Source organism: Hemibagrus wyckioides, linkage group LG02, assembly GCF_019097595.1.
Source record: "Hemibagrus wyckioides isolate EC202008001 linkage group LG02, SWU_Hwy_1.0, whole genome shotgun sequence".
Lineage (NCBI taxonomy): Eukaryota > Metazoa > Chordata > Actinopteri > Siluriformes > Bagridae > Hemibagrus > Hemibagrus wyckioides.
Genome location: NC_080711.1, coordinates 20,672,354 through 20,911,625, shown reverse-complemented (window position 1 = coordinate 20,911,625; position 239,272 = coordinate 20,672,354). Strand labels below are relative to the sequence as shown.

Sequence of the window (239,272 nt, the reverse complement as noted above, 5' to 3'; positions counted from 1 at the left end):
TTAAGCATTTAAATTGATAAAAACCTTTCAGTTCAGAGTCCAGATCTTTAACTAATTGATATGCAGTAACTAATTATTAAGGAACTCAGTGTTTTTAGGGCAGGATGGCCTACAATTCCTCTTCATCATGAAAATCACAACAAGAACGTTATTAGTCAAGGTTATTACTGATTAAATAAGATACCTACTGCATTGTGTGTTAGTGATAGGTTACAGTTAGACTATTTGAAATGCACATTTTCCTGGGTAAAGTTCCTGTTCATAGTTTCTAATCTCTTACCCCAGCTGTAAGTATCAGAGCCTAACATACAAATACACTCCAAAACCCACATGAAAATCAAGAATTGAACTTTTCTGCATTGCTAAACAAATCAACCCAAAATATCTCCACTATGCAAATGGACAATGGGTTTTAAACCCTACTGACATCCTTGTTAAATAAATTGTGAAAATTAAAATCCTAATTCATATATACTGTAGCATCTATGTATGTTTCTTGAAGTTGAATAATCTTGCAGATTATTATAACCTCAAATGTGTGTGTGTGTGTGTGTGTGAGAGAGAAATTGTCAGATTATGCCCTCTGCTGACTATGTGGTTAATTGCAAATAATTAAATGAATATAGCAAACTAATCCGAGTCTGAGAAATCAGACACATAGATCAGGATTTACTGACATATTTTACCATGTAAATCACCAAGCTATGATGCCAAAGTGGTGCAAATTCAGCGTTCTATATATCCACGAATGAACAATGACTATTAATAAATAGATGCGTTCATCAGTTAATTGTAACGTACCATTTCAGTTTCATAGTTCTATGAGAAAGATAACATTGAGGTTGTGGATGAGGGGGTCCCACTGGGTGAAGGTATCACTGTCCAAACACACTCCATACACTCCTTCATTAATTCAATGAACACAATGTATTTTGTCACCCCACCCATGCCCATCTGAACACCTACCATGAAGGGATGCCATGATCTCATCTACTCCCACATGCCATGACCGGTATTATCATATAACTCCTGCAACATAAAGACCAATGGAATACCAGGCTTTTTTGTTTGAATAAGATTAATCACATTAAACCATATTAACATGTATAACACAGTACCAAACAGTGGGACTAATATCTTGTAATATAGAGTGACACAAATGTTTAGAATAAAAAAATCTTGTAAAATCTGGAGTAATAAAATTAAGTAAGACTGAGGGACAACATGAGATTGTACAATAGGTCCCCTACATACGAACATGTTCTGTTACGAGAGCTCGTTTGTAAGTCCAATTTGTTCATAAGTTCAAAAAACATTGTCTAGGTACAAGGATACTAACGCAATTGGCTATACAGAGTATATTACAAAAAAAGAACGAGCAAAAAAGAAAAGAACGAGCAATGTCTGAAAAGATCGAGCAATGTCTGCCATCTTTTCACCTCACTCCATTCTCTCTATTCTCTCTTTCACTTTTGTCTCCATCATTATTGCTTGCCGCTTCTTAGCAGTACCAGCTTCAATCCCGCTGCTTTTACGCTTGCTTCCGAACATCCTGGGATTGCAGAGGATGCACGCTGCATGTACGTGACAAAGTACTCCGAACATGTGATCTAACTTTCACGATTGAACATGCACGAATGCATGTTCGTATCTTCGAAAGTTTGTAACTTGAATGTTTGTATATAGGGGACTTACTGTATTATGACTTGAGGGAAATTACACAGTCGGATACAATGTAATGATGTGAAAACTTTATTTGACCTATCATTAAAAGCACCAATATAAAAGTACTTGCCATTCTCTGAGTTGAGGGTAAACGCATCTCTTCATCCCTGGAATTTTGAAAAATGAAAAGGACACAGAGCTGTGAATGACAATAAAACACAAAGAAAACATGTCTGAGAGAGTACACAGCAAACAGCTATGATATGCGGAAGTATAACTTACAATGTCAGGATGTTGTGGACTCCCTATGTTTGTGGCGTCATCAGAACTGTGGTGAAGATCAGGAGATGACGCCACGGGTAACAACTTTTGTAGCTGCTGTTGTGTGCATTTCCTGGATAAAAATGTTTATAAAGTAAAAAAAAAAAATTAAATTCTCAAACTTTGTTTCTTGTATCTTTGATTGCTTGTCTCAGTACCACACCTGTTGATATTTGCATTATTATAAAGCACTTTGCACCACACAACATAAAATTTAGCCAACTGCACAGGAAAGCTTACACCATCATTAAGTTGTGGCCTTTCATCGTCAGAACTGATGTGGTGATCTTGTGTGGATATGGCCCTCTTCTTTGAAAGGGAAGTCTTCAGGTTTTGTATCACCTGGCCCTTGGCTGCCTCTTTAATTCTGGCTTGCACTGCCTGCCAGAAAATGTGTACTGTGTAGTTTAAAAAAGAGAGAAAATATGGACAAGAATATATTCACAATGTGAAAGAAATCCTCATGCATTTTGGAGAGGCGTGCTTAGTGGGTGTGATTATGTCTTTGTCCCACGGAGAAAAACGCCTTACTCATACTGGACTCCAACTTCAGAGTACAAGAAAGCATTAACTTTCTGCTAGCTAACATTACCTGCATTTCCTAGCATGTAAGCATGTACAGTACCACACATATTGTACATAAAACATGTCTAAAACTGGACTGTCAAATTGAAAACATGGCGTTTGTCGAAATTATTCATATCCACTCACCACTCTGGCCTTTTTAGGCTCCACCATGTTGTTGGCTTGGTCTGTATTTTGTTTTTTCATGCGTGCGCCTCTGCTTTCCTCCTCGGTCCAAATATCTTTACCCAAAATATACAAATTCTTCTTTGTGAGGAGTTCTTTGAAAGAATCTAATATAAAAGGGCAAAACAACCTTTATGGGAACTTTTTATACAAATAAACAGATTGCTTATAAGTTAGCTAAAAAACACTAACCCCCAAATAGCAGGACTTTAGCTGGCACTGTCTTTTCTGGTTCTTTTCTGCTGGGCCATTTTATTTCATGCCAATTATCGTCGCTGTCAAGGTCTGGCTCGGATGTCACTTGGTTAATTTGTTGGTCAGAATAACCAACAATGTGCGACGTACTTTCCACCTTTACCGTTTTATTAAAGAGGTAAAAAATAGTGAACTGGAACGACATTTCGACCGCTAGCACCGCGCACCTACATTCAAGTGAAACGAGCAAACACGCGCGGTATAAATTTCGTCCCCAACTCTGATTGGCTGACAAGGAAAATCAGGAAACACTTCACCCAGCAATTCAAAAGTTTCAATTTAATTTAGAATCATGACAGCAGAAATTTTCAAGTCAAACGTCATCATGACATCAAAACGAAAACTGAAGAATCATTTGAATGATGATGATGATGATGATGATGATGATGATGATGACCCACAACCGACTCTTAACAACAAAATATAGAAGACTCCCGCAAAAACAGGTAAGATGACTGTCATCATGTGAATGTTATATATTATATGATTGATTTGTACAGGACTTATTACCAATTATTTTTATACAGGAGTAATTCTCTGATTATTGTCATGATTTCTTTTTATTGTTTGTTCTGTAAAGAAAATCAGGGAATGTTTGTTTAATTGCAAGGTTTGTTTTGTCCAAACAACCAACCAACAGTCAAAAACTCCAAAGAAGTTAAATAAAACAAACAAACAAATATATATATATATATATACAAATCTCATGTTTGAGAATAGATCCACAAAATATTTTACACATAAAGGTAATCTACTTAATTTCAGCTACTTGTGGGCAGGGGTGTGTTGGTGATGCGGGGTAGGGGGGATTAAGCAGGGAAGTTGTTTTGTTGTTGTTGTTAATGCTAGAAAAAGGCTTTAAACATTTTAAGATAGCCCTCTCATTTGATTGGCACAAGTTCTTATAATAAACTTCTTTTTTTCTGAGCTTGACACCCCTACTTTAGTGGCCCTAACTGTAGTGCCCTGACAGTCATAAGGCCACAAGTCTCCATAAAGGATTCTATTGAAAACTTTTAAAACATAAATTTCAAATTCAATAGTATGAGTCTTTATTTGTTTTCATCATATTGTCATAAAACCTGTTGGTTAAAAAACACATTTTTCTAATGGATAGATCATTGTTTTTCTGTTTTGTTTTTTAACAAGTTTTGACTGCAGTGTACAGTATCTGCAGAAACTGAGGCCCTGTCCACACGAACACGGGTATTTTTAAAACCGCAGCTTTTTTTATGCGGTTTGGCCGTTCATCCACATGCAAACGCAGCATCAGGTCACTGAAATCGAACATTTTTGAAAACTCCTGCCAGGGTGAAGTTTTTTAAAAACTCTGGTTTCAGTGTTATCGTGTAGACAGAGAAACCGGAGATTTTTGGCTTGTGACGTCAGTGTACGCGCCGTTGTTTCCTTTGTTTGATGTCAGATTGTGCGCCACTGTCTTCTTTGTTTACATGAAACAAGTCTGTGCAATGGCGGATGTAGCCAAAATATTGCTGCTGATAACTGCGCTAACAGGGCTTCTAACATGTATTCAGATACATGCCCAGTTTTTCCATTACCTTGCGGAACAGAGATGTCAGAACGCAATCCTACGCCGGTCACTGCTTATGACAACTCTCCCTCGACACCCATCTCGCCGCCATCGTCGCCGGTTTTGAACTCTAGTTGGTGGGAGAAGTTCGAGAATGAAATGGTCATTTCTGAAAAATGGCGAGAGAATTTTCGCATGTCAAGGACATCGCTGTTGTCTTTGAGTGAGCTGCTTCACCCACACATTGAAGAAAAGACAACTGTAATGAGATCACCTGTCAGCGTTGTAAAAAAAGTTAGCTGACATGGGGAGATTACGGAAGACGGCAAACGCCTTTGGATTGTCAAGACAGGTGGTGTCAAAAATAGTAAGGCAAGTGTGTGAAGCTATTACAGTCCATTTGGGCCCTGTCTATATACAATTACCTGTCACTGAGTCCAAAGTAGAGGAACTTGTAGCAGGCTTTCACCGAGCCCATGGCATCCCTCAGTGCATCAGTGCTGTGGATGGGACTCGTGGAAATAAGACAGCCATCCACAAATGCTATGGATTACTTGAACAGAAAGGGGAGATTCTCTCTTAACATTCAGGCTGCGTGTGACTACAAGTGTTCATTTTTTGATGTCATTGTGAAATGGCCGGGTAGTGTCCACGATGCCCTTATTTTTGCAAACTCCATACTCAACACACATTTGAAAAATGGCACAATCCCTTCCTCAAAAAAACAAATTCTAGAACATGAGGAACCCATTCCAGTTTTCCTTCTTGGGGACCCAGCATATCCTTTGCCTAGGCATATCCCTACCTGATGAAGGAGTATGCAAATGGGGGGAGCATTGTTCAGGAACAGTATTTTGGACTGTCCTTATGTCAAGCTAGAATGTTCATTAAATGTGCTTTTGGCATGACTGAAAGCACGGTTTGTGTTGGACAGGGAGATGGACATTAATCTAAATGACCTTCCCTTTGTCATCTGTGCCTGTTTTGTGCTCCATAACTATTGTGAGGCCACTAAGGAGATGATGGGCGAGAACATCAAGTCAATTCAGCATGACAAGGACAACCAGCCAGACACACAGACTTATTTCAGAGCCGACTGCATCACAGGAGAGGGGAAGAGGGTCAGGAGAGTGCTTACAGAATTCCGTGATCCATAAAATGACTTCTTTCTGTTGGCTGCTTATACCAGTCTTCTCTGCACTGTATGTGTGTGTTACATGCCAGTCAAACCTGAACATGTAAAAAAGTGTGTTAAGTTAAACGTTTTTTTTTTTTCCATTCCCACAGGTAATCATTGTTAACACAATTTTATTTAAAATGAAAGCTGTATGTGGTTGTCATGTTCTTGAGATTACAGCACTTATGGCACAGAGCATTAATCTTATGTTAAATAATAACATGGACATCTGTACAGTTTTTGAACTTTTTTTTTTTTATTGAATAAATTTTTGATATTGTTGGCACTGAAACAGCCACTGCACAAAATGTCATAACTTGCCTGAATACTGTTTCAGCACAATTTAACAAATGAACTTAATGAGCATTGTCAGCTCATTTTGGTGTCACCAACAACCACTTAAAATAAAATAAAGTAGCATAACCTGACCTCATAACCTAAAATTGAGGGTTAAATAAAGTAGGTGGCAAAATCATGTTGTTGGCGGGCCAAGACAGCAACTAAGAAACAAAATCAAAAACCCATGTAATGAGGAAGGCACTTGCAAATTACAAGATAGTACAAAATGAGCTGTCTTTACAGAAAAACTTTTTTGTACAACAAAATTTAAAAGGTTTGACAGCCCATTAAAGACTTCTTATATTCCAGTGCTAGCTGTTTTGTATATAGAATATCGGAGCTGCCTAACAGCTAACACAACACATTCAACAACTCAAGAACAGGTGGATTTCAGCAACAGTCTTTAAACACAAAGTTTTACTTAGTCATGACTCTAAAGTATATTAATAATAATAAAAAACAATAAATAAAAATGAATAAAATACAAACATGCAGCTCAAACCATAGCCTTCTAATGTTTTGTGGCAAGAATTTCAAATGTCATCCTGAAAAAGGGCTTGTGTGATGGAAAACTGCCCGTATCTCTGTACAGGTGAGGTAGAGCCAGGTGTATGTGGTGATAGACTTATAGTAGTGTTTGGTGGAAATGTGGAAGGTGTAGTGTTGGGTGGAAATGTGGCAGCTATAATGTTGAGTGGTGGTGAAGATGCATAGATGTGTCCATAAGGGCCCCTGGTTTGGTATGGTGGCACGTTGAATGGTTGTGGTAGTGGATGCATTATAACTTGTCTCAGTAGTGAAAATCCATCTGCAATTGACTCTCAAGACTAGTAGATAATTTCCTGAAATTTTCAGAAGCATGCCTCTCCGATGTCTCCATCATGTCCAAAATTCTCTTTTTCATCTGGATGTCTTCTTCGACTGCATACAGCAACTGTGTCTCAGCTGGAAGCTTTCTTTTAAGTCTGTCCTGTTTGTGTGCTTTGAGTTTTGCCTTGAAAAGAGTAGATTAAAATAATTTTTTCAAGCTAGCATACATAATGTTAAAACTACATAGGCAAGAATGACAATATACATTACAACGAATAAGTTAGCCACATAACTACATGTGTTGTGGTTCACAACAACACCATTGGTGGAATATAACCAAGTATATTTACTCAATTACTGTACTTAAAGGGAGAGTCCACCCAAAAAACACAATTCTGTCATCATTTACTCACCCTCATGTTGTTCCAAACCTGTATGAGTTTCTTTGTTCTGCTGAACACAAAAGAAGATATTTTAAGTAATGCTGGTAACCAGAGAGTTGACGGCACCCACTGACTTCCATTGTATTTTTTCCTTCTATGGGAAGTCAATGGGTGCCATCAGCTGTTAGGGGACCAACTTTTTCAAAATATCTTATTTTGTGTTCAACAGAACAAAGAAACTCGTACAGGTTTTGAGGGTGAGTAAATGATTTTGCATTTTTGGGTGAACTATCCTTTTAAGTACAGTTTTGAGGTAATTATATTTTGGGTATTTCCATTTTGTACTACTCTATTTTGAAGGCAAATATTGTACTTTTTACTCCAGTAAATTTATTTGATAACTCAGTTATTACTTTGCAGATTCAGAATATTAATACTCAACAGTATAAAAAGTAAGATGAGCCCTACCTCTACCAAATGTTTCACTAAAGAGATGAGCACATTAATACATCAATACTTAAAATCCAGTAAAAAAAAAAATCTGTTATTCTAAAAGGGGCCATTCTGCACTTTTACTTTTACTGATATTTATATTCTTCTACACAGTACTGGTAGGCATATAGAGTTAGTCTGCAGTTTACTTTTATAAACATATGCATTTGCTTAATGATCAACGATTAAACGCTAAAATACATGAAGTAGATCTCTTCTCTCCTTCACCACCGAGGGGGCCAAATTGCTGCCGTCAGACTCTTGAAGTTTATCAGACACAGAAGACATTTCCACAAACGACAAGTCAAGTGTAGATGAAGATGCAGAATCCGATCTGCAATGAGAAGCCGTAATAACATCTGTCGTTTCTATACCAGATGAAATGGTAGTCGTTGCTGGTGAACCACCCCTTATCAGCTCACATACTTCAAAGTAGAGTAGAACCACTCTGCCGTGACTGCTTTTCCGACCGGAGTCCACCGCTTGTCAGTATTTCCCCCGTATCACCTTTAGCTTGTTGGTGATGATGGCCCTGGTTATATCCTCTTTGCGATGAGGAAATTCTGTGGACGTCTCAGGAGGGTACTGCTCAAGGAAAAGAGCTAGGACGTCAGCATACTTGGACTGACAAGACTCCCAGTCCACATTTTCCTGTGTTTTGGTATTTTTATATTCAGTTGTGACGTTAAGAAATAATTTTACTTCATTATCAGTCCACACATATGATTCTCCCCTTCCTCGGTGTGCCATGTTGTTAGCCTAGCGGAACCGGTAATAACATTTTTCTCAGGCTTCTGATTGGCCAACATGGCTTTACGGTTGAGATTATATTGCCACCTGTTGGTTTGGCATGCTCTTGACAGTGCTTCAGACTGCGTTTTTGCGTTTTCATGTGGACAAGATTTTTTTTTAAAAATGAAGGAGGAAAAACTCTGTTTTTAAAAATACCCGTGTACATGTGGACTAGGCCTCAGTCTATGACCCGGCTCCACGAGTCCGCTGAGAATCAACTGAATCAGTCTATGACCCGGCTCCACGAGTCCGCTGAGAATCAGCTGAATCAGTCTATGACCCGGCTCCACGAGTCCGCTGAGAATCAGCTGAATCAGTCTATGACCCGGCTCCACGAGTCCACTGAGAATCAGCTGAATCAGTCTATGACCCGGCTCTGAGAGTCCACTAAGAATCAGCTGAATCAGTCTATGACCCGGCTCCACGAGTCCGCTGAGAATCAGCTGAATCAGTCTATGACCCGGCTCCACGAGTCCACTGAGAATCAGCTGAATCAGTCTATGACCCGGCTCTGCGAGTCTGCTTTTTCTCTGCTATGTTTAAGAACTGCAATAATGTTAATGTATAATATATAATGTTCTGTATTGTTTCATAAAAAAAAACCTTGGACTCATGAATCATGAGTTAATATGCAGAATCGGATCATTTAACTGGGGTGAGTCAGTCAGGTCCCATCTCAAAGAATTAAAATGATTCCTGCTGCTGTAAATGAACACAAACTGCTGGTATGTTGTTGGGCTGAATGTTTCAGTATAAATGGTTCAAATGCAGGATTTCATTTGCATGACACGCCCACTAGAGATATAAAAACATTCACAGAGGAACAGCTGAGATGAGAAAAAGCTTCCTGTAAGACTCTGGGTGTGTTTCATGCTGTCAGGTTCATCACTGCTCTTTACTCATTAGATCTCATGTCTTTTTAATCCATCACTGTGTATCACTGTAACTCAAGCTGAATGCGTATTAATGAGATGTTAAAAGATGATTTCATATACAGACTGCAGACACACAGGGAAATCAAACACCATTTTGTTCCTTTGACCTCCTTGGATCTGAAAATGTGGGTTTATCATGTGACTAGAGCAAGTATGTGTTTTTGTACTGATGTCTAAGGGGAAGTATCACTGTGTGTCACGGGCGCAGTAATAAACTGCAGTGTCTTCTGTCTTCATGCTGTTCATCTGCAGATACACCTGCTTCTTACTGTCGTCTCTGGAGATGGTGAAACGGCCCTTAAAAGTGCTGGAGTAATATATGTAACTACTACTACTGTAGATGCTTGCAACCCATTCCAGTCCTTTTCCAGGCGCCTGTCTGATCCAAGCCAGGTAATGGCTACTAATGTCTAATCCAGAGGCTGTGCAGGTCAGTTTATGAGACTGATCAGGTTTGATGATCACTGGATCAGACTCGATCAGTGTCTGACTGCAGGAATCTGCAAGAACATACAAACATTTATGTTCATGTTAAAAAAGCAAATATGAAAATCCTTAAAATGATGCTCTATATGAAATGAATAATTATACTAACATTGAATGAACATTGCTAAAGAAAAGTAACTCAAAACACTGCCTAGTCCCATCTCAAAGAATTAAAATGATTCCTGCTGCTGTAAATGAACACAAACTGCTGGTATGTTGTTGGGCTGAATGTTTCAGTATAAATGGTTCAAATACAGGATTTCATTTGCATGACACGCCCACTAGAGATATAAAAACATTCACAGAGGAACAGCTGAGATGAGAAAAAGCTTCCTGTAAGACTCTGGGTGTGTTTCATGCTGTTTCGTTCACACGAGAGAAAGCTGTCCTCTCTATGAATCAGAAATCAGTAACTTGGTCCTGTATTGAGAATAATTTCACCTTTATCTAAAATACAGCAGAAGCAGAAGATCTCAGTGACAGAATAAGTAAGGAATAAAACACATGGGGCATGATGTTGTATGAAAATAATCAAGGACAGGGTGCTGGGATACAGTAGCATGTGTGGACGTGTTTTGTTCTTCTAATACCTCTCTCTGTATCTTGTTGTTTATTGACTCAACATTATTGGAGGAATTATTGTATCAATTTGAACTCAGTTATATGAAGTAAAAACTGCTTTCAAACATGTGAAACAGATGGAATGTTAACTGGACATTCAGACATTTTTCATTTCAAACAGCAACATATTCTTCATAACAATGAACTGAGTAAACTTTTTATTAGTTTTTGTTAAATAATTAGCTGAGTGTTTAGACTGTAAGTGTTTGTAATGTGGGAATTAGTTACTTGGTAAAATGTTGTTTGTTATTTAATTTAAGAAGTGAATTGCACTGCAGCTTGTCGTGTCACTGTGTGGATTACGAGCGCAGTAATACACAGCTGTGTCTTCAGTCTGCATGTTCTGTCCCCCTAAGGTCACAGTGTTACTGGAAGTGTCTCAAGAAACCACAAACTTGTCTTTAAGTGAATCTTTCTTATTAACACTGCCATTATAATAAATGGTGTTGATCCATTCTAAAGCTTTTCCTGCAGGTTGTCGAATCCAAGCTGTTCCATAGTGGCTGCTGCTATCAGTGATAGAAGCTCCAGACACTTTACAGGTGATGGTTAAAGTCTCTCCTGGCTTTATAAGCAGTGAGTCTGGCTGGATGAGCTCAGTAGCACAGAACACATCTGTGAAAAGAGAAAAAGAAAAGGTTGACATGTCCAACTGAAAGGATCAGATGAAATAATAAAGCTTCAATCCAAACACTCACAGGGGGCGAGAGCCAGCAGCAGCAGTGGAGCTGAAGCTAACATGTTTGTGTTGAAGGAAGACTAATGAGCAGTTGAAAACTGATCTATTTCCAGTTCACTCAAATTCATCTGAATCTCTGCCGTAATACATGAAAATAATAATAATTAGATAAACAATCCTTTGTCATTATCAGTCATGTGTAAGCTGCACTCTAGAGAATTACATTAACACAGAAATGATTCTCATGTCAAATTTGACTCTGACATGGTGAAATATTGCAGTGTTTTCTGAACAGCATGAACTACATTTAACATTATAATCAAACCGTTCAATAGAACATGATGTTCATTCTGGTATAGTCTGCCCTCTAGAGGCTTTAACTGATGAATCCAGAGAGAAATAGCTGAGAAGATTCTAGATCAGGTGTTTTTAAATTCTGAAGAAGAATTGTAATCTCTAGTGAGCAGAAGGCAAAGCTGAAATCTAATATCTATCAACAACTCAACAGTGAAACTATTCTCTATACTTCATCTACTTTATTATTCAAAAGTTTAAAATGATCTTCTTCAAGAAATTGAATCAGGAATCAAACAGGTGACTTGTCTTCTGTAAATTGTACAACTGTACACTCAGTGTTCCTGAAATGACATTTGTTCTCTTGTGGACTCCTGAACACATAAAACCTGCAGATGCAGACAGAGAAATTTAACTGCAATTTATTTAGAGTCATGTAGAGAACCAGAAAATGAACATTGTTGATGCTGTTAAAGCCAAACTGCCAGTATAAAAGTACAGATATAATGGGTGATCAGAAATGGTATCACTTGGTCTTTAGAGAGTCTGAATGGTGGGTAAGATTTTCAACATTTCAAGAAAACATTAAAGTGTTTAATACACATTTATTTATTTCTGGATTGTAATATAATCAATTGTAAACAAAATCTAATTGAGCTTTTCAATAACCACAGAACATAATAGATAAATGATTACAGTACATGTGACTTGTTCAAAATAAACACTGTGTGAAAATGTGTGTCTGGTTTTAGTACAGCTGCTTCCTTAGATCCAGTCACTGTGGCTTCTCGAGCGCAGTAATAAACTGCAGTGTCCACTGTCCTCAGAGTCTTGACCTCTAAGTACTGTGTTGTACTTAGAGGTCAAGACTTGCTGAGACGTCTTTTGTAAAGGTGAGCTGGTTCTTCACAGTCTCTGTATATATTGGTTGATTTTTGCCAGCATCCATCTGGCCAAGCCATTCCAGAGCTTTCCCTGGTTGCATGTAGTACTCAGTCATATCAAAGCTGTGTATCTTACAAGAGATCTTCACAGTTTCTCCAGGTCTCTTTACCACAGCAGGAGACTGGTCCAGTCTGATCTCATCACTGCTGACACCTAGCAGATAAAACATAACAATCCAAGATGATCATCAACACAGACAAGATATTCTGAGGGTAGAAATATAAAGTAAAGGAGTCTCAGGTACCTTTGGTTATCATTATAACAAAGATGTAGTAGTGAGTGACCCTCTGCCCCATCATCAACCTCTTTGATTCAGTTGTGTGACACAAACTTCTGGTGAGCAAGAGGCTGATTTTTTTTTTTTTTTTTTTTATAATACAGGACAAATTTGCATAAAAAAACTTAATCTATTAGATTTCATAGTTTCATGAATCCTTCGTGAAAACAAGTGTGCTGCTGCCCCCTAAAGGTGATTTTTATATTCAGGAGTTTGTAGTAGAGATCCTGAAGAAAACTTGTACATTTCGTTTGATCTCTCATCAGATTCTGTTCTGCTGAATAGACTCTGTGTTTCCAAATTCAGGAATTAACTATTGACCTGTAGTGTTCTTGCAGCTGGCATAACAAATTGGAAGAATAAAAGCATGAATAGTACAGTATATAGACAACTAGTCATCAGAATCATTGTCCTGGAGCTGATTTGCCAAGACATTATAATGTAAATGTGATAAATAACATGGGAATTATTATTAATATTAATAACTACTAGAAGAGATTGGAATAAAGAAGAAGATCTCAAAGCTAAGTGTAAATAGATGTTGTTCTTTATAATAAATGTCTCTGCAGCTTCCTGCTGAGGGAATATTTACAGTTCATGAGGACGTGCTTGTGTAAGTTTTTGTACAGCTCTGGAGTCTGTTGTGTCAGTGTGAGTCTCGTGCACAGTAATAAACTGCCGTGTCTTCAGCTTTCAGACTCTTCACATCTAGGTACAGCATGTTTTTACTGGTGTCTTTATTGATGGAGAACTGGCCCTGCAGTGACAGAGTGAATATAGTGCCATAGTGCCAGTGTCAATACATTGACAATCCACTCCAGTCCTTGTCCTGGTTTCTGATAGATCCAGTTCATGTAGTTGCTTCCCACTGAGAATCCAGAGACAGTACAGGACAGAGTGACCGACTCTCCAGGTCTCTTCACCACAGAAGCAGAGATCAGGAACTGTCCATAAGAATCTAGAAGAGAAGAGTAGAACTAGGTAATGGTATCTTATAATGATTATAATTCTAGTAATTATCTTACATAAAAAAACTTACATGAAATGAGTAGTAATAAAATACACTGTCCTAAAATCATCCTTCTCTGAGTTCTGCTTCACCCAGATTTAAAGTGTATGGGAGTGTTATCTATCACAGAGCTCACTGGAAACTAGAGCAGCCAAGAACATGCTGTTTATACACAACTCTATTTGAATAGGGAGTGTCCATGACCACTATGGAGGTGTTCAATCCACAACCACATGCTGCTCACTGTATAGCTATCTGAATGATAAGGTAACTTTATAAATCCCTACAACAGAATGTTTCTCTATCAGAAATGGAACACAAGTCAAATAATTTTTGAAGATGCCTTACTTATCTAATGAACACATTAGGAAACATTCAAGAACCTGTTTTACTAAATGTAGCTATTTAATTTATATATCCTATAAATTCATAGGAATCATTGTGTGGTAGATTACAACAGTAAGAGGGTTTATCTAGAGGAGATTAAAAATCAGGAGAACAATCTCCTGAACATCAGCAAGACAAAGAAATTGATAGAGGACTACTAGTCCTGAGTGCCTGAGTCACTTATGATCAACGGGAGCCAAGTGGAGAGAGTGGACAGTTTCTGGTTCCTAGGTGTTCACATCACCCAGAACCTGACATCTCTACAGAGGGTGGTGCAATCAGCTGAGTGTACACTGAGCTCCCTCACTTGGAGTCTACAGCAAGTGGTGCTGGACCAAGGGCAGGAAGATAGTGAAAGACCTCAGCCATCCCAACAATGGTCTCTTTTCTCTCATGAGTTCAGGGAAACACTTCCACAGCTTCATCCTGCAGGTCATTCAGGCCCTCAACCAGGAGAACACCTAGAGCCTGGACTTTTCTAGACTTATGCCATAACATCCACTACCCCAGCTGGACTAAAGCACAATTGCACAATAGTAAAATTGCACTACATGCGCTTTACCAATAAATACAACATTCTATATTTATATTCATCATTCCATTCATACCACATCACTGTATTTTATACAAATCCAATCACTGTATTCAGATATTTCTGTACTTTTCTTTACTTTTCCACCATAGTTCCCCTCTATATTCCCTATATGCCCTATATTTTCTATTTTATTTTATTGTATCTCATTTGTATTATCTTTATTGTTTTACTCTAGTGATAGTTATATTAGTGTTAATTAATTTTTAAGGACAGTCCTAAAAAGCATTTCACTACATGTTGTATTGTATATGATTATGAGTGTGACAAAAAAAAAGTTTGAATGTGAAAATTGTAATTTGAATGGTTTATTCACTCAGACTGCCTTCTCATTGTCTTGTATTAATAATAAATTGCTGTTACTTACTTGGAGCTTTACATAAACAAACACAAGTGGAGAAACTCAGTGCCAGTAAGTAAGGAATAAAACACTGGGGAGATTTTGTTATAGAGAAATAATCAGCAATGAAGTTATTTCTTGTTATTTCAAACATTATTTCAGCTAGAAACACTCCTTCCCTCACCACTTGTCCTGCTACTGAGTAAAACTCCTCTGTCTTGAAGACTTACCCATACTGAAAATAAAGTCACAGCTTTAACCCTGACCCTGATACTGGAGACTTCTTCCAACAACTCGATATAAACATCTCTTTACAGAAAACGTCCTCATATCAACAAATGCTTTTGACACCACTGACCACACTATTCTACTTGATAAGGTAGAACATGTTGGTGTTAAAGGAACAGCCCTCTCAGGTCTTAATTGACTGACCGTTATCAGTTTGTAGATCTAATTGGTGACTTCTCTATGCATACCAAGGTTATGTTCTGTGTTCCACAAGGTTCTGTCTTAGGCCCACTGCTTCTGTCCTTATATATGCCACCCCTTGGTGCAATTATTCGTAAACATGGTATTAGCTTCCACTGTTATGCCGAAGACACATAGCTATATGTTTCAGCTAAGTCAGATGAGAGACACCAGCTCATTAAGATTGAAGAATGTGTAAAAGACATTAGACAGTGGATGCTTACTAACTTCCTCCTGCTTAAATCTGACAAGACAGAGGTCATTTACTTGGACCACATGCAGCTAGAAGTAAGCTTTCTGATTGCAGAGTAACAGTGGATGGTCTTTCTGTTTCATGTCCAGCAGTAAAAGATCTTGGTGTGATTATTGACTCTGGTCTTTCGTTTGAAGCTCATGTAGATAATATCACTAGGGTAGCCTTCTTTCATCTTAGAAATATTGCTAAGATAAGAAATATGTTGTCACTTCATGATGCAGAAAAACTAGTTCATGCTTTTGTTAGGTTGGATTATTGTAATGCCTTACTGTCTGGATGTTCCAGTAGTGCCCACTGATGCTGTGGATGGATCTGTGTGGACAGCCTGTGACCCAGGAGACAGCCGTGGACAGAGCCATTTGGGGACTTTAACACCATCACAGATCTCCCGTTACATCTGTCACCTTCTGATAGCAAGGAATTAGTGTCTATAATGAACTCAGAAACTACACTGACTTAATAGTTCCTCATAGGCCCATGGTTACAGTTGTAGATAGGACATTATTTACACTTACATTATTTACTGTCCAGTGTCACCCAAATGAGGATGGGTTCCCTTCTGAGTCTGGTTCCTCTCAAGGTTTCTTCCTCATTTCATCACAGGGAGTTTTTCCTTGCCATTGTCACCTCAGGCTTGCTTATTAGGGATAAATAGGGATAAAATAGTTTAATAATTTCATTTAATATTTCTTTTTTTTCTCCTTTCTGTTTCTCTATTTTTGTAAAGCTGCTTTGAGACAATGTTCATTGTAAAAAGCGCTATGCAAATAAATTGAATTGAAAAATTATCTTCTAATAACATTATAAATATTGAAACAGTTTACATCTAATACACTAAGAAAAGAGTTAAAATCTAATTTGTAATTTTAATTATTACCATTTATTTGAGATAACATTTGAAATAATAAATGAAGAAAAAAAAAATTATTACTAAATATCAACTAAGTAAACACTTGTATTATTTTTTGATAAATGCTGATCTAGTTGTTTAAGCTGAGTTTATGATAATGTGGGGATTAGTTACTGTGTAAAATGTAGTTGTGACGGTGGCTGATATTTCTCTATATGTAGCTGTAAGGTGAACATTTTGCATATTCATTTACCTATTGTTTTGCTGGTCTTCTACATGTTTTTATAACCACAGTGAAAAATGTTCTTTGGTGCTTAAGTTACTTTATATTTATTTAAAACTGAATAAGCAACTTAAATTTAGTATATAAATGACTTTCAACCTCTAAACTGTAACACCCAGAAGAACATTCTGGTTTGTTCAGAAACTGTCATTTTTTCTTCTGTGTGTTTAAAATAAACTGAAATTAATTAAAGAAATAATTCAGGTCACAAATCATCACTGATTCATTTAGTCAGGAGCTCATGCCAACAACTTGTCTGTTATTAAATCTTTGTGAATGATGGAATAATTTTAAGCATCTGCTTCTCTTTTTTTACTTATCCGTTTCAAATAAACCACATGGAGGAAAACCCTTTACCCAGTAGACATTGAGAGGAGTTCTCTAAAATGTTTTAGTCTTCAATGTTTCACATAAACCCATAATATGAAATGTTAACATTTTAAACTTGCAAAAGAAATTAAAGCATTCACTTAATCAATTAATCTGTAAAGCTCAAATCTAGCAGAGGTTTCACATCATCATGATAATGACTGAGGGACGAAGTAGGATAGAATGTATTTTTTTATTTTGTTTTCATAAAATGCTACATATCTGGTGTAAATATGGTAATATGTAGCACAAATCATCCTAAATTATGAAAAATCAATACGTGTCTGATAATGAGTGATAGTGAATGAGTCTCATACAGAATGCAGTTTGTGGATTCACTTTTTTCACTTTATTTGTTAAACTCTGCTGCCTCCTTCAGTTGTTTCAATTATTGCACCTCACACTGTGAGAACAGACTGTGTGTTAAACACAACACACTGCTGGAAACATGCTGTATTATTCCTGAATCCACTCAGTAAACACTGATTCAACTGTTGGTTAAAAATGTAAAATAAAGAATTAATAAAGGTTCAGAATGAACACTCTTTCAATAATGTTTTCTTTTTTTATTTGAAAATTACTTTGTGTGACTGTTTTAAAATGCTGAAAATGATCACAACTTCATTCCAGTGAAAGAAAGTGAAAGTGTGACTGAGATGATTTATTAGTTGCATTGAGAGGATGTGTGTAACATGTCTCATAAGGTTTTTGTAAGAGGAATCCACTATTCTGTCTCACTGTGTGTAACCAGCGCAGTAATACACAGCTGTGTCTTCAGTCTGCATGTTCTGTCCTCCAATTGTTATTGTGTTAGTAGAAGTGTCTCTGGAGATGCTGAACTTATTTTTCAGTTTGTCACTGTAAGCTGTATCCCCATCACTATCGATGTATCCAATCCACTCCAGAGCTTTTCCTGCAGGTTGTCGGATCCAAGCTGTATCATAGCTTTCAACTGAATATGAAACCTTGCAGTGGATGGAGAGACTCTGGCCTGGCTGGACTGTCATGGAAGCAGGCTGAGTCAGTTCCTCACCATGTACATCTGTGGAGGAAAACACATGGTGATATCTCACACAATATCTGCTGCACCTTTATTCTTCATCTAGTAAATGAATGAATTTGATAAAGCACTCACAAGAAGCAGCTGCCAGCAGGAGCAGTAGAGATGTAGAGAACATGGTGTGTGTTGTTTGTACTGGAGTCTTCTCTGTTCTCCAAAGTTTAACAGACACCATCACATCATATAAATAGAGTGAGATCCAGCTCTGATGCTTGGATTTGCTTATCTGCTGATGATGGGAGGAGAATGTATCTGAAATGTATTTAAATCATGAGGAGGAGATTCATCTGATGGAGGATATGTGGGTTTATAACAGGCGAAAAACTATTTTGTTTAAAAGTCTTTTTTATGAATTTAATAAACCCCAATTACAAAAAGATTTTATATTTGGAACTTTCTCTTTTAACCACAATGTTCATTTTTTTCAGTAATCTGAATGAATGTCACTTTTGTGCACAGTAATACACAGCTGTATCTCTGTCTGAAAGTTTTGCCCCTTTAAAAACACTGTGCTGCTGGAGACGTGTGCCAGACAGCAAAATAGGTCTGGCCCAAATCTGGCCCACACAGTGCACTTACACTCGGCCCACATACCACAAAGAATGATCACCCTTGGGTGGCCCATATCTGGTTTGCCACAGGTGGGCCACGCATGGGCCAGCACAAGGCCAGCACTGGGCCACACTGTTTGCTCAGAACAGGGACAGCACTGGGCCATACTGCTGACCCAGATTTGGCCCACAGAAAACATAATTGGGCCACATCTGGCATGCCATCATATAAAGAGTGCCATCATTGTCAGACCTGGTCTGCATCTGGTTGACATACCACTTGCCATGCCATCACTCAGCCAGCAGTGCCAGCTTAATGCCAGATCTGGCCCAGACCCTTTGCTATGTGTTATAACACACATATATATAAAACTTCATATCGAGGAAAACACTTTCTATGAAACATTTTTCACAAATATGCAAAAATCTGGTTAACTGCTTAATAAATATTGCAATCATTATACTCTATAAATAACAAGTACATCATTTTCCTGTGTATATCCCTTCACCTGTTAGATAGCAACACTTTTTTTAAACAAGTAAAGTAATAGTGAACATACTGAGAGCAGGCAAATTCAAAGTCCAATAAAAAGACATTCAGAAAACCTCAACATTCACAGCAAATCATTGAAAATCTCTGAATATAAATCATTTTAATTGTATGACAATTTAAAAAAATAAATCTTGTTTAATAAGGTCAATACAAATTAGGAAAAAAAACTCTGACTTTACTAAACTGAAAGGGTTTAATATTGAAATGTTTAACTATATACTGATTTATCATTTCCTAAAGTTATTTAAAAGTCAATCCCACTGGACAAGGAACAATGATTCAGTGGCCTGCAGGACAATAATATGGTCATGATCCAATCTGAATCATAACTCAGTTCTAATGAGATGTAGAGATGTCATGCTTTATTTAGTAGATTTAATCTGGTGTTGTCTGCTCACACTTCTGAGAAACACAGAAGGTAAAACATGGAGATAAGACACTAACAGTCTTCTAACAGTCTTCTGTACTGGGTGTTTTTTTAAAGCGTCTTTGTTGATCTGTCTCACTGTGAGTTACGAGTGCAGTAATACACAACAATCTCTTCAGTCTGAAAGATTTGTCCGTGTAAAGTCACAGTGTTGTTAGAGGCTTCAGTTGAGAAAGTGATCTTGTTTTTTAGTGAATTTATGCTGGCAGTATCACTTGAGCTGCAGTACCAGCCGATCCATTCCAGCAGTGGCGGGCTGTGCATTTCAGATCTAGGCCTTCACTGGTGTCCTTCCTGAATTAATCCACCTCTATACCATCATTATGACGCCACCATGGGCGTCACTAGGCCATTTTCTACTCAGCCCTCCTAAAATTCTGCGATTCTCCATAAACTCTACACAAATTGGTGATCTCCTCAGTCCCCTTTAAATTTCATATGAAAACAGCGGCAGACTTCAGCTCCTCCCCGTCTTTCAGCACGTTCTTCAATCCACAGACCGAGGATCAGAGGACAAGTGTGTGTGTGTGTGTGTGTCTGTGTAAGTGTGTGTGTGTATGTGTGTGTGTGTGTGTGTGTGAGTGTGTGATCAGGAAGACTCGTATTTGGCTTGTTCAGTACTCAAATGTTATACACATCTATGCCATACAGTGGAATTATGCAATAAGTTTACCATCCTACCCTGTTAGTCAAACCTTTATTTTATTTATTTATTCATTTATTTATTACTATTATACCCTCACTGGTTGCTGAGCCCCACTTAAATGAAAATTCTAGAATTGCAACTGGACACCACGGCAATAGATACTAATCAACCGTTAATTAAAAACAAAGTAAAAAAGAAATTAGTCTACAGTATTTCACACCTCACAAGGAACAGTCAATTTTATTACGGTTACTTTTCTCAAAAAAGACATTCTTGATGACGTACGCAGCAAACTGCAATCTCTGGAGAACGCAGCATCCAAAATGAGACACAGTGAATATAGAAACACTGTATATGGGCGGGTCGCTGCCTCTGACTACTCCAACTATCCAATCAAAGGACGGGAAATTCCTGACGTAATCGTATGCCTGCTAGATGGCCCCAGTGATGCTAACTCGAAATCTGATTGGTTAATGGAACAGTTTCATTGCCACTTATTTTAAGCTACGGGCGCCTGCACTATTAATTCTGAAGGCCTTAAGGCCAGGCAACACATGATGTCAGCCACTGGCTGAAATATGATTGGATAAATACTCTTATCATAAATATACACTACTGGAAGTAGCGCAACCGAGAGAAAAGCTATGAAATGTAGATAATAGACTACTGGGAATAATTTAATACACATTCATGGAAAAATATATTAAATATATTAAAATGCAAGTCAGTGATTCAGATCACAGCAGAGAAGGCCTTGCTGGCCCTGACGGTCCGACACTGCATTCCAGTGCATGTCCTGATTGTTGTATCCAGTTAGTACAGGAACTAGTGGCTGAGTATCCAGTGATCTTACAGGGGACTGAAAATGATTCTCCAGGCTTAACCAGCATGACTGCAGACTTTACCAGTTCAATACATTTAATACCTGTGAACAACAATCATGCAATTATTCAGGTGAAATCTATCAACAGGAAAAATGTACACAATGATCTGCATCTCTCCAAAATTCTCCACACACTTACCAGATGTAGCTGTTAACAGCAGGAGTAGAAGTGTAAAGAACATGGTTTGAGCAGAACCTGAACCCAGATCCTCACTTCTCCTGAAAACACCTCTAATCATTTATAAAGGGGTTTGATTTGTTGATTTGCATATAAGTGTTTAGGCTTTCAGAAGAGGCATTGCCTGCAAATGTAAAAACATACACATTCACAAAATATTAGTTACTTACTATTTATTTACTATGTAATTGATCAAGCTGTGTGGATGAAGCAGCCTGGTTTAATGAGACACTGATATAATGGAGCTGTAATGTCTTAGCTTCATAACAATGCTGTAGTTAGAGTTTATGACTTTGATGTAAATCCCAGGAGAACATGTTCTCATATTTATGACACACCTTCAGTCCTTTAAACCTCAAAATGTTGGGTAGATGTTGTGTGAATAAAGAAAAAACAACCATCACAGGCCTTAAATCTTAACAAAAAGTATAATGTTCAAATATTTCTAAAGTGTGTGCAGGTTAATTATACAGTATACAGTTCAAGAGGTTGAGTAAACTTTTTCAGGTGAATTGTCAGTAAAAATGGAACATAATTTGCACAACTGTTCAAATGTTTAGAATTTTTAAACATTTTTCCTTCTATTTTTGTATGTAATCATTTATTATTTCATTACGGAGGCTATTAAACGTAATGGAAAATAAAATGGATGTGTGTGCCGGTCTGGGAAAACTCATCAGATGCAGGTGAAGGACAATTTTGGAGGTAAAAAACTCCACAGTGTGAAGAAACCATGCATGAAAATGTGTGTAAGAAGCAAATTCAACAAACAGTCAGTCTGTCTGAAGATTTGTAAAACCTTGCTGTAAGTGTGATTTACTCACACACAGGTGAATGTCAGATATTGATAGCTGAAATGAACATGAGTGAAATGAACATGAGCCTAATCAATTCAATGTAATCAGAAACTGACTGTCGAATTGTTCATGAGGCTCCGGTGCTGTAGTCAGAACTGCTATCATTATTATATATTTTTTAATGAAGGAGAATGTTGGGAGCTAGCACTGTTTCAGTGTACTTGGAGTTTTTGTACAGGGATGTTGTTTATTTGTCTCACTGTGATATTCACGAGCGCAGTAATACACAGCTGTGTCTTCAGTCTGCATGTTCTGTCCTGTTAATGTCACTGTACTGCTGGACGTGTCTCTGGAAACCTGAAACCTGCTTTTCAGTTTCTCACCGTAGAAAGTGTTACCGCTACCACATATCTCTCCAATCCTCTCCAGAGTTTTTCCTGCAGGTTGTCGTATCCAGTGTGTACAGTAGCTGCTATCAGTTAATGAATATCCAGACACTTTACAGGTCAGAGTCAGTGACTGACCAGGAGTTAATACTGTGGATCCGGTCTGGATCAGCTCAACACAGTGAACACCTGTTAAAGAAAAGTTATTTTAATGATGTAAAAACAAAAAACTTTAAGGAACCAAAATTGTATTAAAAGTCAAATGTAAAAACACTTACAGTGTACGGCTGCCAGCAGCAGCAGCAGTAGGGATGTAGAGATCATGGTGTGTGTTGAAGCAGAAGAAGTAAAAGCTCTTGGTCTTCTTTGCTTAAATATATAACAGGGAAGGACATTTGCATAGAGACACTCCTTATCTTAGGGTCAGAATGGGATGGATTCCTCTACACGTGAAAATCTCCCCGTCTCATGAACGTCTCTAATCTGTGATTATAAATCTATAAAATTTGGAACATTAAGAGACTTTCTTAGGTCTCTGAATTTATGTGAAGAGAACGCACTCTTCATATGAGCATATTCACAGAGCCGGATTCACTGAAAATCCTCACAACCCCGTTCCTCTTAACCACTGGCATGACAGGCATGGCCCATTCACTGCATAACACTGGGGGGATGACCTCCAGCTCCAAGAGTTCATTCATAATACATGAAAATAATAATAATTATCAGTCATATGTATGCTGCAATGTAGATAATTACATTAACACAGAAATTATTCTCATGTCTACAAATTTCCTGGTTTCTGTGTTAAAATAACAGTGTGAATAACTGCTTCCATATTTGACTCTCACATGGTGAAATATTGCAGTGTTTTCTGAACAGTATGAACTACATTTAACATTATAATCAAACCGTTCAATAGAACATGATGTTCATTCTGGTATAGTCTGCCCTCTAGAGGCTTTAACTGATGAATCCAGAGAGAAATAGCTGAGAAGATTCTAGATCAGGTGTTTTTAAATTCTGAAGAAGAATTGTAATCTCTAGTGAGCAGAAGGCAAAGCTGAAATCTAATATCTATCAACAACTCAACAGGGAAACTATTCTCTATACTTCTTCTTCTTTATTATTCAAAAGTTTAAATTGATCTTCTTTGAGAAATTGAATCAGCAGCAGTGTTAGGTAAGTTACTTCGAAAAAGGTTATTAATTACTAATTACACCATCAATGCTGTATTTAAAATGTGTTTCTAATTACTCTGTCTGAAAAGTAATTTAATTACTCAATAAGTAATTTAACTCATTATTAATTACTTCCTAAAATCCCTATAAACCTTGACTGGTAGCCTGCAATCATTTTTTTAGCTCACCTTTGGACATTTTCTACACTCCTGATGTAAAATCAAGTTTTGCCTGCTTAACATTTGTACTGTCGATGAACATGGATCACTCAAAAGTGTTTGTCGATGCTGCCTTGTCAAGTGCTTCAGTAAATTACTCGTGGTATTGACAGGGGCCGATAGTTTTTTCACCAGGACATAGCTTACATTTCACGTTAATGTTCTTGTCTACCTGGGCCAAAAAAGAGAAGTAATTGGAATAGTTCCATTTGGAATAGTTCCAAAACAGCCACTTGCTCCTGCTACTAAGTAATGCATTACACCCAACAGTGATCAAGATCAGTGATCTTCATTAAATTGCCCCTAGGTGTGAATGAGTGTGTGAATTTGTAACATGTCCAGATTGTACGCTCAGTGTTCCTGGGATGGACTCTGGATCCAGCACTCTGACCCGAATAAAACACTTCCTAAAGATGAACAAGTGACTGAATACATTATAGTGATTATTGTCTTGTGATATTAAATGATTATATTTTTATTCCTAACAAATAGACCTCAGTCTGTAAGGTTGGAATCACATATCCTCAACCCTCATCCTGAACACCGGCATCCCACAAGGCTGCGTGCTGAGCCCACTGCTCTACTCCCTGTTTACCCATGACTGTGTTCCATGGCATAACTCCAACATGTTCATCAAATATGCAGATGATACCACAGTTATTGGCCAAATCAGCAACACTGAGGAATCGGCCTACAGGGAGGAGATCCAAAGCCTGTCAGCATGGTGTTCCATGAACAACCTCACCCTCAATGCCAAGAAGTCATTGTGGACTTCTGGACATCTAACAGAAGCAGACACTCCCCCATCTACATCAATGGGTCTGAAGTCTCCAGCTTTCAGTTCCTGGGCGTCCACATCTCTGAAGATCTGTCTTGGCATTTGAACACTTCAACTCTGGATAGGAAGGTGCAACAATGTCCTTACTTCCTGAGAAGATTAAAAAAAGTTCACCATTTCCCCCAAGATCCTGACTAATGTTTACCGCTGCATTATTGAGAGCATCTTGACAAGCTCCATCACAGTGTGGTATGGCAGCTCCACAGTGTATGAAAAGAAATCACTGCAAAGGGTTGTGAAAAGCGCCCAATGCATCATCGACACCCAACTACCACTGAGTCTCTTCACCACAGTAGATGTCTGCACAGAGCACACAAAATCATCAAAGACTCCTCCCACTCTAGTCACAAACTGTTCAACCTCCTCCTGTCCAGGAGGAGATGCAGGACCATCTGCACCAGAACCAGCAGGTCCAGATTTTTCCCCACAACCATAAATCTTCTGAACTCTACACTACACTGCTAGGACACTCATGTCTCACTACACTTCACCACGTTACAGTTCTGCTTCATGCTGTACATTTACATTTTCTCTGTATAATATAATTAAAATGTGGATATTGTTAATTCATAGATTACACCTAGTTTATCTATCTATCTATCTATCTATCTATCTATCTATCTATCTATCTATCTATCTATCTATCTATCTATCTATCTATCTATCTATCTATCTATCTATCTATCCACTGTTTATTATCTCTGTTGCTGTTGTACATACAATGTACATAATGCAGACTTTTGCACAAATATTTAATTACTCTTTTCTTAACACTTTATCTGCTGTAAATACAATTTGCACATACTTCTCTTTGCACATACTGACATCGACTTATTTACTGATGTACACTACCAGTCAAAAGTTTGGACACACCTTTTAATTCAATGTTTTTTGTTTAGTGACTTATTTTCTACATTCTAGAACAATACTGGAGATTTCAAAACTATGAAATGACTGGACTTAAGTAATCCATATGTAATGACAACAAAAAACAGTCAGTTGTTATTTTAAGACACGAAGGTCAGGTGTTCTGGAATAGTTCTTGCAGGAACAGTATTGTCAAGTGCATTTGCAAAACCCATCAAGCACCATGATGAAACTGGCTCACATGAAGACCATCCCAGTAAAGCAAGACCAAAACTGACCTCTGCTGCAGAGGAGAAGTTCATTTAGAGTTACCAGCCTCAGAAATCACCAATTAACAGCACCTCAGATTAGAGCCATTATGAAGGCTTTACAGAGCATCAGTAGCAGACATATCTCAATATCAGCTGTTCAAAGGACATTATTGTGGATTTCGGCCGCCTTCAGCATTGCTGCTGAGGGAATATTTACAGCTCATGAGGACGTGCTTGTGTAAGTTTTTGTACAGCTCTGGAGTCTGTTGTGTCAGTGTGAGTCTCGTGCACAGTAATAAACTGCCGTGTCTTCAGCTTTCAGACTCTTCACTTCTAGGTACAGCATGTTTTTACTGGTGTCTTTAGTGATGGAGAACTGGCCCTGCAGTGACTGAGCGAATCTAGTGCTAGTGCCACCTTCAATACGCCCGATCCACTCCAGTCCTTGTCCTGGTTTCTGACGGATCCAGTTCATGTAGTAGCTGCTCATTGAGAATCCAGAGACAGTACAGGACAGAGTGACCGACTCTCCAGGTCTCTTCACCACAGAAGCTGAGGAGGTCAGGGACTGTCCATAAGAATCTGGAAGAGAAGAGTAGAACTAGGTAATGTTATTTTATAATGATATAATGCTATTAGTCACAACAGAAAAAAACATAAACTTACATGAAATGAGTACCAGTAAAATACACTGTCCTAAAATCATCCTTCTCTGAGTTCTGCTTCACCCAGATTTAAAGTGTATGGGAGTGTTATCTATCACAGAGCTCACTGGAAACTAGAGCAGTCAAGAACATGCTGTTTATACACGACTCTATTTGAATAGGGAGTGTCCATGACCACTATGGAGGTGTTCAATCCACAACCACATGCTGCTCACTGTATAGATGAGTGGATGATTATAAGGTTCTGTGTAGAAAAGCAACAACTAAATGTTTCACTCTCGCTATTTATTAGAATCTGAGAAGCCACTGTATTTAAATGTAATTTAAATCATTTTTAATAATACTTTCTCTAAATGAAAGAAAAGACTAATGTATGTGTTTATACACCTTAACATCATACAAATTCACATTTTGAAACAGGCATTAATGTAATATTCCGGCATTTAATATACAATTAGACAACAGAATTTATTGATCAACACAGGGTACTAAGACACTTTATGTAATGATTGTGTGGTTGAGTTTGTACAGACTGCCCTCTAGAGGCACAAAATTCCTCTTTTCAAATGATCAATAACTAGAATGAGTTATTCATGAAAAAGATTATAATCACTATAAATGTCAATAAAAATCATCTCACTTGGAACAGAAAAAAAAATATTAGGAATTCAGAAGTGGAGCATTTTTATCAGTACAGTTTAAAAAAGAGAGAAAGCACTCAGATACAGTATCAGTGGTAAAAAATAGTAACTCTATTGGTTTAACTAATCAATCAATTTGGAAATCAATATTAGTTAAGATAACTTAAGGAAAAGTCAGAGATAATCAAAATATTTTGGTTCTTTGACCTCCATAAATCCACAGCTTCTGAAAATGTGGGTTTGTCATGTGACTATAGCAAGTGTTTTGTACTGATGTCTAAGGGGAAGTATCACTGTGTGTCACGGGCACAGTAATAAACTGCAGTGTCTTCTGTCCTCATGCTGTTCATCTGCAGATACACCTGCTTCTTACTGTTGTCTCTGGAGATGGTGAAGCGGCCCTGAACTGCACTGGAGTAATATATGTAACTACTACTGTAGATGCTTGCAACCCATTCCAGTCCTTTTCCAGGCGCCTGTCTGATCCAAGCCATGTAATAGTTACTAAAGTCAAATCCAGAGGCTGTGCAGGTCAGTTTATGAGACTGATCAGGTTTGATGATCACTGGATCAGACTGGATCAGTGTCTGACTGCAGGAATCTGCAAGAACACACAAAGTAAAAATAAAAGTATGAAAAATATATCAATATTTTTGCCTATATGAAATAAATAATACTAACATTGAATGAAGATTGCTAGAGTAAAGTAACTCAAAACACTGCCTAGTCCCATCTCAAAGAATTAAAATGATTCCTGCTGCTGTAAATGAACACAAACTGCTGGTATGTTGTTGGGCTGAATGTTTCAGCATAAATGGTTCAAATGCAGGATTTCATTTGCATGACACGCCCACTAGAGATATAAAAACATTCACAGAGGAACAGCTGAGATGAGAAAAAGCTTCCTGTAAGACTCTGGGTGTGTTTCATGCTGTCAGGTTCATCACTGCTCTTTACTCATTACATCTCAATCTTAAATCTTGTGAAATTTGTGTGAATGATGGAATAAAGCATCTACTTTTTATTTTTCTTTGTAATATTTTATTACACATTTTATTAAACATGATGGAAAATGAAAATTGATGCGTGTGCTTGTCTGTGAAAACGCATCATACAGTATGCAGGTGAAGCCAAATTTCGCCCCAGTGCTAATAAACCATAAATCGAAATGTTTCTATTAACTGTGTAATCTGGATTCGGATATGTTCCTGTAAAAATCGTGTGTAAGAAGGGAATTCAACAAACAGTCAGTCTGCCTGAAGATTTGTAAAACCTTGCTGTAAGTGTGATTTCCTCACAGAGTGAATGTCAGATATTGATAGCTGTGCATCAGAGTGAAATGAACATGAGCCTAATCAATTCAGTTTGTAATCAGATACCGACTGTCAAATTGCCCATGATGCTCTGGTGCTGCAATCAGAATTGTTATCATTATTAATTATCTTTTAATGAAGGAGAATGTTGGGAGCTAGCACTGTTTCAGTTTACTTGGAGTTTTTGTACAGGGATGTTGTTTATTTGTCTCACTGTGGTTCACGAGCGCAGTAATACACAGCTGTGTCTTCAGTCTGCATGTTCTGTCCTGTTAATGTCACTGTGCTGCTGGACGTGTCTCTGGAAACCTGAAACCTGCTTTTCAGTTTCTCACTGTAGTAAGTGTTACCATCACCACATATCTCTCCGATCCACTCCAGAGGTTTTCCTGCAGGTTGTCGTATCCAGCCTGTACAGTAGCTGCTATCAGTTAATGAATATCCAGACACTTTACAGGTCAGAGTCAGTGACTGACCAGGAGTTAATACTGTGGATCCGGTCTGGATCAGCTCAACACAGTGAACACCTGTTAAAGAAAACTTATTTTAATGATGGAAAAGTGAAAAGCTTTAAGGAATCAAAACTGTATTACATGTCAAATGTAAAAACACTTACAGTGTACGGCTGCCAGCAGCAGCAGCAGTAGGGATGTAGAGATCATGGTGTGTGTTGAAGCAGAAGAAGTAAAAGCTCTTGGTCTTTGTTGCTTAAATATATAACAGGGAAGGACATTTACATAAAGACACTCCTTATCTTAGGGTCAGAATGGGATGGATTCCTGTACACAGGAAATCCTCCTCATCTCATGACCATGTTTTATCTGTTATTATAAATCTATAAAATTTGGAACATTAAGAGACTTTTTCAGGTAAATTTATCTGAAGAGAATACACTCTTCATATCAGCATATTCAGTAAGGATTAAAACACTTGGAGGTTTGGTTTTATAGGAAAATAATCAAGGACCAGGTGTTGTGATGTCAGGAATCATAAAAGGTGGTGGATGTAGGTGACAATAATTAAGCATCGTGTAGTTCTACTCACTTTGGTTCAACAGTGTCATGGAGTTACTGCTACAAACCTGAAGATAATTATTTTTATATTGTAGATTATTATATTTTAGATGATTATTTTCCAATAAATAATGCCATTGATTTTGATCATTATTCCTCTTATACAGCAGCAGCCTGTTACTGTTACAATTTATTTATTAATTAAAGAAGAATATGGTGAACTCTGTGTTTGTTTATAGTTACAATTAATGTTGTGGAACTTTTGTGAAATGTATGTATTCAGTAATCACTGGATAAAAGTTGGCAATTTTTCTGTAAATGTTATTATTTCCCTCTTTGTTTCTCTGTAGGAATTTGACTTGAAAGAGTTTTCAATGTCTCACAGAAAGACATAAAAATGATGGAGTATCTAGCTCTGACTGAGGATATGAGACTATGTTATACTTATGACAACTTTAAAGAAACATAAAATGGTACAGTATATTTGTTAAGCTCTAGCGCCACCTGCAGATCTTGTGAAAATGCCCTGTATATTGAATGCACTTTTCTCTTTCACCACATCTGTGGGAGGATTTTGGACGGCTGATTAAGATGTTTGTACCACTGTGGTTTCTAGCACAGTAATACACAGCAGAGTCCTGTGTACTCAAACCAGTCAGCTGCAGATACACCATGTTTTTGGAGTTGTCTCTGGTAATTTCCAAACGTCCCTCAATGTGTTTGGCATATATAGTTTTACTGGCATCATACCAGATAGCCCCAATCCATTCCAGAGCTTTTCTAGCTTGTTGTCTGATCCAGTGCATGCCATAGCCACCAAAGTTAAACCCAGATCCTTTACAGGAAAGACTCAGAGTTTCTCCAGGTTTTTTTATTACTGAACCAGTGGGGATAGACTCAAGACTTTGACACTGAATACCTGCCACATAAACAAGAAAATATTAGTGTATAATAAACAGTGCAAAAGATATTTGAGATTCAGCATGAAAACTCACCATTGAGGCTGATAAGTAGCAGGAATAAGGGATCCATGAAGGGATCTTCATGGTGAGTGTTGATGAGACTCGATCGCTCCACTCAGCTCAGCTGCACATAAATACTGCATGGACACACAGCAATCTGGATTTGCATCATGATGTCATGATAGAAAACATGTGGGAGTCATGATGCTGTAACAGAGAGGAACAGCAACTAAACCTTGATCTAATCTGTCTAATCTGCTGATGTGATTATTTTCAGCCAAATATACTACATTATAATAAGTTCTTGTTAGTGATATGATTATTATAGTGTTTATCATGTGCAGTAATGTTAGAGATGGTATTTTGGTTTAAAATCTACACTACAATATTTATTTATTTATTTATTTATTTATTTATTTATTTTTGTGTGTGTTGTATAGTCAAGAGATATTGGGACAGTTCCTTGGGTATTGGCAAGTGGTTTATTTATTATTGTGTTATTCCTGTGTGGGCGGTGCCACGCCCTTTCCTAATGTGTTTTCCTGCTTTCTCACCTGTCCCTTGTTTTCCACTGATGTGCTGCTTTATATTCCTTTGTCCTTCTGTCATTATGTTTATATATGTGTTGACGTAGCGGTGTATGTGTGCTGTAAGGCCGGACACCGTGTTATTTAGGCTTTTATGTTATAGTCATGTTTTGTTGCGGTTATTTAATTTTCCATGTCATATTTATGTTTAATGTAGATGTATTTAGTTTTGTTAAATAAAAGCAGTGCACGTACTGGATCCCTGCGTTTGGGTCTGATCTGCTACTGTGGGTGACAGAGCTTATGGCAATGATTTGGGTTTGATCTCTGCCATCAGCCGATTCGTCCCCGTTCATTACATGTATCTTGTGGGCATTCTGTTATAATGAACACTGGATGAGGAGTTTTTGTACAGGGATGTTGTGCATTCGTCCCACTGTGTGTAACGAGCGCAGTAATACACAGCTGTGTCTTCAGTCTGCATGTTCTGTCCTCCAATTGTTATTGTGTTAGTAGAAGTGTCTCTGGAGATGCTGAACTTATTTTTCAGTTTGTCACTGTAAGCTGTATCCCCACCACTATGGATTATTCCAGTCCACTCCAGAGCTTTTCCTGCAGGTTGTCGGATCCAACCTGTAGTATAGCTCGTAACTAAATATGAACCTCTGCTGATGATGGGAGGAGAATGTTTCTGAAATGTATTTAAATCATGAGGAGGAGATTCATCTGATGGAGGATCTGTGGGTTTATAATGGAGCAGAAGCCTCTTCATCAAATGCTCTTATCTTTTTCCAAAGCAAATGTTAAAGTCTCAGTGAAGCCAAAAAGGAAAAAATATTAGATTTAGCATAATAATAATTATGTATGCTTGCGGATCTTTGGATTATGATGATTGATATGTGTAAGTTCTGAATTTAATCAGGTGATTATTTGTATAAAACTTGACAACTGATCTTGCTCATTCAACTCCCTAAGAATTTTCTGTGAAATCAGGTTTTCCAAAAAAAAAGAGAGAGTTATTCACACAACACAGGTTGCTAAGATGCTTTATGTAATTGAGTTTAATCTGAGTGTCATGATGCTGGATGCATTCAGTGATAGTCAATGTAATAGTAAATCTAGTGGTTAAACCAATCAGTTAACTATGAAATCATTGTTAATCTTAATGATTATGGCACTAAGCTCAATTTCCTAGCTTTGTAAACAACAGCTTCCATAGTTATCTGTCTGTGACATTGTGAATTTATGCAATATATATTACATATATTCAGGGAATTAAATATATTCCATCAGGATGAATGCCCAGACAATGTGAGCTTCTCATGTGACTATAGCAAGCTGTCTGTTCCAAAACATGTCATACCTACTAAAGTCAAATCCAGAGGCTGTGCAGGTCAGTTTATGAGACGGATCAGGTTTGATGGTCACAGGATCAGTGTCTGACTGCAGGAATCTGTAAAAGAATAGGGGACATTAACTTTAAAAAAAGACCAAAAGAAAAATGTTTTTTTTTTTTTTAAATAATGTAATAAATGATACTATGAGTGAAGATTGCTAGAGTAAAGTAACACAAAACACTGCCTAGTCCCATCTCAAAGAATTAAAATGATTCCTGCTGCTGTAAATGAACACAAACTGCTGGTATGTTGTGTGTGTGTGTATATATATACACTATATTGCCAAAAGTATTCGCTCACCCATCCAAATAATCAGAATCAGGTGTTCCAATCACTTCCATGGCCACAGGTGTATAAAATCAAGCACCTAGGCATGCAGACTGTTTTTACAAACATTTGTGAAAGAATGGGTCGCTCTCAGGAGCTCAGTGAATTCCAGCGTGGAACTGTGATAGGATGCCACCTGTGCAACAAATCCAGTCGTGAAATTTCCTCGCTCCTAAATATTCCACAGTCAACTCTCAGCTGTATTATAAGAACGTGGAAGTGTTTGGGAACGACAGCAACTCAGCCACGAAGTGGTAGGCCACGTAAACTGACGGAGCGGGGTCAGCGGATGCTGAGGCGCATAGTGCGAAGAGGTCGCCAACTTTCTGCAGAGTCAATCGCTACAGACCTCCAAACTTCATGTGGCCTTCAGATTAGCTCAAGACCAGTGCGCAGAGAGCTTCATGGAATGGGTTTCCATGGCCGAGCAGCTGCATCCAAGCCATACATCACCAAGTGCAATGCAAAGCGTCGGATGCAGTGGTGTAAAGCACGCCGCCACTGGACTCTAGAGCAGTGGAGACGCGTTCTCTGGAGTGACGAATCGCACTTCTCCATCTGGCAATCTGATGGACGAGTCTGGGTTTGGCGGTTGCCAGGAGAACGGTACTTGTCTGACTGCATTGTGCCAAGTGTAAAGTTTGGTGGAGGGGGGATTATGGTGTGGGGTTGTTTTTCAGGATCTGGGCTTGGCCCCTTAGTTCCAGTGAAAGGAACTCTGAATGCTTCAGCATACCAAGACATTTTGGACAATTCCATGCTCCCAACTTTGTGGGAACAGTTTGGAGCTGGCCCCTTCCTCTTCCAACATGACAGAGTCTGGTGTGGATGAACTTGACTGGCCTGCACAGAGTCCTGACCTCAACCCGATAGAACACCTTTGGGATGAATTAGAGCGGAGGCTGAGAGTCAGAAAAGTTCTACATTGATTTGCATTTTAATGAGTGAAGTAAGTATTTGATCCCCTATCAATCAGAAAGATTTCTGGCTCCCAGGTGTCTTTTATACAGGTAACGAGCTGAGATTACAGTAGGAGCACTCTCGGGGAGTGCTCTTAATCTCAGCTTGTTTACTGTATGAAAGACACCTGTCCACAGAAGGAAGCAATCAATCTGATTCCAAACTCTCCATCATGGCCAAGACCAAAGAGCTGTCCTACACAAGGCTGGAATGAGCTACAAGACCATCGCCAAGCAGCTTGGTGAGAAGGTGACAACAGTTGGTGGTGCGATTATTCCCAAATGGAAGAAACACAAAAGGACTGTCAATCTTCCTCGGTCTGGGGCTCCATGCAAGATCTCACCTCATGGAGTTTCAATGATCATGAGAACGGTGAGGAATCAGCCCAGAATTACGCTGGAGGATTTTATCAATGATCTCAAGGCAGCTGGGACCATAGTCACCAAGTAAACAATTGGTAACACACTACACCGTGAAAGACTGAAATCCTGTAGCGCCCGCAAGGTCCCACTGCTGAAGAAAGCACATGTACAGGCTCATCTGAAGTTTGCCAGTGAACAGCTGAATGATTCAGAGGAGAACTGGGTGAAAGTGTTGTGGTCAAATGAGACCAAAATCCAGCTCTTTGGCATCAACTCAACTCGCCGTGTTTGGAGGAGGAGGAATGCTGCCTATGACCCCAAGTACACCATCCCCAGGTGACAGGACAACTGCATCGCATCAAAGGGACAATGGACGGGGCCATGTACCGTTAAATCTTGGATGAGAACCTCCTTCCCTCAACCAGGGCATTGAAAATGGGTCGTGGATGGATATTCCAGCCTGACAATGACCCAGAACACACGGCCAAGGCAACAAAGTAGTGGCTCAAAAAGAAGCACATTAAGGTCCTGTAGTGGCCTAGCCAGTCTCCAGACCTTAATCCCATAGAAAATCTGTGGAGGGAGCTGAAGGGTCAGCCACAAAACCTTAATGACTTGGAGAGGATCTGCAAAGAGGAGTGGGCCCAAATTCCTTGAGATGTGAGATGTGTGTAAACCTGGTGGCCAACTACAAGAAATGTCTGACGTCTGTGATTGCCAACAAGGGTTTGCCACCAAGAACTAAGTCATGTTTTGCAAAGGGGTCAAATACTTATTTCACTCAATAAAATGTAAATCAATGTATAACTTTTTTTGAAATGTGTTTTTCTGGATTTTTTTGTTGTTATTCTGTCTCTCACTGTTCAGATAAACCATTAAAATTACAGACTGATCATTTCTTTGTCAGTGGGCAAACGTACAAAATCAGCAGGGGATCAAATAATTTTTTCCCTCACTGTACATATTGTCATGCTGATCTTTAACACATTTTAATATTGACAGTTAAAAATGTTCTTTGGTGTTTAAATTATTTTGTATTCATTTAAGACCGAATATTTAAGTAAAATGTTAGTGTATAGTATGTAAATGGCTTTCATCCTCTGATTTTGAAATGTTTCCATAGTTCTGACTCTGTTACACTGTGAAATATTTCTGTGTTTGAAAAAAATACATTGTGAAAAATTTGATACTGATTGAATCTCATTACACAGACTCCTGAAGGAGTGTAGGAAAGTCACACTGGTGTGTGTGTTGATATGTTTATTTTTAAGTGAATTAAGTAATCTAACATCAGTATAAATGTCCAGACAATGTTCACAACAATCCAGTCAGCAAAAGTCAGCAAGTGGTAACATAAGTCAGAGACACAGTAAACAGTTTCATTCTTTGACCTCCATGAATCTGAAAATGTGGGTTTGTCATGTGACTATAGCAAGTATGTGTTTTTGTACTGATGTCTAAGGGGAAGTATCACTGTGTGTCACGAGCGCAGTAATAAACTGCAGTGTCTTCTGTCCTCATGCTGTTCATCTGCAGATACACCTGCTTCTTACTGTCGTCTCTGGAGATGGTGAAGCGGCCCTGAACTGCACTGGAGTAATATATGTTACTACTATCGTAGATGCTTGCAACAAATTCCAGTCCTTTTCCAGGTGCCTGTCTGATCCAAGCCATCCAGTAGCCACTAATGTCTAATCCAGAAGCTGTGCAGGTCAGTTTATGAGACTGATCAGGTTTGATGATCACTGGATCAGACTCGGTCAGTGTCTGACTGCAGGAATCTGCAAGAACACACAAATATGTGTTTATGTTAAAAAAGCAAGTAAGAAAAATCCTTATGTTTCTCTATAATAAATAAATAATAATACTAACATTGAATGAAGATTGCTAGAGTAAAGTAACTCAGAACACTGCCTAGTCCCATCTCATAGAATTAAAATGATTCCTGCTGCTGTAAATGAACACAAACTGCTGGTATGTTGTTGGGCTGAATGTTTCAGTATAAATGGTTCAAATGCAGGATTTCATTTGCATGACACGCCCACTAGAGATATAAAAACATTCACAGAGGAACAGCTGAGATGAGAAAAAGCTTCCTGTAAGACTCTGGGTGTGTTTCATGCTGTCAGGTTCATCACTGCTCTTTACTCATTAGATCTCATGTCTTTTTAGTCCATCACTGTGTATCACTGTAACACCCAGAAGAACATTCTGGTTTGTTCAGAAACTGTCATTTTTCATCTCTGTGTCTAATAGAAACTGAATTTAATTAAAGAAATAATTGAGGTCACAAATCACTAACTCATTTAGTCAGGAGCTCATGCCAACAACCTGTCTGTTGTTAAATCGAAAAATAAATAAATAAATAAATAAATAAAAAAAATTGAATTTTGTGTGAATGATGGAATAAAGCATCTGCTTCTCTTTTTTTACGTATCCTTTTTGAATAAACCACAAGGAGCAAAACCCTTAATCCAGTAGACTTTGAGAGGATTTCTCTAATATGTTTTAGCCTTCAGTATTTCACATAAACCTATTATATGAAATGTAAATATTTCACACCTGCTAAAGAAATTAAAGCATTCCCTTAATTAATTAATCAGTAAAACTCAAACCTACCAGAGGTTTCACATCACCATGATAATGACTGAGGATAACATAGGATATATTTTTTCTTTTTTTTCTTTTTTTTATAAAATACTACATATCAGGTGTAAATTTGGTAATATTCAACACAAATATTTATAATGAGTGTTTGATATTTGATAATGAGTGATAGTCTCATACAGAATATAGTTTGTGTATTCACTTTTTTTAAACTTTATTTGTTGAGCTCTGCCGCCTCAGTTGTTTCAATTACTGCACCTCACACTGTGAGAACAGACTGTATTATTATTGAATCAACTCATTAAACACTGATTCCAACTTTTTGTTTATAATCCTGTAAAATGAAGGGATTAATAATAGTTCAGAATCAACATTCTTTCAGTAATGTTTTATTTTTTATTTAAAAATGTGTTTGTGCGACTGATTTAAAACACTACCAACGATTCTGACTTCATTCCAGTGGAAGAAAGTGAAAGTGTGACTGAGATGATTTATTAGTTGCATTGAGAGGATGTGTGTAACATGTCTCATAAGGTTTTTGTAAGAGGAATCCACTATTCTGTCTCACTGTGTGTAACCAGCGCAGTAATACACAGCTGTGTCTTCAGTCTGCATGTTCTGTCCTCCAATTGTTATTGTGTTAGTAGAAGTGTCTCTGGAGATGCTGAACTTATTTTTCAGTTTGTCACTGTAAGCTGTACCCCCACCAGTATAGATTATTCCAATCCACTCCAGAGCTTTTCCTGCAGGTTGTCGGATCCAAACTGTATCATCGCTCGTAACTGAATATGAAACCTTGCAGTGGATGGAGAGACTCTGGCCTGGCTGGACTGTCATGGAAGCAGGCTGAGTCAGTTCCTTTATTTATTTGTCACATATACATTACAGCACAGTGAAATTCTTTCTTCGCATATCCCATCCTTGGAGGTTGGGGTCAGAGCGCAGGGTCAGCCATGATATGGCGCCCCTGGAGCAGAGAGGGTTAAGGGCCTTGCTCAAGGGCCCAACAGTGGCAACTTGGCGGTGCTGGAACCCCTGATCTTCCGGTCAACGACCCAGAGCCTTAACCACTTGAGCCACCACTGGCCATGTACATCTGTGGAGGAAAACACATGGTGATATCTCTCACAATATCTGCTGCACCTTTATTCTTCATCTAGTAAATGAATGAATTTGATAAAGCACTCACAAGAAGCAGCTGCCAGCAGGAGCAGTAGAGATGTAGAGAACATGGTGTGTGTTGTTTGTACTGGAGTCTTCTCTGTTCTCCAAAGTTTAACAGACACCATCACATCATATAAATAGAGTGAGATCCAGCTCTGATGCTTGGATTTGCTTATCTGCTGATGATGGGAGGTGAATGTATCTGAAATGTATTTAAATCATGAGGAGGAGATTCATCTGATGGAGGATGTGTGGGTTTATAATGGAGCAGAAGCCTCTTCATCAAATGCTCTTATCTTTTTCCAAAGCAAATGTTAAAGTCTCAGTGAAGCCAAAAAGGAATAAATATTAGATTTAGCATAATAATAATGTACACTTGCAGATCTTGGGATTATGATGTGTGTAAGCTCTGAATTCAATCAGGTGATTATTTGTATAAAACTTGACAACTGATCTTGCTCATTAAACTCCCTAAGAATTTTCTGTGGAATCAGGTTTTCCAAAAAAAAAAACACAACACAGGTTGCTTTATGTAATTCAGTTTAATCTGAGTGTCATGATGCTGGATGCATTCAGAGCAGGATGTGAAAAGAGAGAATGCCTAAATGTACAGATAGAAACAGACTGAGATGTTTGAGTTTGTACACACTGCCCTCTAGTGGCAGAAAAGACATGTTTTAAATGATCCAGATCTAGAAAGTCATAGAGGAGAAAAAAAAGATGCTGTCAATAAAAAAGATCTCATGTAAAGCAGCAATAAAAATGAATGAAAAAGGAATTCAGAATTGCAGCATTTCTCTCAGCATGGTTTAAAAGATACAGTATCAGAGGTAGAATACTAAATCAATTAGTTTAACCAATCAGTTAATTGGGAAATCAATATTAGTCTCAATGAGCTCAATTCTCTAGATTTGTGAACACTGCTTCCACAGTTCTCAGTCTGTCACATCATGAATATATGCAAAATATATTACATATATTCAGGGAATTAAATAAATATTACATCAGGATAAATGTCCAGAAAATGTGGGTTTGTCATGTGACTATAGCAGGTATGTGTAAGGGGAAGAATCAGTGTGTGTCACGGGTGCAGTAATAAACTGCAGTGTCTTCTGTCCTCATGCTGTTCATCTGCAGATACACCTGCTTCTTACTGTAAGACTCTGGGTGTGTTTCATGCTGTCAGGTTCATCTCTGCTCTTTACTCATTAGATCTCATGTCTTTTTAGTTTTTTATCTGTGTGTCTAATAGAAACTGAATTTAATTAAAAAAGTAATTCAGGTCACAAATCACTAATTTATTTAGTCAGGAGCTAACAACTTGTCTGTTGTTAAATCTTGGGAATTTTGTGTGAATGATGAAATAAAGCATCTGCTTCTCTTTTTTACGTATCCTTTTTGAATAAACCAAAAGGAGCAAAACCCTTAATCCAGTAGACTTTGAGAGGATTTCTCTGTTTTAGCCTTCAGTATTTCACATAAACCTATTATATGAAATGTAAATATTTCACACCTGCTAAAGAAATTAAAGCATTCCCTTAATTAATTAATCTGTAAAACTCAAACCTACCAGAGGTTTCACATCATCATGATAATGACTGAGGGATAATGGAGGATAGAATGTATTTTTTATTCTGTTTTCATATCATACTACATATCAAGTGTAAATTTGGTAATATTCAACACAAATAACACACTGCTGGAAACATGCTGTATTATTCCTGAATCCACTCAGTAAACACTGATTCCAACTGTTGTTAAAATCCTGTAAAATGAAGGGATTAATAATAGTTTAGAATAAACTGATGTTTTATTTTTTATTTAATAAAGATTTTGTGTGACTGTGTTTTAAAACACTGCAAACTATTACGACTTTATTCCAGTGAAAGAAAGTGAAAGTGTGACTGAGATGATTTATTAGTTGCATTGAGAGGATGTGTGTAACATGTCTCATAAGGTTTTTGTAAGAGGAATCCACTATTCTGTCTCACTGTGTGTAACCAGCGCAGTAATACACAGCTGTGTCTTCAGTCTGCATGTTCTGTCCTCCAATTGTTATTGTGTTAGTAGAAGTGTCTCTGGAGATGCTGAACTTATTTTTCAGTTTGTCACTGTAATCTGTACCCCCACCAGTATAGATGAGTCCAATCCACTCCAGAGCTTTTCCTGCAGGTTGTCGGATCCAAACTGTATCATCGCTCGTAACTGAATATGAAACCTTGCAGTGGATGGAGAGACTCTGGCCTGGCTGGACTGTCATGGAAGCAGGCTGAGTCAGTTCCTCACCATGTACATCTGTGGAGGAAAACACATGGTGATATCTCACACAATATCTGCTGCACCTTTATTCTTCATCTAGTAAATGAATGAATTTGATAAAGCACTCACAAGAAGCAGCTGCCAGCAGGAGCAGTAGAGATGTAGAGAACATGGTGTGTGTTGTTTGTACTGGAGTCTTCTCTGTTCTCCAAAGTTTAACAGACACCATCACATCATATAAATAGAGTGAGATCCAGCTCTGATGCTTGGATTTGCTTATCTGCTGATGATGGGAGGAGAATGTATCTGAAATGTATTCAAATGTTGTCAAGTTGTCGAATCCAAGCTGTTCCATAGTGGAAAAGAATTTGGTTGTTTGTTATTATTATTAATGATATGGATGTTTTGTGATGTAATTAACAGTTCCTGTGATGGTCAGATTGAAAACTAATCTATTTCCAGTACACTTAAATTAATCTGAATTATTACATAAAATTAATAATAATTATATAAACAATCCTTTATGTCGTTATCAGTCATGTGTAAGCTGCACTCTAGAGAATTACATTAACACAGAAATGATGCTCATGTCATATTTGACTCTGACTTGGTGAAATATTGCAGTGTTTTCTGAACAGTATGAGCTACATTTAACATTATAATCAAACCGTTCAATAGAACATGATGTTCATTCTGGTATAGTCTGCCCTCTAGAGTCTTTAACTGATGAATCCAGAGAGAAATAGCTGAGAAGATTCTAGATCAGGTGTTTTTAAATTCTGAAGAAGAATTGTAATCTCTAGTGAGCAGAAGGCAAAGCTGAAATCTAATATCTATCAACAACTCAGTGAAACTATTCTCTATACTTCATCTACTTTATTATTCAAAAGTTTAAAATGAAGAAACTTTTCAAGAAATTAAATCAGGAATCAAACAGGTGACTTGTCTTCTCTAAATTGCCACTAGGTGTGATAGATAGATAGATAGATAGATAGATAGATAGATAGATAGATAGATAGATAGATAGATAGATAGATAGATAGATAGATAGATAGATAGATAGATAGATAGATAGATAGATAGATAGATAGATAGATAGATAGATAGAGCTAAGAACAAAAACTACAGCTATATAAGAAACATAAATGAAGCATATAAATCACAGTTTAAAAGGGCATGTGTAACATGTCCAGGCTGTACACTCAGTGTTCCTGAAATGGACTCTGGATCTAGCACTCTGACCCGAATAACACACTTCCTAAAAGATGAACAAGTGACTGAATACATTATCATGATTATTGTCTCATGATACTAAGCAATTACATTTTTATTTACAGTATATATATATATATATATATATATATATATATATATATATATATATATATATATTTACACCTCTAATTCCAGTAGTTTTGGTTCTCTATTTACTTGTGGACTCCTGACCACATAAAACCTGCAGATGCAGACAGAGAAATTTAGCTGCAATTTATTTAGAGTCATTTAGAGAACCAGAATATGAACATTGTTGAAGCCAAACTTACAGTATAAAAGTACAGATATAATGGGTGATCAGAAATGGCATCACTTAGGTCTTTAGAGAGTCTGAATGCTGCAGAACAAAAACACATCCTTTGCACATCCTTTTAACCAATAGACTCAGGTCTGTATTTTGGACATCCACAGGCTGGTTTTGGAGGAGCTGAGGATGAAAACGCTGTCACATTTTTACAGTTCATCAGTTCAGCTTAGTGGCTGTGTTTAATAACTGGAGTACATGCAAGCAAGAGTTGAGAGTTCTTGTAACTTAGTCATTTGCGTCACTTCACAAACAGAAATGTTCCAGTACAAAGGCTTGGATTAGTAATGACTTGGGTGTCTATTAGGAATTATTCATTATTATGTTAACAGAAACAATTCAATTGACACATAATTCTACACATAACTTCTGTGCAAAATCTCAGAAGTGAAGGAAGTTGCGACATTAATACAGTGCACACACACACACACGTTAGAAATGAACAGCTAATATATTTTAAATTTGTTGTATATAGTATTTTACCTGTACTACTTTTTACTGACCGAGAATTGCTTTATATTTGGATTTACAAGCATGGACAGTGACAAGGCCACACAAAAACAAAAGGTCGGGAAACATTTCACTGAAAAATGTCTGAAATATAAAATTACCAGAATGACAGCTGACATCTGAGGGTCAAGGCTGGTGCTCCGGAGCTGGATATTTATCTCAGTGACCTGAATAAAGCACAAAGATTAAAATTTGCTGTTTCAACCAAAAGCATCTAAAGAATACACTAAAAATAACAGAAATATAAAATTACCATGGCATCAGCTGACATCTGAGGGTCGTGTTCAGAGCAAAGGAGCTGGACGCTTGGATCAGTGACCTTAATACACACACACACACACACACACCAGTTAAAAATGAAAAACTAATACATTTGATATTGTAGTATATAATATATTAATCCTAGTCCTTTTTTCCTGACACATACCTCGGTGGTCTCGGCTTCCTCCACATCATCAACAACAGATCCTGGAAAACATTTGACACATTTAACCACATCAGTATGTCACGGAGATGACAAATTTCATCAGTGGAAACTGACATTCATGTAGGAAAGAAAATATTTCAAGAAGACACTCTCTCATCCCCTTCATGTCTTTAATCAGAGTGTTATATTAGTGATCAGTAAGGAGAAACGAGTCTTATTGAAGAGGAAGGGAAATAAAAAGGCGAGTTGGTGAGGGACTGACTCTTTACAGCTGCTACAATGATGCGCTAACAGGAACTCACTCATTACCACAACATTCACTCTAACTATTAACACATCAGAAGAAACAATGCCGAGACCAAGAAGAGAAATAAAACACTTCAACGAGAATAATAATAATAATAATAATAATAATAATAATAATAATAATAATCCCGGTGCTAACAGTAACTCCGCTTCATGTCAGGCTTCGTGACTCCGCCCTGTACTTGATTATTTTCATAAAACTTCAAGACTATTTCTAAAAGTCTAAAAGTCATGATGTTGTGCCTCGAAATGTTTTAATCCACACAATAATCACTTTTATACTTTAAAATGCTCTTGATATGAGCCATGTAGCATCGCCGGCTAATGTTAGCTCAGTCACGCGCCTTAGCTTTCGGCTAGCTCTGTTAGCTAAAGTACACAGGAGATTTGATCCTGTTTGTCCTCTGTACCGATTAAAGTCATTCATTTTCCACACACACACTCTCTCTGTAAGTTCTAAAGCGATTAGAAACACACAGACTGAGTAAAAAGTGAGCTTTTCTCACCGTGAGCAGCTTGAAGTTCAGCAGCTTGAAGATCGCTGCTCCTCTTCAGCCAGCGATACGCGCAGTATCCCGCGGAGGTGAGCGCGAGCATCCCGGCGGCGCAGGCCAGGCCCCGGCCTGTCCATCTACCTAGGAAGGGAAGATACTTACCTAAATCCATCATTTCTCTCCAAGAAAATCTGCTGTTTATCCTTGAAATATCTCCAGGTAATCCGCAGTGTCGCTGTCTCCGTCGTTTTCTTTTGAAATCTCTTTTAAAAGCCTTCTAGATGACGCAAGCACGCGCTCTGGACTTTTAAATGAAAACCACAAAAAGGGGCGGGACTTTCAAAAAACAACAACATGGCGCGTTATATTCTTAATATTTTATTTAAGCATTAATTAAGGTTATAATGCATGATGATTATGTTTCATTAAAATCTGATAATAAATGGTTAATAAATACACTTTCCTGTTATAACATCTTGTCATATTCACTTATATCAGGAGGCAGTAGAGGGCACCGCTTTGATTTGTATACAGACGCGTCAATTCCTCCGCCATATTGGAAAGGTCGATGTTCTCTTGGAAACCAGCGGAGGTTTTATATGCAGTATATGGTCGACCCTCATGAAATCATGCTGTAACTCGCTCTGTTTTTAGATTAGTTTTTCTCTTAACAGCTTGCTTTCAATTACAGCAGGATTTATCTGCTTAGTTATTTTAGCTGTCAGACTTCTCAGAGTCCTGAGCCCAACCACTAAGAACAACACCTAAACTCTAAACCTAAAACTATTTTAAATTCAGTTTGGAAGGCAATTTCTTTCAGTGGTAATTGGTTTAAAATAGGAAGTTAATCCTATACTGAAATTGATTTTTTATATATGTAGGCCAAAATGTTTGACGTTCAATTAACATCAAATCGATGCCATGTTTTAGACATGAAATTGATGTCATATTGACATCACATTGACATCAGTAATTCAGCTGTTTAAATAGCACGTATTTTCTAGCACTCATCTATTACTGGTGACTTTTCTCTTTAATCTCAGTAATTTAAATGTTAATGCTGTGTAATTTTTGTAATGTTTTGCCAGTTAATTAATTTATAGTAGTCCTAATTGTTCACAGTGAAAAAACATTTCCTGTCTGAATAACAATAACAGGCACCCCTACAAATTTGAAATTAATCTAATATTTATTTATTTATTTTATTTCCTGAAATTATTCCTTTTCGCATTGACAAACGCTTTCTCTGCTGTTTACCGCCACACCTGTAGATGGCGCTTTGCAATAGGGGAGGGGTGACGAGATCCAATCGAAGACTCCAGAATCAGTCCTAACAAACCCTTCACATTACCGTGAGCTTGTGTCATGGCTGCAGGCTCGTAGTCTCGCGCTGTGTTTTTTATCAGCTGAGTAAATGTGTTGACAATTCATAAAAATGTAGTACAAATTATGTTGGGCAACTTTTAACACTCAGAAGTAAACGTTTTAATGAAATATGACTCTGTGCAAGGACGATTGGTACTTTTTGTGTATGCTATTTTCCCGCCATTTTTATATCCTGTTAGTTTAAGCTGGCTGTGGGATGTGAATAGAGGAATTTTCCTTGTTAAGCTGATTTTGTAATGTCGAAGGGGTCATGTTAATTTTGGTGTAATTTTAATTTTATCTTTTGTGTTCGGACTAAGCATGTGTTGGCTGAAAAAATGTTTTCAGGTGTCTCGTTTGGTCAAGATTGGGGGTGCAAACCTTGAGGACTGTGAAAAATGTGATGAAAAGGTAAATGAAATTACCTTTGGGGAATTTACGTTGTGATCTGAAAAATGCCCCAAAGCAAATGAGAGAAACTTAATTTCTGTTGTTAATTCAGCTAAACAAATATTGGTTACTGATTTCACTTGGTTGTCTTTTTCCTGTCGGCAGAGTTCTTACAAACAGGTTGATGGCCATGATGAACATGGATGGGACAGGGCCAAAGAAAGCCTTTGGCAAAACACAGCTCTGCCAAGTTAAAATAGGTATTTATGTAGTACTTGATCACTTTTCTAATATGATTACAGGATGTATTGTCCAACAGCAGTCATTCTGCACAGTTTGCAGAATGTCAGCTCTGTTAGTTTACTGTTACCCATTTTTATTATTGGAATGGCAGTGGCTAATTGCATTGCATATTGTACTAGGCAGTTATGTGTATTTTTGTGTGTAATCGTTTTTTCTTGCGGCTCACCTGTTGACTTCATTTTGCTGGTGCAGCTCACTTGAAAAAATAGTGAGGAACACTCATCTAAGTGGTTTTTAGAGAGTTTTGATTGCTTTGTGGATTGCTAGTACGAGTGACGGTTGCTAAAAATGTTATAATTTATGCTATGTCTTAAAACAAGTGATACAAGTTGCTCTTTCTTTGTTTAGGTGCTGTACAGCAGTCAGACCCAGCATCATCAGAGGCTGATATAAAAAAAAACCATCAAGAACTATCTCCGATCTGCTCCTGACAGATATGGGGGTATGGGATGCCAAAAGGGCCGAACAGCAATTTATTTGATTTCAGATTCAGAATCTTAATTTATCCATAATTATCTATCATTCATATGTCCAAAGTATGTAGTAGTATAGCAACATAGTACAGTATAGAAACCTTCAGGGGATACAAAATCCAGATTATATTTGTATTGTATTTTGAATTGAAGCCTATTAAATAAAATATTTTTTATTTTACTTTTGTGTCATTATTTTGGTGTTCAAAATAAAACCTGAATATGTGGATGTCAAATTGACGTCAAGTTTTTGACGTCAATTTGATTTGCGTTTTTGACCTGTTTTTTGACACGATATTTTGGCGTCAAAATATCGCTGGGTATATCATCAACTTTTGGCAATATTGTGTATTTCAAACAACAAGAGTGAGCTCAGCTTCCCAAAAAGAAAGCTGCATGTTTAATGTAACTTAATTCCACAATATATTTTTTTAAATCTTCATTTAAATAGTTTAAAGTAGCTCCCAGAAGAGCTGGTAAACAATAGTCAAATCCCATTGCGCAATCATATTTCATATGCGACTGCACCTTTCATTTTCATTTTTGGCCTAGGATGATTTTTCTGTCGTTTTTGTATTCATGTCTGGCAACCGTTCAATCCAGCAAATGAGTAATAGCCAGAAATCAACTTGATCTTGTATTATAGGTTAAAAAATATGGATATTTTAAATGTCCAACCCACAGGAGAGAATATACATCTATAGTATACATTTATCTCAAATTTGAACATATTTCATATTGTCTTCAATAATGAGCAACGTGTTCAAGTCGAATACAATATATAAATAATAATAAACCTACAAATCTTGTTAAGTATGTTTACAAAACATCTTAAGAATCAGTGGGATAAGGTAGACTGGGGAATTTAGAGCATTACTAATTAATTCTTTTTTTTTTTTTTTTTTTACAAAACCCTTTTAGGATTTGCTTGAGAAAATCCTCATAATGATGTGAACTAGCACTTTTAAAATAAATATTTCTGCTGTTATAAATAAAACTAACTTGGCAGTATCAAGTAAAATGTACTTACCACTAAACATAACATTCATGAAGATATCAAGTAATACTTAATTATATTTAAGTCATAAATTCTGTTTAATTAAACTAATTAAGTGGTCAATTTTTTACAGACAGAAACATCACTTTCATCAAAATATGAAGTAAATTATATGCCTTATTATTATTGTTCCTAATATAATCATTTTCTCTCTGAACTTAATATACTTTTATGACAAATCACACACACACACACACACACACACACACACACTACAATTAAACTGTTTATTTTGTTAACATTAAACAGTAATTATTCCCTAGTTGCTACAAGATGAGACATGATTTGGAGTGTTCCAGTAGCGGAGAGTGTACTTTCAATGGTGAAAGCATTTAAGACAGCAACTTGAAAGCTTTGGGGACAGCTTAATCCCATCTATTTGGGCATAATTTAGGGCATAAATCAGCCACATAAGCAGCGTGCAAGCTTTAGCAGTACAGCCGCTTCCTGGAAACATCTCCTTACCTTCAAGAAGGATGAATACATCCACAGAATCCTCTCCGTCTGCACCATGGATCACCAGGATCTTGAGGATGTTCAGCTGTGATCCTGCACATGAATTTAAAAACAATTTGTATGCAGATTAAAGTAATAATTATAAAAATAATAATTAAAAATAGAGCTGCTGGACTCATTTGAAGTGATTTCAAACACAAAGTATGTGCTAAAAACAACCATCATTAATTATGATTATTATTAAACCGAGTCAAAGATGGTCTAGATGGATGGCTGGACCCCACAAATTGTGATTTTATTCACAATAGAACATAGAAAACAACACATTTTTGGAAAAATAAGGAAAAAATAAGGTACATTTGAATTTGATGGCTTTAACAAATCTCAAAAAAGTTGCGATAGAGCAACAAAAGGCAGGAAAAGTAAGTGTTACTATAGAAACATCTGGAGCATCTTTTTGCGGATGATTAGGTTAATTGCCAACGGGTCAGTAACATGATTGGGTATAAAAAGTGTATCTTAAAGAGACAAAGTCTCTCAGAAGTAAAGATGGGCAGGGTTTCACCAATCTGCAAAAAATCTGTGTCTGTAAATTGTGGAACAATGTCAGAATAACGCTCCTCAGTGTAAAAGTGTGAAGACTTATATATCATAGATATCATCAAAAGATTTGCAAAGGGACAAGGGTGAAACATTGGTATGGATTTAAAGGGTTAAGCCTATAATATGTTTCATTACATGATTAATATGTATTAGTTGGCAACAAGTTATTTATCCCTAACAGAGATTGCTGAAACTGCTAAATTGTGTTAAGAACTGTCGTAGTGAGTGATTGGATGGGTGAGGATGTCAGTTTTCAGGAACAGTAAAGTTGATGAAGAAAATAGAGTTTTCTTCTTTCTAATTGGACAGAGAGGTATGCATTCATTTTGCCCAAATCCAGCACAAAACCGTTCTGTTTTATTTGTAATGAGACAGTTGGAGTTGTGAAGAGTGGAAATGTCACACGCCACTACGAAACAAAACACAGACATTATGAAGGGCAATATCCACAAAATACAGAAGTAAGGACAGCAAAACTACGACAGCTAAAGTCTTCATATTAATCAACTAATAAGTTGCTTGTGAGAGCTTTGACACAGCAAGAGAGAGCTACAGAAGCATCTTTTTGAGTGGCCTGGGTACTTGGCAAAAATAAGATGCCATTCTCTGATGCAGAGATAGTTAAGGAGTGTTTAGTGGAGACAGCAGAGGCTTTGTTTGAGGGAAAGGAGATGTCAGAGAATTGAAAGAAAATTCCACTATCCAATGACACTTCAACCAGGACACAGAGAAAGAATGTTTAGATGTCATGGCAACTATTATGAAGCTTGTGAACTGCCTGAGAGCATCATCTGCCCTTCATCACCATCTTCTGTGGGCATTCCTGACTGAGGTGAGAACTAATGTAACTTTTTACTTATATTGTGTTTTTGTGTGAGTGGGTCAGTCGGGGATTATTATGTGGTGACCACACACAGACTGCACACATAAAAATTTCATTTATAGCTGAAGCACAATTTTACTCAATAGGAAAATAAGGCGTAAATTAATGCTCATTCAGGGAAATGCTGTATATGTCCCCACTGTAAACACCTGATTGATGATAGGTCACCCCTTATTTCACAAATGTCACAAACTAAGGAGTGTTGAGTGGACACATCAGAGGCTTTGTTTGAGGGAAAGGAGAGAGAGGAGATGTCAGAGAAATTATAGAAAATTCCACTATCCAAATCCAGAGGCTGTGCAGGTCAGTTTATGAGACTGATCTGGTTTGATGATCACTGGATCAGACTCGATCAGTGTCTGACTGCAGGAATCTGAAATAGAAGAATATAAAAAAATAGGTGTTAAGTTATATAAAAAATAATAATAAAAGAAGATATTTTTGATAAAAGTATGCAACAAATAATGAAATGTAAATAATAAAACTAACACTGAATGAAGATTGCTAGAGTAAAGTAACTGAATACTCTGCCTAGTCCCATCTCAAAGCAAGGAAAAAAAAGCTTCTGCTGTAAATGAACACAAACTGCTGGTATGATGTTGGGCTGAATGTTTCAGCATAAATGGTTCAAATGCAGGATTTTGTTTGCATGACACGCCCACTAGAGATTGTGAAAAAGGTTTCACACCAAAATAGCCATACAGAGAAAAAGCTTACTGTCATGTCATTAACTTCTATTTTTGTAGTATCTGCTACATGAACCTTCCTGATCCTACTTATTTTTCATTGCCAGATATTTAAATCCTCTATAAAACCACAAAAAGTGAATATAAATATAAAACATGTTTAAAACATATAAAAAAAGTGAGTATAATTGTAGAATTTAAATTAAATTCAATGAGTTAAATGAAACTGGAGAATGATTAGAGCTTTTTTAGAGAAAGGAAAAAGTGAATATGATAAAATAAACTATGAAAGGTTTCTTTACAAAGACTTTTTTGTTGAGATATTTCAGTGAAATTTGATTACTGTGTTATATATATATATATATATACACTATATTGCCAAAAGTATTCGCTCACCTGCCTTGACTCGCATATGAACTTAAGTGACATCCCATTCCTAATCCATAGGGTTCAATATGACGTCGGTCCACCCTTTGCAGCTATAACAGCTTCAACTCTTCTGGGAAGGCTGTCCACAAGGTTTAGGAGTGTGTTTATGGGAATTTTTGACCATTCTTCCAGAAGCACATTTGTGAGGTCACACACTGATGTTGGACGAGAAGGCCTGGTTCTCAGTCTCCGCTCTAATTCATCCCAAAGGTGTTCTATCGGGTTGAGGTCAGGACTCTGTGCAGGCCAGTCAAGTTCATCCACACCAGACTCTGTCATCCATGTCTTTATGGACCTTGTTTTGTGCACTGGTGCACAGTCATGTTGGAAGAGGAAGGGGCCAGCTCCAAACTGTTCCCACAAAGTTGGGAGCATGGAATTGTCCAAAATGTCTTGGTATGCTGAAGCATTCAGAGTTCCTTTCACTGGAACTAAGGGGCCAAGCCCAGCTCCTGAAAAACAACCCCACACCATAATCCCCCCTCCACCAAACTTTACACTTGGCACAATGCAGTCAGACAAGTACCGTTCTCCTGGCAACCGCCAAACCCAGACTCGTCCATCAGATTGCCAGATGGAGAAGTGCGATTCGTCACTCCAGAGAATGCGTCTCCACTGCTCTAGAGTCCAGTGGCGGCGTGCTTTACACCACTGCATCCGACGCTTTGCATTGCACTTGGTGATGTATGGCTTGGATGCAGCTGCTCGGCCATGGAAACCCATTCCATGAAGCTCTCTGCGCACTGTTCTTGAGCTAATCTGAAGGCCACATGAAGTTTGGAGGTCTGTAGCGATTGACTTTGCAGAAAGTTGGCGACCTCTTCGCACTATGCGATTCAGCATCCGCTGACCCCGCTCCGTCGGTTTACGTGGCCTACCACTTCGTGGCTGAGTTGCTGTCGTTCCCAAACACTTCCACGTTCTTATAATACAGCTGACAGTTGACTGTGGAATATTTAGGAGCGAGGAAATTTCACGACTGGATTTGTTGCACAGGTTGCATCCTATCACAGTTCCACGCTGGAATTCACTGAGCTCCTGAGAGCGACCCATTCTTTCACAAATGTTTGTAAAAACAGTCTGCATGCCTAGGTGCTTGATTTTATACACCTGTGGCCATGGAAGTGATTGGAACACCTGATTCTGATTATTTGGATGGGTGAGTGAATACTTTTGGCAATATAGTATATATATATATATATATATATATATATATATATATATATATATATATATATATATATATATATATAATTTATATTTTATTTTTTTTAAGTGTTTGATATAGCTTAACTAATAGCAGCTATTGTTACCAGGGTGCAGCTTCCTGCTGAGGGAATATTTACAGCTCATGAGGACGTGCTTGTGTAAGTTTTTGTTCTGCTCTGGAGTCTGTTGTGAGTCTCGTGCACAGTAATAAACTGCCGTGTCTTCAGCTTTCAGACTCTTCACTTCTAGGTACAGCATGTTTTTACTGGTGTCTTTGGTGATGGAGAACTGGCCCTGCAGTGACTGAGTAAATCCAGTGCTAGTGCCACCATCAATGTATCCGATCCACTCCAGTCCTTGTCCTGGTTTCTGACAGATCCAGTACATCCAGTAGCTGCTCATTGAGAATCCAGAGACAGTACAGGACAGAGTGACTGACTCTCCAGGTCTTTTCACCACAGAAGCAGAGGAGGTCAGGGACTGTCCATAAGAATCTGGAAGAGAAGAGTAGAACTAGGTAATGTTATTTTATAATGATATAATGCTATTAGTCACAACAGAAAAAAACATAAACTTACATGAAATCAGTATCAGTAAAATACACTGTCCTAAAATCATCCTTCTCTGAGTTCTGCTTCACCCAGATTTAAAGTGTATGGGAGTGTTATCTATCACAGAGCTCACTGGAAACTAGAGCAGCCAAGAACATGCTGTTTATACACGACTCTATTAGAAGCTTCATCATCAAATACTTTACTTTTCTTCTCAAAAAGTCAAAGTATCAGTGAAATAGGCAACAAGGAATAAATATTAAATACATCAAAATAATTGTTATGTATTCTTGAGGATCCTGGGATTATGAAAAGTGATATGTGTAAGATATAAATTAATCAAAAGTTTAATGAGGTGTTTATTTGTATAAAATAAGATAATCGATTGTCTCGCTTGTTTGACTTCATATGAATTTTCCACAGAAATCAGTGTTTCTATAACTAAGAACCTTATTTACTGATCAATACAAAACAAGTCAGTAAGAGACTTTATGTAATTGAGTTTAATCTGAGTGTCATGATGCTGGAGTCATAACAGAATGTGAAAAGAGAAATTGCCTAAATGTACAGATGGAAACACATTGAGATGGTTGAGTTTGTACAGACTGCCCTCTAGAGGCACAAAAGACCTCTTTCTAAATGATCCAGATCTAGAAAGAGTCATTTAGGAGAAAAAGATTATAATTTTCTTGCTGTCAATAAAAAAGGTCTCAAATGGAGCAACAATTAAAATGATTAAAGATGGTTTAAAAGAGAGAAAGCACTCAGATACAGTATCAGTGAAAAATAGTAAATCTAATGGTTTAACCAATCAGTTAATTGAGAAAACAATATTAATCTCAATTATTGAGACTGAGCTCAATTTCCTAGCTTTGTGAACAAGAGCTTTCATAATCATTGAGATTAATATTGTTTTCTCTGTGATAATGTGAATTTATGCATTATATTTTACATATATTCAGGGAATCAAAAAATTTTACATCAGGATTAATGTCCAGACAATGTGAGCTTCTCATGTGACTACAGCAAGTATGTGTTTTTGTACTGATGTCTAAGGGGAAGTATCACTGTGTGTCGGGCGCAGTAATAAACTGCAGTGTCTTCTGTCCTCATGCTGTTCATCTGCAGATACACCTGCTTCTTACTGTTGTCTCTGGAGATGGTGAAGCGGCCCTGAACTGCACTGGAGTAATATTTGCTATCACTATCATACTCGATAGTTGCAACAAATTCCAGTCCTTTTCCAGGCGCCTGTCTGATCCAAGCCATCCAGTAGCTACTAAAGTCTAATCCAGAGGCTGTGCAGGTCAGTTTATGAGACTGATCAGGTTTGATGATCACTGGATCAGACTGGATCAGTGTCTGACTGCAGGAATCTGTAAGAACATACAAAGTAAAAATAAAAGTATGAAAAATATATCAATATTTTTGTCTATATGAAATAAATAATACTAACATTGAATGAAGATTGCTAGAGTAAAGTAACTCAGAACACTGCCTAGTCCCATCTTAAAGAATTAAAATGATTCCTGATGCTGTAAATGAACACAAACTGCTGGTATGTTGTTGGGCTGAATGTTTCAGCATAAATGGTTCAAATACAGGATTTCATTTGCATGACACGCCCACTAGAGATATAAAAACATTCACAGAGGAACAGCTGAGATGAGAAAAAGCTTCCTGTAAGACTCTGGGTGTGTTTCATGCTGTCAGGTTCATCACTGCTCTTTACTCATTAGATCTCATGTCTTTTTAATCCATCACTGTGTATCACTGTAACTGAAGCTGAGTGTGTGATAATGAGCAGTTAAAGATGGTTTCATTCACACAGACTGCCCTCTCAAGGAGACAAACATTAGAAACTAGGTCCTTTATCTAAAATACAACAGAAGCAGAAGAGCTCAGTGACAGATTGAGTCAGGAATAAAACACATGGAGGCATGATATAGGAAACTAATCAATGACAGGGTGATGGGATACAGTAGCATGTGTGTACATGTTTTGTTCCTCTAATACCTCTCTCTGTGTCGTGTATTGAATCAAAATTATTGGAGGAATTATTGTGAGTATCATTTGAACTCAGTTATCTGAAGTAAAAACTGCTTTCAAAAATGTAAAACAGATGGAATGTTACCTGGATATTCAGATGCTTTTCATTTCAAACAGTAACATTTTCATAATAATTATGAACTGAGCAAATGTTTATAATAGTTTTTGTTAAATAATTATCTATATATCTAGGCTGAAGTGTTTGTAATTGGGGGATTAGTTAATCAGTAAAATGTAGTTGTTATTTAATTAGAAAAGTGAATTGTGATGAGGCTTTTGTGCAGCACTGCAGCTTGTTGTGAGGATGTGTGTAACATGTCTCATAAGGTTTTTGTAAGAGGAATCCACTATTCTGTCTCACTGTGAGTCACGAGCGCAGTAATACACAGCTGTGTCTTCAGTCTGCATGTTCTGTCCCCGTAAGGTCACAGTGTTACTGGAAGTGTCTCGAGAGATGACAAACTTGTCTTTAAGTGAACCTTTCTAATGAATATCTCCATTATAATAAATGCTGTTGATCCATTCTAAAGCTTTTCCTGCAGGTTGTCGAATCCAAGCTGTTCCATAGTGACTGCTGCTATCAGTGATAGAAGCTCCAGACACTTTACAGGTGATGGTTAAAGTCTCTCCTGGCTTTATAAGCAGTGAGTCTGGCTGGATGAGCTCAGTAGCACAGAACACATCTGTGAAAAGAGAAAAAGAAAAGGTTGACATGTCCAACTGAAAGGATCAGATGAAATAATAAAGCTTCAATCCAAACACTCACAGGGGGCGAGAGCCAGCAGCAGCAGTGGAGCTGAAGCTAACATGTTTGTGTTGAAGGAAGACTAATGAGAAGTGTTTCCTCTCTAGATCAGCACGCTGCTAATATTACAAGAGGAGATGCAGATTTGCATAAACATTCCAGAGAGGCTGTGTTGAGTGCAGCTCTGCAGCTGTTAATCACACTCACACCCTGTTTTAATCAATATCAATTTAATGTGGAAAATAATTCACCTGTTGAAAACTGCTCCATTTCCAGTTCCCTCAAATTCATATGAATCTCTGCCATAATACATGAAAATAAAAATAATTAGATAAACAATCCTTTATGTCATTATCAGTCATGTGTAGACTCTAGAGAATTACATTAACACAGAAATGATTCTGCAAATTTCCTGGTTTATGTTTTTGAGAACTTAATAATAATTGCTGTGAGTAACTGATTCTATATTTGACTCTGACATGGTGAAATACTGCAGTGTTTTCTAAACAGCATGAACTACATTTAACATTATAATCAAACCGTTCAATAGAACATGATGTTCATTCTGGTATAGTCTGCACTCTAGAGGCTTTAACTGATGAATCCAGAGAGAAATAGCTGAGAAGATTCTAGATCAGGTGTTTTTAAATTCTGAAGAAGAATTGTAATCTCTAGTGAGCAGAAGGCAAAGCTGAAATCTAATATCTATCAACAACTCAACAGTGAAACTATTCTCTATACTTCATCTTCTTTCTTATTCAAAAGTCTGAAATAATGTGCTTCAAGAAATTGAATCAGCAGGTGATTTGTCTTTTCTAAATGTGAAGGAGTGTGTGAATGTGTAACATGTCCAGGCTGTACACTCAGTTTTCCTGGGATGGACTCTGGAGCCGGCACTCGAATACAAAAAAAAAGATTATTGTAATATAATCAATTGTAAATAAAATATAATTTATCTTTTTAATAACCACAGAACATAATAGATAAATGATAACAGTACATGTGACTTGTTTAAAATAAACTCTGTGAAAATGTTTGTCTGGTTTTAGTACAGCTGCTTCCTCAGCTCCAGTCACTGTGGCTCTTCGGGCGCAGTAATAAACTGCAGTGTCCTCTGTCCTCAGACTCTTGGCCTCTAAGTACTGTGTACTTGCTGAGACGTCTTCTGTTAAGGTGAGCTGGTTCTTCACAGACTCTGCATATATTGCTTGATTATTGCCTGTATCCATCCGGCCAAGCCATTCCAGAGCTTTCCCTGGTTTCTGTCATATCCAGAGTATGTAGTTGCTTGTCATTGAATATCCACTTATCTTACAAGAGATCTTCACAGTTTCTCCAGGTCTCTTTACCACAGCAGGAGACTGGTCCAGTCTGATCTCATCACTGCTGACACCTAGCAGATAAAACATAACAATCAAAGATCATCATCAACACAGTCAAGATATTCTGAGGGTAGAAATATACAGTAAAGAAGTCTCAGGTACCTTTGGTTAACATTATAACAAAGATGTAGTATTGAGTGACCCTCAGCCCCATCATCAACTCTTTGATTCAGTCGTGTGACACAAACTGGAAAGCAACAGGCTGATTTTTTATATAACAGGATGAATTTGCATAAACATCCTTCAGTTGTTAGATTTCATAGTTTCATGCAGCCTTCTTGAAAACATGTGTGCTGCTGCCCCCTACAGATGATTTTTATATTTAGGAGTTTGTAGTAATGATGCTGCAGAAAACATGTACATTTCGTTTGATCTCTAATCAGATTATTTGCTTTTGAACAGACTTTATGTTTATAAATTTAGGAAATTATCCACTGACCTGAAGTGTACCTGCAGCTGGAATCACAAATACGAGGAATAAAAGTGTAACCCTCGTGCACAGTTATAATCTGGAAAATAATCTGGAAGATGTCCCCCTCTGAGTGGACACATTACAGGGTGGTTCTGAAGACTTCTCTAATTACCCATTATTACCAAATACTTACAAAACTTTACTAATCTATAAAAATAAAATAAAGAAACTTCTCCAGGCGTGGTTGAGAAGAAGCAACCGGCTTTACTGCAAAAAACAATAACACCGAAACTGGCACTCAAAATACACAGCTTCAGGCCTGATGTGGTCAAGTGCACACCCCCCGTACAAAAACCCCCTCTGTTTGTACTGGTATCTTTACCCCTCCTATTGCTACGCCTCCTATTTGTTTCATAAGTGTTTTGACGTAAGGAATTTTTTTCTGCTAATTAATATGCCCTATAATAACAACCCCTCCTTCCCTTTAGTGTTTATCTATACTGATGACCCTGTGGATACCAACTGCTGGCCTTTAAGTCAGGCCTAGGGCTGTTTATCATAGTTCGGCTTTAACAAGTGTTAGTATTTGCTAAAATTTAGGTATTACTAAATACACCATAGGAATGTATTTATTATTATTGTATCCTATACACTTGTGTACTTGTGCACTTGCTTTGTGAGGATCATTGTGGTTGCCTGGCATTTAATTAATTTCCCCAATTCTTAAGGGATGGTGCTATCCTTATTTACTTACTTGCTTAGTTTTGCTTATTGCCTAGTGGCTAACTTATTTGCTCTGTTTATAGTTTAGTTTTGTTTAGTTTAATTTAGGTTAGTTTGGTCTAGTTTTTAGTTTATTTCCCTCCCATAATTCATGCATATTTCACCTGTACCTCACATCTATGCTCGACTGCCATTCGGTGCTTTTGCCGTTTTTTCACTTGTTTTAGTTATTACCAGCCACTAGAATGGAAAAAAAAAATAGAATTTTTTATACACAGCTTACGGGCCTACATAAGCATCATATCTCTTTAGCTTCTCATCACTCTGTGATGTCCGCCTTTACCGTGCTTCTGCATTATGTTTGTATATTGTGTATGAATTTTGCTTCTAATTTTAACTCTGGTTGTTTTGCACCCTCATGCTGTCATATGAGTCTCATATCTTATTGTTTTCATATCTGTGGCCTGTTATGCCCTTCTTCTCTCCTATGCTCAAGGCATACTCTGTTCCTAGCTCCCTATATAGTTAGTGAGGACATATATACGCAGGCCATGTTGACTGACCTTTCTGACCTGCTTTCCTTTCTCGAATTTGCTAGAAACATGGACATTAGATGAGGTCATTATATATACTATTTTATACTTCTGGTAAACTTTTGTCATGGCTGATAACTCATAATTATATTCCTGAAGCACATATTAAGATAAGTGAGATTAATATATGTAAATCAAAATAAGTAAAGATTAAAATTAAAATTAACTTGATATTTCTTCTGATGGAAGAAATATACAGTAAAGAAGTCTCAGGTACCTTTGGTTAACATTATAACAAAGATGTAGTATTGAGAAATCATCAAGCTCTTTTATTCAGTCGTGTGAAATGAAGTTGGGGTGAGCAATAGGCTGATTATATATATATATATGGGTGAATTTACATGAACATCTTTCAGCTGTTAGATTCCATAGTTTCATGAATCCTTCTTGAAAACAAGTGTGCTGCTGATTTTCATATTTAGGAGTTTGTAGTAATGATGCTGCAGAAAACATGTACATATCACGTGATCTCTTGTCAGATTCTGTGCTGCTGAACAGACTCTGTGTTTCTAAATTCAGGAAATTAATCATTTACCTGTAGTGTTCCTGCAGCTGCTATCACAAAGGAGGAATAAAAGCATGAATAGTACAGTATATAGTCACAACTAGTCATCAGAATCATTGTCCTAGAGCTGATTTGCCTCAAGTCAAATAATAAAAGACATCATAATGTAAATGTGATACATAACATGGGGATTATTATGATTAATATTAATAACTGCTAAATTAGATTGGAATAAAGAAGATCTGAGTGCTGAGTGTGAATGGATGTTGTTCTGCATAATAAATGTCTCTGGGGTGCAGCTTCCTGCTGAGGGAATATTTACAGCTCATGAGGACGTGCTTGTGTAAGTTTTTGTACAGCTCTGGAGTCTGTTGTGTCAGTGTGAGTCTCGTGCACAGTAATAAACTGCCGTGTCTTCAGCTTTCAGACTCTTCACTTCTAGGTACAGCATGTTTTTACTGGTGTCTTTAGTGATGGAGAACTGGCCCTGCAGTGACTGAGCGAATATAGTGCTAGTGCCACCATCAATACGCCCGATCCACTCCAGTCCTTGTCCTGGTTTCTGACGGATCCAGTACATGTAGTAGCTGCTCACTGAGAATCCAGAGACAGTACAGGACAGAGTGACCGACTCTCCAGGTCTCTTCACCACAGAAGCAGAGGAGGTCAGGGACTGTCCATAAGAATCTGGAAGAGAAGAGTAGAACTAGGTAATGTTATTTTATAATGATATAATGCTATTAGTCACAACAGAAAAAAACATAAACTTACATGAAATGAGTATCAGTAAAATACACTGTCCTAAAATCATCCTTCTCTGAGTTCTGCTTCACCCAGATTTAAAGTGTATGGGAGTGTTATCTATCACAGAGCTCACTGGAAACTAGAGCAGTCAAGAACATGCTGTTTATACACGACTCTATTTGAATAGGGAGTGTCCATGACCACTATGGAGGTGTTCAATCCACAGCCACATGCTGCTCACTGTATAGATGAGTGGATGATTATAAGGTTCTGTGTAGAAAAGCAACAACTAAATGTTTCACTCTCACTATTTATTAGAATCGGAGAAGCCTGTAATTATCCACTTTACTTTAGATCATTTTTAATAATACTTTCTCTAAATGAAAGAAAAAACTAAAGTATGCAGAGAAATTTACATTTCGTATAAAGGTTTAATCAGGCATTTATTTGTATAAAATTAGACAATAGATCAACACAGGGTACTAAGACACTTTATGTAATGATTGTGTGGTTGAGTTTGTACAGACTGCCCTCTAGAGGCATAAAATTCCTCTTTTCAAATGATCAATAACTAGAATGAGTTATTTATGAGAAAAAGATTATAATCTTCTGGCTGTCAATAAAAAGCATCTTACTTGGAGCAACAAAAAAAAAAACAAAGTAGGAATTCAGAAGTGGAGCATTTTTATCAGTACAGTTTAAAATAGAGAAAGCACTCAGATACAGTATCAGTGGTAAAAATAGTAAATCTATTGGTTTAACAAATCAATCAATTTGGAAATCAATATTAGTTAAGATATATTAAGGAAATATTTAGAACAATCCAGTAAAAATCAGCAAGTGGTAACAGGTCAGTCAGAGAGAATGAAAATATTTTGGTTCTTTGACCTCCATGAATCCACAGCTTCTGAAAAAGTGGGTTTGTCATGTGACTATAGCAAGTATGTGTTTTTGTACTGATGTCTAAGGGGAAGTATCACTGTGTGTCACGGGCGCAGTAATAAACTGCAGTGTCTTCTGTCCTCATGCTGTTCATCTGCAGATACACCTGCTTCTTACTGTTGTCTCTGGAGATGGTGAAGCGGCCCTGAACAGTGCTGGAGTAACGTATGTCACTACTGCTACTTGAGATATATGCAACCCATTCCAGTCCTTTTCCAGGCGCCTGTCTGATCCACGACATATAGCTACCAAAGTCTAATCCAGAGGCTGTGCAGGTCAGTTTATGAGACTGATCAGGTTTGATGATCACTGGATCAGACTGGATCAGTGTCTGACTGCAGGAATCTGAAACAGAATAGGAGACATTAACATTAAAAAAAGAACGAAAGTAAAAGATTTTTTTTTTTTTAAATAATGTAATAAATAATACTAACATTGAATGAAGATAGCTAGAGTAAAGCAGCTCAAAACACTGCCTAGTCCCATCTCAAAGAATTAAAATGATTCCTGCTGCTGTAAATGAACACAAACTGCTGGTATGTTGTTGGGCTGAATGTTTCAGCATAAATGGTTCAAATACAGGATTTCATTTGCATGACACGCCCACTAGAGATATAAAAACATTCACAGAGGAACAGCTGAGATGAGAAAAAGCTTCCTGTAAGACTCTGGGTGTGTTTCATGCTGTCAGGTTCATCACTGCTCTTTACTCATTAGATCTCAATCTTAAATCTTGTGAATTTTGTGTGAATGATGGAATAAAGCATCTGCTTCTCTTTTTTTACGTATCCTTTTTGAATAAACCACAAGGAGCAAAACCCTTAATCCAGAGGATTTCTCTAATATGTTTTAGCCTTCAGTATTTCACATAAACCTATTATATGAAATGTAAATATTTCACACCTGCTAAAGAAATTAAAGCATTCCCTTAATGAATTAATCTGTAAAACTCAAACCTACCAGAGGTTTCACATCACCATGATAATGACTGAGGGATAATGTAGGATAGAATGTATTTTCTATTCTGTTTTTATATCATACTACATATCAAGTGTAAATTTGGTAATATTCAACACAAATATTCCTAAATTATGATAAATGAGATGTTTGATAATGAGTCTCATACAGAATACAGTTTGTGGATTCACTTTTTTCACTTTATTTGTTAAACTCTGCTGCCTCCTTCAGTTGTTTCAATTATTGCACCTCACACTGTGAGAACAGACTGTGTGTTAAACACAACACACTGCTGGAAACATGCTGTATTATTCCTGAATCCACTCATTAAACACTGATTCAACTGTTGGTTAAAAATCTTGTTAATCTTATTAAAGGATTAATAATTGTTCAGAATGAACACTCTTTCAGTAATGTTTTCTTTTTTATTTAATAAAGACTTTGTGTGACTGTGTTTTAAAACACTGCAAACTATTACGACTTTATTACAATAGAAGAAAGTGAAAGTGTGACTGAGATGATTTATTAGTTGCATTGAGAGGATGTGTGTAACATGTCTCATAAGGTTTTTGTAAGAGGAATCCACTATTCTGTCTCACTGTGTGTAACCAGCGCAGTAATACACAGCTGTGTCTTCAGTCTGCATGTTCTGTCCTCCAATTGTTATTGTGTTAGTAGAAGTGTCTCTGGAGATGCTGAACTTATTTTTCAGTTTGTCACTGTAATAAGTACTCCCACCATTACTGATGTATCCAATCCACTCCAGAGCTTTTCCTGCAGGTTGTCGGATCCAAGCTGTATGATAGCTCGTAACTGAATATGAAACCTTGCAGTGGATGGAGAGACTCTGGCCTGGCTGGACTGTCATGGAAGCAGGCTGAGTCAGTTCCTCACCATGTACATCTGTGGAGGAAAACACATGGTGATATCTCACACAATATCTGCTGCACCTTTATTCTTCATCTAGTAAATGAATGAATTTGATAAAGCACTCACAAGAAGCAGCTGCCAGCAGGAGCAGTAGAGATGTAGAGAACATGGTGTGTGTTGTTTGTACTGGAGTCTTCTCTGTTCTCCAAAGTTTAACAGACACCATCACATCATATAAATAGAGTGAGATCCAGCTCTGATGCTTGGATTTGCTTATCTGCTGATGATGGGAGGAGAATGTATCTGAAATGTATTTAAATGTTGTCGGGTTGTTGAATCCAAGCTGTTCCATAGTGGAAAAGAATTTGGTTGTTTGTTATTATTATTAATGATATGGATGTTTTGTGATGTAATTAACAGTTCCTGTGATGGTCAGATTGAAAACTGATGTATTTCCTGAACACTTAAATTAATCTGAATTATTACATGAAAATAATAATAATTAGATAAACAATCCTTTATGTCATTATCAGTCATGTGTAGGCTGCACTCTAGAGAATTACATTAACACAGAAATTATGTTCATGTCAAATTTGACTCTGACTTGGTGAAATATTGCAGTGTTTTCTGAACAGCATGAACTACATTTAACATTATAATCAAACCGTTCAATAGAACATGATGTTCATTCTGGTATAGTCTGCACTCTAGAGGCTTTAACTGATGAATCCAGAGAGAAATAGCTGAGAAGATTCTAGATCAGGTGTTTTTAAATTCTGAAGAAGAATTGTAATCTCTAGTGAGCAGAAGACAAAGCTGAAATCTAATATCTATCAACAACTCAACAGTGAAACTATTCTCTATACTTCTTCTTCTTTATTATTCAAAAGTTTAAAATGATCTTCTTCAAGAAATTGAATCAGGAATCAAACAGGTGACTCTAAAATGACCCTATGTGTGATTAGATAGATAGATAGATAGATAGATAGATAGATAGATAGATAGATAGATAGATAGATAGATAGATAGATAGATAGATAGATAGATAGATAGATAGATATTCAGCAGCAATAGAGACAGTAATATAAAGACAGGTTGTAGACTGCACACTGTATATCTTACATATAGTCAGTATACACAGGGTAATGTGATAACTGACCAGAAGTTACTAGCGCAATGCTAAGAACAAAAACTACAGCAATATAAGAAACATATAAATAAAGCATATAAATCACAGTTTAAAAGGGCATGTATAACATGTCCAGGCTGTATAAAAAAGACGTCTTACTTTCTTTATTGTTTAATAGGGCCCGATCCCTAAGACTTGAGAGAATAATTTTATAAAGTCAAAAATGTTCACCATTAATGTTTTGTGTGTGAATAAAATGTAAATAATGTGAGACTCAATTTCCTTTGTTAAACTAACTTTTATTTTAAACTAACTGCTGTACCAGAAAATGTAAAATAAATGACTTGTTGTACAGGACGTCTGTCAGACAGCAGCAACATTAATATGGAATTATATGAAAATGTTGATCATTACTTTAATAACTGTCTCTCATGCAAAAACAACCATCCTTAGTTAATGAACCAATTAAAATATTTACATTCCTGGTGCTAACTTTCTGTGCAGCACAAATACCTAAAGTAGATCATTTTTATGCCTCCAACACTGTATTATAGCAGGGTAGAAAGTAATGATCTGTAATCCTTACTTCTGTAATAAAAAAAAGGATGGAAAATTGATAACACAATAGATACACTACTTATCTGGTACACAGGATGCAAGATTGCACACAATCTAACAAACGTAAAAAAATATAAAGGACATTGTCCTCCATCTATCCATTCAATCCCATCTCTCCATGTATCCTAACTGTCCACCTCATCTGTCCTCTGATATGAAAACCACTGAGTTATGATCATATTGAGTCTAAAATTAAACTAGCATCCAGAGTCATACAATGCTGAGAGAAAATGTGTTGTTTAAAGTGAACTCGTTTTCATGGTACACAGAATCTTCATGAAAATCTGATTATTAATGAATGAATAACTGTTAATGAATGAATTTTGTTGAATACTTTTTCATTCCACATGGGAATGCTTAATATAAATGATCCAATTTGCTCAGATTTTTTTAAGGCATCTTCTGCAGGCACTGTTTTTCTAAAAACAAATGATTTTTCTATACCTTAACTAGAAAGCAGCCTAATGTCTTAGGCTGCCTTTCTGTTGTGTGTTGTGCTCTTGCCAAATTCAGAGTCAGATTCATGAATGGATTTAGTAAGGAATATAATTCTGTAAATCAGAGACTCATGTAAATAACGCAGTATCATGAATCTAAGCAGTGTTTCTGCCACTACTGTTTACTTCACATTCATTTAACATCATTTCACTTCAGTACAAAAAGATCAGTATTTGTGTTTGAAGATGGCGTCATGTACAAATCCACTGTTAAATATTAGGTTCTAGTATATAACACAGAGATGGAGTTAAACACCGTATTGCCATAGGGGACAGGAGGCTCTATATGAGATTGATTAAATTTTCATCATTTTGACTATGAACTCAATGTTTCTTTAATAGATTTTTGTTTTAATCTAAATAAAGTGTTAATTCCACAGTCAGTAGAAAACAAGTCTTTCTTTTCTAGGAGGAAAAAGTCTCAGATTGTTTCTAGTTACATTTCAACCCCAACATTCATCAGAAACATTCAGAAAAACTGGGAATGATCACAATGAAACCTCAAATATGAGCTAATAAATTATTAGGTTTTAATTAAAAATGCAATATAATAAATAGAACTACAATAAAAGATGTAAAGCTATGATAAAAGGTTATTAATAAAAAAGTATAATGAACAGTAAAGTCTATTAAAATACAACAAAATCTTAAATGTCTAATAAATAGTAAAATACAGAAAAATCTTAAACCTATAATAAAGATTAAAGTCTTAATGAGTAATGTATATAATAAAAAGTTAAACTAAAGATGGAGACGCTTATCGGAGCTGCAGATGTTGATGTGGTCCGTTGGTCAGAGAGCACTAACAGGTGTTGATGTTAGAGGTCAGTGATGTTGTGTCCAGCTGCTCAGGGAGAGAAGAAAAGCAAGACAGGTTTAAATCTGCAGAAAATAAAAGACAGTAATAAGTATTTACTTACCTGTGGAGATCTTGAGCAAGTGGAGAGAGAAAGAAAGGGAAAGAAAAGAGATGTGTTTAAAGTATGACCAGGACATTTATTACTTTATTCAAATTTTGGGGGTTGCTTAATCTTATAAATTAGTTACAAGTAATCTATCATCAAACAAAATGGAGAGCAAAAGCAGTTCTACAAATGAATGGGCAAAAGTGCAGAGTTTAATCTTAGTTTTATATTCTAATGACCACTGAATAGCCAACAATAGATTTCCTAAAATGTCCTGATCACTCTAAGTTGGCTGAGATAGAGAGGTGTGTGTGTGTGTGTTAGAGGAGTGTTGCTCAGACTCCCTCCATGGCCTTCAGCATCTCCTGGACATGCTCCTTCACGAGGCGTAACACAACAGTGGACATCCAAATGGCTAAATAAGAAAAAAACGGAACATTTATTCAACAATATATTTGTTTATATATACAGATTTGTTTATTTATTTCTTCCTTTCTTTATGTAAGTGAGGGTGAGAGTCTTCAACAGATCCACCTACACTCAGATCCTTCACTCAGGTCCACCAGATGTAAACCACTGATGGCTGAGGATTTCTTCAAACGTGGGCCGACATTCAGGTTCCGGGTCCAGACACCAATTGATCAGATTGTGGCAACCTGTGTGTGCAGCGATGAGATATTATAGATAGTGCTTTGACATTTCAGATATATATTAATATTATTAAAAAATCTATTAATCTTGTAATGCCAGTTTTACATCTTCAGCTGTTCTAAATGGTGATGCTTCTACATTTTCTCACCTTCAGACAGGCCGGGAGCGAAGTCCATCTTCCTGTAAACGATCTCATCCTCATTACAGAAGGGCAAGTGTCCACAGACAAGATGAAACAGGAGAACTCCCAGACCCCACATGGTGGCAGGATAACCCAAATACTCTCCATCACACACCCACTCAGGTGGAGAGAAACACCAAGTGCCTGAGCAAAAAAGAGAGAAGGAGCACCATCAGCACTGTTGCAAAAAAAACCCTTCAGTGGTCTCGGCTTCCTCCACATCATCAACAACAGATCCTGGAAAACATTTGACACATTTAACCACATCAGTATGTCACGGAGATGACAAATTTCATCAGTGGAAACTGACATTCATGTAGGAAAGAAAATATTTCAAGAAGACACTCTCTCATCCCCTTCATGTCTTTAATCAGAGTGTTATATTAGTGATCAGTAAGGAGAAACGAGTCTTATTGAAGAGGAAGGGAAATAAAAAGGCGAGTTGGTGAGGGACTGACTCTTTACAGCTGCTACAATGATGCGCTAACAGGAACTCACTCATTACCACAACATTCACTCTAACTATTAACACATCAGAAGAAACAATGCCGAGACCAAGAAGAGAAATAAAACACTTCAACGAGAATAATAATAATAATAATAATAATAATAATAATAATAATAATCCCGGTGCTAACAGTAACTCCGCTTCATGTCAGGCTTCGTGACTCCGCCCTGTACTTGATTATTTTCATAAAACTTCAAGACTATTTCTAAAAGTCTAAAAGTCATGATGTTGTGCCTCGAAATGTTTTAATCCACAAAATAATCACTTTTATACTTTAAAATGCTCTTGATATGAGCCATGTAGCATCGCCGGCTAATGTTAGCGCCTTAGCTTTCGACTAGCTCTGTTAGCTAAACTACACAGGAGATTTGATCCTGTTTGTCCTCTGTACCGATTAAAGTCATTCATTTTCCACACACACTCTCTTTGTAAGTTCTAAAGCGATTAGAAACACACAGACTGAGTAAAAAGTGAGCTTTTCTCACCGTGAGCAGCTTGAAGTTCAGCAGCTTGAAGATCGCTGCTCCTCTTCAGCCAGCGATACGCGCAGTATCCCGCGGAGGTGAGCGCGAGCATCCCGGCGGCGCAGGCCAGGCCCCGGCCTGTCCATCTACCTAGAAAGGGAAGATACTTACCTAAATCCATCATTTCTCTCCAAGAAAATCTGCTGTTTATCCTTGAAATATCTCCAGGTAATCCGCAGTGTCGCTGTCTCCGTCGTTTTCTTTTGAAATCTCTTTTAAAAGCCTTCTAGATGACGCAAGCACGCGCTCTGGACATTTAAATGAAAACCACAAAAAGGGGCGGGACTTTCAAAAAACATCAACATGGCGCGTTATATTCTTAATATTTTATATAAACATTAATTAAGGTTATAATGCATGATGATTATGTTTCAATTAAATCTGATAATAAATGGTTAATAAACACACTTCCTGTCATAACAGCTTGTCCTATTCACTTATATCAGGAGGCAGTAGAGGGCGCCGCTGTGATTTGTATACAGACACGTCAATTCCTCCGCCATGTTGGAAGGGTCGACGTTCTGTTGGAAACCAGTGGAGGTTTTATATGCAGTATATGGTCGACCCTCATGAAATCATGTTGTAACTCGCGCTGTTTTTAGTTTTTCTCTTAACAGCTTGGTTTTAATTACAACAGGATTTATCTCCTTAATTATTTTAGCTGTGAGATTTCTCAGAGGCCTGAGCCCAACCACTAAAAAACAACACCTAAAGACAATCATTTGAAGGGGTGTCCCAAAACTTTTGGCAATATTGTGTATTTCAAACAACAAGAGTGAGCTCAGCTTCCCAAAAAGATAGCTGCACGTTTAATGTAACTTAATTCCACATAGAAGAGCTGGTAAACAATAGTCAAATCCCATTGCACAATCATATTGCATATGCGACTGCACCTTTCATTTTCATTTTTGGCCTAGGATGATTTTTCTATTCATTTTTGTCGTTTTTGTATTCATGTGTGGCAACCGTTCAATCCAGCAAATGAGTAATAGCCAGAAATGAACTTGATCTTGTATTATAGGTTAAAAAATATGGATATTTTAAATGTCCAACCCACAGGAGAGAATATACATCTATAGTATACATTTATCTCAAATTTGAACATATTTCATATTGTCTTCAATAATGAGCAAAAGTGTTAAAGTCAAATACAATATATAAATAATAATAAACCTACAAATCATGTTAATTATGTTTATAAAACATCTTAAGAATCAGTGGGATAAGGTAGACTGGGAAATTTAGAGCATTACTAATTACTAATTACTAATCACAGTACCCTGTTCATACACTTAACAAAAACCTTTTAGGGTTTACTTGAAAAAATCCTCATAGCGATGTGCACTAGCACTTTTTAAGTAAATATTTCTGCTGGAATAACAAGTACAACTCACTTAGGAGTATAAAGTAAAATGTACTTACCACTAAACATAACCTTCATGAAGATATCAAGTATTGTAGATATGTAGATCTCTATAAATGGAGAAAATTGTCAGAGTTTAATTATCTTGGTTTAACGTTGGATTCAAAGCTTAGTTTCAAAAAGCATGTAAAGAAAATGGTGAGGACTATAAAATATAACTTGATAAATTTCAGACAAATTAGACAATGTCTTCCCACTGACGTAGCTACGACTCTCATGCATGCTACAAGTTTTTCTCATTTGTCATATTGTGCGACATGTTGGGGTCAAGCAGGAGAAACAGTTATTAAACCTTTAAGATCTCTTTATAAACAGACTTTAAAAACTTTGGACAAAAAGCCTAACCAGTATCACCACAGTAGGGTTTTGGAGAAATATAATTTTTTGAGTTTCGATAATTTTAAGCTTTTTACAAATTTGTGTATGGTATATAAAATTCTAAATGGTTTGGCCCCTCCCATACTTCGTGTTTTTGTGCACCTCCGCTCTGCAGATTTTTTAAGATCTACTAGATCTTTTCGGATGAAAATTAGCCTTTTGGCTAAATTCGGTGCATTAAATGGACACATTTATGTTTATAATTGTACATGGTCCCTTTTCAAATAAAAAAAATACTTAATTATATTTAATATAAATCATAATATATGATTCATAATATATCATAAATTATATTTAATTAAACTAATTAAGTAGTCAAATTTTTACAGACAGAAACATCACTTTCATCCACATATGAAGGAAATCTTAAATGTCTGTAGAATTTCCTGTTGTGAATTAAATAAGTAGATTTTATTATATTGTTTTCTGTTGGATATTTTTAAGTATTAATTTTCTTTTGATAAATGTCCAAATAAATATAATTATTCTTTTTTCTCTGAAATTAAACACACACACACACACACACAATACAATTACACTGTTTATTTTGTAAACATTAAACAGTAATAATTCATTAGTTTCTACATAGCTACCATCATCTGGTACAGTATTTAAGGTGTGTTCAATACCAGCTGATCATTATAAACTACAAAAATCTTGGGTGGGGCAAATGTACAGAGATCCAGAGGGACTGTGATTCTTATAAGAGAAAACACACCATTCTGTGTAAGTAATGTCCAAAAGATAGGGGGGGTGGGGCTGGGTGGGGGGTAGATTTGTAATAGCAACAGGTTCATTATATAATGTTCCCCTGATATTAGACAATATTTATGTCCCTAATAGGGACTATGTATTATTTTAAAAAAATTTCTTAACTAGTTTTTCCAATTTGACTTCACCTAAACTAATCCCAGGAGGGGATTTTAACTGTGTGCTCCACCCCACTATGGATCAGTCTTCAAAAACACCCTACATCACTTCTCAAAGTCTGGACTCTGGTGAATAAAAGTGTGGATTTCCTACTTTGATAAACGCATGTCAGACTTGTAAATCATCTGTTTAGTTTTTTAATGTCTTTTTAAAGATGTTCCAAAATGAAAGCGAAGGCAAGATATTAAAAGTTTTGTTTTTGACATTGTTGTCATGACATCTAGTGTGTGTATGACGTTTGACGTAATCGGGTGACACTTCACCACAGTGAGTGATTGGATGGGTGAGGATATCAGTTTCCAGGAAAAGAAAAGTTGGTGAAGAAAATAGAGTTTTCAAAGGTAATTGGACAGAGAGGTATGCATTCATTTTGCCCAAATCCAACACAAAACCGTTCTGTTTGATTTGTAATGAGACAGTTGGAGTTGTGAAGAGTGGAAATGTCACACGCCACTACGAAACAAAACACAGACATTATGAATTTTTATGCATATAATCATTTTCAATTGTAAATAAAATGTAGGAGAAAATGTTATTATATGCATTTGGAAGTATTAACAGTTGTCATCAAAATCTACTTTCAACAGACTTAAACCATTTACATTTACAGCATTTACAAGGTGTTTGTGTTCACTTTATGAATATTTCTGCAACACAAAAGATCTCGTATTTATTTCTTTGTTTGTTTGTTTATTTATTTATTTATTTATTTATTTATTTTTTCTCTTACCAGGTAAATGCTGCTTATGATGACTTACTCCTCCATAACAATGTCAGGTGGCTGAGTAAGGGAAGAGTCTTGGAGAGGTTAGGGTCATCAGGAAAGATTTGGACATGGATTTGTCAAAGCCAGCCTTTACTTGGATTTTCTGAGGAATGATGATAGCATAGAGCTTGTGGCCTTTTTAGTGGACATAACATCTCAGCTAAATGAACTGAATCAGAGGCTCCAGGGCAAAGGCAACATGTGTGATCTGATGGCAGCAGGACTCTCCTCTGAAAGGCGGCTGGAGATCTTTAAGAGTAACATCACATGGCCACATATCCACTTTCCAACTCTTCTCCAGCAGACTAATGGCAATCACCATCATCACCATCTTTCCTTTTTGGAGAAGCTAGCTGAAAATTTCAGGGAGCGCTTTGAGGGCTTCAGTGTAGGCAGACTAGTGCTGCTCTGCATTCCATCTCCATTCCTGGTCAAGAATGTTGAGGAGTTGTCAAAAGAAACAAGAGCATCTTCCCATGGGCAAGCATGGCATCTCTGCAGACTGAACTCTGGGTCGACCTATCAGTGCGAGTCTTCTCAGTAATGAATGTTGTGAAGAACTCATACTGCAGCAGCTTGACTAATTAACATTTAGGCCAGTGTCCCCGTCTAGCAACCACTCCTTTTGTGCCATGGTTTAGGCAGCTGATGGAAGACAGACAGAGCCTTTTCTCACATTAGACTGCTCTCTATTATGTTATTTTTAGCCTGCCTCTTGAACACTTTAAATTATTTGTTTTGCCATTTGTTATTAATGTATTTTGAATGCAAAAGTCACTTTTTTCAATAATAGTATTGATTTGTTATGCATGCTTGCTTTTTAAAACCAAGTTTTATGATAACCAGTTGTTAAAAGCTGAGTCTCCTGGGCCTGAACACCTCTCTCTGCAACTGGATCCTGGATTTCCTGACTGGGAGACCTCAGTCAGTCCGGATCGGGAGCAGTATCTCCAGCACCACCACACTGAACACTGGAGCTCCTCAGGGCTGTGTGCTCAGTCCATTGCTGTTCACTCTGCTGACTCACGACTGTGCAGCAATGCACAGCTCCAACCACATCGTCAAGTTCGCTGATGACACGACCGTGGTGGGTCTCATCAGCAAGAACGACAAGTCAGCATACAGAGAGGAGGTGCAACATCTAACAGCCTGGTGCAGAACCAACAACCTCTCCCTGAACGTCGACAAGACCAAAGAGATGGTTGTTGACTTCAGGAGAGCACAGAGTGACCATTCTCCGCTGTTCATCGACAGATCCTCTGTGAAGATCATCAAGAGCACCAAATTCCTTGGTGTCCATCTGGCGGAGAACTTCACCTGGTCACTCAACACCAGCTCCATCACCAAGAAAGCCCAGCAGCGCCTCTACTTCCTGAGGAGGCTGAGGAAAGCCCATCTCCCTTCCCCCATCCCGACTTTGTTCTACAGACGGACCATCGAGAGCGTCCTGAGCAGCTGCATCACTGCCTGGTTTGGGAACTGCACTGTCTCGGATCGCAAGACCCTTCAGCGGATAGTGAGGACAGCTGAAAAGATCATCAGAGTCTCTCTCCCCTCTATCATGGACATTTACACCGCACGCTGCATCCACAAAGCCAACAGCATCGTGAATGACCCCACACACCCCTCACACACACTCTTACACACCCCACACACCCCTCACACACACTCTTCACCCTCCTGCCATCTGGAAAGAGGTACCGGAGCATTTGGGCCCTCACAACCAGACTGTGTAACAGTTTCTTTCCTCAAGCCATCAGGCTCCTCAACACCCTGGACTGAACTGTCCTACACTCTCACACACACTCTCACTCAGGACTGAACTGTATATCAACTCTCTGTCTCTCTCACACACAGATACACACATACTCTCTCTTGACTGTGTGGACGCACACACACGCACACACACAATTTATATTGTTCACACTTATTGCACTACCTCAACCTGTCATCCGCTGCTATAGTTATATTTATGTTTATTTCTATTTGCACTACCTCAACCGCTGCTGTGTATTTTTGCACAATTTTTTTTGTACAATACTTTTTTTTTTCTTTTTTATTTCACTTCATCTTATCTTATTTCACTTACATTCCAGTACACGTTCTTTTCTTTCTTTTCGGCGCTAAGTGTCCTGTGTTCTTTTGTGTTGTCTTTCTTGTATTTATTGTCTTTTGTACTGTCTTGTCTATGCTCTGTTTGCACCTAGCTGCACACTGTGGACTTTACGTGGCTAATGACAATCTTCTGTCCTAGCTCTGTGGTGTTGTTTTTATGTTGAACTTTGTTGTTGTATGTTTATGTAGCACCAGGTCCTGGAGAAACGTTGTTTCATTTCACTATGTACTGCGTCAGCTATATGTGGTTGAAATGACAATAAAGCTTCTTGAATCTTGAATCTTCCAGAACTTGGACATTGATGAAAATTCATATTTGGACCTTCGAATGTCCCTGCCCTACAAAATAACTAAATCCGCCATGTCTATTAATACTTTTTTGAGACATATACATTTCCTGATCTCTGACGTTTCTTATATCCAAGCCATAAGCAGTTCTCTTTTTTTCCCCAGTGCATCGTTCATATCCACTTTGGGAGTCTTTAAAAGGCTATATTATGGGGGAAATAATCTCATTTTCATCGAGGGAGAGGGGAAAAAAAGAAACCATCAACTAAATGATCTTTTAATCAAATTAAACAATTAGACTTGAAATGTGCAATTAAGCCCTCACCTGACATTTTTAAGGAAAGAACAAAGCTACAGACAGAGAGTGATCTAATAACATCTGAACAGACAGAAAGACTTTTGCTCCAATCTCGCTCTAAATTATAGAAACTTTCGGACAAATGTGGGAAAATTCTTGCTCAACAAATAAGACAGTACTTAACTACAAATACTATAACATCTATTCGTAGGGATGATGGCAGGATCTCCAAGGATGAGTTGGAAATCATTTCGGTCTTTGAACAATTCTATACAGCCCTGCATTCGTCTGAAATTGATTATAACTGTTCTGAACTTGATTCTTTTTTTAATTCCATTAAAATGCCCCAAATTCCCTCTGAGGATAATGCAGAATTGGAGAGAATTCTTAACCCTTTCATGCACAACATTGATATAAACAGTGGCGGGCCGTGCATTTCAGACCTAGGCCTTCACTGGTGTCCTAACTGAATTAATCCACCTTCATAGCATCACTATAGATACTAATCAACTATTAAATAACAAAGTAAAAAAGAAATTAGTCTACAGTATTTCACACCTCACAAGGAATAGTCAATTTTATTAGGGTTACTTTTCTCAAAAAAGTCATTCTTGATGCCGTATGCAGCAAACTGCAATCTCCGGAGGACGCAGCATCTGAAATGAGACACAGTGAATATAGAAACACTGTATAACAGTGCGCTGTGTCACAGGCTCTTGTAGAGAACATGAATAAAATTACATTACATATAGCAAAAAAAACACATTAACACAATTCAGTCTCACAAGTTTCCTTTCACTGCAGCAAAAAAAAACAAAACCACAGTCCACCCCGGGGATCTGGAATGAAGGCAAACTGAAAACCCAGAAAAAAAGAAAACCCAAAAGCATAAATGGTTCCTGAAAAAGCTTACCAACTATTTTGAAGAATCAAAAGGATTTTCTTAAAATGTCCGCCTTGAAAATGCATTTGTAAGGATGTCCGTGACCAAATCGATTTCTTCTCCTCTGTCAGCCATTGTGAGATAAAATATATATATTTTATTTAGTTTATGTGGTTCGCCGCCTCTGACTACTCCAATTATCCAATCACAAGACATGAAATTGCTGACGTAATCGTATGCCTGCTAGATGACCCCGTGACGCCAACTCGAAATCTGATTGGTTAATGGAGCAGTTTCATTGCCACTCATTTTAATCTACGGGCGCCTGCACTATTGATTCTGAAGGCCTTAGAGCTGGGCAACACATGATGTCAGCCACTGGCTGAAATATGATTGGATAAATACTCTTATCATAAATATACACTACTGGAAGCAGCGCAACCAAGAGAAAAGCTATGAAATGTAGAGAATAGACTATTGGGAATAATTTAATACACATTCATGGAAAAATATATTAAATATATTAACATGCAAGTCAGTGATTCAGATCACTGCTGTTTGCTGGCCCTGACAGTCCGCCACTGGTATTGAGTGACCCTCAGCTCCATGATAAAGATCTTTGATTCAGTCATGTGACAAAAACATCTGGTGAGCAAGAGGCTGATTTTTTTATATAATAGGGTGAATTTGCATAAACATCCTTCAGCTGTTAGATTTCATAGTTTCAGGAGTCCTTCTTGAAAACAAGTGTGCTGCTGCCCCCTACAGATGATTTTTATATTTAGGAGTTTGTAGTAATGATGCTGCAGAAAACATGTACATTTCATGTGATCTCTTGTCAGGTTCTGTGCTGCTGAACAGACTCTGTGTTTCTAAATTCAGGAAATTAACCACTGACCTGTAGTGTTCCTGCAGCTGGTATCACAAATAGGAGGAATAAAAGCATGAATAGTACAGTATATAGTCACAACTAGTCATCAGAATCATTGTCCTAGAGCATTGTCCATGTAAATGTGATAGATTACAATGGGGATTATTTTTATTAATATTAATAACTGCTAAAAAAAAAGATTGGAATAGAGAGAAAGATCTGAGTGCTGAGTGTGAATGGATGTTTATAATAAATGTCTCTGGGGTGCAGCTTCCTGCTGAGGGAATATTTACAGCTCATGAGGACGTGCTTGTGTAAGTTTTTGTACAGCTCTGGAGTCTGTTGTGTCAGTGTGACTCTCGTGCACAGTAATAAACTGCCGTGTCTTCAGCTTTCAGACTCTTCACTTCTAGGTTCAGCATGTTTTTACTGGTGTATTTAGTGATGGAGAACTGGCCCTGCAGTGACTGAGCGAATGCAGTGCTAGTGCCACTGTCAATGTATCCGATCCACTCCAGTCCTTGTCCTGGTTTCAGACGGATCCAGTGCATGGTGTAGCTGCTCATTGAGAATCCAGAGACAGTACAGGACAGAGTGACCGACTCTCCAGGTCTCTTTACTACAGAAGCAGAGGAGGTCAGGGACTGTCCATAAGAATCTGGAAGAGAAGAGTAGAACTAGGTAATGTTATGTTATAATGATTAGAATACTAATAACCTTCATATGAAAAAACATAAACTTACATGAAATGAGTATCAATAAAATACACTGTCCTAAAATCATCCTTCTCTGAGTTCTGCTTCACCCAGATTTAAAGTGTATGGGAGTGTTATCTATCACAGAGCTCACTGGAAACTAGAGCAGCCAAGAACATGCTGTTTATACACGACTCTATTTGAATAGGGAGTGTCCATGACCACTATGGAGGTGTTCAATCCACAACCACACACTGCTCACTGTATAGGTCAACTATATTATATTTAAGTCTGAATTTTGTGGTATTTGGTGTAGAATGTAATCAGGGTTTCACAAGTGTTTAGAGATTTCAGATTGTTTAAATCATCAGTATAACATGTCATCCTCTCCCCTTAAAATCATCTTAAAATCAAATTTGAAATTTATAAAAACAGTTTGGTTTAAAACACACATTTTTTAGATGATTAATCAAACTACATGAAGATTTCTGTATCCAGAAAATTATAGCAAACAGGGTTTAGATGATGGCAAATGGGCTAGATTATGGCCGCCCTTTAACTGACCGCACTGTCGCTGCTCTGCATCAGTCAAGTTCTCGTGTTTTTCTGCATGTTTAGTTGCATAGTGGTAACTCAAACTGTAATTTATAAAAACAGCAATCTGTATTTCACAAACAAAGCATACAACTTTACATCTGACTTCAGTAAATAAATACTTAGAAGTCCATAACTTGTTACGTGAGCTGACATTTTTGAGGGCAAACAGCTAACTGTCATCTGTGAAGGTGTGTAGACACACATGTACATAAATTTTAAAAAAGTAATTGCCTTAAAAATAATAGCTATGCAATTGTATGGTAAAGGGGATCTTGGTGATAGCACCAGTGTTCAAGCAAATGAATCAGTGGTCAGAACCCTTGTATGCTGGTCGGGTCTGTGGGACCCGTTTTCATTATTTATCAAAAGAAAAATGATACGATTAATTATTTTTTCAAACTCAAACTCATTGGCCTTGGGTCATTTTCTGTGAAGAACATATATCAGAACACATTTTCAATGACCACACACTGTACACCCCCCCTACACATTTATATTATATACGGGATGTTTGGGTCCACTGGACCCGGGGCTAATAAATGTGTGGAAATTGGTCCTGTGTACGTACACTGTCCTCCTCCTGTCTGGGCCTGCTGTTTCTATGTGTGTGTGTGTGTGTGTGTGCCTAATGTCACAAGTGATGAGCAGCTGATGCCATTTTGGGGCTGTTGCCCCTTTTAGGCAGTATATACCATCTAAACCTGCAAAATATGGTGTAAAGATCTGGGCTGCCTGTGATGCCACTTCCTCATATGCTTGGGACTTCAACAAGTCTACACAGGGAAACCTGATGGAGAAGCCGCTGAGAAGAGTCAAGGAATGAGAGTTGTCCTGGACATGACTCAGTGGACACAACATCACATGCGACAATTTTTTACATTGCTCAAACTGGAACAGGAACTCCTAAAGAGGAAGCTGACCATGGTGGGAACGATACGAAAAAACAAGTCTGATCACCCATCACCAACTGCTGACAAAGACCAAGCCTGTCACCTGTACACGTCTGACACATCCCTGGTATCCTATGTTCCAACGAAAGGCAAGAATGTGGTACTCATAAGTGTGCTGCACAGGGATGGGAGAATCTGTGGCCAGGAGCATCAAAAACCAGAGATCATCATGGATTATAATGCCACAAAAGGTGGGGTGGACAACATGGGCAAGCTGGTGACTGCCTACAGCTGCAAACGGAGGACCCTATGCTGGCCACTGGTGATATTCTTTGACATATTGGACATCTCAGCGTACAACGGTTTTGGCAACCTGATGGCGCTGAACCCAGAGTGGAACCGATGGAAGCTCCAGAGGAGACGCCTCTTTTTTGAGGAACTGGGAAAGGCAATTTTGGTGAGAAAGGTGAGACCTCAAATCCAGAGAAGACAACATGTTCCAAGAACCCCAGCATCTGCAGCCATCATAAGGAGGATTCAGGAGAAGAATGCTGGTGCCCCATCCACCCAATCTACAGAACCACCATCAACAGAGCCTGAAGTGTGTGTGTGTGTGTGATGCTAACACACATGCCTTGCAATTGTGAGGTGTTAATGTTAGGTGTTCCTGATCTTTTCAGCGTTCTAGGGTGCAGCCAGCAAACAACAAAAAGAAGCGCTGTGAAGTGTGTGGACCCAAGATGGACAGAATAACACAATATGCATGCATCAAGTGCAAAAAGTGTATATGCAACACACACAGTAAAACTCTGCCCCTCATGTGTTGTATAGGATGGTATGAAAAGGCAATGTGTTCAATGGGGCTGATGTGTTGTCTAGACTGACATGGTTACTGTATTCAGCTAATGTTGTGTTAACTGACCTGAATGGGTTACAGTTCTAATGAACTTCAAATAAATAAGAATCAGTAGTTATGAAAAACCTTGCTTCATTTGTAAATTTGTTGAATTGTTTTGTCATATCCTGTTTATAATTGATATTTCTTTTTTTTAATTACATTTTATTAAAAAAACAAAATAAAAACAAGCAGCAATGTATTTCATTAATGTGATCTAACAAAGGGAAAGGGCAAATATTAACCATATATGTTGTTTATATTGCTTGTAATTGGGATAAAGTAAACATCTGTTGAGTATTTTAACATAAAATTGTGTGATTGTGTTAAATTAAAGACCCAAAAAAGTCCACCAGACCCACGAACATTGGCTGAGTAACAAAAATATGAACACCATACAAGGGTTAAGTCTTTTATAACCATGTCTTTATGATGGAGGTTGTTCTTCACTCTCAGTGTCCAACTCTGAAGTCATTTGAAGAAAAAATTAAGACTGTAAAGATATGTGAAGTTAATAAATTCACATACTTATTAAAATGTCCTTTGGTGCTTAAATTAGTTTGTGTTTAGTTAGTTGAGTGAAAATCTAAGTTAAATTTAGTAAATTTAGTAAAAGTAAATGCTGTTTAATTGTGAACTGGTGAGAAAATGTTTTTTCAGTCTTAGTGTTTTTTAGTACAAATAGATTATGAAAATATGAGCTCAGTGTATGATTACAGTACACATGTGTTTTTGTAGTGACACTTAAGGAAATGCATCAGTGTGGTCTCCGTGCACAGTAATACACAGCTGTGTCTTCAGTCTGCATGTTCTGTCCTCTCAGAGTCACCGTGCTGCTGGAGGCATCTTTAGAAATACTGAACTTGCTTTTTAGAGACTCTTTATGAATAATGCTTCCACCCCCCAAATGTAGTTTATCCATTCCAGAGTTTTCCCTGCAGGTTGTCGAATCCAACCTGTGGCGTAGCTGTCATCAGTAACTGAGTAACCGGATACTTTACAGCTGAGGGTTAAAGAATCTCCAGGCTTTAACATCACTGAGGTGTCCTGAGTGAGCTCTACTGCACATTCCACATCTGAAAAAAAGAGATGTCACAATTTCAGTAAAAATGTATGTACAGTAGGTTATAACTGCAGTAATTTACTAGCAGCTCTGAGTTCATTACTGAAGTGAAACTCACAGGATGAAGCTGCCAGCAGCAGCAGAACTGGAAGGAACATCTTTTATCTAAAAGCAGTGCTAAACTCTCCAGAGCCCACAGTGACCGTGGCTGATATTTCTCTATATGTAGCTGTAAGGGGAACATTTTGCATATTCATTTACATATTGTTATGATGGTGTTCTGCAGCTTTTAATAATCACAGTGAAAAATTTTCTTTGGTGCTTACGTTACTTTATATTTATTTAAAACTGGATAAGTAAAGTTAAATTCATGATGTAAATGACTTTTAAACTCTAAACTGTTTACATAGTTCTCACTCTGTCATAATGTGAAATATTTCTGTGTTTTAAACAGCATGTAGGGAAAATATTTATACTGACTGGATCTCATTACACAGACTCCTGAAGGATGCAGGAAAGCTACACTGTTGTGTGTGTTGCTTATATTTTTATTGCATGAATTCTGAATTGAAGTATGGAACTTTGCATCAGTGTAAATGTCCCGACAATGTTCACAACAATCTAAATTAATAGATTAACTCAGATACTTAGATACTCATTTAGATTAAACATTTAGATTGTTTGACCTCCATTAAAATGAAAAAGTGGGTTTGTCATGTAACTATAGCAAGTATGTGTTTTTGTACTGATGTCTAAGGGCAAGTATCACTGTGTGTCACGGGCACAGTAATAAACTGCAGTGTCTTCTGTCTTCATGCTGTTCATCTGCAGATACACCTGCTTCTTACTGTCATCTCTGGAGATGGTGAAGCGGCCCTGAACAGTGCTGGAGTAATATATGTAACTACTACTACTGTAGATGCTTGCAACCCATTCCAGTCCTTTTCCAGGCGCCTGTCTGATCCAAGCCAGGTAATAGCCACTAATGTCTAATCCAGAGGCTGTGCAGGTCAGTTTATGAGACTGATCAGGTTTGATGATCACTGGATCAGACTCGGTCAGTGTCTGACTGCAGGAATCTGCAAGAACATACAAACATTTGTGTTCATGTTAAAAAAGCAAATATGAAAAATCCTTAAAATGATTCTCTATATGAAATAAATAATAATACTAACAATGAATAAACATTGCTAGAGTAAAGTAACTCAGAACACTGCCTAGTCCCATCTCAAAGAATTAAAATGATTCCTGCTGCTGTAAATGAACACAAACTGCTGGTATGTTGTTGGGCTGAATGTTTCAGCATAAATGGTTCAAATGCAGGATTTCATTTGCATGACACGCCCACTAGAGATATAAAAACATTCACAGATGAACAGCCGAGACGAAGCTTACTGTATGTTTCACATTTTCAGGTCATTAACTGTTATTCTTGTGGTATTTTCTAGTGTGCCCTAACACTCCTGCTGCTTGTATTGAAGTATTATTGCACTATGCTAAGCATAAATACACAAACTTTCCTGATCCTGCTCATTTATCATTTATTTTCTAAATATTTTATAAAACCCCAAAAAGTGAGTATAACTGTAGAATTTATAAAATAAACTGAATATTGTTGTTAAATATAGATCACTTTTGCAGAGTCCCAAAAAAGCAATTATCTGTTATTTGAGTTAAATGAAGCTGGAGAATGATTAGAGTGTTTAAAGAGAGAGATGCTGAATGTGTTAAAATATACTGAGAAGGGCTTCTTTACAAAGACTGACATCTAGAGGCATAAAAACAAACAAGTAGAGAATTATAATTTAATAATAATTTATACTGTATCCTGGAATGAGGGTTTCGTTGAAAAAAAAAATGTAAATCTGATTTTACAGACATTGTATAATTTTAACAGAAATACAACACACCTGCTTAGCTAACAATAACTAAAAATGCTCTATGAAAAGAATTTATAACTAATTACAAACTTTGACAACAAATTATGATGAACATAAGATCATTGGCATTTTGGCTTCTCGATAAATGCAAACGAAATGCTACCAGATATCTAAATGTTATATTTTGATGTTAAATAAATTCCTGATTCTAATTATTGTATAATACACATGATGTTTAAGGTAAAAAAAAAACAGTCTACCTATTACATTAGGAAATATCACAGCTATATCCAGCAGCCCCTTCAACCTGTACACCAAAACAGGAAAAGAGCCATTTTGCGTGCGCTAACATTATATAAACTCTGTCCCTGACTACACCTCAATAAAGCCTGATGACCAAAGAGCAGATCCCACCAGTACAGCCTCAAGAGCAAACATGCTGCTTGTTTATTTCCTGGTGCTGTGCATATCTGCATCTTGTAAGTTCACACATTTGTTTAAAGCATCTATCGTTGTACTTTGTGTAATTGTTCTTGAGATTTTTTAGAGAAATTTGATTAATATGTACTTTTTACATTTTTTATTGCAGTTGATTTTGGCACAATCAATTTTGCTCAGCCAGGTCATGTGAATGTCCAGCCTGGACAGGCTTTGACCATTGTCATGCTACTGGGAAAAATATACAGTGGATTGGAGTCATTTGTAGCAGTGGAAGCACAGGGTACACAGAGTCACTGAAAGACAGGTTCAGCATCACACAGGACACCTCCAGTAACACGGTGACTCTCCATGGTCAGAATCTGCAGATGGAAGACACAGCTGTGTATTATTGTGTGCGCTACCATAACACAATGATACAGAAAACTGCAGTGCCTGTACAAAAACCTCCTCAGATCAGCCTGGTGCCTTTTATTATTGTCACAATGTTTACCTTCTGACCTCAACATTTATCTTCTTATTAAATGTCTTAGTCAGATCAATATACTGTAATTGCATAAGATAGAGTGTTTTTTTACATATACTTTTTATTAGTCTCCATATAATAAAAAAATTCAGGAAATATTGCTTGTTTCAGATGATCTTCTAAACACAGAGGCGAGTCATAGAGATCAGTATGAGTCTCATTGATAATGACATTGAGCTCTCTTTCTTAGTTTTGTGAACAACTACTTGCATAGGTCTCACACTTCAAAACAGTATGAAAGGAGAACTTCAATACTGACAGAAGCTCATTACAGACTTAAAGAATTTAATATCAATGTCAATTTCAAACCCATGTGTATTATGGTGCTGTGGTATTGTGTATATTCAGACATGAATTAAATAATCTTACAAAAGTATTGTATCACAGTCCAGACAATGTTCACAGCAGTCCAGTAAAAGTCAGCATGTAAGTCAAAGACACTGTAAACATTTGGCTTGTTGACTTCCATGAATCCACTGCTTTTGAAAATGTGGGTTTGTCATGTGACTAAAGCAAGTATGTGTTTTTGTCCTGATGTCTAAGGGCAAGTATCACTGTGGTACATGGTTACAAAAATAAACTGCAGTGTTTTCTGTCCTCTTGCTGTTTATCCTGAGATACACCTGCTTCTTACTGTTGTCTCTGGAGATGGTGAAGCATCCCAAAACTGGAATCCCTTTTGCAATCAATTCCAGTCCTTTTCCAGGTGCCTGTCTGATCCAAGACATCTAAGAGGCACCAAAGTCAAATCCAGAGGCTGTGGATTTGAGCCTTTAAACCTCAAAATGTTGGGTGGATGTGTGTGAGTAAAGAGAGAGCAACCATCACAGGCCTTAAAGCTATATTTAATTCATAAGGAAGAGATTCATCTGATGGAGGACATGTTGATCGTATGTGGAAAGTGGAAATAGTATTTATTATTTATATATTATTATTTTTATTAAATACTAAATTTATCTTTGAGGATTATTATCATAATGGAAGAATTGTACATCTCAAAAGTCATGTCAAAATGCTTTTACACATGATCACACTAATTCTAATTTGTTTAGGTGATTATTGTTAGCCAAAGACACTACAGTATATAGAGTTCAGGATAGTGATATGATTATATTAGTGTTTATGATGTGCAGCAATATTAGAGATAATATTGGTTTTAAATCAACATTACTGACAACATTACTAACTCTTTGATCTCATTTGTGGGATTATTGTTTTTATATTAAGACTTCTATAGATCAGTGTTGTGTCTTGTGGACATTCTGTTATAATGAACACTGGATGAGGAGTTTTTGTACAGGGATGTTGTTTATTTGTCTCACTGTGGTTCACGAGCGCAGTAATACACAGCTGTGTCTTCAGTCTGCATGTTCTGTCCTGTTAATGTCACTGTGCTGCTGGACGTGTCTCTGGAAACCTGAAACCTGCTTTTCAGTTTCTCACTGTAGTAAGTGCCACCGCTACCACATATATGTCCGATCCACTCCAGAGTTTTTCCTGCAGGTTGTCGTATCCAGCCTGTACAGTAGCTGCTATCAGTTAATGAATATCCAGACACTTTACAGGTCAGAGTCAGTGACTGACCAGGAGTTAATACTGTGGATCCGGTCTGGATCAGCTCAACACAGTGAACACCTGTTAAAGAAAAGTTATTTTAATGATGTAAAAGTGAAAAGCTTTAAGGAATCAAAACTGTATTACATGTCAAATGTAAAAACACTTACAGTGTACGGCTGCCAGCAGCAGCAGCAGTAGGGATGTAGAGATCATGGTGTGTGTTGAAGCAGAAGAAGTAAAAGCTGTTGGTCTTCGTTGCTTAAATATATAACAGGGAAGGACATTTGCATAGAGACACTCCTTATCTTAGGCTAAAAAGATTTTGAATTCTTTTATAGGAGAAAAGCTTTTCTTAAACATTTCTAATCTTTCTTATTTTAAATACCTAAAAGTATGGAAACCACATAATATAGTATAAATAAGATAACAGAAAGAAGGGATAAAAAAAGTTTGGTGTGTGCTGTTACAAGAAAATGATCAGTGACAGTGCCGTGATGTCAGAGCTCACACCTTGAAGTTATTATTTTTTTTCCTAATACAACCTAAATCAGCGTTTTTACTTTAATTATAATATCCCAGTTGTATTAAGTGCTGAACAATATGTTGTACATTTATTTTGTTCATAATTATATTCTATTATATTGTGAAATGTCTGTAAAACATTTAATTTCCCATTATCACTTATGTTATAGCAGCTATATACAGTTGCTTCTTCACTAGACTCTCTCTTTTCTCTTTCTTGAAGTTAATAAGACAATTTGTTATTGAGAATCCACAAATAGCAAAGCTCTCCACTTTGTTGTGCTTGAAAACTTGACTGATGTTTTTTTTTTATTTGATTACTGATTTGCAGTGGCGGGCCGTGCATCTCGCACCTAGGCCTTCACTGGTGTCCTTCCTGAATTAATCCACCTCTATACCATCATTATGACGCCACCATGGACATCGCTAGCCCATTTTAGGGGAGCTTTAGCCCCCCTAACATTTCTACTCAGCCCTCCTAAAATTCAGCGATTCTCCATAAACTGTACACAAATTCTTGATTGCCTCAGTCCCCTTTAAACTTCATATGAAACGGCGGCAGACCCGTCTTTCAGCTCGTTCCATTTGCAGACCGCGGCGTCGCAGAGCGAGGATCAGAGGACAAGTGTGTGTGTGTGTGAGTGTGTGTGTGTATGTGTGTGTGAGTGTGTGTGATCAGGCTTATTCAGTACTCAAATGTGATACACATCTATGCAATACAGTGGAATGCTGTATACTGGAATACTATTATACCCTACAGCCCCCCTTAAATGAAAATTCTAGAATCGCTCCTGGATGCCACAGCAATAGATACTAATGAACTGTTAAATAGCAAAGTAAAAAAGAAATTAGTCTACAGTATTTCACACCTCACAAGGAACAGTCAATTTTATTATGGTTACTTTTCTCAAAAAAGACATTCTTGATGCCTTAAGCAGCAAACTGCAATCTCCGGAGGACGCAGCATCCGAAATGAGACACAGTGAATATAGAAACAATGTATATGGGCGGGTCGCTGCCTCTGACTACTCCAATTATCCAATCAAAGGACGGGAAATTGCTGACGTAATCGTATGCCTGCTAGATGGCCCCAGTGACGCCAACTCAAAATCTGATTGGTTAACGTAACAATTTCATTGCCACTTATTTTAAGCTCCAGGCGCCTGCACTATTAATTCTGAAGGCCTTAAGGCAGATTTTCATTCTGGGAACACATGATGTCAGCCACTGGCTGAAATATGATTGGATAAATATTCTTATCATAAATATACACTACTGGAAGCAGCGCAACCAAGAGAAAAGCTCTGAAATGTAGAGAATAGACTATTGGGAATAATTTAATACACATTCATGGAAAAATATATTAAATATATTAAAATGCAAGTCAGTGATTCAGATCACTGCTGTTTAGGCCAGCAGAGAAGGACTTGCTGACCCTGACGGCCCACCACTGCTGATTTGTTTTCAGTAGTGTTGGATATGTTCAGTAATCAGTGACTGAAACTATTTATTTATCGTATTTTTTTCCATTTGTTGGTCCTCTGTGAGAATTTGACTATAAGAGATTCAGTGTTTGATGATATTTGTTAAATTGAAGTGTGTGATGCTTCAGGAGAGACAACACACAAGAGTGCTGCTTACTGTTTGATAGTTTGAATAGAGTTTTTCAATGTTAATATTGAAATTGTTTAAATTAAAGACACAATGAAAATTTTCTAAGGAAACTTGCAATGGAGAAGTAATTGCATCACTGCCTTGAAACCCACAAATGTGTGTGTGAGAGATATCTGAGATATCCCCAGATCAAGCCACATATCAAACCCCATAGTTTCATTATTGAGCTATTTGTAGAAATTCAGTTCTCTTCAGGTTTTAGTGGAAGACAAAAGTACAAAATGCATTTGATGTTAATGAAAGACTACTAAATGTTTGCATTCTGTCATAATTACTAAAAGTAATAAGAAATAAATGAATAATCTAAACATTTTTTATCTAATTTTTAATGATCATTTTTATTATCCTTCCATGAAAAAGCATTTATGCAACATTTATTATCTATATGAAATAAATGAGGAAATCATAAACCCTTATTTAAACAATGCTGCTCTGGAGATTCATTATTTAAATAGAAGAGATGGTTTGGTCTCTGAAACCTATTGGCCAGATGAAATGAATCAGCAGCAATGCTAGTGTTTTTGTACAGTGTTTCCTCACATTTCTGCTACAGTGCTCTTCGGGCACAGTAATACACAGCTGTGTCTTCTGCTGTCACCCCAGAGAGTTTCAGATACGCCATGCTGTTGGAATTATCTCTGGTGATTTCTGTTCTCCCTTCAAAAGATGTACTATATCCAGTTTTACTGCCATCAGTATAGATGTACCCCATCCACACCAGTGGTTTGTTTGCCTGCTGTCTGATCCAGTGCATTTGGTAGCTGCTAAAAGTGAATCCAGATCCTCTGCAGGAGAGACTCAGCGTGTCGCCAGGTTTCTTCTGCACTGTTGTTTGTAATGACTCAAGACTTTGACATTTCACACCTAGTAGAGTAAATAAAATATTAGATTAATCAATATTTAATACAGATACCTGCAAATAAACAACTTAATCAAAGGTTAATTAAGAAACTCACTAATGAGGCTGATTAGTAGCAGGAATAAAGAGAGTGGGATCTTCATTCATGGCGAGTGTTGATGAGACTCAATTGCTCCACTTGGCTCAGCTTCACATAAATACTGCAGTGACACTCAGCAATCTGGATTTGCATCATGATGCCAGAAACCATTGACGTTGATAAGCATTCTCTGTCAGAAGCTCATTGGAGCAGTTCCAGGGTCAGTGAGGTGGTAACTTTGGTACAGTGACTTGACTGAAAACTTCTGTGAGGTCAGTCTTGAAAGTGAAGTGTTGAAATCTTTACTTTGTTCTGGGTTTTAGGGCCTTCTACATGATTGGCTTGAGAAGAAAGAGACAGATAAGGTTTAAGCAGGCTGGGTTCTAAGACACAACCTCACCTTTTTTTCCAAGGAATAATGGGTTAGCCAGCCATGGGGAAGCTAAGACAATATTAATGGGGTTATTTGGTGAACTGGTGACCATGAATGACTGAGTTTCCATGTTTAATATATTCATGTGCATCTGAAGGAGATGGTGCATTGAGTTCCCTCCCCTCCTCTCAGTGGGGTGTCATGTTGCCTTGTTCCAGCCATTAATAGCCTGCATTTGTCTTTAGTTACTTATGAAGAGCCCCTAATCTGTTATACAGCCCTTGAAAAAAATAAGATACCACTGCCTTGAACCCTACTGAAAACCTCTGGAATGTCATCAAGAGGAAGATGGATGGTCATAAACCATCAAGCAAAGCTGAGCTGTTTGCTTTTTTGCAAAAAAGAGTGGTATAAAGTTCCCCAACAGCAATGTGAGAAACTGGTGGAGAGCATGGAGCCAAAACACATGCAAATCAGGGTTATTCCACCAAATACTGATTTCTTAATGTTATTTAGCCAAAGCATTAACACTTTTTTTTTTTTTTTTTACAAATTATTTGCATTTTGTTTTATTTGAGTTATTAAAGCTCTGCAAATACTGCATGAGTTATTTTGATATGTTGCCATTTCCTTTAAATATCCACTCTAAATAACAATAGTTATATTTTGAATTTAGGAGAAATATTGTCAGCAGTTCACAAAAAATGAAACAAACCTGTTCATCTTACCAATACATGAACCTGTAAGAAAAAAACATAAGAAACTGATTATTTTGTAGTGGTGTCTTTTTTCCAGAGCTGTAGGTCACTTTCAAAAGACTAAGCTGGAACAGGTAATAAGTATTAGTTCTAGGCAATTAAATAAAATAAAATAAAATGATGCAATTAAATAAAATAAATAAATGATATAAATATATGAATTTGTTTTTCATATTTCTTTTGTAAATCATTTTATGGTAGTTTCACTGTAAGAAACCACAGGCAGCAGGGCAGCTAAAAGAACAGGTGCATCCTGTTTGTATAACAATCATTAAACTGTAATGCAAATAATATTCATAAATGTATTTAAGTTTGTCAACCTTCTGGAATTATAAGGGCATCTGCATGAACTGTAAAATGTCTGATCTTCAATTAAAAAGCAAACAAATAACTACACTTGTTAAAGTCAGTACACTCTGTAAACAGCCAGCATAATCTCTCCACTGTGCAAATGGACAATGGGTTTTAAACACTACTGATGTCCTTGTAGTGGCCAGTCACCTGCAGCTTAATTCAATGTAATTAATGACTCTAGGACTCTTTTTAAGCATTTAAATTGATAAAAACCTTTCAGTTCAGAGTCCAGATCTTTAACTAATTGATATGCAGTAACTAATTATTAAGGAACTCAGTGTTTTTAGGGAAGGATGGCCTACAATTCCTCTTCATCATGAAAATCACAACAAGAACGTTATTAGTCAAGGTTATTACTGATTAAATAAGATACCTACTGCATTGTGTGTTAGTGATAGGTTACAGTTAGACTATTTGAAATGCACATTTTCCTGGGTAAAGTTCCTGTTCATAGTTTCTAATCTCTTACCCCAGCTGTAAGTATCAGAGCCTAACATACAAATACACTCCAAAACTGCTAAGCAAATCAACCCAAAATATCTCCACTATGCAAATGGACAATGGGTTTTAAACCCTACTGACATCCTTGTTAAATAAATTGTGAAAATTAAAATCCTAATTCATATATACTGTAGCATCTATGTATGTTTCTTGAAGTTGAATAATCTTGCAGATTATTATAACCTCAAATGTGTGTGTGTGTGTGTGTGTGAGAGAGAAATTGTCAGATTATGCCCTCCGCTGACTATGTGGTTAATTGCAAATAATTAAATGAATATAGCAAACTAATCCGAGTCTGAGAAATCAGACACATAGATCAGGATTTACTGACATATTTTACCATGTAAATCACCAAGCTATGATTACAAAGTGGTGCAAATTCAGCGTTCTATATATCCACGAATGAACAATGACTATTAATAAATAGATGCGTTCATCAGTTAATTGTAACGTACCATTTCAGTTTCATAGTTCTATGAGAAAGATAACATTGAGGTTGTGGATGAGGGGGTCCCACTGGGTGAAGGTATCAATGTCCAAACACACTCCATACACTCCTTCATTAATTCAATGAACACAATGTATTTTGTCACCCCACCCATGCCCATCTGAACACCTACCATGAAGGGATGCCATGATCTCATCTACTCCCACATGCCATGACCGGTATTATCATATAACTCCTGCAACACAAAGACCAATGGAATACCAGGCTTTTTTGTTTGAATAAGATTAATCACATTAAACCATATTAACATGTATAACACAGTACCAAACAGTGGGACTAATATCTTGTAATATAGAGTGACACAAATGTTTAGAATAAAAAAATCTTGTAAAATCTGGATGAATAAAATTAAGTAAGACTGAGGGACAACATGAGATTGTACAATTGTTCAATTGTTCAAGTTCTGTTCTTCCCTCAAAGTCTTGAGGGAAATTACACAGTCGGATACAATGTAATGATGTGAAAACTTTATTTGACCTATCATTAAAAGCACCAATATAAAAGTACTTGCCATTCTCTGAGTTGAGGGTAAACGCATCTCTTCATCCCTGGAATTTTGAAAAATGAAAAGGACACAGAGCTGTGAATGACAATAAAACACAAAGAAAACATGTCTGAGAGAGTACACAGCAAACAGCTATGATATGCGGAAGTATAACTTACAATGTCAGGATGTTGTGGACTCCCTATGTTTGTGGCGTCATCAGAACTGTGGTGAAGATCAGGAGATGATGCCACGGGTAACAACTTTTGTAGCTGCTGTTGTGTGCATTTCCTGGATAAAAATGTTTATAAAGTAAAAAAAAAAAATTAAATTCTCAAACTTTGTTTCTTGTATCTTTGATTGCTTGTCTCAGTATACCACACCTGTTGATATTTGCATTATTATAAAGCACTTTGCACCACACAACATAAAATTTAGCCAACTGCACAGGAAAGCTTACACCATCATTAAGTTGTGGCCTTTCATCGTCAGAACTGATGTGGTGATCTTGTGTGGATATGGCCCTCTTCTTTGAAAGGGAAGTCTTCAGGTTTTGTATCACCTGGCCCTTGGCTGCCTCTTTAATTCTGGCTTGCACTGCCTGCCAGAAAATGTGTACTGTGTAGTTTAAAAAAGAGAGAAAATATGGACAAGAATATATTCACAATGTGAAAGAAATCCTCATGCATTTTGGAGAGGCGTGCTTTTGTGAGAAAAAAAAAAAAAACTGTCTTTTCTGGTTCTTTTCTGCTGGGCCATTTTATTTCATGCCAATTATCGTCGCTGTCAAGGTCTGGCTCGGATGTCACTTGGTTAATTTGTTGGTCAGAATAACCAACAATGTGCGACGTACTTTCCACCTTTACCGTTTTATTAAAGAGGTAAAAAATAGCGAACTGGAACGACATTTCGACCGCTAGCACCGCGCACCTACATTCAAGTGAAACGAGCAAGCACGCGCGGTATAAATTTCGTCCCCAACTCTGATTGGCTGACAAGGAAAATCAGGAAACACTTCACCCAGCAATTCAAAAGTTTCAATTTAATTTAGAATCATGACAGCAGAAATTTTCAAGTCAAACGTCATCATGGCATCAAAACGAAAACTGAAGAATCATTTGAATGATGATGATGATGATGATGATGATGACCCACAACCGACTCTTAACAACAAAATATAGAAGACTCCCGCAAAAACAGGTAAGATGACTGTCATCATGTGAATGTTATATATTATATGATTGATTTGTACAGGACTTATTACCAATTATTTTTATACAGGAGTAATTCTCTGATTATTGTCATGATTTCTTTTTATTGTTTGTTCTGTAAAGAAAATCAGGGAATGTTTGTTTAATTGCAAGGTTTGTTTTGTCCAAACAACCAACCAACAGTCAAAAACTTCTCCAAAGAAGTTAAATAAAACAAACAAACAAATATCAAACAAATATATATATATATATATATATATATATATATATATATATATATATATATATATATATATATACAAATCTCATGTTTGAGAATAGATCCACAAAATATTTTACACATAAAGGTAATCTACTTAATTTCAGCTACTTGTGGGCAGGGGTGTGTTGGTGATGCGGGGTAGGGGGGATTAAGCAGGGAAGTTGTTTTGTTGTTGTTGTTAATGCTAGTAAAAGGCTTTAAACATTTTAAGATAGCCCTCTCATTTGATTGGCACAAGTTCTTATAATAAACTTCTTTTTTTCTGAGCTTGACACCCCTACTTTAGTGGCCCTAACTGTAGTGCCCTGACAGTCATAAGGCCACAAGTCTCCATAAAGGATTCTATTGAAAACTTTTAAAACATAAATTTCAAATTCAATAGTCTTTATTTGTTTTCATCATATTGTCATAAAACTTGTTGTTTAAAAAATACATTTTTCTAATGGATAGATCATTGTTTTTCTGTTTTGTTTTTTTTAACAAGTTTTGACTGCAGTGTACAGTATCTGCAGAAACTGAGGCCCTGTCCACACGAACACGGGTATTTTTAAAACCGCAGCTTTTTTTATGCGGTTTGGCCGTTCATCCACATGCAAACGCAGCATCAGGTCACTGAAATCGAACATTTTTGAAAACTCCTGCCAGGGTGAAGTTTTTTAAAAACTCCGGTTTCAGTGTTATCGTGTAGACAGAGAAACCGGAGATTTTTGGCTTGTGACGTCAGTGTACGCGCCGTTGTTTCCTTTGTTTGATGTCAGATTGTGCGCCACTGTCTTCTTTGTTTACATGAAACAAGTCTGTGCAATGGCGGATGTAGCCAAAATATTGCTGCTGATAACTGCGCTAACAGGGCTTCTAACATGTATTCAGATACATGCCCAGTTTTTCCATTACATTGCGGAACAGAGATGTCAGAACGCAATCCTACGCCGGTCACTGCTTATGACAACTCTCCCTCGACACCCATCTCGCCGCCATCGTCGCCGGTTTTGAACTCTAGTTGGTGGGAGAAGTTCGAGAATGAAATGGTCATTTCTGAAAAATGGCGAGAGAATTTTCGCATGTCAAGGACATCGCTGTTGTCTTTGAGTGAGCTGCTTCACCCACACATTGAAGAAAAGACAACTGTAATGAGATCACCTGTCAGCGTTGTAAAAAAAGTTAGCTGACATGGGGAGATTACGGAAGACGGCAAACGCCTTTGGATTGTCAAGACAGGTGGTGTCAAAAATAGTAAGGCAAGTGTGTGAAGCTATTACAGTCCATTTGGGCCCTGTCTATATACAATTACCTGTCACTGAGTCCAAAGTAGAGGAACTTGTAGCAGGCTTTCACCGAGCCCATGGCATCCGTCAGTGCACCGGTGCTGTGGATGGGACTCGTGGAAATAAGACAGCCATGTCTTATGCTATGGATTACTTGAACAGAAAGGGGAGATTCTCTCTTAACATTCAGGCTGCGTGTGACTACAAGTGTTCATTTTTTGATGTCATTGTGAAATGGCCGGGTAGTGTCCACGATGCCCTTATTTTTGCAAACTCCATACTCAACACACATTTGAAAAATGGCACAATCCCTTCCTCAAAAAAACAAATTCTAGAACATGAGGAACCCATTCCAGTTTTCCTTCTCAGGGACCCAGCATATCCTTTGCCTAGGCATATCCCTACCTGATGAAGGAGTATGAAAATGGGGGGAGCATTGTTCAGGAACAGTATTTTGGACTGTCCTTATGTCAAGCTAGAATGTTCATTAAATGTGCTTTTGGCAGACTGAAAGCACGGTTTGTGTTGGACAGGGAGATGGACATTAATCTAAATGACCTTCCCTTTGTCATCTGTGCCTGTTTTGTGCTCCATAACTATTGTGAGGTCACTAAGGAGATGATGGGCGAGAACATCAAGTCAATTCAGCATGACAAGGACAACCAGCCAGACACACAGACTTATTTCAGAGCCGACTGCATCACAGGAGAGGGGAAGAGGGTCAGGAGAGTGCTTACAGAATTCCTTGATCCATAAAATGACTTCTTTCTGTTGGCTGCTTATACCAGTCTTCTCTGCACTGTATGTGTGTGTTACATGCCAGTCAAACCTGAACATGTAAAAAAGTGTGTTAAGTTAAACGTTTTTTTTTTTCCATTCCCACAGGTAATCATTGTTAACACAATTTTATTTAAAATGAAAGCTGTATGTGGTTGTCATGTTCTTGAGATTACAGCACTTATAGCACAGAGCATTAATCTTATGTTAAATAATAACATGGACATCTGTACAGTTTTTGAACTTTTTTTTTTTATTGAATAAATTTTTGATATTGTTGGCACTGAAACAGCCACTGCACAAAATGTTATAACTTGCCTGAATACTGTTTCAGCACAATTTAACAAATGAACTTAATGAGCATTGTCAGCTCATTTTGGTGTCACCAACATCCACTTAAAATAAAATAAAGTAGCATAACCTGACCTCATAACCTAAAATTGAGGGTTAAATAAAGTAGGTGGCAAAATCATGTTGTTGGCGGGCCAAGACAGCAACTAAGAAACAAAATCAAAAACCCATGTAATGAGGAAGGCACTTGCAAATTACAAGATAGTACAAAATGAGCTGTCTTTACAGAAAAACTTTTGTACAACAAAATTTAAAAGGTCTGACAGCCCATTAAAGACTTCTTATATTCCAGTGCTAGCTGTTTTGTATATAGAATATCGGAGCTGCCTAACAGCTAACACAACACATTCAACAACTCAAGAACAGGTGGATTTCAGCAACAGTCTTTAAACACAAAGTTTTACTTAGTCATGACTCTAAAGTATATTAATAATAATAAAAAAACAATAAATAAAAATGAATAAAATACAAAGATGCAGCTCAAACCATAGCCTTCTAATGTTTTGTGGCAAGAATTTCAAATGTCATCCAGAAAAAGGGCTTGTGTGATGGAAAACTGCCCGTATCTCTGTACAGGTGAGGTAGAGCCAGGTGTGTGTGGTGATAGACTTATAGTAGTGTTTGGTGGAAATGTGGAAGGTGTAGTGTTGGGTGGAAATGTGGCAGCTATAATGTTGAGTGGTGGTGTAGATGCATAGATGCGTCCATAAGGGCCCCTGGTTTGGTATGGTGGCACGTTGAATGGTTGTGGTAGTGGATGCATTATAACTTGTCTCAGTAGTGAAAATCCATCTGCAATTGACTCTCAAGACTAGTAGATAATTTCCTGAAATTTTCAGAAGCATGCCTCTCCGATGTCTCCATCATGTCCAAAATTCTCTTTTTCATCTGGATGTCTTCTTCGACTGCATACAGCAACTGTGTCTCAGCTGGAAGCTTTCTTTTAAGTCTGTCCTGTTTGTGTGCTTTGAGTTTTGCCTTGAAAAGAGTAGATTAAAATAATTTTTTCAAGCTAGCATACATAATGTTAAAACTACATAGGCAAGAATGACAATATACATTACAACGAATAAGTTAGCCACATAACTACATGTGTTGTGGTTCACAACAACACCATTGGTGGAATATAACCAAGTATATTTACTCAATTACTGTACTTAAAGGGAGAGTCCACCCAAAAAACACAATTCTGTCATCATTTACTCACCCTCATGTTGTTCCAAACCTGTATGAGTTTCTTTGTTCTGCTGAACACAAAAGAAGATATTTTAAGTAATGTTGGTAACCAGAGAGTTGACGGCACCCACTGACTTCCATTGTATTTTTTCCTTCTATGGGAAGTCAATGGGTGCCATCAGCTGTTAGGGGACCAACTTTTTCAAAATATCTTATTTTGTGTTCAACAGAACAAAGAAACTCATACAGGTTTTGAGGGTGAGTAAATGATTTTGCATTTTTGGGTGAACTATCCTTTTAAGTACAGTTTTGAGGTAATTATATTTTGGGTATTTCCATTTTGTACTACTCTGTTTTGAAGGCAAATATTGTACTTTTTACTCCAGTAAATTTATTTGATAACTCAGTTATTACTTTGCAGATTCAGAATATTAATACTCAACAGTATAAAAAGTAAGATGAGCCCTACCTTTACCAAATGTTTCACTAAAGAGATGAGCACATTAATACATCAATACTTAAAATCCAGTAAAAAAAAAAATCTGTTATTCTAAAAGGGGCCATTCTGCACTTTTACTTTTACTGATATTTATATTCTTCTACACAGTACTGGTAGGCATATAGAGTTAGTCTGCAGTTTACTTTTATAAACATATGCATTTGCTTAATGATCAACGATTAAACGCTAAAATACATGAAGTAGATCTCTTCTCTCCTTCACCACCGAGGGGGCCAAATTGCTGCCGTCAGACTCTTGAAGTTTATCAGACACAGAAGACATTTCCACAAACGACAAGTCAAGTGTAGATGAAGATGCAGAATCCGATCTGCAATGAGAAGCCGTAATAACATCTGTCGTTTCTATACCAGATGAAATGGTAGTCGTTGCTGGTGAACCACCCCTTATCAGCTCACATACTTCAAAGTAGAGTAGAACCACTCTGCCGTGACTGCTTTTCCGACCGGAGTCCACCGCTTGTCTGTATTTCCCCCGTATCACCTTTAGCTTGCTGGTGATGATGGCCCTGGTTATATCCTCTTTGCGATGAGGAAAATCTGTGTTTTTTCCTTGAGGGTACTGCTCAAGGAAAAGAGCTAGGACGTCAGCGTACTTGGACTGACAAGACTCCCAGTCCACGTTTTCCTGTGTTTTGGTATTTTTATATTCAGTTGTGACATTAAGAAATAATTTTACTTCATTATCAGTCCACACATATGATTCTCCCCTTCCTCGGTGTGCCATGTTGTTAGCCTAGCAGAACCGGTAATAACATTTTTCTCAGGCTTCTGATTGGCCAACATGGCTTTACGGTTGAGATTATATTGCCACCTGTTGGTTTGGCATGCTCTTGACAGTGCTTCAGACTGCGTTTTTGCGTTTTCATGTGGACAAGATTTTTTTTTAAAAATGAAGGAGGAAAAACTCTGTTTTTAAAAATACCCATGTACATGTGGACTAGGCCTCAGTCTATGACCCGGCTCCACGAGTCCACTGAGAATCAGCTGAATCAGTCTATGACCCGGCTCCACGGGTCCACTGAGAATCAGCTGAATCAGTCTATGACCCGGCTCCACGAGTCCGCTGAGAATCAGCTGAATCAGTCTATGACCCGGCTCCACGGGTCCACTGAGAATCAGCTGAATCAGTCTATGACCCGGCTCCACGAGTCCGCTGAGAATCAGCTGAATCAGTCTATGACCTGGCTCCACGAGTGCACTGAGAATCAGCTGAATCAGTCTATGACCCGGCTCCACGAGTCCACTGAGAATCAGCTGAATCAGTCTATGACCCGGCTCCACGAGTCCGCTGAGAATCAGCTGAATCAGTCTATGACCCGGCTCCACGAGTCCACTGAGAATCAGCTGAATCAGTCTATGACCCGGCTCCACGAGTCCACTGAGAATCAGCTGAATCAGTCTATGACCCGGCTCCACGAGTCCACTGAGAATCAGCTGAATCAGTCTATGACCCGGCTCTGCGAGTCCGCTTTTTCTCTGCTATGTTTAAGAACTGCAATAATGTTAATGTATAATATATAATGTTCTGTATTGTTTCATAAAAAAAAACCTTGGACTCATGAATCATGAGTTAATATGCAGAATCGGATCATTTAACTGGGGTGAGTCAGTCAGGTCCCATCTCAGAGAATTAAAATGATTCCTGCTGCTGTAAATGAACACAAACTGCTGGTATGTTGTTGGGCTGAATGTTTCAGCATAAATGGTTCAAATGCAGGATTTCATTTGCATGACACGCCCACTAGAGATATAAAAACATTCACAGAGGAACAGCTGAGATGAGAAAAAGCTTCCTGTAAGACTCTGGGTGTGTTTCATGCTGTCAGGTTCATCACTACTCTTTACTCATTAGATCTCATGTCTTTTTAATCCATCACTGTGTATCACTGTAACTCAAGCTGAATGCGTATTAATGAGATGTTAAAAGATGATTTCATATACACAGACTGCAGACACACAGGGAAATCAAACACCATTTTGTTCCTTTGACCTCCTTGGATCTGAAAATGTGGGTTTATCATGTGACTAGAGCAAGTATGTGTTTTTGTACTGATGTCTAAGGGGAAGTATCACTGTGTGTAGTATCCACTTCGAGCGCAGTAATAAACTGCAGTGTCTTCTGTCCTCATGCTGTTCATCTGCAGATACACCTGCTTCTTACTGTCGTCTCTGGAGATGGTGAAGCGGCCCTTAAAAGTGCTGGAGTAATATATGTAACTACTACTGTAGATGCTTGCAACCCATTCCAGTCCTTTTCCAGGCGCCTGTCTGATCCAAGCCAGGTAATGGCTACTAATGTCTAATCCAGAGGCTGTGCAGGTCAGTTTATGAGACTGATCAGGTTTGATGATCACTGGATCAGACTCGGTCAGTGTCTGACTGCAGGAATCTGCAAGAACATACAAACATTTATGTTCATGTTAAAAAAGCAAATATGAAAATCCTTAAAATGATGCTCTATATGAAATGAATAATTATACTAACATTGAATGAAGATTGCTAAAGAAAAGTAACTCAAAACACTGCCTAGTCCCATCTCAAAGAATTAAAATGATTCCTGCTGCTGTAAATGAACACAAACTGCTGGTATGTTGTTGGGCTGAATGTTTCAGTATAAATGGTTCAAATGCAGGATTTCATTTGCATGACACGCCCACTAGAGATATAAAAACATTCACAGGGGAACAGCTGAGATGAGAAAAAGCTTCCTGTAAGACTCTGGGTGTGTTTCATGCTGTTTCGTTCACACGAGAGAAAGCTGTCCTCTCTATGCATCAGAAATCAGTAACAGTCCTGTATTGAGAATAATTTCACCTTTATCTAAAATACAGCAGAAGCAGAAGACCTCAGTGACAGAATAAGTAAGGAATAAAACACATGGGGCATGATGTTGTATGAAAATAATCAAGGACAGGGTGCTGGGATACAGTAGCATGTGTGGACGTGTTTTGTTCTTCTAATACCTCTCTCTGTATCTTGTTGTTTATTGACTCAACATTATTGGAGGAATTATTGTATCAATTTGAACTCAGTTATATGAAGTAAAAACTGCTTTCAAACATGTGAAACAGATGGAATGTTAACTGGACATTCAGACATTTTTCATTTCAAACAGCAACATATTCTTCATAACAATGAACTGAGTAAACTTTTTATTAGTTTTTGTTAAATAATTAGCTGAGTGTTTAGACTGTAAGTGTTTGTAATGTGGGAATTAGTTACTTGGTAAAATGTTGTTTGTTATTTAATTTAAGAAGTGAATTGCACTGCAGCTTGTCGTGTCACTGTGTGGATCACGAGCGCAGTAATACACAGCTGTGTCTTCAGTCTGCATGTTCTGTCCCCCTAAGGTCACAGTGTTACTGGAAGTGTCTCAAGAAACCACAAACTTGTCTTTAAGTGAATCTTTCTTATTAACACTGCCATTATAATAAATGGTGTTGATCCATTCTAAAGCTTTTCCTGCAGGTTGTCGAATCCAAGCTGTTCCATAGTGACTGCTGCTATCAGTAATAGAAGCTCCAGACACTTTACAGGTGATGGTTAAAGTGTCTCCTGGCTTTATAAGCAGTGAGTCTGGCTGGATGAGCTCAGTAGCACAGAACTGTGAAAAGAGAAAAAGAAAAGGTTGACATGTCCAACTGAAAGGATCAGATGAAATAATAAAGCTTGAATCCAAACACTCACAGGGGGCGAGAGCCAGCAGCAGCAGTGGAGCTGAAGCTAACATGTTTGTGTTGAAGGAAGACTAATGAGCAGTTGAAAACTGATCTATTTCCAGTTCCCTCAAATTCATCTGAATCTCTGCCGTAATACATGAAAATAATAATAATTAGATAAACAATCCTTTATGTCATTATCAGTCATGTGTAAGCTGCACTCTAGAGAATTACATTAACACAGAAATGATTCTCATGTCAAATTTGACTCTGACATGGTGAAATACTGCAGTGTTTTCTGAACAGCATGAACTACATTTAACATTATAATCAAACCGTTCAATAGAACATGATGTTCATTCTGGTATAGTCTGCACTCTAGAGGCTTTAACTGATGAATCCAGAGAGAAATAGCTGAGAAGATTCTAGATCAGGTGTTTTTAAATTCTGAAGAAGAATTGTAATCTCTAGTGAGCAGAAGGCAAAGCTGAAATCTAATATCTATCAACAACTCAACAGTGAAACTATTCTCTATACTTCTTCTTCTTTCTTATTCAAAAGTTTAAAATGATCTTCTTCAAGAAATTGAATCAGGAATCAAACAGGTGACTTGTCTTCTGTAAATTGTACAACTGTACACTCAGTGTTCCTGAAATGACATTTGTTCTCTTGTGGACTCCTGAACACATAAAACCTGCAGATGCAGACAGAGAAATTTAACTGCAATTTATTTAGAGTCATGTAGAGAACCAGAAAATGAACATTGTTGATGCTGTTAAAGCCAAACTGCCAGTATAAAAGTACAGATATAATGGGTGATCAGAAATGGCATCACTTGGTCTTTAGAGAGTCTGAATGGTGGGTAAGATTTTCAACATTTCAAGAAAACATTAAACTGTTTAATACACATTTATTTATTTCTGGATTGTAATATAATCAATTGTAAACAAAATCTAATTGAGCTTTTCAATAACCACAGAACATAATAGATAAATGATAACAGTACATGTGACTTGTTCAAAATAAACACTGTGTGAAAATGTGTGTCTGGTTTTAGTACAGCTGCTTCCTTAGATCCAGTCACTGTGGCTTCTCGAGCGCAGTAATAAACTGCAGTGTCCTCTGTCCTCAGAGTCTTGACCTCTAAGTACTGTGTTGTACTTAGAGGTCAAGACTTGCTGAGACATCTTTTGTAAAGGTGAGCTGGTTCTTCACAGTCTCTGTATATATTGGTTGATTTTTGCCAGCATCCATCTGGCCAAGCCATTCCAGAGCTTTCCCTGGTTGCATGTAGTACTCAGTCATATCAAAGCTGTGTATCTTACAAGAGATCTTCACAGTTTCTCCAGGTCTCTTTACCACAGCAGGAGACTGGTCCAGTCTGATCTAATCACTGCTGACACCTAGCAGATAAAACATAACAATCCAAGATGATCACGAACACAGACAAGATATTCTGAGGGTAGAAATATAAAGTAAAGTAGTCTCAGGTACCTTTGGTTATCATTATAACAAAGATGTAGTAGTGAGTGACCCTCTGCCCCATCATCAACCTCTTTGATTCAGTCGTGTGACACAAACTTCTGGTGAGCAAGAGGCTGATTTTTTTTTTTTTTATAATACAGGACAAATTTGCATAAAAAAACTTAATCTATTAGATTTCATAGTTTCATGAATCCTTCGTGAAAACAAGTGTGCTGCTGCCCCCTAAAGGTGATTTTTATATTCAGGCGTTTGTAGTAGAGATCCTGACAAGTACATTTCGTTTGATCTCTCATCAGAGATCTCAATGATCTCTCATTCTGTGCTGCTGAATAGACTCTGTGTTTCCAAATTCAGGAATTAACTATTGACCTGTAGTGTTCTTGCAGCTGGGCATAAGAAATAGGAAGAATAAAAGCATGAATAGTACAGTATATAGACAACTAGTCATCAGAATCATTGTCCTGGAGCTGATTTGCCAAGACATTATAATGTAAATGTGATAAATAACATGGGAATTATTATTAATATTAATAACTACTAGAAGAGATTGGAATAAAGAAGAAGATCTCAAAGCTGAGTGTAAATAGATGTTGTTCTTTATAATAAATGTCTCTGCAGCTTCCTGCTGAGGGAATATTTACAGCTCATGAGGACGTCCTTGTGTAAGTTTTTGTACAGCTCTGGAGTCTGTTGTGTCAGTGTGAGTCTCGTGCACAGTAATAAACTGCCGTGTCTTCAGCTTTCAGACTCTTCACATCTAGGTACAGCATGTTTTTAATGGTGTCTTTAGTGATGGAGAACTGGCCCTGCAGTGACAGAGTGAATATAGTGCCATAGTGCCATTGTCAATACATTGACAATCCACTCCAGTCCTTGTCCTGGTTTCTGATAGATCCAGTTCATGTAGTTGCTTCCCACTGAGAATCCAGAGACAGTACAGGACAGAGTGACCGACTCTCCAGGTCTCTTCACCACAGAAGCAGAGATCAGGAACTGTCCATAAGAATCTAGAAGAGAAGAGTAGAACTAGGTAATGGTATCTTATAATGATTATAATTCTAGTAATTATCTTACATAAAAAAACTTACATGAAATGAGTAGTAATAAAATACACTGTCCTAAAATCATCCTTCTCTGAGTTCTGCTTCACCCAGATTTAAAGTGTATGGAGTGTTATCTATCACAGAGCTCACTGGAAACTAGAGCAGCCAAGAACATGCTGTTTATACACGACTCTATTTGAATAGGGAGTGTCCATGACCACTATGGAGGTGTTCAATCCACAACCACATGCTGCTCACTGTATAGCTATCTGAATGATAAGGTAACTTTATAAATCCCTACAACAGAATGTTTCTCTATCAGAAATGGAACACAAGTCAAATAATTTTTGAAGATGCCTTACATATCTAATGAACACCTTAGGAAACGTTCAAGAACCTGTTTTACTAAATGTAGCTATTTAATTTATATATCCTATAAATTCATAGGAATCATTGTGTGGTAGATTACAACAGTAAGAGGGTTTATCTAGAGGAGATTAAAAATCAGGAGAACAATCTCCTGAACATCAGCAAGACAAAGAAATTGATAGAGGACTACTAGTCCTGAGTGCCTGAGTCACTTATGATCAACGGGAGCCAAGTGGAGAGAGTGGACAGTTTCTGGTTCCTAGGTGTTCACATCACCCAGAACCTGACATCTCTACAGAGGGTGGTGCAATCAGCTGAGTGTACACTGAGCTCCCTCACTTGGAGTCTACAGCAAGTGGTGCTGGACCAAGGGCAGGAAGATAGTGAAAGACCTCAGCCATCCCAACAATGGTCTCTTTTCTCTCATGAGTTCAGGGAAACACTTCCACAGCTTCATCCTGCAGGTCATTCAGGCCCTCAACCAGGAGAACACCTAGAGCCTGGACTTTTCTAGACTTATGCCATAACATCCACTACCTCAGCTGGACTAAAGCACAATTGCACAATAGTAAAATTGCACTACGTGCGCTTTACCAATAAATACAACATTCTATATTTATATTCATCATTCCATTCATACCACATCACTGTATCTTATACAAATCCAATCACTGTATTCAGATATTTCTGTACTTTTCTTTACTTTTCCACCATAGTTCCCCTCTATATTCCCTATATGCCCTATATTTTCTATTTTATTTTATTGTATCTCATTTGTATTATCTTTATTGTTTTACTCTAGTGATAGTTATATTAGTGTTAATTAATTTTTAAGGACAGTCCTAAAAAGCATTTCACTACATGTTGTATTGTATATGATTATGAGTGTGACAAAAAAAAAGTTTGAATGTGAAAATTGTAATTTGAATGGTTTATTCACTCAGACTGCCTTCTCATTGTCTTGTATTAATAATAAATTGCTGTTACTTACTTGGAGCTTTACATAAACAAACACAAGTGGAGAAACTCAGTGCCAGTAAGTAAGGAATAAAACACTGGGGAGGTTTTGTTATAGAGAAATAATCAGCAATGAAGTTATTTCTTGTTATTTCAAACATTATTTCAGCTAGAAACAGTCCTTCCCTCACCACTTGTCCTGCTACTGAGTAAAACTCCTCTGTCTTGAAGACTTACCCATACTGAAAATAAAGTCACAGCTTTAACCCTGACCCTGATACTGGAGACTTCTTCCAACAACTCGATATAAACATCTCTTTACAGAAAACGTCCTCATATCAACAAATGCTTTTGACACCACTGACCACACTATTCTACTTGATAAGGTAGAACATGTTGGTGTTAAAGGAACAGCCCTCTCAGGTCTTAATTGACTGACCGTTATCAGTTTGTAGATCTAATTGGTGACTTCTCTATGCATACCAAGGTTATGTTCTGTGTTCCACAAGGTTCTGTCTTAGGCCCACTGCTTCTGTCCTTATATATGCCACCCCTTGGTGCAATTATTCGTAAACATGGTATTAGCTTCCACTGTTATGCCGAAGACACATAGCTATATGTTTCAGCTAAGTCAGATGAGAGACACCAGCTCATTAAGATTGAAGAATGTGTAAAAGACATTAGACAGTGGATGCTTACTAACTTCCTCCTGCTTAAATCTGACAAGACAGAGGTCATTTACTTGGACCACATGCAGCTAGAAGTAAGCTTTCTGATTGCAGAGTAACAGTGGATGGTCTTTCTGTTTCATGTCCAGCAGTAAAAGATCTTGGTGTGATTATTGACTCTGGTCTTTCGTTTGAAGCTCATGTAGATAATATCACTAGGGTAGCCTTCTTTCATCTTAGAAATATTGCTAAGATAAGAAATATGTTGTCACTTCATGATGCAGAAAAACTAGTTCATGCTTTTGTTAGGTTGGATTATTGTAATGCCTTACTGTCTGGATGTTCCAGTAGTGCCCACTGATGCTGTGGATGGATCTGTGTGGACAGCCTGTGACCCAGGAGACAGCCGTGGACAGAGCCATTTGGGGACTTTAACACCATCACAGATCTCCCGTTTCATCTGTCACCTTCTGATAGCAAGGAATTAGTGTCTATAATGAACTCAGAAACTACACTGACTTAATAGTTCCTCATAGGCCCATGGTTACTGTTGTAGATAGGACATTATTTACACTTACATTATTTACTGTCCAGTGTCACCCAAATGAGGATGGGTTCCCTTCTGAGTCTGGTTCCTCTCAAGGTTTCTTCCTCATTTCATCACAGGGAGTTTTTCCTTGCCATTGTCACCTCAGGCTTGCTTATTAGGGATAAATAGGGATAAAATAGTTTAATAATTTAATTTAATATTTCTTTTTTTTCTCCTTTCTGTTTCTCTATTTTTGTAAAGCTGCTTTGAGACAATGTTCATTGTAAAAAGCGCTATGCAAATAAATTGAATTGAAAAATTATCTTCTAATAACATTATAAATATTGAAACAGTTTACATCTAATACACTAAGAAAAGAGTTAAAATCTAATTTGTAATTTTAATTATTACCATTTATTTGAGATAACATTTGAAATAATAAATGAAGAAAAAAAAAATTATTACTAAATATCAACTAAGTAAACACTTGTATTATTTTTTGATAAATGCTGATCTAGTTGTTTAAGCTGAGTTTATGATAATGTGGGGATTAGTTACTGTGTAAAATGTAGTTGTGACGGTGGCTGATATTTCTCTATATGTAGCTGTAAGGTGAACATTTTGCATATTCATTTACCTATTGTTTTGCTGGTCTTCTACATGTTTTTATAACCACAGTGAAAAATGTTCTTTGGTGCTTAAGTTACTTTATATTTAATTAAAACTGAATAAGCAACTTAAATTTAGTATATAAATGACTTTCAACCTCTAAACTGTAACACCCAGAAGAACATTCTGTTTTGTTCAGAAACTGTCATTTTTTCTTCTGTGTGTTTAAAATAAACTGAAATTAATTAAAGAAATAATTCAGGTCACAAATCATCACTGATTCATTTAGTCAGGAGCTCATGCCAACAACTTGTCTGTTATTAAATCTTTGTGAATGATGGAATAATTTTAAGTATCTGCTTCTCTTTTTTCACTTATCCGTTTCAAATAAACCACATGGAGGAAAACCCTTTACCCAGTAGACATTGAGAGGAGTTCTCTAAAATGTTTTAGTCTTCAATGTTTCACATAAACCCATAATATGAAATGTTAACATTTTAAACTTGCAAAAGAAATTAAAGCATTCACTTAATCAATTAATCTGTAAAGCTCAAATCTAGCAGAGGTTTCACATCATCATGATAATGACTGAGGGACGAAGAAGGATAGAATGTATTTTTTTATTTTGTTTTCATAAAATGCTTCATATCTGGTGTAAATATGGTAATATGTAGCACAAATCATCCTAAATTATGAAAAATCAATACGTGTCTGATAATGAGTGATAGTGAATGAGTCTCATACAGAATGCAGTTTGTGGATTCACTTTTTTCACTTTATTTGTTAAACTCTGCTGCCTCCTTCAGTTGTTTCAATTATTGCACCTCACACTGTGAGAACAGACTGTGTGTTAAACACAACACACTGCTGGAAACATGCTGTATTATTCCTGAATCCACTCAGTAAACACTGATTCAACTGTTGGTTAAAAATGTAAAATAAAGAATTAATAAAGGTTCAGAATGAACACTCTTTCAATAATGTTTTCTTTTTTTATTTGAAAATTACTTTGTGTGACTGTTTTAAAATGCTGAAAATGATTACAGCTTCATTCCAGTGAAAGAAAGTGAAAGTGTGACTGAGATGATTTATTAGTTGCATTGAGAGGATGTGTGTAACATGTCTCATAAGGTTTTTGTAAGAGGAATCCACTATTCTGTCTCACTGTGTGTCGTCGAGCGCAGTAATACACAGCTGTGTCTTCAGTCTGCATGTTCTGTCCTCCAATTGTTATTGTGTTAGTAGAAGTGTCTCTGGAGATGCTGAACTTATTTTTCAGTTTGTCACTGTAAGCTGTATCCCCATCACTATCGATGTATCCAATCCACTCCAGAGCTTTTCCTGCAGGTTGTCGGATCCAAGCTGTATGATAGCTTGTAACTGAATATGAAACCTTGCAGTGGATGGAGAGACTCTGGCCTGGCTGGACTGTCATGGAAGCAGGCTGAGTCAGTTCCTCACCATGTACATCTGTGGAGGAAAACACATGGTGATATCTCACACAATATCTGCTGCACCTTTATTCTTCATCTAGTAAATGAATGAATTTGATAAAGCACTCACAAGAAGCAGCTGCCAGCAGGAGCAGTAGAGATGTAGAGAACATGGTGTGTGTTGTTTGTACTGGAGTCTTCTCTGTTCTCCAAAGTTTAACAGACACCATTACATCATATAAATAGAGTGAGATCCAGCTCTGATGCTTGGATTTGCTTATCTGCTGATGATGGGAGGAGAATGTATCTGAAATGTATTCAAATGTTGTCAAGTTGTCGAATCCAAGCTGTTCCACAGTGGAAAAGAATTTGGTTGTTTGTTGTTATTATTATTAATGATATGGATGTTTTGTGATGTAATTAACAGTTCCTGTGATGGTCAGATTGAAAACTGATCTATTTCCAGTACACTTAAATTAATCTGAATTATTACATGAAATTAATAATAATTATATAAACAATCCTTTATGTCATTATCAGTCATGTGTAGGCTGCACTCTAGAGAATTACATTAACACAGAAATGATGCTCATGTCAAATTTGACTCTGACATGGTGAAATATTGCAGTGTTTTCTGAACAGTATGAACTACATTTAACATTATAATCAAACCGTTCAATAGAACATGATGTTCATTCTGGTATAGTCTGCCCTCTAGAGGCTTTAACTGATGAATCCAGAGAGAAATAGCTGAGAAGATTCTAGATCAGGTGTTTTTAAATTCTGAAGAAGAATTGTAATCTCTAGTGAGCAGAAGACAAAGCTGAAATCTAATATCTATCAACAACTCAACAGTGAAACTATTCTCTATACTTAATCTACTTTATTATTCAAAAGTTTAAAATGAAGAAACTTTTCAAGAAATTAAATCAGGAATCAAACAGGTGACTTGTCTTCTCTAAATTGCCACTAGGTGTGATAGACAGACAGACAGACAGACAGATCTAAGAACAAAAACTACAGCAATATAAGAAACATAAATGAAGCATATAAATCACAGTTTAAAAGGGCATGTGTAACATGTCCAGGCTGTACACTCAGTGGTCCTGAAATGGACTCTGGATCCAGCACTCTGACCCGAATAACACACTTCCTAAAAGATGAACGAGTGACTGAATACATTATCATGATTATTGTCTCATGATACTAAGCAATTATATTTTTATTTACAGTGTAATATATATATATCCTTACACCTCTAATTCCAGTAGTTTTGGTTCTCTATTGATGAGAGCACAAACATTTGTTCTCTTGTGGACTCCTGAACACATAAAACCTGCAGATGGAGAAATTTAGCTGCAATTTATTTAGTCATTTAGAGAACCAGAAAATGAACATTGTTGAAGCCAAACTTACAGTATAAAAGTACAGATATAATGGGTGATCAGAAATGGCATCACTTGGTCTTTAGAGAGTCTGAATGCTGCAGAACAAAAAGACATCCTTTGCACATCCTTTTAACCAATAGACTCAGGTCTGTATTTTGGACATCCACAGGCTGGTTTTGGAGGAGCTGAGGATGAAAACGCTGTCACATTTTTACAGTTCATCAGTTCAGCTTAGTGGCTGTGTTTAATAACTGGAGTACATGCAAGCAAGAGTTGAGAGTTCTTGTAACTTAGTCATTTGCGTCACTTCACAAACAGAAATGTTCCAGTACAAAGGTTTGGATTAGTAATGACTTAGGAGTCTATTAGGAATTATTTATTATTAACAGAAACAATTCAACTGACACATAATTCTACACATAACTTCTGTGCAAAATCTCAGAAGTGAAGGAAGTTGTGACATTAATACAGTGCGCACACACACACGCACACACACCTGTTAGAAATGAACAGCTAATATATTTTAAATTGTTGTATATAGTATTTTATCTGTACTACTTTTTACTGACACATACCTCTGTGACTACTGTAACTTCACGAATAAAAAAGTGATACAAGCTGATTAAATGGTTCATATCATGAGATATGAGTTCATAGAGTTCACTGCATGTGAGAGTTAAATGTAAATTACTGTAAACTAACTCAAACATTCTGAGTGGCTACAAGCGTCGTCTTTAAAAGAAATTCCCAAGAGGAGGATTATCCAGCGAGAATTACTTCATATTTGGATTTACAAGCATGGACAGTGACAAGGCCAAACAAAAACAAAAACAAAAACAAAAACAAAAAGGTCGAGAAACATTTCACTGAAAAATGTCTGAAATATAAAATTACCAGAATGACAGCTGACTTCTGAGGGTCAAGGCTGGTGCTCCGGAGCTGGATATTTATCTCAGTGACCTGAATAAAGCACAAAGATTAAAATTTGCTGTTTCAACCAAAAGTATCTTAAGAATACACTAAAAATAACAGAAATATAAAATTACCAGGGCATCAGCTGACATCTGAGGGTCGTGTTCAGAGCAAAGGAGCTGGACGCTTGGATCAGTGACCTTAATACACACACACACACACACACCAGTTAAAAATGAAAAACTAATATATTTGATATTGTAGTATATAATATATTAATCCTAGTCCTTTTTTCCTGACACATACCTCGGTGGTCTCGGCTTCCTCCACATCATCAACAACAGATCCTGGAAAACATTTGACACATTTAACCACATCAGTATGTCACGGAGATGACAAATTTCATCAGTGGAAGCTGACATTCATGTAGGAAAGAAAATATTTCAAGAAGACACTCTCTCATCCCCTTCATGTCTTTAATCAGAGTGTTATATTAGTGATCAGTAAGGAGAAACGAGTCTTATTGAAGAGGAAGAGAAATAAAAAGGCGAGTTGGTGAGGGACTGACTCTTTACAGCTGCTACAATGATGCGCTAACAGGAACTCACTCATTACCACAACATTCACTCTAACTATTAACACATCAGAAGAAACAATGCCGAGACCAAGAAGAGAAATAAAACACTTCAACGAGAATAATAATAATAATAATAATAATAATAATAATCCCGGTGCTAACAGTAACTCCACTTCATGTCAGGCTTCGTGACTCCGCCCTGTACTTGATTATTTTCATAAAACTTCAAGACTATTTCTAAAAGTCTAAAAGTCATGATGTTGTGCCTCGAAATGTTTTAATCCACAAAATAATCACTTATAGTTTAAAATGCTCTTGATATGAGCCATGTAGCATCGCCGGCTAATGTTAGCGCCTTAGCTTTCGACTAGCTCTGTTAGCTAAACTACACAGGAGATTTGATCCTGTTTGTCCTCTGTACCGATGAAAGTCATTCATTTTCCACACACACTCTCTCTGTAAGTTCTAAAGCGATTAGAAACACACAGACTGAGTAAAAAGTGAGCTTTTCTCACCGTGAGCAGCTTGAAGTTCAGCAGCTTGAAGATCGCTGCTCCTCTTCAGCCAGCGATACGCGCAGTATCCCGCGGAGGTGAGCGCGAGCATCCCGGCGGCGCAGGCCAGGCCCCGGCCTGTCCATCTACCTAGGAAGGGAAGATACTTACCTAAATCCATCATTTCTCTCCAAGAAAATCTGCTGTTTATCCTTGAAATATCTCCAGGTAATCCGCAGTGTCGCTGTCTCCGTCGTTTTCTTTTGAAATCTCTTTTAAAAGCCTTCTAGATGACGCAAGCACGCGCTCTGGACTTTTAAATGAAAACAACAAAAAGGGGCGGGACTTTCAAAAAACTTCAACATGGCGCGTTATATTCTTAATATTTTTATTTAAGCATTATTTAAGGTTATAATGCATGATGAATGTGTTTCGATAAAATCTGATAATAAATGGTTAATAAATACACTTTCCTGTCATAACAGCTTGTCCTATTCACTTATATCAGGAGGCAGTAGAGGGCGCCGCTGTGATTTGTATACAGACACGTCAATTCCTCCACCATGTTGGAAAGGTCGACGTTCTGTTGGAAACCAGCGGAGGTTTTGTATGCAGTTTGCTGTTTTTAGATTAGTTTTTCTCTTAACAGCTTGCTTTTAATTACAGGAGGATTTTTCTGCTTAGTTATTTTAGCTGTCAGACTTCTCAGAGGCCAAACACTTAAAAACAACACCAAAACTGGGGTGTTTTTGAGTGAGCTCAGCTTCCCAAAAAGAAAGCTGCATGTTTAATGTAACTTAATTCCACAATATATTTTTTTTTAAGTCTTCATTTAAATAGTTTAAAGTAGATCCCAGAAGAGCTATTAAACAATAGTCAAATCCTATGGCGCTACCTGAAGAACGATAGTCAATTGCATGTTCGTTTTTATTCATTTAATTATTGTATATTATGATTTAATTATTATTCACTTCAACATGCCGAATTTAACTTTCACAGATTTTCGACTACAGAAGCCTCAAAAATCTCGTAAGGCCATGGCAGTTTTCCAGCACAGGTGTGTGGCCCTCTGCAGCTGGGGACAGACCTGCTTCTCAGCAGAAGGTATGCATAGAAAAGACATGAAGCCATAACATGAAATCTATAGGCTGCGTGCCAACTGACAGTGTTTTTTTAATGTTACAGATAAGTAAATGTCCAGTGCAGGCCTGTGGACACTCATCACTTTTTTTCAGATTCTACCACTTAAGTTATTGAGGAGAATTTGGTATGTAAATATCTCAGTATATTATATCTGAAATATCTCACCTAAACTCTTTACCCATTGCTTAAATTCTACTGCCATATATGTAGACTGCTAATGATTATTTTTTTCATCATGTTGTTTTAGGCATACTGGCACAAGCCAGTGCTGTTCCCAATGGGCCCAGCATTTCTATCAAGCATGGTCCCCACACCGAACCCACATTCGGACCCTGGACATGGACCCTGGAGCCTTAGCAACCAGCACTCCCCAGCCCAGCAGCACTCCAGCGCCTGTCTGATCCAAGCCATCCAGTAGCTACTAATGTCTAATCCAGAGGCTGTGCAGGTCAGTTTATGAGACTGATCAGGTTTGATGATCACTGGATCAGACTCGGTCAGTGTCTGACTCCAGGAATCTGCAAGAACACACAAAGTAAAAATAAAAGTATGAAAAATATATCAATATTTTTGCCTATATGAAATAAATAATACTAACATTGAATGAAGATTGCTAGAGTAAAGTAACTCAAAACACTGCCTAGTCCCATTTCAAAGAATTAAAATGATTCCTGCTGCTGTAAATGAACACAAACTGCTGGTATGTTGTTGGGCTGAATGTTTCAGCATAAATGGTTCAAATACAGGATTTCATTTGCATGACACGCCCACTAGAGATATAAAAACATTCACAGAGGAACAGCTGAGATGAGAAAAAGCTTCCTGTAAGACTGAGTGTTTCATGCTGTCAGGTTCATCACTGCTCTTTACTCATTAGATCTTTTTAATCCATCACTGTGTATCACTGTAACTGAAGCTGAGTGTGTAATAATGAGCAGTTAAAGATGGTTTCATTCACACAGACTGCCCTCTCAAGGCAACAACCATTAGAAACTAGGTCTTTTATCTAAAATACAACAGAAGCAGAAGAGCTCAGTGACAGATTGAGTCAGGAATAAAACACATGGAGGCATGATATAGGAAACTAATCAATGACAGGGTGATGGGATACAGTAGCATGTGTGTACATGTTTTGTTCCTCTAATACCTCTCTCTGTGTCGTGTATTGAATCAAAATTATTGGAGGAATTATTGTGAGTATCATTTGAACTCAGTTATCTGAAGTAAAAACTGCTTTCAAAATGTAAAACAGATGGAATGTTACCTGGACATTCAGATGCTTTTCATTTCAAACAGCAACATTTTCATAATAATTATGAACTGAGCAAACGTTTATTATAGTTTTTGTTAAATAATTATCTATATATCTAGGCTGAAGTGTTTGTAATTGGGGGATTAGTTAATCAGTAAAATGTAGTTGTTATTTAATTAGAAAAGTGAATTGTGATGAGGCTTTTGTGCAGCACTGCAGCTTGTTGTGAGGATGTGTGTAACATGTCTCATAAGATTTTTATAAGAGGAATCCACTATTCTGTCTCACTGTCACGAGCGCAATAATACACAGCTGTGTCTTCAGTCTGCATGTTCTGTCCCTGTAAGGTCACAGTGTTACTGGAAGTGTCTCGAGAGATGACAAACTTGTCTTTAAGTGAACCTTTCTAATGAATATCTCCATTATAATAAATGCTGTTGATCCATTCTAAAGCTTTTCCTGCAGGTTGTCGAATCCAAGCTGTTCCATAGTGGCTGCTGCTGTCAGTGATAGAAGCTCCAGACACTTTACAGGTGATGGTTAAAGTCTCTCCTGGCTTTATAAGCAGTGAGTCTGGCTGGATGAGCTCAGTAGCACAGAACACATCTGTGAAAAGAGAAAAAGAAAAGGTTGACATGTTGAACTGAAAGGATCAGATGAAATAATAAAGCTTCAATCCAAACACTCACAGGGGGCGAGAGCCAGCAGCAGCAGTGGAGCTGAAGCTAACATGTTTGTGTTGAAGGAAGACTAATGAGAAGTGTTTCGTCTCTAGATCAGCACGCTGCTAATATTACAAGAGGAGATGCAGATTTGCATAAACATTCCAGAGAGGCTGTGTTGAGTGCAGCTCTGCAGCTGTTAATCACACACACACTGTTTTAATCAATATCAATTTAATGTGGAAAATAATTCACCTGTTGAAAACTGCTCCATTTCCAGTTCCCTCAAATTTATCTGAATCTCTGCCATAATACATGAAAATAATAATAATTAGATAAACAATCCTTTATGTCATTATCAGTCATGTGTAGACTCTAGAGAATTACATTAACACAGAAATGATTCTGCAAATTTCCTGGTTTATGTTTTTGAGAACTTAATAATAATTGCTGTGAATAACTGCTTCTATATTTGACTCTGACATGGTGCAATATTGCAGTGTTTTCTAAACAGCATGAACTACATTTAACATTATAATCAAACTGTTCAATAGAACATGATGTTCATTCTGGTATAGTCTGCACTCTAGAGGCTTTAACTGATGAATCCAGAGAGAAATAGCTGAGAAGATTCTAGATCAGGTGTTTTTAAATTCTGAAGAAGAATTGTAATCTCTAGTGAGCAGAAGACAAAGCTGAAATCTAATATCTATCAACAACTCAACAGTGAAACTGTTCTCTATACTTCATCTTCTTTCTTATTCAAAAGTCTGAAATAATGTGCTTCAAGAAATTGAATCAGCAGGTGATTTGTCTTTTCTAAATGTGAAGGAGTGTGTGAATGTGTAACATGTCCAGGCTGTACACTCAGTGTTCCTGGGATGGACTCTGGAGCCGGCACTCGAATACAAAAAAAAAGATTATTGTAATATAATCAATTGTAAATAAAATATAATTTATCTTTTTAATAACCACAGAACATAATAGATAAATGATAACAGTACATGTGACTTGTTTAAAATAAACTCTGTGAAAATGTTTGTCTGGTTTTAGTACAGCTGCTTCCTCAGCTCCAGTCACTGTGGCTTGTCGGGCACAGTAATAAACTGCAGTGTCCTCTGTCCTCAGACTCTTGGTCTCTAAGTACTGTGTGCTTGCTGAGACGTCTTCTGTTAAGGTGAGCTGGTTCTTCACAGACTCTGCATATATTGCTTGATTATTGCCTGTATTCATCCGGCCAAGCCATTCCAGAGCTTTCCCTGGATTCTGTCGTATCCAGTGTATGTAGTTGCTTGTCATTGAATATCCACTTATCTTACAAGAGATCTTCACAGTTTCTCCAGGTCTCTTTACCACAGCAGGAGACTGGTCCAGTCTGATCTCATCACTGCTGACACCTAGCAGATAAAACATAACAATCAAAGATCATCATCAACACAGTCAAGATATATACACAAAAGAAGTCTCAGGTACCTTTGGTTATCATTATAACAAAGATGTAGTATTGAGTGACCCTCAGCCCCATCATCAACTCTTTGATTCAGTCGTGTGACACAAACTGGAAAGCAACAGGCTGATTTTTTATATAACAGGATGAATTTGCATAAACATCCTTCAGTTGTTAGATTTCATAGTTTCATGAACCCTTCTTGAAAACAAGCGTGCTGCTGCCCCCTACAGATGATTTTTATATTTAGGAGTTTGTAGTAATGATGCTGCAGAAAACATGTACATTTCGTTTGATCTCTAATCAGATTCTGTGCTTTTGAACAGACTTTATGTTTATAAATTTAGGAAATTAACCACTGACCTGAAGTGTACCTGCAGCTGGAATCACAAATAGGAGGAATAAAAGTGTAACTCTCGTGCACAGTTATAATCTGGAAAATAATCTGGAAGATGTCCCCCTCTGAGTGGACACATTACAGGGTGGTTCTGAAGACTTCTCTAATTACCCATTATTACCAAATACTTACAAAACTTTACTAATCTATAAAAATAAAATAAAGAAACTTCTCCAGGCGTGGTTGAGAAGAAGCAACCGGCTTTACTGCAAAAAACAATAACACCAAAATTGGCACTCAAAATACACAGCTTCAGGCCTGATGTGGTCAAGTGCACACCCCCCGTACAAAAACCCCCTCTGTTTGTACTGGTATCTTTACCCCTCCTATTGCTATTGCTACGCCTCCTATTTGTCTCATAAGTGTTTTGACGTAAGGAATTTTTTTCTGCTAATTAATATGCCCTATAATAACAACCCCTCCTTCCCTTTAGTGTTTATCTATACTGATGACCCTGTGGATACCAACTGCTGGCCTTTAAGTCAGGCCTAGGGCTGTTTATCATAGTTCGGCTTTAACAAGTGTTAGTATTTGCTAAAATTTAGGCATTACTAAATACACCATGTATTGTATTTAAGGAATGTATTTATTATTATTGTATCCTATACACTTGTGTACTTGTGCACTTGCTTTGTGAGGATCATTGTGGTTGCCTGGCATTTAATTAATTTCCCCAACTCTTAAGGGATGGTGCTATCCTTATTTACTTACTTGCTTAGTTTTGCTTATTGCCTAGTGGCTAACTTATTTGCTCTGTTTATAGTTTAGTTTTGTTTAGTTTAATTTAGGTTAGTTTGGTCTAGTTTTTAGTTTATTTCCCTCCCATCATTCATGCATATTTCACCTGTACCTCACATCTATGCTCGACTGCCATTCGGTGCTTTTGCCGTTTTTTCACTTGTTTTAGTTATTACCAGCCACTAGAATGGTTCTTTTTTTATACACAGCTTACGGGCCTACATAAGCATCATATCTCTTTAGCTTCTCATCACTCTGTGATGTCCGCCTTTACCGTGCTTCTGCATTATGTTTGTATATTGTGTATGAATTTTGCTTCTAATTTTAACTCTGGTTGTTTTGCACCCTCATGCTGTCATATGAGTCTCATATCTTATTGTTTTCATATCTGTGGCCTGTTATGCCCTTCTTCTCTCCTATGCTCAAGGCATACTCTGTTCCTAGCTCCCTATATAGTTAGTGAGGACATATATACGCAGGCCATGTTGACTGACCTTTCTGACCTGCTTTCCTTTCTCGAATTTGCTAGAAACATGGACATTAGATGAGGTCATTATATATACTATTTTATACTTCTGGTAAACTTTTGTCATGGCTGATAACTCATAATTATATTCCTGAAGCACATATTAAGATAAGTGAGATTAATATATGTAAATCAAAATAAGTAAAGATTAAAATTAAAATTAACTTCAGATAGATATAGAATAGATAAATGATAAGAGTACATGTGACTCGTTCAATATAAACACTGTGTAAAAATGTGTGTTTGGTTTTAGTACAGCTGACTGAGTGTTCAGAAGGTGTTAGTTACATTTCTACAAAAGCTGCTATGACACGGTTTCCAGCTGCAGGGTTTACAGAGAGGCCATAGGTCTCTGTAGTTTCTGTATGTTATGATTTCTGTGCTAGATGAGCCACATAAATGTGTGGTATTGTTGATATGGTGAAGTTGTAGTGTGTTCTGAGCATGCACTAATACACACAGGAGGTTTGTTTTTAATCCTATTAGTCTGTTAGTTTGTTGGGTGAGGAACAGTCAGAACCACATTCACACAGCATGCTGACAGAGCTGCCATTTCTATCATGGGCATTTTTCCACTCTATCCAGGAGTGAAATAATTTAATAAAAAAAAATTGTTAGTATTTTTAGTATGTTTAAAAAAAATGTGGTTTAGCCCACTCCCACTGTGGGTTAAATCCGGGTACAATTAAGAATAATTGGAGTAGTATCTATATACAGGCTGTGTTTATCTGTGTATGAATTACAAGTGAAGAAAATTTAGTTAGTTCAGTTACAATGTGTGTCTGGTTTTAGTACAGCTGTAGTAATAAGCGCAGTAATAAACCCCAGTGTCCTCTGTCCTCAGACTCTTGGCCTCTATGTACTGTGTGCTTTCTGAGACATCTTCAGAGAGGAGAAAATGCCTTTTCATGGAGTCTGCATATGGGGGTTCATCTGTTGTACCAGAGTTCACATATCCAACCCATTCCAGAGCTTTCCCTGGTTTCTGTCGTATCCAGTGCATGTAGTACTCAGTCACATCAAAGCCATGTATCCTACAAGAGATCTTCACAGTTTCTCCAGGTCTCTTTACCACAACAGGAGACTGGTCCAGTCTGATCTCATCACTGCTGACACCTAGCAGATAAAACATAACAATCAAAGGTCATCATCAACACAGTCAAGATATTCTGATGGAAGAAATATACAGTAAAGAAGTCTCAGGTACCTTTGGTTAACATTATAACAAAGATGTAGTATTGAGCAACCATCAGCTCCATCATCAAGCTATTTTATTCAGTTGTGTGAAATGAAGTTGGGGTGAGCAATAGGCTGATTATATATATATATATATATGGGTGAATTTACATGAACATCTTTCAGCTGTTAGATTCCATAATTTCATGAATCCTTCTTGAAAACAAGTGTGCTGCTGATTTTCATATTTAGGAGTTTGTAGTAATGATGCTGCAGAAAACATGTACATATCACGTGATCTCTTGCCAGATTCTGTGCTGCTGAACAGACTCTGTGTTTCTAAATTCAGGAAATTAATCATTTACCTGTAGTGTTCCTGCAGCTGCTATCACAAAGGAGGAATAAAAGCATGAATAGTACAGTATATAGTCACAACTAGTCATCAGAATCATTGTCCTAGAGCTGATTTGCCTCAAGTCAAATAATTAAAGACATCATAATGTAAATGTGATACATAACATGGGGATTATTATTATTAATATTAATAACTGCTAAATTAGATTGGAATAAAGAAGATCTGAGTGCTGAGTGTGAATGGATGTTGTTCTGCATAATAAATGTCTCTGGGGTGCAGCTTCCTGCTGAGGGAATATTTACAGCTCATGAGGACGTGCTTGTGTAAGTTTTTGTACAGCTCTGGAGTCTGTTGTGTCAGTGTGAGTCTCGTGCACAGTAATAAACTGCCGTGTCTTCAGCTTTCAGCATGTTTTTAATGGTGTCTTTAGTGATGGAGAACTGGCCCTGCAGTGACTGAGCGAATGTAGTGCCAGTGCCATAATCAATGTATCCGATCCACTCCAGTCCTTGTCCTGGTTTCTGACGGATCCAGTGCAAGTAGTAGCTGCTCATTGAGAATCCAGAGACAGTACAGGACAGAGTGACCGACTCTCCAGGTCTCTTCACCACAGAAGCAGAGGAGGTCAGGGACTGTCCATAAGAATCTGGAAGAGAAGAGTAGAACTAGGTAATGTTATTTTATAATGATATAATGCTATTAGTCACAACAGAAAAAAACATAAACTTACATGAAATGAGTATCAGTAAAATACACTGTCCTAAAATCATCCTTCTCTGAGTTCTCACCCAGATTTAAAGTGTATGGGAGTGTTATCTATCACAGAGCTCACTGGAAACTAGAGCAGTCAAGAACATGCTGTTTATACACGACTCTATTTGAATAGGGAGTGTCCATGACCACTATGGAGGTGTTCAATCCACAACCACATGCTGCTCACTGTATAGATGAGTGGATGATTATAAGGTTCTGTGTAGAAAAGCAACAACTAAATGTTTCACTCTCACTATTTATTAGAATCGGAGAAGCCGTAATTATCCACTTTACTTTAGATCATTTTTAGTATTACTTTCTCTGAAAGAAAAAAAAATTCACATGCAGAGAAATTCACATTTCGTATAAAGGTTTAATCAGGCATTTATTTGTATAAAATTAGACAATAGATCAACACAGGGTACTAAGACACTTTATGTAATGATTGTGTGGTTGAGTTTGTACAGACTGCCCTCTAGAGGCATAAAATTCCTCTTTTCAAATGAACAATAACTAGAATGAGTTATTTATGAGAAAAAGATTATAATCTTCTGGCTGTCAATAAAAAAACATCTGACTTGGAGCAGCAAAAAAACATAAAGTAGGAATTCAGAAGTGGAGCATTTTTATCAGCACAGTTTAAAAGAGAGAGAAAGCACTCAGATACAGTATCAGTGGTAAAAATAGTAAATCTATTGGTTTAAATAATTAATCAATTTGGAAATCAATATTAGTTAAGATATTTTAAAGAAATATTTAGAACAATCCAGTAAAAATCAGCAAGTGGTAACAGGTCAGTCAGAGAGAATGAAAATATTTTGGTTCTTTGACCTCCATGAATCCACAGCTTCTGAAAATGTGGGTTTGTCATGTGACTATAGCAAGTATGTGTTTTTGTACTGATGTCTAAGGGGAAGTATCACTGTGTGTCACGGGCGCAGTAATAAACTGCAGTGTCTTCTGTCCTCATGCTGTTCATCTGCAGATACACCTGCTTCTTACTGTTGTCTCTGGAGATGGTGAAGCGGCCCTTAATAGCGCTGGAGTAATATATGCTACCACCGTGGATAGTTGCAAGAAATTCCAGCCCTTTTCCAGGCGCCTGTCTGATCCAAGCCATCCAGTAGCTACTAAAGTCAAATCCAGAGGCTGTGCAGGTCAGTTTATGAGACTGATCAGGTTTGATGATCACTGGATCAGACTCGATCAGTGTCTGACTGCAGGAATCTGCAAGAACACACAAAGATATTTTTATGTTAAAAAAAAGAAAGCAAAAAAATCCTTAAAATCTTTATAATAAATAAATAATAATACTAACGTCGAATGAAGATTGCTAGAGTAAAGTAACTCAAAACACTGCCTAGTCCCATCTCAAAGAATTAAAATGATTCCTGCTGCTGTAAATGAACACAAACTGCTGGTATGTTGTTGGGCTGAATGTTTCAGCATAAATGGTTCAAATGCAGGATTTCGTTTGCATGACACGCCCACTAGAGATATAAAAACATTCACAGAGGAACAGCTGAGATGAGAAAAAGCTTCCTGTAAGACTCTGGGTGTGTTTCATGCTGTCAGGTTCATCATTGCTCTTTACTCATTAGATCTCATGATTTTTTAATCCATCACTGTGTATCACTGTAACACCCAGAAGAACATTCTGGTCTGTTCAGAAACTGTTGTTTTTCCTCTGTGTGTCTAATGGACACTAAAATTAATTAAATAAACAATTCAGGTCACAAATCATCACTGATTCATTCACTCCGAAGCTCATGCTAACAATTTGTCTGTTATTAAATCTTTGTGAATGATGAAATAATTTAAAGCATCTGCTTCTCTTTTTTCCCTTTTTTTCCCAATTTGGATGCAAGTCACAAAGACATTAAAGTATTCAATTAAACAATTAATCTGTAAAACTCAAACTTAGCAGTGGTTTCAGAAAAGTGTTGATGAACGATGGATAAAGGAGGATGTAATGTATTTTTTTTTATATTTATTTTTTGTTTATTTGTACTGTATTTTATTTTTATGTCACGTGTAATCTCAGGTAATATGTAATTCAAATAATCCTAAATTATGAAAAATAAATCAGATGTTTGTCTGATAATGATTTGTACTGAATGAGTCTTATAGTGAATACAGTTTATGGATTCTTTTTTTTTTTTTCACTTTATTTGTTAAACTCTGCTGCCTCCTTCAGTTGTTTCAATTATTGCACCTCACACTGTGAGAACAGACTGTGTGTTAAACACAACACACTGCTGGAAACATGCTGTATTATTCCTGAATCCACTCAGTAAACACTGATTCCATCTGCTGGTTAAAATCCTGTAAATTGAAGGGATTAATAATGGTTTAGAATGAACACTCTTTCAGTAATGTTTTATTATTTATTTAAAAATGACTTTGTGTGACTGTGTTTTAAAATGCTGCAAACGATTCTGTCTTCATTCCAAAGGAAGAAAGTGAAAGTGTGACTGAGATGATTTATTAGTTGCATTGAGAGGATGTGTAACATGTCTCATAAGGTTTTTGTAAGAGGAATCCACTATTCTGTCTCACTGTGTGTGACGAGCGCAGTAATACACAGCTGTGTCTTCAGTCTGCATGTTCTGTCCTCCAATTGTTATTGTGTTAGTAGAAGTGTCTCTGGAGATGCTGAACTTATTTTTCAGTTTGTCACTGTAAGCTGTACTCCCACCACTACGGATGTATCCAATCCACTCCAGAGCTTTTCCTGCAGGTTGTCGGATCCAAGCTGTAGTATAGCTCGTAACTGAATATGAAACCTTGCAGTGGATGGAGAGACTCTGGCCTGGCTGGACTGTCATGGAAGCAGGCTGAGTCAGTTCCACACCATGTACATCTGTGGAGGAAAACACATGGTGATATCTCACACAATATCTGCTGCACCTTTATTCTTCATCTAGTAAATGAATGAATTTGATAAAGCACTCACAAGAAGCAGCTGCCAGCAGGAGCAGTAGAGATGTAGAGAACATGGTGTGTGTTGTTTGTACTGGAGTCTTCTCTGTTCTCCAAAGTTTAACAGACACCATCACATCATATAAATAGAGTGAGATCCAGCTCTGATGCTTGGATTTGCTTATCTGCTGATGATGGGAGGAGAATGTATCTGCAATGTATTTAAATCATGAGGAGGAGATTCATCTGATGGAGGATATGTGGGTTTATAGTGGGGAGAAAGACTTCTTTATAAACCTACCTCAAAACAAGATTTTATATTTGGAACATTTTCTTCTTCCCACAATCTTCATGCTTTTTTATCCATCCATTATATGCTTTCAATCTGTATATAATGTGATTAGGATTTGACAACTTTGACAATTATTTTCTATGATTGATGATACTGGGATCATGATAATAGAAAAAATCTACCTCTCTGAAGTCATGAAAAAATGCTCTCACACGTTCTCACACATTTTTAATTTAAACAATATTTGAGAAAGTGTGAGAGCATTACACATGATCTCACATTCTAATTTGTCAAGGTGATTATTGTTAGTCAAAGACACTACACTAGATAAAGTTCTGGATAGTGATATGACTATAATAGTGTTTATGATGTGGAGCAATATTACAGATAAAATATTATGGTTTTAAATCAACACTATTGACTAAAAAATAACTGGATTGAAACACTTTCTTCTCATTTGTGGTATATTTTGTGTTATTTTGACTTCTATAGATCAGTGTTGTGTCTTTTGGACATTCTGTTATAATGAACACTGGATGAGGAGTTTTTGTACAGGGATGTTGTTTGTCTCATTGTGGTGACAAACGCAGTAATACACAGCTGTGTCTTCAGTCTGCATGTTCTGTCCTGTTAATGTCACTGTGCTGCTGGACGTGTCTCTGGAAATCTGAAACCTACTTTTCTCACTGTAGTAAATGTTTTTTCTCACTGTAGTAAATGTTACCGCTACCACATATACATCCGATCCACTCCAGAGTTTTTCCTGCAGGTTGTCGTATCCAGTTTCTATATCCAGACACTTTACAGGTCAGAGTCAGTGACTGACCAGGAGTTAATACTGTGGATCCGGTCTGGATCAGCTCAACACAGTGAACACCTGTTAAAGAAAAGTTATTTTAATGATGGAAAAGCGAAAAGCTTTAAGGAACCAAAACTGTATTACAGGTCAAATGTAAAAACACTTACAGTGTACGGCTGCCAGCAGCAGCAGCAGTAGGGATGTAGAGATCATGGTGTGTGTTGAAGCAGAAGAAGTAAAAGCTCTTGGTCTTTGTTGCTTAAATATTGTATCCACAGACTCGGGAGACAGAGAGAATCCAAAATCTCCTCTTTATTTCTTTAAATATCTGAGGTTGCAGAGGAAGAAACGAAACACAAACAAACTCAGGCAAATAGGTAGGCAGGTAACATAACATAGGCAACAGGAAACGCAGGCAGACAGAACTGAAACACGCACGTCACTACTAAATAGTGTTAATACTCACCGCTGTCCTCGGCGAGTAAGTGCTTTAAATATGTGCTGTGAGAGAGTGCAGGTTGAGGTGATTAAAAGGTCAGGTGATTGTGAGCACGGGAGCGTGGTTGAGGTTGGCGTGCCCATGACCGTAAACACCCCCCCCCCACGGGCGTCTCCAGACGTCCAAGAGCAACGACGGGGGCGAACGTGGCCTCTGGGAGCAGGTGGATCTGGGCAGTGCTGATGGAACTCGGCGAGCAGCGCTGGATCGAGGATGTTCCCTCAGTCCACCCAAGATCTTTCCTCGGGACCATACCCCTCCCAGTCGATTAGATATTGCAGACAGCCGCCACGTCGCCTGGAGTTCATAACCTCTCGGACCTGGTAGACAGAGCTGTCTGCGTCGATCTCGGGCGGCGACGAGATCTCGGGCTCTGTGGGAGGAGAGAGAACAGGGTTAGAATAAGGTTTGAGAAGAGAAACATGGAACGTGGGAGAGATCCGGTAGCGCGCAGGGAGGACGAGCTCATACAAGACGTCATTAATACGCCTCCAGACATCGAAGGGACCGATGTAGCGGGGACTAAGCTTTCTACAGGGGAGTTTGAGGCGGAGGTCCCGCGTAAAAGCCAGACTCGATCGCCCGGCAGGTATTGGTTCCAATCATGTTGGTGGTCACGGCAGTACGCTCTGAGGTATGCTCTCTAACCCTAGTGCCCAATCTCTTGGATCTTTCTCTCCGTTTGGCCGTTAGATTGCAGATGGTAACCTGAAGATAAGCTCACTGATACCCCTAGCTGTTTTAGGAACCCACGCCACACCCTGGAGGTGAATTGGGGCCCTCTGTCCGAAACAATGTCCTCAGGGATGCCAAAATGTTTGAACACTTGGTGGAAGAGGGCTTTAGCTGTCTCCATGGCTGTGGGGAGGCCCTTAAGGGGTATGAGCTTGCATGCCTTAGAGAACCGATCTACCACAACGAGGATGGTGGTGAAGCCGTCTGATTTGGGTAGATCGCTGATGAAGTCAACTCCTAGGTGAGACCATGGTCGGTGGGGAATCGGGAGTGGCATGAGTTTCCCTTCCGGTAGATGGCGCGGCGTGGAAATGACGGCGCAAACGGAGCATCCTTTCATGAACCGGTTAATGTCACTGATCATGTTTGGCCACCAATACCTGTTTTGGAGGAGTGAGACGGTGCGCTGTCTGCCTGGATGGCCAGAGCCTGGTGAAGTGTGTACCAAGTCCAGGAGAGCAAGACGAAGTGATGGTGGAACATACATTTTGTCTTCTGGACCTCCCAGCAGAGCAGGTTCTGCGGTGGTGGTGGCACGAATGTCCTCATCCAGCGCCCAAAGGATGGGACATACAAATAAGTCTGGTGGGAGTACTGGTTCATGTTCCTCTGGTTGGGGGTCCGGTGAGTACATCCGGGAAAGAGCGTCAGCCTTGGTGTTTTTATTGCACTTTATTGTTTTAAAAATAACAAATATAAAATTACCAGGGCATCAGCTGACATCTGAGGGTCGTGTTCAGAGCAAAGGAGCCGGACGCTTGGATCAGTGACCTTAATACACACACAAGTTAAAAATGAAAAACTAATATATTTGATATTGTAGTATATAATATATTAATCCTAGTCCTTTTTTCCTGACACATACCTCGGTGGTCTCGGCTTCCTCCACATCATCAACAACAGATCCTGGAAAACATTTGACACATTTAACCACATCAGTATGTCACGGAGATGACAAATTTCATCAGTGGAAACTGACATTCATGTAGGAAAGAAAATATTTCAAGAAGACACTCTCTCATCCCCTTCATGTCTTTAATCAGAGTGTTATATTAGTGATCAGTAAGGAGAAACGAGTCTTATTGAAGAGGAAGGGAAATAAAAAGGCGAGTTGGTGAGGGACTGACTCTTTACAGCTGCTACAATGATGCGCTAACAGGAACTCACTCATTACCACAACATTCACTCTAACTATTAACACATCAGAAGAAACAATGCCGAGACCAAGAAGAGAAATAAAACACTTCAACGAGAATAATAATAATAATAATAATAATAATAATAATAATAATAATAATAATCCCGGTGCTAACAGTAACTCCGCTTCATGTCAGGCTTCGTGACTCCGCCCTGTACTTGATTATTTTCCTAAAACTTCAAGACTATTTCTAAAAGTCTAAAAGTCATGATGTTGTGCCTCAAAATGTTTTAATCCACAAAATAATCACTTTTATACTTTAAAATGCTCTTGATATGAGCCATGTAGCATCGCCGGCTAATGTTAGCTCAGTCACGCGCCTTAGCTTTCGGCTAGCTCTGTTAGCTAAAGTACACAGGAGATTTGATCCTGTTTGTCCTCTGTACCGATGAAAGTCATTCATTTTCCACACACACTCTCTTTGTAAGTTCTAAAGCGATTAGAAACACACAGACTAAGTAAAAAGTGAGCTTTTCTCACCGTGAGCAGCTTGAAGTTCAGCAGCTTGAAGATCGCTGCTCCTCTTCAGCCAGCGATACGCGCAGTATCCCGCGGAGGTGAGCGCGAGCATCCCGGCGGCGCAGGCCAGGCCCCGGCCTGTCCATCTACCTAGGAAGGGAAGATACTTACCTAAATCCATCATTTCTCTCCAAGAAAATCTGCAGTTTATCCTTGAAATATCTCCAGGTAATCCGCAGTGTCGCTGTCTCCGTCGTTTTCTTTTGAAATCTCTTTTAAAAGCCTTCTAGATGACGCAAGCACGCGCTCTGGACATTTAAATGAAAACCACAAAAAGGGGCGGGACTTTCAAAAAACATCAACATGGCGCATTATATTCTTAATATTTTTATTTAAGCATTATTTAAGGTTATAATGCATGATGAATGTGTTTCGATAAAATCTGATAATAAATGGTTAATACATACACTTTCCTGTCATAACAGCTTGTCCTATTCACTTATATCAGGAGGCAGTAGAGGGCGCCGCTGTGATTTGTATACAGACACGTCAATTCCTCCGCCATGTTGGAAAGGTCGACGTTCTGCTGGAAACCAGCGGAGGTTTTATATGCAGTTTGCTGTTTTTAGATTAGTTTTTCTCTTAACAGCTTGCTTTTAATTACAGGAGGATTTTTCTGCTTAGTTATTTTAGCTGTCAGACTTCTCAGAGGCCAAACACTTAAAAACAACACCAAAACTGGGGTGTTTTTGAGTGAGCTCAGCTTCCCAAAAAGAAAGCTGCATGTTTAATGTAACTTAATTCCACAATATATTTTTTTTTAAGTCTTCATTTAAATAGTTTAAAGTAGATCCCAGAAGAGCTATTAAACAATAGTCAAATCCTATGGCGCTACCTGAAGAACGATAGTCAATTGCATGTTCGTTTTTATTCATTTAATTATTGTATATTATGATTTAATTATTATTCACTTCAACATGCCGAATTTAACTTTCACAGATTTTCGACTACAGAAGCCTCAAAAATCTCGTAAGGCCATGGCAGTTTTCCAGCACAGGTGTGTGGCCCTCTGCAGCTGGGGACAGACCTGCTTCTCAGCAGACAGTATGCATAGAAAAGACATGAATCCATAACATGAAATCTATAGGCTGCGTGCCAACTGACAGTGTTTTTTTAATGTTACAGATAAGTAAATGTCCAGTGCAGGCCTGTGGACACTCATCACTTTTTTTCAGATTCTACCACTTAAGTTATTGAGGAGAATTTGGTATGTAAATATCTCAGTATATTATATCTGAAATATCTCACCTAAACTCTTTACCCATTGCTTAAATTCTACTGCCATATACGTAGACTGCTAATGATTATTTTTTTCATCATGTTGTTTTAGGCATACTGGCGCAAGCCAGTGCTGTTCCCAATGGGCCCAGCATTTCTATCAAGCATGGTCCCCACGCTGAACCCACATTCGGACCCTGGACATGGACCCTGGAGCCTCAGCAACCAGCACTCCCCAGCCCAGCAGCACTCCACCCTACATGATGGTCCATCAGCCAAGCCATGTTCCTCCAACAGCATTTCAACCACCTGTGCCATACATTAGGTGAGTGGAAGGCCGACACTTGCAGAAAGAGTGGTCATTCTAGGACATCAGCAACTGGACATAGCCAGGACATGGCCAGAATTTATTGTCCAGTGACAGAGACGATGACAAAATAGCAGGTGCTCAAAAAATAAAGAAAATATAGATATGTTGCATATAGTGCTTGTATTCTTACAAAGTTCTATGTATATTTTATATTTAAATATTTGATGTTTAAATAGCATTTTTCTTTTTTGTTTATAGTTTAATATATTGCTATTTTATAATTTGTCACTTGTATTTATTGTTAGGGTACATGTGATGTATTATTTGAATTGTATTTGCACATTATCCAAGTCTTTTGTCTTGCACTGTTTCTGTCCTTAGCTCTGTGGTGTTTTGTAATTATATGTTGTTATGTTGTTTATGTAGCACCAGGGTCCTGGAGAAACGTTGTCTCATTTCACTGTATACTGCGTCAGCTATATGTGGTCAAAAGGACAATAAAAGCTTCTTGACTTGACTTGATTTGAATGTATTCTTTGTTTAATCATTATTTATAAGTTTTGGGAGGTTACTGCATATTTAGGTGTGTGCTTTAACATATATATTTAATAATATAAATATTGGTAGTTTTTTGTTTATAGATTTCTATACTTTGTTAATATTTTATAATAATTTAGCACTTATGTATATTGTTATGGTGTGTGTTTTGTGCTGTATTATTCTCATCTATGTAAAAAAAAAAGACAATATTTCTAACAGTAGGTTGTACTGAGAAGCCATATTTTACATATAATTAAATAATCGAAGTCAACAGGAATGTTTCTGTAGACTAACAATTGCCATTTCAAAACTGAATTAAATCATATTAATTAATTTAATCCTTGTCTGAGGTGGGATTCGAACCGGGTCAGTGTGAATTTTTTGTGATTTTTTTGTAAAAAGCACATTTTTTAAAAAAAAATTGCAAAACAGGTGCATATAAATCACACGTGGCACTCTGTCTCTCTTTTGCTTTCTTCCTTTCTTTCTTTTCTTCTCTTTTCTCTCTTTTCTTCTTTCTTCCCCTTCTTCCCCATTTTTTTCCATTCTTCCCCACCCGAAACAGACTATTGTTCCCCAGCTTGTCTTCTGTCTTCATGCTGTTCATCTGCAGATACACCTGCATTTTACTGTTGTCTCTGGAGATGGTGAAGTGACCCTTTACTGCATTAGAGTAATATATGCTACCACTGGTGTGTGAGATAGTTGCAACCCATTCCAGTCCTTTTCCAGGCGCCTGTCTGATCCAAGCCATCCAGTAGCTACTGAAGTCAAGTCCAGAGGCTGTGCAGGTCAGTTTATGAGACTGATCAGGTTTGATGATCACTGGATCAGACTGGATCAGTGTCTGACTGCAGGAATCTGAAATAGAAGAATACAAAAAGATAGGTGTTAAGTTACATAAAAAACAGAAATAATGAAAGAAGATTTTTTTGATAAAAGTGTACAACAATAAAACCAACATTGAATGAAGATTGCTAGAGTAAAGTAACTCAAAACACTGCCTAGTCCCATCTCAAAGAATTAAAATGATTCCTGCTGCTGTAAATGAACACAAACTGCTGGTATGTTGTTGGGCTGAATGTTTCAGCATAAATGGTTCAAATGCAGGATTTCATTTGCATGACACGCCCACTAGAGATATAAAAACATTCACAGAGGAACAGCTGAGATGAGAAAAAGCTTCCTGTAAGACTCTGGGTGTGTTTCATGCTGTCAGGTTCATCACTGCTCTTTACTCATTAGATCTCATGTCTTTTTATTCCATCACTGTGTATCACTGTAACACCCAGAAGAACATTCTGGTCTGTTCAGAAACTTTCATTTTTCATCTGTGAGTCTAATAGAAACAAATTTTAATTAAAGAAATAATTCAGGTCAAAAACCATCACTGACTCGATCAGTCAGGAGCTCATGCAAACAACTTGTCTGTTGTTAAATTTAAAGAATTTACTTCATCTACTTCTTCATCCAGAAGCCTTTGTGAATATGTGTCTAGTATGTCTTAGCCTTCACTGTCTCACATGAACACATAAATATAAACTGTGAACATTTCACACATGCAAAAGAAAATGCTACAGAGTAGGTGTAAATCTCACGTAATATGTAATAATCCTAATTTATGAAAAATAATCAGATATTTGTCTGATAATGAGTGATAGTGAATGAGTCTCATACAGAATGCATTTTGTGGATTCACCTTTTTTCTCAACTTTATTTGTTAAACTCTGCTGCCTCCTTCAGTTATTTAACTTATTGCACCTCACACTGTGAGAACAGACTGTGTGTTAAACACAACACACTGCTGGAAACATGCTGTATTATTCCTGAATCCACTCAGTAAACACTGATTCCATCTGCTGGTTAAAAATCCTGTAAAATTAAGGGATTAATAATAGTTCAGAATGAACACTCTTTCAGTAATGTTTTCTTTTTAAAAAAAAATGAAAAAAGTGAAAGTGTGACTGAGATGATTTATTAGTTGCATTGAGAGGATGTGTGTAACATGTCTCATAAGGTTTTTGTAAGAGGAATCCACTATTCTGTCTCACTGTGTGTAACGAGCGCAGTAATACACAGCTGTGTCTTCAGTCTGCATGTTCTGTCCTCCAATTGTTATTGTGTTAGTAGAAGTGTCTCTGGAGATGCTGAACTTATTTTTCAGTTTGTCACTGTAAGCTGTACTCCCACCACTACTGATGTATCCAATCCACTCCAGAGCTTTTCCTGCAGGTTGTCGGATCCAAGCTGTGTTACTGCCCGTAACTGAATATGAAACCTTGCAGTGGATGGAGAGACTCTGGCCTGGCTGGACTGTCATGGAAGCAGGCTGAGTCAGTTCCACACCATGTACATCTGTGGAGGAAAACACATGGTGATATCTCACACAATATCTGCTGCACCTTTATTCTTCATCTAGTAAATGAATGAATTTGATAAAGCACTCACAAGAAGCAGCTGCCAGCAGGAGCAGTAGAGATGTAGAGAACATGGTGTGTGTTGTTTGTACTGGAGTCTTCTCTGTCACCATCACATCATATAAATAGAGTGAGATCCAGCTCTGATGCTTGGATTTGCTTATCTGCTGATGATGGGAGGAGAATGTATCTGAAATGTATTTAAATCATGAGGAGGAGATTCATCTGATGGAGGATATGTGGGTTTATAATAGAATAGAAGCTTCATCAAACACTTTAATTTCTTTATCAAAAAACTCAAAGCCTATATACATCATAATAATTATTATGTATGCTTGAGGATCCTGGGATTATGAAAATTGATATGTGTAAGCTATAAATTAATCAAAAGTTTAATAATGGTGTTTATTTGTATAAAATAATAAGATAATCAAGATAATCGATTGTCTCGCTTGTTTGACTTCATATAAATTTTCCACAGAAATCAGTGTTTCCATAAATAAGAACCTTATTTACTGATCAGTACAAAACAAGTCAGTAAGAGACTTTATGTAACTGAGTTTAATCTGAGTGTCATGATGCTGGAGTCATAACAGAATGTGAAAAGAGAGATTGCCCAAATGTACAGATGGAAACACATTGAGATGGTTGAGTTTGTACAGACTGCCCTCTAGAGGCACAAAAGACCTGTTTCTAAATGATCCAGATCTAGAAAGAGTCATTTAGGAGAAAAAGATTATCATTTTCTTGCTGTCAAAAAAAAAAAAAATCTCACTTGAAGCAACAATAAAAATGATTGAAGATGGTTTAAAAGAGAGAAAGCACTCAGATACAGTATCAGTGGTTAAATAGTAAATCTAGTGGTTTAACCAATAAGTTAATTGAGAAATCAGTATTAATCTCAAAGATTATAGAACTGAGATCAATTTCCTAGCTTTGTGAACAACAGCTTCCATAATCATTGAGATTAATATTGATTTCTCTGTGACAATGTGAATTTATGCATTATATTTTACATATATTCAGGGAATCAAAAAAAATATTACATCAGGATAAATGTCCAGACAATGTGAGCTTCTCATGTGACTATAGCAAGTATGTGTTTTTGTACTGATGTCTAAGGGGAAGTATCACTGTGTGTCACGAGCGCAGTAATAAACTGCAGTGTCTTCTGTCCTCATGCTGTTCATCTGCAGATACACCTGCTTCTTACTGTTGTCTCTGGAGATGGTGAAGTGGCCCTGAACTGCACTGGAGTAAATCTTTCTACTTTCTATCACTATCATACTCTATAGTTGCAACAAATTCCAGTCCTTTTCCAGGTGCCTGTCTGATCCAAGCCATCCAGTAGTCACCAAAGTTAAATCCAGAGGCTGTGCAGGTCAGTTTATGAGACTGATCAAGTTTGATGATCACTGGATCAGACTCGATCAGTGTCTGACTGCAAGAATCTACAAGAACACACAAAGATAGGTGTTAAAGGTAAAAAAGAAGAAAATAAATGCATAAAATGTTTATCTGTATGAAATAAATAATAATACTAACATTGAATGAAGATTGCTAGAGTAAAGTAACTCAAAACACTGCCTAGTCCCATCTCAAAGAATTAAAATGATTCCTGCTGCTGTAAATGAACACAAACTGCTGGTATGTTGTTGGGCTGAATGTTTCAGCATAAATGGTTCAAATGCAGGATTTCATTTGCATGACACGCCCACTAGAGATATAAAAACATTCACAGAGGAACAGCTGAGATGAGAAAAAGCTTCCTGTAAGACTCTGGGTGTGTTTCATGCTGTCAGGTTCATCACTGCTCTTTACTCATTACATCTCATGTCTTTTTAATCCATCACTGTGTATCACTGTAACTGAAGCTGAGTGTGTATTAATGAGCAGTTAAAGATGGTTTCATTCACACAGACTGCCCTCTCAATGCAACAAACATTAGAAACTAGGTCTTTTATCTAAAATACAACAGAAGCAGAAGAGCTCAGTGACAGATTGAGTCAGGAATAAAACACTTGGAGGCATGATATAGGAAACTAATCAATGACAGGGTGATGGGATACAGTAGCATGTGTGGACGTGTTTTGTTCCTCTAATACCTCTCTCTGTGTCGTGTATTGAATCTAAATTATTGGAGGAATTATTGTGAGTATCATTTGAACTCAGTTATCTGAAGTAAAAACTGCTTTCAAAAATGTAAAACAGATGGAATGTTACCTGGATATTCAGATGCTTTTCATTTCAAACAGCAACATTTTCATAATAATTATGAACTGAGCAAACATTTATAATAGTTTTTGTTAAATAATTATCTATACATTTAGGCTGAAGTGTTTTTAATTGGGGGATTAGTTAATCAGTAGTTGTAGTTGTTGTTTAATTAGAAAAGTGAATTGTGATGAGGCTTTTGTGCAGCACTGCAGCTTGTTGTGAGGATGTGTGTAACATGTCTCATAAGGTTTTTGTAAGAGGAATCCACTATTCTGTCTCACTGTGAGTCACGAGCGCAGTAATACACAGCTGTGTCTTCAGTCTGCATGTTCTGTCCCCGTAAGGTCACAGTGTTACTGGAAGTGTCTCGAGAGACGACAAACTTGTCTTTAAGTGAATCTTTCTTATAAATATCACCATTATAATAAATTATATTGATCCATTCTAAAGCTTTTCCTGCAGGTTGTCGAATCCAAGCTGTTCCATAGTGGCTGCTGCTATCAGTGATAGAAGCTCCAGACACTTTACAGGTGATGGTTAAAGTCTCTCCTGGCTTTATAAGCAGTGAGTCTGGCTGGATGAGCTCAGTAGCACAGAACACATCTGTGAAAAGAGAAAAAGAAAAGGTTGACATGTCCAACTGAAGGGATCAGATGAAATAATAAAGCTTCAATCCAAGCACTCACAGGGGGCGAGAGCCAGCAGCAGCAGTGGAGCTGAAGCTAACATGTTTGTGTTGAAGGAAGACTAATGAGAAGTGTTTCCTCTCTAGATCAGCACGCTGCTAATATTACAAGAGGAGATGCAGATTTGCATAAACATTCCAGAGAGGCTGTGTTGAGTGCAGCTCTGCAGCTGTTAATCACACTCACACCCTGTTTTAATCAATATCAATTTAATGTGGAAAATAATTCACCTGTTGAATACTGCTCCATTTCCAGTTCCCTCAAATTCATCTGAATCTCTGCCATAATACATGAAAATAATAATAATTAGATAAACAATATTTTATATCATTATCAGTCATGTGTAGGCTGCACTCTAGAGAATTACATTAACAAAGAAATTATTCTCATGTCCACAAATTTCCTTGTTTCTGTTTCTGAGAAGTTGTTAAAATAACAATGTGAGTAACTGCTTCTATATTTGACTCTGACATGGTGAAATATTGCAGTGTTTTCTGAACAGTATGAACTACATTTAACATTATAATCAAACCGTTCAATAGAACATGATGTTCATTCTGGTATAGTCTGCCCTCTAGAGGCTTTAACTGATGAATCCAGAGAGAAATAGCTGAGAAGATTCTAGATCAGGTGTTTTTAAATTCTGAAGAAGAATTGTAATCTCTAGTGAACAGAAGGCAAAGCTGAAATCTAATATCTATCAACAACTCAACAGTGAAACTATTCTCTATACTTAATCTACTTTATTATTCAAAAGTTTAAAATGATCTTCTTCAAGAAATTGAATCAGGAATCCTCATAGGCCCATGGTTACTGTTGTAGATAGGACATTATTTACACTTACATTATTTACTGTCCAGTGTCACCCAAATGAGGATGGGTTCCCTTCTGAGTCTGGTTCCTCTCAAGGTTTCTTCCTCATTTCATCACATGGAGTTTTTCCTTACCATTGTCGCCTCAGGCTTGCTTATTAGGGATAAATAGGGATAAAATAGTTTAATAATTTCATTTAATATTTCTTTTTTTTCTCCTTTCTGTTTCTCTACTTTTGTAAAGCTGCTTTGAGACAATGTTCATTGTAAAAAGCGCTATGCAAATAAATTGAATTGAAAAATTATCTTCTAATAACATTATAAATATTGAAACAGTTTACATCTAATACACTAAGAAAAGAGTTAAAATCTAATTTGTAATTTTAATTATTACCATTTATTTGAGATAACATTTGAAATAATAAATGAAGAAAAAAAAAATTATTACTAAATATCAACTAAGTAAACACTTGTATTATTTTTTGATAAATGCTGATCTAGTTGTTTAAGCTGAGTTTATGATAATGTGGGGATTAGTTACTGTGTAAAATGTAGTTGTGACGGTGGCTGATATTTCTCTATATGTAGCTGTAAGGTGAACATTTTGCATATTCATTTACCTATTGTTTTGCTGGTCTTCTACATGTTTTTATAACCACAGTGAAAAATGTTCTTTGGTGCTTAAGTTACTTTATATTTATTTAAAACTGAATAAGCAACTTAAATTTAGTATATAAATGACTTTCAACCTCTAAACTGTAACACCCAGAAGAACATTCTGGTTTGTTCAGAAACTGTCATTTTTTCTTCTGTGTGTTTAAAATAAACTGAAATTAATTAAAGAAATAATTCAGGTCACAAATCATCACTGATTCATTTAGTCAGGAGCTCATGCCAACAACTTGTCTGTTATTAAATCTTTGTGAATGATGGAATAATTTTAAGTATCTGCTTCTCTTTTTTTACTTATCCGTTTCAAATAAACCACATGGAGGAAAACCCTTTACCCAGTAGACATTGAGAGGAGTTCTCTAAAATGTTTTAGTCTTCAATGTTTCACATAAACCCATAATATGAAATGTTAACATTTTAAACCTGCAAAAGAAATTAAAGCATTCACTTAATCAATTAATCTGAAAAGCTCAAATCTAGCAGAGGTTTCACATCATCATGATAATGACTGAGGGACGAAGTAGGATAGAATGTATTTTTTTATTTTGTTTTCATAAAATGCTTCATATCTGGTGTAAATATGGTCATATGTAGCACAAATCATCCTAAATTATGAAAAATCAATACGTGTCTGATAATGAGTGATAGTGAATGAGTCTCATACAGAATGCAGTTTGTGGATTCACTTTTTTCACTTTATTTGTTAAACTCTGCTGCCTCCTTCAGTTGTTTCAATTATTGCACCTCACACTGTGAGAACAGACTGTGTGTTAAACACAACACACTGCTGGAAACATGCTGTATTATTCCTGAATCCACTCAGTAAACACTGATTCAACTGTTGGATAAAAATGTAAAATAAAGAATTAATAAAGGTTCAGAATGAACACTCTTTCAATAATGTTTTCTTTTTTTATTTGAAAATTACTTTGTGTGACTGTTTTAAAATGCTGAAAATGATCACAACTTCATTCCAGTGAAAGAAAGTGAAAGTGTGACTGAGATGATTTATTAGTTGCATTGAGAGGATGTGTGTAACATGTCTCATAAGGTTTTTGTAAGAGGAATCCACTATTCTGTCCCACTGTGTGTAACGAGCGCAGTAATACACAGCTGTGTCTTCAGTCTGCATGTTCTGTCCTCCAATTGTTATTGTGTTAGTAGAAGTGTCTCTGGAGATGCTGAACTTATTTTTCAGTTTCTCACTGTAAGCTGTATCCCCATCACTATCGATGTCTCCAATCCACTCCAGAGCTTTTCCTGCAGGTTGTCGTATCCAAGCTGTTTCATAGCTTTCAACTGAATATGAAACCTTGCAGTGGATGGAGAGACTCTGGCCTGGCTGGACTGTCATGGAAGCAGGCTGAGTCAGTTCCTCACCATGTACATCTGTGGAGGAAAACACATGGTGATATCTCACACAATATCTGCTGCACCTTTATTCTTCATCTAGTAAATGAATGAATTTGATAAAGCACTCACAAGAAGCAGCTGCCAGCAGGAGCAGTAGAGATGTAGAGAACATGGTGTGTGTTGTTTGTACTGGAGTCTTTTCTGTTCTCCAAAGTTTAACAGACACCATCACATCATATAAATAGAGTGAGATCCAGCTCTGATGCTTGGATTTGCTTATCTGCTGATGATGGGAGGAGAATGTATCTGAAATGTATTTAAATCATGAGGAGGAGATTCATCTGATGGAGGATATGTGGGTTTATAACAGGCGAAAAACTATTTTGTTTAAAAGTCTTTTTTATGAATTTAATAAACCCCAATTACAAAAAGATTTTATATTTGGAACTTTCTCTTTTAACCACAATGTTCATTTTTATAAATAATCTGAATGAATGTCGCTTTTGTGCACAGTAATACACAGCTGTATCTCTGTCTGAAAGTTTTGCCCCTTTAAAAACACTGTGCTGCTGGAGACGTATGCCAGGCCCAAATCTGGCCCACACAGTGCACTTACACTCGGCCCACATACCACAAAGAATGATCACCCTTGGGTGGCCCATATCTGGTTTGCCACAGGTGGGCCACGCATGGGCCAGCACAAGGCCAGCACTGGGCCACACTGTTTGCTCAGAACAGGGACAGCACTGGGCCATACTGCTGACCCAGATTTGGCCCACAGAAAACATAATTGGGCCACATCTGGCATGCCATCATATAAAGAGTGCCATCATTGTCAGACCTGGTCTGCATCTGGTTGACATACCACTTGCCATGCCATCACTCAGCCAGCAGTGCCAGCTTAATGCCAGATCTGGCCCAGACCCTTTGCTATGTGTTATAACACACATATATATAAAACTTCATATCGAGGAAAACACTTTCTATGAAACATTTTTCACAAATATGCAAAAATCTGGTTAACTGCTTAATAAATATTGCAATCATTATACTCTATAAATAACAAGTACATCATTTTCCTGTGTATATCCCTTCACCTGTTAGATAGCAACACTTTTTTTAAACAAGTAAAGTAATAGTGAACATACTGAGAGCAGGCAAATTCAAAGTCCAATAAAAAGACATTCAGAAAACCTCAACATTCACAGCAAATCATTGAAAATCTCTGAATATAAATCATTTTAATTGTATGACAATTTAAAAAAATAAATCTTGTTTAATAAGGTCAATACAAATTAGGAAAAAAAACTCTAATTTTACTAAACTGAAAGGGTTTAATATTGAAATGTTTAACTATATACTGATTTATCATTTCCTAAAGTTATTTAAAAGTCAATCCCACTGGACAAGGAACAATGATTCAGTGGCCTGCAGGACAGTAATATGGTCATGATCCAATCTGAATCATAACTCAGTTCTAATGAGATGTAGAGATGTCATGCTTTATTTAGTAGATTTAATCTGGTGTTGTCTGCTCACACTTCTGAGAAACACAGAAGGTAAAACATGGAGATACGACACTAACAGTCTTCTAACAGTCTTCTGTACTGGGTGTTTTTTTAAAGCGTCTTTGTTGATCTGTCTCACTGTGAGTTACGAGTGCAGTAATACACAACAATCTCTTCAGTCTGAAAGATTTGCCCGTGTAAAGTCACAGTGTTGTTAGAGGCTTCAGTTGAGAAAGTGATCTTGTTTTTTAGTGAATTTATGCTGGCAGTATCACTTGAGCTGCAGTACCAGCCGATCCATTCCAGCAGTGGCGGGCTGTGCATTTCAGATCTAGGCCTTCACTGGTGTCCTTCCTGAATTAATCCACCTCTATACCATCATTATGACGCCACCATGGGCGTCACTAGGCCATTTTCTACTCAGCCCTCCTAAAATTCTGCGATTCTCCATAAACTCTACACAAATTGGTGATCTCCTCAGTCCCCTTTAAACTTCATATGAAAACAGCGGCAGACTTCAGCTCCTCCCCGTCTTTCAGCACGTTCTTCAATCCACAGACCGAGGATCAGAGGACAAGTGTGTGTGTGTGTGTGTGTGTGTCTGTGTAAGTGTGTGTGTGTATGTGTGTGTGTGTGTGTGTGTGTGTGTGTGAGTGTGTGTGAGTGTGTGATCAGGAAGACTCGTATTTGGCTTGTTCAGTACTCAAATGTTATACACATCTATGCAATACAGTGGAATTATGCAATAAGTTTACCATCCTACCCTGTTAGTCAAACCTTTATTTTATTTATTTATTCATTTATTTATTACTATTATACCCTCACTGGTTGCTGAGCCCCACTTAAATGAAAATTCTAGAATTGCAACTGGACACCACGGCAATAGATACTAATCAACCGTTAATTAAAAACAAAGTAAAAAAGAAAATAGGCTACAGTATTTCACACCTCACAAGGAACAGTCAATTTTATTACGGTTACTTTTCTCAAAAAAGACATTCTTGATGACGTACGCAGCAAACTGCAATCTCCGGAGAACGCAGCATCTAAAATGAGACACAGTGAATATAGAAACACTGTATATGGGCGGGTCGCTGCCTCTGACTACTAAGGCCTTAGAGCTGGGCAACACATGATGTCAGCCACTGGCTGAAATATGATTGGATAAATACTCTTATCATAAATATACACTACTGGAAGCAGCGCAACCAAGAGAAAAGCTATGAAATGTAGAGAATAGACTATTGGGAATAATTTAATACACATTCATGGAAAAATATATTAAATATATTAAAATGCAAGTCAGTGATTCAGATCACAGCAGAGAAGGCCTTGCTGACCCTGACGGTCTGCCACTGCATTCCAGCACATTTCCTAATTGTTGTATCCAGTTAGTACAGTAACTAGTGGCTGAGCATCCAGTGATCTTACAGGGGACTGAAAATGATTCTCCAGGCTTAACCAGCATGACTGCAGACTTTACCAGTTCAATACATTTAATACCTGTGAACAACAATCATGCAATTATTCAGGTGAAATCTATCAACAGGAAAAATGTACACAATGATCTGCATCTCTCCAAAATTCTCCACACACTTACCAGATGTAGCTGTTAACAGCAGGAGTAGAAGTGTAAAGAACATGGTTTGAGCAGAACCTGAACCCAGATCCTCACTTCTCCTGAAAACACCTCTAATCATTTATAAAGGGGTTTGATTTGTTGATTTGCATATAAGTGTTTAGGCTTTCAGAAGAGGCATTGCCTGCAAATGTAAAAACATACACATTCACAAAATATTAGTTACTTACTATTTATTTACTATGTAATTGATCAAGCTGTGTGGATGAAGCAGCCTGGTTTAATGAGACACTGATATAATGGAGCTGTAATGTCTTAGCTTCATAACAATGCTGTAGTTAGAGTTTATGACTTTGATGTAAATCCCAGGAGAACATGTTCTCATATTTATGACACACCTTCAGTCCTTTAAACCTCAAAATGTTGGGTAGATGTTGTGTGAATAAAGAAAGAGCGACCATCACAGGCCTTAAATCTTAACAAAAAGTATAATGTTCAAAAATTTTAAAGTGTGTGCAGGTTAATTATACAGTATACAGTTCAAGAGGTTGAGTAAACTTTTTCAGGTGAATTGTCAGTAAAAATGGAACATAATTTGCACAACTGTTCAAATGTTTAGAATTTTTAAACATTTTTCCTTCTATTTTTGTATGTAATCATTTATTATTTCATTACGGAGGCTATTAAACGTAATGGAAAATAAAATGGATGTGTGTGCCGGTCTGGGAAAACTCATCAGATGCAGGTGAAGGACAATTTTGGAGGTTAAAAAACTCCACAGTGTGAAGAAACCATGCATGAAAATGTGTGTAAGAAGCAAATTCAACAAACAGTCAGTCTGTCTGAAGATTTGTAAAACCTTGCTGTAAGTGTGATTTACTCACACACAGGTGAATGTCAGATATTGATAGCTGAAATGAACATGAGTGAAATGAACATGAGCCTAATCAATTCAATGTAATCAGAAACCGACTGTCGAATTGTTCATGAGGCTCCGGTGCTGTAGTCAGAACTGGTATCATTATTATTTCTTTTTTAATGAAGGAGGATGTTGGGAGCTAGCACTGTTTCAGTGTACTTGGAGTTTTTGTACAGGGACGTTGTTTATCTGTCTCACTGTGGTTTACGAGCGCAGTAATACACAGCTGTGTCTTCAGTCTGCATGTTCTGCCCTGTTAATGTCACTGTGCTGCTGGACGTGTCTCTGGAAACCTGAAACCTGCTTTTCAGTTTCTCACTGTAGAAAGTGTTACCGCTACCACATATCTCTCCAATCCACTCCAGAGTTTTTCCTGCAGGTTGTCGTATCCAGTCTGTACAGTAGCTGCTATCAGTTAATGAATATCCAGACACTTTACAGGTCAGAGTCAGTGACTGACCAGGAGTTAATACTGTGGATCCGGTCTGGATCAGCTCAACACAGTGAACACCTGTTAAAGAAAACTTATTTTAATGATGTAAAAACAAAAAACTTTAAGGAACCAAAATTGTATTAAAAGTCAAATGTAAAAACACTTACAGTGTACGGCTGCCAGCAGCAGCAGCAGTAGGGATGTAGAGATCATGGTGTGTGTTGAAGCAGAAGAAGTAAAAGCTCTTGGTCTTCTTTGCTTAAATATATAACAGGGAAGGACATTTGCATAGAGACACTCCTTATCTTAGGGACAAAATGGGATGGATTCCTCTACACGTGAAAATCTCCCGTTCTCATGAACGTCTCTAATCTGTGATTATAAATCTATAAAATTTGGAACATTAAGAGACTTTCTTAGGTCTCTGAATTTATGTGAAGAGAACGCACTCTTCATATGAGCATATTCACAGAGCCGGATTCACTGAAAATCCTCACAACCCCGTTCCTCTTAACCACTGGCATGACAGGCATGGCCCATTCACTGCATAACACTGGGGGGATGACCTCCAGCTCCAAGAGTTCATTCATAATACATGAAAATAATAATAATTATCAGTCATATGTATGCTGCAATGTAGATAATTACATTAACACAGAAATTATTCTCATGTCTACAAATTTCCTGGTTTCTGTGTTAAAATAACAGTGTGAATAACTGCTTCCATATTTGACTCTCACATGGCGAAATACTGCAGTGTTTTCTGAACAGTATGAACTACATTTAACATTATAATCAAACCGTTCAATAGAACATGATGTTCATTCTGGTATAGTCTGCCCTCTAGAGGCTTTAACTGATGAATCCAGAGAGAAATAGCTGAGAAGATTCTAGATCAGGTGTTTTTAAATTCTGAAGAAGAATTGTAATCTCTAGTGAACAGAAGACAAAGCTGAAATCTAATATCTATCAACAACTCAACAGTGAAACTATTCTCTATACTTCTTCTTCTTTATTATTCAAAAGTTTAAATTGATCTTCTATGAGACATTGAATCAGCAGCAGTGTTAGGTAAGTTACTTCGAAAAAGGTTATTAATTACTAATTACACCATCAATGCTGTATTTAAAATGTGTTTCTAATTACTCTGTCTGAAAAGTAATTTAATTACTCAATAAGTAATTTAACTCATTATTAATTACTTCCTAAAATCCCTATAAACCTTGACTGGTAGCCTGCAATCATTTTTTTAGCTCACCTTTGGACATTTTCTACACTCCTGATGTAAAATCAAGTTTTGCCTGCTTAACATTTGTACTGTCGATGAACATGGATCACTCAAAAGTGTTTGTCGATGCTGCCTTGTCAAGTGCTTCAGTAAATTACTCGTGGTATTGACAGGGGCCGATAGTTTTTTCACCAGGACATAGCTTACATTTCACGTTAATGTTCTTGTCTACCTGAGCCAAAAAAGAGAAGTAATTGGAATAGTTCCATTTGGAATAGTTCCAAAACAGCCACTTGCTCCTGCTACTAAGTAATGCATTACACCCAACAGTGATCAAGATCAGTGATCTTCATTAAATTGCCCCTAGGTGTGAATGAGTGTGTGAATTTGTAACATGTCCAGATTGTACGCTCAGTGTTCCTGGGATGGACTCTGGATCCAGCACTCTGACCCGAATAAAACACTTCCTAAAGATGAACAAGTGACTGAATACATTATAGTGATTATTGTCTTGTGATATTAAATGATTATATTTTTATTCCTAACAAATAGACCTCAGTCTGTAAGGTTGGAATCACATATCCTCAACCCTCATCCTGAACACCGGCATCCCACAAGGCTGCGTGCTGAGCCCACTGCTCTACTCCATGTTTACCCATGACTGTGTTCCATGGCATAACTCCAACATGTTCATCAAATATGCAGATGATACCACAGTTATTGGCCGAATCAGCAACACTGAGGAATTGGCCTACAGGGAGGAGATCCAAAGCCTGTCAGCATGGTGTTCCATGAACAACCTCACCCACAATGCCAAGAAGACCAAAGAGCTCATTGCGGACTTCCGGACATCTAACAGCAGCAGACACTCCCCCATCTACATCAACGGGTCTGAAGTCTCCAGCTTTCAGTTCCTGGGCGTCCACATCTCTGAAGATCTGTCTTGGCATTTGAACACTTCAACTCTGGATAGGAAGGTGCAACAATGTCCTTACTTCCTGAGAAGATTAAAAAAAGTTCACCATTTCCCCCAAGATCCTGACTAATGTTTACCGCTGCATTATTGAGAGCATCTTGACAAGCTCCATCACAGTGTGGTATGGCAGCTCCACAGTGTATGAAAAGAAATCACTGCAAAGGGTTGTGAAAACTGCCCAATTACCACTGAGTCTCTTCACCACAGTAGATGTCTGCACAGAGCACACAAAATCATCAAAGACTCCTCCCACTCTAGTCACAAACTGTTCAACCTCCTCCTGTCCAGGAGGAGATACAGGACCATCTGCACCAGAACCAGCAGGTCCAGATTTTTCCCCACAACCATAAATCTTCTGAACTCTACACTACACTGCTAGGACACTCATGTCTCACTACACTTCACCACGTTACAGTTCTGCTTCATGCTGTACATTTACATTTTCTCTGTATAATATAATTAAAATGTGGATATTGTTAATTCATAGATTACACCTAGTCTATCTATCTATCTATCTATCTATCTATCTATCTATCTATCTATCTATCTATCTATCTATCTATCTATCTATCTATCTATCTATCTATCTATCTATCCACTGTTTATTATCTCTGTTACTGTTGTACATACAATGTACATAATGCAGACTTTTGCACAAATATTTAATTACTCTTTTCTTAACACTTTATCTGCTGTAAATACAATTTGCACATACTTCTCTTTGCACATACTGACATCGACTTGTTTACTGATGTACACTACCAGTCAAAAGTTTGGACACACCTTTTAATTCAATGTTTTTTGTTTAGTGACTTATTTTCTACATTCTAGAACAATACTGGAGATTTCAAAACTATGAAATGACTGGACTTAAGTAATCCATATGTAATGACAACAAAAAACAGTCAGTTGTTATTTTAAGACACGAAGGTCAGGTGTTCTGGAATAGTTCTTGCAAGAACAGTATTGTCAAGTGCATTTGTAAAACCCATCAAGCACCATGATGAAACTGGCTCACATGAAGACCATCCCAGTAAAGCAAGACCAAAACTTACCTCTGCTGCAGAGGAGAAGTTCATTTAGAGTTACCAGCCTCAGAAATCACCAATTAACAGCACCTCAGATTAGAGCCATTATGAAGGCTTTACAGAGCATCAGTAGCAGACATATCTCAATATCAGCTGTTCAAAGGACATTATTGTGGATTTCGGCCGCCTTCAGCATTGCTGCTGAGGGAATATTTACAGCTCATGAGGACGTGCTTGTGTAAGTTTTTGTACAGCTCTGGAGTCTGTTGTGTCAGTGTGAGTCTCGTGCACAGTAATAAACTGCCGTGTCTTCAGCTTTCAGACTCTTCACTTCTAGGTACAGCATGTTTTTATTGGTGTCTTTAGTGATGGAGAACTGGCCCTGCAGTGACTGAGCGAATCTAGTGCTAGTGCCACCTTCAATACGCCCGATCCACTACAGTCCTTGTCCTGGTTTCTGACGGATCCAGTTCATGTAGTAGCTGCTCATTGAGAATCCAGAGACAGTACAGGACAGAGTGACCGACTCTCCAGGTCTTTTCACCACAGAAGCTGAGGAGGTCAGGGACTGTCCATAAGAATCTGGAAGAGAAGAGTAGAACTAGGTAATGTTATTTTATAATGATATAATGCTATTAGTCACAACAGAAAAAAAAACATAAACTTACATGAAATGAGTACCAATAAAATACACTGTCCTAAAATCATCCTTCTCTGAGTTCTGCTTCACCCAGATTTAAAGTGTATGGGAGTGTTATCTATCACAGAGCTCACTGGAAACTAGAGCAGTCAAGAACATGCTGTTTATACACGACTCTATTTGAATAGGGAGTGTCCATGACCACTATGGAGGTGTTCAATCCACAACCACGTGCTGCTCACTATATAGATGAGTGGATGATTATAAGGTTCTGTGTAGAAAAGCAACAACTAAATGTTTCACTCTCGCTATTTATTAGAATCTGAGAAGCCACTGTATTTAAATGTAATTTAAATCATTTTTAATAATACTTTCTCTAAATGAAAGAAAAGACTAATGTATGTGTTTATACACCTTAACATCATACAAATTCACATTTTGAAACAGGCATTAATGTAATATTCCGGCATTTAATATACAATTAGACAACAGAATTTATTGATCAACAAAGGGTACTAAGACACTTTATGTAATGATTGTGTGGTTGAGTTTGTACAGACTGCCCTCTAGAGGCACAAAATTCCTCTTTTCAAATGATCAATAACTAGAATACGTTATTCATGAGAAAAAGATTATAATCACTATAAATGTCAATAAAAATCATCTCACTTGGAACAGAAAAAAAAATATTAGGAATTCAGAAGTGGAGCACTTTTATCAGTACAGTTTAAAAAAGAGAGAAAGCACTCAGATACAGTATCAGTGGTAAAAATAGTAACTCTATTGGTTTAACTAATCAATCAATTTGCAAATCAATATTAATTAAGATATATTAAGGAAAAGTCAGAGATAATCAAAATATTTTGGTTCTTTGACCTCCATAAATCCACAGCTTCTGAAAATGTGGGTTTGTCATGTGACTATAGCAAGTGTTTTGTACTGATGTCTAAGGGGAAGTATCACTGTGTGTCACGGGCACAGTAATAAACTGCAGTGTCTTCTGTCCTCATGCTGTTCATCTGCAGATACACCTGCTTCTTACTGTTGTCTCTGGAGATGGTGAAGCGGCCCTGATCTGCACTGGAGTAATATATGTAACTACTACTATAGATGCTTGCAACCCATTCCAGTCCTTTTCCAGGCGCCTGTCTGATCCAAGCCATGTAATAGTTACTAAAGTCAAATCCAGAGGCTGTGCAGGTCAGTTTATGAGACTGATCAGGTTTGATGATCACTGGATCAGACTGGATCAGTGTCTGACTGCAGGAATCTGCAAGAACACACAAAGTAAAAATAAAAGTATGAAAAATATATCAATATTTTTGCCTATATGAAATAAATAATACTAACATTGAATGAATATTGCTAGAGTAAAGTAACTCAAAACACTGCCTAGTCCCATCTCAAAGAATTAAAATGATTCCTGCTGCTGTAAATGAACACGAACTGCTGGTATGTTGTTGGGCTGAATGTTTCAGCATAAATGGTTCAAATACAGGATTTCATTTGCATGACACGCCCACTAGAGATATAAAAACATTCACAGAGGAACAGCTGAGATGAGAAAAAGCTTCCTGTAAGACTCTGGGTGTGTTTCATGCTGTCAGGTTCATCACTGCTCTTTACTCATTACATCTCAATCTTAAATCTTGTGAAATTTGTGTGAATGATGGAATAAAGCATCTACTTTTTATTTTTCTTTGTAATATTTTATTACACATTTTATTAAACATGATGGAAAATGAAAATTGATGCGTGTGCTTGTCTGTGAAAACTCATCATACAGTATGCAGGTGAAGCCAAATTTCGCCCCAGTGCTAATAAACCATAAATCGAAATGTTTCTATTAACTGTGTAATCTGGATTCGGATATGATCCTGTAAAAATCGTGTGTAAGAAGGGAATTCAACAAACAGTCAGTCTGCCTGAAGATTTGTAAAACCTTGCTGTAAGTGTGATTTCCTCACAGAGTGAATGTCAGATATTGATATCTGTGCATCAGAGTGAAATGAACATGAGCCTAATCAATTCAGTTTGTAATCAGATACCGACTGTCAAATTGCCCATGATGCTCTGGTGCTGCAATCAGAATTGTTATCATTATTAATTATCTTTTAATGAAGGAGAATGTTGGGAGCTAGCACTGTTTCAGTTTACTTGGAGTTTTTGTACAGGGATGTTGTTTATTTGTCTCACTGTGGTTCACGAGCGCAGTAATACACAGCTGTGTCTTCAGTCTGCATGTTCTGTCCTGTTAATGTCACTGTGCTGCTGGACGTGTCTCTGGAAACCTGAACCCTGCTTTTCAGTTTCTCACTGTAGTAAGTGCTACCATCACCACATATCTCTCCGATCCACTCCAGAGTTTTTCCTGCAGGTTGTCGTATCCAGCCTGTACAGTAGCTGCTATCAGTTAATGAATATCCAGACACTTTACAGGTCAGAGTCAGTGACTGACCAGGAGTTAATACTGTGGATCCGGTCTGGATCAGCTCAACACAGTGAACACCTGTTAAAGAAAAGTTATTTTAATGATGTAAAAGTGAAAAGCTTTAAGGAATCAAAACTGTATTAAAAGTCAAATGTAAAAACACTTACAGTGTACGGCTGCCAGCAGCAGCAGCAGTAGGGATGTAGAGATCATGGTGTGTGTTGAAGCAGAAGAAGTAAAAGCTCTTGGTCTTTGTTGCTTAAATATATAACAGGGGAGGACATTTACATAAAGACACTCCTTATCTTAGGGTCAGAATGGGATGGATTCCTCTACACAGGAAATCCTCCTCATCTCATGACCATGTTTTATCTGTGATTATAAATCTATAAAATTTGGAACATTAAGATACTTTTTCAGGTAAATTTATCTGAAGAGAATACACTCTTCATATCAGCATATTCAGTAAGGATTAAAACACTTGGAGGTTTGGTTTTATAGGAAAATAATCAAGGACCAGGTGTTGTGATGTCAGGAATCATAAAAGGTGGTGGATGTAGGTGACAATAATTAAGCATCGTGTAGTTCTACTCACTTTGGTTCAACAGTGTCATGGAGTTACTGCTACAAACCTGAAGATAATTATTTTTATATTGTAGATTATTATATTTTAGATGATTATTTTCCAATAAATAATGCCATTGATTTTGATCATTATTCCTCTTATACAGCAGCAGCCTGTTACTGTTACAATTTATTTATTAATTAAAGAAGAATATGGTGAACTCTGTGTTTGTTTATAGTTACAATTAATGTTGTGGAACTTTTGTGAAATGTATGTATTCAGTAATCACTGGATAAAAGTTGGCAATTTTTCTGTAAATGTTATTATTTCCCTCTTTGTTTCTCTGTAGGAATTTGACTTGAAAGAGTTTTCAATGTCTCACAGAAAGACATAAAAATGATGGAGTATCTAGCTCTGACTGAGGATATGAGACTATGTTATACTTATGACAACTTTAAAGAAACATAAAATGGTACAGTATATTTGTTAAGCTCTAGCGCCACCTGCAGATCTTGTGAAAATGCCCTGTATATTGAATGCACTTTTCTCTTTCACCACATCTGTGGGAGGATTTTGGATGGCTGATTAAGATGTTTGTACCACTGTGGTGTCTAGCACAGTAATACACAGCAGAGTCCTGTGTACTCAAACCAGTCAGCTGCAGATACACCATGTTTTTGGAGTTGTCTCTGGTAATTTCCAAACGTCCCTCAATGTGTTTGGCATATATAGTTTTACTGGCATCATACCAGATAGCTCCAATCCATTCCAGAGCTTTTCTAGCTTGTTGTCTGATCCAGTTCATGCCATAGCCACCAAAGTTAAACCCAGATCCTTTACAGGAAAGACTCAGAGTTTCTCCAGGTTTTTTTATTACTGAACCAGTGGGAATAGACTCAAGACACATAAACAAGAAAATATTAGTGTATAATAAACAGTGCAAAAGATATTTGAGATTCAGCATGAAAACTCATCAATGAGGCTGATAAGTAGCAGGAATAAGGGATCCATGAAGGGATCTTCATGGTGAGTGTTGATGAGACTCGATCGCTCCACTCAGCTCAGCTACACATAAATACTGCATGGACACACAGCAATCTGGATTTGCATCATGATGTCATGATAGAAAACATGTGGGAGTCATGATGCTGTAACAGAGAGGAACAGCAACTAAACCTTGATCTAATCTGTCTAAGCTGCTGATGTGATTATTTTCAGCCAAATATACTACATTATAATAAGTTCTTGTTAGTGATATGATTATTATAGTGTTTATCATGTGCAGTAATGTTAGAGATGGTATTTTGGTTTAAAATCTACACTACAATATTTATTTATTTATTTATTTATTGTTGTGTGTGTTGTATAGTCAAGAGATATTGGGACAGTTCCTTGGGTATTGGCAAGTGGTTTATTTATTATTGTGTTATTCCTGTGTGGGCGGTGCCACGCCCTTTCCTAATGTGTTTTCCTGCTTTCTCACCTGTCCCTTGTTTTCCACTGATGTGCTGCTTTATATTCCTTTGTCCTTCTGTCATTATGTTTATATATGTGTTGACGTAGCGGTGTATGTGTGCTGTAAGGCCGGACACCGTGTTATTTAGGCTTTTATGTTATAGTCATGTTTTGTTGCGGTTATTTAATTTTCCATGTCATATTTATGTTTAATGTAGATGTATTTAGTTTTGTGAAATAAAAGCAGTGCATGTACTGGATCCCTGCGTTTGGGTCTGATCTGCTACTGTGGGTGACAGAGCTTATGGCAATGATTTGGGTTTGATCTCTGCCATCAGCCGATTCGTCCCCGTTCATTACATGTATCTTGTGGGCATTCTGTTATAATGAACACTGGATGAGGAGTTTTTGTACAGGGATGTTGTGCATTCGTCCCACTGTGTGTAACGAGCGCAGTAATACACAGCTGTGTCTTCAGTCTGCATGTTCTGTCCTCCAATTGTTATTGTGTTAGTAGAAGTGTCTCTGGAGATGCTGAACTTATTTTTCAGTTTGTCACTGTAAGCTGTATCCCCACCACTATGGATTATTCCAGTCCACTCCAGAGCTTTTCCTGCAGGTTGTCGGATCCAACCTGTAGCATAGCTCGTAACTAAATATGAACCTCTGCTGATGATGGGAGGAGAATGTTTCTGAAATGTATTTAAATCATGAGGAGGAGATTCATCTGATGGAGGATCTGTGGGTTTATAATGGAGCAGAAGCCTCTTCATCAAATGCTCTTATCTTTTTCCAAAGCAAATGTTAAAGTCTCAGTGAAGCCAAAAAGGAAAAAACATTAGATTTAGCATAATAATAATTATGTATGCTTGCGGATCTTTGGATTATGATGATTGATATGTGTAAGTTCTGAATTTAATCAGGTGATTATTTGTATAAAACTTGACAACTGATCTTGCTCATTCAACTCCCTAAGAATTTTCTGTGAAATCAGGTTTTCCAAAAAAAAAGAGAGAGTTATTCACACAACACAGGTTGCTAAGATGCTTTATGTAATTGAGTTTAATCTGAGTGTCATGATGCTGGATGCATTCAGTGATAGTCAATGTAATAGTAAATCTAGTGGTTAAACCAATCAGTTAACTATGAAATCATTGTTAATCTTAATGATTATGGCACTAAGCTCAATTTCCTAGCTTTGTAAACAACAGCTTCCATAGTTATCTGTCTGTGACATTGTGAATTTATGAAATATATATTACATATATTCAGGGAATTAAATATATTCCATCAGGATGAATGCCCAGACAATGTGAGCTTCTCATGTGACTATAGCAAGCTGTCTGTTCCAAAACATGTCATACCTACTAAAGTCAAATCCAGAGGCTGTGCAGGTCAGTTTATGAGACGGATCAGGTTTGATGGTCACAGGATCAGTGTCTGACTGCAGGAATCTGTAAAAGAATAGGGGACATTAACTTTAAAAAAAGACCAAAAGAAAAATGTTTTTTTTTTTTTTTAAATAATGTAATAAATGATACTATGAGTGAAGATTGCTAGAGTAAAGTAACACAAAACACTGCCTAGTCCCATCTCAAAGAATTAAAATGATTCCTGCTGCTGTAAATGAACACAAACTGCTGGTATGTTGTGTGTGTGTATATATATACACTATATTGCCAAAAGTATTCGCTCACCCATCCAAATAATCAGAATCAGGTGTTCCAATCACTTCCATGGCCACAGGTGTATAAAATCAAGCACCTAGGCATGCAGACTGTTTTTACAAACATTTGTGAGAGAATGGGTCGCTCTCAGGAGCTCAGTGAATTCCAGCGTGGAACTGTGATAGGATGCCACCTGTGCAACAAATCCAGTCGTGAAATTTCCACGCTCCTAAATATTCCACAGTCAACTGTCAGCTGTATTATAAGAACGTGGAAGTGTTTGGGAACAACAGCAACTCAGCCACGAAGTGGTAGGCCACATAAACTGACGGAGCGGGGTCAGCGGATGCTGAGGCGCATAGTGTGAAGAGGTCGCCAACTTTCTGCAGAGTCAATCGCTACAGACCTCCAAACTTCATGTGGCCTTCAGATTAGCTCAAGAACAGTGCACAGAGAGCTTCATGGAATGGGTTTCCATGGCTGAGCAGCTGCATCCAAGCCATACATCATCAAGTGCAATGCAAAGCGTCGGATGCAGTGGTGTAAAGCACGCCGCCACTGGACTCTAGAGCAGTGGAGACGCGTTCTCTGGAGTGACGAATCGCGCTTCTCCATCTGGCAATCTGATAGACGAGTCTGGGTTTGGCGGTTGCCAGGAGAACGGTACTTGTCTGACTGCATTGTGCCAAGTGTAAAGTTTGGTGGAGGGGGGATTATGGTGTGGGGTTGTTTTTCAGGAGCTGGGCTTGGCCCCTTAGTTCCAGTGAAAGAAACTCTGAATGCTTCAGCATACCAAGACGTTTTGGACAATTCCATGCTCCCAACTTTGTGGGAACAGTTTGGAGCTGGCCCCTTCCTCTTCCAACATGACAGAGTCTGGTGTGGATGAACTTGACTGGCCTGCACAGAGTCCTGACCTCAACCCGATAGAACACCTTTGGGATGAATTAGAGCGGAGACTGAGAGCCAGGCCTTCTCGTCCAACATCAGTGTGTGACCTCACAAATGCGCTTCTGGAAGAATGGTCAAAAATTCCCATAAACACACTCCTAAACCTTGTGGACAGCCTCCCCAGGAGAGTTGAAGCTGTTATAGCTGCAAAGGGTGGACCGACATCATATTGAACCTTTTGGATTAGGAATGGGATGTCACTTAAGTTCATATGCAAGTCAAGGCAGGTGAGAGAATACTTTTGGCAATATAGTGTATATATATATATATATATATATATATATATATATATATATATATATATATATATATATATATATATATATATACATACAGTGAGGGAATTATTTGATCCCCTGCTGATTTTGTACGTTTGCCCACTGACAAAGAAATGATCAGTCTGTAATTTTAATGGTAGGTTTATCCGAACAGTGAGAGACAGAATAACAACAAAAAAAAAATCCAGAAAAATGCATTTCAGAAAAGTTCTACATTGATTTGCATTTTAATGAGTGAAATAAGTATTTGATCCCCTATCAATCAGAAAGATTTCTGGCTCCCAGGTGTCTTTTATACAGGTAACGAGCTGAGATTACAGTAGGAGCACTCTCAGGGAGTGCTCTTAATCTCAGCTTGTTTACTGTATGAAAGACACCTGTCCACAGAAGGAAGCAATCAATCTGATTCCAAACTCTCCATCATGGCCAAGACCAAAGAGCTGTCCTACACAAGGCTGGAATGAGCTACAAGACCATCGCCAAGCAGCTTGGTGAGAAGGTGACAACAGTTGGTGGTGCGATTATTCCCAAATGGAAGAAACACAAAAGGACTGTCAATCTTCCTCGGTCTGGGGCTCCATGCAAGATCTCACCTCATGGAGTTTCAATGATCATGAGAACGGCGAGGAATCAGCCCAGAATTACACTGGAGGATTTTATCAATGATCTCAAGGCAGCTGGGACCATAGTCACCAAGTAAACAATTGGTAACACACTACACCGTGAAAGACTGAAATCCTGTAGCGCCCGCAAGGTCCCCCTGCTAAAGAAAGCACATGTACAGGACCATCTGAAGTTTGCCAGTGAACAGCTGAATGATTCAGAGGAGAACTGGGTGAAAGTGTTGTGGTCAAATGAGACCAAAATCCAGCTCTTTGGCATCAACTCAACTCGCCGTGTTTGGAGGAGGAGGAATGCTGCCTATGACCCCAAGTACACCATCCCCAGGTGACAGGACAACTGCATTGCATCAAAGGGACAATGGACGGGGCCATGTACCGTTAAATCTTGGGTGAGAACCTCCTTCCCTCAGCCAGGGCATTGAAAATGGGTCGTGGATGGATATTCCAGCCTGACAATGACCCAGAACACACGGCCAAGGCAATAAAGTAGTGGCTCAAAAAGAAGCACATTAAGGTCCTGTAGTTGCCTAGCCAGTCTCCAGACCTTAATCCCATAGAAAATCTGTGGAGGGAGCTGAAGGGTCAGCCACAAAACCTTAATGACTTGGAGAGGATCTGCAAAGAGGAGTGGGCCCAAATTCCTTGAGATGTGAGATGTGTGTAAACCTGGTGGCCAACTACAAGAAATGTCTGACGTCTGTGATTGCCAACAAGGGTTTGCCACCAAGAACTAAGTCATGTTTTGCAAAGGGGTCAAATACTTATTTCACTCAATAAAATGTAAATCAATGTATAACTTTTTTTGAAATGTGTTTTTCTGGATTATTTTGTTGTTATTCTGTCTCTCACTGTTCAGATAAACCATTAAAATTACAGACTGATCATTTCTTTGTCAGTGGGCAAACGTACAAAATCAGCAGGGGATCAAATAATTTTTTCCCTCACTGTACATATTGTCATGCTGATCTTTAACACATTTTAATATTGACAGTTAAAAATGTTCTTTGGTGTTTAAATTATTTTGTATTCATTTAAGACCGAATATTTAAGTAAAATGTTAGTGTATAGTATGTAAATGGCTTTCATCCTCTGATTTTGAAATGTTTCCATGGTTCTGACTCTGTTACACTGTGAAATATTTCTGTGTTTGAAAAAAATACATTGTGAAAAATTTCATACTGATTGAATCTCATTACACAGACTCCTGAAGGAGTGTAGGAAAGTCACACTGGTGTGTGTGTTGATATGTTTATTTTTAAGTGAATTAAGTAATCTAACATCAGTATAAATGTCCAGACAATGTTCACAACAATCCAGTCAGCAAAAGTCAGCAAGTGGTAACATAAGTCAGAGACACAGTAAACAGTTTCATTCTTTGACCTCCATGAATCTGAAAATGTGGGTTTGTCATGTGACTATAGCAAGTATGTGTTTTTGTACTGATGTCTAAGGGGAAGTATCACTGTGTGTCACGGGCGCAGTAATAAACTGCAGTGTCTTCTGTCCTCATGCTGTTCATCTGCAGATACACCTGCTTCTTACTGTCGTCTCTGGAGATGGTGAAGCGGCCCTGAACTGCACTGGAGTAATATATGTTACTACTATCGTAGATGCTTGCAACAAATTCCAGTCCTTTTCCAGGTGCCTGTCTGATCCAAGCCATCCAGTAGCCACTAAAGTCTAATCCAGAGGCTGTGCAGGTCAGTTTATGAGACTGATCAGGTTTGATGATCACTGGATCAGACTCGGTCAGTGTCTGACTGCAGGAATCTGCAAGAACACACAAATATGTGTTTATGTTAAAAAAGCAAGTAAGAAAAATCCTTATGTTTCTCTATAATAAATAAATAATAATACTAACATTGAATGAAGATTGCTAGAGTAAAGTAACTCAGAACACTGCCTAGTCCCATCTCATAGAATTAAAATGATTCCTGCTGCTGTAAATGAACACAAACTGCTGGTATGTTGTTGGGCTGAATGTTTCAGCATAAATGGTTCAAATGCAGGATTTCATTTGCATGACACGCCCACTAGAGATATAAAAACATTCACAGAGGAACAGCTGAGATGAGAAAAAGCTTCCTGTAAGACTCTGGGTGTGTTTCATGCTGTCAGGTTCATCACTGCTCTTTACTCATTAGATCTCATGTCTTTTTAGTCCATCACTGTGTATCACTGTAACACCCAGAAGAACATTCTGGTTTGTTCAGAAACTGTCATTTTTCATCTCTGTGTCTAATAGAAACTGAATTAAATTAAAGAAATAATTGAGGTCACAAATCACTAACTCATTTAGTCAGGAGCTCATGCCAACAACCTGTCTGTTGTTAAATCGAAAAATAAATAAATAAATAAATAAAAAAAATTGAATTTTGTGTGAATGATGGAATAAAGCATCTGCTTCTCTTTTTTACGTATCCTTTTTGAATAAACCACAAGGAGCAAAACCCTTAATCCAGTAGACTTTGAGAGGATTTCTCTAATATGTTTTAGCCTTCAGTATTTCACATAAACCTATTATATGAAATGTAAACATTTCACACCTGCTAAAGAAATTAAAGCATTCCCTTAATTAATTAATCAGTAAAACTCAAACCTACCAGAGGTTTCACATCACCATGATAATGACTGAGGATAATGTAGGATATAATGCATTTTTATTCTATTTTTTATAAAATACTACATATCAAGTGTAAATTTGGTAATATGTAACACAAATATTTATAATGAGTGTTTGATATTTGATAATGAGTGATAGTCTCATACAGAATATAGTTTGTGTATTCACTTTTTTTAAACTTTATTTGTTGAGCTCTGCCGCCTCCTTCAGTTGTTTCAATTACTGCACCTCACACTGTGAGAACAGACTGTATTATTATTGAATCAACTCATTAAACACTGATTCCAACTTTTTGTTTATAATCCTGTAAAATGAAAGGATTAATAATAGTTCAGAATCAACATTCTTTCAGTAATGTTTTATTTTTTATTTAAAAATGTGTTTGTGCGACTGATTTAAAACACTACCAACGATTCTGACTTCATTCCAGTGGAAGAAAGTGAAAGTGTGACTGAGATGATTTATTAGTTGCATTGAGAGGATGTGTGTAACATGTCTCATAAGGTTTTTGTAAGAGGAATCCACTATTCTGTCTCACTGTGGTTCACGAGCGCAGTAATACACAGCTGTGTCTTCAGTCTGCATGTTCTGTCCTCCAATTGTTATTGTGTTAGTAGAAGTGTCTCTGGAGATGCTGAACTTATTTTTCAGTTTGTCACTGTAAGCTGTACCCCCACCAGTATAGATTATTCCAATCCACTCCAGAGCTTTTCCTGCAGGTTGTCGGATCCAAACTGTATCATCGCTCGTAACTGAATATGAAACCTTGCAGTGGATGGAGAGACTCTGGCCTGGCTGGACTGTCATGGAAGCAGGCTGAGTCAGTTCCTTTATTTATTTGTCACATATACATTACAGCACAGTGAAATTCTTTCTTCGCATATCCCATCCTTGGAGGTTGGGGTCAGAGCGCAGGGTCAGCCATGATATGGCACCCCTGGAGCAGAGAGGGTTAAGGGCCTTGCTCAAGGGCCCAACAGTGGCAACTTGGCGGTGCTGGAACCCCTGATCTTCCGGTCAACGACCCAGAGCCTTAACCACTTGAGCCACCACTGGCCATGTACATCTGTGGAGGAAAACACATGGTGATATCTCTCACAATATCTGCTGCACCTTTATTCTTCATCTAGTAAATGAATGAATTTGATAAAGCACTCACAAGAAGCAGCTGCCAGCAGGAGCAGTAGAGATGTAGAGAACATGGTGTGTGTTGTTTGTACTGGAGTCTTCTCTGTTCTCCAAAGTTTAACAGACACCATCACATCATATAAATAGAGTGAGATCCAGCTCTGATGCTTGGATTTGCTTATCTGCTGATGATGGGAGGAGAATGTATCTGAAATGTATTTAAATCATGAGGAGGAGATTCATCTGATGGAGGATGTGTGGGTTTATAATGGAGCAGAAGCCTCTTCATCAAATGCTCTTATCTTTTTCCAAAGCAAATGTTAAAGTCTCAGTCAAGCCAAAAAGGAATAAATATTAGATTTAGCATAATAATAATGTACACTTGCAGATCTTGGGATTATGATGTGTGTAAGCTCTGAATTCAATCAGGTGATTATTTGTATAAAACTTGACAACTGATCTTGCTCATTAAACTCCCTAAGAATTTTCTGTGGAATCAGGTTTTCCAAAAAAAAAAAACACAACACAGGTTGCTTTATGTAATTCAGTTTAATCTGAGTGTCATGATGCTGGATGCATTCAGAGCAGGATGTGAAAAGAGAGAATGCCTAAATGTACAGATAGAAACAGACTGAGATGTTTGAGTTTGTACACACTGCCCTCTAGTGGCAGAAAAGACATGTTTTAAATGATCCAGATCTAGAAAGAGTCATAGAGGAGAAAAAAAAGATGCTGTCAATAAAAAAGATCTCATGTAAAGCAGCAATAAAAATGAATGAAAAAGGAATTCAGAATTGCAGCATTTCTCTCAGCATGGTTTAAAAGATACAGTATCAGAGGTAGAATACTAAATCAATTAGTTTAACCAATCAGTTAACTGGGAAATCTATATTAGTCTCAATGAGCTCAATTCTCTAGATTTGTGAACACTGCTTCCACAGTTCTCAGTCTGTCACATCATGAATATATGCAAAATATATTACATATATTCAGGGAATTAAATAAATATTACATCAGGATAAATGTCCAGAAAATGTGGGTTTGTCATGTGACTATAGCAAGTATGTGTAAGGGGAAGAATCAGTGTGTGTCACGGGTGCAGTAATAAACTGCAGTGTCTTCTGTCCTCATGCTGTTCATCTGCAGATACACCTGCATCTTACTGTAAGACTCTGGGTGTGTTTCATGCTGTCAGGTTCATCTCTGCTCTTTACTCATTAGATCTCATGTCTTTTTAGTTTTTTATCTGTGTCTAATAGAAACTGAATTTAATTAAAAAAGTAATTCAGGTCACAAATCACTAATTTATTTAGTCAGGAGCTCAGGCTAACAACTTGTCTGTTGTTAAATCTTGTGAATGATGGAATAAAGCATCTGCTTCTCTTTTTTACGTATCCTTTTTGAATAAACCACAAGGAGCAAAACCCTTAATCCAGTAGACTTTGAGAGGATTTCTCTAATATGTTTTAGCCTTCAGTATTTCACATAAACCTATTATATGAAATGTAAACATTTCACACCTGCTAAAGAAATTAAAGCATTCCCTTAATGAATTAATCTGTAAAACTCAAACCTACCAGAGGTTTCACATCATCATGATAATGACTGAGGGATAATGGAGGATAGAATGTATTTTTTATTCTGTTTTTATATCATACTACATATCAAGTGTAAATTTGGTAATATTCAACACAAATATTCCTAAATTATGATAAATGAGATGTTTGATAATGAGTCTCATACAGAATACAGTTTGTGGATTCACTTTTTTCACTTTATTTGTTAAACTCTGCTGCCTCCTTCAGTTGTTTCAATTATTGCACCTCACACTGTGAGAACAGACTGTGTGTTAAACACAACACACTGCTGGAAACATGCTGTATTATTCCTGAATCCACTCAGTAAACACTGATTCAACTGTTGGTTAAAAATCCTGTAAAATGAAGGGATTAATAATAGTTTAGAATAAACTGATGTTTTATTTTTTATTTAATAAAGATTTTGTGTGAATGTGTTTTAAAACACTGCAAACTATTATGACTTTATTACAATAGAAGAAAGTGAATGTGTGACTGAGATGATTTATTAGTTGCATTGAGAGGATGTGTGTAACATGTCTCATAAGGTTTTTGTAAGAGGAATCCACTATTCTGTCTCACTGTGGTGACGAGCGCAGTAATACACAGCTGTGTCTTCAGTCTGCATGTTCTGTCCTCCAATTGTTATTGTGTTAGTAGAAGTGTCTCTGGAGATGCTGAACTTATTTTTCAGTTTCTCACTGTAATAAGTACTCCCACCATTACTGATGTATCCAATCCACTCCAGAGCTTTTCCTGCAGGTTGTCGGATCCAAGCTGTATGATAGCTTGTAACTGAATATGAAACCTTGCAGTGGATGGAGAGACTCTGGCCTGGCTGGACTGTCATGGAAGCAGGCTGAGTCAGTTCCTCACCATGTACATCTGTGGAGGAAAACACATGGTGATATCTCACACAATATCTGCTGCACCTTTATTCTTCATCTAGTAAATGAATGAATTTGATAAAGCACTCACAAGAAGCAGCTGCCAGCAGGAGCAGTAGAGATGTAGAGAACATGGTGTGTGTTGTTTGTACTGGAGTCTTCTCTGTTCTCCAAAGTTTAACAGACACCATCACATCATATAAATAGAGTGAGATCCAGCTCTGATGCTTGGATTTGCTTATCTGCTGATGATGGGAGGAGAATGTATCTGAAATGTATTTAAATGTTGTCAAGTTGTCGAATCCAAGCTGTTCCACAGTGGAAAAGAATTTGGTTGTTTGTTGTTATTATTATTAATGATATGGATGTTTTGTGATGTAATTAACAGTTCCTGTGATGGTCAGATTGAAAACTGATCTATTTCCAGTACACTTAAATTAATCTGAATTATTACATGAAATTAATAATAATTATATAAACAATCCTTTATGTCATTATCAGTCATGTGTAGGCTGCACTCTAGAGAATTACATTAACACAGAAATGATGCTCATGTCAAATTTGACTCTGACATGGTGAAATACTGCAGTGTTTTCTGAACAGTATGAACTACATTTAACATTATAATCAAACCGTTCAATAGAACATGATGTTCATTCTGGTATAGTCTGCCCTCTAGAGGCTTTAACTGATGAATCCAGAGAGAAATAGCTGAGAAGATTCTAGATCAGGTGTTTTTAAATTCTGAAGAAGAATTGTAATCTCTAGTGAGCAGAAGACAAAGCTGAAATCTAATATCTATCAACAACTCAACAGTGAAACTATTCTCTATACTTAATCTACTTTATTATTCAAAAGTTTAAAATGAAGAAACTTTTCAAGAAATTAAATCAGGAATCAAACAGGTGACTTGTCTTCTCTAAATTGCCACTAGGTGTGATAGACAGACAGACAGACAGACAGACAGATCTAAGAACAAAAACTACAGCAATATAAGAAACATAAATGAAGCATATAAATCACAGTTTAAAAGGGCATGTGTAACATGTCCAGGCTGTACACTCAGTGGTCCTGAAATGGACTCTGGATCCAGCACTCTGACCCGAATAACACACTTCCTAAAAGATGAACGAGTGACTGAATACATTATCATGATTATTGTCTCATGATACTAAGCAATTATATTTTTATTTACAGTGTAATATATATATATCCTTACACCTCTAATTCCAGTAGTTTTGGTTCTCTATTGATGAGAGCACAAACATTTGTTCTCTTGTGGACTCCTGAACACATAAAACCTGCAGATGGAGAAATTTAGCTGCAATTTATTTAGTCATTTAGAGAACCAGAAAATGAACATTGTTGAAGCCAAACTTACAGTATAAAAGTACAGATATAATGGGTGATCAGAAATGGCATCACTTGGTCTTTAGAGAGTCTGAATGCTGCAGAACAAAAAGACATCCTTTGCACATCCTTTTAACCAACAGACTCAGGTCTGTATTTTGGACATCCACAGGCTGGTTTTGGAGGAGCTGAGGATGAAAACGCTGTCACATTTTTACAGTTCATCAGTTCAGCTTAGTGGCTGTGTTTAATAACTGGAGTACATGCAAGCAAGAGTTGAGAGTTCTTGTAACTTAGTCATTTGCGTCACTTCACAAACAGAAATGTTCCAGTACAAAGGTTTGGATTAGTAATGACTTAGGAGTCTATTAGGAATTATTTATTATTAACAGAAACAATTCAACTGACACATAATTCTACACATAACTTCTGTGCAAAATCTCAGAAGTGAAGGAAGTTGTGACATTAATACAGTGCGCACACACACACGCACACACACCTGTTAGAAATGAACAGCTAATATATTTTAAATTGTTGTATATAATATTTTATCTGTACTACTTTTTACTGACACATACCTCTGTGACTACTGTAACTTCACGAATAAAAAAGTGATACAAGCTGATTAAATGGTTCATATCATGAGATATGAGTTCATAGAGTTCACTGCATGTGAGAGTTAAATGTAAATTACTGTAAACTAACTCAAACATTCTGAGTGGCTACAAGCGTCATCTTTAAAAGAAATTCCCAAGAGGAGGATTATCCAGCGAGAATTACTTCATATTTGGATTTACAAGCATGGACAGTGACAAGGCCAAACAAAAACAAAAACAAAAACAAAAACAAAAACAAAAAGGTCGAGAAACATTTCACTGAAAAATGTCTGAAATATAAAATTACCAGAATGACAGCTGACTTCTGAGGGTCAAGGCTGGTGCTCCGGAGCTGGATATTTATCTCAGTGACCTGAATAAAGCACAAAGATTAAAATTTGCTGTTTCAACCAAAAGTATCTAACAGCTAACGACTAGCTCTGTTAGCTAAACTACACAGGAGATTTGATCCTGTTTGTCCTCTGTACCGATGAAAGTCATTCATTTTCCACACACACTCTCTCTGTAAGTTCTAAAGCGATTAGAAACACACAGACTAAGTAAAAAGTGAGCTTTTCTCACCGTGAGCAGCTTGAAGTTCAGCAGCTTGAAGATCGCTGCTCCTCTTCAGCCAGCGATACGCGCAGTATCCCGCGGAGGTGAGCGCGAGCATCCCGGCGGCGCAGGCCAGGCCCCGGCCTGTCCATCTACCTAGGAAGGGAAGATACTTACCTAAATCCATCATTTCTCTCCAAGAAAATCTGCTGTTTATCCTTGAAATATCTCCAGGTAATCCGCAGTGTCGCTGTCTCCGTCGTTTTCTTTTGAAATCTCTTTTAAAAGCCTTCTAGATGACGCAAGCACGCGCTCTGGACTTTTAAATGAAAACAACAAAAAGGGGCGGGACTTTCAAAAAACTTCAACATGGCGCGTTATATTCTTAATATTTTTATTTAAGCATTAATTAAGGTTATAATGCATGATGAATGTGTTTCGATAAAATCTGATAATAAATGGTTAATAAATACACTTTCCTGTCATAACAGCTTGTCCTATTCACTTATATCAGGAGGCAGTAGAGGGCGCCGCTGTGATTTGTATACAGACACGTCAATTCCTCCACCATGTTGGAAAGGTCGACGTTCTGTTGGAAACCAGCGGAGGTTTTGTATGCAGTTTGCTGTTTTTAGATTAGTTTTTCTCTTAACAGCTTGCTTTTAATTACAGGAGGATTTTTCTGCTTAGTTATTTTAGCTGTCAGACTTCTCAGAGGCCAAACACTTAAAAACAACACCAAAACTGGGGTGTTTTTGAGTGAGCTCAGCTTCCCAAAAAGAAAGCTGCATGTTTAATGTAACTTAATTCCACAATATATTTTTTTTTAAGTCTTCATTTAAATAGTTTAAAGTAGATCCCAGAAGAGCTATTAAACAATAGTCAAATCCTATGGCGCTACCTGAAGAACGATAGTCAATTGCATGTTCGTTTTTATTCATTTAATTATTGTATATTATGATTTAATTATTATTCACTTCAACATGCCGAATTTAACTTTCACAGATTTTCGACTACAGAAGCCTCAAAAATCTCGTAAGGCCATGGCAGTTTTCCAGCACAGGTGTGTGGCCCTCTGCAGCTGGGGACAGACCTGCTTCTCAGCAGAAGGTATGCATAGAAAAGACATGAAGCCATAACATGAAATCTATAGGCTGCGTGCCAACTGACAGTGTTTTTTTAATGTTACAGATAAGTAAATGTCCAGTGCAGGCCTGTGGACACTCATCACTTTTTTTCAGATTCTACCACTTAAGTTATTGAGGAGAATTTGGTATGTAAATATCTCAGTATATTATATCTGAAATATCTCACCTAAACTCTTTACCCATTGCTTAAATTCTACTGCCATATATGTAGACTGCTAATGATTATTTTTTTCATCATGTTGTTTTAGGCATACTGGCACAAGCCAGTGCTGTTCCCAATGGGCCCAGCATTTCTATCAAGCATGGTCCCCACACCGAACCCACATTCGGACCCTGGACATGGACCCTGGAGCCTTAGCAACCAGCACTCCCCAGCCCAGCAGCACTCCAGCGCCTGTCTGATCCAAGCCATCCAGTAGCTACTAATGTCTAATCCAGAGGCTGTGCAGGTCAGTTTATGAGACTGATCAGGTTTGATGATCACTGGATCAGACTCGGTCAGTGTCTGACTCCAGGAATCTGCAAGAACATACAAAGTAAAAATAAAAGTATGAAAAATATATCAATATTTTTGCCTATATGAAATAAATAATACTAACATTGAATGAAGATTGCTAGAGTAAAGTAACTCAAAACACTGCCTAGTCCCATTTCAAAGAATTAAAATGATTCCTGCTGCTGTAAATGAACACAAACTGCTGGTATGTTGTTGGGCTGAATGTTTCAGCATAAATGGTTCAAATACAGGATTTCATTTGCATGACACGCCCACTAGAGATATAAAAACATTCACAGAGGAACAGCTGAGATGAGAAAAAGCTTCCTGTAAGACTCTGGGTGTGTTTCATGCTGTCAGGTTCATCACTGCTCTTTACTCATTAGATCTTTTTAATCCATCACTGTGTATCACTGTAACTGAAGCTGAGTGTGTAATAATGAGCAGTTAAAGATGGTTTCATTCACACAGACTGCCCTCTCAAGGCAACAACCATTAGAAACTAGGTCTTTTATCTAAAATACAACAGAAGCAGAAGAGCTCAGTGACAGATTGAGTCAGGAATAAAACACATGGAGGCATGATATAGGAAACTAATCAATGACAGGGTGATGGGATACAGTAGCATGTGTGTACATGTTTTGTTCCTCTAATACCTCTCTCTGTGTCGTGTATTGAATCAAAATTATTGGAGGAATTATTGTGAGTATCATTTGAACTCAGTTATCTGAAGTAAAAACTGCTTTCAAAATGTAAAACAGATGGAATGTTACCTGGACATTCAGATGCTTTTCATTTCAAACAGCAACATTTTCATAATAATTATGAACTGAGCAAACGTTTATTATAGTTTTTGTTAAATAATTATCTATATATCTAGGCTGAAGTGTTTGTAATTGGGGGATTAGTTAATCAGTAAAATGTAGTTGTTATTTAATTAGAAAAGTGAATTGTGATGAGGCTTTTGTGCAGCACTGCAGCTTGTTGTGAGGATGTGTGTAACATGTCTCATAAGATTTTTATAAGAGGAATCCACTATTCTGTCTCACTGTCACGAGCGCAGTAATACACAGCTGTGTCTTCAGTCTGCATGTTCTGTCCCTGTAAGGTCACAGTGTTACTGGAAGTGTCTCGAGAGATGACAAACTTGTCTTTAAGTGAACCTTTCTAATGAATATCTCCATTATAATAAATGCTGTTGATCCATTCTAAAGCTTTTCCTGCAGGTTGTCGAATCCAAGCTGTTCCATAGTGGCTGCTGCTGTCAGTGATAGAAGCTCCAGACACTTTACAGGTGATGGTTAAAGTCTCTCCTGGCTTTATAAGCAGTGAGTCTGGCTGGATGAGCTCAGTAGCACAGAACACATCTGTGAAAAGAGAAAAAGAAAAGGTTGACATGTTGAACTGAAAGGATCAGATGAAATAATAAAGCTTCAATCCAAACACTCACAGGGGGCGAGAGCCAGCAGCAGCAGTGGAGCTGAAGCTAACATGTTTGTGTTGAAGGAAGACTAATGAGAAGTGTTTCCTCTCTAGATCAGCACGCTGCTAATATTACAAGAGGAGATGCAGATTTGCATAAACATTCCAGAGAGGCTGTGTTGAGTGCAGCTCTGCAGCTGTTAATCACACTCACACCCTGTTTTAATCAATATCAATTTAATGTGGAAAATAATTCACCTGTTGAAAACTGCTCCATTTCCAGTTCCCTCAAATTTATCTGAATCTCTGCCATAATACATGAAAATAATAATAATTAGATAAACAATCCTTTATGTCATTATCAGTCATGTGTAGACTCTAGAGAATTACATTAACACAGAAATGATTCTGCAAATTTCCTGGTTTATGTTTTTGAGAACTTAATAATAATTGCTGTGAGTAACTGCTTCTATATTTGACTCTGACATGGTGCAATATTGCAGTGTTTTCTAAACAGCATGAACTACATTTAACATTATAATCAAACTGTTCAATAGAACATGATGTTCATTCTGGTATAGTCTGCACTCTAGAGGCTTTAACTGATGAATCCAGAGAGAAATAGCTGAGAAGATTCTAGATCAGGTGTTTTTAAATTCTGAAGAAGAATTGTAATCTCTAGTGAGCAGAAGACAAAGCTGAAATCTAATATCTATCAACAACTCAACAGTGAAACTGTTCTCTATACTTCATCTTCTTTCTTATTCAAAAGTCTGAAATAATGTGCTTCAAGAAATTGAATCAGCAGGTGATTTGTCTTTTCTAAATGTGAAGGAGTGTGTGAATGTGTAACATGTCCAGGCTGTACACTCAGTGTTCCTGGGATGGACTCTGGAGCCGGCACTCGAATACAAAAAAAAAGATTATTGTAATATAATCAATTGTAAATAAAATATAATTTATCTTTTTAATAACCACAGAACATAATAGATAAATGATAACAGTACATGTGACTTGTTTAAAATAAACTCTGTGAAAATGTTTGTCTGGTTTTAGTACAGCTGCTTCCTCAGCTCCAGTCACTGTGGCTTGTCGGGCACAGTAATAAACTGCAGTGTCCTCTGTCCTCAGACTCTTGGTCTCTAAGTACTGTGTGCTTGCTGAGACGTCTTCTGTTAAGGTGAGCTGGTTCTTCACAGACTCTGCATATATTGCTTGATTATTGCCTGTATTCATCCGGCCAAGCCATTCCAGAGCTTTCCCTGGATTCTGTCGTATCCAGTGTATGTAGTTGCTTGTCATTGAATATCCACTTATCTTACAAGAGATCTTCACAGTTTCTCCAGGTCTCTTTACCACAGCAGGAGACTGGTCCAGTCTGATCTCATCACTGCTGACACCTAGCAGATAAAACATAACAATCAAAGATCATCATCAACACAGTCAAGATATATACACAAAAGAAGTCTCAGGTACCTTTGGTTATCATTATAACAAAGATGTAGTATTGAGTGACCCTCAGCCCCATCATCAACTCTTTGATTCAGTCGTGTGACACAAACTGGAAAGCAACAGGCTGATTTTTTTATATAACAGGATGAATTTGCATAAACATCCTTCAGTTGTTAGATTTCATAGTTTCATGAACCCTTCTTGAAAACAAGCGTGCTGCTGCCCCCTACAGATGATTTTTATATTTAGGAGTTTGTAGTAATGATGCTGCAGAAAACATGTACATTTCGTTTGATCTCTAATCAGATTCTGTGCTTTTGAACAGACTTTATGTTTATAAATTTAGGAAATTAACCACTGACCTGAAGTGTACCTGCAGCTGGAATCACAAATAGGAGGAATAAAAGTGTAACTCTCGTGCACAGTTATAATCTGGAAAATAATCTGGAAGATGTCCCCCTCTGAGTGGACACATTACAGGGTGGTTCTGAAGACTTCTCTAATTACCCATTATTACCAAATACTTACAAAACTTTACTAATCTATAAAAATAAAATAAAGAAACTTCTCCAGGCGTGGTTGAGAAGAAGCAACCGGCTTTACTGCAAAAAACAATAACACCAAAATTGGCACTCAAAATACACAGCTTCAGGCCTGATGTGGTCAAGTGCACACCCCCCGTACAAAAACCCCCTCTGTTTGTACTGGTATCTTTACCCCTCCTATTGCTATTGCTACGCCTCCTATTTGTCTCATAAGTGTTTTGACGTAAGGAATTTTTTTCTGCTAATTAATATGCCCTATAATAACAACCCCTCCTTCCCTTTAGTGTTTATCTATACTGATGACCCTGTGGATACCAACTGCTGGCCTTTAAGTCAGGCCTAGGGCTGTTTATCATGGTTCGGCTTTAACAAGTGTTAGTATTTGCTAAAATTTAGGCATTACTAAATACACCATGTATTGTATTTAAGGAATGGATTTATTATTATTGTATCCTATACACTTGTGTACTTGTGCACTTGCTTTGTGAGGATCATTGTGGTTGCCTGGCATTTAATTAATTTCCCCAACTCTTAAGGGATGGTGCTATCCTTATTTACTTACTTGCTTAGTTTTGCTTATTGCCTAGTGGCTAACTTATTTGCTCTGTTTATAGTTTAGTTTTGTTTAGTTTAATTTAGGTTAGTTTGGTCTAGTTTTTAGTTTATTTCCCTCCCATCATTCATGCATATTTCACCTGTACCTCACATCTATGCTCGACTGCCATTCGGTGCTTTTGCCGTTTTTTCACTTGTTTTAGTTATTACCAGCCACTAGAATGGTTCTTTTTTTATACACAGCTTACGGGCCTACATAAGCATCATATCTCTTTAGCTTCTCATCACTCTGTGATGTCCGCCTTTACCGTGCTTCTGCATTATGTTTGTATATTGTGTATGAATTTTGCTTCTAATTTTAACTCTGGTTGTTTTGCACCCTCATGCTGTCATATGAGTCTCATATCTTATTGTTTTCATATCTGTGGCCTGTTATGCCCTTCTTCTCTCCTATGCTCAAGGCATACTCTGTTCCTAGCTCCCTATATAGTTAGTGAGGACATATATACGCAGGTCAGACCTTTCTGACCTGCTTTCCTTTCTCGAATTTGCTAGAAACATGGACATTAGATGAGGTCATTATATATACTATTTTATACTTCTGGTAAACTTTTGTCATGGCTGATAACTCATAATTATATTCCTGAAGCACATATTAAGATAAGTGAGATTAATATATGTAAATCAAAATAAGTAAAGATTAAAATTAAAATTAACTTCAGATAGATATAGAATAGATAAATGATAAGAGTACATGTGACTCGTTCAATATAAACACTGTGTAAAAATGTGTGTTTGGTTTTAGTACAGCTGACTGAGTGTTCAGAAGGTGTTAGTTACATTTCTACAAAAGCTGCTATGACACGGTTTCCAGCTGCAGGGTTTACAGAGAGGCCATAGGTCTCTGTAGTTTCTGTATGTTATGATTTCTGTGCTAGATGAGCCACATAAATGTGTGGTATTGTTGATATGGTGAAGTTGTAGTGTGTTCTGAGCATGCACTAATACACACAGGAGGTTTGTTTTTAATCCTATTAGTCTGTTAGTTTGTTGGGTGAGGAACAGTCAGAACCACATTCACACAGCATGCTGACAGAGCTGCCATTTCTATCATGGGCATTTTTCCACTCTATCCAGGAGTGAAATAATTTAATAAAAAAAAATTGTTAGTATTTTTAGTATGTTTAAAAAAAATGTGGTTTAGCCCACTCCCACTGTGGGTTAAATCTGGGTACAATTAAGGATAATTGGAGTAGTATCTATATACAGGCTGTGTTTATCTGTGTATGAATTACAAGTGAAGAAAATTTAGTTAGTTCAGTTACAATGTGTGTCTGGTTTTAGTACAGCTGTAGTAATAAGCGCAGTAATAAACCCCAGTGTCCTCTGTCCTCAGACTCTTGGCCTCTATGTACTGTGTGCTTTCTGAGACATCTTCAGAGAGGAGAAAATGCCTTTTCATGGAGTCTGCATATGGGGGTTCATCTGTTGTACCAGAGTTCACATATCCAACCCATTCCAGAGCTTTCCCTGGTTTCTGTCGTATCCAGTGCATGTAGTACTCAGTCACATCAAAGCCATGTATCCTACAAGAGATCTTCACAGTTTCTCCAGGTCTCTTTACCACAACAGGAGACTGGTCCAGTCTGATCTCATCACTGCTGACACCTAGCAGATAAAACATAACAATCAAAGGTCATCATCAACACAGTCAAGATATTCTGATGGAAGAAATATACAGTAAAGAAGTCTCAGGTACCTTTGGTTAACATTATAACAAAGATGTAGTATTGAGCAACCATCAGCTCCATCATCAAGCTATTTTATTCAGTTGTGTGAAATGAAGTTGGGGTGAGCAATAGGCTGATTATATATATATATATATATGGGTGAATTTACATGAACATCTTTCAGCTGTTAGATTCCATAATTTCATGAATCCTTCTTGAAAACAAGTGTGCTGCTGATTTTCATATTTAGGAGTTTGTAGTAATGATGCTGCAGAAAACATGTACATATCACGTGATCTCTTGCCAGATTCTGTGCTGCTGAACAGACTCTGTTTCTAAATTCAGGAAATTAATCATTTACCTGTAGTGTTCCTGCAGCTGCTATCACAAAGGAGGAATAAAAGCATGAATAGTACAGTATATAATCACAACTAGTCATCAGAATCATTGTCCTAGAGCTGATTTGCCTCAAGTCAAATAATTAAAGACATCATAATGTAAATGTGATACATAACATGGGGATTATTATTATTAATATTAATAACTGCTAAATTAGATTGGAATAAAGAAGATCTGAGTGCTGAGTGTGAATGGATGTTGTTCTGCATAATAAATGTCTCTGGGGTGCAGCTTCCTGCTGAGGGAATATTTACAGCTCATGAGGACGTGCTTGTGTAAGTTTTTGTACAGCTCTGGAGTCTGTTGTGTCAGTGTGAGTCTCGTGCACAGTAATAAACTGCCGTGTCTTCAGCTTTCAGCATGTTTTTAATGGTGTCTTTAGTGATGGAGAACTGGCCCTGCAGTGACTGAGCGAATGTAGTGCCAGTGCCATAATCAATGTATCCGATCCACTCCAGTCCTTGTCCTGGTTTCTGACGGATCCAGTGCAAGTAGTAGCTGCTCATTGAGAATCCAGAGACAGTACAGGACAGAGTGACCGACTCTCCAGGTCTCTTCACCACAGAAGCAGAGGAGGTCAGGGACTGTCCATAAGAATCTGGAAGAGAAGAGTAGAACTAGGTAATGTTATTTTATAATGATATAATGCTATTAGTCACAACAGAAAAAAACATAAACTTACATGAAATGAGTATCAGTAAAATACACTGTCCTAAAATCATCCTTCTCTGAGTTCTGCTTCACCCAGATTTAAAGTGTATGGGAGTGTTATCTATCACAGAGCTCACTGGAAACTAGAGCAGTCAAGAACATGCTGTTTATACACGACTCTATTTGAATAGGGAGTGTCCATGACCACTATGGAGGTGTTCAATCCACAACCACATGCTGCTCACTGTATAGATGAGTGGATGATTATAAGGTTCTGTGTAGAAAAGCAACAACTAAATGTTTCACTCTCACTATTTATTAGAATCGGAGAAGCCGTAATTATCCACTTTACTTTAGATCATTTTTAGTATTACTTTCTCTGAAAGAAAAAAAAATTCACATGCAGAGAAATTCACATTTCATATAAAGGTTTAATCAGGCATTTATTTGTATAAAATTAGACAATAGATCAACACAGGGTACTAAGACACTTTATGTAATGATTGTGTGGTTGAGTTTGTACAGACTGCCCTCTAGAGGCATAAAATTCCTCTTTTCAAATGAACAATAACTAGAATGAGTTATTTATGAGAAAAAGATTATAATCTTCTGGCTGTCAATAAAAAAACATCTGACTTGGAGCAGCAAAAAAACATAAAGTAGGAATTCAGAAGTGGAGCATTTTTATCAGCACAGTTTAAAAGAGAGAGAAAGCACTCAGATACAGTATCAGTGGTAAAAATAGTAAATCTATTGGTTTAAATAATTAATCAATTTGGAAATCAATATTAGTTAAGATATTTTAAAGAAATATTTAGAACAATCCAGTAAAAATCAGCAAGTGGTAACAGGTCAGTCAGAGAGAATGAAAATATTTTGGTTCTTTGACCTCCATGAATCCACAGCTTCTGAAAATGTGGGTTTGTCATGTGACTATAGCAAGTATGTGTTTTTGTACTGATGTCTAAGGGGAAGTATCACTGTGTGTCACGGGCGCAGTAATAAACTGCAGTGTCTTCTGTCCTCATGCTGTTCATCTGCAGATACACCTGCTTCTTACTGTTGTCTCTGGAGATGGTGAAGCGGCCCTTAATAGCGCTGGAGTAATATATGCTACCACCGTGGATAGTTGCAAGAAATTCCAGCCCTTTTCCAGGCGCCTGTCTGATCCAAGCCATCCAGTAGCTACTAAAGTCAAATCCAGAGGCTGTGCAGGTCAGTTTATGAGACTGATCAGGTTTGATGATCACTGGATCAGACTCGATCAGTGTCTGACTGCAGGAATCTGCAAGAACACACAAAGATATTTTTATGTTAAAAAAAAGAAAGCAAAAAAATCCTTAAAATCTTTATAATAAATAAATAATAATACTAACGTCGAATGAAGATTGCTAGAGTAAAGTAACTCAAAACACTGCCTAGTCCCATCTCAAAGAATTAAAATGATTCCTGCTGCTGTAAATGAACACAAACTGCTGGTATGTTGTTGGGCTGAATGTTTCAGCATAAATGGTTCAAATACAGGATTTCATTTGCATGACACGCCCACTAGAGATATAAAAACATTCACAGAGGAACAGCTGAGATGAGAAAAAGCTTCCTGTAAGACTCTGGGTGTGTTTCATGCTGTCAGGTTCATCACTGCTCTTTACTCATTAGATCTCATGATTTTTTAATCCATCACTGTGTATCACTGTAACACCCAGAAGAATGTTCTGGTCTGTTCAGAAACTGTTGTTTTTCATCTCTGTGTCTAATAGAAAGTGAAATTAATTAAATAAATAATTCAGGTCACAAATCATCACTGATTCATTCAGTCAGGAGCTCATGCCAACGACATGTCTGTTGTTAAATCTTTGTGAATGATGGAATAATTTAAAGCAACTGCTTCTCTTTTTTCCCTTTTTTTCCCAATTTGGATGCAAGTCACAAAGACATTAAAGTGTTCAATTAAACAATTAATCTGTAAAACTCAAACTTAGCAGTGGTTTCAGAAAAGTGTTGATGAACGATGGATAAAGGAGGATGTAATGTATTTTTTTTTATATTTATTTTTTGTTTATTTGTACTGTATTTTATTTTTATGTCACGTGTAATCTCAGGTAATATGTAATTCAAATAATCCTAAATTATGAAAAATAAATCAGATGTTTGTCTGATAATGATTTGTACTGAATGAGTCTTATAGTGAATACAGTTTATGGATTCTTTTTTTTTTTTTTCACTTTATTTGTTAAACTCTGCTGCCTCCTTCAGTTGTTTCAATTATTGCACCTCACACTGTGAGAACAGACTGTGTGTTAAACACAACACACTGCTGGAAACATGCTGTATTATTCCTGAATCCACTCAGTAAACACTGATTCCATCTGCTGGTTAAAATCCTGTAAATTGAAGGGATTAATAATGGTTTAGAATGAACACTCTTTCAGTAATGTTTTATTATTTATTTAAAAATGACTTTGTGTGACTGTGTTTTAAAATGCTGCAAACGATTCTGTCTTCATTCCAAAGGAAGAAAGTGAAAGTGTGACTGAGATGATTTATTAGTTGCATTGAGAGGATGTGTGTAACATGTCTCATAAGGTTTTTGTAAGAGGAATCCACTATTCTGTCCCACTGTGTGTAACCAGCGCAGTAATACACAGCTGTGTCTTCAGTCTGCATGTTCTGTCCTCCAATTGTTATTGTGTTAGTAGAAGTGTCTCTGGAGATGCTGAACTTATTTTTCAGTTTGTCACTGTAAGCTGTACTCCCACCACTACTGATGTATCCAATCCACTCCAGAGCTTTTCCTGCAGGTTGTCGGATCCAAGCTGTGTGACTGCCCGTAACTGAATATGAAACCTTGCAGTGGATGGAGAGACTCTGGCCTGGCTGGACTGTCATGGAAGCAGGCTGAGTCAGTTCCACACCATGTACATCTGTGGAGGAAAACACATGGTGATATCTCACACAATATCTGCTGCACCTTTATTCTTCATCTAGTAAATGAATGAATTTGATAAAGCACTCACAAGAAGCAGCTGCCAGCAGGAGCAGTAGAGATGTAGAGAACATGGTGTGTGTTGTTTGTACTGGAGTCTTCTCTGTTCTCCAAAGTTTAACAGACACCATCACATCATATAAATAGAGTGAGATCCAGCTCTGACGCATGGATTTGCTTATCTGCTGATGATGGGAGGAGAATGTATCTGAAATGTATTTAAATCATGAGGAGGAGATTCATCTGATGGAGGATATGTGGGTTTATAGTGGGGAGAAAAATTCTTACAAAGAAGACTTTTTTATAAACCTACCTCAAAACAAGATTTTATATTTGGAACATTTTCTTCTTCCCACAATCTTCATGCTTTTTTATCCATCCATCCATTATATGCTTTCAATCTGTATATAATGTGATTAGGATTTGACAACTTTGACAATTATTTTCTATGATTGATGATACTGGGATCATGATAATAGAAAAAATCTACCTCTCTGAAGTCATGAAAAAATGCTCTCACACGTTCTCACACATTTTTAATTTAAACAATATGTGAGAAAGTGTGAGAGCATTACACATGATCTCACATTCTAATTTGTCAAGGTGATTATTGTTAGTCAAAGACACTACACTAGATAAAGTTCTGGATAGTGATATGACTATAATAGTGTTTATGATGTGGAGCAATATTACAGATAAAATATTATGGTTTTAAATCAACACTATTGACTAAAAAATAACTGGATTGAAACACTTTCTTCTCATTTGTGGTATATTTTGTGTTATTTTGACTTCTATAGATCAGTGTTGTGTCTTTTGGACATTCTGTTATAATGAACACTGGATGAGGAGTTTTTGTACAGGGATGTTGTTTGTCTCATTGTGGTGACAAACGCAGTAATACACAGCTGTGTCTTCAGTCTGCATGTTCTGTCCTGTTAATGTCACTGTGCTGCTGGACGTGTCTATGGAAATCTGAAACCTACTTTTCTCACTGTAGTAAATGTTTTTTCTCACTGTAGTAAATGTTACCGCTACCACATATACATCCGACCCACTCCAGAGTTTTTCCTGCAGGTTGTCGTATCCAGTTTCTATATCCAGACACTTTACAGGTCAGAGTCAGTGACTGACCAGGAGTTAATACTGTGGATCCGGTCTGGATCAGCTCAACACAGTGAACACCTGTTAAAGAAAAGTTATTTTAATGATGGAAAAGCGAAAAGCTTTAAGGAACCAAAACTGTATTACAGGTCAAATGTAAAAACACTTACAGTGTACGGCTGCCAGCAGCAGCAGCAGTAGGGATGTAGAGATCATGGTGTGTGTTGAAGCAGAAGAAGTAAAAGCTCTTGGTCTTTGTTGCTTAAATATTGTATCCACAGACTCGGGAGACAGAGAGAATCCAAAATCTCCTCTTTATTTCTTTAAATATCTGAGGTTGCAGAGGAAGAAACGAAACACAAACAAACTCAGGCAAATAGGTAGGCAGGTAACATAACATAGGCAACAGGAAACGCAGGCAGACAGAACTGAAACACGCACGTCACTACTAAATAGTGTTAATACTCACCGCTGTCCTCTGCGAGTAAGTGCTTTAAATATGTGCTGTGAGAGAGTGCAGGTTGAGGTGATTAAAAGGTCAGGTGATTGTGAGCACGGGAGCGTGGTTGAGGTTGGCGTGCCCATGACCGTAAACACCCCCCCCCCCACGGGCGTCTCCAGACGTCCAAGAGCAACGACGGGGGCGAACGCGGCCTCTGGGAGCGGGTGGATCTGGGCAGTGCTGATGGAACTCGGCGAGCAGCGCTGGATCGAGGATGTTCCCTCAGTCCACCCAAGATCTTTCCTCGGGACCATACCCCTCCCAGTCGATTAGATATTGCAGACAGCCGCCACGTCGCCTGGAGTTCATAACCTCTCGGACCTGGTAGACAGAGCTGTCTGCGTCGATCTCGGGCGGCGACGAGATCTCGGGCTCTGTGGGAGGAGAGAGAACAGGGTTAGAATAAGGTTTGAGAAGAGAAACATGGAACGTGGGAGAGATCCGGTAGCGCGCAGGGAGGACGAGCTCATACAAGACGTCATTAATACGCCTCCAGACATCGAAGGGACCGATGTAGCGGGGACTAAGCTTTCTACATGGGAGTTTGAGGCGGAGGTCCTGCGTAAAAGCCAGACTCGATCGCCCGGCAGGTATTGGTTCCAATCATGTTGGTGGTCACGGCAGTACGCTCTGAGGTATGCTCTCTAACCCTAGTGCCCAATCTCTTGGATCTTTCTCTCCGTTTGGCCGTTAGATTGCAGATGGTAACCTGAAGATAAGCTCACTGATACCCCTAGCTGTTTTAGGAACCCACGCCACACCCTGGAGGTGAATTGGGGCCCTCTGTCCGAAACAATGTCCTCAGGGATGCCAAAATGTTTGAACACTTGGTGGAAGAGGGCTTTAGCTGTCTCCATGGCTGTGGGGAGGCCCTTAAGGGGTATGAGCTTGCATGCCTTAGAGAACCGATCTACCACAACGAGGATGGTGGTGAAGCCGTCTGATTTGGGTAGATCGCTGATGAAGTCAACTCCTAGGTGAGACCATGGTCGGTGGGGAATCGGGAGTGGCATGAGTTTCCCTTCCGGTAGATGGCGCGGCGTGGAAATGACGGCGCAAACGGAGCATCCTTTCATGAACCGGTTAATGTCACTGATCATGTTTGGCCACCAATACCTGTTTTGGAGGAGTGAGACGGTGCGCTGTCTGCCTGGATGGCCAGAGCCTGGTGAAGCGTGTACCGCGTCCAGGAGAGCAAGACGAAGTGATGGTGGAACATACATTTTGTCTTCTGGACCTCCCAGCAGAGCAGGTCCTGCGGTGGCGGTGGCACGAATGTCCTCATCCAGCACCCAAAGGATGGGACATACAAATAAGTCTGGTGGGAGTACTGGTTCATGTTCCTCTGGTTGGGGGTCCGGTGAGTACATCCGGGAAAGAGCGTCAGCCTTGGTGTTTTTATTGCACTTTATTGTTTTAAAAATAACAAATATAAAATTACCAGGGCATCAGCTGACATCTGAGGGTCGTGTTCAGAGCAAAGGAGCTGGACGCTTGGATCAGTGACCTTAATACACACACAAGTTAAAAATGAAAAACTAATATATTTGATATTGTAGTATATAATATATTAATCCTAGTCCTTTTTTCCTGACACATACCTCGGTGGTCTCGGCTTCCTCCACATCATCAACAACAGATCCTGGAAAACATTTGACACATTTAACCACATCAGTATGTCACGGAGATGACAAATTTCATCAGTGGAAACTGACATTCATGTAGGAAAGAAAATATTTCAAGAAGACACTCTCTCATCCCCTTCATGTCTTTAATCAGAGTGTTATATTAGTGATCAGTAAGGAGAAACGAGTCTTATTGAAGAGGAAGGGAAATAAAAAGGCGAGTTGGTGAGGGACTGACTCTTTACAGCTGCTACAATGATGCGCTAACAGGAACTCACTCATTACCACAACATTCACTCTAACTATTAACACATCAGAAGAAACAATGCCGAGACCAAGAAGAGAAATAAAACACTTCAACGAGAATAATAATAATAATAATAATAATAATCCCGGTGCTAACAGTAACTCCACTTCATGTCAGGCTTCGTGACTCCGCCCTGTACTTGATTATTTTCCTAAAACTTCAAGACTATTTCTAAAAGTCTAAAAGTCATGATGTTGTGCCTCAAAATGTTTTAATCCACAAAATAATCACTTTTATACTTTAAAATGCTCTTGATATGAGCCATGTAGCATCGCCGGCTAATGTTAGCTCAGTCACGCGCCTTAGCTTTCGGCTAGCTCTGTTAGCTAAAGTACACAGGAGATTTGATCCTGTTTGTCCTCTGTACCGATGAAAGTCATTCATTTTCCACACACACTCTCTCTGTAAGTTCTAAAGCGATTAGAAACACACAGACTAAGTAAAAAGTGAGCTTTTCTCACCGTGAGCAGCTTGAAGTTCAGCAGCTTGAAGATCGCTGCTCCTCTTCAGCCAGCGATACGCGCAGTATCCCGCGGAGGTGAGCGCGAGCATCCCGGCGGCGCAGGCCAGGCCCCGGCCTGTCCATCTACCTAGGAAGGGAAGATACTTACCTAAATCCATCATTTCTCTCCAAGAAAATCTGCTGTTTATCCTTGAAATATCTCCAGGTAATCCGCAGTGTCGCTGTCTCCGTCGTTTTCTTTTGAAATCTCTTTTAAAAGCCTTCTAGATGACGCAAGCACGCGCTCTGGACATTTAAATGAAAACCACAAAAAGGGGCGGGACTTTCAAAAAACATCAACATGGCGCATTATATTCTTAATATTTTTATTTAAGCATTATTTAAGGTTATAATGCATGATGAATGTGTTTCGATAAAATCTGATAATAAATGGTTAATACATACACTTTCCTGTCATAACAGCTTGTCCTATTCACTTATATCAGGAGGCAGTAGAGGGCGCCGCTGTGATTTGTATACAGACACGTCAATTCCTCCGCCATGTTGGAAAGGTCGACGTTCTGCTGGAAACCAGCGGAGGTTTTATATGCAGTTTGCTGTTTTTAGATTAGTTTTTCTCTTAACAGCTTGCTTTTAATTACAGGAGGATTTTTCTGCTTAGTTATTTTAGCTGTCAGACTTCTCAGAGGCTTAAAAAACAACACTTAAAAAAGCTTAACAACACTTAAAAACAACACCAAAACTCAATTATTTGAAGGGGTGTTTTTGAGTGAGCTCAGCTTCCCAAAAAGAAAGCTGCATGTTTAATGTAACTTAATTCCACAATATATTTTTTTTTAAGTCTTCATTTAAATAGTTTAAAGTAGCTCCCAGAAGAGCTATTAAACAATAGTCAAATCCTATGGCGCTACCTGAAGAACGATAGTCAATTGCATGTTCGTTTTTATTCATTTAATTATCGTATATTATGATTTAATTATTATTCAATTCAACATGCCGAATTTAACTTTCACAGATTTTTGATTACAGAAGCCTCAAAAATCTCGTAAGGCCATGGCAGTTTTCCAGCACAGGTGTGTGGCCCTCTGCAGCTGGGGACAGACCTGCTTCTCAGCAGAAGGTATGCATAGAAAAGACATGAAGCCATACCATGAAATCTATAGGCTGCGTGCCAACTGACAGTGTTTTTTTAATGTTACAGATAAGTAAATGTCCAGTGCAGGCCTGTGGACACTCATCACTTTTTTTCAGATTCTACCACTTAAGTTATTGAGGAGAATTTGGTATGTAAATATCTCAGTATATTATATCTGAAATATCTCACCTAAACTCTTTACCCATTGCTTAAATTCTACTGCCATATACGTAGACTGCTAATGATTATTTTTTTCATCATGTTGTTTTAGGCATACTGGCGCAAGCCAGTGCTGTTCCCAATGGGCCCAGCATTTCTATCAAGCATGGTCCCCACGCCGAACCCACATTCGGACCCTGGACATGGACCCTGGAGCCTCAGCAACCAGCAATCCCCAGCCCAGCAGCACTCCACCCTACATGATGGTCCATCAGCCAAGCCATGTTCCTCCAACAGCATTTCAACCACCTGTGCCATACATTAGGTGAGTGGAAGGCCGACACTTGCAGAAAGAGTGGTCATTCTAGGACATCAGCAACTGGACATAGCCAGGACATGGCCAGAATTTATTGTCCAGTGACAGAGACGATGACAAAATAGCAGGTGCTCAAAAAATAAAGAAAATATAGATATGTTGCATATAGTGCTTGTATTCTTACAAAGTTCTATGTATATTTTATATTTAAATATTTGATGTTTAAATAGCATTTTTCTTTTTTGTTTATAGTTTAATATATTGCTATTTTATAATTTGTCACTTGTATTTATTGTTAGGGTACATGTGATGTATTATTTGAATTGTATTTGCACATTATCCAAGTCTTTTGTCTTGCACTGTTTCTGTCCTTAGCTCTGTGGTGTTTTGTAATTATATGTTGTTATGTTGTTTATGTAGCACCAGGGTCCTGGAGAAACGTTGTCTCATTTCACTGTATACTGCGTCAGCTATATGTGGTCAAAAGGACAATAAAAGCTTCTTGACTTGACTTGATTTGAATGTATTCTTTGTTTAATCATTATTTATAAGTTTTGGGAGGTTACTGCATATTTAGGTGTGTGCTTTAACATATATATTTAATAATATAAATATTGGTAGTTTTTTGTTTATAGATTTCTATACTTTGTTAATATTTTATAATAATTTAGCACTTATGTATATTGTTATGGTGTGTGTTTTGTGCTGTATTATTCTCATCTATGTAAAAAAAAAAAGACAATATTTCTAACAGTAGGTTGTACTGAGAAGCCATATTTTACATATAATTAAATAATCGAAGTCAACAGGAATGTTTCTGTAGACTAACAATTGCCATTTCAAAACTGAATTAAATTATATTAATTAATTTAATCCTTGTCTGAGGTGGGATTCGAACCGGGTCAGTGTGAATTTTTTGTGATTTTTTTGTAAAAAGCACATTTTTTAAAAAAAAATTGCAAAACAGGTGCATATAAATCACACGTGGCACTCTGTCTCTCTTTTGCTTTCTTCCTTTCTTTCTTTTCTTCTCTTTTCTCTCTTTTCTTCTTTCTTCCCCTTCTTCCCCATTTTTTTCCATTCTTCCCCACCCGAAACAGACTATTGTTCCCCAGCTTGTCTTCTGTCTTCATGCTGTTCATCTGCAGATACACCTGCATTTTACTGTTGTCTCTGGAGATGGTGAAGTGACCCTTTACTGCATTAGAGTAATATATGCTACCACTGGTGTGTGAGATAGTTGCAACCCATTCCAGTCCTTTTCCAGGCGCCTGTCTGATCCAAGCCATCCAGTAGCTACTGAAGTCAAGTCCAGAGGCTGTGCAGGTCAGTTTATGAGACTGATCAGGTTTGATGATCACTGGATCAGACTGGATCAGTGTCTGACTGCAGGAATCTGAAATAGAAGAATACAAAAAGATAGGTGTTAAGTTACATAAAAAACAGAAATAATGAAAGAAGATTTTTTTGATAAAAGTGTACAACAATAAAACCAACATTGAATGAAGATTGCTAGAGTAAAGTAACTCAAAACACTGCCTAGTCCCATCTCAAAGAATTAAAATGATTCCTGCTGCTGTAAATGAACACAAACTGCTGGTATGTTGTTGGGCTGAATGTTTCAGCATAAATGGTTCAAATGCAGGATTTCATTTGCATGACACGCCCACTAGAGATATAAAAACATTCACAGAGGAACAGCTGAGATGAGAAAAAGCTTCCTGTAAGACTCTGGGTGTGTTTCATGCTGTCAGGTTCATCACTGCTCTTTACTCATTAGATCTCATGTCTTTTTATTCCATCACTGTGTATCACTGTAACACCCAGAAGAACATTCTGGTCTGTTCAGAAACTTTCATTTTTCATCTGTGAGTCTAATAGAAACAAATTTTAATTAAAGAAATAATTCAGGTCAAAAACCATCACTGACTCGATCAGTCAGGAGCTCATGCAAACAACTTGTCTGTTGTTAAATTTAAAGAATTTACTTCATCTACTTCTTCATCCAGAAGCCTTTGTGAAGATGTGTCTAGTATGTCTTAGCCTTCACTGTCTCACATGAAGACATAAATATAAACTGTGAACATTTCACACATGCAAAAGAAAATGCTACAGAGTAGGTGTAAATCTCACGTAATATGTAATAATCCTAATTTATGAAAAATAATCAGATATTTGTCTGATAATGAGTGATAGTGAATGAGTCTCATACAGAATGCATTTTGTGGATTCACCTTTTTTCTCAACTTTATTTGTTAAACTCTGCTGCCTCCTTCAGTTATTTAACTTATTGCACCTCACACTGTGAGAACAGACTGTGTGTTAAACACAACACACTGCTGGAAACATGCTGTATTATTCCTGAATCCACTCAGTAAACACTGATTCAACTGTTGGTTAAAAATCCTGTGAAATTAAGGGATTAATAATAGTTCAGAATGAACACTTTCAATAATGTTTTTTTTTTTTTTTTTAAAAAAATGAAAAAAGTGCATGAGTGACTGAGATGATTTATTAGTTGCATTGAGAGGATGTGTGTAACATGTCTCATAAGGTTTTTGTAAGAGGAATCCACTATTCTGTCTCACTGTGGTTCACGAGCGCAGTAATACACAGCTGTGTCTTCAGTCTGCATGTTCTGTCCTCCAATTGTTATTGTGTTAGTAGAAGTGTCTCTGGAGATGCTGAACTTATTTTTCAGATTGTCACTGTAAGCTGTACTCCCACCACAACTGATGTATCCAATCCACTCCAGAGCTTTTCCTGCAGGTTGTCGGATCCAAGCTGTATGATCGCCCGTAACTGAATATGAAACCTTGCAGTGGATGGAGAGACTCTGGCCTGGCTGGACTGTCATGGAAGCAGGCTGAGTCAGTTCCTCACCATGTACATCTGTGGAGGAAAACACATGGTGATATCTCACACAATATCTGCTGCACCTTTATTCTTCATCTAGTAAATGAATGAATTTGATAAAGCACTCACAAGAAGCAGCTGCCAGCAGGAGCAGTAGAGATGTAGAGAACATGGTGTGTGTTGTTTGTACTGGAGTCTTCTCTGTTCTCCAAAGTTTAACAGACACCATCACATCATATAAATAGAGTAGGATCCAGCTCTGATGCTTGGATTTGCTTATCTGCTGATGATGGGAGGAGAATGTATCTGAAATGTATTTAAATCATGAGGAGGAGATTCATCTGATGGAGGATATGTGGGTTTATAATAGAATAGAAGCTTCATCAAATACTTTAATTTCTTTATCAAAAAACTCAAAACCTATTCAAAGTATTAAATACATCATAATAATTGTTATGTATACTTGAGGATCCTGGGATTATCAAAAGTGATATGTGTAAGCTATAAATTAATCAAAAGTTTAATGAGGTGTTTATTTGTATAAAATAAGATAATCGATTGTCTCGCTTGTTTGACTTCATATGAATTTTCCACAGAAATCAGTGTTTCTATAACTAAGAACCTTATTTACTGATCAGTACAAAACAAGTCAGTAAGATGCTTTATGTAACTGAGTTTAATCTGAGTGTCATGATGCTGGAGTCATAACAGAATGTGAAAAGAGAGATGGCCTAAATGTACAGATGGAAACACATTGAGATGGTTGAGTTTGTACAGACTGCCCTCTAGAGGCACAAAAGACCTGTTTCTAAATGATCCAGATCTAGAAAGAGTCATTTAGGAGAAAAAGATTATCATTTTCTTGCTGTCAAAAAAAACTCACTTGAAGCAACAATAAAAATGATTAAAGATGGTTTAAAAGAGCGAAAGCTCTCAGATACAGTATCAGTGAAAAATAGTAAATCTAGTGGTTTAACCAATAAGTTAATTGAGAAATCAATATTAATCTCAAAGATTATAGAACTGAGATCAATTTCCTAGCTTTGTGAACAACAGCTTCCATAATCATTGAGATTAATATTGTTTTCTCTGTGACAATGTGAATTTATGCATTATATTTTACATATATTCAGGGAATCAAAAAAAATATTACATCAGGATAAATGTCCAGACAATGTGAGCTTCTCATGTGACTATAGCAAGTATGTGTTTTTGTACTGATGTCTAAGGGGAAGTATCACTGTGTGTAGTATCCACCTCGAGCGCAGTAATAAACTGCAGTGTCTTCTGTCCTCATGCTGTTCATCTGCAGATACACCTGCTTCTTACTGTTGTCTCTGGAGATGGTGAAGCGGCCCTGAACTGCACTGGAGTAATATTTCCTATCACTATCATACTCGATAGTTGCAACAAATTCCAGTCCTTTTCCAGGCGCCTGTCTGATCCAAGCCATCCAGTAGCTACCAAAGTCTAATCCAGAAGCTGTGCAGGTCAGTTTATGAGACTGATCAGGTTTGATGATCACTGGATCAGACTCGATCAGTGTCTGACTGCAGGAATCTGCAAGAACACACAAAGTAAAAATAAAAGTATGAAAAATATATCAATATTTTTGTCTATATGAAATAAATAATACTAACATTGAATGAAGATTGCTAGAGTAAAGTAACTCAGAACACTGCCTAGTCCCATCTTAAAGAATTAAAATGATTCCTGCTGCTGTAAATGAACACAAACTGCTGGTATGTTGTTGGGCTGAATGTTTCAGCATAAATGGTTCAAATGCAGGATTTCATTTGCATGACACGCCCACTAGAGATATAAAAACATTCACAGAGGAACAGCTGAGATGAGAAAAAGCTTCCTGTAAGACTCTGGGTGTGTTTCATGCTGTCAGGTTCATCACTGCTCTTTACTCATTAGATCTCATGTCTTTTTAATCCATCACTGTGTATCACTGTAACTGAAGCTGAGTGTGTAATAATGAGCAGTTAAAGATGGTTTCATTCACACAGACTGCCCTCTCAATGCAACAAACATTAGAAACTAGGTCTTTTATCTAAAATACAACAGAAGCAGAAGAGCTCAGTGACAGATTGAGTCAGGAATAAAACACATGGAGGCATGATATAGGAAACTAATCAATGACAGGGTGATGGGATACAGTAGCATGTGTGGACGTGTTTTGTTCCTCTAATACCTCTCTCTGTGTCGTGTATTGAATCTAAATTATTGGAGGAATTATTGTGAGTATCATTTGAACTCAGGTATCTGAAGTAAAAACTGCTTTCAAAAATGTAAAACAGATGGAATGTTACCTGGATATTCAGATGCTTTTCATTTCAAACAGTAACATTTTCATAATAATTATGAACTGAGCAAATGTTTATAATAGTTTTTGTTAAATAATTATCTATACATTTAGGCTGAAGTGTTTTTAATTGGGGGATTAGTTAATCAGTAGTTGTAGTTGTTGTTTAATTAGAAAAGTGAATTGTGATGAGGCTTTTGTGCAGCACTGCAGCTTGTTGTGAGGATGTGTGTAACATGTCTCATAAGGTTTTTGTAAGAGGAATCCACTATTCTGTCTCACTGTGAGTCACGAGCGCAGTAATACACAGCTGTGTCTTCAGTCTGCATGTTCTGTCCCCGTAAGGTCACAGTGTTACTGGAAGTGTCTCGAGGGATGACAAACTTGTCTTTAAGTGAATCTTTCTTAGAAATATCCCCATTATAATAAATTAAATTGATCCATTCTAAAGCTTTTCCTGCAGGTTGTCGAATCCAAGCTGTTCCATAGTGGCTGCTGCTATCAGTGATAGAAGCTCCAGACACTTTACAGGTGATGGTTAAAGTCTCTCCTGGCTTTATAAGCAGTGAGTCTGGCTGGATGAGCTCAGTAGCACAGAACACATCTGTGAAAAGAGAAAAAGAAAAGGTTGACATGTCGAACTGAAAGGATCAGATGAAGTAATAAAGCTTCAATCCAAGCACTCACAGGGGGCGAGAGCCAGCAGCAGCAGTGGAGCTGAAGCTAACATGTTTGTGTTGAAGGAAGACTAATGAGAAGTGTTTCCTCTCTAGATCAGCACGCTGCTAATATTACAAGAGGAGATGCAGATTTGCATAAACATTCCAGAGAGGCTGTGTTGAGTGCAGCTCTGCAGCTGTTAATCACACTCACACCCTGTTTTAATCAATATCAATTTAATGTGGAAAATAATTCACCTGTTGAATACTGCTCCATTTCCAGTTCCCTCAAATTCATCTGAATCTCTGCCATAATACATGAAAATAATAATAATTAGATAAACAATATTTTATATCATTATCAGTCATGTGTAGGCTGCACTCTAGAGAATTACATTAACAAAGAAATTATTCTCATGTCCACAAATTTCCTTGTTTCTGTTTCTGAGAAGTTGTTAAAATAACAATGTGAGTAACTGCTTCTATATTTGACTCTGACATGGTGAAATATTGCAGTGTTTTCTGAACAGCATGAACTACATTTAACATTATAATCAAACCGTTCAATAGAACATGATGTTCATTCTGGTATAGTCTGCACTCTAGAGGCTTTAACTGATGAATCCAGAGAGAAATAGCTGAGAAGATTCTAGATCAGGTGTTTTTAAATTCTGAAGTAAAATTGTAATCTCTAGTGAACAGAAGGCAAAGCTGAAATCTAATATCTATCAACAACTCAACAGTGAAACTATTCTCTATACTTCATCTTCTTTCATATTCAAAAGTCTGAAATAATGTGCTTCAAGAAATTGAATCAGGAGTGAAGCAGGTGACTCGTCTTTTCTAAATGTGAAGGAGTGTGTGAATGTGTAACATGTCCAGGCTGTACACTCAGTGTTCCTGGGATGGACTCTGGAGCCAGCGCCCGAATACAAAATTAAAAAGATTATTGTAATATAATCAATTGCAAATAAAATATAATTTTTCTTTTTAATAACCATAGAACATAATAGATAAATGATAACAGTACATGTGACTTGTTTAAAATAAACACAGTGTAAAAATGTTTGTCTGGTTTTAGTACAGCTGCTTCCTCAGCTCCAGTCACTGTGGCTCTTCGGGCGCAGTAATAAACTGCAGTGTCCTCTGTCCTCAGACTCTTGGTCTCTAAGTACTGTGTGCTTGCTGAGACGTCTTCTGTTAAAGTGAGCTGGTTCTTCACAGACTCTGCATGTGTTCTTCGATTATTGCCTGTATTCATCCAGCCAAGCCATTCCAGAGCTTTCCCTGGTTTCTGTCGTATCCAGTGCATGTAGTAGCTTGTCATTGAATATCCACTTATCTTACAAGAGATCTTCACAGTTTCTCCAGGTCTCTTTACCACAGCAGGAGACTGGTCCAGTCTGATCTCATGACTGCTGACACCTAGCAGATAAAACATAACAATCAAAGATCATCATCAACACACTCAAGATATTCTGAGGGAAGAAATATACAGTAAAGAAGTCTCAGGTACCTTTGGTTAACATTATAACAAAGATGTAGTACTGAGTGACCCTCAGCCCCATCATCAAGATCTTTGATTCAGTCGTGTGACACAAACTTCTGGTGAGCAAGAGATTGATTTTTTTTTATATAAATGGATGAATTTGCATAAACATCCTTCAGCTGTTAGATTTCATAGTTCATGAATCCTTCTTGAAAACAAGTGTGCTGCTGCCCCCTACAGATGATTTTTATATTTAAGAGTTTGTAGTAATGATGCTGCAGAAAACATGTACATATCAGGCAGTGGAGGGCCGTGCATTTCCTGAATTATTCCACCTCTATAGCATTATTATGACGCCACGGCAATAAATACTAATCAACCATTAAACAGCAAAGTAAAAAAGAAATTAGGCTACAATATTTCACATATTGTATTTGTAAGGATATCTGCGACCAAACAGATTTCTTCTCCTCTGTCAGCCATTGTGAGTTAAAATATATATATATATATGTATATTTTATTTAGTTTGTGTGGTTTGCTGCCTCTGACTACTCCAACTATCCAATCAAAAGACGTGAAATTCCTGACGTAATCGTATGCCTGCTAGATGGCCCCAGTGATGCCAACTCGAAATCTGATTGGTTAATGGAACAGTTTCATTGCCACTTATTTTAAGGTACAGGTGCCTGCATTATTAATTCTGAAGGCCTTAAGGCCAGGCAACACATGATGTCAGCCACTGGCTGAAATATGATTGGATAAATTCTCTTATCATAAATATACACTCCTGGAAGCAGCGCAACCGAGAGAAAAGCTATGAAATGTAGAGAATAGACTATTGGGAATAATTTAATACACATTCATGGAAAAATATATTAAATATATTAAAATGCAAGTCAGTGATTCAGATCACAGCAGAGAAGGCCTTGCTGACCCTGATGGCCCACCACTGATATCACGTGATCTCTCGTCAGATTCTGTGCTGCTGAACAGACTCTGTGTTTATGAATTCAGGAAATGAACCATTCACCTGTAGTGTTCCTGCAGCTGGTATCACAAATAGGAGAAATAAAAGCATGAATAGTACAGTATATAGTCACAACTAGTCATCAGAAACATTGTCCTAGAGCTGATTTGACTTGAGTCAAATAATTAAAGACATCATATTGTAAATGTGATACATAACATGGGGATTATTAATATTAATAACATTGCTGAGAGAAACAGTATTGAGAAAATATTTAAATTTCCTAGTGAGGATCATGTGAAACGTACATGATATTAGTGCAAATAAAATACAGTATCCTAAAATCATTCTCACAGTTCGCATACACACAATTTTAAAATGTATAAGTGTTATCAAAGAGCACACTGATGACCAGACCATCCACGAACATGCTGTTTATACCTGAATCTATTTGAATAGGGCGTGTCCATGACCAGTATAGAGGCAATAAATCCTGAGACTCAAGATAAAGATGCACTAATCAGTGTAATTACTGAGGGAAATGTGTCAAGTGGTGTGTGACTCTCTTAATTTTATAAAAAATTTAATTGTATATTTTTATTCATTAGGTTTTGGAGTGGATGAAAACTGACATGACGTGTTGCTTAGTTTAGTTAATCTTGCCAATGTAATAATTCATGAGACACCAAATATTATTTACATACATCTTTATATTCAGCACAAAATAAAACACAAAAAAAATGTTAGGTGTTTATAATACATTGCAGTGTTGACTTCTAGAGGCTTTACATCTTTTTGACTGAGTTTTGGTGAAAGAGAGGGTTTTTCCCCATTATAATGTATTACTTGTTAATTTGATCATCCTTGCATTTTTATTGATGATGTTTTTGTACACCTCTAGCACTGAGCTGTACAGCTGTGTCTGTCTTTGCACAGTAGTAAACAGCCGTGTCCTCTGACACCAGGCTGCTGATATCTAAGTAAAGCACATTGTTGCTCGTGTCTCTGGAGATGCTGAAACGAGTTTTAAAGGAAGTTCCATAGTCTATGCTTCCACCACCCCATATGATCCCGATCCACTCTAAGCCTTTTCCTGGAGCTTGCTTGATCCAGACTGTTCCATAGTCAGTGAGGGCATAGCCAGAAATCTGACAGGACAACTTCACGGAGGCTCCGGGAGATTTAGCCTCATCAGGAGACGAGGTCAGACTGATGCAACACACATCTGAAAAGAGGAGAGTGGACTCAACACAGACTGAAATATTTATCATATAAAAAGCTGAGTATGATGTTAGAGACATGTTTACTCACAAGGAACAAAAGATATCAGAAGAAGAAGAAAAGACCAGCTTATGATTCCTCTGCTGTACGCAACTAAACACAGAGGCTGCCATGTACATGCAGTGTGTTTATATCTGCCTGGGAACTGGGAAATTTGCATGAATTTTATGTTTTTTTTCCTAGTTATTATGGCAGTCTTCCTATAGTACATAATTTCTTTAAACATTTTTCATCAAATTGTGTAAACAAATGAACAAATAAATGATTTAACAAATGTAACCAGAATATATTGAGCCCACTTGCAAAGGAAAGAAAATTTTATCACCATTTATTATCATTTTGCTTTCATTTTTGTCTTCAGCCTTAATCACCAGCCAGAGATAATTATAAGAAAATGGATGAGAATTTTTGAATGAGAACTATTGAGAGTTAGTTAAGTTTGAGAAAAGATGAAAAGAAACTGAGAACTAAAATATCTAATAAATGTCTCTGGGGTGCAGGTCCCTGCTGAGGGAATATTTACAGCTCAGGAGGATGTGCTTGTATACGTTTCTGAAGTCTTTTGTGTCAGTGTGGCTGTCGTGGACAGTTATATCTGTCCATCACTGAACATAAACAGGTTAAAATTTGGGTTGTTGTGTCACAGTAACTCGTCTTGGAGCACATGGCCCGCTAAAGCCCCTTCCTGAAACAGACACTGACACTGAGCACAACTGATAAAAGAAACCAATTTGTTTTGTGGTTGTTTCATAATATTACTTTAATATTAAAAGTACAAAATGTTGTATTGAATTCGTAAAAATGTCATTATTTTCAAAATGCTGTGATAAAGGAGTAAAACACATCGGGACATGCTGTCATTGTTACAGGACAGTTCAGAATATACAGGTAAGATCAAGCTTTAGAGAAGGGTTTGAGTGTTTTTGTGTAATTTTGAAAACTTTCCAATTAATTCTTTGTCTTGTTTTCTTTCTCTTTTCCTGGCCATGCCTAAAATCTTCTTCCCCCTTCATTCCTTCACTTTCTTTCAGCTTTTGTTTTCAGTTCCAGTTTTAAACAAATGCATATCAACATACGATACAAGTCACCCCTGTACAAGGGGATGTGACAAGTGGCTGCCTTTAATTATCCTTCCGGGCAGGTGCAGGCAATCCAAATTAATGAGCCCGGAGAATTCTGGGTAACCGAGTTCACACGGCTGCACTCACTATACACATAAATATAAACTGTAAACATTTCACACATGCAAAAAAAATGCTACAGAGTAGGTGTAAATCTCAGGTAATATGAAATAATCCTAATTTGTGAAAAATAATCAGATATTTGTCTGATAATGAGTGATAGTGAATGAGTCTCATACAGAATACAGTTTGTGGATTCACTTTTTTCACTTTATTTGTTAAACTCTGCTGCCTCCTTCAGTTGTTTCAATTATTGCACCTCACATTGTGAGAACAGACTGTGTGTTAAACACAACACACTGCTGGAAACATGCTGTATTATTCCTGAATCTACTCAGTAAACACTGATTCCAACTGTTGGTTAAAAATCCTGTAATATGAAAACTCTTTCAATAATGTTTTCTTTTTTATGCAACTTTGTATGACTGTTTTAAAATGCTGAAAATTATTACAATTTTATTCCAGTGAAAGAAAGTGAAAGTGTGACTGAGATGATTTATTAGTTGCATTGAGAGGATGTGTGTAACATGTCTCATAAGGTTTTTGTAAGAGGAATCCACTATTCTGTCTCACTGTGGTTCACGAGCGCAGTAATACACAGCTGTGTCTTCAGTCTGCATGTTCTGTCCTCCAATTGTTATTGTGTTAGTAGAAGTGTCTCTGGAGATGCTGAACTTATTTTTCAGTTTGTCACTGTAAGCTGTACTCCCACCACTATAGATGATTCCAATCCACTCCAGAGCTTTTCCTGCAGGTTGTCGGATCCAAGCTGTTTCATCGCTTGTAACTGAATATGAAACCTTGCAGTGGATGGAGAGACTCTGGCCTGGCTGGACTGTCATGGAAGCAGGCTGAGTCAGTTCCACACCATGTACATCTGTGGAGGAAAACACATGGTGATATCTCACACAATATCTGCTGCACCTTTATTCTTCATCTAATAAATGAATGAATTTGATAAAGCACTCACAAGAAGCAGCTGCCAGCAGGAGCAGTAGAGATGTAGAGAACATGGTGTGTGTTGTTTGTACTGGAGTCTTCTCTGTTCTCCAAAGTTTAACAGACACCATCACATCATATAAATAGAGTGAGATCCAGCTCTGATGCTTGGATTTGCTTATCTGCTGATGATGGGAGGAGAATGTATCTGAAATGTATTTAAATCATGAAGAGGAGATTCATCTGATGAAGTACTGTATGTGTGGGTTTAGAATTGGGAGAAAAACTCTTATAAAGATTACAAATCTTCCATATAAACTTTATAAACCTAAGAACAAGATTTTGTATATGGAACATTCTCTTCTTCCCACAATGTTCATGCTTTTTTTGTTTACCCATCCATTATATGCTCTCAAACTGTATATAATGTGATTAGGATGGAATAGATTTCTACAAAATACAGCATATACTGTAAAGTTTTAAATTAGAATATTTATCACATGTATGTGTAGTGATCTGGATAAACTCTTATATGGTACAACCTAGTTACATAGTCATAGCGAAATGGACATCAGCCTAATCAGATCAGTATGTAATCTGATACTGGATGTCAAATGTCTGCGATTATCTGCGATTGTCTTCTGCACCATAAACAGAATAAAACCTTGAAAATCTAAAACTTTAATTGAAGTTGAGAGACATGCAAAAGAGAAATATACTTCAGGAAAGAAAAATCTGTAGTTTTCATATTTATTTATACCAGAAATAAGAATATAGAATCTATTACAGGCCATTTATTATAAATAAACTACAAACTTAAATTTAGTAGAATGACTGTGAGTTAAGTAGAATGTTATTATCACTTGTGCAGGATCTATACTGTATGTGTTTGGATATACAGAAATTCATCAATTTTATTTTATTTCCTGTTACATTAAGCAACCACACAAAGGTCTAAAATACAATATTCAATATTCAGTCAGGTCTTTGTCCAATGTTATTTGTAGGATATGTCTAAATGCAGACTAAAGAGAGCTCCACACAGTATGACCCTGGTTTTTGTACAGCTGCACCAGTACTCTGAATGACTGTGGCTCTCGTGTGCAGTAATACACAGCTGTGTCCTCCGTCTGAAAGTTTTGTCCCTTTAAAAACACTGTGCTGCTGGAGACGTCTGCAGAGAAACTGATTTTGTTCTTGAGTGAGTCCTTTACATTCGAGCTGCTGCTACACACATATCCAATATGTTCCAAAGTCTTGGATGGTGTTTGGCGAATCCAATTCGGACAGTAGCTGGATATTGAAAACCCAGAGAATTTACAGGAGATGGTAAACACCTCTCCAGGTCGTACCACTATATTATCTGACTGAGTAAATTCAACTGAATCCACACCTGTAAAGAGCAACACAAGATCAAATGCTGTATTTTATAACACAGTCAATACTTTTTCATATCTGTAAGAGATGCAGAATGAAACAGAAAAGTCATTTCAGTGAGAACTGCACTTACAGGACACAGCTGTCAGAAACAGCAGGAGACAGATGGAGCTCATGGTGATTGGATTTCCACCAGCTACGGCTACTGATCTTGGATCTCCACAGTTCACAGAGCTTTTTATTATGTCTCTGTTCTTCAGACTTGATGTGAAAAAGGGAGGAGACTCAGACTAACATGCAAATTTCTCACATTATGTTTTAATCATAAGCGTCATACTCTTTTATTCACATGCACAGAAGAGGACTTGTTGTCTCTGTTCACTTTATTCAACAGTTTGGAGTTTTCCCTACTCTATACACACCTGATCGAACCAAAGCATATATAGAGTCTCCAGATTCACAGATTTGAAATCAATATTTTCTGCTATAATACTCTTTAGGATGCAGTGTTTTCTATTAATCCTTTTAATACTTATATAATTATAAAAATTAATAGTATAATAATTATTATATAATTATGACACGTATTGCACACATTTACATGAAACTACCACAACTGCATGAAGTGAATAGTTTCTATAAAACACTTATAACTTTGCAGTCCAGTTAACTGCTTTGATTTGCATGTAAGTGTTTAGGCTTTAGGAAGACATGAGGCATTTCCCGAATATGTAAAAACATACACATTCACAAATTATTAGTTACTTACTATTTATTTACTATGTAATTGATCAAGCTGTGTGGATGAAGCAGCCTGGTTTAATGAGACACTGATGAGACACTAATGAGACACTGGAAGTATCACTTGATCTGATAGGGGACTGAAAATGATTCTCCAGGCTTAACCAGCATGACTGCAGACTTTACCAGTTCAATACATTTAATACCTGTGAACAACAATCATGCAATTATTCAGGTGAAATCTATCAACAGGAAAAATGTACACAATGATCTGCATCTCTCCAAAATTCTCCACACACTTACCAGATGTAGCTGTTAACAGCAGGAGTAGAAGTGTAAAGAACATGGTTTGAGCAGAACCTGAACCCAGAACCTCACTTCTCCTGAGAACACCTCTAATCATTTATAAAGGGGTTTGATTTGCATGTAAGTGTTTAGGCTTTCAGAAGACATGAGGCATTGCCTGCAAATGTAAAAACATACACATTCACAAAATATTAGTTACTTACTATTTATTTAATGTAGTTGATCAACCAGTGTGGATGAAGCAGCCTGGTTTAATGAGACACTGATATAATGGAGCTGTAATGTCTTAGCTTCATAACAATGCTGTAGAGTTTATGACTTTGATGTAAATCCCAGGAGAACATGTTCTCATATTTATGACACACCCTCAGTCCTTTAAGCCTCAAAATGTTGGGTAGATGTTGTGTGAATAAAGAAAGAGCGACCAACACAGGCCTTAAAGCTTAAAGAAAAGTATAATGTTTAAACATTTCTAATGTGTGTGCAGGTTAAATATACAGTATACAGTTCAAGACCAAAGGTTGAGTAAACTTTTTCAGTTTGACTGTCAGGAAAAATGGAACATAATTTGCACAACTGTTCAAATGAATTTTTAAACATTTTTGCAGAAACATCAGTGACGGTGCAGTTAACATCAGTGTTAAGAAACCATGCATGAAACTGTTTATATTGACTGTGAAATACAGGTTCAGTTATGTTCCTGTAAAAATCTTGGGTAAGGAGTGAATTCAACAAACAGTCAGTCTGTCTGAAGATTTGTAAAACCTTGCTATAAGTGTGATTTCCTCTCACAGTGAATGTCAGATATTGATAGCTGTGCGTTAAAGTGAAATGAACATGAGCCTAATCAATTCAGTTTGTAATCAGATACTGACTGTTAAATTGTCCATGATGCTCCTGTGCTGCAGACAGGATTGTCATCAATATTATTTATTGTTTTTATTGTATTGATTGTAGTAAGTATGTGTTTTTGCATTAATGTTCAAGCGGAAGTATCATTGTGGTGTTAAATACATGAAAATGATAATAATTAGATAAACAATCCTTTATGTCATTATCAGTCATGTGTAAGCTGCACTCTAGAGAATTACATTAACACAGAAATGATGCTCATGTTACATTTGACCCTCACATGGTGAAATACTGCAGTGTTTTCTGAACAGCATGAACTACATTTAACATTATAATCAAACCGTTCAATAGAACATGATGTTCATTCTGGTATAGTCTGCCCTCTAGAGGCTTTAACTGATGAATCCAGAGAGAAATAGCTGAGAAGATTCTAGATCAGGTGTTTTTAAATTCTGAAGAAGAATTGTATTTTTAATTGAAAAATTGTATTTTAATTTAATTGAAACAGGAGTGTGTACTTGCTGAGACATCTTCTGTAAAGGTGAGCTGGTTCTTCACAGACTCTGCATATATTGCTTGATTATTGCCTGTACTCATCCAGCCAAGCCATTCCAGAGCTTTCCCTGGTTTCTGTCGTATCCAGTTTATGCTGTGGCTTGTCATTGAATATCCACTTATCTTACAAGAGATCCAGGTCTCTTTACCACAGCAGGAGACTGTTGATTTGATTATAAAAATGCTTATTATTTACAGCAATGTTCAGGGGCAATTCTAGGATTTCCATTTTAGGGGGGCTCAGCCCCCAATGATAGTATAATAGTAAAAAATAAAAAATAAATAAAAAAGTAAAATAAAATAAAGGTTTGACTAACAGAGTAGAATGGTAAACTAATTGCAGTATTCCACTGTATTGCATAGATGTGTTTTTGAGTATTAAGTATCAACTTTGAGTATTGAACAAGCCAAATATGAGTCTTCCTGATCTCTCTCTCTCTCTCTCACACACACACACACACACTTGTCCTCTGATCCTCACTCTGTGATGCCGCAGTCTGCGGATTGAAGAACGTGCTGAAAGACGGGGAGGAGCCCAAGACTGCCAGAGTTTTCATATGAAATTTAAAGGGGACTGAGAAGATCACCAATTTGTCTACAGTTTATGGAGAATTGCAGAATTTTTAGGGGAGCTGAGTGGAAATGTTAAAAGAATATAAATATTTTTAAAAATGTATTAATTTAAAACTCTTTGATCTCATCTGTGTGATTTCTTTTTCTTCTACTTATTATTATTATTATTATTATTATTTGTGAGAATTGGATAGATCAGTATTGTGGACATTCTGTTATAATGAACACTGGATGAGGAGTTTTTGTACAGGGATGTTGTTTATTTGTCTCACTGTGGTTCACGAGCGCAGTAATACACAGCTGTGTCTTCAGTCTGCATGTTCTGTCCTGTTAATGTCACTGTGTTGCTGGACGTGTCTCTGGAAACCTGAAACCTGCTTTTCAGTTTCTCACTGTAGTAAGTGTTACCACTATAACCCATAAGTGAGACCCACTCCAGAGCTTTTCCTGCAGGTTGTCGGATCCAACCTGTATTATAGCTTGTAACTGAATATGAAACCTTGCAGTGGATGGAGAGACTCTGGCCTGGCTGGACTGTCATGGAAGCAGGCTGAGTCAGTTCCACACCATGTACATCTGTGGAGGAAAACACATGGTGATATCTCACACAATATCTGCTGCACCTTTATTCTTCATCTAGTAAATGAATGAATTTGATAAAGCACTCACAAGAAGCAGCTGCCAGCAGGAGCAGTAGAGATGTAGAGAACATGGTGTGTGTTGTTTGTACTGGAGTCTTCTCTGTTCTCCAAAGTTTAACAGACACCATCACATCATATAAATAGAGTGAGATCCAGCTCTGATGCTTGGATTTGCTTATCTGCTGATGATGGGAGGAGAATGTATCTGAAATGTATTTAAATCATGAGGAGGAGATTCATCTGATGGAGGATATGTGGGATTATAATGGAATAGAAGCTTCATCAAATACTTTAATTTCCTCTCAAAGTCTCAGTGAAATAGGCAACAAGGAATAAATATTAAATATATCATAAGAATTATTATGTACTGTATGCTTGAGGATCCTGGGATTATGAAAATTGACATGTGTAAGCTATAAATTAATTAAAAGTTTAATGAGGTGTTTATTTGTATAAAATTAGACAATCGATTGTCTCGCTTGTTTGACTTCATATGAATTTTCCACAGAAATCAGTGTTTCTATAACTAAGAACCTTATTTACTGATCAATACAAAACAAGTCAGTAAGAGACTTTACGTAATTGAGTTTAATCTGAGTGTCATGATGCTGGAGTCATAACAGAATGTGAAAAGAGAGATTGCCCAAATGTACAGATGGAAACACATTGAGATGGTTGAGTTTGTACAGACTGCCCTCTAGAGGCACAAAAGACCTGTTTGCAAAATAAGAACAAGAAATTTTTATTTTTATTCATTAATAGTTATGTTTAATGTGGAAACTTGTGTTATAACAGCATTATGAAACACATCTTGTCATGTTACTGAGAAACCTCACAACCAAAGGATGATGTAGTCACATAAATGATAGTGTTTTCATTTGTCCAACCTGTGTTTAACAACCCAGATCATAAATTATGCAAACAGATATTTGTGTGATAATGAGTGATACTGAATACAGAATGCAGTTTGTGGATTCACCTTTTTTCTACTTAATTTGTTGAGCTCTGCTGCCTCCTTCAGATATTTCCCAATACACTCATTAAACACTGATTTCAAATATTGGTTATGATGGGATTAATAATGGTTCAAAATGAACACTTTTTAAATAATGTTTTCTGTTTTTATTTAAAAATGACTTTGTGTGAGTGTGTTTTAAAATGCTGCAAATTATTCCAATAGACTTAGATGAAAGTTTGAATGAGATGTCCAGACAGTATTCATAATAATCCACATGCAGTAAAAGTCAACATGTGGTCACACGTAAGTCCGAGACAATTTTATTTTTATTTGGTTTGTTTTACCTCCATGAATCCAGTGCTTCTGAGAATAAACTGCAGTGTCTTCTGTCCTCATGCTGTTCATCTGCAGATACACCTGCTTCTTACTGTTGTCTCTGCAGATGGTGAACCCTGAACTGCACTGGAGTAATATATGCTACTGCCGTGGATAGTTGCAACAAATTTGAAAGTTGCCTAATCACAGACCAGTGGCACTTTTTGAAAATAAACTTTGCTTTTCTTTCTTTCTGGCTTGCAAATTTCTCAATGACCTTCTGGTTAAAAGTCAGTCATCTCAATCACTAGTCTCTTTTCCATTGACAGTGTGTAAGCTCGACCGTGAACATCTGACTGCTGCTGAATTTACAAATTGAGTCGATGTGGTCCAACCTGCGTGATTCTTTTCTTTTCTTCATCCGAGAGTCTTGTGTAAAGATATAACCGAATTTTTTTCTCGCCTGCTTCCACGTTACTCAGTACCTGCCTCGTTAGTACTGTCAGTATCTGTTGAGCGGTAATGAGACTCGTTGAGAATGGTCCAATCACATGAGGCCAAATATATAAAAACAATATTGATTCGCTAACAACAAAAGTGGGCGGGGACAATATGAAACATGACAATCAGAGCTCAGCCTTTTCAAAAGTTTGAAACCTACTTACACACTCGTGTGTCCGGTGCCGTGCGCGTGCGCACACACACACACACACACACGAACGAAATACAGTTTGATTTTATTTTAGTTTTAGTTTATTTTAAATTATTAATAATATGACTAACAGTGGAATAGTACGACTAACTGATTTTATTTCGTTATTAAAATATATAATTATTGTTATTGTGTTAAAGCAGCATTCTTCTCTGGCTAACTTTAAGGGGGCGGTGCCCCAGCGCCCCCTATTGACCAGCCGCCTCTGGTTTTTAAGTCCAAACTCATATGACGGTGCAGTGAAAAATATCACTGAAACAGCGTTTCTTTACCGTTTAAAGTTAAAAACGTTGGATGTAAATACTAAAACGACTTGAAGCCGGTCACTGGCTAGACATGGATTAGCTCATGAAAGGTCTCTGAGACCCATATTAGTGGATATTTTAGATAGTTTCCTTTAAGCAAATCAAGTCTTTAATTGTTAGTTTTATATATATATATATATATATATATATATATATATATATATATATATATATATATATATATAACTAAAGTGGCCAGTGCCACTGTCAATGTACCCGATCCACTCCAGTCCTTGTCCTGGTTTCTGACGGATCCAGTGCAGCCAGCTAAGGGAGAGTCCAGACACGGTGCAGGACAGAGTGACCGATTCTCCTGGTTTCTTCACCACAGAAGCAGATGAGGTCAGGGACTGTCCATAAGAATCTGAAAAGAAGGGAGTTATGAATTAAATGTTATATTGCTGAGAGAAACAGTACTGAGAAATATTTAAATTTCCTAGTGAGGATCATGTGAAACGTACATGATATTAGCGCAAATAAAATACAGTATCCTAAAATCATTCTCACAGTTCACATACACACAATTTTAAAATGTATAAGTGTTATCAAAGAGCACACTGATGACCAGACCATCCACGAACATGCTGTTTATACCTGAATCTATTTGAATAGGGCGTGTCCATGACCACTATAGAGGCAATAAATCCCGAGACTCAAGATAAAGATGCACTAATCAGTGTAATTACTGAGGGAAATGTGTCAAGTGGTGTGTGACTCTTTTAATTTTAATTTTATAAAAATGTATTTGTATATTTTTATTTATTAGGTTTTGGAGTGGATGAAAACTGACATGACGTGTTGCTTAGTTTAGTTAATCTTGCCAATGTAATAATTCATGAGACACCAAATATTATTTACATACATCTTTATATTAAGCACAAAATAAAATAAAATAAAGAAAAAATGTTAGGTGTGTATAATATATTGCAGTGTTGACTTCTAGAGGTATAGAAACATTAATTATATAAAATTAATAATAATATTAAAGAGAATAATGTATTACTTATTAATTTGATCATCCTTGCATTTTTATTGATGATGTTTTTGTACACCTCTAGCACTGAGCTGTACAGCTGTGTCTGTCTTTGCAGAGTAGTAAACAGCCGTGTCCTCTGACACCAGGCTGCTGATATCTAAGTAAAGCACATTGTTGCTTGTGTCTCTGGAGATGCTGAAACGAGTTTTAAAGGAAGCTCCATAGTTTATGCTTCCATCACCCCATATGATCCCGATCCACTCGAAGGCTTTTCCTGGAGCTTGCTTGATCCAGACTGTTCCATAGTCAGTGAGGGCATAGCCAGAAATCTGACAGGACAACTTCACGGAGGCTCCAGGAGGTTTAACCTCATCAGGAGACGAGGTCAGACTGATGCAACACACATCTGAAAAGATGAGAGTGGACTCAACACAGACTGAAATATTTATCATATCTATATTTATATTTAATATCTATATTTATCTGAGTACGATGTGAGAGACATGTTTACTCACAAGGAACAAAGGATATCAAAAGAAGAAGAAAAGACCAGCTCATGATTCCTCTGCTGTACGCAACTAAACACAGAGGCTGCCATGTACATGCAGTGTATTTATATCTGCCTGGGAACTGGGAAATTTGCATGCAGAATGGGTTATGTAGTTTTTCCTAGTTATTATGGCAGTCTTCATAATTTCTTTAAAGATTTTTCAGCAAATTGTGTAAACAAAAGAACAAATAAATGATTTAACAAATGTAACCAGAATATATTTTGAGCCCACTTGCAAAGGAAAGAAAATTTTATCACCATTTAATTATCATTTTGCTTTCATTTCAATAATCCTAATTTGTGAAAAATAATCAGATGTTTGTCTGATAATGAATGATAGTGAATGAGTCTCATACAGAATACAGTTTGTGGATTCACTTTTTTCACTTTATTTGTTAAACTCTGCTGCCTCCTTCAGTTGTTTCAATTATTGCACCTCACACTGTGAGAACAGACTGTGTGTTAAACACAACACACTGCTGGAAACATGCTGTATTATTCCTGAATCCACTCATTAAACACTGATTCAACTGTTGGTTAAAAATCCTGTAAAATGAAGGGATTAATAATAGTTCAGAATAAACTGATAATAAACTCTTTCATTAATGTTTTATTTTTTATTTAAAAATAACTTTGTGTGACTGTGTTTTAAAACACTGCAAACTATTACAACTTTATTACAATAGAAGAAAGTGAATGTGTGACTGAGATGATTTATTAGTTGCATTGAGAGGATGTGTGTAACATGTCTCATAAGGTTTTCGTAAGAGGAATCCACTATTCTGTCTCACTGTGTGTCGTCGAGCGCAGTAATACACAGCTGTGTCTTCAGTCTGCATGTTCTGTCCTCCAATTGTTATTGTGTTAGTAGAAGTGTCTCTGGAGATGCTGAACTTATTTTTCAGATTGTCACTGTAAGCTGTACCCCCACCACGACTGATGAGTCCAATCCACTCCAGAGCTTTTCCTGCAGGTTGTCGGATCCAAGCTGTAGCATAGCTCGTAACTGAATATGAAACCTTGCAGTGGATGGAGAGACTCTGGCCTGGCTGGACTGTCATGGAAGCAGGCTGAGTCAGTTCCTCACCATGTACATCTGTGGAGGAAAACACATGGTGATATCTCACACAATATCTGCTGCACCCTTATTCTTCATCTAGTAAATGAATGAATTTGATAAAGCACTCACAAGAAGCAGCTGCCAGCAGGAGCAGTAGAGATGTAGAGAACATGGTGTGTGTTGTTTGTACTGGAGTCTTCTCTGTTCTCCAAAGTTTAACAGACACCATCACATCATATAAATAGAGTGAGATCCAGCTCTGATGCTTGGATTTGCTTATCTGCTGATGATGGGAGGAGAATGTATCTGAAATGTATTTAAATCATGAAGAGGAGATTCATCTGATGGAGGATAAGTGGATCATATGTAGAAACAGACATCACGGATTTGACAACTTTGACAACTATTTTCTATGATTGATGATACTGGGATTATGGTAATAGAAAAAAATCTACCTCTCTGAAGTTATGAAAAAATGCCCTCACACTTCTCACATTTTTAATTTAAACAATATTTGAGAAAGTGTGAGAGCATTACACATGATCACACATTCTAATTTGTCAAGGTGATTATTGTTAGCCAAAGACACTACACTAGATAAAGTTCTGGATAGTGATATGACTATAATAGCGTTTATGATGTGGAGCAATATTACAGATAAAATATTATGGTTTTAAATCAACACTACTGACTTTAAAAAATAACTAGATTGAAACACTTTGTTCTCATTTGTGGTATATTTAGTGTTATTTTGACTTCTATAGATCAGTGTTGTGTCTTTTGGACATTCTGTTATAATGAACACTGGATGAGGAGTTTTTGTACAGGGATGTTGTTTATTTGTCTCACTGTGGGTCACGAGCGCAGTAATACACAGCTGTGTCTTCAGTCTGCATGTTCTGTCCTGTTAATGTCACTGTGCTGCTGGACGTGTCTCTGGAAACCTGAAACCTGCTTTTCAGTTTCTCACTGTAGTAAGTGTTACCGCTACCACACATACGTCCGACCCACTCCAGAGTTTTTCCTGCAGGTTGTCGTATCCAGTTTGTACAGTAGCTGCTATCAGTTAATGAATATCCAGACACTTTACAGGTCAGAGTCAGTGACTGACCAGGAGTTAATACTGTGGATCCGGTCTGGATCAGCTCAACACAGTGAACACCTGTTAAAGAAAAGTTATTTTAATGATGTAAAAGTGAAAAGCTTTAAGGAACCAAAACTGTATTACATGTCAAATGTAAAAACACTTACAGTGTACGGCTGCCAGCAGCAGCAGCAGTAGGGATGTAGAGATCATGGTGTGTGTTGAAGCAGAAGAAGTAAAAGCTCTTGGTCTTTGTTGCTTAAATATATAACAGGGAAGGACATTTGCATAGAGACACTCCTTATCTTAGGGACAAAATTGGATGGATTCCTTTACACCTGAAATTCTCCTCTCATCTCATGAACGTCTCTAATCTGTGATTATAAATCTATAAAATTTGGATCATTAAGAGACTTTCTCAGGTGAATTTATGTGAATAGAATGCACTTTCCTTATCAGCATATTCAGTAAGGAGTAAAACATTTGGGGGTGTGTTATTATAGGACAATAATCAAGGACCAGGCAGTGTGATGTCAGGAATTGTAGAGGTGGTGGATGTAGATGCCAATAATTAATTATTGTGAAGTAGAAAAAAAAAAAAAATATTGTGTAGTTCTGCATACTTTGGCTGAACTGTGTCAGGGAGTTACTGCTACAAACCGGAAGATAATTATTTTCCAATATTCAATACCATTAATTATTATAATCACAATTTCTCTTATACAGCAGCAGTCTGTGAACGATTACAATTTATTTATTAATTAAAGAAGAATACAGTGAACATTTTGTTTGTTTATAGTTAATAGTTAATGTTGTGGAACTTTTGTGAAATGTATGTATTTAATAATCACTGATTAGAAGTTAGCAATTTTTCTGTGAATGTTATTATTTCCCTCTTTGGGAATTAGACTATAAGAGACAGTCTCAGTTTTCATTGTCTGACAGAAAAACATAGAAATTGTGTAGTATCTAGCCCTGACTGAGGATATGAGAATGCATTGTACTTATGACCACTTTAAAAAAACCTACAATGTAACAGTATATTTGTTAAGCTCTAGCGCCACCTGCAGATCTTGTGAAAATGTAAAATCTAATATCTATCAACAACTCAACAGTGAAACTATTCTCTATACTTCTTCTTCTTTCTTATTCAAAAGTTTAAAATGATCTTCTTCAAGAAATTGAATCAGGAATCAAACAGGTGACTCTAAAATGACCCTAGGTGTGATTAGATAGATAGATAGATAGATAGATAGATAGATAGATAGATAGATAGATAGATAGATAGATAGATAGATAGATAGATAGATATCCAGCAGCAATAGAGACAGTAACATAAAGACAGGTTGTAGACTGCACACTGTATATCTTACATATAGTCAGTATACACAGGGTAATGTGATAACTGACCAGAAGTTACTAGCGCAATGCTAAGAACAAAAACTACAGCAATATAAGAAACATATAAATAAAGCATATAAATCACAGTTTAAAAGGGCATGTGTAACATGTCCAGGCTGTATAAAAAAGACGTCTTACTTTCTTTATTGTTTAATAGGGCCCGATCCCTAAGACTTGAGAGAATAATTTTATAAAGTCAAAAATGTTCACCATTAATGTTTTGTGTGTGAATAAAATGTAAATAATGTGAGACTCAATTTCCTTTGTTAAACTAACTTTTATTTTAAACTAACTGCTGTACCAGAAAATGTAAAATAAATGACTTGTTGTACAGGACGTCTGTCAGACAGCAGCAACATTAATATGGAATTATATGAAAATGTTGATCATTACTTTAATAACTGTCTCTCATGCAAAAACAACCATCCTTAGTTAATGAACCAATTAAAATATTTACATTCCTGGTGCTAACTTTCTGTGCAGCACAAATACCTAAAGTAGATCATTTTTATGCCTCCAACACTGTATTATAGCAGGGTAGAACGTAATGATCTGTAATCCTTTCTTCTGTAATAAAAAAAAGGATGGAAAATTGATAACACAATAGATACACTACTTATCTGGTACACAGGATGCAAGATTGCACACAATCTAACAAACGTAAAAAAATATAAAGAACATTGTCCTCCATCTATCCATTCAATCCCATCTCTCCATGTATCCTAACTGTCCACCTCATCTGTCCTCTGATATGAAAACCACTGAGTTATGATCATATTGAGTCTAAAATTAAACTAGCATCCAGAGTCATACATTGCTGAGAGAAAATGTGTTGTTTAAAGTGAACTCGTTTTCATGGTACACAGAATCTTCATGAAAATCTGATTATTAATGAATGAATAACTGTTAATGAATGAATTTTGTTGAATACTTTTTCATTCCACATGGGAATGCTTAATATAAATGATCCAATTTGCTCAGAATTTTTTAAGGCACCTTCTGCAAGCACTGTTTTTCTAAAAACAAATGATTTTTCTATACCTTAACTAGCAAGCAGCCTAATGTCTTAGGCTGCCTTTCTGTTGTGTGTTGTGCTCTTGCCAAATTCAGAGTCAGATTCATGAATGGATTTAGTAAGGAATATAATTCTGTAAATCAGAGACTCATGTAAATAACGCAGTATCATGAATCTAAGCAGTGTTTCTGCCACTACTGTTTACTTCACATTCATTTAACATCATTTCACTTCAGTACAAAAAGATCAGTATTTGTGTTTGAAGATGGCGTCATGTACAAATCCACTGTTAAATATTAGGTTCTAGTATATAACACAGAGATGGAGTTAAACACCGTATTGCCATAGGGGACAGGAGGTTCTATATGAGATTGATTTAATTTTCATCATTTTGACTATGAACTCAATGTTTCTTTAATAGATTTTTGTTTTAATCTAAATAAAGTGTTAATTCCACAGTCAGTAGAAAACAAGTCTTTCTTTTCTAGGAGGAAAAAGTCTCTGATTGTTTCTAGTTACATTTCAACCCCAACATTCATCAGAAACATTCAGAAAAACTGGGAATGATCACAATGAAACCTCAAATATGAGCTAATAAATTATTAGGTTTTAATTAAAAATGCAATATAATAAATAGAACTACAATAAAAGATGTAAAGCTATGATAAAAGGTTATTAATAAAAAAGTATAATGAACAGTAAAGTCTATTAAAATACAACAAAATCTTAAATGTCTAATAAATAGTAAAATACAGAAAAATCTTAAACCTATAATAAAGATTAAAGTCTTAATGAGTAATGTATATAATAAAAAGTTAAACTAAAGATGGAGACGCTTATCGGAGCTGCAGATGTTGATGTGGTCCGTTGGTCAGAGGGCACTAACAGGTGTTGATGTTAGAGGTCAGTGATGTTGTGTCCAGCTGCTCAGGGAGAGAAGAAAAGCAAGACAGGTTTAAATCTGCAGAAAATAAAAGACAGTAATAAGTATTTACTTACCTGTGGAGATCTTGAGCAAGTGGAGAGAGAAAGAAAGGGAAAGAAAAGAGATGTGTTTAAAGTATGACCAGGACATTTATTACTTTATTCAAATTTTGGGGGTTGCTTAATCTTATAAATTAGTTACAAGTAATCTATCATCAAACAAAATGGAGAGCAAAAGCAGTTCTACAAATGAATGGGCAAAAGTGCAGAGTTTAATCTTAGTTTTATATTCTAATGACCACTGAATAGCCAACAATAGATTTCCTAAAATGTCCTGATCACTCTAAGCTGGCTGAGATAGAGAGGTGTGTGTGTGTGTGTGTTAGAGGAGTGTTGCTCAGACTCCCTCCATGGCCTTCAGCATCTCCTGGACATGCTCCTTCACGAGGCGTAACACAACAGTGGACATCCAAATGGCTAAATAAGAAAAAAACGGAACATTTATTCAACAATATATTTGTTTATATATACAGATTTGTTTATTTATTTCTTCCTTTCTTTATGTAAGTGAGGGTGAGAGTCTTCAACAGATCCACCTACACTCAGATCCTTCACTCAGGTCCACCAGATGTAAACCACTGATGGCTGAGGATTTCTTCAAACGTGGGCCGACATTCAGGTTCCGGGTCCAGACACCAATTGATCAGATTGTGGCAACCTGTGTGTGCAGCGATGAGATATTATAGATAGTGCTTTGACATTTCAGATATATATTAATATTATTAAAAAATCTATTAATCTTGTAATGCCAGTTTTACATCTTCAGCTGTTCTAAATGGTGATGCTTCTACATTTTCTCACCTTCAGACAGGCCGGGAGCGAAGTCCATCTTCCTGTAAACGATCTCATCCTCATTACAGAAGGGCAAGTGTCCACAGACAAGATGAAACAGGAGAACTCCCAGACCCCACATGGTGGCAGGATAACCCAAATACTCTCCATCACACACCCACTCAGGTGGAGAGAAACACCAAGTGCCTGAGCAAAAAAGAGAGAAGGAGCACCATCAGCACTGTTGCAAAAAAAAACCTTCAGTGGTCTCGGCTTCCTCCACATCATCAACAACAGATCCTGGAAAACATTTGACACATTTAACCACATCAGTATGTCACGGAGATGACAAATTTCATCAGTGGAAACTGACATTCATGTAGGAAAGAAAATATTTCAAGAAGACACTCTCTCATCCCCTTCATGTCTTTAATCAGAGTGTTATATTAGTGATCAGTAAGGAGAAACGAGTCTTATTGAAGAGGAAGGGAAATAAAAAGGCGAGTTGGTGAGGGACTGACTCTTTACAGCTGCTACAATGATGCGCTAACAGGAACTCACTCATTACCACAACATTCACTCTAACTATTAACACATCAGAAGAAACAATGCCGAGACCAAGAAGAGAAATAAAACACTTCAATAATAATAATAATAATAATAATAATAATAATAATAATCCCGGTGCTAACAGTAACTCCACTTCATGTCAGGCTTCGTGACTCCGCCCTGTACTTGATTATTTTCATAAAACTTCAAGACTATTTCTAAAAGTCTAAAAGTCATGATGTTGTGCCTCGAAATGTTTTAATCCACAAAATAATCACTTTTATACTTTAAAATGCTCTTGATATGAGCCATGTAGCATCGCCGGCTAATGTTAGCGCCTTAGCTTTCGACTAGCTCTGTTAGCTAAACTACACAGGAGATTTGATCCTGTTTGTCCTCTGTACCGATTAAAGTCATTCATTTTCCACACACACTCTCTTTGTAAGTTCTAAAGCGATTAGAAACACACAGACTGAGTAAAAAGTGAGCTTTTCTCACCGTGAGCAGCTTGAAGTTCAGCAGCTTGAAGATCGCTGCTCCTCTTCAGCCAGCGATACGCGCAGTATCCCGCGGAGGTGAGCGCGAGCATCCCGGCGGCGCAGGCCAGGCCCCGGCCTGTCCATCTACCTAGGAAGGGAAGATACTTACCTAAATCCATCATTTCTCTCCAAGAAAATCTGCTGTTTATCCTTGAAATATCTCCAGGTAATCCGCAGTGTCGCTGTCTCCGTCGTTTTCTTTTGAAATCTCTTTTAAAAGCCTTCTAGATGACGCAAGCACGCGCTCTGGATATTTAAATGAAAACCACAAAAAGGGGCGGGACTTTCAAAAAACATCAACATGGCGCGTTATATTCTTAATATTTTATATAAACATTAATTAAGGTTATAATGCATGATGATTATGTTTCAATTAAATCTGATAATAAATGGTTAATAAACACACTTCCTGTCATAACAGCTTGTCCTATTCACTTATATCAGGAGGCAGTAGAGGGCGCCGCTGTGATTTGTATACAGACACGTCAATTCCTCCGCCATGTTGGAAGGGTCGACGTTCTGTTGGAAACCAGTGGAGGTTTTATATGCAGTATATGGTCGACCCTCATGAAATCATGTTGTAACTCGCGCTGTTTTTAGTTTTTCTCTTAACAGCTTGGTTTTAATTACAACAGGATTTATCTCCTTAATTATTTTAGCTGTGAGATTTCTCAGAGGCCTGAGCCCAACCACTAAAAAACAACACCTAAAGACAATCATTTGAAGGGGTGTCCCAAAACTTTTGGCAATATTGTGTATTTCAAACAACAAGAGTGAGCTCAGCTTCCCAAAAAGATAGCTGCACGTTTAATGTAACTTAATTCCACATAGAAGAGCTGGTAAACAATAGTCAAATCCCATTGCACAATCATATTGCATATGCGACTGCACCTTTCATTTTCATTTTTGGCCTAGGATGATTTTTCTATTCATTTTTGTCGTTTTTGTATTCATGTGTGGCAACCGTTCAATCCAGCAAATGAGTAATAGCCAGAAATGAACTTGATCTTGTATTATAGGTTAAAAAATATGGATATTTTAAATGTCCAACCCACAGGAGAGAATATACATCTATAGTATACATTTATCTCAAATTTGAACATATTTCATATTGTCTTCAATAATGAGCAAAAGTGTTAAAGTCAAATACAATATATAAATAATAATAAACCTACAAATCATGTTAATTATGTTTATAAAACATCTTAAGAATCAGTGGGATAAGGTAGACTGGGAAATTTAGAGCATTACTAATTACTAATTACTAATCACAGTACCCTGTTCATACACTTAACAAAAACCTTTTAGGGTTTACTTGAAAAAATCCTCATAGCGATGTGCACTAGCACTTTTTAAGTAAATATTTCTGCTGGAATAACAAGTACAACTCACTTAGGAGTATCAAGTAAAATGTACTTACCACTAAACATAACCTTCATGAAGATATCAAGTATTGTAGATATGTAGATCTCTATAAATGGAGAAAATTGTCAGAGTTTAATTATCTTGGTTTAACGTTGGATTCAAAGCTTAGTTTCAAAAAGCATGTAAAGAAAATGGTGAGGACTATAAAATATAACTTGATAAATTTCAGACAAATTAGACAATGTCTTCCCACTGACGTAGCTACGACTCTCATGCATGCTACAATTTTTTCTCATTTGTCATATTGTGCGACATGTTGGGGTCAAGCAGGAGAAACAGTTATTAAACCTTTAAGATCTCTTTATAAACAGACTTTAAAAACTTTGGACAAAAAGCCTAACCAGTATCACCACTGTAGGGTTTTGGAGAAATATAATTTTTTGAGTTTCGATAATTTTAGACTTTTTACAAATTTGTGTATGGTATATAAAATTCTAAATGGTTTGGCCCCTCCCATACTTCGTGTTTTTGTGCACCTCCGCTCTGCAGATTTTTTAAGATCTACTAGATCTTTTCGGATGAAAATTAGCCTTTTGGCTAAATTCGGTGCATTAAATGGACACATTTATGTTTATAATTGTACATGGTCCCTTTTCAAATAAACCTCAATAAAAAAATAAAAAATAAAAAAAATAAAAACTTAATTATATTTAAGTCATAAGTTCTATTTAATTAAACTAATTAAGTAGTCAAGTTTTTACAGACAGAAACATCACTTTCATCCACATATGAAGTAAATCTTAAATGTCTGTAGAATTTCCTGTTGTGAATTAAATAAGTAGATTTTATTATATTGTTCTCTGTTGGATATTTTTAAGTATTAATTTTCTTTTGATAAATGTCCAAATAAATATAATTATTCTTTTTTCTCTGAAATTAAACACACACACACACACACACACACACACACACACTACAATTAAACTGTTTATTTTGTAAACATTAAACAGTAATAATTCATTAGTTTCTACATAGCTACCATCATCTGGTACAGTATTTAAGGTGTGTTCAATACCAGCTGATCATTATAAACTACAAAAATCTTGGGTGGGGCAAATGTACAGAGATCCAGAGGGACTGTGATTCTTATAAGAGAAAACACACCATTCTGTGTAAGTAATGTCCAAAAGATAGGGGGGGTGGGGCTGGGTGGGGGGTAGATTTGTAATAGCAACAGGTTCATTATATAATGTTCCCCTGATATTAGACAATATTTATGTCCCTAATAGGGACTATGTATTATTTTTAAAAAATTTCTTAACTAGTTTTTCCAATTTGACTTCACCTAAACTAATCCCAGGAGGGGATTTTAACTGTGTGCTCCACCCCACTATGGATCAGTCACATTATGAATTTTTATGCATATAATCATTTTCAATTGTCAATAAAATGTAGGAGAAAATGTTATTATATGCATTTGGAAGTATTAACAGTTGTCATCAAAATCTACTTTCAACAGACTTAAACCATTTACATTTACAGCATTTACAAGGTGTTTGTGTTCACTTTATGAATATTTCTGCAACACAAAAGATCTCGTATTTATTTCTTTGTTTGTTTGTTTGTTTATTTAGTTAATTATTTTTTCTCTTACCAGGTAAATGCTGCTTATGATGACTTACTCCTCCATAACAATGTCAGGTGGCTGAGTAAGGGAAGAGTCTTGGAGAGGTTAGGGTCATCAGGAAAGTTTTGGACATGGATTTGTCAAAGCCAGCCTTTACTTGGATTTTCTGAGGAATGATGATAGCATAGAGCTTGTGGCCTTTTTAGTGGACATAACATCTCAGCTAAATGAACTGAATCAGAGGCTCCAGGGCAAAGGCAACACAGTGTGTGATCTGATGGCAGCAGGACTCTCCTCTGAAAGGCGGCTGGAGATCTTTAAGAGTGACATCACATGGCCACATATCCACTTTCCAACTCTTCTCCAGCAGACTAATGGCAATCACCATCATCACCATCTTTCCTTTTTGGAGAAGCCTAGCTGAAAATTTCAGGGAGCGCTTTGAGGGCTTCAGTGTAGGCAGACTAGTGCTGCTCTGCATTCCATCTCCATTCCTGGTCAAGAATGTTGAGGAGTTGTCAAAAGAAACAAGAGCATCTTCCCATGGGCAAGCATGGCATCTCTGCAGACTGAACTCTGGGTCGACCTATCAGTGCGAGTCTTCTCAGTAATGAATGTTGTGAAGAACTCATACTGCAGCAGCTTGACTAATTAACATTTAGGCCAGTGTCCCCGTCTAGCAACCACTCCTTTTGTGCCATGGTTTAGGCAGCTGATGGAAGACAGACAGAGCCTTTTCTCACATTAGACTGCTCTCTATTATGTTATTTTTAGCCTGCCTCTTGTTGTGTTTTGTTCATAACAAATGTGAACACTTTAAATTATTTGTTTTGCCATTTGTTATTAATGTATTTTGAACGCAAAAGGCACTTTTTTCAATAATAGTGTTGATTTGTTATGCATGTTATGCATGCTTTTTAAAACCAAGTTTTATGGTAACCAATTGTTCCAGAACTTGGACATTGATGAAAATTCAGATTTGGACCTTTGAATGTTAAAGGAAAGAACAAAACTACAGACAGAGAGTGATCTAATAACATCTGAACAGACAGAAAGACTTTTGCTCCAATCTCGCTCTAAATTATAGAAACTTTCGGACAAATGTGGGAAAATTCTTGCTCAACAAATAAGACAGTACTTAACTACAAATACTATAACATCTATTCGTAGGGATGATGGCAGGATCACCAAGGATGAGTTGGAAATCATTTCGGTCTTTGAACAATTCTATACAGCCCTGTATTCGTCTGAAATTGATTATAACTGTTCTGAACTTGATTCTTTTTTTAATTCCATTAAAATGCCCCAAATTCCCTCTGAGGATAATGCAGAATTGGAGAGAATTCTTAACCCTTTCATGCACAACATTGATATAAACAGTGGCGGGCCGTGCATTTCAGACCTAGGCCTTCACTGCTGTCCTAACTGAATTAATCCACCTTCATAGCATCACTATAGATACTAATCAACTATTAAATAACGAAGTAAAAAAGAAATTAGTCTACAGTATTTCACACCTCACAAGGAATAGTCAATTTTATTTCTCAAAAAAGTCATTCTTGATGCCGTATGCAGCAAACTGCAATCTCCGGAGGACGCAGCATCTGAAATGAGACACAGTGAATATAGAAACACTGTATAACAGTGCGCTGTGTCACAGGCTCTTGTAGAGAACATGAATAAAATTACATTACATATAGCAAAAAAAACACATTAACACAATTCAGTCTCACAAGTTTCCTTTCACTGCAGCAAAAAAAAACAAAACCACAGTCCACCCCGGGGATCTGGAATGAAGGCAAACTGAAAACCCAGAAAAAAAGAAAACCCAAAAGCATAAATGGTTCCTGAAAAAGCTTACCAACTATTTTGAAGAATCAAAAGGATTTTCTTAAAATGTCCGCCTTGAAAATGCATTTGTAAGGATGTCCGTGACCAAATCGATTTCTTCTCCTCTGTCAGCCATTGTGAGATAAAATATATATATTTTATTTAGTTTATGTGGTTCGCCGCCTCTGACTACTCCAATTATCCAATCACAAGACATGAAATTGCTGACGTAATAGTATGCCTGCTAGATGACCCCGTGACGCCGACTCGAAATCTGATTGGTTAATGGAGCAGTTTCATTGCCACTCATTTTAAGCTACGGGCGCCTGCGCTATTGATTCTGAAGGCCTTAGAGCTGGGCAACACATGATGTCAGCCACTGGCTGAAATATGATTGGATAAATACTCTTATCATAAATATACACTACTGGAAGCAGCGCAACCAAGAGAAAAGCTATGAAATGTAGAGAATAGACTATTGGGAATAATTTAATACACATTCATGGAAAAAATATATTAAATATATTAACATGCAAGTCAGTGATTCAGATCACTGCTGTTTGCTGGCCCTGATGGTCCGCCACTGGTACTGAGTGACCCTCAGCTCCATGATAAAGATCTTTGATTCAGTCGTGTGACAAAAACTTCTGGTGAGCAAGAGGCTGATTTTTTTATATAATAGGGTGAATTTGCATAAACATCCTTCAGCTGTTAGATTTCATAGTTTCATGAGTCCTTCTTGAAAACAAGTGTGCTGCTGCCCCCTACAGATGATTTTTATATTTAGGAGTTTGTAGTAATGATGCTGCAGAAAACATGTACATTTCATGTGATCTCTTGTCAGGTTCTGTGCTGCTGAACAGACTCTGTGCTTCTAAATTCAGGAAATTAACCACTGACCTGTAGTGTTCCTGCAGCTGGTATCACAAATAGGAGGAATAAAATCATGAATAGTACAGTATATAATCACAACTAGTCATCAGAATCATTGTCCTAGAGCATTGTCCATGTAAATGTGATAGATTACAATGGGGATTATTATTATTAATATTAATAACTACTAAAAAAAAACAAGAGTGGAATAGAGAGAAAGATCTGAGTGCTGAGTGTGAATGGATGTTGTTCTGCATAATAAATGTCTCTGCAGCTTCCTGCTGAGGGAATATTTACAGCTCATGAGGACGTGCTTGTGTAAGTTTTTGTACAGCTCTGGAGTCTGTTGTCAGTGTGAGTCTTGTGCACAGTAATAAACTGCCGTGTCTTCAGCTTTCAGACTCTTCACTTCTAGGTACAGCATGTTTTTACTGGTGTCTTAATGATGGAGAACTGGCCCTGCAGTGACTGAGCGAATGTAGTGCCAGTGCCACTGTCAATGTATCCGATCCACTCCAGTCCTTGTCCTGGTTTCTGACGGATCCAGTTCATGTAGTAGCTGCTCATTGAGAATCCAGAGACAGTACAGGACAGAGTGACCGACTCTCCAGGTCTCTTCACCACAGAAGCAGAGGAAGTCAGGGACTGTCCATAAGAATCTGGAAGAGAAGAGTAGAACTAGGTAATGGTATCTTATAATGATATAATGCTATTAGTCACAACAGAAAAAACATAAACTTACATGAAATGAGTACCAGTAAAATACACTGTCCTAAAATCATCCTTCTCTGAGTTCTGCTTCACCCAGATTTAAAGTGTATGGGAGTGTTATCTATCACAGAGCTCACTGGAAACTAGAGCAGCCAAGAACATGCTGTTTATACACGACTCTATTTGAATAGGGAGTGTCCATGACCACTATGGAGGTGTTCAATCCACAACCACATGCTGCTCACTGTATAGGTCAACTATATTATATTTAAGTCTGCATTTTGTGGTATTTGGTGTAGAATGTAATCAGGATTTCACAAGTGTTTAGAGATTTCAAACTGAAGAAACACTTCATCATTATAACATGTCATCCTCTCCCCTTAAAATCATCTTAAAATCAAACCCTTTAACTGACCGCACTGTCACTGCTTTGCATCAGTCAAGTTCTTGTGTTTTTCTGCATGTTTAGTTCTGTAGAGGCAATTCAAACTGTAATTTATAAAAACATCTGTATTTACAAAGAAAGCATACAACTTTACATCTGTCTTCAGTAAATAAATACTTAGAAGTCCATAACGTGTTATGTGAGCTGACATTTTTGAGGGCTAACAGCTAACTCAGCATCTGTGAAGGTGTGTAGACACACATGTACATGAAATTTTAAAGTAATTGCCTTAAAAATAATAGCAATGCAGTTGTATGGTAAAGGGGATTTTTGTGATAGCAGCAATTTTAATCAAATGAATCAGTGGTCAGTTAAGTCATTTATAACCATGTCTTTATGATGGAGGTTGTACTTCACTCTCAGTGTCCAACTCTAAAGTCATCTGAAGAAAAAAAAATAAGACTGTAAAGATATGTGAAGTTAATAAATTCACACACTTATTAAAATGTTCCTTGGTGCTTAAATTAGTTTGTATTTATTTAAGACTGAATATCTAAGTTAAATTTAGTAAGTAAATGCTGTTTAATTGTGAAATGTTTTTCAGTCTTAATGTTTTTTTAGTGCAAATACGTAGATTATGAAAATATGAGCTCAGTGTATGATTACAGTACACATGTGTTTTTGTAATGACACTTGTCTTGGAAATGCATCAGTGTGGTCTTCGTGCACAGTAATACACAGCTGTGTCTTCAGTCTGCATGTTCTGTCCTCTCAGAGTCACCGTGCTGCTGGAGGCATCTTTAGAAATACTGAACTTGCTTTTTAGAGACTCTTTCTGAATAATGCTTCCACCCCCCCAAATGTAGTTTATCCATTCCAGAGTTTTCCCTGCAGGTTGTCGAATCCAAGCTGTAGCGTAGCTGTCATCAGTAACTGAGTAACCGGATACTTTACAGCTGAGGGTTAAAGAATCTCCAGGCTTTAACATCACTGAGGTGTCCTGAGTGAGCTCTACTGCACATTCCACATCTGAAAAAAAGAGATGTCACAATTTCAGTAAAAATGTATGTACAGTAGGTTATAACTGCAGTAATTTACTAGCAGCTCTGAGTTCATTACTGAAGTGAAACTCACAGGATGAAGCTGCCAGCAGCAGCAGAACTGGAAGGAACATCTTTTATCTAAAAGCAGTGCTAAACTCTCCAGAGCCCACAGTGACCGTGGCTGATATTTCTCTATATGTAGCTGTAAGGGGAACATTTTGCATATTCATTTACATATTGTTATGATGGTGTTCTACAGGTTTTAATAATCACAGTGAAAAATTTTCTTTGGTGCTTATGTTACTTTATATTTATTTAAAACTGGATAAGTAAAGTTAAATTTAGTATGTAAATGACTTTTAAACTCTAAACTGTTTACATAGTTCTCACTCTGTCATATTGTGAAATATTTCTGTGTTTTAAACAGCATGTAGGGAAAATATTTATACTGACTGGATCTCATTACACAGACTCCTGAAGGATGCAGGAAAGCTACACTGTTGTGTGTGTTGCTTATATTTTTATTGCATGAATTCTGAATTGAAGTATGGAACTTTGCATCAGTGTAAATGTCCCGACAATGTTCACAACAATCCAGTAATCCAGTACACTGACTCATTTAGATTAAACATTTAGATTGTTTGACCTCCATGAAAATGAAAATGTGGGTTTGTCATGTGACTATAGTAAGTATGTGTTTTTGTAGTGATGTCTAAGGGGAAGTATCACTGTGTGTCGGGCGCAGTAATAAACTGCAGTGTCTTCTGTCCTCATGCTGTTCATCTGCAGATACACCTGCTTCTTACTGTCGTCTCTGGAGATGGTGAAGCGGCCCTGAACTGCACTAGAGTAATATATGTTAGCACTATTGTAGATGCTTGCAACCCATTCCAGTCCTTTTCCAGGCGCCTGTCTGATCCAAGCCATCCAGTAGCCACTAAAGTCTAATCCAGAGGCTGTGCAGGTCAGTTTATGAGACTGATCAGGTTTGATGATCACTGGATCAGACTCGATCAGTGTCTGACTGCAGGAATCTGCAAGAACACACAAAGATGTTAAAAATAGTATGAAAAATATATCAATATTTTTGTCTATATGAAACAAATAATACTAACATTGAATGAAGATTGCTAGAGTAAAGTAACTCAAAACACTGCCTAGTCCCATCTCAAAGAATTAAAATGATTCCTGCTGCTGTAAATGAACACAAACTGCTGGTATGTTGTTGGGCTGAATGTTTCAGCATAAATGGTTCAAATACAGGATTTCATTTGCATGACACGCCCACTAGAGATATAAAAACATTCACAGAGGAACAGCTGAGATGAGAAAAAGCTTCCTGTAAGACTCTGGGTGTGTTTCATGCTGTCAGGTTCATCACTGCTCTTTACTCATTAGATCTCATGTCTTTTTAGTCCATCACTGTGTATCACTGTAACACCCAGAAGAACATTCTGGTCTGTTTAGAACCTGTCATTTTTCATCTGTGTATTTAATTCAGGTCACAAATCACTAATTCATTCAGTCAGGAGCTCATGCAAACAACTTGTCTATTGTTAAATTTTTGTGAATGATGAAATAATTTAAAGCATCTGCTTTTCTTTTTTCTCTATCCTTTTTGAAGAAACGACAAGGGGCAAAGTCCTTCATCCAGAAGACTTTGAGTAGATTTCTTAGCATTTCTCTAGCATGTCTTAGCCTTCAATGTCTCACATAAACACAAATCTAACCTGTAAACATTTCACTGAAACAATTAATCAGTTGAGGGATAAAGGAAGATAGAATGAATTTTTATATTCTGTTTTTATAAAATGCTATATATCTGGTGTAAATCTCAGGAAATATGTGACAAATAATCCTAAACTTTGAAAAATAAATGAATATTTGTCTGATAATGAGTGATAGTGAATGAGTCTCATACAGAATGCAGTTTGTGGATTCACTTTTTTCACTTTATTTGTTAAACTCTGCTGCCTCCTTCAGTTGTTTCAATTATTGCACCTCACACTGTGAGAACAGACTGTGTGTTAAACACAACACACTGCTGGAAACATGCTGTATTATTCCTGAATCCACTCAGTAAACACTGATTCAACTGTTGGTTAAAAATCCTGTAAAATGAAGGGATTAATAATAGTTCAGAATAAACTGATAATAAACTCTTTCAGTAATGTTTTATTTTTTATTTAATAAAGATTTTGTGTGACTGTGTTTTAAAACACTGCAAACTATTACAACTTTATTACAATAGAAGAAAGTGAAAGTGTGACTGAGATGATTTATTAGTTGCATTGAGAGGATGTGTGTAACATGTCTCATAAGGTTTTTGTAAGAGGAATCCACTATTCTGTCTCACTGTGGTGACGAGCGCAGTAATACACAGCTGTGTCTTCAGTCTGCATGTTCTGTCCTCCAATTGTTATTGTGTTAGTAGAAGTGTCTCTGGAGATGCTGAACTTATTTTTCAGTTTGTCACTGTAATCTGTACTCCCACCACTACTGATGTATCCAATCCTCTCCAATGTTCTGCCCTGTTAATGTCACTGTGCTCCAGGTCACTGGATCAGACTCGGTCAGTGTCTGACTGCAGGAGTCTGCAAGAACACACAGATTGGTGTTAAAGTTTAAAAAAAGAAAGTAAGAAAAATCCATAAAATATTTTTGTTAAAAAAAAATAATACTAACATTGAAAGAACACTGCTAAAGAAAGTAACTCAAAACACTGCCTAGTCCCATCTCAAAGAATTAAAATGATTCCTGCTGCTGTAAATGAACACAAACTGCTGGTATGTTGTTGGGTTGAATTTTTCAGCATAAATGGTTCATAAATAAATAATCACAGATTTCATTTGCATGACACGCCCACTAGAGATATAAAAACATTCACAGAGGAACAGCTGAGATGAGAAAAAGCTTCCTGTAAGACTCTGGGTTTGTTTCATGCTGTCAGGTTCATCACTGCTCTTTACTCATTAGATCTCATGACTTTTTAGTCCATCACTGTGTATCACTGTAACACCCAGAAGAACATTCTCGTCTGTTCAGAACCTGCCTTTTTCATCTGTGTGTCTTATAAAAAGTGAAATTAATTAAATAAATAATTCAGGTCACAAATCATCACTGATTCATTCAGTCAGGAGCTCATGCCAACAACTTGTCTGTTAAATCTTTGTGAATGTATAAAGTATATGCTCTTTGTCCAGAAGCCTTTGAGAAGATGTCTCTAGTATGTCTTAACCTTCAGTTTCTCACATGAACATATAAATATAAACAGTAAACATTTCACACCTGCCAAAGAAAATGCTAGATGTAAATCTTAGGTGATATGTAACACAAATAATCCTAATTTATGAAAAACAAACAGTTATTTTTGATAATGAGTGATACTGAATGAGTCTCATACAGAATGCATTTTGTGGATTCACCTTTTTTTTCTCTTTTATTTGTTGAACTCTGCTGCCTCCTTCATTGCACCTCACATTGTGTGTTGTGTTTAACTGTGTGTTAAACACAACACACTGCTGGAAACATGCTGTATTATTCCTGAATCCAGTCAATAAACACTGATTCCAACTGTTGGTAAAAAATCCTGTAAAATGAAGGGATTAATAATAGTTCAGAATGAACACTCTTTCATTAATGTTTTCTTTTTTATTTAAAAATGACTTTGTGTGACTGTGTTTTAAACTGCTGCAAAACATTACGAATACATTACAGTGGTAGAAAGTGAAAATGAGCACCAAATTCCTTGGTGGACTGAACCCAGGACTGAACTGTACAAAACTCTCTCTCTCAGCTGTGTGAACAGAATCAAAATATATTGTTCACTACTTATTGCACTACCTCAACCGTACACAATACACAGTACGTATTGTCAGGCTGCTATGTATATGTATATGTATATATATAGTGTATATAACAATCATGTTATTTGTTACCTGTTTTTTACAGTCTCTCAAAGTTGAACATAATTGCATTTTATTTCATTTCATTGCACATGTTCTTTTTCTGCACTTTGTGTACTGTTTTTGTTGTATGTTAACGTAGCACCGGGGTCCTGAAGAAACGTTTTCTCATTTCACCATGTACTGCATTAGCTATATGTGGTTGAAATGAAAATAAAAGCTTCTTGACTTGACTTGGAGGAATTATTGTGAGTATCATTTGAACTCATGTAGCACTCTACACCTGTAAAATAAGTGTGCTGTGGGTTAGACACTATGCTTGTAACTGAAATGGCTTAAGACCCTTGTGCAGATTATGGCAAACCAGGGTGTCTAAGTAAAGCAACTAGAAGAACAACCAGATGGAAAAAACAAATAACACTTGACTTTATTATATCAAGTTAAATTATATATTTATTATTTTACGGGACTTTTCTCTGTTAATGAAATGGTGTATAACATTAATGACCAGTAGAATATAAAAATAATCAAACGAAAATGAAGTGTCAACTAATACTGTAGAAGTTAAGCAATTGAGGTTGGTATTAAAACTTTACTTAACTAAAGAAACTAAAATTCAGTCAACAGCGTACAAAGTCACAGAAAACAAAAGGGTACAATTGGTGCTACTCAGTACTCAACATATTCATTTGAATAAACTGGGCCCAGAACTTCTGGTATGCATACAACACTAAGTAAAACAACTAAAATAGAAATATTTTACTAATAATTTATAATAATTAAACAAGAAAAAAAAACAAAAAAAAACATTGCAGGCCTGAGCGATGCTCGTGAGCATGGTGGTGCAAATCTGCCTCACCCCTTGCCCTACCGTTTTCCCTTGGTTCTTTCTTGTGCTCACTCAATGTCCAACACAAGTCCCGACCCCCAACCTATCTCAGGCGTCATCGGGCATCAAAGCAGGATACACCCTGGACAGAGTGCCAACCCATCGCAGGGCACACTCAGTCACTCACACACATACTTATTAATAACCCAATGGGCTAACAAGATCCATTAGTGACTCTCTAACAAGATAAGGTTTAACTCAAATGACAATGCACATACTTAATAATAAAATGCACATAAAAAATATACATATATACAAAACAAAAAAACAACAAAAAAAAATTCAATGTTATGTACCCTGAAATCAAAACTTTCAAAAGCTGAAACCCAAAGCTGGTGAAATATTAACTGGACATTCAGATGCTTCTCATTTCAAACAGCAACATATTCTTAATAATTATGAACTGAGTAAACTTTTGTATTTGTTTTGGTTAAATAATTATCAAAGTACAGTATTAAAGCTGAAGTGTTTGTAAGCTGCGGATTAGTTACTCAGTAAAATGTAATTGTTATTTAACTAAAGAAGTGAATAGTGATGAGTTTTTTGTGCAGCACTGCAGCTTGTCGTGTCACTGTGTGGATCACGAGTGCAGTAATACACAGCTGTGTCTTCAGTCTGCATGTTCTGTCCCCCTAAGGTCACAGTGTTACTGGAAGTGTCTCAAGAGACAACAAACTTGTCTTTAAGTGAATCTTTCTTATCAATACTCCCAGGATAATAAATGCTGTTGATCCATTCTAAAGCTTTTCCTGCAGGTTGTCGAATCCAAGCTGTTCCATGGTGGCTGCTGCTATCAGTGATAGAAGCTCCAGACACTTTACAGGTGATGGTTAAAGTCTCTCCTGGCTTTATAAGCAGTGAGTCTGGCTGGATGAGCTCAGTAGCACAGAACACATCTGTGAAAAGAGAAAAAGAAAAGGTCGATATGTCGAACTGAAAGGATCAGATAAAATAATAAAGCTTCAATGCAAACACTCACAGGGGGCGAGAGCCAGCAGCAGCAGTGGAGCTGAAGCTAACATGTTTGTGTTGAAGGAAGACTAATGAGAAGTGTTTCCTCTCTAGATCAGCACGCTGCTAATATTACAAGAGGAGATGCAGATTTGCATAAACATTCCAGAGAGGCTGTGTTGAGTGCAGCTCTGCAGCTGTTAATCACACTCACACCCTGTTTTATGTGGAAAGTAATCCTTTTTATTATTATTATTTCTAATGATCTGTAAATTGTGATGTAATTAACAGTTCCTGTAATGGTCAGAACAAAAACTGATCTATTTCCAGTTCCCTCAAATTCCATCTGAATCTGCCATAACACATGAAAATAATAATAATTAGATAAACAATCCTTTATATCATTATCAGTCATGTGTAGGCTGCACAATTACATTAACACAGAAATGATTCTCATGTCTACAAATTTCCTGGTTATGTTTTTGAGAAATTGTAAAAATAACAGTGTGAATAACTGATTCTATATTTGACTCTGACATGGTGAAATACTGCAGTGTTTTCTGAACAGTATGAACTACATTTAACATTATAATCAAACCGTTCAATAGAACATGATGTTCATTCTGGAATAGTCTGCCCTCTAGAGGCTTTAACTGATGAATCCAGAGAGAAATAGCTGAGAAGATTCTAGATCAGGTGTTTTTAAATTCTGAAGAAGAATTGTAATCTCTAGTGAACAGAAGGCAAAGCTGAAATTTAATATCCATCAACAACTCAACAGTGAAACTATTCTCTATACTTTTTCTTCTTTCTTATTCATATGTTTAAAATGATCTTCACTCCGTCCAGGGTGTATCCTGCCTTGATACCCGAAGATGCCTGAGATAGGCACAGGCCCCCTGTGACCCAAGTATAGATCGGATAAGCGGTACAGACAATGAAATGAAAATGATCTTTGAGAAATTGAATCAGGAGCAGTGTCGGGTAAGTTACTTAAAAAAAGTAATGAATTACAAATTACAACTTTTCTAATTACTCTATCTGAAAAGTAATTTAATTACTCAAAATGTAATTTAACCCATTATTAATTACTTCTTAAAATCCCTATAAACCTTGACTGGTAGCCTGCAATCATTTTTTTTTAGCTCACCTTTGGACACTTTCTGCACTCCCGGTGCAGAATAAAGTTTTGCTTGTATGGCAGTACTAGATTTGGGTCTGGGCTTAGATAACACCACAACCTTTCTCCCTACGCTTACATTTGAACCATGACTCTAGATAACCGACTACGCCACCCCGGGGGCCTATTACCGGGGACTCACCCTCTGCTTAAGTTCACCAGACACAGGTTTAGTTACGGCTGAGTCAGATATCAGACCAGAGTTGACCACACAAATTTTTATTATAAATAGCAGATAAAAGCAGTACACAAAACAACCAAACAATCACCAGTGTATGAGCCGAACACACCTACCCACTCCACTTCCGGCTGTGACTTAACACTGTACCTTCAGCCATTCAGCTTGGAGGATTATAAAACAATAAACATCAGTATTGGGCTGCCCAGTTCTCCAACACTGCGAGCTAGAGCGGAAGAAAAAGGATTACATCGAACCCAAGGTGCAGACCCAGCGGCAACTCTCCTAGATTCTGCCACACCGATGGCTTGGTCCAGTAGGTGCACCACACCAGCCAAGATCACGGTGTCTGGATGATCGGTTACGACGATGAGGTAAATCTTTTTACAAAATAGTCCGGCGTCTTAATGGTCACACAAGCAACCGCGAAAGCAATTCTCGCCGATGGTCATACGAACACAAAAGCCAAAAGCCTGCTGCACTGTTGCTTAGCCAACTGTTAGCTGGGTAGCCACAAAACATGCCGGCAAGTTAAAGATTGCTAATTAAAGGACTTAAACAACTCTTTATTAAGAATAGTAACGTACCTGATAATCATCAGTTTAACCCACAAGAGGATTCCCTCTAACGATGAATACAAGCTTCCAGTTTTGCTCCTCAGTCCACACTAAAAAATAAAGCAGTCTTGAGTAAAGCGGCATAACAACCAGTTCACCATGTGGACGTAACAACTCTTACCTCACAGGCATTCACACGGAACTCCGGAAATGAGGCAATGCTAGGTAGGGGTGCTTCCCAGTGATGTCACTACTGCTCATTTTATACCCTCGGAACAAAAGCCCAATCAAGTCCCAGCCTGATCACCCTTGAAGTGACAGTACCACTACACTTGCTTAACATTTGTTGCCACAGTGTTATCTGTCGATGAACATCAATCACTCAAAAGTGTTTGTTAATGCTGCCTTGTCAAGTGCTTCAGTAAATTGCTTGTGGTATTGATAGCCAGTGGAGGACTGGGACAAAAATTCAGGCCGGGAATTTGACTCCATCCCAGGCCACCTTTGCTGCTGCCGTCACCACCACACTGTTCATGTAATCCACCAGACTGCTAATCTTGCAGGTTAACCCTGTTGGTTGATGTAACATGTATACTACCAGTATCATATACTATCAGTATATTAAAAGAAGTATATTCCAATGAACTACAGTATATAAAAAGTATAAGAAGTAAGTAAGTATCAGAAACACACAAACTTAACAAAAACTACAACACTGCAAGTAACATAACAATGTTCACTCAATGGCACAGACTAGTAAGAGTAAACAGTAAGTAGCACTAGTACACCAATAGGTGGCGCAGTAACTCACTGCTCTCTGCCATCTTGTCAAGTTGTCATCTTGTCATCTTTATCAAGTTCCATAAGAATCTCCTTTTCTGTTGCCATCAAAAGGAATGCTTCAAGGTTCATTTGATTGAGGGAGGTTCTCAGATGGGTCTTCACTAAATTCAGGGTGGAGAAGGTCCTCTCACAGGCAACCTGAGTAATAGATGGGGAGGAACTTGTAGCCCAAACCAATGATGATAAGTATCAGTAAGCAGATTGTACTTAGACAAGAGGAGATAGCAGCATATTGGACAGGTTTTGCATGTGGAACAACTTCTGCTCACAAAGTCCACACTTTCATCAGGAATCTCAGAGCCTTCCCCTGCTTCATCAGTAGAAGCAGCACCCCTAATGTTGTAGTCCTCCATTAGTGATTGTTTCGGTCTTTCCCAGTGCTTTGCAATGCTAACCAGTTCAGCCTGCAATGTCTCAACACTGGCACGCTCATCAAATTGCAGTAGGCATTTGCTGAGCTCCTCCATGGATGTCCCTGGAATGCCTTTTTCTCTGATTTCATTGAAGTTCCTTGGATCCATGCAGGAGACATCTGTACATAGCACTGCATTTTCTGCATAACGGCTGTGAAAGCTTTCAGTAACAGTGTCAGTAACAGACCGCCAACACCACCTGTAAATAACAACAACAACAGAACATCATCAAAAGTCATCAAGTCGTTTTCATGAACCAGGAATTCAATCTAAATTCATTCAGCTGACAAGGAGACTTACAGAAGGCAGCTGAAAGCAGCAGCAGCACCGATAATGAGAGCATTGTTGTTTGATAAGTGAAGTAAAATGCTCAGCTGCTCTCCTTCTCCTCACCACACACACTCACACACACACACACACACTCACACACACAGACCTCCCTAATGTAAGAGACATGAGTGGAGGATTTGCATGATATGCATCATTAATACTGCATGATCTTGATCTCTCAGGTTTACTCATTTATTCATTAACGTTCTTCCTCTTTGACGAATTCGTCTTAGCTTGAAACGAACAAAACACTAACGTACCTCTGTGATAAACTGACCTGAACATGTTCATTCAACAATTGTCTAAAATGAACCTTTCACAATAAATTAGTATTTGCTGTGTTCAGAAGGTTTTAGTTACATTTCTACAACAAGCTTTACAAAGAGGCCATCATTCTCTGTAGTTTCTGTATGTTATCATTGTTATGTTATCATGTTATCATCTGTTTTCTGTCCTTTACAACAGGAATTATATACTGGACAAGCCACATAAGTGTAGCATTGTTGATATGGTAAAGTTGTAATCTTGTAACGTCTTCTGAACAGATACTAATACACACAGGAGGTTTGTTTTTAGAAATCCGGTAGGAGATCTGCTTGAGACTAGAGGTGTGTATTGGGACTGGGATGTCTATTAGTTTGTTGGTTGAGGAACAGTCAGAACCACATTCACACAGCATGCTGACATTCACACAGCAAGCTGCCATTTCTACTTGTGGGCTTTTTTCCACTATTTTCAGGCACACATGGAAAAAAAGTTCTAATTTAGGCCACAACTAATTTAAGGTTATATCCAGATATATTGGTGATTATTTGCGGCAGTCAATAGATACAGACTGTGTATATCTGTGTATGAATTACAGGTGAAGCAACTTCAGTTAGTTCAGTTACAATGTGTGTCTGGTTTTAGTACAGCTGCTTCCTCATCTCCAGTCACTGTGGTTTTTCGAGCGCAGTAATAAACCCCAGTGTCCTCTGTCCTCAGACTCTTGGCCTCTAAGTACTGTGTGCTTGTTGAGACATCTTCAGAGAGGAGAAAATGCCCTTTCAAGGAGTCTGCATATGTGGGTTCATCTGTTGAACCAGAGTTCACATATCCAACCCATTCAAAAATTTTTCTTTGGTTTCTGTCGTATCCAGTGCATGTAGTAGCTTGTCATATCAAAGCCATGTATCTTACAAGAGATCTTCACAGTTTCTCCAGGTCTCTTTACCACAGCAGGAGACTGGTCCAGTCTGATCTCATCACTGCTGACACCTAGCAGATAAAACATACCATAATCAGTACAGTCAAGACACTGTGAGTGTAGAAATTTACAGTAAAGAAGTCTCAGGTACCTTTGGTTAACATTATAACAAAGATGTAGTACTGAGTGACCCTCAGCTCCATCATCAAGCTCTTTGATTCAGTCGTGTGACACAAACTTCTGGTGAGCAAGAGGCTGATTTTTAAATAAAAGGTGTTAGATTTCATAGTTTCATGAATCCTTCTTGAAAACAAGTGAGCTGCTGCCCCCTACAGATGATTTTTATATTTAGGAGCTTGTAGTAATGATGCTGCAGAAAACATGTACATTTTGTTTAATCTCTTGTCAGATTCTGTGTTGCTGAACAGACTCTGTGTTTATAAATTAACCATTGACCCAAAGCTGGTAAATAGGAGAAATAAAAGCATGAATAGTACAATATATAGTCACAACTAGTCATCAGAAGCATTGTCCTAGAGCTGATTTGCCTCAAGACATCATAATGTAAATGTGATACATAACATGGGGAATATTAATATTATTATTAATAGTAATAACTGCTAGAACAGATTGGAAGATATGAATGCTGAGTGAGAATGGATGTTTATAATAAATGTCTCTAGGGTGCAGCTTCCTGCTGAGGGAATATTTACAGCTCATGAGGACGTGCTTGTGTAAGTTTTTGTACAGCTCTGGAGTCTGTTGTCAGTGTGACTCTCGTGCACAGTAATAAACTGCCGTGTCTTCAGCTTTCAGACTCTTCACTTCTAGGTACAGCATGTTTTTATTGGTGTCTTTAGTGATGGAGAACTGGCCCTGCAGTGACTGAGCGAATGTAGTGCCAGTGCCACTGTCAATACGCCCGATCCACTCCAGTCCTTGTCCTGGTTTCTGACGGATCCAGTTCATGTAGTAGCTCATTGAGAATCCGGATACAGTACAGGACAGAGTGACCGACTCTCCAGGTCTCTTCACCACAGAAGCAGAGGAGGTCAGGGACTGTCCATAAGAATCTGGAAGAGAAGAGTAGAACTAGGTAATGTTATTTTATAATGATTATAATGCTAGTAATCATCACATAAAAAACATAAACTTACATGAAATGAGTACCAGTAAAATACACTGTCCTAAAATCATCCTTCTCTGAGTTCTGCTTCACCCAGATTTAAAGTGTATGGGAGTGTTATCTATCACAGAGCTCACTGGAAACTAGAGCAGCCAAGAACATGCTGTTTATACACGACTCTATTTGAATAGGGAGTGTCCATGACCACTATGGAGGTGTTCAATCCACAACCACATGCTGCTCACTGTATAGCTGAACTATATTATATTTAAGTCTGCATTTTGGGGTATTTGGTGTAGAAAGTAGAAAGTGTTTTCAGTAGAAAGAGATTTCAAAATGTTTGAAGGACCAGTTTGAATCATTAATATAACATGTCATCATCTCTCCTAAATCACCTTAAAGTCAAATTTGAAATAAAAAATAACAATTTGGTTTAAAACACACACAGGGTTTAGATGATTAATCAAACTACAAGAAGATTTTTCTGTCCAGAAAATTATAGCAAACAGGGTTTAGATGATGGCAAACAGGGGATGGATTATAGCCGCCCTTTAACTGACCGCACTGTCGCTGCTCAAGTCAAGTTCTTGTGTTTCTCTGCATGTTTAGTTCTGTAGAGGCAATTCAAACTGTAATCTTTAAAAACAGCAATCTGCATTTCACAAACAAATCACACAGCTTTACATCTGACTTCAGTAAATAAATACTTAGGATTCCATAACTTGTTACGTGAGCTGACACTTTTGAGGGATAACAGCTAACTCAGCATCTATGAAGGTTGCGTAGACACACACACATAAAATTAACAGTCACCTTTAAAATAAAAGCAATGCAAATGTATTGCGTGCATGACTTACACATATTTACATTTGATTTCTAATTTCACATGGGGCGGACAGGGACAGCCAAAGGGCTGGCTGTGACCCAGGGGTCATGAAATGCCCAGGTCTGGGTTAGATTATAACAAACAAGGGTTAGATGATAGCAAACAGGGGTAAAATGGATTAGATTATGGCAAACAGAGGTTAGATTATGGTAAATGGTGGGTGGGTGATGGCAACAGTTTTTAATCAAATGAATCAGTGGTCAGTTATAACCATGTCTTTATGATGTTGACTCTCAGTGTGCTAGTCTAATGTCATTTGAAGAAAAAAAAAATAAGACTCTTCCAAAAATATATGTAAAGTTCATAAATTCAAAAAGATATGTTAACATATTAAACTCACATATTTCTTAAAATGTTCTTTGGTGCTTACATTTGTTTAAATCAGTAAACAGATACTTTACAGCTGAGGCTACAGGCTTTAACATCACTGAGGTGTCCTGAGTGAGCTCTACTGCACATTCCACATCTGAAAAAAAGAGATGTCACAATTTCAGTAAAAATGTATGTACAGTAGATTATAACTGCAGTAATTTACTAGCAGCTCTGAGTTCATTACTGAAGTGAAACTCACAGGATGAAGCTGCCAGCAGCAGCAGAACTGGAAGGAACATCTTTTATCTAAAAGCAGTGCTAAACTCTCCAGAGCCCACAGTGACCGTGGCTGATATTTCTCTATATGTAGCTGTAAGGGGAACATTTTGCATATTCATTTACATATTGTTTTCACAGTGTTCTACAGGTTTTAATAATCACAGTTAAAAATGTTCTTTGGTGTTTAAATTAGTTTGTATTTCTTTAAGACAAAATATTTAAGTTAGTGTATAGTATGTAAATGATTTTCAACATCTGTTTTTAAAATGTTTCCATAGTTCTACCTCTGTTACACTGTGAAATATTCCTGTGTTTGAAAAAAAATATGTAGTGAAAAATTTTATACTGACTGAATCTCATTACACAGACACCTGAAGGAGTGTAAAGTCATGTAAGTCAGAGACACAGTAAATAGTTTTGTTCTTTGACCTCCATGAATCTGAAAATGTCAGTTTGTAATGTGACTGTAGCAAGACTGTAGTGTCTTCGTACTGATGTCTAAGGGGAAGTATCACTGTGTGTCGGGCGCAGTAATAAACTGTCTTCTGTCTTCTGTCTTCATGCTGTTCATCTGCAAATACACCTGCTTCTTACTGTTGTCTTTGGAGATGGTGAAGTGGCCCTTAATAGCGCTGGAGTAATATATGCTACTACTGTCATGTGTTATAATTGCAACCCATTCCAGCCCTTTTCCAGGCGCCTGTCTGATCCAAGCCATCCAGAAGCCACTAAAGTCTAATCCAGAGGCTGTGCAGGTCAGTTTATGAGACTGATCAGGTTTGATGATCACTGGATCAGACTGGATCAGTGTCTGACTGCAGGAATCTGCAAGAACACACAAAGATAGGTGTTAAAGTTAAAAAAGAAAGTATGAAAAATACTTAAAATGTTTCACTATATGAAATAAATAATAATACTAACATTGAATGAAGATTGCTAGAGTAAAGTAACTCAAAACACTGCCTAGTCCCATCTCAAAGAATTAAAATGATTCCTGCTGCTGTAAATGAACACAAACTGCTGGTATGTTGTTGGGCTGAATGTTTCAGTATAAATGGTTCAAATACAGGATTTCATTTGCATGACACGCCCACTAGAGATATAAAAACATTCACAGAGGAACAGCTGAGATGAGAAAAAGCTTCCTGTAAGACTCTGGATGTGTTTCATGCTGTCAGGTTCATCACTGCTCTTTACTCATTAGATCTCATGACTTTTTAATCCATCACTGTGTATCACTGTAACTGAAGCTGAATGTGTATTAATGAGCAGTTAATCTTCTTTCACACAGACTGCCCTTTCAAGGCTTACACACTTCAGTAACTAGGTCTTGTATTGAGAATAATTTCACATTTCTGACATAAAGACCTGGACCTTTATCTAAAATATAACAGAAGCAGAAGAGCTCAGTGACAGATTGAGGAAGGAATAAAACACATGGAGGCATGATGTTCTAGGAAAATAATTTAGGGCAGGTGACTGCTGTCAGTCCTTGAAGCTCCAGACACATTACAGTTAATGGTTAAAGTCTCTCCTGGCATTATAAGCAGTGGGTATGATTGAAAACTGCTCCATTTCCAGTTCCCTCAAATTCATTTAAATCTTTGCCATCATACATGAAAATAATAATAATTAGATAAACAATCCTTTATGTTGTTATCAGTCATGTGTAGGCTGCACTCTAGAGAATTACATTAACACAGAAATGATTCTCATATCTACAAATTTCCTGGTTTATGTTTTTGAGAAATGGTTGAAATAACTGCTGTGAATAACTGCTTCTATATTTGACTCTGACATGGTGAAATACTGCAGTGTTTTCTGAACAGTATGAACTACATTTAACATTATAATCAAACCGTTCAATAGAACATGATGTTCATTCTGGTATAGTCTGCACTCTAGAGGCTTTAACTGATGAATCCAGAGAGAAATAGCTGAGAAGATTCTAGATCAGGTGTTTTTAAATTCTGAAGAAGAATTGTAATCTCTAGTGAGCAGAAGACAAAGCTGAAATCTAATACCTATCAACAGCTAGACATTCAAACTATTCTTTATACTTCTTTCTGACTCAAAAGACTAAAATGATTTACTTCAAGAAATTGAATCAGGAGTGAAGCAGGTGACACGTCTTCGCTAAATTTCCCCTAGGTGTGAAAGAGCATGTGAATGTGTAACATGTCCAGGCTGTACACTCAGTGTTCCTGAAATGTTCCTGACCCGAATAAAAAACTTCCTAAAGATGAACAAGTGACTGAATACATCATCATGATTATTGTCACATGATATTAAGCAATTATATTTTTATTTACAGTATATATATCCTTACACCTCTAATTCCTGTAGTTTTGGTTCTCTATTTATGAGAGCACAGACATTTGTTCTCTTGTGGACTCCTGAACACATAAAACCTGCAGATGCAGATGGAGAAATTTAGCTACAATTTATTCAGAGTCATTTAGAGAACCAGAAAATGAACATTGTTGAAGCTGTTAAAGCCAAACTTACAGTATAAAAGTACAGATATAATGGGTGATCAGAAATGGTATCACCTGGTCTTTAGAGAGTCTGAATTCTGGGTAAGATTTTTAACATTAAAGTGTTTACTACACATTTATTTCTTTCTGGATTGTATTATAATCAATTGTAAACAAAATATAATTGAGCTTCTTAATAACCATAATACATAATAGATAAATGATAACAGTACATTTGACTTGTGAAACACTGTGAACATGTTTGTCTGGTTTTAGTACAGCTGCTTCCTCAGCTCCAGTCACTGTGGCTTGTCGGGTGCAGTAATAAACTGCAGTGTCCTCTGTCCTCAGACTCTTGGCCTCTAAGTACTGTGTGCTTGCTGAGACGTCTTCTGTAAAGGTAAGCTGGTTCTTCACAGGCTCTGCATATGTTCCTTCATTATTCCCTGTATCCATCTATCCAAGCCATTCCAGAGCTTTCCCTGGTTTCTGTCGTATCCAGTGTAGGTTGTGGCTTGTCATTGAATATGGTCTCTTTACCACAGCAGGAGACTGGTCCAGTCTGATCTCATCACTGCTGACACCTAGCAGTTATCATCAGCACAGTCAAGATACTGTGAGGGCAGAAATATACAGTAAAGACGTCTCATGTACCTTTGGTTAACATTATAAAAAAGATGTAGTACTGAGCGACCCTCAGCTCCATCATCAAGCTCTTTGATTCAGTCGTGTGACACAAACTTCTGGTGAGCAAGAGGCTGATTTATATATATATATATATATATATATATATATATATATATATATATATATATATATATATAAATACATAAAAGTCCTTCAGCTGTTAAATTGAATAGTTTCATGAATCCTTCTTGAAAACAAGTGTGCTGCTGCCCCCTACAGATGATATTTATATTTAGGATGTAATAGTAATGATGCTGCATTTTGTTTGATCTCTTGTCAGATTCAGGAATTAACCATCTATCTGTAGTGTTCCTGCAGCTGATATCACAAATAGGAGGAATAAAAGCAAGAATAGTACAGTATATATCACAACTAGTCATCAGAAACTTTGCCCTAGAGCTGATTTGCCTTGAGTTAAATAAGACATTATAATGTAAATGTGATACATTACATGGGGATTATTATTAATATTAATATCTGCTATAAGAGATTGGAATAAAGAGGAAGATCTGAGTGCTGAGTGTGAATAGATGTTCTTCATAATAAATGTCTCTGGGGCGCAGCTTCCTGCTGAGGGAATCTTTACAGCTCATGAGGACGTGCTTGTGTAAGTTTTTGTACAGCTCTGGAGTCTGTTGTGTCAGTGTGACTGTGTGACTCTGTTAGGTACAGCATGTTTTTATTGGTGTCTTTAGTGATGGAGAACTGGCCCTGCAGTGACTGAGCAAATATAGTACATGTACCATCATCAATACACCTGATCTACTCCAGTCCTTTTCCTAGTTTCTGATGGATCTAATGCATGCAGTAGATTCCAATTGAGAATCCAGAGACAGTACAAGACAGAGTGACCGACTCTCCAGGTCTGTTCACCACAGAAGCAGAGGAGGTCAGAGACTGTCCATAAGAATCTTGAAGAGAAGAGTAGAACTAGGTAATGTTATCTTATAATGATTATAATGATAATAATCATAACATAAAAAACATAAACTTACATGAAATGAGTAGCAATAAAATAAACTTTCCTAAAATCATCTTTCTCTGAGTTCTCTGAGTGTATGGGAGTGTTAGGAGAGCAGGGGAGCAACATCACCCAAACACCTTCAAATCTGCTCCTTTACCTAAGAAAAACTATTCATGAAAAGCATCACTTAATAAATGTGTTTTCAGCATGGACACTGAACACTGACACTGTGTCTGATTCTCAAACGATAAAAGGAAGGTTGTTCCATAACTGCAGGGCTTTGTAAGAAAAAGCTCTGCTGCCTGCTATGACTCTGCTCTTTGAGGTACCAACAAATAGCCTGCACCTTTTGATTGAAGTAGGTGCTGCTGCAGTACTGTGGCACGAGATCATTCAGTGATTTATATACTGTAGGTCAGTAATAGTATTTTAATATTCAGTGTGATTTGACTGGGAGCCAATGCAGTGTAAATAAAATAGAAGTGATATATTCATATTTTGTGGTTCTAGATTGTGGCAGCATTCTGGACTTATCTCTCTGGAATATCCAGAAAGTAGGGCATTACAATAATCTGACCTAGAGGTCTCAAAAGAATAAAATAGTATTTCTGCACCACAGAAGTGATATTATATTTCTTATTTTAGCAATATTTCTGATGAAGGAAGGCTACCTTAGTTATGTTATCTACATGAGCTTCAAATGAAAGACTGGAGTCAATAATAACACCAAGGTCTTTTACTGCTACACATGATGAAACAGAAAGGCCATCCAGAGTTAGTCTGTAATCAGAAAGCTTACTTCTGGCTGCATGTGGTTCTTGTACAAGCAATTCTGTCTTGTCAGAATGAAGCAGGAGGAAGTTAGTAAGCGTCTAATGTCCTTTACACATTCTTCAATCTTATTAACCTGTGGACTCTCAGCTGGCTTTGCTGAAACATATAACTGTGTGTCACCAGAATAACAGAGGAAGTAAATACCATGTTTATAAATAATTGTCCCAAAAGATGGCATATATATAAGGAGACAAGCAGTGGGCCTAAAACAGAACCTTGTGGAACACCGAACATAACCATAGTATACACAGAGATCACAAAGATCTACAAACTGATAACAATCTGTCAAATATGACCTGAGCAAGGAAGGGGATGTGCCCTAAAAACCAATACCATTTTGTAGCCTATCAAGTAGAATAGTATGATCAGTGGTGTCAGAAGCTGCACTAGGGTCAAGCAAAACCAGCAAGGAGACACAACCCTGTTCAGAGGCCAGTAGTGGGTCATTTACCACTTTAACCAGTGCTATCTCTGTGCTATGATGAGGCCTAAATCCTGACTGAAACACTTCATGAATGCTATTTCTATGTCGGTAGGAGCATAACTGCTGTGCTACAACCTTTTCTAGAACCTTGGAGATAAAGGGGATGTCCGATATTGGCCTATAGATGGACCAATGACAGGGGTCAAGATCATTTTGATAAAGAAATTACATTGGTGATTCAAAGGTGAGTGAAACAAGCACTGATCTGATATATAGTAATATTGTAATAGTAATATGGTTATTTGCCTGATATTCTCAATTTTGCTTTTGAAATAGTTCATGAAGTCAACGCTGCTGCATATTGATGGAGTGCATTTTTCTACAGTGGTTTTATTTCTAGTTAATTTTGCTACAGTATTAATTAAAAATTGTACAGATCTTTACAGTTATCATAAATTAGGGTGGAGAAATACACTGATCTAGCAGCACTAAGAGAATTTCAGTAGATCAGGAGGCTTCCCTTCCATGCTACTTGAAATACGTTCAATTTATTTTGATGTCAGTTTAATGTTTTAATTACCTAGTGGTCTAATTTATGGTGCATGGGTGGTTATTATATCATGGTGCTAGTTTTTTTTCTCTCTATTATTTTATTTTATAATTATTCTATGTGAGCTACAGTACCTAGGGTGAATTATCTAGAGTTCATTTCAACCAGTTAAACAAGATAATATTATATTTTTATATATTACTTTTTAACTATGCCTTAAGTAAACTTTTATATTATTTTTTTGCTAAATGCCAATTTAGGTGTCAATGCTGAAGTGTTTGTAATGTGGGGAGTAGTTACTCAGTAAAATGTAGTTTGTTGAGTTTTTCTCCCTACTATAAACCCACATATCCTCCAGCAGATGAATCCCCTCCTCATTGTTTAAATACATTTCAGATACATTCTCCTCCCATCATCAGCAGATAAGCAAATCCAAGTGTCAGAGCTGGATCTCACTCTACAGTGGAACCCTGGATTGTGAGTAACGTGCTTTACAAGTGCTTTGCGAGACGAACAAAAATTTTTAATAAAATTTAACTTGGTTAATGAGTGATAACTTGCAAGATGAGCACCACGCCATGAGCACCACGCCATGAGCATCATGTCATGAGCATCATGCAATGAGCTTGCGCAGGAAATCACAACTGAGCCAGTGGTTCTTCTCTCTCGCTGCGTAAAACAATGGGAGCTCGGGTAAGCTTCCCGTGTACTCGTCCTCAGTCGGTGTGAATCTCTCATATAGGCAACACCGCGCGAGTGTACTGTTTACTATAGCATTATAACTGTGTGTGTGTGTATGTGTGTGAAACTTTTCCATATTTTGCGTCCAAGTGTAGTGACTGTTCTTTAGTAGTGCAGCAATGGCCCCAATGAAGAAAAATCCAGAAAAGGAAGGTGGTAAGAAGAATGGTGTCTGTTAAACTTGAACAGAGAAGACTCCAGCTTGTCGTGTCAGTGTGTAGATTAGTTTGTCACTGTAAGCTGTACCCCCACCACTATTGATATATCCAATCCACTCCAGAGCTCCAGATTGTGATATGTTGATTTTGAATGGAACAGAAGCCTCTTCATCAAATACTATAATTTTCAATAAAATATTTGTCTGAAATAGTGAAATAGGCATCAAGTATTAAATAATAAATTTACCTTTGAGGATTAGTTCTATGATTGAGCATACTGACATCATACTAATAGAAAAATTCTACCACTGAAAATTCATGACAAAATGCTTTTACACTTTCTCACACATGTTCGAACAAATTATTATTTGTTTATATCAGTTATATACAGTCCAGTCCATTTACGGGCTAAGGCTTTAGTTTTAACTATGCCTTGGTGACCTTTAACACTGCTGTCTGCAGTTTTGGGGGTATAACAACTCTAGTTCCCCATAGAATGCAGCCTTGCTCTGTGGACAACTCATGCCTTTTTGTGAAAATTGCCCTCAAAGGTCCCTCTACTTGAGATGGCCAACCTTCCATAATGTATTTGTAAATTCGTGAAAGTTCACTATTGGTATGTGTCTCCCTAACCACTTGTGCTGCATTAAATGGTGCTTCCATTAGATGCTCTGCCAGCAGGGACTGAACTTGAGCAGAGCTCTTTGTCGTACCAATGTATTGAGGGTCGGGTAAGGGGCAACGAGACAACCCATCAGCATTACTGTGCTCCTCAGACTTGCGATAGATTAAATGGTAATCATACGCTGATAGCATCAATGCCCAACGCTGAATGCATGCAGCTGCCAGTGCAGGTAAACTCTTGTGTTCACCAAACAGTATCAGTAGGGGCGATGGTCAGTCACCAAGTTAAAATGTCTTCCCCACAAGTACTGGTGAAATTTCTTTACCCCATATATCAGTCCAAGGGCTTCCTTTTCAATTTGAGCGTATTGTTTTTCTGCCGGAGATAGGGTCCGGGAGGCATCATTCATTCCTCTCCATTTGGCATGGTGTGCTGGATAACTGCTCCAATGCCATATGCTGAAGCATCGCATGCTAAAGTGAGCGGCAGACTTGAGTCATAGTGGGCCAATACTTTTTCACTGGTGAGCAGCCTGTTCGTCGGCAGACCACTTCCAAGCTGTTTGTCCTCTGAGTAGACAGTAAAGCGGTGCTAAGACTGTGCTTAGCCGTGGTATGAATTTTCCATAATAATTAACAAGTCCCAAAAAAGCCTGAAGCTCCTTCACGTTGGTGGGTGCAGGACCCTTTGAATCGCTCTCACCTTGTCCTTTGAAGGGTGAATGCTGTGCTCGTCCAGTATATGTCCTAAAAACCCAAGTTGAGTTTTGCCAAATTCACACTTGGCCCACTTAACTAGCAGGCCATTTTCCTGGAGGCAATGAAGAACCTTTTGTAGGTTGAGGAGATGCTCAGTCTCTGAAAGTCCCATAACGAGCAGGTCATCCAGGAAAACTACCACAGGAAGGTCTTTCATTAGATTTTCCATAATCCGCTGGAATATGGAAGGTGCGGTACAGATTCCAAAGGGAAGTCTGTTGTACACAAACAACCCCTTGTGGGTGTTGATGGTGGTGTATTTCTTAGAGGTTTCATCCAGTAACACCTGTTGGTAAGCTGCTGCCAAGTCCATCTTAGAAAAGACTTTGCCTCCACTAAGGGTTGCTAAGAGCTCTTCCACCCGAGGCAAGGGATAAGAGTCTGTCACAACTGCCTGATTAACTGACACCTTGTAATCCCCACATAAGCGAAGTGATGCATCTTAACTGGAGATATTATATCGGCTTCTTCGGGCCGCTGGAGCTCTTTCTCAACTTGTTCTTTCATTGCAAATGTCAGGTGTCTGTGCTTACAAAATTTAGGAGTGGTGTCAGACTTCACTATGATGGAGGCCTTAATGTCTTTAAGGGTTCCCAACTCCTCCCTGAACACCTCAGAATACTTCTCTAATACTTCATTAAGCAACCCACCCTTACTTTCCTTCAAGTATTTAATCTGTTGCCAGTTTAGCTTAAGCTTCTGTAACCAATTCCTGCCACACAGTGTAGCACCATTTCCTTTAATCACCAAAAGTGGCAATTTTTCAGTTTGACCCTCAAAAGACACCTTAGCTGTGATTTGCCCTAACACAGGAATGCGACTCCCATTGTAAGCTTTGAGCTTAACTGTAGCTCCATCTAGCGGCAGATGAGAGAATGTCTGCCGGTATATTGCCTGTGATATCATACTCCGAGCAGCACCTGTTTCTATTTCCCGAACTATTCGCCGAACTAACAGTTAGCCGCGCATTGCTTCAGTTCGGCTACATACTGTGCTACTGACTAGCTTTGCTTCTGATTGCAGCGATTAAAACGAAACCCTTCCACCACCAGTAATGGCTTTGGCTCAAAATGTCCTTTGAGAATAGCCACAATCTCCTCAAAGGTTTTATCCTTTGGCTTTAACGGCTGGACTAAATTCCTCAAGAGTCCATAGGTGTCTGCCTCCATTACACTTAGTAATGTGGCTACTTGTTTTACTGCTGCTATGTCATTAGCTTCAAAGAATTGTTCCAGTCGTTCAATGTATGCCGACCACTGTTCATTCTCTGGCTTAAACTCGTCAATTCTTCCAAACAAGGCCATCGTATTCCTTAATACATAAACCAAGTTGTCTCTCCCCCTCCTTAATTTATCCTTGTTGCCAGTACTGTTATGTATTAAATTAAGACACAGGAATAGCCCTGCTTGTCTGTCAACACCGGTAAACCTTTAATGAGTCCACACTGCGCAAGCGCATAATAAAAAGCCAGGATAAGAGGATTTAGTAACAGAACATTCTATGCACATTGCATTACGGATATGTGAGCAATACACTACAAGGCTCCAGTGCTGTAGTCAGAATTGTTACCATTATTATTAGGGCTGGGCAACGATTAAAATTTTTAATCGCGATTAATCGCATGATTGTCATGAGTTAATGCTCTCTCTCTCTCTCTCACTCTGTTCCGTGCCTTTCTCCGTGTTTGTTTATCCGCCCGTTCTATTTCTTTTCTGCTTCCTTTCAGCCCCGCGGTAATCTTACACTTATCCCAAATGCTCTTATTGGTTCTGACGCGTCATAACGTTTATCCCAAGCCAATACGGATCACGATCCCACCCCTCCCGTCACCCATGGCTTGTCTGTATGTGTATTCAGAGCCGCTGAGCAACAGACTTTTAAAATAATTTACAAAATAACAAAAACTGTGTTAAGGCGCGATAAAATAATTGTCGGCATTAATTAATTAATGACTTAACGCGATAATAACGCGTTAACTTGCCCAGCCCTAATTATTATATATTTTTTAATGAAAGAGGATGTTGGGAGCTAGCACTGTTTCAGTGTTCTTGGGGTTTTTGTACAGGGATGTTGTTTATTTGTCTCACTGTGGTTAACAAGCGCAGTAATACACAGCTGTGTCTTCAGTCTGCATGTTCTGCCCTGTTAATGTCACTGTGCTGCTGGACGTGTCTCTGGAAAACTGAAATCTGCTTTTCAGTTTCTCACTGTAGAGAGTGCCACCGGCACCACATATCTCTCCGATCCTCTCCAGAGTTTTTCCTGCAGGTTGTCGTATCCAGTCTGTACAGTAGCTGCTGTCAGTTAATGAATATCCAGACACTTTACAGGTCAGAGTCAGTGACTGACCAGGAGTTAATACTGTGGATCCGGTCTGGATCAGCTCAACACAGTGAACACCTGTTAAAGAAAAGTTATTTTAATGATGTAAAAGTGAAAAGCTTTAAGGAACCAAAACTGTATTACATGTCAAATGTAAAAACACTTACAGTGTACGGCTGCCAGCAGCAGCAGCAGTAGGGATGTAGAGATCATGGTGTGTGTTGAAGCAGAAGAAGTAAAAGCTCTTAGTCTTTGTTGCTTAAATATATAACAGGGAAGGACATTTGCATAGAGACACTCCTTATTTATAATCAATTTGATGGACTATTGTATATATAAATAAGAAACTCACCACATCTTACACTGTTTTAGAGATAAATCACTGCAGCTTGAATTTATGTTTGAACCAATAATGAAACAATAGGAAGCTTAATGCTTAAATAGGTGAATTTATATTAAAACAAAAAAAAACACACCAAGTTTTATTCATTTAGAAAATGAAATTTAATTTATATTCATTAATATTTATGTTTAACTTGGAACCTTAAAACATTAAAACGGCATTATAAAATATATCTTGCCATGTTGCTGAGAAACCTCACAACCACACACCTTCTAATTCCATGGTCTTTCCTGATGTTTATTTCTTTCTACATTGTAAAACAATGCTGAAGGCGGCCGAAATACACAGTAATGTCCTTTGAACAGTTGGTATTGAGATATGTCTGCTATTTATGCTCTGTAAAGCCTTCATAACGGCTCTAATCTGAGGTGCTGTTAATTGGTGATTTCTGAGGCTGGTAACTCTAAATGAACTTCTCCTCTGCAGCAGAGGTAAGTTTTGGTCTTGCTTTACTGGGATGGTCTTCATGTGAGCCAGTTTCATTATGATGCTTGATGGGTTTTGCAAATGCACTTGACAATACTGTTCTTGCAAGAACTATTCCAGAACAACTGAACTTCGTGTCTTAAAATAACAACTGACTATAACAACTTCATAGTTTTGAAATCTCCAGTATTGTTCTACAATGTACAAAATAAATCCCTAAACAAAAAACATTGAATTAAAAGGTGTGTCCAAACTTTTGACTGGTAGTGTATGTATCACAATCTGTTATACAGACTCTGGCCTGGCTGCACACACATAAGACATGTGTGAGCATTTTCTTTAAGCTTTAAGGCCTGTAATAATCACTCTCTTTTTGTTCACACAATAGTTCTGGAATAGTTCTTGCAAGAACAGTATTGTCAAGTGCATTTGCACTACATGTTTTTGGAGTTGTCTCTAGTAATTTCCAAACGTCCCTCAATGTGTTTGTCATATATAGTTTTACTGGCATCATACCAGATAACCCCAATCCATCCCAGAGCTTTTCCAGCTTGTTGTCTGATCCAGTTCATGCCATAGCCACCAAAGTTAAACCCAGATCCTTTACAGGAAAGACTCAGAGTTTCTCCAGGTTTTTTTATTACTGAACCAGTGGGAATAGACTCAAGACTTTGACACTGAATACCTGCCACATAAACAAGAATATATTAGTGTATAATAAAAAATGCAAAAGATATTTGAGATTCAGCATGAAAACTCATCAATGAGGCTGATAAGAAGCAGGAATAAGGAGATTGGGATCTTCATGGTGAGTGCTGATGAGACTCGATCGCTCCACTCAGCTCAGCTGCACATAAATACTGCATGGACACACAGCAATCTGGATTTGCATCATGATGTCATGATAGAAAACATGAGGGAGTCATGATGATGTAACAGAGAGGAACAGCAACTAAACCTTCAACCTTCTCACACAAATTCTAATCTGTTAAGGTGATTATTTTCAGCCAAAGATATTACATTATAATGAGTTCTCATTAGTGATATGATTAGTATAGTGTTTATTATGTGCAGTAATGTTAAAGATTTTTTTTTAGAGATTATAATGGATTAAAATCTACACTACAACTATTTCAAAAATAAAATAACTTGAAACAGTGTCATAATTTGTGGGATTATTTATTTATTTATTTATTTATTTATTTATTTATTTATTTATTTATTTATATTTTTTATTGTTAGATTTGGATAGATAAGTGTTTTGTATTGTGGACATTCTGTTATAATGAACAGTGCATGAGGTGTTTTTGAACAGGGATTTTGCTGATCTGTCCCACTGTGTGTAACGAGCGCAGTAATACACAGCTGTGTCTTCAGTCTGCATGTTCTGTCCTCCAATTGTTATTGTGTTAGTAGAAGTGTCTCTGGAGATGCTGAACTTATTTTTTAGTTTGTCACTGTAACCTGAACCCCCACTAGGATAGATAAATCCAATCCACTCCAGAGCTTTTCCTGCAGGTTGTCGGATCCAAGCTGTATCATAGCTTGTAACTGAGGAAAACACATGGTGATATCTCAGACAATATATACTGCACCTTTATTCTTCATCAAGTAAATGAATGAATTTGATAAAGCACTCACAAGAAGCAGCTGCCAGCAGGAGCAGTAGAGATGTAGAGAACATGGTGTGTGTTGTTTGTACTGGAGTCTTCTCTGTTCTCCAAAGTTTAACAGACACCATCACATCATATAAATAGAGTGAGATCCAGCTCTGATGCTTGGATTTGCTTATCTGCTGATGATGGGAGGAGAATGTATCTGAAATGTATTTAAATCATGAGGAGGAGATTCATCTGATGGAGGATATGTGGATTATATGTGGAAATGCATAAAGGATTAAATTCTAAATTTACCTTTGAGGATTATTATCAGTGATTGAGGATACTGGGATCAAGATAATAGAAAAAATCTACTTCTCAAAAGTCATGGAATAATGCTCTTATACTTTCTCACACATGATTATACAAATTGTAATTTGTTTAGGTGATTATTGTCAAAGACACTACAGTATATAGAGTTCAGGATAGTGATATGATTATATTAGTATTGATGATGTGCAGCAATATGAGAGATACAATATTAAGGTTTTAAATCAACACTACTGACTTTAAAA

General features: G+C 37.4%; 1 protein-coding gene, 3 long non-coding RNA genes, 10 pseudogenes and 34 gene segments (V, D, J or C); 2 read left to right on the top strand and 46 right to left on the bottom strand.

Annotated features, from left to right (window-relative positions):
- Positions 1–10,807: 10,807 nt before the first annotated feature.
- LOC131370516 (immunoglobulin heavy variable 4-61-like) lies at positions 10,808–11,298 on the bottom strand (annotated as a pseudogene).
- Positions 11,299–17,956: 6,658 nt separating this feature from the next.
- On the bottom strand, positions 17,957–18,509 carry LOC131370651 (Ig heavy chain V region 914-like). The segment is given in 2 exon segments: positions 17,957–18,348; positions 18,442–18,509. Coding segments are annotated over 2 exon segments (351 nt in total).
- Positions 18,510–21,657: 3,148 nt separating this feature from the next.
- LOC131370500 (Ig heavy chain V region 914-like) lies at positions 21,658–23,111 on the bottom strand. The segment is given in 3 exon segments: positions 21,658–21,728; positions 22,662–22,976; positions 23,066–23,111. Coding segments are annotated over 3 exon segments (432 nt in total).
- A 3,314-nt stretch (positions 23,112–26,425) lies between these two features.
- LOC131362019 (Ig heavy chain V region 914-like) lies at positions 26,426–26,848 on the bottom strand (the record flags this gene model as incomplete). The annotated part of the segment is given in 2 exon segments: positions 26,426–26,724; positions 26,809–26,848. Coding segments are annotated over 2 exon segments (339 nt in total), but the record flags the coding sequence as incomplete, so codon positions are not given.
- A 2,123-nt stretch (positions 26,849–28,971) lies between these two features.
- On the bottom strand, positions 28,972–29,423 carry LOC131362013 (Ig heavy chain V region 914-like). The segment is given in 2 exon segments: positions 28,972–29,288; positions 29,378–29,423. Coding segments are annotated over 2 exon segments (363 nt in total).
- Positions 29,424–39,786: 10,363 nt separating this feature from the next.
- LOC131362004 (Ig heavy chain V region 5A-like) lies at positions 39,787–40,617 on the bottom strand. The segment is given in 2 exon segments: positions 39,787–40,375; positions 40,469–40,617. Coding segments are annotated over 2 exon segments (408 nt in total).
- Positions 40,618–45,122: 4,505 nt separating this feature from the next.
- LOC131362037 (uncharacterized) lies at positions 45,123–46,263 on the top strand. Its single transcript, XR_009206124.1, has 3 exons — positions 45,123–45,431; positions 45,576–45,670; positions 46,062–46,263. It is a non-coding gene; the product is annotated as an uncharacterized LOC131362037 (long non-coding RNA).
- Positions 46,264–51,704: 5,441 nt separating this feature from the next.
- On the bottom strand, positions 51,705–52,127 carry LOC131362028 (Ig heavy chain V region 6.96-like; the record flags this gene model as incomplete). The annotated part of the segment is given in 2 exon segments: positions 51,705–52,003; positions 52,088–52,127. Coding segments are annotated over 2 exon segments (339 nt in total), but the record flags the coding sequence as incomplete, so codon positions are not given.
- A 1,288-nt stretch (positions 52,128–53,415) lies between these two features.
- On the bottom strand, positions 53,416–54,918 carry LOC131370488 (immunoglobulin heavy variable 4-39-like; annotated as a pseudogene).
- Positions 54,919–55,717: 799 nt separating this feature from the next.
- LOC131370477 (immunoglobulin heavy variable 1-69-2-like) lies at positions 55,718–56,390 on the bottom strand (annotated as a pseudogene).
- Positions 56,391–58,857: 2,467 nt separating this feature from the next.
- Positions 58,858–59,280, bottom strand: LOC131342397 (Ig heavy chain V region 6.96-like; the record flags this gene model as incomplete). The annotated part of the segment is given in 2 exon segments: positions 58,858–59,156; positions 59,241–59,280. Coding segments are annotated over 2 exon segments (339 nt in total), but the record flags the coding sequence as incomplete, so codon positions are not given.
- Positions 59,281–61,612: 2,332 nt separating this feature from the next.
- On the bottom strand, positions 61,613–62,220 carry LOC131342482 (Ig heavy chain V region 914-like). The segment is given in 2 exon segments: positions 61,613–62,015; positions 62,109–62,220. Coding segments are annotated over 2 exon segments (408 nt in total).
- Positions 62,221–65,405: 3,185 nt separating this feature from the next.
- LOC131343259 (uncharacterized) lies at positions 65,406–66,068 on the bottom strand. Its single transcript, XR_009203128.1, has 3 exons — positions 65,931–66,068; positions 65,670–65,787; positions 65,406–65,546 (listed from the first exon to the last, which is right to left on the bottom strand). It is a non-coding gene; the product is annotated as an uncharacterized LOC131343259 (long non-coding RNA).
- A 10,678-nt stretch (positions 66,069–76,746) lies between these two features.
- Positions 76,747–78,403, top strand: LOC131370467 (piggyBac transposable element-derived protein 4-like; annotated as a pseudogene).
- A 378-nt stretch (positions 78,404–78,781) lies between these two features.
- LOC131370455 (probable non-functional immunoglobulin heavy variable 3-38-3) lies at positions 78,782–79,245 on the bottom strand (annotated as a pseudogene).
- A 4,004-nt stretch (positions 79,246–83,249) lies between these two features.
- Positions 83,250–83,701, bottom strand: LOC131370832 (Ig heavy chain V region 914-like). The segment is given in 2 exon segments: positions 83,250–83,566; positions 83,656–83,701. Coding segments are annotated over 2 exon segments (363 nt in total).
- Positions 83,702–86,231: 2,530 nt separating this feature from the next.
- LOC131370429 (immunoglobulin heavy variable 3-74-like) lies at positions 86,232–90,508 on the bottom strand. The segment is given in 2 exon segments: positions 86,232–86,548; positions 90,454–90,508. Coding segments are annotated over 2 exon segments (372 nt in total).
- A 2,745-nt stretch (positions 90,509–93,253) lies between these two features.
- Positions 93,254–96,017, bottom strand: LOC131362284 (uncharacterized). Of its 3 annotated transcripts, none has more exons than XR_009206155.1 (2): positions 95,112–96,017; positions 93,254–94,444 (listed from the first exon to the last, which is right to left on the bottom strand). XR_009206155.1 is itself a non-coding variant. In XM_058404229.1 (2 exons), exons 1-2 carry the CDS (start codon positions 95,883–95,885, stop codon positions 94,241–94,243), a joined length of 528 nt encoding a protein of 175 aa, XP_058260212.1. In that variant the 5' UTR covers positions 95,886–95,900; the 3' UTR covers positions 93,408–94,240. The 3 variants fall into 3 exon arrangements, 2 of the variants coding, with proteins under 2 accessions (XP_058260212.1, XP_058260203.1); XM_058404229.1 differs by having other exon boundaries at positions 93,408–94,444; positions 95,562–95,900; XM_058404220.1 differs by having other exon boundaries at positions 93,411–94,444; positions 95,337–95,900.
- A 1,213-nt stretch (positions 96,018–97,230) lies between these two features.
- On the bottom strand, positions 97,231–97,745 carry LOC131370421 (Ig heavy chain V region 914-like). The segment is given in 2 exon segments: positions 97,231–97,550; positions 97,646–97,745. Coding segments are annotated over 2 exon segments (372 nt in total).
- Positions 97,746–105,401: 7,656 nt separating this feature from the next.
- LOC131342163 (Ig heavy chain V region 914-like) lies at positions 105,402–106,111 on the bottom strand. The segment is given in 2 exon segments: positions 105,402–105,950; positions 106,044–106,111. Coding segments are annotated over 2 exon segments (465 nt in total).
- A 10,107-nt stretch (positions 106,112–116,218) lies between these two features.
- Positions 116,219–116,708, bottom strand: LOC131370406 (immunoglobulin heavy variable 1-69-2-like). The segment is given in 2 exon segments: positions 116,219–116,565; positions 116,657–116,708. Coding segments are annotated over 2 exon segments (399 nt in total).
- A 1,913-nt stretch (positions 116,709–118,621) lies between these two features.
- Positions 118,622–119,215, bottom strand: LOC131363817 (Ig heavy chain V region 914-like). The segment is given in 2 exon segments: positions 118,622–118,960; positions 119,052–119,215. Coding segments are annotated over 2 exon segments (360 nt in total).
- Positions 119,216–119,399: 184 nt separating this feature from the next.
- LOC131370389 (Ig heavy chain V region 5A-like) lies at positions 119,400–121,959 on the bottom strand (annotated as a pseudogene).
- Positions 121,960–130,336: 8,377 nt separating this feature from the next.
- Positions 130,337–130,779, bottom strand: LOC131342955 (immunoglobulin heavy variable 3-7-like; annotated as a pseudogene).
- A 912-nt stretch (positions 130,780–131,691) lies between these two features.
- On the bottom strand, positions 131,692–132,128 carry LOC131342466 (immunoglobulin heavy variable 4-39-like; the record flags this gene model as incomplete). The annotated part of the segment is given in 2 exon segments: positions 131,692–132,002; positions 132,086–132,128. Coding segments are annotated over 2 exon segments (354 nt in total), but the record flags the coding sequence as incomplete, so codon positions are not given.
- Positions 132,129–133,986: 1,858 nt separating this feature from the next.
- Positions 133,987–135,132, bottom strand: LOC131370370 (Ig heavy chain V region 914-like). The segment is given in 3 exon segments: positions 133,987–133,992; positions 134,642–134,958; positions 135,052–135,132. Coding segments are annotated over 3 exon segments (366 nt in total).
- A 3,990-nt stretch (positions 135,133–139,122) lies between these two features.
- Positions 139,123–139,574, bottom strand: LOC131370893 (Ig heavy chain V region 914-like). The segment is given in 2 exon segments: positions 139,123–139,439; positions 139,529–139,574. Coding segments are annotated over 2 exon segments (363 nt in total).
- Positions 139,575–141,173: 1,599 nt separating this feature from the next.
- LOC131370354 (Ig heavy chain V region PJ14-like) lies at positions 141,174–145,877 on the bottom strand. The segment is given in 5 exon segments: positions 141,174–141,340; positions 143,056–143,175; positions 145,282–145,312; positions 145,438–145,742; positions 145,832–145,877. Coding segments are annotated over 5 exon segments (669 nt in total).
- Positions 145,878–149,117: 3,240 nt separating this feature from the next.
- On the bottom strand, positions 149,118–153,116 carry LOC131370333 (Ig heavy chain V region 914-like). The segment is given in 3 exon segments: positions 149,118–149,138; positions 152,681–152,973; positions 153,065–153,116. Coding segments are annotated over 3 exon segments (366 nt in total).
- A 3,683-nt stretch (positions 153,117–156,799) lies between these two features.
- LOC131370696 (Ig heavy chain V region 914-like) lies at positions 156,800–157,966 on the bottom strand. The segment is given in 2 exon segments: positions 156,800–157,416; positions 157,510–157,966. Coding segments are annotated over 2 exon segments (417 nt in total).
- A 3,599-nt stretch (positions 157,967–161,565) lies between these two features.
- LOC131370323 (immunoglobulin heavy variable 4-39-like) lies at positions 161,566–163,056 on the bottom strand (annotated as a pseudogene).
- Positions 163,057–163,855: 799 nt separating this feature from the next.
- Positions 163,856–164,513, bottom strand: LOC131370317 (immunoglobulin heavy variable 1-3-like). The segment is given in 3 exon segments: positions 163,856–163,888; positions 164,045–164,385; positions 164,462–164,513. Coding segments are annotated over 3 exon segments (426 nt in total).
- A 2,345-nt stretch (positions 164,514–166,858) lies between these two features.
- Positions 166,859–167,348, bottom strand: LOC131370309 (immunoglobulin heavy variable 1-69-2-like). The segment is given in 2 exon segments: positions 166,859–167,205; positions 167,297–167,348. Coding segments are annotated over 2 exon segments (399 nt in total).
- Positions 167,349–169,263: 1,915 nt separating this feature from the next.
- Positions 169,264–169,766, bottom strand: LOC131364902 (Ig heavy chain V region 914-like). The segment is given in 2 exon segments: positions 169,264–169,602; positions 169,694–169,766. Coding segments are annotated over 2 exon segments (360 nt in total).
- Positions 169,767–171,046: 1,280 nt separating this feature from the next.
- On the bottom strand, positions 171,047–172,623 carry LOC131370303 (Ig heavy chain V region 5A-like; annotated as a pseudogene).
- A 6,806-nt stretch (positions 172,624–179,429) lies between these two features.
- Positions 179,430–180,011, bottom strand: LOC131343130 (Ig heavy chain V region 5A-like). The segment is given in 2 exon segments: positions 179,430–179,806; positions 179,900–180,011. Coding segments are annotated over 2 exon segments (408 nt in total).
- A 2,363-nt stretch (positions 180,012–182,374) lies between these two features.
- Positions 182,375–182,811, bottom strand: LOC131363193 (immunoglobulin heavy variable 4-39-like; the record flags this gene model as incomplete). The annotated part of the segment is given in 2 exon segments: positions 182,375–182,685; positions 182,769–182,811. Coding segments are annotated over 2 exon segments (354 nt in total), but the record flags the coding sequence as incomplete, so codon positions are not given.
- Positions 182,812–183,105: 294 nt separating this feature from the next.
- LOC131370296 (immunoglobulin heavy variable 1-3-like) lies at positions 183,106–184,308 on the bottom strand. The segment is given in 3 exon segments: positions 183,106–183,123; positions 183,825–184,165; positions 184,257–184,308. Coding segments are annotated over 3 exon segments (411 nt in total).
- A 1,695-nt stretch (positions 184,309–186,003) lies between these two features.
- LOC131342039 (Ig heavy chain V region 914-like) lies at positions 186,004–188,671 on the bottom strand. The segment is given in 2 exon segments: positions 186,004–186,421; positions 188,629–188,671. Coding segments are annotated over 2 exon segments (396 nt in total).
- Positions 188,672–189,622: 951 nt separating this feature from the next.
- On the bottom strand, positions 189,623–190,176 carry LOC131370288 (Ig heavy chain V region 914-like). The segment is given in 2 exon segments: positions 189,623–189,990; positions 190,108–190,176. Coding segments are annotated over 2 exon segments (411 nt in total).
- A 4,080-nt stretch (positions 190,177–194,256) lies between these two features.
- On the bottom strand, positions 194,257–197,466 carry LOC131370278 (immunoglobulin heavy variable 3-33-like). The segment is given in 4 exon segments: positions 194,257–194,356; positions 196,149–196,296; positions 196,985–197,314; positions 197,424–197,466. Coding segments are annotated over 4 exon segments (621 nt in total).
- A 789-nt stretch (positions 197,467–198,255) lies between these two features.
- On the bottom strand, positions 198,256–198,759 carry LOC131363507 (Ig heavy chain V region 914-like; the record flags this gene model as incomplete). The annotated part of the segment is given in 2 exon segments: positions 198,256–198,554; positions 198,648–198,759. Coding segments are annotated over 2 exon segments (399 nt in total), but the record flags the coding sequence as incomplete, so codon positions are not given.
- A 604-nt stretch (positions 198,760–199,363) lies between these two features.
- Positions 199,364–199,815, bottom strand: LOC131363513 (Ig heavy chain V region 914-like). The segment is given in 2 exon segments: positions 199,364–199,680; positions 199,770–199,815. Coding segments are annotated over 2 exon segments (363 nt in total).
- Positions 199,816–203,294: 3,479 nt separating this feature from the next.
- LOC131363517 (uncharacterized) lies at positions 203,295–203,941 on the bottom strand. Its single transcript, XR_009206332.1, has 3 exons — positions 203,804–203,941; positions 203,543–203,660; positions 203,295–203,419 (listed from the first exon to the last, which is right to left on the bottom strand). It is a non-coding gene; the product is annotated as an uncharacterized LOC131363517 (long non-coding RNA).
- Positions 203,942–208,076: 4,135 nt separating this feature from the next.
- Positions 208,077–211,350, bottom strand: LOC131370270 (immunoglobulin heavy variable 1-46-like; annotated as a pseudogene).
- A 1,011-nt stretch (positions 211,351–212,361) lies between these two features.
- On the bottom strand, positions 212,362–212,826 carry LOC131370265 (Ig heavy chain V region 914-like). The segment is given in 2 exon segments: positions 212,362–212,681; positions 212,787–212,826. Coding segments are annotated over 2 exon segments (360 nt in total).
- An 11,066-nt stretch (positions 212,827–223,892) lies between these two features.
- On the bottom strand, positions 223,893–224,324 carry LOC131370257 (Ig heavy chain V region 914-like). The segment is given in 2 exon segments: positions 223,893–224,200; positions 224,285–224,324. Coding segments are annotated over 2 exon segments (348 nt in total).
- An 11,716-nt stretch (positions 224,325–236,040) lies between these two features.
- On the bottom strand, positions 236,041–236,483 carry LOC131370245 (Ig heavy chain V region 914-like). The segment is given in 2 exon segments: positions 236,041–236,348; positions 236,438–236,483. Coding segments are annotated over 2 exon segments (354 nt in total).
- Positions 236,484–239,272: the final 2,789 nt, after the last annotated feature.

Excerpts from the sequence above, each read along its gene's own strand:
- LOC131362284 (XM_058404220.1), bottom strand. The coding sequence starts at position 95,885 with ATGGCACACCGAGGAAGGGGAGAATCATATGTGTGGACTGATAATGAA. Across the intron at positions 94,445-95,336 it reads AGAGAAGAGATCTACTTCAT|GCAAAACTCAAAGCACACAA; the intron begins GTATTTTAGCGT and ends ACTCTTTTCAAG.